The sequence below is a fragment of the Carettochelys insculpta genome, chromosome 13, assembly GCF_033958435.1.
Source record: "Carettochelys insculpta isolate YL-2023 chromosome 13, ASM3395843v1, whole genome shotgun sequence".
In the NCBI taxonomy this organism is placed as follows: Eukaryota; Metazoa; Chordata; order Testudines; family Carettochelyidae; genus Carettochelys; species Carettochelys insculpta.
The window spans coordinates 29,598,353-29,886,710 of record NC_134149.1 but is presented as its reverse complement, the minus strand read 5'-3'; the positions used below and the strand labels follow the sequence as shown (position 1 = coordinate 29,886,710).

General features: G+C 43.9%; 2 protein-coding genes across 4 annotated transcripts in view; one reads left to right on the top strand and one right to left on the bottom strand.

Annotated features, from left to right (window-relative positions):
- Window positions 1–36,933, bottom strand: part of LOC142020423 (connector enhancer of kinase suppressor of ras 2-like) — a 581,534-nt gene extending 544,601 nt beyond the window's left edge. The window contains exon 1 of the mRNA XM_075008216.1: window positions 36,870–36,933. Coding sequence (XP_074864317.1) covers window positions 36,870–36,933 — 64 coding nt within the window. The remainder of the gene's footprint in view (window positions 1–36,869) is intronic.
- Window positions 36,934–140,489: 103,556 nt separating this feature from the next.
- HDX (highly divergent homeobox) lies at window positions 140,490–264,697 on the top strand. Of its 3 annotated transcripts, XR_012647262.1 has the most exons (13): window positions 140,490–141,020; window positions 156,799–156,945; window positions 164,920–166,044; window positions 185,397–185,450; window positions 204,563–204,709; window positions 218,915–219,122; window positions 223,840–223,919; window positions 227,739–227,822; window positions 241,456–241,578; window positions 243,932–244,102; window positions 247,279–247,427; window positions 260,034–260,147; window positions 261,955–264,697. XR_012647262.1 is itself a non-coding variant. In XM_075007603.1 (11 exons), exons 2-10 carry the CDS (start codon window positions 156,799–156,801, stop codon window positions 244,055–244,057), a joined length of 2,094 nt encoding a protein of 697 aa, XP_074863704.1. In that variant the 5' UTR covers window positions 140,490–141,020; the 3' UTR covers window positions 244,058–244,102; window positions 247,279–254,547. The 3 variants fall into 3 exon arrangements, 1 of the variants encoding a protein (XP_074863704.1); XR_012647263.1 differs by lacking the exon at window positions 204,563–204,709; XM_075007603.1 differs by lacking the exons at window positions 260,034–260,147; window positions 261,955–264,697 and having other exon boundaries at window positions 247,279–254,547.
- The last annotated feature ends 23,661 nt before the right edge of the window (window positions 264,698–288,358 follow it).

Genomic DNA, 288,358 nt, shown 5'->3' with positions numbered 1-288,358 from the left:
TCTCCCAGGGCTGAGTTTAACCCTTTTTTTTTCTCCTGAAACAAGTTAACTACCCTGTTAAACCACTCACTGGTTTTGGTTACACAAAGAGCTATGGTTGTCCTCACCCATGCAGAGCTGAACACAATCATATATAAATTTAAAATAGTGCATCCCAGAGATAATGCCTCACTTCACAATGTCTGTCACAGACATGAAATGTCCTCCAAAATGAATAGCCTGTTTGAGCACAATGCTCTTCAACTGGTTGTTGGTTTGCTATTTGATGTCTCCCCAGAAGAACGTTAGGCCAATGTGATTTTTTAAAATAAGGCTAACGTTGAAGAAAGCTGCATGTATGTCAATCAAACAATGATATTTAGCACAGCTCAAGCATTATGTTATGTAAATGTGGAAGAATCGCTGTTCGAGACAAGCTGCTACAAAGCAGGTAGTGATTTAATGAAAAGCAAAAAGATTGAAAGGGGTTTGCCAGAGCCTTGTGTGATGTGAATGTTAACAAGCCCTCTTGCATCACCAGCCTCCCTCCTCTCCGTCCTGCTCTCTCTCCCCTTCTCCAGCCACATTGAAATCTTACATTCTAAGGAAAACCTTTTAACTAAACTTATAATTATTCAAAACAGAATCCATGCAGCACAGTTAATCAGATTATATTGTTTTATTTTTACCATGTCTGCATCTCCTGTGGTGTGGAGTCTGGAGAAATGTAGCATGTGCTAAAAATGTTTTGTATTTGGAAAATGTTTGCCCTTTATAGACTTAACAGAAAAGCAGAAATTTATGGTTTCAATATACAAATATTTATTTAGAATGTTTTTTAAATAGCTAACCACCAAAAAGTCTTATAAAAGGGACTGAAAACTGCAAGTTTGAATGCAAGGGGCTTGATCCGTCTTGTATGAGACTAAATCAGGAGAAACTGCCTGGAAATAAATTGTTTATACTTATGAAAAACAATATCAAGTGAAAGGAAATCAGGCTCAAGTAGTCTCTACCTGATTATTCCCTGTGGAGCAGGCAGTCACTGGATTACAGCCACAGAAATCTATAGATAACCTGAGACACACATGAAGAAAGGCAGACCCTTCAGAAGTCTATACCTTAGCACAGCTTCCCAGCTCCCCATGGCAGCACATCTTCTGCATCACTTGGTCTGGAGAATCCACTTAACCCTTTCCTAGCAAGCTGAATGTTTTTTAACAGAATGCAAGAATTCAGACGCACACCACCAGCCTGATACAGGCTTATTCACTGAGGACCAGATACTGTCAACCTTACTTATCCCGAGTATTACCTTATTGTGCAAGTAGTTCCCATGACTCTGAATGGACTACTCAGCTTATGAAACGAGGTCTGGGTCTGAATGATGTACTTATGACACCGTCTGGGACTGAACGACATTGTTTAAGTTGGAAGCACAAGGAATTAAATGTGCAATTTCCTTTATATCAAATGAGCATGTGAGAGAGAGAGAGAGAGAGAGAGAGATTCTTCTGTTTCAGAAGGAGGTTATGGGCTAATTCTTCTCTTGACTACACAAGTGTACTCCAGCATAAATCTGTTGACATAAATGGAGTTTCTTTTGATATACAGTAGTGAAAGTAAGAGAAGACTCACGAGGCTATACTATTAAAACTGGTTTTCTATATGATATATTGTTATATGGCTATATATGTTTAAAGAGAGAGAGAGAGAAGGAGAGAGCAATTTTGTAGTATATATTTGCTTGAATATGTAGGAATATTAATGAAATGCTGATTTAACTTCATTATGTGATGACATTTTTTAGAAGATGGATTAGCGTATTCTTTGTTGTCCTCTTTTTGCCAGGAGCAATACTGAATAGTGGCTACTGTCCTGAGCCCTTAAAATACAAAACTGCATCTATGCTACAGTGCTAGTGTGAGGCTGAATTCATTAACATTTATAAAGGACTTTGAGATCTCCAGGTGGAAATTGCTACATAATACGACAGCAATCATTTTTTACTTTGAAGACATCAGTAGGCAATAACTGGGTTCCTAAAAGCTGTGACATATTACATACATTTATTGTGAAAGGTTCACACAGTTGATTAAGGGTCCTGTGGAACCTTATAGACTAACAGAAAAGTTTAGAGCATGAGCTTTCTTGAGTTAACTCACTTCTTCAGATGCTTCTGAAGAAGTGAGTTAACTCACGAAAGCTCATGTTCTAAACTTTTCTGTTAGTCTATAAGGTGCCACAGGACCCTTCGTTGCTGCTACAGATCCAGACTAACACGGCTACCCCTCTGATACTTGACAGTTGATTAATTATCCACATTCAATCATATACCCCTAGTTAAATGAAGATTTCAGAAGCAAAAATCTATATTTTTACCATCATATTTACTGTAACTCCCAGAAATGTAACTTTGTTTTTCTGTTTTAGAAGGTAAGATCCATTTTAGACTGTTGGATTATTATAAGGAGTATCTATAAGGCTCCTATTTCCTAGTAGTACATGGAAAAGTGCTGGAAGCAATTATTCTCTCTAAAGCTAATCTGCAATATGATTTGGAGACTATTATCAGACTCCCAAGAATAATTTTCACACAACTATATTTAGAATAAGTAAATAAAAATGACACACAAATATGGTCAGGCCATTTCAGTGTTCATATTTAGGTTACATTAAAAATAAACTTTGGCAAAACCTAATGTGAACACAGATGCTTCCTTGTTTCCTTAAGCTAATGAAAAGAGTTTGCATGTAAGCATTCCCCTTCAGTACTTTCAGGCCAAACACTGCAACAAAATGAATCCTCTTAAAAAGTTTTCATTCTCGAAGATAAGAGAAATGCAAAAACTAGCATTGTGAGAAGTAAACTAAATTTGTACAGGTCTGTACTTGTAATCCAAAGTAATATTAGTGAAACAGAAAATTAGTGCTTTAATACAACTATTTTATGTCTTAACCTGACAGTGTTTCTTTAACATATATAAATTGACTCACACAGTAATAGCTGTTTGAATTCCTACTGAGCATATGTTATAACTATAAATTACCAAGTCCAGAATGTAAACTAAGCCCCTTTAAATAAATATAGTTCATAAAAATACAGATGTCATGGTATAATTAGCTGGGCTGAGTTTCAGGTTTGCTCATAGGAAGTAGCACGTAAATCCCTGAACATGGGGGATTCCATAATGGTTCAGGGAGGCCATCACTTGTCTATCATCAGCTCTAGTCCTTGGTTGGTTTCCACTTGAACAAGTAAATGCAATAGCTAGACTCATGTACTTGTAATAATTTTAATGTAAACTATTTACATACATACATTAGAAGAAGCTTATTCCCTTTATCAGGGTACTATTAAGAAAATTTTAGGGCAGGACCAGATTAAGAAAGATGCCACATCCAACCCTGAGCCCACTCTGGTGCCTTAACTGTCTCCTCTACCCTCTACTTCTGCCCCAAGCTCCTGTTCTAAGCTCCCTTCTACTAGGTAAACCCTTTGCACCCAGCCTGGAGCCCCTCCTCCACTGCAAAGGCCTCATCCCCAGCCCTGCCCCAGAGCCTAAGACCACTTACCCCCTCTCACATGCCTCCTCCTGCTTCAACCCACAACTCCCTCCTGTACTTTGAACCCCTCATTTTGGCTGCACCCCAGATCTTAGGAGACCCCAGAGGAATTAATATGACCCTGCCTTTTATTTCTTGAGCTTAATATGTAAATACAGGTTGAACCTCTCTTGTCCAGCACACTCAGGATCTGACTGGCGCCAAATGAGAGAATTTGCTGGACCACGAAATGTCAGTATTTTCTAGCAGCATTACCAACACTTCTACTGCTTCATGGGCTCTTTGAAGACATTTTGGGGTAAATTACAGCTAAATCACAGCAGAGAACACTGAGAGCCAGGACTGGTAGCTGCAAACAAATTTAATGGAACCATGAGAAACCTGGACACACTCAGCAAAAATTGTTGTTCAGCTACCTAAAATCATGTCAGATTACAGATGTTGCTGGATGAGATAGTGCCAGATTAGAGAGGCTCACCCTGTAATTTACTTAATGTATACACTCCAAATACATAAGTATACTAGTGATGTTGGCAAATATGTGCAATTCAACAATGACAGTTTCCATGTAAGAATGTTTTACCTTAGTTAAGTACAGGCTTTCTTTACTCAAATATTTTGTAACTAAAATGAACTAGGAGTAACCTAAAATGAAAAAGTGGAATAAACTGAAAGGGTCAGATTCTAATAACTTTCTCATGCCATTTCATACCTTACAGTGAGAGCAGCCCTATAGATGAATTTACTGGGAAGTTGAGAAAGGAAGTTTTGCCATGAAAACATTTTGCTGAGGGTTGAATTATAACATTATGGTGTAGCCCTTAGTAAGGAGCAGCATGATGTGATATCCTTGGACCAGGCCAGCTGGGAGATTAAGTCCACATCATAGTTTCCCTCCTGCTGAGAGGGAACAATATACGTTTCCAGACCCAGTGGCCACCAAGTGTGTTATGGGGATAAAGTGAGGTACCCAGTGATTTCTTGTGCTGCAGTGTAAGGAAAGATGTAACAGCTCAGTGGAGCAGTATATACAAGCAGCATTTTAAGTTCCCCACAATATCAAGAATGTTAACAATAGGTAGAATACATAACAATTTTGAAATTAGAACTCTAAGTGACAGCTATGCTATTAGGTCAGATTGTAGGCTAGGGGTCTGCAACCTGCAGTTCCAGAGCCACGTGTGGCCCTTTAAGTACTTATTTGTGACTACCTAAACTATAATTGCAAAGTTAAAAAAGAAAAACAAAAAAAAACCTCCTGACTATTTTTGATAAATGGTGAATGCAATCAGTGTAAGAGCAGTGATTTCAAAAACAAAAAAGAAATTGTACAGAAAATTAGAGATCTTTCATTGTCTGCAAAGACAGGGAGAGATAGAACTCTAAAAATAGCCAAAGATATCACCAGCCAGCAGATTAAGGACATTAATATAGCCCCGAGCTTCTCTCTTCCTTGTGATGAGTCAGGTGACGTTGGTGAGGTTACCCAAGTTCCCATTCTCGGCAGGTATGTGATTCTGAAAGACCCCAAGAGGAGCTTATTAAGTTGCTACTGCTCAAAGGCCAAACAAGGGGAGAAGATATTTTTTTCAGCTAGAAATGAAAGAAATCAACACCAGCTGCATCATCTCAGTTGCGAGTGATGGAACACCACGTGTGAAAGGGACACACCAAGACTTTGTTTCTCTGCTACAAAAAACACTGGGTCATAATGTGATATCATTTCACTGCATAATACATCAAGAAGCACTCTGTGCACAAACGTTTTCACCTGAGATGACAGAAGTGATGACCCTGGTAACACAAATCATCAACAAACTAATGGCAAAAGGCTTGAACCATCAGCAGTTTTGTGCACTTCATGAACAGATCAACTGCCAATATTCCAACCTTCTCCAGCACAACAATGTACGGTGGCTTTCCAGGGGAAATGTGCTTGCACATATTGCTGGCTGTCTGGAAGAAATGAAGGCGTTCATGCAAGAAAAGGACTGTGAATATACAGAGCTGACAGATCCTATGTGACTACACAAATGTCACTTTATGGCGAACATCACCTCACATTGAAATGGCCAGAACTGAAAGTTACAAGGAAAGAGAAACGCAGCTCTCTTTCTTTTAGAAGAGGTCCTATCATTTGAATAAAAACTAACATTGTTTGCAAGAGACATTGACAGGTTTCCTGGTTCATTACTGGTCACTGAAGCAATTCAAAGAGGCAAAAAAGTATGAGCTTAACATTGCTAATCTAAAAAATGTGATACCGGAAATGCAAGAAGGCTTTGTGGAGCAATTTCAGGAATTTAGAAGGGAAAAGACAACTTTGTTATTTGTGTTGAAACCCCTTGAGGCTGCTACTTCTGCATTCAACTTTTCAACATTTACAAGAGTGGACTTAGCAGAACTGGAATGGCAATTGGCTGATTTGCAGGACAAGGACATGTGGACTTCTAAATTCAGATGCTTAGTGACTGAACTCAAAAATTTAGAAAGAGAAATCTACCCTGGCACTTCAATACAAATGGACTGAAATGCTTGATCTTAAAAAAATAAGACCAAATTGTGTTTCAAGATTGGAATTCTTTGCCAGATGCCTATAGTAGCATGAAGAGATATGCATTTGGTATGCTGTCCATCTTTAGATCTACTTACCTGTGCAAGGATTTTCAAATATGAATTTCATAAAAGCAAACTGAGAAGTCAACTTCCTGAACAATGGAAGTCTACAGTGCTGCTTGAAAATGAAAATGACAGCCTACTCTCCAAACACTGAGGCTGCATCTACACGCCCCTCCCTTTTGCAAGGGGCATGTAAATGCAGTAGATTGAAAATGCTAATGAGGTGCTGATATGAATATGCAGTGTCTCATTTGCATAATGATGGCCACTCGCCATGTCGAAAGTGCTGCTTTTGAAAAGCAAACTAGCCATATAGACGGGGCTCCTTTGAAAGCAGGCTCTGCTTTCGAAAGCACCCTTCTTCCTAATTTTTTTCAGGAAGAAGGGTGCTTTCAAAAGTGGGGCATCCTTTCGAAGGAACCCCGTCTACATGTCTAGTTTGCCTTTCAAAAGCAGCACTTTCGACATGGGGAGTAGCCACCATTATGCAAATGAGGCACTGAATATTCTTATCAGCACCTCATTAGCATTTTCAAACTGCTGCATTCACATGCCCCTTCCAAAAGGGAGGGGCTGTGTAGATGCAGCCTGAATGACTCTCCAGACAAACTGAGCAGCAGAAATTGCACTAAAATATTGATAATCTGAAAACTTTATCAGTATATTTAGGATGATGAAAATAATTAAATGTCCCATTTCACTGACATGAAGTCACATTAATAGTGTGTATTTCTGAAAATACTGATAAGTTCAAAAATTTTATGAGTATAGTTAAGATGCTAAAAATAATTAAATGTCCCAATTCATTTATAGGAATTCACATTAACAGTGTGTTTGTTTGAAATGACATAATTCTTGTCTCTGTGGCTACGTCTACACGTGCACCCAACTTCGAAATAGCTTATTTCGATGTTGCGACATCGAAATAGGCTATTTCGATGAATAACGTCTACACGTCCTCCAGGGCTGGCAACGTCGATGTTCAACTTCGACGTTGCTCAGCCCAACATCGAAATAGGCACAACGAGGGAACGTCTACACGGCAAAGTAGCACACATCGAAATAAGGGAGCCAGGCACAGCTGCAGACAGGGTCACGGGGCGGACTCAACAGCAAGCCGCTCCCTTAAAGGGCCCCTCCCAGACACACTTTCATTAAACAGTGCAAGATACACAGAGCCAACAACTAGTTGCAGACCCTGTATATGCAGCACGGACCCCCAGCTGCAGCAGCAGCAGCCAGAAGCCCTGGGCTAAGGGCTGCTGCCCACGGTGACCACAGAGCCCCGCACGGGCTGGAGAGAGAGTATCTCTCAACCCCCCAGCTGATGGCCGCCATGGAGGACCCCGCTATTTCGATGTTGCGGGACGCGGATCGTCTACACGTCCCTACTTCGATGTTGAACGTCGAAGTAGGGCGCTATTCCCATCCGCTCATGGGGATAGCGACTTCGACGTCTCGCCGCCTAACGTCGATTTCAACTTCGAAATAGCGCCCAACACGTGTAGACGTGACGGGCGCTATTTCGAAGTTACTGCCGCTACTTCGAAGTAGCGTGCACGTGTAGACGCAGCCTGTATGTTTATTGCATTTGACAAGTGGAAGCAGATGACATCTGGTGTCTTCTATAGAGAAAGAAGTTTCGGGAGTGAAAGTCAGGAAGATAGTGGTACAAACACAAACATGTAAAATGTGAGGAATTAGAATATGTAAAATATTTATGAACGTCCTGCAGTGAACATATATCACATTACAAATCATTGTGTGCATGCTGTTCTTAAAATAGGGATCACACAAAGTATGATTTGATGTTATTTATTCAGGACCATCTCGTAGTCACGTGTATTGTGGCTCCTGAATTCTTGAGTTCTTTTGCCACTTTGTTAAAAAAATGGCTCTTCTTACTGTTTTGGTTGCCAACCCCTGAACATGAGTACGGATTTGGGAATTTGGCATGCATGTATGTATCTTTATTGCCATTAGGTATATAAATGTTAACTACTCTCTATTCTATGCAAAAAGTGAATCTAAATATGATGCTGATTCTGCCTCAAAGGAACAATGCCTTTTAATAAATAAAAGATGTAATTCTTGTAGGCTATGTCTACACTAGCCCCCGCCTTTCGAAAAGGGGATGCTAATGAGACACTTCGGCAGATGCTAATGAGGTGCTGCCATGAATATGCAGCGCCTCATTAGCATAGTGCCATCTGTGGCGATTCAAAAGCGCCACTTTCAAATCACATGCTGCCCTTGTAGATGGGGGCCTTTCAAAAGGACCTCCCCAGTCTTTGAAAGCCTCTTATTCCTATTTGGTTTTAGGAATAAAGAGCTTTCAAAGACTGGGGGATCCTTTCAAAAGGTCCCCATCTACGAGGGCAGTGCGCAATTTGAAAGCGGCGCTTGTGAATTGCTGGGGCCAGCATTATGCTAATGAGGTGCTTCATGTTCATGGCAGCATTTCATTAGCATCTGCTGGAGTGTCTCATTAGCATCCCCCTTTCAAAAGGTGGGGGCTAGTGTAGACATAGCCTACAAGAATTACATCTTTTACTTATTAAAAGACATTGTTCCTCTGAGGCAGAAACAGCATCATATTTAGATTCACTTTTTGTGTAGAATAGAGTACTTAACATTTTTATACCTAATGGCAATAAAGACACATAAAGACATGCCAAATTCCCAAATCCGTACTCATGTCCAGGGGTCGGCAACTAAGATAGTAAGAAGAGCCATTTTTTTCAAAGTGATAAAAAACTCAATAATTTAAGAGCCCCTGTCTACACTTTCGAATTGCTGCAGCCAGTATTATGCTAATGAGGCACTGCATATTCATGGAAGCACCTCATGAGCATCTGTCAAAGTGTCTTATTAGCATCCCCCTTTTGAAAGGTGGGGGCTACTGTAGACATAGCTGTAGAGTAGTAATGGCTAACACTGCAGATTATATGTACATTATAAAACACCCCAAAACTCTGAGATATGGTACAGAATAAGTGGTTTCAAGAAATTGTGATCATTAAAAGGAAAAGGGTTCTGTGGGGTAGTTCGAATGAGGAGGAGAAGGAACGCTAGAAGAAAAAACTTCATAATTCCTACAATGAAGTGAAAAATGTCACAGCAAATGTTTCCATTCACATTCCCATTTAAAAGAATTCAGCAATAATACTGGCAATTACTAGATAGCATTTAAACTGAGTGACCATAGATAGATTTTTTTAAATTTATTCTATGTACCAACCAGTAAGTGTTTTAGTTAACTGCCAACAGTGTCTGAACTTTGGGTATTAGTTATTCATAGTACCAGTCTGGACATTTGGAGCAGGGGTTCCTGCAAGAATTTCCTTTCTTTTCATTTACTTTACTCTGGACAGGTGAAATTCATGTTTAAGCCTTCAAAATAGGGCTTAAGTGAGACCTTAGTGACTCATTGGCCCCACATGGGCTCTCCAAATATGGATAAAACTTAAGCCCATATGAGAAAAATGGACACCACTGCACTTCATTCACTTACATATTGTATGTAATTGTAATGCATGATATGTGAACCCCATTTTAAAAATCACACATGAATAGGTGTTTTGCTGAGTCCCCTTTCAGTCAGGTGTACTAGCAAAGGGTAGGCACAGTATGTATTAAAGAAGGAATCTGCATGACCCATATTTTGAACATGATTTTTCTGTCTCTGCATGTTCAGCAGATCGTGCCTCCCATCAATTTTGTGCTGCTGTGGTGAAATTAGAAGGTCAGTAAATCCAGAAATATATTGTCCCCTTCAAGGCATTTAGTGTGGGTGAGGAGCACTGTGTCCCTGGTAACTAGATTCTGCATTGTGGAACCTTCAGGTGATTGGGTTACCAGTCACTGTTCAGTGTGGACAAATGTAAAACAATTAGTTTTGGCAAACTCAATCCAGTTTGAGAATATTTGCTCAATTTATCATTTATACCTTATGAAAAACAAATGAGTGTAAGTCATGCTCAGAATTTACAGGTGTTACATTGTTAATTATTTGCAAGGGATGCTTTGCTTGGTGTTGCAAATGACAGTCTTTGTCTGAATGAGTTTAGTTTCATCACTTTACATATATTAATTACAACTCCCCAAGTAAGGTTTGGGGGAAAAAAGGGGGAAATAACTTTTAGATACTTGAAATAATCACTGCAGCATACAGTCAGATATTTTAAAAGAATAAACATATAAATAAATAAATAAATTTACCGGAATAAAGAGTGATCATTACTATGTAAGGTACATATTAGTCCACCATCTGGATGGAATCTACATTATATGAAGAAGGGTTTAGTTTGATTTATCTATCTCTAAAAATGAATATTCTGCAGTTTTAAAAACAACAGTGCTGTATGCAACAATGGGTTAAGTCATTCTTACTGGCATTTCAAGGGAAAAATCCTTTTTGCAATTGCGGAAACGTTGTTCACTGACTTAGCTTACCAATAAAAAGAGAATCAAATAATTTAACAAGTTAAAGGGGTATAAAATTGCAAACAGGCCAAAATAATTACTATTATGGAAAAGGCTTATAGAATGAAAATAGCAATGCTAACCTTTCTATAGGTTTGTTTTTGAATATTCCATGTTTAAAAGAGAGTCATATGATAACACTATGTACAGTTTTAAAACAAGCTATAGAAATGTTTTAACATGCTCCCAAATTTTATAGTTTTAGAATAATTTCCTAGAATATTACTGGTTAAATATTTATTTCATTTTGTAAGTCTTTTCCATATAGTTGATATCAAAAAGTGTGTGTGTATTAATTATCTATTTTACTTAGTACAGAGATCTAACAGTTTTAGGACAAGAAATAAAATTTATTCACAGAATCACAGAATCAGAGAATCATAGGGCTGGAAGCGACCTCAGGAGGTCATCTAGTCCAGCCCCCTGCTTCAAGCAGGATCAACCCCCTACTAAGTCATCCCAGCCAGGACCTTGTCCAGCCGGGACTTAAAAACCTCGAGGGATGGAGAATCCACCACTTCTGTAGGCAGCGCATTCCACTGCTTCACCACCCGCCTGGTGAAGTAGTTTTTCCTAATATCTAACCTATACCCTTCCCTCTTCAACTTCTGACCATTACTCCTTGTTCTGCCATCTGACACCACTGAGAACAGTTTCTCACCATCCTTTTTAGTGCTCCCATTCAGGAAGTTGAAGGCTGCTATTAAATCACCTCTAAGTCTCCTCTTTTGTAAACTTACAAGCCCACATCCCTCAGCCTCTCCTCATAGGTCTTGTGCTCCAGACCCGTAATCATTTTTGTTGCCCTTCACTGAACCTGCTCCGGCAAATCCACAACCTTTTTATACTGGGGGCCCTAAACTGGACACAATATTCCAGATGTGGCCTCACCAGTGCTGAATAAAGAGGAATAACTACTTCTCTAGATCTGCTCGAAATGCTCCTCCTAATGCACCCCAGTATGCCGTTAGCTTTCTTGGCTACAAGGGCACACTGTTTACTCATATCCAGCCTTTCATCCACCATAACCCCTAGGTCCCTTTCCATCGTACTGCTGCTGAACCAGTCGGTCCCCAGCCTGTAACAATGTTTGGGATTCTTCCGCCCCAGGTGCAGGACTCTACACTTCTCCTTATTGAACCGCATCAGATTTCTTTTGGCCCAGTCCTCCAACTTATCCAGGTCCCTCTGGATTCTCTCTCTACCCTCCAACATTTTCCATATTCCAACATATTCCATATTCCAACATTTCCTTTTTTTGTTTTTCTGTTTTCTCTTAATCCCACATTCTTGTTGTATATCATACTCTTCAAACTCCTCTAGGTACAAATCTAAGTGTCTGTTGAACCCATTTACACCTGATACTATAATTTCAACTGTGACACAATAGCAATACTAAATATTGACAATAAGGATTTATCCTCACACATTCTTTCCCATCCATGTGCCTCTTCCGTGTGATATTTCAGTTTAAATCAATGAACAATGGTGTCTTACTCATATCTAGCAATTTCAGACTTCTAACTCGCTGAGTGACCTGCTTAGGATAATTAGTATTTTTCCCATGCTAAACTGACAGCTACCTGAGAAACAGCAGGCATTCCTAATGTCAATAATGCTATCCAGCCCAAGGCTTTTTTCTGTAAATTAAGAGAATTAAAAAGGTCTGCAGCAAGTCAGATTTGTTGAATAAATTGTGAAAATGTTTTAGTTTTACAAAATCAAAGACCACATCAGAATAACAGAAAAGAATGGAATATTAATCTGCTTTACCAAGTATTGCTGTGTTAAGCAAAAGCCATCATTTGTATTATTTATTTATTTATTAGTACACAATAATTCCTAACGGCCTCATTGTGTGTGCAGAGTAATGAGCACATCAAGAATTATGAGCACAATGAGATACTCCAAGGCTGCCTCTAAATTGCTGAGAACTGCCAGCAAAAGATATGAAAATTGTGCAATGCATTTACATATATTTTGCCAACAGTTCTGTCGGAAAAGGCTTTCCCAACATTTGGCCCATCCACGTGGGGCCAAATGTTGGGAAAAAACCCTCTGTTGAGACATCTCTTCTTCCTTGTGGAACAAGGTGAACGGGGATGTTGAGAGAATGCTCCCAACCAGCAGATCTCTTCCAAGGGATCAGCAGTCTGGACATGAGCTCTATTGAGTTTTGTTGACATAAGCCTGAAGACTAGACATAACCCAAGGCTTGGCTCCATTGAGGTTCTTAGATGTTGGAATGCTCAGCATTGCAATGCCTAACTTTTAGGCAGCTAACAACCTACCAGAATCTACAAAACTTGTGTTGGGTTTCCTGTTCAAAACACAGAGACAGACAAACAGAGGCTGACTGACCAACCTGGGAATGGGATCCTCAAAAGCCAGCACATTAGACAGGGAGTCACCAAAGTAGTCTATAGTAGATTCCAGGAGAGAGGTGTGTCCTAAGCCCAGTCATTCTCTTCTGGGATCCACATCAGGGAAGCTTCTCATGGAGTCAGGCACCTTAAGCACCAAAGTTGTTACTTGCAAGAAAGAAAGGTGTGCATGCCTAACAACACACAAAACAGCAGGGAAGGGATGGAAAGGTGGTGACAGTAGTCTCCCATATAATCTTTAGCCCAGTGGGTAGGGGACTCACTGTAGAAGTGGGAGACAGTGGCTTAATTCTCCCTTCTGCCTGATGAGGAGGGCTTTTGAGGCATTTGAGGTATTTGCCACATCTCTGGTAAGTGTCCTAACTGCTGGTCTATAAAGCCATTCTCATTTCTTTCTGGCTAATGTGTGCAATTATTCACTCCAAAACTCTCTTCAGAGTGGCCTATAGTTCAGTGGCTAAGCACTCACTGGAGCAGTGTGAAACCCCATGCAAATACCTTCTCAACAGGCAACAAAAGGATTTGAAGATGAGTCTCTCACACCCAGGGTGTGCATTCTATCCAGCTGACTAAATTTTATATGGGAAGTCTCCTTCAAGCCATTTTATATGGAGTTAAGCATAAGTGATATGGCCCACATGTGAGACAGGTGGACCATCAGCTATGTTCACCAGAGCTGAGGATTTCATTGAGGCTTGGGTGTCAGATAGTCATCCAAGGGGCAAGTGCCTATCTGAGCAGTGTGTATGCTCCGAAGCCAAGAATAGATGTATACAAAGTTAGGTGGGAGCTGAGTAGGATTTTGTGGATCACAGTACTGCATAAATCCAGGATTACCCACCTAAATCCCTTAATGGACCTGTGGGTGGGTCTCTTGTAAGATCTTTTAAAAAAATCTAAGCAGACAAGATAGACATAGGATGAAAAGGGTAACAGGGAAGTGCACTGGCCAAGCCCACACAAGAGATCACTGACAAGGTTAGGAATAGAGCTCAGGCATCTGCATTTCCACTCCAGTATCCTATCAAATAGACTATCCTGCCACTCCCTTACAACATATTTTTCAATCACTGGCCAACTGATAACAAGTGTACCCCTCTCCATCCATCAAACACACACCTGAACAGATCTGCTATGGCTTATGTGCCAAAGGAAGACGAGACCAGAGGTATTAATTCTATGATTGCTAAATAGCATATAGTTCTTTCAAAGTAGGGTTTGAAACATATATGCCTCTCAACAACTATGCCCCCTAGAAATGAATATTCTGTAAATAACTTCTGCCAATGAATATATAGACTTTTTGCTAACTGAATGTTTGAAAATATGCGCAACTCTAAATATGACAAGCAGCATAACGTCACTGGCCACACTCTTACAGGGAAATGTGAGATATAACAGTGAAGCCTGGGAACCTTCAGTTGTGCAGGTAGCTAATGTAACTTCATTTCCCGAAGGACATTAGTGCTGTCATAAAATAATGGGTTTGTTATATTTTTGTAACAATTAACTAATGATTCCCAACCCATATGGTTATACCAGATGTCTCAACCTTTGTTAGCCAATTAAACTTCTCTCTTCATATGGACCATTTTAAAGTACTCAATATTAATCAAGACCATTATTTTAATTTTCATCCTTCAAAATCCTGACATAGCAGAATCTGATGAATAAATATACTCCAGATTTCCCTTTTTGTTTAGTGAGCTGTAAGCGTGTATAGAAATATTTCCTTTTATCCTGAAGACATTATTTCCCCAATGAAGCCATTGTTGGAGAGACAGCCCTTCTCATTTCCTGAAGCAGTCTCTGTATGCTGTGGGATGGTGATGGTGATTCAGTTATTGTGCAAGTGCCAAAACTGAAATGTTGATAATTTTCATGTAGTCCAACTGTAGTGGTGTTTCTATAACCAGTAGCCATTTCTTCTGCATTCTACTCTGACTCCCTGTCTCCCTTTTCTATTATTGTCACTATCTAATCAGATCCCAGGTAGCTTTCTGTTTTATCCATCTGTGGGAAGAATAAATTCTGTTATGTGCACCAAGTCATGTGCAAATGTGCACCGCCAATCAAAACCCATGCTGCCCGCTGTGGGTGGCTGTGGGTACTCTGGGATGGCACCTAAATCTCTCCTGGGTGGCCGACTTAGTGCTCAGCTCACAGGAACGCTGATCCCAGGCATGTCACACTGAAGCCTAAAATGTCTGCTGCGTACAGCTGGAAGGAGAACTGAGGGCTGTTTCTGCTCACCCAGTATAGTCTTTCCTGGGCCTTGTGAGAACTAAATGGAATGCTGGAATGCATGAGGTTCTGTGGCAGTTGGTACATGATAGTTGATCAGAGAAAGTGGGACAAACAGCTCCATAGACAACAAAGAGATGGTGGTGCCTGTAACCAAGGGCAGCCATGTGCACCAACTTAGGAAGATGTATGAACACAAATGTTGCTCGCTACAACAAAGTGCATGGAAACAGAAGCCCCATAATACTACCTTTCTTTCTGGCTTGACTACCACTCTGTCCCAAGTATCTGAGTATGTGTATTTATGAAAGAAAATAACTAACAGCCAGCAGGATGATCATAACAGTTATACCTTTACATAGACCTGTTCATTTTCAAGGATCTCAACATGTTTTAAAACCTTTTATAAAAATTCTTCACAAGAATAACTTTATCCTCAACTGAAAGGCAGCCAACTGTGGGCTTAAATGTGACAGCTGATTAACAGGAGACAGCAACACAATGCAGACACTAAGAACAGGAGTGCAAATTAATTTTTCCAGCTCGAAAGGAAGTGAAAATTTAGGGCAGCACAAAGAATATAAATCTGATGAAAGCACAGATGCTAACATGATATATCTATTAAGAATTTTCTGGGCTGTTTATAGCACCATGATTTTAGGTCATTTAAATGAGACTGCACTTTCAGCAACCCAAAGCCTGAGCTGAGGAATTGGTATGTACTCAGAAGGAAAACTGCCACCTACTGCATCATCAATACCAAGCTCTAAAGCACTTACAGCAATCACCATTATATTTACCCAATGCTACCAATACTTCAGGATTAATCTATTTCCAATTTACTATATAAGACTTGAGCAAAATAGTGCATACTCCTAAATACTTCCATCAGTATATAAACTAGTAGCATCTGTTTCACTTTTTTAAAAAAGCAAGGTCTTTTGCAATGACATACCTTCCTGTTTAAATTTTATCAGCAATTACAGCTGCATTTACCCCTAAGTATATTTGATTACTACTTCCTCCTAAAATGGGATTCCTAGATTATTTTGTACTGCTCATGTTAGCATCCTGCCAGTGTGAAACAGTTTATTGATTTTTAGAACTGAATCGACTAGTTAAAATACAAAAGCTGAAAGCATAAATTGCACAGAGCCAAAACAGAAGAAAAACTCTCCAAACAAAAATACTTTTCATCCAGTATCACACTTGTTTGTTCATTCACTTACTAGTGGATTCCATAACAACAGCCATCATTAGATCACTTTATCATTCACATCAAAAGCAGAAAATCTATCACAGCATGACTGTGCTGTATTGTAAATTCTCTCATCTCAAAGGCAAGATGAAGCTTTGTCCCTCCAGGTTTCTCCTAATTACATTGCTTGATCAGTTCTAACAGTTCATCTAGGGCACACAGTTTGTAACATACACTGAATCTTCTGAGTTAAGATTGATATACTCCATCTGCACTATTTTTACACGTGCATAACTATCTATTCGCTAGATTATCAGACTAAATCCAACTAGTTGTATGTAAGATTCAGTGTTGTGAGCTTGATCCCAATTGACTCTAGAGTTTTTTATCACCATGGAAAATTTGATAACATTGTATTGGTTTCCTGCTAATTTAGTATACAACTGATATTGACTGTCCTTTAGATTGCAGGCAAGATAGATGGCAGTGCACCCATAATCTTTACAACAGAAGTCAGAATATCAGATAATGCACATCTCTCAAGAATGACATGGACAAAGATTATCAAGGCCTACTGTATACCAAATGCATCTCAAAGAACGACAAGTTCTATTCTCAAATGCTGACGCACAACATTCATTGACTTCAATAGAAATTAGATGAATTCATCTAAAGGCAGAATTTGGCCTTATAAATTAGTGAATTAAGTTTACTAGTAAACTTGGCACTTTGATTGGACAAAACAGTGGTAAAAGAAACCATCCTTCACTGACATGGAAATGGACTGGATGCTCTCGTTTGCCTTTTCCATCTCTTGATTTTCTGCTTTATAGAAAATTATTTTGGGGCATTCATTAACATCAATATTTTTCTTAGTATAATGGAAATGGTGGCATTAGCTGGTCTTTGTTAATCCACAGACAGCATGGCTTTGAGAAACCTCCCAGTTGCATGGGGGAGAGGGTGTAGGGCTGAGCTCCCACCTTGCATGCCAATGAAAAGCAGCTCACATGTCCTTCTTGGCACCTGTACTGAGGGGTTGCTGAGCCCTGCTCTAGTATGTTTTCAGGAAACCTAAAAGATAGCAAAAGCCATTTATTAATCCATTGATTCTCAAATAGTTGTGGCTCTCTCATCTCAATGTGTGTCAAGTAATGCAAGAAAGACAATAAATAACACCACCACCACCACCACCACCAAAGCCCTAGAGAGTGAGGCTGGGCATATCTTCTTTCATGGAAAGAGACAATAGAATTTGATTTCATCCTGTAAACTTCTAACTTTAATTTTATTTCAAATAGATAATAAGCGGAGTTTACATTCTCACTTCACACCAATAGCTTTAGTAGAATAACTCCTGATTTACACAGGTGTAAAGAAAGTCATAATTGGACATTACATGTGGGATTTAAAACAATGCTGAGCAAGAACACTGACACCAAGAACACTGACACACATTCCTTGCAGTCATTTAATGACTAACACCCAGCAAAATGTCATGTATCAAACTTGTCTTTCCATGGGGACTGTACCTTGATGCAATGGTAATGTTCATGTGCTCCAAAGACTCTCAGAACTATGCCTAACACCAGTTTTTTAAATGTATAGAAATATAATAAGCTAGCCCTTCTGAAAAACACCATGCCAAAGTAATGACATCTGTCTCTGCAGCAATGATGAATCTTTGGGTAAGCAGTCAGTTCAAGGCTGAGAAGTTCCTTCCTAAAGGTAACACAAACTATAAGAGCAGGTTTCTAGAAAATTAGAACTATGGCTGAAATGACAAAAGCTTTGCAGGTGATGTATGACATGTATTAATACATTAATACCTCATCTGCAAAGCTTTTGTCATGTTAGCCATAGTTCTAATTTTCTAGAAGCCTGCTTTGTTTTACCTTTAGGAAGGAACTTCTCAGCCTTGAACTGATTACTGAACCAAAGATTCATCACTGGAGTCAGCAGAAGTCAGCTTGGACAGTAGTTGATAAAAAGATATTCATAATTGAAAATATAGTTATAACCAGGAGGGAGTAGCATTAATTATGATTTCCAAAGCTGGAAAAACACTCCAACCGAGTGTCAATTAGCAGCCAATTGCTCCAACCTACATTCCACACATAATACATGAAAATGACAATTATATACCGATGTGCATCAACAGACAACTCTAGTGAGGAGATCAAAGATCAGCTCCACAAGTGCCTATCAACTCTGGTTGACAATTTTCCCAAGTAAGACATTTTCTAAATAATAGGGGGACAATGGGCCAAGATAGGGGATGACAATAGCAAAGTGGAAAAAGCAATGGGTGAGTATGGCACTGGTTCCGAAAATCAGAATTGTGAAAGACAGTAGATTCATCATGAGTCACTGGAACATCTAGAAGTGTTACAGTATTCCAGTAAAAATACTTAACATTACCAAAGCTTTCACTGTGCCATCTGCATCTCAATATAAAGTAAACACAGACAACAACATATAGTTTAATATAAAATTGCTATCAAAGAAGGATGCATTTTTTCACCTTTCTTGTTGGCCATTGACATTTATTTCATTATGAGAACAAGAGTAGATGAACACAACACAAGCATCACATAGCTGAACATACTATAAGATTTCAATTTTGCTGGTGGTGTAGCTCATGTAAATGACAAATCAAACAATACGCAAGCAAAGACTGAAAGACTGCTTAGTACTGCACAAAAGATAGGCTTCAGAGTTATGAAAAAAAGCAAGCTAATGAGAACACCAGTATGTCAATTCACATATTAGCTACGTCTACACATGAATGCTACATCGAAATAGCTTATTTCGATGTAGCGACATCGAAATAAGCTATTTCTATGAATAACGTCTACACGTCCTCCAGGGCTGGTGCTGTCGACGTTCAACGTCGACGTTGGGCAGCACTACATCGAAGTAGGCGCTGCAGGGGAGCGTCTACACACCAAAGCGACCCACATCGAAATACGGGTGCCAGGAACAGCTGCAGACAGGGTCACAGGGCGGACTCAACAGCAAGCTGCTCCCTTAAAGGGCCCCTCCCAGACACACTTGCACTAAACAGCACAAGATCCACAGAGCCGACAACTGGTTGCAGACCCTGTGCATGCAGCATGGATCCCCAGCTGCAGCAGCAGCAGCCAGAAGCCCTGGACTAAGGGCTGCTGCACACGGTGACCATAGAGCCCCGCAGGGGCTGGAGAGAGCGTCTCTCAACCCCTCAGCTGATGGCCGCCATGGCGGACCCCACTATTTCGATGTTGCGGGACACGGATTAGCTACATGTGCCCTACTTCAACGTTCAACGTCGAAGTAGGGTGCTATTCCCATCTCCTCATGAGGATAGCAACTTCGATGTCTCGCCGCCTTATGTGAATCTCAACTTCGAAATAGCACTCACCACATGTAGACGTGGCGGGAGCTATTTTGAAGTTGGCGCGGCTACTTCGAAGTAGCCGGCACGTGTAGACGCGGCTACTGTGGCATAAAATGCCTAATGGCCAGGCTATCCATAATAAAACAGTGTCACAAATAATGTAGCTACATCCACAAGCTTAAGCAATTTGAACATGAAAATTCCACAATTAAAAAACACTAAGAAACGTCTGCTCAAATGTTATGTCACCTTAATATATGTATGTGAGTGCTGAATGTCCACTAGAGTTGTAGCTATATGCATAAAGGCTTTAAAATTATTATTTGAGCAATTTAGTAACTAGTTAAAAGCATTCTGTGATTTCTGAAACCTGATACTGGTGAGTCGGACCTTTTCATTATACTAAGAAAAAATATTGACGTTAATGAATGCCCCAAAATAATTTTCTATAAAACAGAAAAGCAAGAGATGGAAAAGGCAAATGAGAACATCCAGTCCATTCCATGTCAGTGAAGGACGGTTTCTTTTACCACTGTTTTGTCCAGCCAAAGTGCCATGTGCCAGGATTTCTACCATTTGCCTTGGAAACTAGTTCCACAGTTTGCTATATCTCATTGACATTCAGTCAAAATTTTCCCTTTCTAGTACTCATAATCCCAACCCTCTGTATCTTTACCATCAGTATTTACTTTATTTAGACCTTTGTAGACTAGTATCTTTTAGATATCTTTACCTTAGTTAAGGCTCTATGTTTGTCATGGAGATCATGGAAGAAACAAATTGTCACTTTCCATGACTCCTACAGCGGCCAGTGCAGCTGGCCAGGGAGCAGCCTGAGAAGCTCAGGAAGCCCCCAGACCAACCATATCAGCAACTGCTGGGACAGTCTTGCCCCCACCATCCCAGCTGCAATGGTTTTTTTTGGGGGGGACTCAAGGCTGAAGGTTTGAGTGCAAGGGAGTGCATACCTGAGGGCTGCCCCCCACCCCACAACTGCCCCTCCAACCACTTGGCCCCCATGCAAGTTTTATTCATGCATATATCGTCTGAGTCATGGACAGATCGTGGGCCATGAATTTTTTACTGTCCATGACTTCTATGAAAATACCCATGACTAAAATGTAGTCTTACTTATAGAGTCAATGCATTGGCTCATTAATACCAAAATTTGCTTTGACATTTTTGCAGACATATTCAGACTCATTGTTGCTCATTGTCATTCTTTGGTCAGAAGAATTTTAACTTCCCACTGAGTAAACATTTTTCAGATTGAAAAGTAATAGAAATATAGGGCCAGAAGAGACCTCAAAAAGTATCTAGTCCATCCAGCATGGCAAAGGGCAGGGTTTAGGGCAGTCAGACCACAGCGCTGCCCCCTACCTGCCATTTCCAAGCCACAAAACTTCAAACGGGCTTGGAGCTTTGGCCACTGCTGCAACCAAAGTAGAGTCAGGGCTCCAGTGCAGCTGCCCCCTGTGCCCACCCTCTCCCCTGTCAACAGCTCTGAGTCCATGCCCTCATGCTGAGGTAGGATTAAATATAATCAGACCATTCTTACATGTTTGTCTAACCTGTTCTTACACACCTCCAGTGATGAGGATTCCACGAGTTCTTTATGTGACCTGTTCCACCTTAATTTTCCTTACAGTTAGAAAGTTTATTCCTACTGTCTAACCTAAACTTCCCTTAGTGCAAACTAAATCAATTAATTCTGATCCTGCCACTACTAGAAATGGAGAACAATTGATCACTGTTCTCTTCATGACAGCCTGTGACATATCTGAAGACTGTTATTATGAGCCCTTCAGTTTCTTTTAAGCATGGCTAGTTCATTATAGGTCATGTTTTCTTAAGCTCTTATCATTAATGTTGCTCTCCTCTGGAAGCTCTCCAAGTTGTTCACATCTTTCTTAATGAGCAGTGCTCAAAACTGGACACAGAAATCCAGCCCTTCTTAATAGTTAGAATTTAAAGTCAGTATTTTCTGTTAATGTTACTAATTTCTCCTGGTCATTTGTTATTATTGTGATTGGAGAATTTTTAGCACCTTCCTGTTGCATTGACTTGATTTCTTTGTTTCCTAACAACTGCTTTCTTGAAATATAATATCAAAGAATTCCTGGAATCACTGAATCCAGTCCTTACTATGCAGAATTCAAGTATACCATGGTTTCAAGTTTCCCAATATTTTCACTTTTTCTGTTAGTTCTTCTAACCAGTGAATAAAAAATCCAAGATGGCTTCTCCTCTACTTGGATTGTATATGGTCTTTTTCATGAAGTTGTCTTGTGAATAACTAAGGAGTTTTTCATTGTAGCCTGACTGACAGGGCTAAGTCCAGTGCATTCTGTACCCTAGTACTACACCCCAGCCAAATCCTGCAGCCAGACTTCAGCCAAGATCCTGAATCTCAGACGCCCTCCCACATCCAAAGTCCTTCCCAGAGTCTGCAGCCTGGTCCTGCACTCTAATCCCTTGTTCCAGCCCAGAGCCTACACCCAGCACTTAAACCATCCTAGAATCTGCATCCCTCCCTTACCCAAACTACCTCCTCAGAACCTTAGGCAGGTGAGGGGCAGGAATTGGGGTGGGAGAGGGCTACAGGCTCTGGGCATTCTGGGCATCACCAATATTTCTACAAATCTGCTGCACCTGCACACTCCTGTACACTCCAAGGAGCGCACGGTGGGTGAAACCTAGCTCGATGAAGTCAGTGGGAAATTTCCCATTGTTTTCACTGGTACCGGATGTAGACTCCATAGAGCAGATGTCAGACACATTTTTAATATTCACAGCAATTGATAGCACAGTCAGTGGGGCTGTGCTACAAACACATCACAAAGTTGGCAAAGCCTCACAAAGGGGCTCTTGGAATTAAGAAGCAGGTGGTGGTTTCGGCTCACTCTAATGAATTTTGATGCTGTAGAAATAACAGTCCAGATGCAAATTTATTTGTATAAAAATAATTTTCATTTAATCAGTCATTTGTGAGATACAGAACCATCAATGGTTTGCCAAGCACTAGAGCAAAGCTTGCTGATAATGCCATTTAAAACGAATGAGTTTTGTAGGCTGCTAATTCTTAATGTGAATGTCTTTCACCCCTCTCCCCAACAAAATGTTTTGTGACAGCTAAGATATTTGCATCTGAAAGACAGATAGCAAGGCACAGCAGATGAGCTTTGTGTTATTTAGATCATATCAAATGAATTTCAAACTCAAGTGAATATGAAGATTATGTGATGGTAATAATTGTTATGCAAGGCAAAAAACTGGTTGGAGAACACTAGAAAGAAAGAAAAGGATCTTGTTACTCCAGCTTACATCTTTTCTCTTTTCTGCCTTGATCTCAATGACTTTGATTGCTAATTTCTCCCCATTCCTTACCTCTCTCTAGTTCTTTTGGCAGTAGGAGAGTGCTGCACATCTGCAAACCATTAGATCACTCCACTCACCTAGAAACACAAAGCTAGAGCAATGACTGGTCTGTGAATTCATGCTCAAATCCCACCTGATCATGAAATAAGGGAGAGAAACAGACTGGCTGAGAAAAGTCTGAATAAGCAACCAATGTTTAGGAGAAGCTGGAAGGAGGTATGGACAGGGCAATGAAGTAGGAGATGTGTGGCATACTCCTGCTTCAAATGATAATTGAGGCAGGTCTATGTAATATCGCAGGCTACAGGCTGATGACTGATATTGCCCATTGGAATTCACTTTCATTTAACCCAAATAGAAAATGATTTTCTACATAAACTAAAAAGAGAAAGGACCAAAATCATCATTAGGGTAATCGAAGTGATTTCAGTTGAGCTATGGGCTAAATAGATTCTGCACATTATTTCCAAATAGGAAAAGATTAAATCTTTTTTTAATTGTATGAATGTAGAGAACTCCAAAATGGGTGCAACCCTCTTACATCTTTATTATTAGGATTGATAGCTTCCCAGGGAGTTTGTAGGTAAGGACCCATCAGAAAAACAATTGAAGACAGTCAACAGTTTTTCAAAGAGACATTATTAAGGCCACAAAAGCAAACTATTCCACTGCATAAAAAAGATAGGCAGAATGGCAAGAGACTACCATGGCTTAACCAAGAGATCTTGAATTATCTAAAAATCAAAAAGGCATCCTACAAAAAGTAGAAACCATAGAAAGGCAGAGGCACAGAATGAGTTCAGACTAGCTAGAGACATAAAGGTCACAAGAAAACATTCTACAAATGTATGAGACGCAAGAGGAAGACTAGAGACTGGGTAGGACTATTACTAAACAGAGAGGTAGAAAACTATATCAGGAAATGTGGAAATGGTGGGGGTGCTTACTGACTTCTTTGTTCCAGTTTTCACAAGAAATGTGGTAGTGGTCAGATGCACAGCATATGCAAAGCTGGAAAATATGGGGTAGTTTCAGAAGTTAAAATAGTTTTCATGTCACCAGGGTCTCATGAAATGCATTCTGGAACATTCAAGGAGCTGACTGAGGAGATATCTGAGCCATTAGCTATCATCTTTGAAAAGTTATGGAATGAAGGAGATTCTAGAAGACTGGAACTGGGCAAATATAGTGTCCATCTGTAAAAAGAGAAATAAGTACAACCAATTAAACTATAGACCAGTAAGCTTAACTTCTGTGCCAGGAAAGATAATGGAGCAAATAATTAAGGAAGCTATTTGCAAACATCTGGAAAATAATAAGGTGATAATTAACATTCAACACAGATTTCACAAGAACAAATAATGTTAACACAACCTGATAGCTTTCTTTGATAACAAGCCTAGTGTATAAGGGGGAAGTGGTAGACATGGTATACCTAGACTTAATAAAGCATTTGATCCATCTCACATGACCTTCTAATCAATAAACTAGCAAAATACAACATACATGGGGCTACTATAAGCAGGGTGTATAACTGGTTAGCTAACTATTCATTGAGAGTAGTTATGATGCTGGAAGGGTATAATGAGTAGGGGTCTGTCAGGATCAGTTTGGGGACTGTTTCTGTTCAATATTTTCATACATGATTTAGATAATAGCATGGAGAGTACACTTATCAAGTTTGTACATGATACCATGCTGGGAGGAGTTGCAAGAGCTTTGGAGGCTGGGATTATAATTCAAAATTATCTGGACAAACTGGAGAAATGGTCTAAGGTAAATAGGATGAAGTTCAAGAAGGACAAATGCAAAGTACTCCACTTAGGAAGAAACAGTCAGTTTCACACTTGCAAAATGGAAAATGATTGTCTAGCAAGCAGTATTGCAGAAAGACAGTCTAGTGGAACACAAGCAAAATATGAGTCAACACAGTCACACTATTGCAAAAAAACCACAAACATCATTTGGAGATGTATTAACAAGAGCATTGTAAGCAAGACATCAGAAGCAATTCTTACATTCTATTCTGAACTGATTAGGCCTCAGATGGAGTATTGTGTCCAGTTTTGGGTGCCACATTTCAGGAAAGATGTGCACAAACTGGAGAAGGCCCAGAGAAGAGGAACAAAAATTATTAAGTCTAGAAAACATGACCCATGAGGGAAGGTTGAAAGAACTGGGTTTATTTAGTCTGGAAAAAGAAAACCGAGCAGGGCCACGATAACAGTCATCAGGTTTCTAAAAGGTTGTTACAAAGAGGAGGGGGAAAATATTCTTCTTAGTCAATGATAATAGAACAAGAAGCAGTGGTCTTAAATTGCAGCAAGGGATGTTTAAGTTGTACATTAGGAAGAAATTTCTGTCTGGGTGGTTAAGACTGGAATAAATTTCCTGGGGAGGCTGTGGAATCTCCACCATTAGAGATTTTAAGGGCAGGTTAGTCAATCACCCATCAGGATGATCTGAACCAGGAGTCCTCATAGTGTGGGGTGGGCCCTCTTGGGGGAACATGAAATTTCATAAGTGGGGGCACAGAACAATTGGCTGCTGTGTCTCAGGCTCATCCATATCATTAAAAATGTTGAAATACCTTACTGTTTTTATGTATGTGTATTCACATTTATATACCAATTAATAGTTTTTATAGTCTACATACTTATTTTCCTACACATGCCAAAATGTTCCCCCCCGACCCTGCCTAGAAACATAACTGAAATTTCCATCAGTTTTCATTACATTAGACAGGTTGTGGGGGAGGAAGAGGGGAGGGGCTGCTAATTGTAAGAACAAACAGTGGGGCCTCATGTAAACAGTTTGCTCACCCCAATCTAGACAATGCTTGGTCTTGCCATGAGTGCAGGGAACTGGACTTGATGACCTTTCAAGTCCCTTCCAGTTCTAATATTCTGTGATTCTGTAATGGACACATACTGCTCATTTTTTATCTGAGGATGTATCTACACTATTGGCAATAGGCAGTGATTGATCCAGAAGGGGTTGATTTATCAAATCTAGTATAGACTAGATAATTAGAACATTGCTCACACTCAGTATCAACTCTGGCACTCCAGGTTGTGAGAAGTGCAATGGTATTTGAATGAAGAGTAGATCTAAGTATGCTAACTTCAGATACCTTATTCATGTAGCTGAAACTGTGTTACTTAGGTCAATCTCCCCCAATAGTGTAGACCAGCACTGGGCAAAATTTGATTTATGGTAGAACATCTTTCTATTTTTTTAACTTATGGCCACTCAATGAGCCATGATGGTTCCATAACCTTTCTGATAGTATTTTGTGTAAGTTAGCTGCTTTGGCAGTTGCTCAGGGTGGCTGCTTTTCTATTTTCAGACTCAGAAAATTAGATATCATATCTCTGCCCAAAGTTGCTCACCCATTTTACTTATTACAGTGAAATGCAGAATATAAAGACAATAGTTGTAATTGATTTCAATAGAGTTGAAAATCTTGAATGTCATACTTTCATATACAGTAAATCTTAATAATGAAAATCTTTATGGAAACAGAGGCAGAGATTGAGGAAATAATGGTCTAGAATCAATTTGGCCCTTCACCTCCCCCCATAATCTACACAGCCTCTAATCATAGCCTTTATATTCAGCTTCTAATCAGCAACTGGAAGTCTAGGCAGTGGAAATTACTGATCTGACTAAAGAACAGAAAATATATCTTGTTCCTACAGAGTATTATGTTGCCAATCATCAGCTTCTTTCAAGATACATAGTGGTAGCCAGTGGCTCTATTTTGTCAGAAAGATGTCTGTTATGTGAGTTGTTTCGTAATCTTTCAGGCTAACGGACTAGCTTTATGGTGGATGCTGTGGAGTGGTGCACATGGAAGAAATTGCTTGAATTTACATTTGAGGGATTGTACTACACCATGAAAAAGATGGTGAACTTGAGAGAGAAAGGAATATGGAGGAACCCTCATGCCTGAGAGAGAAAGGAATATGAAGGAACTACAAATGTGATCATAGGTTGAGAATCCATGGAAGCACAGCTAGGTGGTCCTTTCTATAATGATGCATAGCTGAAATGGTCACAGATCTGTTAAAATAGTCAGCTTCTAGATAGCAGCAATAGACCTTAGTTTTGAATCTTACTATTATGAGGCCAAATGGAATGTGTCACACTCAACCACATGGTACCTTTCAGTAAAGAGAAAGTTTTGTGCAAACAATTAAACTAGCGCAGAAGTCTTCAACAGGAAGTTAATTTGTGCATAATTTTCATGTACTGCAGTGAGGAGGGCCATCTAAAAGCCTAGATGGACATCTTAACAAAAGGCAACTCCTGTCACTACAAAGGAGTCTTCAATATTTCTAATGGTTGGATGAAAATGGCTGTTATTTTATACTGAAACTACAGAGGATGACACGTGTCACAACAATGAGCAGATATAAAATGTTACAAGAATGATAAGATTTTGATGAACTTGTAGAAGCACCTATTACATCTTCATTAGAATACAACTAAAAATTTAAGAGTTTAAAAGCCAGAATTTGTGGATGAGTCAAAATGCAAACACAGCCAGTACGCTGATGACATGTGAATTTCGTAAGCACAAGACATTGAGCTTTTTATGGTTTATACTTCTTAAAGCAAAAAATAACAAGTCAAGAGAAAGGCAAAGCCAAGCACAAAGCTAGCTTCACCTCCGAGTGGCCAGAATCTAACTTCATCCCTGTGACTCCCCAAATCCATAAGTAATTAGCCAATCCACAGATGACATTTGGAGTAAAAGAGGCAGACCTCTCCAGAGTACACAGAGGATTAGAGTACAAGCTATTCTGTCTATGAATCTGAATCTATTCTGTAAGTCACCGTACAATAAGTTTTCATTTTAATAAACCATTCATAGATTTGCTGGAAAGTGCTCTCTCTCCTCTCTCTCTCTCTCTTTTATAACTCATACTTATTTGAAAGCAGTTGATTGAGAATTTGAATAGAAAAGATTATCAAATATTTTATTAGCAGTAAACGCTTCTCGATGCACCAGTGTGGAGTGGCTTAGTCAGGAATAATTTTACTTTGGTACATCATTGTAGTGTTTCACAAACACAGACTTACAATTTGTCAGACTCTCTGGATCCTACGCTACAGCTCATGGAAGCCCCATCTTTGCACGCCTGGAACAAAGAAGAATCTCATACTTCAATAAAAAGCTGAAATTAAATAAGAGATATTTAGTAGCTGTGAGCAGACCTGCAAGTCCTACTCCTGTAAGCTTTGTTAAGTCAAGTATTATCAAGACTGGAGTCAGAAGGGAACATTGCTCGTACCATTTCTTAACTTTAGGTGGAGGTGGGCAGTTCTGTTAGGTCCCATGTGCTTGGTTATTTCCCAGCAGGATACCTCAAGCCAAATTCTAAGTTTATTCACTCTTACTCACAAAGTGGCAAAGTGGTACAGAAAAGTAGTGTTCATTGTGCACAGCCATGCCTTATGCACAAGCACCCAGCATCCACTATCACTGCACATGCAGATGGATTATTTCTGTCAGGAGCAGGTACATGGAGCTTTCACTTGGTTAAAACATTTTACATGCCAAGCCACACAGACCATACATCCAGAACCACAATCTATGTACCTCACCATACTATGAATGTCCACTCCTGAGAATGAATGGAGGCGAGCTCTCCAGATCTAAGACAGTCATAATTGCCTCATACTCTCTTATTTGGCCATGACTTTTCTGTCACAAACATTAGTACAAATGCCATTCACAACGGAGTTCTCCTGTAGAGCAATTGGTTTCTAATACTGACTTCCAAACCAAGAAACTAGCAATACTGTACTATTCAAATATAAAAGCATCCAACTTCTCTTACACCTCCTCCTCTAAGAATCAGACTGTTATAAACCTATTCTAAAAATAAGTGTCAGGTGTTAGATGTAGTTTCTGTACCTGTGCCAATCTCATTTCTGCCAAAATATTCTCCCACCCAGTTGTAAAGAAAGAAACAGAATCTGTTAGTGACTCAGAATCATGGGTTAGAGGGGGAAGATAGTGTCTCCAATATTATGCTTATGAAATGCCAGATAGTAGTGTATGCTTTTGTAGATTCCTTTGTTCTTCCTTGTGTATGAGCTGCCTTCTTTGTTGTGGTTTGCTAGGTCCAAGTTTGAATTCTGAACCCAATTACATCAAATAAAGTAATAGTGCAACAAACAAGAGAGGTGCAGGACGGCCTTCTAGGATTTGGCTGTAATATTCAAAGTAACCAATGTGTTATGTGTAACATGAGTCATATGTGGGGTAAGATTATAGAGTGAAAAACAAGTTCTTGAGATGTATGCTAATCATGGATCTAGCTGCTTATTCAGAGGTCTGTCCAGATTCCAGATAGAAAGACAATAACCTAGAAGTAAGTAGCATTTGGCTACTCTTAATAGAGGCATATTTCATCAACTCATACTCCTCTCTGCAAACAGGTGCATTTTACTGTAAATAATCTGAATTTATGTTTTACAAAATGAGGAAATTTGAGAACTTGGCAGTAAATCTGCTGGTACTTTTAAGGAAGATTTAATCTGCTAGTACTACATTTCTTTATGCAATTAGTGCAAATTTACAGTCTGCTTTGGGAAGGTACACAAACCAATTTCTACTTGCTAGGTCCTAGAAAAAACAGTGGTGTGATATTGACACAGAAACTTCATAGCAACATGGAAAATTGCTCTAAATTTAAACATGGATATAGTAGTGAGAATGCTCCCATCAGTCTTGAAAGATCTGCTTGTCACGACTCAGAGGGAAGGATAGCGTAGAATGTGGCTGCATGATATTAGGAAGGTGATGAGGGGATTCAGCCAGCCAGCTGTTTTGCTGTCTCACTGGCTGCCTGCTGATATATAGACTTGAGTTTAAACTGATGTTTTTAATATTTAAAGCCTTAAATGTACTGGGGTTTAATTATCTTGTCAGTCTTCTGACCATCTCTGTACCACCTTGCCCTCCTAAATTAAAAAGATCATGGCTTTTGGCCACAGGGTTAGTAAGAGTAGAATGGGTATATTTTTGTTTCTGTTGCTCTGCGTCTGCAGAGAATGCCCTGCCTTCTGATCTCAAAAAACTGTCATTTTAGCTTATTTTAATAAGAATTAAGACTTTATTTCTTAAGGCATTTAGCACAGTGCGTTGATTTTGCTTTTGAATATTTCCTCTGTCATTTTACTAGGTTTTAACGGAGTTTTAGGTGTTCTCAATGCTATATGTAATGTCTACCCATGTATGGTACAAATTATGGATAACCACCATGCATACATATTTTATTAGTGCTTTAATGTATATTTAATATAGAATACCTATGTTTTGAATGTCCTTGGAATAACATATTACAAAACTACTGCATATCTCTTTGATGTTTTGGTCAACCTTTGAAGAATTAAATTACACTGTTGTTCCTCAGACCACTCTAAACATTTTTATTCATCCTAAAATGATAACTCACCTCTGCTCTTCTGATTTGCCAACCTTGTTAATAATTTTTCTGATTTGTCAACCTAGATAACAATTTTTGGACCTCTGTTCTTTATATATTGAGTCTGTTCTGGTAAGAAGTGGGTCTGTCCCATGAAAGCTCATCACCTAATAAATTATTTTGTTAGTCCTTTCAAGTGATACATGACTGCTGTTTTGTTATAATAGATATTGCTTTTCTTTCACTATCTTACCTGATTCTAATTTTGACAGCTGTCAAAAACTACTATAGATGTGTTGTAGGAAATAATCCTGGACTGGTAAAAGTCAATTTAGGTGGCCTATTGGGTATTTTCTGTCTTTAGTTCAATGATTAAAATTTTGTGAAAGTATTCTCTAACCCAGGCAGGTAGTGTCAATTCATGCCTATACCAACTATATAGTTAGGACAATGATCTGTACTCTTCTGATTGTCCCACTCATGAAACTGATTTTTTGTAAAGAAGAGAAAGCATTTGTGCTTTGATTCTATTCACTGAGAAACAGAAAATCTAGTTTAATTCTTCTATGAGGACCAAGGATTTAGAAATGAGATCAGATTACTCATCAAGTTCTTGTATTTATACCGACCAACTTATTTCACTGTAATAATCTTTTTAAAAACTGATCGGCAAGAAAACATAGGTATCCCTAGCAACATTTAATGGATTCATTGTTGCAAAACGCTTATTGACAAAAAAGAGAAGTTGGAGAGGAATTTTGGTTAGTTCTGACTCCCATAGTGGGACTCAGTTGTCCCAAAGGTTCTTGGGAAGCCATAACACTAATTGGTGAGCCTGCAAGAACAATGATAAGACACTTATTTTAGTTTCTGCTTGAAAATCCAGCACTAATTCTAAGGAAGCCTGTGCTTATGGGTGCGTGCTCTTCTTTTCAACATCTGTTTGTCTATAGAATGAATGGAAAGAATGGGGTGAACCGCATGGTTTTATAAATAATATGTGCACTAATGAGCACGTTTCAGGCTGTATTTCTTGAAGCAGAGTTCTTGAAATACAGAATTTAGGTGGGGAAAGCTAAGCACTGTTCAGCTCAGTGCATACAAGGTTGCTTTTCTGGCAGACCCAAATATTTAGCTGATCTCCTGCCATTCGTGTTAAGATTTTACATGTTGTATTTGGTAAATGTGGGAGGCTCACCGTTTCTGACATGTTGTTACAATCAGGTAGTGATTTAATGAAGAGCAAAAAGACTGAAAAGGGGTTTGCCAGATCCCTGTGTGATGTGAATGTTAACAAGCTCGGTCACGTCATCAGCCTCCCTGCTCCTCACCCCTCCCTCCCAGCCTTCCTCTCTCTTTTATGAGCCAGCTTGAAATCAGGGAATTACATGCTAAGGAAAACCCTTCAGCTAAACATATAATTATTCTGAACAGGATCAATGCAGCTCAGTTAATCAGTTTACCAACTGAATTAATTTTTATTTTTTTTCATGTCTGCATCTCCTGTGGAGAAGGGAGAAATTCAAGATTTAAGGGAAAAAATGGTTGCATTTGTGAAATGGTATTTATAGCTGAGCATTCATTATGAAAGAAACCTCTACTTCAGGCTGTTTTTGCAGACAAACATTACTTTCAGTCAGCAGGACTTTGAATAACTGACTCCATGTGAAGTTATTACTTAAGGTACACTTAAGAAATAGCTTATTTCCTATTTTAATTTCCAGCTGTTTAATAACACTGCATTCTCCACATACCCCCAACTATTTGTATATTTGTTTTATGAAAACAGTGAATTGCTGTGTAAAAGATTCAATTTATTTGCACAATATGCCAATTAGATACAAAAACGTTTTAAAGAAACTAATGCAAACTTTTCAATTCTGAAAGCACAGAAAATCTCAGAGCTTTTATTTTAAATCTAGGTAATAAACCTTTTACATTTTATTTAAAATTTTCAAATTAAGCAGCCTGAACTTTATAGTTCAATAGTGATTCAGAAACACAAATTACAGACACCAAAATCATTTTCTGTACAGTGTTAGTGTCTCTCTCTTTCACTGTGCTATTTATATACATATGAAAATGGGTGGGTTTTCAGTTTAGAAGCACACTTTTAATAAAATGTGGACTTACTACAAAGCTCCATTGGCTTGTACAGTATATAGAGGTGATGATTATTAATATGTTAAAATGCATTAGAAGCCTCCAGGTAGTTGTCTTCCAGGTATAAACATTCAGGTATACTTTTCCACCAAGTACTCATTTTAATATGCTCAGTCTTCACATAACTACTGCTAAACAGAAAAAAAATCACGAGAACAAAAAACAAGTTGTTGTTTTATATATATTTTACCTTACACAATGTTTGTGGAAAATATTTTCCCTGGCATTACCAAAATGGGATTTAAATAAAATGAGGCAAAGGGCACCCTCTTATATTTTTATGTTTTCAGTTCAGCGACATATTAGTCAAATGAAAATATTTACCTGTATTAAGAAAAGGGTACACATTATGATAAATAACCAATGATTTGTGCAAGAAAAAAGAAAGTGAAAGGAATTTGAAATAAGGAAATAAGTTGAATCAAGAGTAACGGGAAGCAACTCACTAAAAATACCAGAAAATATTTTTTTCAAACTCCGACATATCAATCCTTCTTTGAAAATGACTATTTTTAAAGCCAACTACTTCTACAAACAAGTTAGTAATCCTCAAAGGATATTATTATGTATCTTTGAGACAAATTCAATACTACAAAGCTGTCCAGTATCCTCATTGCCAGATCCAGAATCTTCAAAAATCAATTTGTCAGGTCTTTCCCAGCCTTCCCTGGGTGTCCACAGTGTGAAATCCAGAGTCTGTTATTGAATTTGTTCCTAAGGAAGCATCTATGTATAAATGCAAGATGCCACCTTACTGTAATGCTTTTCCTGAGAGGTCACTAATTCATACATTGTGGCAAGTAATGCTTTTTAAGGGGGAAGAAAAGAAGGATTGTCCTTCTTGAGTAGGAATTCAGGACAATACGACCAATGCACAGTGAGACGCACTGTGAGTATTCAAATGTCTTAAACCAATAAACTCAATTATATGGCTTCCTCCCAGGACCTCTTACATTATGCTCATGTTGCTGATAGCACAGATTAGTTTCCAAGATAAATTATTAGCTGAATTTTTAAGTTTCACTAGCAGCAAGAAAAGTTATAAACGACTCAGTTTAAAAAAAGGCCTCTTTATTGTGGTCACCTTACTATGCAATATATTGTGACTAACAATCTTTAATATTTAATGCTGTATAAAGTGTGGTAGTCATGTTTGTCTCAGTATATTAGTGACATAAGGTAGGTGGGGTAACATCTTTTATTGAACCAACTTCTGCTGGTGAGAAAGACTAGCTTTTGAGGTTACACAGATCGCAGACCTGAAAAAGAGCTCTGTGTAAACTTGAAAGCTTTTATCACCAATAGAAATTGGACCAATAAAAATATTGCCTCATACACCTTGTTACTTTAATATTAAAGTTAATTGAGAATGTATTTTGAAGGACAAATGGGGTACCTTTTTACAGTGTCTGACTGCTGAACACTATGTTGAAATGCTGCAGTTGTAATGTGTTGCTTTCAGTAGTTGAGGTTAAGGATACAGTAATTTTACTGCAAATGTCACAGAGAGAGGCGGTGTTAAAACAGGCATAGTTATGATGTGGTTTCATGGAACTGGGAGCCAGGATGCATTTTCCTTCTCTCCAGGAGATGTATAACATGGGGTACTGGTAATAATTAAATTTCACATCTATTCTGACTTCTGATACCTTTCAAACAAATATATTTAAGCAAGAGGAGCAGAATATATCACAATATAAATAGCTAGGTTGTCTTATCAGGCTCTGTCACATGAGTATTTTCAGAGGTAAACTGTTCAAGTGTGGGTGATTCATATAGAAAAATCACCTATTACTGGACCAGCACTCGTAGTCTACAGCTTCATCCTAACTTATGTATTAAAATCCATTTAATCAGAACAACTACAGCTACACAGCATACAAAGCAATCTACAATGCAAGAGTCACAATGATGAACTCTAAAGTTAGGGATTTCAACTGATTTTGATGTTACCTGTTCCCATAATCAATTGTTAGCTATGATACTCATTTGTTAGCACATTATTTCCTTGAGTAGAAGGGGGCATACACTAACAGCTGAAGCACATATTTGCCCAAGGCAAATATTAAGATAAAATACAATAGTGTTATATATGTTTGGCAATAATATATACATGGCTTGCTTTGTATTCATGGATGCAGCACTCCTATTACTACAGAAAACCCTTCAGCTGCACACATATTTCAGACACTGATACACTATTTTTATTTGTATTTGAACTTACAAAACCCGTCAAATGTTACATGAGGATATCCTAGTGCTTCTTATATGATATGTGATGTTCAGTCTATATATAAAAATACTGGCAGAAATAGCAGGTTTTTTAAATCTCCTGCTTGTATGGACTAAAACTTCTCTGCTATTAATGCTATTAATAAAACTGTTAGTAGCAGGATTCACAAAATCTCCAATTTGTATGCCTTAAAACTATCTGCTTATTGTGGAAAAGTTGCAGATGTTACTATTGTAAGTGTGTTAACCAAGACGTAGTCAGATTATAATAAAAGGGTTGAAGAGCTGTGGGAACATTCTGCAATGTAGTAACAATCTTATTTAAATATTACAAGTTGCTTTACTCTATAGTCTAACTAATAATTTTAGATATCATAACAGTCTCTGCCACTTTTTAACCCTTTAAACACTTACAACGATCTACCTAATCAGATTCTTCCTCTTACCAGTAGCGGCATATGATGTCAATTAATGTAATTGGACACAGCTATCAACCATCTATCTGGTGATTTAAAGACCCAACCTTAATCATAATCTTAGGCTAATTAGTCTCTCAACTAGCCTGAGCTGAAGACCCTGAGAAAAAAAAACCACATGCATTCCCACAGATGCCATCTCCCTGATGAAACTGTATGGTTGAAGAGAAAGTAGGATGTTTACAATTGTAAGATAAGTGACAAGAGCTCTTAGTCCCATTACAGTTAATTGTAAAGATATATTTCAGTATCATTAAATCAAAGCCAGTCACAAATTCATATGAATAGGAAGGCTTTAAAGAAAACTAAAGCCATCCAGTTTAATCCTACAGTATATTTAAAATCCCATTACAGAAAATATATATTCACAGATACCTTATTCATTAAAAAAACTGCACCTATTTCTCTTGCATAAAGGGACAGCCTTGTACAGCAGATACTAGTTAGTCTTTGTGAGCAATACCTCATTAGAAACTGTATAACTATGGTAATGTGTGTACTATGCAAATACACTTTTTCCTGTTCAGGAGAAATTTAAAATACTTATCACAAATAATTGTTCACTTTTCCATCCAAATCAATCTGTTCACAACACAGCATAGCGCCACAAAGGAAACATTTCACAGCTTATTTCTGTGTCTATGAAACTACAAATGTGCAGGGAAATCATAATCCCTGTCAAGTTATCTTGCTGGGGAAAGTCTTCTAAGCAGTGCAGGCAAGCAGCCCTTCTCATTTCCTCTTGCACTCTCCATATATGGCTAAGACTGCACTGTCCACGGTACTAGTGATTATCAGAGAAGCATATGCATTACACAGGACATAGAGATACTAACAACAGCAGCTGAGAAGCCTGCACAAATCAGGACATAATAAAAGAATCAGAATTCCACAGTCTGCAACCTTGCCTTCTGTTTCACCATAAAACTACACACAAGTGCTGCATACATGCATAACCACTGCATGGAATCACCTGATATGAGCAAAACAAAGCTAATCAGGGCAAATTTAAAGACAGCCAGACATAATAGCATTACACTGCAATGCATAATGGAGGCTTAAGGCACAAATACTTTATAGTTATGACTGCATTTATCCACAAATGCATTAGATCACTCCTCTGTTCTGAACAGAGATTCCGGCAGCACATTTTGCAGCTCATACCAGGTCTGTGTTCAGTCATAGCTCAGGAAACTATTGTATCAAACAGCAGATGGATATTTGGAACTAAACTAACTCCAGGCAAATTAAACAATACAGAAGCAAAAATGTAAATTTCACAGAGACAAAGCATAGATAATATATGGTAATAAATGATCCTACCTTTCATCCAATCCACTACTTGCTTGGGCGTCCACTTGCTAATAGGTTCCATAACGAGAGCCATCATCAGATCACTTTATCATTCACACCAAAATCAGAAAAAGACTGGGGAAAATCTATCAGCGCATGGCTGGGATGAGAGAGCTGTGGGATTTTACAATGCAGTCCAAAGATGAGATGATGCTTTGTCCCTCCAGGTTTCTCCTGCACTGATTCAGTAATGTATAAAATTACACTGCTTGATCAGCTCTAGCACCTCCCCCACTGCACACAGCCTGCAACACAGTGGAGCACGCTGTATCAAGAAATGGTGCAGTACGTATATACTTACTTACAACAGCCTATATCCAATGATCTACTTATTAGACTGATACAAAATTATAGTGGTCTGAGAGCAAGTGAAGCTCATGTTACTCAAGCTTCACAGCTTTATGGGGCTTCATTCCAATCAGCTCTGGGATCTTCATCAGGGAAAATATCACTACTGTAACTTGATAACTGATTTTCTTGGCAAATATGCTGACCGTTGTTCAAACTGAAGAGAAGATAGAAATATCATAGTATTTCATGGCATCTGGCAAAATGCTGAGCATATCCATCTTTACCACACAGAATGTTGCTGGAATCTCATAGTGTATAATCATGCAATTCAGAATGTCAAACACAGTCGAGGGAGTAAAGGTAAAACTCACTATCCTCAGAAACTTCTTTTTTTCTGGCCGCATTCAAAGCTCGTGCCCTGCCCTCTGTGTCTCCCTCCTTTCCACAGTGAAGGAATGCCCGCCGACCATGTTGGGGTCCATACTTCTTAACCATAATCCATGAATTCTAATAAAAACAGCCAAGATATAGCATTGGCACTATCAGTACATTCTCCTTTAGTTGGAGAAGGTATAGCAGTAAATTGGTATTGTTTAAAATAGTAAACAATAGGTAGAAGGTCTCAATCATGGATTCACCTTGCTTAGGTGTACCAAAGGGTGCTTGTCAGGCCCTTTGTATCTCATATCCTAAATCCAAGTGGTTGAATGGGTGCATCGTCTCTATGATAGTCTGTCATTCATGTCTAAGAGGTACAGCTACATTGTCTAGGAAGGAACTAGTTTAGGCTCCAGGAAGAGTCAAAGAGAAGGACACCTCATCTCCTATTTCTTTTTCCAGCCTTCTCCTTAAGAGTATTTCCAACTCCCACAGCCACATTCAATCCTCAAATCCCTACACTGTCTTCTTCATACAGCCTATGGGAGCACAGTCATTCATTCCACACAGCTGGTCTAGCACTGCAAGCCAGGCAATCCCAGTAGATCAGGCAGCTGCTGTCCTGTCATTAGCTAAAAAGACAGAGGTAAGACCTTCCCTGCTGCATCCTGGGGAGGCTGTGGGTCTTTCCTCATGATCTGCCATTGGACTCAAACAGGCCCATTGGGCAAAAGATTCCATCTCATCAGCATTTTTTATTATTTCTCTTTATAAAGAAATAATCAAAATAGGAACAAACACATGTGCTAGGACACCTTTAGTTCCTCTACATTAATGTCTTCTCACATGGAACAAGGAACTTCATTAGCATAAGGAAAATGGTATCTCTTCCAAGATACTTCATCCCATTAATTTAAGGACATAAAAACAGATGTTCTAGGTCATTCCATGTAGCTCAGCATCCTGTCTCTGATAGTGGCCAGCGCAACATGCCTCTGGCAGGTGGAGAACTGGGGACAACCAAAGCATGGAGTTGTAGCCCTCACCATGTTGGCTAATAGCAATTTATGAACCTACCATTCATGAATCTGGCTAATTCTTTTTTTAACCCAGTTATAGGTTTGGCCTTTAGAACATTCTAGAGACTGACTCCCACAGGTTGACAGTGAGAACTTTTTTGTCTGTACTAAACCCGCTGCTTATTGATTTGGCCAGGTGATCCCAATTCTTATGCTGTATAAAAGACTAACTGAGAATTTCTTATTAATTTTCTCTAGATTGTGCATGATAATATAAATCTCTATCACCCTTTTTAGTCATCTCTTTTCTAAGACAAACTATCCCAGGCTTTTTAATCTCTCCTTAAATGGAAAGCTGTTCTATCCTCCGAATCATTTTGTTGCCCTTCTCTGCATCTTGTCCAGTTCTACTACACCTTTTTTGAGATTGTATGACCAGAACTGCAAACAATATTCAAGGCATGGGCATACTACGGATTTATATAGCTGCACTACAATAGTTTCTATGTTATTATCTATCACTTTCCTAATGGTTTCTCACATTGCTAGCTTTATTGACTACCACTATCGGTTGAGTAGATATGTTCAGAGAACTAACCATGATGAATCCAAGATCTCTTCCTTGAGTAATAACAGCTAATTTAGACCCTCCCCTCATTATTCTGTATCTATAATTTGAATTATGTTTTCAAGTCTGCACTATTTTGCATTCATTGCCATTGAATTTTATCTGTCATTTTGCAAACAGTTTAATGAGACCATTTTGTAACACTTTGCAATTGGCTTTGGACTTAACAATTTAAGTAATTTTATATAGTCTGCAAATTTTGCCACCCTTTTCCAATCATTTTTGAAATGATGAACAACACAGATCCCAGGACATATCTTTTGGGTGCCCTGCTGTTTACCTCTCTCCATTATGAAAATTGACAGTTAGGTCTTACCCTTTGTTTCCTATCTTTTAACCACATACTGATCCATGAGAGGACTTCCCTGCTTATCCCATAATGGCTTGCTTTGTTTAAGAGTCTTTGGTCAGAAACCTTGAGAAAGGCTTTCTGAACATCCAAGTGCCATGTGTTGATCGGATGACCCTTAGCCATATGTTTGATGACTCCCTCTGAAAAAATCTAGTAGGCTGATGAAGCATGATTTATGGCTCTTCCTCAGATTATCACATTTAATTACATGTATGATAATTTGTTCTTTACTATAGTTTCACCCAATTTTCCTAGTACTGAAGTCGGGCTTACCAGCCTATAAATCACTTCTGGTGTCTTTTGAAAAAATCAGTCATGTGATACTGAGGCTGATTTTCTTGATAGGTTACATACCAGAATTAATTGCTCTGCAATTCCATATTTAATTTCCTTCAGAACTCTTGAGTGAATACCATCTGGTCATGACTTAGTACTGTTTAATCAGTTTATTGCAAAACCTCCTGTACTGACACCTGAATCTTTAACAGTTCCTCAGGTTTCTCTCCTTAACAGAATAGCTCAGGCATGTGGATTCCTCCCCCTTTCTCCCCCCACCCCCATCCTCTGAAGTGAAGACGAATGCAAAGAATTCGTTTAGCTTCTCTGCACTAACATTGTCATGCTTGAGTGCTCCTTTAACTCCTCAGTTATGTAGTGGCCCCACAGAGGCTACGTCTAGACTAGAGTGATCTGTCAACAGAACTGACTGTCAGAAGATATCCTCCGACAAAACATCTGTTCGTAGAGTGCAGCCAAACAGCAAAACAGATTGCTCTGTCAATCTACTCTGTTGACAGAGAGCACCTAGACTGCCCAGCCACTCTCTCGACAGAATGGCCCACATGACACCATCACACAGGGTCACCCGGCCAGCAATCTCTTCCAGAAACTCCTGAGAGATGCACTCTTAAAACTCCCCCACTCGCCCTCCCCCGCCCCCCGCCAATGGTGATTCCCTGACCATGCTGATGCTTGCCTAGTTCCACGAGGGACAGCACGGCTGCTACAGCAGGGCTTTGACGCTTGCCAAAAGACACACTGCTTCCTAGCTAGTCATAGTGCCAGAGTAGCCCCTGGGCTTCCACTGGCCCCATCCACCCAGACGTGCTTCAGCACCTGCTGCACCTCATCACAGCCATCCTCCTCTTCCTCCAGGAAGGTGAGCCTGACACCAGTTTTGATGAGCACACCGTGGCTGCTGCAAAGGCCACCTTCCCCTGCCCCCCCCACCAGGTGTACAGGTGGATCTGGAGGTACCACACCAGTGTTGACTGATAGGACTGGCTGGTCATGGGGCAGTGAGGTGACCACCAGTGGCTCCAGAACTTCTGCATGCAGAAGGACAACTTCCTGGAGCTCCGTGCTTGGCAAGCCCCCACCCTCCAGAGAGAGGACACCCAGATGCAGCCCACCATCCCTATGGAGAAGCAGGTCGCACTCGCCCTGTGGAAGCTCACCAACCCTGACAGCTATCGCTCCATGGGAAACCAGTTCAGTGTGGTGAAATCCACCATTAGGGCCCTCTTCATGGAGGTAAGGCACTCTCAGGCTGCAGGCCTGAACAGGGTAGGGAAGGGTCCCACCCAAGGGGTACCCTAAGGAGGGGTTAGGGTGAGAGGAGTGGGGAGGTGGGGGAAGGAGCCCTGTCCCCAGGGGACCCTGCCGTCCCATTCTCATACAGCCGCTAGGCAGGAACTCACACAGGAGGATCCCGAAGAGCTTGGCGGGGGGGAAGGCACAAGAGGAGGCAGGGGACCTCCTCACGGCCCAGGGGCTCCCTCCCTCAGTCCCTGATGTGTGTGTTTGGTCCCCTCTCTGCCGGGCGTGACAGCCACAATACCATCCTGCTGTGGAGGGTCATCCATCTGGCAAACGTGGATGCAGTCATGGCCAGATCCACTACCCTGGGGTTCCCCAATGGCTTTGGGGTTATAAACAGCACGTCTATCCTGATCCGTGCCCCAGACCACATCATGGCAAACTATGTAAACTGAAAGGGGTACTTCTCAGTGGTGCTGCAGGCCCTGCTCAACCAGCACAGACACTTCACAGACATTTATTTTGGGTGGTTGGGCTGGGCACATGATGCCTGCATGTTCTGCACCTCTGTTCTGTGCTGGAGGATGGTGGTGGGCACCTTCATCCCCCACCCAGAGGTGGTGGTCAGGGATGTGCACATGCCACTGCGTATAGTGGGGGACACGGCCTACCTCCTCATGCCCTGGCTTATGAAGGTGTACACTGGCCAGCTGGACGCAAGCCAGGAGCTCTTTAATGCCTGACTCAGCCTGGCCCAGATGCAGGCCGAGTGCATCGTTGGCTGCCTCAAGGCACACTTTTGGTGCCTCCTTACCTGCCTGGGTGTCAAGGAGTACAACGTCCCCCAAGCTGTGGGCACACATTGTGCCCTGCACAACATAGTGGAGTGGGAGGTGAAGGTCTGCCTCCTTGTGGGGGGAGGGACACTGGCAACAGCTACAAGCAGCTAGGCACAGCTCCGATATGTCAGGCACACCAGGCTGAGCTGCGGATCCATGAGGCCTTGAGGGAGAGCTTTTCCTGTGGCCCCCAATGACCCTCTTCAGGGCACCCCAGCAGGGGCCATGAGCCCACAGCCCTACCCATCCCCAACACAACCCCTCCCTTTGCCCCCTCACCAGTCCCCAACCCCTGCCCAGTAACCATGGATGCAGGGATGGTGATCAAACCACTTGTTTACTGAACAAACATACACATTTGGGAAATAAACATTGAAATAAAAAACTATTTTCAATGTGCAAAACCAGCTAATTATGTATAGTGGCAGGTGCTTGAAACAGAGGGTCAGGGGCATCTGAACTTGGATGGGGGGGCTTGTGATGGGAGTGGAGGGCCCTCTGTCCATGGAGTGGGTGAGGGGCTGCTACTCCACAAGGGAGTGGGAGCCTGAGCATCACTGACCTAAGGATCTTCTCCTGTAGGAGGTTCAGGGTCCCTGTTGGAGCTGGGTTGGGGCAAGGAAGATGAGGAATTATGGAGATGGTGGGCCTATGGTGGGGTCTGGGTCAGCAGAGGGAGCAGGTGGGTCCTGGGGAGCAGTGGGGCAGCCATGGCAGGGGGATTGGGCATGGTCCTCGGCCACTGCCAGAACTTGACGTAGCCCTGCGGGATGGCTGGTGGGGGCAGGGCACTGGGGATATGGGGCTGGGGGGCAGGGGGAATGGTGGCAGCAAGGGTGGCAGGTGCAGATGGCTGGCCCAACAGGTCCTGCCAGACACTGGCAGTGGCATTGGAGCGGGACATCAGTTGGTCCCAGAACCATGACAGCCACTCCTGGTCATCCTGTGGCCGCTACTCCAAGAGGTCTGTGAGCATCCAGAGGATGGCAGTGTGTGCCCTCTGGGGTCCTCATTTGCCCAGCAATGGCTTCTCCAGCTGTGGGCCCACCCTTTTGGTGGTGCCAAACGAGTCACCAGTAATGCTAGAGATAGGTGGTAGAAGGCAGTCTGTTAAAAGAAAGTATGACAAACACTATCTCTTTTTCGGCTTTACAGGGACAGGGTCTGAGGATTGTCCTGATGCCCTTTGTGTTACGGTGAGAGGCAGCTGTGATAGTCTGTAGTCTATCAAAACAAAAAAGCAGTCATGGAGCACTTTAAGGACTAACCAAATAATTTATTTGGTGATGAGCTTCATGGGACAGACCTACTCCTTCAGATCATAGTCTTACCAGAAAAGATTAAATATATAAAGCACAGAGGTCCAAAAATTGTCATCAGGGTTGACAATCAGAAAAACTTGTTATCAAGGTAGGCAAATCAGTAGAGCAGAGGGGCAGGGGTGGAGTGAGATAGTAAACAGTTAGGTCAAACATCAAAGTATTTAAAAGAGTCCTTATAATGGGCCAGGTAATTGCTGTCCCTGTTCAAACCATATGTTAATGTATCAAATTTGAATATCAGTGTTAGTTTTGGACATTCTCTCTGTAGGCGGTTAAAGTCTCTTTTCTGCAGACACACTCAGAGGTCATTAACAGAATGGCCCACTCCATTAAAGCACTGGCTGACAGGTTTGTGTATTTGGAGATTTTTGATGTCTGCTCTATGTCCATTCATTCTTTGTTGAAGAGTGTTTGCAGTTTGTCCTATATTTATGGTGCGTGGACATTGGTGACACATGCTGGCATATATGATGTTAGTTGAGTAACAGAAGAATTTGCCCGTGATTCTGTAATTAATATGGCTAGGTCCCTTTGTGTTATATGAAGGAAAATCTTGCAAAACAGCTCACTTGTACCAGCCAAAGTAAAAAAGCCCCTTGGGAGTAAACATGCAGATTTGGGTGGCGAAGATGTGTCCTTCTTTGCTGCTGAACTTGATGAGCTGAAAAAAAATGCAAGGATTTACACACACGAAAGCGACATTAAATGATAAGTTACTGGAAACATTACATCTAGTGAGCCGGAGAATTGTGATGGCAGGCCAAGCTTACATCATTGCAGAAAGTCTTATAATGCCCTGTATTTTGGATGTTGTGGAGGTAGTGTGGAGTGAAGCAGCTGCAAACAAAATCAGAAGCGTTCCTCTGTCAAACAACATGGTAGAGCGTCATATTAATGATATTGCAAATGATATAACATCAGTGTTATGTTCTCGATTAAGAAGTTGTGATTTTGTCTTCAGCTTGATGAATCAACAGATGTAGCAGGGCTTGAAGTTTTCTTCACGTTTGTTTGCTATTTACACAATGGCAAAGTTAACGAGGATTTGCTTTTATGTAAGCCACTCTCCACCATAACAACTGGTGAAGAAATGCTTAATGTTTTGGATAAATATTTGAACTAAAATGAGCTCGCTTGGCAGAAATGCATGGATGTGTGCATGGATGGAACCAAAAGCATGACTGGTTCGATTAAGGGTGTCATGGCACAGATAAAACACAAAAAATCCACAGTGTACTAGCTCCCACTGTGTTATTCGCCGCCAGCAACTTGCGATGAAACAAAAGCCTCAGTGACTGGCTAATGTGTTGGATGAAACTGTTAAGCTTGTAAATTCCATAAAAGGTAGGCCTTTAGATGCCAGAGTTTTTTCTAAAAGTTGTGAATATATGGGAAGCCTAGACACTTGATTGTTATTGCACACTGCTGTATGTTGGTTGAACTGAGGAAAAGTTTTGTCAGGTTGTACAAGTTAAGAAATGAATTAACGGTGTTTTTTGAGACCCACACACTTCATTTGTCGTATCGACTGCATAACGCTATCTGGCTTCAACAGCTTGCATATTTGGCAGATATGTTTACTAAAATGAATGAACTAAACCTGAGTCTTCAAGGCAGAGACGCTGCTGTTTTCTCTGCTTACAACAAAATCCCCACAACAAAAAGAAAGATTGAATTCTGGTGTTCAAGTGTAGAAAAGGGTCAACTTAGTTGCTTTCCCACCCTGCAAAACTTCCTCTCAGAGTGTAATCTCAAGATTGATGGTGCACTGAAGGAAGATATAATGCTCAGCATCTGATGACTCCAAATCACTTTTAATGAGTATTTTTCTCCTGAAACTGATGAGTGGGACTGGATTCACAATCCATTTAACAGCATAACACCTCACTTCAGTGACATGAAACAGTATATTGATCTCACACGTAATGGGGATTTAAAGTTGGAATTTTTCCAGGGAGAGTCTTATCAAATTCTGGGTAAAAGTGAAGCCTAAGTTCCCAGATATCGCTAAGCAAGCACTCCTCACAAGGCTGCCTTTCACAACCACGTATCTTTGTGAAACCAGATTTTCCAGGTACATGGACACAAAAACAAAGTACATAAATAAACTGGATGCAGGGAATGAACTGTAGATTCAGATGTCAGATATTACACCTAATAAGAGGCATCTATGTTCATTCTGTCAGGCTCATCCATCACATTAAATTTATTAAGTAAGTATGCTGAGTTTATTTATGTTTTATCTGTCATCCCTGTTATATTTGTTTTGTTAATGTCTGGTTTCATTCCTATTTGTTGAGTTGTGTTTACCGTACAATAATTTAATTAATATGATTATGAAATATTTTCCATTAGTAATGCTCCTCCTAGTTTGTATGATGATGTAAATAAGATACAGTGTTCCACAGAGAGTGCCATGACATCCAAGTGTTCTATGACTGGAAAAAGTTTGGGAACCGCTAGTGGCTCTGAAGGTGTGGGACAAGCAGCATGCTGCTCCAGTGCCCCAATGCTCTCAGCTTCCTGCCACTTTAAGAATGGTAGGAGGCAGGGACCTGAGAGCTCTTCTTGCTGTGGACAAGGCGTCTCCCCGGGCACCTGCACAGGGCCCTCGAGGCCTTTTCTGTCAAACAAACTTAAACTTCAGCCAGGCTTAACCCTCCCCAATTCCCATCCCCTCCCAGTCCCAGGACTCACCTGTCAAAATGTGCTCCAGGTACTTCTGCTGCTTACCCGGCTGCAAAATGTGTGTTCCACTGGGGAAAAAAGCCGCCCCCAACTTGGATGAAATTCACGTTACATGAAGGTATGTGGGAGTGTACCCCTTGTGTAGATCAAGGCACTACTTACTATACTTTAAAAAACTGCTGTTAGTTTTTGTGTTCTTAGTTAATTCTTCAAATTTTTTCTTCGTCTACTTTACTATATGTTTACACTTGACTTGCCAGAATTTATACTCACTTCTATTTTCCTCACTTAGGATTTGACCTCCATTTTTTAAAAAATGCCATTTTCCTCTAACTGCCTCTTTACTCTCCTGATTAGCCATATTGCAGATGACACCAAGTTGTTCAGGACAGTCAAAAGCAAAAGGGATTGTGAAGAACTACAAAAAGATCTCAGCAAACTGAGTGATTGGGCAGCAAAATGGCAAATGAAATTTAATGTGGGTAAGTGTAAGGTAATGCATGTTGGAAAAAATAACCCAAATTACACGTACTACATGATGGGGTCAAATTTAGCTACGACAGATCAGGAAAGGGATCTTGGAGTTATAGTGGATAGTTCTCTGAAGACATCCACGCAGTGTGCAGCGGCAGTTAGTAAGGCAAATAGGATGTTAGGAATTATTAAAAAAGGGATCGATAATAAGACAAAAGATATCATACTTCCCCTATATAAAACTATGGTACGCCCACATCTTGAGTACTGCGTGCAGATGTGGTCTCCTCACCTCAAAAAAGATATATTGGCATTAGAAAAGGTTCAGAAAAGGGCGACTAAGATGATTAGGGGCTTGGAAAGGGTCCCATATGGGGAGAGGCTAGAGAGACTGGGACTTTTCAGTTTGGAAAAGAGGCGATTGAGGGGCGATATGATAGAGGTATATAAAATCATGAATGGTGTGGAGAAAGTGAATATAGAAAAATTATTTACCTTTTCCCATAATACAAGAACTAGGGGACACCAAATGAAATTGATGGGTAGTAGGTTCAAAACTAATAAAAGGAAATTTTTCTTCACACAGCGCACAGTCAACCTGTGGAACTCCTTGCCCGAGGAGGCTGTGAAGGCCAGGACTCTATTAGGGTTTAAAAAAGAGCTTGATAAATTTTTGCAGGTTAGGTCCATAAATGGCTATTAGCCAGGGATAAAGTATGGTGCCCTAGCCTTCATAACAAGGGCAGGAGATGGATGGCAGGAGATAAATCACTTAATCATTGTCTTCTGTTCTCCTTCTCTGGGGCACCTGGCATTGGCCACCGTCGGCAGATGGGATGCTGGGCTCGATGGACCTTTGGTCTGACCCAGTATGGCCATTCTTATGTTCTTATGTTCTTATTGGCATTTTGGGGTCTTTTTACTCATTTTTTAAATTTGGGGTATCCATTTTGTTTGAGCCTCTATAGCCGTGTCTACACGTGCACGCTACTTCAAAGTAGCGGCACTAACTTCGAAATAGCGCCCGTCATGGCTACACGTGTTGGGCGCTATTTCGATGTTAACATCGACGTTAAGCGGCGAGACGTCGAAGCCGCTAACCCCATGAGGGGATAGGAATAGCGCCCTACTTCGACTTTCAACGTCGAAGTAGGGACCGTGTAGTCGTTGCGCATCCCGCAACTTTGAAATTGCAGGGTCCTCCATGGCGGCCATCAGCTGAGGGGTTGAGAGACGCTCTCTCTCCAGCCCCGGCGGGGCTCTATGGTCACCGTGTGCAGCAGCCCTTAGCCCAGGGCTTCTGGCTGCTGCTGCGGCAGCTGGGGATCCATGCTGCATGCACAGGGTCTGCAACCAGTTGTTGGCTCTGTGGATCTTGTATTGTTTAGTGCAACTGTGTCTGGGAGGGGCCCTTTAAGGGAGCGGCTTGCTGTTGAGTCTGCCCTGTGACCCTGTCTGCAGCTGTGCCTGGCACCCTTATTTCGATGTGTGCTACTGTGGCGTGTAGACGTTCCCTCGGAGCGCCTATTTCGATGTGGTGCTGCGCAACGTCGATGTTGAACGTCGACGTTGCCAGCCCTGGAGGTGTAGACGTTATTCATCGAAATAAGCTATTTCGATGTAGCGTTCACGTGTAGACGTAGCCTATTATGGTGTTTTTAACACTCCAAGCAATTTGCAGCCATTTCACTCTTGAAACTGTTTCTTTTAATTTCAATTTAACTAGCTTCATCATTTTTAAGTTGCTCTCCTTTTTAAGTTAAATGCTTCTGGGGTGGGTTTCTTTGGCACTTTTCCCCTTACAAAATACGTTAAATTTAATTGCACTGCAGTCTCTATAACTGTGTATTTCAGCTGTATTCACCCTCCAGCCCCAGATCCTGTGCTCCACTTAAGGACTAAATCAATAAATGCTTCTTCCCTTGTGAGTTTCAGGACAAGTTGCTCTAAGAAGCAGTCGTTAATGGTGTCTAGAAATTTTAGCTCTGAATCTTTTCCAGAAGTGACATGCTCTCAATCTACATGAGGGTAGCTGAAGTCCCCTGTTATTACTGCATTTTCTGCCTTTGTAGCCTCTCTAATTTCTGTGACCATTTCACAGTCTGGGAGGCAACAGTATATTCCTACTACTATACCCTTCTTATTCAAGCATGGAATTATTTTACATAGAAATTCTATGTTCATTTTGTTCATTTAAGACTTTCACTTTATTTACCTTGATTTCTTCCATATATAGTGATACATATACCAATGCCATCTTCTCTTTCATTCCCATATATTTTGTACCCTGGTCTTACCAGCTGCGCCTACACTACCCCTCCCTTTCAGAAGGGGCATGTAAATGCAGAGAATCAAAAATGCAAATGAGGTGCGGATTTAAATATCTTGTCCCTCCTTTACATACTCCTGTAGGATCTCACTTCCAAAAGGGGCTGCTTCTCAAACACAAACAGCCATGTCGTGTACATGGGGTTCCTTCAAAAAGAAACCCCAGTTTTGAAAGCACTCTTCTTCCCAAAAAAAATTGTGAAGAAGGGTGCTTTCGAAAGCAGGGTTTCCCTTCAAAGGAAACTCACCTACACGACTGTTTGTGTTTCAAAAGCAGCCCCTTTCAGAAGCGAGATGCTGCAGGAGTATGCAAAGGAGGCACAAGATATTTAAATCCATGCCTCATTTGCATTTTGATCAGCTGTATTTACATGCCCCTTCCAAAAGGGAGGGGTAGTATAGACGCAGCCCCATCTCCCACGTATTATATACTTCTCACCAAGTTTCATCTATGCCTCATTTAATGGCAGGCATTCTAATTCACCTATATTAGTATTTAGGCACATCTACATTTTGTCAGTGTACAGTTGCTTGGCTTCATGTGTTATACATTTGTATGTGTCTTTTACATTTGATTATTCCTCACAGGCTCTTATCTCTACTTTAGCTTCTTTCCTATTCTTTTTATTAAGGTATGGGGCACCCCCTTAATAAATTCTTCCCAAACAGATATTTCCATGTAAACTTAGTGCTTCTCTGCACCTCTTGGTTTTCCCCGTCCTTAGTTTAAAAATCCTCAACAATCTTTTTTCATTTTACATGCCAATAATCTCTGTATGTGTTTATATGGAGCCCATCCTTCCTGTATACGATCATTTTTTCTCAAAGGTTCCCTAAGTCCTAAAATACCTAAACTCCTCTTCCTCACACCATCAGGTCATCCATGAATATATATTCTGAAGTTCTGTCTAACTGGCCCTATGCATGGCAATGGAAGCATTTCAAAGAATGCTGTTCTGTAGATCCTGTTCTTTGTTCTCTTGACTATCAGCCTAAATTTGGACTGCGCTCTTTCCTTATGTCACTGGTGCCTACACGTGCCATGACCACCTGTTCCTCCCTGCAGTGCACTTTGTCCAGGTATCAAGTGAGATCTGTAGGCTTTGCATGCAACAAGCAATTGATAGTGTGGTCCCCCTGGTCATCACTACCCCAGATGTCTCTATTTCTACTAATTACTACAGGTCCTGAGTGGTCCTGACAAGGGGGTTTGCCGGACAAGGGGAGGTCAGCCCCTAGGCTGCCTGAAGGGGGAGCCCCACTCATGAAGAGCTGGCAACCATGGGGCTGCAGGGCTCTCCCAGCTGCTGGGTCTTCATGGCTTCAGGGCTATCTGCCCCAGCTGGCTCCCCACGCTGTGGGGCTTCCACCCTGGCAGGGGTCCCTGTGGCTGCAGGGCTGCTGGTGGGGCTCCTGACTAGGGTTGGGCTTCCCACAGTGGAGCTTTGAAAACCTAGCTGGGCTCCCAGTAATGGGGCTCCCAGACCTGGCTCCCTGTCCTGGGGCTGCCCCTGGGGTGCTCCAGAGCAGGCTGCCAGTGAGGCTCTGACACCAGCAGGGCTCTGGTCCAGCAACATCCATTGCCCTGCCAGATGAGAGAGCTTCAGCCTGTATTACCTGGCTCTTCTAAGTAACCTCACTTCCAAAGTGCACCCGCCAGTCCAGAAGTTTCAGATCCTCTCAGGTCTCTGGGGACTGTCCCTTTAAAAACAGGACATCTGGACACCCTAATCTAGCTCACTATCCTGTCTTCTGACCATGGTTAATGCCACATGCCCCAGAGGAAATGAACAGAACACCCACCCAAGGTTTTTAAAGAAAGTAAATGTTTATTGGTCTGTCTTTGACTTTTTTAACTCTTCTCTGTTTATCTGCTAATGTGCTTGTGATTATTTCAATTGAAAACTAAACCTTCAATTTAACCTTTAGCACACACAAAAATGCATCTCTCTCCCTGGCTAGTCAGATGGAAACTCTGCTTACTCGTTTCCCTAATCTAGAGAAGGGAAGGTGCCAACTATTTCTTATTACTCTCTTTACCCCAGAGCAAAACTTCTCAGCTTCCTGCTGGCCCAAGACTTCTCAAGATACAGAATGTCTACAGCTTGCTCCTATCCACTAAGCCAGTAAACCTGTTAAAAAATTAAAATGTTTGGTGGGATTTATTATTGAGAAATCCTTGCTGTCTATTCTTATAAACTTATTTTCCTCTAGGTACTTATAAATTGATTGTTTAGTAATTTTTCCAGTATCTGTCTAAGTAACAAAGTTAGCTTGGCCAGTCTCTAATTTCCCAGGTCCTCCTTGTTCCCCATTTAAAGAATATTTGCCCTTCTCTTGTTCTCTGGTACTTCACCTTTCCTCCATGAGTTCTGAAAGAAAATTATTAACCATTCCAATATTGTTTCAGTTAGTTCCTGAAGTATCTTAGGATGATAAAAAGAGTAAAATAGAGATGATAAAAGGAGTAAAAAACAAGGATGAGGTCCTACTAGGAGTCTACTACAGGCCCCCTAGCCAGGTGGAAGAGGTGGATGAGGCTTTCTTTAAACAGCCAACAAAATCATCCAGGGCCCAGAATTTGGTCGTGATGGGGGACTTCAACTATCCAGGTATATGTTGGGAAACTAATACAGCAGGGGACAGACTGTCCAATAAATTCTTGGATTGCATTGCAGACAACTTTTTATTCCAAAAGGTTGAAAAAGCTACCAGGGGCTGTTCTAGATTTAATTTTAACAAATAGGGAGGAAATTATTGAGAATTTGAAAGTGGAAGGATGCTTGGGTGAAAGTGATCATGAAATCATAGAGTTCACAATTCTAAGGAAGGGTAGAAGGGAAAACAGTACAACAGAGATAATGGATTTCAGGAGGGCAGATTTTGGTAAACTCAGACAGCTGGTAGGTAAGGTCCCTTGGGAAGCTAAACTGAGGGGTAAAACAGCTGAGGAGAGTTGGCAGTTTTTCAAAGGGACATTATTAAGGGCCCAAAAGCAAGCTATCCCGCTGCGTAGGAAAGATAGAAAACATGGCAAAAGACTGCCTTGGCTTAACCAGGAAATCTTGCATGATCTCAAAATAAAAAAGGAATCGTATAAGAAATGGAAACTAGGACAAATTACAAAGGATGAATATAGGCAAACAACAGGAGCGTGCAGAAGCAAGATTAGAAAGGCTAAGGCACAAAATGAGCTCAAACTAGCTACAAGCATAAAGGGAAACAAGAAGGCTTTTTACAAATACATTGGTAACAAGAGGAAGACTAAGGAGAGGGTAGGGCCATTGGTCAGTGAGGAGGGAGGAACAGTAACAGGGAATTTGGAAATGGCAGAGATGTTTAATGATTTCTTTGTTTCGGTCTTCACTGAGAAATCTGAAGGAATGCCTGACATAGAGAATGCTAGTGAAAAAGGGGTAGGTTTAGAAGTTGAAATAAGAAAAGAACAAATTAAAATTTACTTAGAGAAATTAGATGTCTGCAAATCACCAGGGCCTGATGAAATGCATCCTAGAATCCTCAAGGAGCTGATAGTAGAGGTATCTGAGCCTTTAGCAATCATTTTTGGTAAATCGTGGGAGATGGGAGAGATTCCAGAAGACTGGAAAAGGGCAAATATAGTACCCCTGTATAAAAAGGGGAACAAGAATAACCCCGGAAACTACAGGCCAGTCAGCTTAACTTCTGTGCCAGGAAAGATAATGGAGCAGGTAATTAAAGAAATCATCTGCAAGCAATTGGAAGGTGGTAAGGTGCTAGGGAACAGCCAGCATGGTTTTGTTAAAAACAGATCATGTCAAACCAATCTAATAGCTTACTTTGATAGAATAACGAGTCTTGTGGATAAAGGAGAAGCGATGGATGTGGTATACCTAGACTTCAGTAAAGCATTTGACACGGTCTCACATAATATACTTATCAATAAACTAGGCAAATACAACTTAGATGGGGCTACTATAAGGTGGGTGAACAACTGGCTGGATAACCATACCCAGAGAGTAGTTATTAATGGTTTTCAATCCTGCTGGAAAAGTATAACTAGTGGGGTTCTGCAGGGGTCTGTTTTAGGACCGTTTCTGTTCAATATCTTCATTAACGATTTAGATATTGACGTAGAAAGTACACTTATTAAGTTTGCAGATGATACCAAGCTGGGAGGGGTTGCAACTTCTTTGGAGGATAGGGTCATAATTCAAAAGGATCTGGATAAACTGGAGAAATGGGCTGAGGTAAACAGGATGAAGTTTAATAAGGACAAATGCAAAGTGCTCCACTTAGGAAGGAACAATCAGTGTCACACATACAGAATGGGAAAGGACTGCCTAGGAACGAGTACAGCAGAAAGGGATCTAGGGGTTATAGCGGACCACAAGCTAAATATGAGTCAACAGTGTGATGCTGTTGCGAAAAAGGCAAACATGATTCTAGGATGCATTAACAGGTGTGTTGTGAACAAGACACGAGAAGTCATTCTCCCGCTCTACTCTGCGCTGGTTAGGCCTCAGCTGGAGTATTGTGTCCAGTTCTGCGCACTGCAGTTCAGGAAGGATGTGGAGAAATTGGAGAGGGTCCAGAGAAGAGCAATGAGAATGATCAAAGGTCTAGAGAACATGACCTATGAAGAAAGGCTGAAAGAATTGGGCTTGTTTAGTTTGGAAAAGAGAAGATTGAGCGGGGACATGATAGCAGTTTTCAGGTATCTAAAAGGGTGTCATAAGGCAGAGGGAGGGAACTTGTTCTTCCTTGCTTCTGAGGATAGAACAAGAGGCAATGGACTGAAATTGCAGCAGGGGAGGTTCAGGTTGGACATTAGGAAAAAGTTCCTAACTGTCAGGGTGATCAAACACTGGAACGAATTGCCAAGGGAGGTGGTAGAATCTCCATCACTGGAGATATTTAAGAAGAGGTTAGATAGATGGCTTTCAGGGATGGTCTAGAAAGTGCTTGGTCTTGCCATGAGGGCAGGGGGCTGGACTCGATGGCTTCTCAGGGTCCCTTCCAGTCCTACTCTTCTATGATTCTATGAATTTCATCTGCATATGGTCACTTGAGAACACAAAATTTATCTAAATACTTAAAAACCTGTTTTTTCCCTATTTCGACTTGCATTCCTTTTTGCTTGTGGTTAATATTAATTATACTAAAACAACAAAAAGTCCCACAGCACCTTATAGACAAGCAGATATTTTGGAGCATAAGCTTTCATGGGCAAAGATCCACTTCGTCTACGAAAAGTTTAGAGCATGAGCTTTCGTGAGCTAACTCACTTCTTCGGATGCTGGTCAAGTTAGTGGTACCACTGCTGTGGCTCTGTGTGGCAGGCAGGAGTTTAGAAAGTTTGCAGTCCTTTTTCTTCTGTATAGTAGTGAAGTGTCTAGTGTAAATCTCTTGTCTTATTTTCGTAAAGTTCAGTGGCGTGGAAGTTTGTGTTGAAGGTTGGTTATTGATGAAAGACTCCAGATTGGAGAGCTCTTTTTTGATGTTCTCCTGTTTGTTGTACAGGACACTGATCAGGTGGTTCCTCAGTTTCTTTGAGAGTGTGTGGCATAATCCCTCACTGTAGTCTGTGCAGTATGTAGATTGCAAAGGATTTTTCACCTTCAGTCCATTCGGTATGATGTCCATTCATTTGCATTTGGAGAGAAAGATGATGTTAACTCACAAAAGCTCATGCTCTAAACTTTTCTGTTAGTCTATAAGGTGCCACAGGACCCTTCGTTGCTGCTACAGATCCAGACTAAAACGGCTACCCCTCTGATATTCGTCTATGAAGCAGGTCTTTGCCCACGAAAGCTTATGCTCCAAAATATCTGTTAGTTTGTATCTTAAAAAAAAATAAGAAGTCCTGTGGCACCTTATAGACTAACTCTGATATTAATTGTACTGAGTATCTGATCATCATTAACCTTTTTTGGGGAAGAGTGAAGCAAAATAATCATTAAACACCATAGCCTTCTAATTTCCTTCTCTAAAGTAGAAAAGCAATAGAGGACCAATAGGTAAAGGACCAATATTTTCCTTCACCTTTTTCTAGCTTCAGAGGTATTTGAAGAACTTCTTCATGTTGCCTTTTATGACCCTTACTAGGCATAACTTATTTTATACTTCAGCCTTTCTGATATTTTTCCCACACTTGTGCTTTTGTACTCATTCTTAGCAAGCCACCTACATTACGACTTTTTGTAGGGTTCCTTTTTGATTTTCAGATAACCAAAACCTCTAGATCAGTGGTTCCCAGACTGGGAGAGCACGGCCCCAGGGAGGGGATGATGCATGAGGGAGTTCTGAAGTGGTAGGGTGAGGCCATGAGAAAAAAAATCAATTTTTAATGTCAAATTCAATTGAAATACTCAATTTTAGTTCCATTTAATCATCTCCTCTGTAAGCACCCATCAGAACTGTTAATCTATTCTAAATATTAAAAAAGGTAGGGCAGTTAGTTTTCAACATTTGTCGGCATTATTCATCACCAAATAAAGAGTACAATGCAGCATCCCTGCATGTCCTTAAAAGAAGAAAGAGAATTATTTTTAAACAAAGGGTCATGAAGCATGTAATGCTAACTTCTTTGTATCGCAGATATTTCTACAAACAACAATGTTCTTTGCCTTTCAATTGCTTTATTGGAAAATTAGTCACATCCTGTTCAAGCCACGTGTTCTGCTCTGTTTGTTGATATTCGTTGTTAGGACAGTGTCTGTGTTATTTGTAATTTTTTCCAGCAGAAATGTGACAGGCTGTACCAACCCTGCACTGAGCAATGGGGTGGGGGCTAGGCTTACTGAGTAGAAAAGGCCCTGCTCCCAAGGCCATGCTGGGCATGCTCAAGCTGCAGGCCAGATATAAAGGCCAGGGAGGCCAGTCAGTTGGCGTTGGTCACCTGGGGAGCAGAAGCTCTTGCCACAGCATGGGGACAAAACTCGCCAGAGGCGGAGCTGTGACTGTGAGAGCAGCAGCAGCAACTGCAACCATCCAAGGATCAGCAGTAACAGCAGCAATGACCCATGGAGCGGCAGTTGCAGCAGCAGCAACCTGGAGAGACACAGACAGACCCAGGACAGCCAGCGCATCCCAGGCAGGGTAGAAAGCAGCCCAGTTGTGAGCTCAGCATGTTGCTGATACCTGCTGAGCTGGTGGCTGGGGTCACACACCCACTACTGGCAGGCCCTGGGCTGGCGCCTGAGCACCCCTACGCCCACCCCGGAACTCCCTAGAAGGGGGAACTGTGATTAGGCCACTGGGCCTGTGCAGATTGACTAGGCTGCCAGGCCAGTCTATAGTGACTCAGCCGCTAAGGCCTGAAAACTGGGACCAGGCCATGGGGCCTATGCAAATTGATTGGGCTGCTGAGCCGACATATATTGACTGGGCTACTGGGGCCCACAAACAGGGACTAGTGGCTGCTGGGCCTGCATAGACTGAATAAACCTCCAGTCTGAAATGTATTGGCCAGGCTGGTGAGGCCTGCAAACGGTGGCAGGGCCACTGGAGCCTCCAGATTTTGACTAGGCCACTGAGGTCAGATGACCTCACTGCCCAACTGCAGGGGTAGTTTACACTGACTTTAGTTGTTAGGCTGTGCTGCCCCGATGGCAGGGGTGATTCATATTGACTGTAGCTATTAGGCCTCACCGCCCAATGGTAGGGATGATTTATATTGACTTTAGCTGCTAGGCCGTGCTACCGTGCCAGCAGGGGTGATTCATATTGACTGTGGTTATTAGGCATCACTGCCCAATGGTAGGGGCAACTGGTATTGACTTGAACTGTTAGGCTGCACTACCCCAGCAGCAGAGGCGATTTGCCTTGACCAGGCCCCCAAGGCTTGACTAGGTTGTGGAGCCTGGGGGACAATGCAAGAGCTCTCAGGAGCATTGCGGGGCAGGAGACCCTGGCACAAGAAGGTAAATTCTATTATTTGCTTTTTAAATTTTAAATGGTTTGCTGTGTTTGTCTTCATGTGTGTAATACTTTTCAATTGTTTGTAACTGTTTTGAACAAACATGGATATTCATTAAGTTTGACACCTAAGTTTATGTCACCAGAAAAAGACAGTTACCTGTTCTGTAACTGGTGTTCGTCGAGAAGTGTTGCTCATCATGTTGAGCAGTAACATACAGACCCTTGATTTCAAAAGAGCAGACTTCGACTCCCTGAGAGAACTGATGAGCAGGATCCCTTGGGAAACAAAGATGAAGGGGGAAAGAGTTCAAGAGAACTGGCGATATTTTAAAGAAGTCTTACTGAAGGCAGAGGAACAAACCATCCCGCTGCATAGTAAGAAATGCAAACATGGTAGGCAACAAGCTTGGCTTAACAGGGAAATCCTTAGTCAGCTTAAACTCAAAAAGGATGCGTACAAGAAATGGAAACATGGACAGCTGACTAAGGAGGAATATAAACTTACGGCTGGAGAATGCCAGGGAGTAATCAGGAAAGCGAAAGCACAATTGGAACTGCAGCTGGCAAGGGATGTGAAGAGTAACAAGAAGGGTTTCTACAGGCATATTAACAACAAACAGGTTATCAGAGAAGGTGTGGGGCTGTTACTGAATGTGAGAGGTAACCCAGTGACAGATGATATAGGAAAAGCTGAAATAGTCAATGCTTTTTTTTGCCTCATTCTTCATGGACAAAGTCAACTCCTACACGATGGTCCAGACAATGCAATATGGGAAGGTGGAGGGCAGCCATCTGTGCAGAAGGAACAAGTTTTGAGCTATCTAGAAAAACTAGATGTACACAAATCCATGGGTCTGGATTAATGCACCCAAGGGTACTGAGGGAACTGGCAGATGTCATTGCTGAAACTTTGGCCATTATCTTTGAAGACTCTTGGAGATCAGGGGAGATACCGAATGACTGGAAAAAGGCAAATATAGTGGCCATCTTTAAAAAAGTAAAGAAGGACAATCCAGGGAACTATAGACTGGTCAGTCTTACCTCAATCCCTGTGAAAATAATGGTGGGGATCCTCAAGTAATCCATTTTGGAGCACTTGGAAGAGGGGAAAGTGAGCAAAAGTAGCCAACATGGATTCACCAGGGGCAAGTCCTGCCTGATCAATCTGATTAGCTTCTATGACAAGGTAACAGGCTCTGTGGACATGGGGAAGTCAGTGGATGTGATACACCTTGACTTCAGCAAAACTTTTGATACAGTCTCCCACAACATTCTTGTCCATAAGTTAAGGAAATATGGATTGGATCCTTGGCCTATAAGATGGAGAGAAAGCCGGCTTGACGGTCGGGCCCAACGGGTAGTGGTCAATGGCTCAATATGTGGATGGCAGTCAGTTTCAAGCGGAGTGCGACAAGGCTCAGTTCTGGGGCCAATGTTGTTCAACATCTTTATTAATGACCTGGATGAGAGACTGGATTGCACCCTCAGCAAATCTGCAGATGACACAAAAGTAGGGGGAGAGGTAGATACGTTGGAGGGTAGAGAGTGAATCTAGAGTGACCTGGCTAAATTGGAGGACTGGGCCAAAAGAAATCTGATGCGGTTCAACAAAGAGAAGTGTAGAGTCCTGCACGTGGGGTGGAAGAATCCCAAGCATTGTTATACGCTGGGGACCAACTGGCTCAGCAGCAGTACAACGGAAAGGGACCTAGGGGTTATGGTGGATGAAAGGCTGGATATGAGTAAACAGTGTGCCCTTGTAGCCAAGAAGGCTAACAGCATACTAGGATGCATTAGGAGGAACATTTTGAGCAGACCTAGAGAAGTGGTTGTTCTCCTCTGTTCGGCACTGGTGAGGCCACATCGTCAATATTGTGTGCAGTTTTTGGCTCCCCAGTATAAAAAAAGATGTGGATGTACTGGAGCAGGTTCAGAGAAGGGCAACAAAAAGGATTAAGTGTCAGAGAGGTAGCCGTTTTATTATGTATCTTCAAGAATAACAAGAAGTCCTGTGGCACCTTATAGACTAACATATTTTGGAGCATAAGCTTTCGTGGGCAAAGACCCACTTCATCAGATGCATGAGTCGGGGGGTGGGGAGTTCAGAGGGGTATTTACAGATTGTGGGGGGCCAGAGCTCACAATGTCTATTCAGTCAGGGTGGAAAAGGTCCATTATCAGTGGTATGTATCAAAAGAGGAAAAAGCAAGTCAGATAAGGCGGGGGGGCATGGCCCATTGTCAGAGTCTAATGAGGACATGTTAACACCTAGGGCAGAGAAGCTCCTTTTGTAACTCCTTTTGTAAGGGGCAAGCCACACCCGTCTCTGTTTAATCCTTGGTTAATGGAGTCAAATTTGCAAATAAATTTCAGTTCAGAGATCTCGCTCTCCATTTCATTTTTGAAATTTCTGTTTTAGAACTGCTACTTTTAAAGCTGTTACTGAGTGTCCAAGGAGATTTAAGTGCTCTCCCACAGGCACACCCCTTGAACCCAAACCAGGTTTATTCTACCTGCTACCCAAGATACATAAACCTGGGAATCCAAAAATGATTAAGGGGCTGGAGCACAAGACCTATGAGGATAGGCTGAGGGATTTGGGCTTGTTCAGTTTACAGAAGAGAAGACTTAGGGGTGATTTAATAGCAGCCTTCACCTTCATGAAGGGGAGCTCTAAGGAGGAAGGTGAGAAACTGTTTTCAGTGGTGTCCCATGGCAGAACAAGAACTAATGTCTGAAGTGGAAGAGGGAGAGGTGTAGGTTAGACATTAGGAAAAACTACTTCACCAAGAGGGTGGTAAAGCATTGGAATGCGTTGCCTAAAGAGGTGGTGGATTCTCCATCCCTTGAGGTTTTTAAGTCCCAGCTGGACAAGGTCCTGGCTTGGATGACTTAGTGGGGTTGATCCTGCTTGAAGCAGGGGGCTGGACTAGATAACCTCCTGAGGTCCCTTCCAGCCTTATGATTCTATGTCCATTCCAAGTTGTGTGTTCACTGGCACATGCCCAGTTGCTGAAAGCTTTTTGCCCTAGCCAGTAGCCCTAGGGTCGGTGTGATGCCCCCTGGAGCGGCGCCCGTATAGTGGCCCATGTATGCACCACCCAACTCGTCCTCTGCTCAGTCCCTTCTTGCCAGCTACTCCGATAGTGGGGAAGGCAGGAAGGTTTTGGAATGGACACGAGCAACATATCTTGAAAAACACCAGTTAGGCTATGTCTACACTAGCAAGTACATTCGAAATCCAGATCGGAAGACCAAGCTCTTTCGAAAGAACCCACGGAGCGTCTACACACACACACACCGCTCTTTCGAAAGTAACTTTGAAAGAACTCTCAAATTCTTTCGAAGTCAGTCCTCCATTCCCGGGATAGGAAGAGCGCCTTCCTTCGAAAGCTAATTTCAAAAGAGGAGCAAGTGTAGAAGCTCCGTGGCCCGCTCTTTCAAAAGAAGGAGTCCTCCATGGCGGCGATCAGCTGGCAGACAGCAGCAGCATTCACAGCACAGCGGCACCACTCACAGCACAGACAGAGCTCTATGGCTCTAGCGTTCAGCTGTGCTTAAGGACGCAAGCTCCCAGAAAACTTCAGGCAGGAAACTGAGAGTGTGCAGGCAGCAGTGAGGCCATGCTGCTCTCCAGCTCACTAGCCACCGTGATGGCAAGGCAGTCCCTCACACCACCCAGACCCATGGCCAGCCACCCGGACCCCTGCCCACCCCAGAGCCCTTCAAGGACAGCGGGGAGTTGTCCCAGGAGGTGGGCCAGGCCCCGAAGCGCTGAGCCCCCTCCTGGAGAGAGGCTGAGATCCAGGACATCCTCTCCCTATGGGAGGATGAGAAGGTCCTCCAACAAATGGAGTCCATTGCCATCGACGAGCACCTGCAGGACCACAGAATGGTAGCCTTTATGGTTTATGGGAATAAACTCCCTGACCCTGGAATTTTCATGGGACTGCTTCTATAGCCTCCCCTCTATAGGAGGGACTTTACCTCCTGCTTCAGCGATGTCTCGTGAGAGGGGTCCCTGAAGAGGTACTGGGAAGGAGGGTGGGAAGGGGGGTAAGAAGAAAATTGGATAGCATATTCCTTTTCTACCATGCAGAGGACCTACTGGTCCGACATTATGTTGCACCATGCACGGTAGAAGGGGAATAGGCGGGATGAGAATAGAAGCTGAGATGAAACTGAGGTGGTGGCCGATGTGTCACTCCCGACCGCCAAATCAAACCTGTTGTTTAAACCCCAGTGAGGGGTTTTGGTGATTCTGGCCCAGGGTCTGGTAGCCCTGACATCTCCTATTGGAGCGGCCATTTCTGCTACCGTCCCAGTGTTGTTGCAGGAATTGCCTGAACTGGTGTCTCAGGCTAAAGCACCTTCTCTGAGTCACTGTTGTGTGTGTAGCCCCAGTGAACATAGGGTGGCCCTTGAGTCCTTCATACTGTGAAGTCTCTTATCCGTTTTTTCAGAAAACAGGGAGGACCCCTTGAAGGGAAGGTTCTGTATTGATTGTTGCACCTCACAGGGGATCCCCGAGACCTGTAGCCTTGCTCCCCTTTGCATGGCTATAGCAGAGGTCATGACCCTGGTGGCCACATCTGCTGCATCTAGCTCAGCGTGCAGTATCGCTCTAGATATGAGTCTCTACTCCTCACTCCTCCACCACAGCATTAAACTCAGTCTTGCTCTCTAGTGGGACCAGTTCCACAAAGCGAACAGGGGAGCTGGCCATATTATATGCGTATTTGCTAACAAGAGCCTGCTGGTTAGCTATCCTTAACTGAAGGCCACCTGTAGAATAAACTTTTCTACCATACAGGTCTAGGCATGGAAGGACCTTGAAATCCCTGTGTCTCCCTGTTGTTGGCTGCATCTACCACCAGGGAGTTGAGAGGAGGGTGGTTGAACAAGTGTTCATGATTCAGGCCTGGAACAAAGTACTGGCGCTCATTCTTCCTGGTCGTGAGTGGGGCTGAGGCTGGGGTCTGCCACACATCTTTGACGTGTTGGCAATTGTCTTAATAATGGGCAGTGCTACCCTAATGGGTCCAGACGCTGACAAAATGTCTGTGGCCGAGTCTGTTTCGTCCCTGACCTCCTCCACCCATACTACCAGGCCCTGTGCCACCCTTCTTGGTACCTGCTGCTACGCCTTTCCATCGTCAATTACTGGGGGTGCTGAGGACCCAGCCAATGCCTCATCTGGGGAGGACGAGGATGACAGCCCCACGCCCTCTGGGACCGCCAGCCCCGGGGGTTCAATTTCTTCTGTTTGAGTCCCCAGCACCATGGTCTGCGGTGCTGTGCTTCATGCCTGGGGTGGGGCGCTCCATAGCACTATATGCTGCGGTGCTGTCAAGGTGGGATAGCTCAGCACCTGGGATGGCACCAGGCCTGCCGGTGCCAACACCAATGGCACCATAGGTCCTGGCACCTGCAGGCAGCTGGCACCACATCTGGGTCAGTGCCGACTGCACCAGTGCTGGTGCTGATGTTGGTGCCGGTGTTGACATCGGTGCTGAAGACTCTACAGACATCTCCTGCACCATCGGCTCCAGAGCCTGCTCTCGTGGGTGGTCCCCCAGCGATGCAGACGGCACCAATCTTGGCACCTGGGGAGTGCCAGGCACCCTAGAAGCAAGTCCTATGGCTTGCCCCCATACCTCGTGGATCACCCACAGAGTCCAAAAAGGCCACTGGGGTGGCACCCTGGGGGGCATCTGCCAATCCCCCACTGTGGGGCACCAGGACCAGTGCCGATGTCCACTGCGCTGGGACGACCTCATACTCCCGCTCCGAGCCGAGCTGGAGTAAAAAGAGTCCAGTTCCGACACCGACTCTGATGCTGATGACCACGGTGGTGCTGAGGGGGCCATGGTGCTTGCCAGCTCCTGCATGCCTTGCACCGCGTGATACAGGGCACTGAAGGAGGTAACCATCTGCAGGGGTTGAATCAGTGTCAGGAACCGTGCTGGTGACCCAACAGACTCCTCTGGCGCCTTTGTCTGAGGTGGCAACGAGGACTCCCTGTGCAGTGTCGGCACCGGCATTGTTATTTGTAAGAGGCCCTGCGCAGTGCTGAAAGCCTCCGGAGTGAAGGGCAAGCTTGGAGATTGTGGGCTCCTGCCTCATGCTGGAGTCAACACCCGTACTTCATGACCCCGGTCACGGTGCGATCTGGTGGACTCCTCAGAGGGTTGTTGTCTTTCTCCTCTTTCATGGGATTGACCCCAGTCTCGCCTCTTCTTCTTGTGAGGCACTGGGGATTGGCTCTTATGGCGCCGAGGGGCACTAGGTGTCAAGTCCTGCTCTCGGGGTCGGGAGCTGTCTGATGGCACCAATGGTGCTGGAGCACTCTGCACTGACAATGCACCACTCTGAGCTCCTGCCGGGGAGATGTCCGGATGTAAGGCTGCCTCCATCAGCAACACCTTCAGCCGTTGAGCCCTGTCTTTCAACATTCTAGGCCTGAAGGCCTTGCACATAGAACAGCATTCCTGGAGGTGAGCCTCACTGAGGCAGCTCAGACAAGTCTTATGTGGGTCACACTTGGGCATTCGTTTGCCACATTTTGAGCAGGTTTTAAAACCTGGACAGCCGGGCATCTCCTGGTGCTGAAGCGCCGAGAGCGGTTAGAGTCCTGCCTCAGCTCACTAACTGTTCAGTAGAACTATTTACAAGTAAAAGACAACTATCTAAACTATTTACAACTGTTTACACTATCAACTAATTTACAAGTAAAGGCTACCAGCGATACACAAGTTCCAGCAACTGACAGAGCAGGAAGAAGGAAGTGAGTGGGGGGGTGAGTCAGGTGGTGCATATATGGTCTACTGTACGGGCACCACTCCAGGGGGAGCCGCACTGACCCTAGGGCTACTTGGCTAGGGCAAAAAGCTTCCAGCAACTGGGCATGCGCCAGCACAAACTCAACTTGGAATGCACATGAGCAATCACTTGAAGAAGAAATTACTGTTAGTTACACAATTTTAAAAGCAATTTTAATGGTATTTTATTCAATTTTTGTGAGTCAAGAAGCTGAAATTTTTCTGATATATTGAAGGGCCAAAGATTTTTTTTAGTTTTCTTTTTGTAGAAATGTCTGTGACAATGAAAATGGAGTATGATGAAGAGTATATCCAGTTTGGCTTCAACATCACTGAAAAAAATGGGATTGGCCTCCCTCAGGCTACGTCTACACGTGCACCCAACTTCGAAATAGCTTATTTCGATGTTGCGACATCGAAATAGGCTATTTCGATGAATAACGTGTACACGTCCTCCAGGGCTGGCAATGTCGATGTTCAACTTCGACGTTGCTCAGCCCAACATCGAAATAGGCACAGCGAGGGAACGTCTACACGCCAAAGTAGCACACATCGAAATAAGGGAGCCAGGCACAGCTGCAGACAGGGTCACGGGGCGGACTCAACAGCAAGTCGCTCCCTTAAAGGGCCCCTCCCAGACACACTTTCATTAAACAGTGCAAGATACACAGAGCCAACAACTAGTTGCAGACCCTGTATATGCAGCACGGACCCCCAGCTGCAGCAGCAGCAGCCAGAAGCCCTGGGCTAAGGGCTGCTGCCCACGGTGACCACAGAGCCCCGCAAGGGCTGGAGAGAGAGTATCTCTCAACCCCCCAGCTGATGGCCGCCATGGAGGACCCCGCTATTTCGATGTTGCGGGACGCGGATCGTCTACACGTCCCTACTTCGATGTTGAACGTTGAAGTAGGGCGCTATTCCCATCCCCTCATGGGGTTAGCGACTTCGACGTCTCGCCGCCTAACGTCGATTTCAACTTCGAAATAGCGCCCAACACGTGTAGACGTGATGGGCGCTATTTCGAAGTTACTGCCGCTACTTCGAAGTAGCGTGCACGTGTAGACGCAGCTTCAGTGTGTCATATGCCATGCAATTCTCAATAATGATGCCATGAGATCTGTCTGTCTGGAGCAACATTTGAAGACAAACCACAAAGCACTGAAAGAGAATCCAAAAGAGATTTTGGTTCCCAACGTCAATGCCTGAAACACATAAAGCTGGACACTTCCAAAACTTTTCATCAAGAGACAGACGAACTGGTGGAGGCATCTTATGAGCTGTCACTATTCACTGACAGAGCAAAGAAAGCTCATGCAATTGGAGAGACACTCAGTTGTGAAACCAGACTTGTTGAGTGCTATGAATACTGTGCTTGATGAAAGCTAAAAAAAGTTATCGAAAATTTCACTCTCCATAACAGATTGAAATGTTGTACTGATGAACTTGCAGAGGACATAAAAAGACAAGTTTTGGAAAAAATAAAAGCATTTCTTTTTTTGCAGTTCAGTGTGATGAAACTCAGTGCTATCTGTTGCTCATGTATTCTTGATATGTGGATGATGGGGCTGTGAAAGAAGAAATGCTTTTCTCAAAACCACGAAAAAACATATCAAAATGTTCCAATGTTCTGGCAACAGTTTCTGACATTTTTTGAAGAAAATTGTCTTTCATAGGAAAAGCTAGTCAGCATTTGTACTGATGGGGCCCCAGCAATGCTTGGCTCTCAGTCTGGATTCATGACATTGGTTAAAGAAAAGAATCCAGCCATAATTGGCATCATCCACAGACAAGCCTTGACTAATAAGGCTCTTCCGGATGACCTGTGTAATTTGCTGAATTTGACTATCCAAGTTGTCAATTTTGTGAAGAGGAGCACTTTAAATACAAGGCTTTTTGCAGCAATTTGTGCAAATTTGAGAGCTGATCATAAAGTTCTACTGTTTCACACAGAAGTCTGCGGGCTTCCCAAAGGAAATATGCTGAGATGACTCTATGAACTCAAGCATGAAGTGGAATTTTTTTTCCAAGGTCAGAAAAAAGAAGTGTATGGTGCTTTCACAGGCAAAATGTTTCACCCTTCACTGGCATACCTTGTGGATGTTTTTGAGACTATCAACAACCTCAATTTCGACCTGCAAGGAAGAAACAGAAACATCACTGCCCACTACAATGCAATTGGAGCTTTCATGGAGAAAATTCAGCTTTGGAAGTGCTGACTTCAAGCTGGAAAATTTTTGTTGTTCCCTCATCTCAATGAACTCCTAGCTGAACAGGAAAATCATGATCACCATTACCTAGGTCAAAAGAACAAAATTATGTCTCATCTGGATTGCTTTGCTAACTTAGATAATCTTGTTTGGAAATTAGTGCTACATGGGGGAGGCACAGTGGGCCTGAGCTCCTGCCTTGTGTGCTGGTGAAAATTGGCTCTGTTCCACGCATGCCGGGGGTTGCTGAACCCCTGATCTAGAACTTCAAGTCATGCATACAAAAAGATCTGTGCCCTCATTACCTCCCTTTTCTTTCTGTGGAGAGGGTGCAAGCCAATTCTTGGTGAGCAGAAGGAAGTAAGGCTATACAGGAGCTTCGTTAGCATAAGATTTCTATCCAGAATTCTTTTAGTGACACTGTGGGACTCACCATATCAGTACACAAGCTCAGAATTAGTTGAGTAGTAGAACTGAAGTAATAAGTGTCCTAAGGTTGGAGCAAGACTGCTCAGATTTTTCATATGCTGTTGGATGTCGTCTCCTGAAGATACTGTGTCTTTAGGACACTGTGGTGAGTCTGCAGAGGATGAATATAAGCAATCAGCGAACTTGGGTGATGCGTCTCCTGCTACAACACAACTGAAATCACATCAGTTGAGGTAGGTGATGGAATTTCAGAATAGGCTCAGACAGCACTTCTGAAGGGCTGGGAGTGGGGGTCTGCAACCTGTGGCTCCAGAGCCACATGCAGCTCTTTAAGGACTTTAAGGACTCCTGGCCTGGAGAGTATCTTGCCAATGTACTAAGATACCTGCTGACAGCAAACGTAAGTGGGGTTTACTGGGAGATGTGGGGGAAATGATGTGCTGGATAGACACTGAACTGGTGGATTCGGAACTGAGTGAACTGACTGTCCTTCACATGTAGAATTGCTGTGTTCCCTTGTTCCCTCACTTTATGTGCACCTTCTGTGTTTGCCATTGGGGAAACTTTGCCTAATAAGGATGTCAAGGAAGGTATTTCGTAATCCCAGAAATTCTGTGTGGTTGTCTGTTAGATTTAAGACTCATCTCTGGCTATTTAAACCCAGCCTTCATTATTACCACTAATACCTGGCAGAAGGGTTACATAGCAGAGTAAACAAGGAACAAATATCCTCTTATCCACTCAAATGTTGCTGCTGATCCAAAAACTAACAGGATGAAAGTATCTAGATTGGCAACAATTCCTTCCTCTACTTCCACCTGGGAGTCCTTTTCCCCATGAGTTCTCATTAAATGAGGAAATTGGAGCATGAGCCAGAGAAAGTGAGAGGAGAGAACACTCCCTCTGCTTTAAGCAGAAGGGATAGCTTTGTTCCCAGATGCTCCCCCACTTACTTTAAATTGCAACCTTGCCAAGTACAATGTCGGTATTAACCTACTAGGAAGTAACCTGGAACTGAATTTCATACAGTTATATAAGTATCAATCTTAGAGAAGTTACAGGCCAGTTACATGGAGATTTATGAAGCCAGAATCATTGCTAGCCCCCAAGGCAGCTAAGCACTTATTTTGAATAGCAGATGTTTGCCAAACTAGGTTAATATAATAAATCAGCAGTAAGGATTCACTTGTACACTCTATTGGTCTACACATGGAGGTAGTGCTACTGCTTACAGTTGCCCAAGTGTTGCAAGTGGGAGAAGACAGTGTTATTAAAGTGCAGATTAGAGCTCTTTCTGAAAGATACAAGAGAACGGAGCAGAAGTTACTGGTTGACAATGGGGTTACTGCAGGAGGGTCTGTTGCCTGTGTTAAGCAGGAGGTCAGTCCATATAATCGTATGGCTCTTATCATCTTTAAAATCTGTGAATCTATGAATTTTAAAATACTGAGTGGCCATTAACTGTTTCTCTCTAGGAAATGGTTCACAACATTTTTATTAACTGTAGTTCCTGTTTATCATCAATTGTAATACTCATTTTTGAACAACAGAACTGCCATTTACCTTTGCTATAAACAGATGGAAAGTATTAATCCTTTTACTTTAGCACAAGATCAGTAAAATTACTATGAAAGAATCATTTAACCTAGCCCCTGAATGTTGAGCATTTGCAATCAGTAAATTGTCTGATTGTCACTGGATTTGATTAACCAATCAGATTACTTCAGAAAAGGCAATTGCAATTATTAAGTAGTGACAACATTAATAATGCTTCCAAACTATTAACAGGAGACTCCCTTATTACTCCCCAGTAATCAAACTCTCTGTCATTTTCTTTCTTAAATAATGAGCACAGAGTTTGTTAGCCTGAAAATAGTATTATTCTGGAAGGTATTAATGGCTGCCAGAAAACATTACTTTGATCTATAGGCAATCATAGGCCTTGTTAAAAATGATGGGGGCGCTAGTCACACTTCATTTAGGCTAAATGGAAAAAGCAACCATTCTCTTATGGAATTAGATAATTAAAACAATAGAAGCCACTGCCCAGGGCATTGGGCCACATGTGAGGGCCTGAACAAGAACTAATTCAGAGAGAATAAGAAGGGTTTCTTTGGGACTCAGTTAAAAAATATGGGGGCAGGGCATTGGTTGGTTGCAGCTTTATCTGCATGGGTATTGGGGCAGAAATTAAGCACAATACCAGCAGAGCGTGAGAGATGTAGTTGTAAGCATGGCCTGACAAGGAGCATGGACAGGGATCCCTGGGGAAAGGAATGACTGGAAAAGCACCTTTGGGACCAATAAAAAAAGAAACTGCCTGCCATTGTCTGTTCCTACTGTGTTCAGGTAAACAGTACTTTGAGTACATTCTTTGTAAACAGATAGGCCTTTACCAGAGATACTTGACTCATCCATTTTTCCTCCTCATGGAAACAACCCAACAAGGCCCCCAATATTGGCTGCCACATTTGGGCCATGTTCATGATGAGAAATTCTTTTTGGCTATGTCTACATTAGCCCCTTCCTTTAGGAAGGGGTATGGTAATGAGCGAGTTGGGAAGTTGCTAATAAGGTGCTGCCATGAACTAAAATCAAATAGGGAGAAGGGGCTTTCAAAGTCTGGGGGGTTCCTTTTGAAAGGCAGCTGCCTTCATCAGTGGTGCACAATTCGAAAGTGGTGCTTTCAGATTGTATGCTGCTGCCATTATGCTAATGAGGTGCTGCATATTCATGGATGCACCTCATTAGCATCTTCCCAACTGACTCATTACCATGTCCCTTCTGAAAGGCTTTGACTTTAAGGGTAAACCCACTTTCAGGAAAGGAAACAAGTGGGATGTGGTCCCAGCACTCAGAGAAGCACAAGGGCTAAATCTGGCCCTAGATGTAAATAAGGCTTCTTTTGCAGAAGTATTAAGAGAAAATTATATTCAGTTCTTTCACCCTGTTTTGTAACAGTCAGCTGCAAGGTTTGATAAAATAACCTTAAAACCATACTACCGACAATGTTAGCTTCAAAATTAAAGTTATTTTGCCTTCCAAAGATTTCAGATGATGTTAATCAGGTGGCATTAAATGTCAGTTGGCAAATGGAGTCTGAGATCTGTGTGTCAAGCAGACAAAAAGCATCTTAACTGTCGCCCTTCTGCCAGGTGGAGGCAGCAGTAGCCATGTCCAGGTTTATGTATCTAGGGGTTCCTTTACATCCTTCCAACACAAAACCAGCACAAGCCCCAACCCAGTAACCTGTGAAATCCACATACCACTCCTGCGTGCTTCAGCAAGGCAATACTTCCTCACTCACAAGCAAAGAGTCTGAGTGTAAAAAAGAAACTTTAAACAAAAGAGAAGGAAGCAACTTAGTATTAATTAGGGAAACCACCATGAGCAGTGTTGATAAACGTAAAACATGAGTGCAAGTCCCACCCCAAGTAGATTGCGTGGTGTTCTTTCCCTCTCAGGTTCGTAAGTCCAGCAAACTAAATGTCCCCTTCAGATGCCCAACTCTTCTCTGCACCCCACTCACAGTTGATGCCCTTGGTCAGTGCAGACTCAGAGTTCAGAGATGCATCCAGAGAAGCCACCTCCCATCCTAGGTAGGTGGTGAGTAAAGAGGCATATTTCTCATGCCACAGGCTACTTGCCAAATGCTTACTCACTGCTCTGTTGAAGCAGTTTATCGGGGTGTGGCCGCTGCATGCTACAGCTTCTTGGACCCACAGGTGAGAGCTGGGTGCCAGGTGGGGAACAAAGGTGCACAAACTGCCCCAAAGAGACACGACAAGTCCCCACACAAGAGATGCTACCCCTCCCTGGATACCCCAAACAGCGGCTGGACCCCAAACACGCCAGACACCCCAAAGACTGGCTAAACCAGGGGAGTGTAGCCGGCAGGTCTGAAACCTGTGGTGAGATAGGGAATTGCCTATCCCAGCATGCCAAGTCAGCCCCGGCAGACTGGGTGGATGAGATCAACAGCAAGATCCAATGACCAGGAAGGCGGTTCTGCAACACTCTGTGGAGAGCAAAGGGGACGACAAGGCACGAAAGACAGCATGGTCATCCACTGCAGCCTAGGAAGTCCCAGCCGTGACGGCTTTTCATACCACTGGAACCAGGCTTCTGAGGTCGAGAGAGTGGAACTGCCCCTGTGCAACGGCTTTTCCACTTTAAACATTCTCCCACACAGGTTCTTTGCACATTCTCATCATTTCTGTCTACCTCAAAGTCCTACGGCAATGGCAGAGGGGCAAAGAACAGGTGGAGGTGACCACTGGGAGTCGTAGCCTCAAACCTGCATGTAGGCGGCCTGTGAATTTTGATCGCTCGACTCTGACCCTGAGATGACAGAGGAGTTCGGCAGCACCCCAGGTGACTGGGCAGGCCTTTTTAGGAACAGCACTGCTCACCCTCAAAATGAGGGAGGGGACTAGAAACAGTGTCCCAAAAATTGCTCGTCCCAACCAAAATGGCCAGCATGCTGCAGCTGGCAGTTTTACCCTCACAGCGGTCGAAAAACAGTGAAAAGAAAGATGATATTTGCAGCATGGAATGTTTGCACCCTTTTGGACAAGGAGAATGCTATGAGGCTTGAGAGAAGAACGGCCCTCATAGCAAGAGCACTGGCACATTATAACATTGACATGGCCACCCTGAGTGACACCAGACTGGCAGAGGAAGGATCCATATGCAAACATAAAGGAGGTTACACCTTCTCCTGAAAAGGCAGGCCAGAAAATGAAGACAGAATCCACGGAGTGGGACTTGCCATCAAGACATCAGATTTGCACCAGCCTCCTGACCTACAAACTTGCATCAGTGAGTGTCTGATCAAGCTCTGCTTCCCCCTCAACACCTCTCGCCACGTTACAGTCATCAGCGCTTACGCCCCCACACTGACTAGCAGCAACGAAGCCAAAGAAAGTTTCTATGAGGACCTTGACCATCTTGTGAAAGAAACTCCTCCTAGTGACAAGCTTCTCCTGTTGGGTAACTTCAACGCCAGGGTCAGCAAGGACTGTAGGACCTGGAAAGGGGTGCTGGGGCATCATGGTGTTGGTAACATGAACACCAATGGCCACCTTCTGCTGAGCTTGTGTGCAGAAAACGACCTGACAACTACCAACACTCTATTCAGGCAAGCTGATAAATACAAGACCACATGGATGCACCCAAGATCAAAACAGTGGTACCTGACTGATTATGTCATCAGTCGCAGGCAGGACATTCGAGATGTTAAGATCACCAGGGCCATGCGGGGAGCTGAGTGCTGGACTGATCATCGACTCATCAGATCAGTCCTTATGCTGCACATCACACCACTGCACCACAAGAAGCTCAAGGTTGTCAGACCCTCCTTCAACATTGGGAAGCTGCAACATACTGGTCATCATAAGAAATTCACAGCCTACCTTGACAAAGTGCTGACGTCCCATGGACCTCTGACTGGAGACCCAACACAAAAGTGGGACCAGTTCAAAACCCCAGTGATGGAGTCATCCAAGTCAACACTAGGACTGAAAAAGAGAGTTCACCAAGACTGGTTTGATGAAAATAACGAAGCCATCATGAAGATCTTAGAGGAAAAACAGAATGCATTTCTGCTATGGCAAAATGATCAGTCCTCAATCTCTAAACATGATCATTTCAAACACCTTCAGAACCAGGCGCAAACGGCACTTCGCAAAGTGCAAGATGAGTGGTGGGAGATGATGTCTAATACTATGCTGACACCAAGAACTCCAAGGTGTTCTTCAGTGCTATCAAAGCACTGAAGGTATATGGACCTTCAAAGCCAAGTACTACACCTCTCCTGTCTGCAGATGGCATGACCCTTCTGAGGGAGAAGAACAGCATCAACAATAGGTGGAGAGAGCACTTCAGCAACCTTCTCAACAGACCTTCCATTGTCAACCCTGTGGCCTTAGACCAGATCCCTCAGAAACCCACAATAAACAGTCTTGACCTGCCCCCTACAATGGATGAGGTCAAAAAGGCAACCAGCCAGACCAGCTCTGGCAAAGCCCCTGGGATGGATGGTATCCCTGCTGAAATTTTCAAAGCGGCAGGACCAGTGTCACTTGAAGCCTTTCACAACATCTTGATCAGCATCTGGGAAGAAGACGACATGCCCAAAGACTTTAAGGATGCCACAATCATCTCTCTCTTCAAGAACAAGGGCAACAAAGCTGACTGTGGAAATTACTGGGGCATCTCCCTTCTCTGTACTGCTGGGAAGATCTTGGCTCGAGGCATCCTCAACCATCTGATCACCAGCATCTCAGAGGAGAACCTACCAGAGGCACAGTGTGGTTTTTGCCCAGGTTGCAGAACCATTGACATGATCTTTGGTATTCATCAGGACCAAGAAAAGTGCATAGAGCAGAACTTGGATCTGTACACTGTCTTTATAGACCTGACCAAGGCGTTTGACACCGTCAACAGAGAAGCCCTGTGGATTATCCTGTCAAAACTTGGCTACCCGAGAAGATTTGTTAACCTCATATGCCTGTTCCACAACGACATGACTGGCTTTGTTCTTTCAAATGGCGAGTCCTCAGATCCACTTGAGATATCCAGTGGTGTGAAGCAAAGTTGTGTGCTGGCCCCAGTGTTATTCAACCTCTTTTTCGCGTGCATCCTCAGCCACGCAGTTAGGGACCTGAACCATGGAGTCTACATCAAATACAGACTTGATGGGTCACTTTTTGACCTTCGTCGTCTGAATGCTAAAACCAAGATGCTTGAGAGGCTCATCCTTGAAGCCCTTTTTGCTGACTACTGTGCACTTATGGCACACAAGGAATCTGATCTCCAGCTCAGCATCAACAAGTTTGCTGATGCCACTCGCCTCTTTGGTCTGACCATCAGCCTTGGAAAGACTGAGGTATTGTTTCAACCTGCTCCAGAATCTGCTGTTCTCCCCGCTTCAATCTTTATTGAAGAAACAGTTAAAAACAGTAGAGGAGTTCAAGTACCTTGGCAGTGTGATAGCCAGTGATGGCTCCCTTGACAAAGAAATCAATGCCAGAATCTGCCAGGCCAGCTGGGCACTAGGACGTCTGAGAGCGCAAGTGTTGAATCAGCACAATATCCAACACTCCACTAAACTGGAAGTGTACAAGGCTGTAGTCCTGACCAGTCTCCTGTATGGCTGTGAAACCTGGACCTTGTACAGAAAACATGTGTAACTGTTGGAGCACTTCCACACATGCAGCTTGAGGTCAATACTGCACATTCAATGACAGGACAGAGTTACAAACCTGGAAGTCCTGGACAGAGCAGAACCACGAGCATCGAAGCCATGATTCTGAAAGCCCAGCTTCTCTGGACAGGGCACATCATATGAATGGAGGAGTCAAGAATCCCTAAGCAACTCCTCTATGGTGAACTCTTCCAGGGCAAAAGGAATCAAGGTAAGCCTCGCAAGAGGCTCATGCTAGTTTAAAACCAGATCAGCTAGAGCAGCATGCAAAAGACCAAACAGGCTGGTGTGCTCTTGTACGACACGCGTATGACAACTTTGAAGAGCAGCGATGTGTACACCTCATTGATGCTCATGAGAAGAAGAAAGCAACAGCAGCAGCTGCACCAACAGAGCCAGGACAATTCCCTTGCCCCCACTGTGAACGCCCATGCCGTTCAAAGCTTGGACTCTTCAGCCACATATATACTCACTGCTCTCCACCACCACCTTCTGTCCACTTGTCATGCCACTCCATCACCACCCTGCTAGCTGCTCATCACACCTCTCCACTGCCTCCCTGGTGGCTTTCAGTCACTATCCACTTCTTACCTGCCTCAAGTCATTTCTGCTCCCAGCGATTTCAACTCTTAGCAGGCAGGGTAGAAAAAACACAGCTCCAACACAATTAATATAAGAGGCTTCTAATTATGCCTAGTTAGCTCTGTTGTTTGAACAGAGAAGCAACAGGTCTAACTAGTTGAGGAAGGAGAAAGTATATCACTTCCTGACCAGAATAACCTTCCCTCATCTCCTTAGACTATGTCTACACTACCACATAATTCAATTTTATTAATTTTGATTTTACAATACTGGGTTTTACAAATTTGATTTTAAGTACCCTAATTTCCCCATAAACTGCACACAAAGTCAAATTAGTGATGACACACAGAATTGCCAAACATTGACTGCTGCAGCAGTGCATTGTGGGAACTTATCCCACAGTTCCCTCAGCCCTGCATTCTGCGCCCTCCTCCTCCCACCTGGTTCCCAGGTCCACGCAGCCTGGGGGAGCTGGGAAACTGACCAGTGCTGCTGTCCCTGGCTTGCTAGAGCCAGGTGCAGCAGTGCTGGTCAGTTTCCTGGCCCCCATAAGTGGCGGGGAGCTGGGAGCCAGGTGCAGCAGTGCCACTCAGTCTGTGGAGACTAATGAATTTGTTTCAAAGACATGGTGCTTCTGCGCCAGCCTTCATTTGAACTTTTAAATTCAAACCTGATGCTACACTCAGCCAGTTCTAATGATGTTATGATATCAATATTAGTTTTCTCTAAATCGAGATAATGGTATTTACAGTGAAGACAGTCACTTGGCACGATCAAGATAACTGCCTTAAATTCAAATTTATGTGGTAGAGTAGACTTAGCCTTAGTCTCATAGCTTAGTTAGCCCCTGTTTAGCAAGGTTCTTTCTGCTAATTGTGAGCTCTTTCCTTTGGAACAGATTTAGCATGTCCTGTTTCTCTATATTTCCACAAAATTAAGAACACCGGTAACCATATTTCAACTATCTCTGCATGTAATACACACATAGTTTGTGTTGAGTCACAAATTAAGTTGATTACAATGAACAAAATGCCTCTCCATCTGTGGAATATCCAACAAATGTACGCAAACCAGGAACAAACTGCAGTTACGTGGGACACACCAAGGTCTCTCCTCACTTCCAGCTAGTTGTCAGGGAAGCATGCCTTCAGATCCTAGTTATATAACTGCCATTTGCACTGCTTCCCTGCTCCCTCAGACCAAACCTCTGTGTCTCATATCTCCAAGTTACTTCTGATAGTTTATAATTTATAGTCCCACTAAGAGCATTTCTGAGGTGACTGCCCGCTTTGTCCTGGCTACTCATCCATTCATTGCAACTGTTGGCTACGTCTACACGTGAAGCCTACATCGAAATAGCTTATTTCGATGTAGCAACATCGAAATAGGCTATTTCGATGAATAACGTCTACACGTCCTCCAGGGCTGGCAATGTCGATGTTCAACTTCGACGTTGCGCGGCACCACATCGAAATAGGCGCTGCGAGGGAACGTCTACACGCCAAAGTAGAACACATCGAAATAAGGGTGCCAGGCACAGCTGCAGACAGGGTCACAGGGCGGACTCAACAGCAAGCCGCTCCCTTAAAGGGCCCCTCCCAGACACAGTTGCACTATACAACACAAGATACACAGAGCCTACAACTGGTTGCAGACCTGTGCCTGCAGCATGGATCCCCAGCTGCCGCAGCAGCAGCCAGAAGCCCTGGGCTAAGGGCTGCTGCCCACGGTGACCATAGAGCCCCGCAGGGGCTGGAGAGAGAGCATCTCTCAACCCCTCAGCTGATGGCCGCCATGGAGGACCCGGCAATTTCGACGTTGCAGGACGCGGATCGTCTACACGGTCCCTACTTCGACGTTGAATGTCGAAATAGGGCGCTATTCTGATCCCCTCATGAGGTTAGCGACTTCGACGTCTCGCCGCCTAACGTCGAAGTTAACTTCGAAATAGCGCCCGACGCATGTAGCCGCGATGGGCGCTATTTCGAAGTTAGTGCCGCTACTTCGAAGTAGCGTGCACGTGTAGACACAGCTGTTGGGTCTTTGTGGTGCCTCAGTTGAGACTCCAAAGATTTTTGCCTCCAGTTTATACTTAAACTTAGTCATTTTTACTCAGGCCAAAAGTGGGCTGTTAGATTTGGGTTTGCTTAAGAGGGACTGGCAGCTTCCTAGGTTACCAGCCTGGCTTGTTCCCTACTTTGCATGAGCACCGATCTACAAAGTTCTCCCAGCAGTTTACTAAAGTAGAGATTTTTGTTGTTTCTGTGATGCTTTCAGAAACGTAGGCTCACAAACTCAGCGGTCACCTCACAAGATGTGGTGGTAAATAGTCTTTAGGCTGGTAAAAAATTTTCACAAAGGCTCCCTGTACCTAATAATCTGGCCTTGCCTCTAGTCATGCATCTCAACTTAGTATCATGCTTATTCCTGGAACTCTTCACGATATTAACATAAGCAGCTACCAGTTGAATCTGTTGGTTTAGATGGAGAATTAAAACTTTTCTTAACAGCTGAAGGCAACCTGGGAACCAATGCAACGCTGCTGAGAAAGACAGTGGTGGTTTTAGGCCACTGGAATCTGCAATCATTCTAGACAGTTCTTGGCATACTCACCAGAGTGTTTGGAGTTTGTCTTTCTGCCAGGCTTTACGAGCTCTAAATTCAAACAGACTATGAAGATGACTACATTCTTTCCTGTCCTCCTTCCCTGCAGCACTTTGTTTAATCTCATATCCAAGCACCTCTGACTTGCTTCACTGATGAGAAGCTATTCTCCTCCTTCAAATGCTACATCTGCAGTTGCTTAGTTTTGCATCATTCTACTCACTCCTCTCAGAGGTAGGGGTACGTTTGTTATTTTTCTAAAATAGGTCATGTTAATTCTCTCTTCTCTTTTCAAAGTTCACCCAGATAACCACAAACTTTGCATGGAAATATTTAGCTACATCAACTGAAAATAGATATGAAAAGTGGCCCAGAGTTGAGTCTGTTTCTTTTAGAGAGTCATCTTAATTTCTCTCCCCTCACTTCTTGTTTCTCTGGCATATTTTAGAGCCTCAAAATAAAATGTTCTCTTCAGAAATCTGGTTTTTAGATTCAGTTGCCTTCAAAAAGCCCTTCCATCCACAGTTGGTCCTTGGTTCTTTCCTTCAGACTAGGGTTTGCATATACACTAAACCCTTGAAATGAACTTAACTTGCATTAATGCGAGTTAAGCGCAACTCAAAATCCTGCTCCCCCCATCCCTGACTCAACCCATGTGGCACCGGCTCAGCCTCTCCCTGCCCCAGCCCCACTCACACCTGCGCCTGGCTGCGGCTCAGCCCCCACCCTCACGCCCAGCTCTGGCTCACCCCCCACCCTTGCAGGTGGGTCCAGCTCAACCCCCCAACACATGGCCCTGGTTCAACTCCCCATGCATGGCCCTGGTTCAACCACCCTGTGTGCAGCCCCGGTTCAACACCCTCCCCCGCCCGGCGTGCGGCTCCAGTTCCATCTTCCCACCCCAATTCAACCCAACAGCCTGGCTCACCACCACAGCACAGATCCAGCTCACCACCCCCATGCATGGCTCTGACTCAACCCCTCTCTGCCCCGATTCAACCACCCCCCTCTGCACAGCTCCAGCTCAACTCCACCCCCATGCTCCCCTGCAGCCCTAACCCACTGCAGGGTTAATCCCCCTGCCCCTCTCCCATGGCCCCAGGCCCACCACCAGGTTTAACCTTCCCCAACTGCCTCCCCAACCCGACTTACCTCTCAAAAGGAGCTCCAGGTGCTCCTGCTGCTTCCCTGGCTGCAGAACATGCGTTCCTCTGGCGAAAAGACACCCCCCAACTTACATGATATTTGGGTTACACAAGGGTTTGTGGGAATGGAACCCTTACATAAATTGAGGTCCTACCTACATCTTGCAGGCCTATGTCAGCAATCACCATATTTCTCCATAGCCCAGGAGCAGTTCTGTCATCCCTTGGGTCAGGATTCACAATAATCTTTTTAGGCCTCATCTGCCCAAGAGATGCTCCATAATCATCTCATTAAGGTTTAGTGAGGTCACTCTTCTTGTTTGGCTTCCCAAGTCTGGAATAGTTCTAGACAGTCCTTGGTACACATCAGTTTCCGACCACAGCCAGACTCAGTCTACTTTCCCAGGAACACCATTTCAACTTTTGGTAAGGGAAGGCAGTTTTAACAATGATTCCATGCCAGGGGCTGCTTAGGCATCTGAAAACTCCTGCGTTCTTGTTTGTTTGTTTGTTTGTTTGATTTTGTTTGTTAGTTTTGCAGATAATTACTTACAAATTAACAAAAACATTTTCCAGATTTCTATTGAACCAATACTCCACGGTTAAACAAAAAAGTAGCCCATTCTACTTTCATAAATAATTTTTATTACCAGTATCTAGAGTATGATTAAATGATGGCTGTTACCAGCATAGATGTACAACTAAATTTGTCAGCCAAATCTTGGCTTGGATTTATGTACACTGAATGGTTTATTCTAATAGTTCTGAATAAATACAAATGATTTGAACGAGGTTCCTAATGTGTTGTTGTAAAGATTTGAAAGAGCAAATATCACCTTCATGAAATTCACTAAAGTTACTCACGCTTTTGAGGCTCTGCCAAGAAATACACTCATCCCTCGTTTAATGAGTACTTTACTTATGAGTACTCGCTAAAACGAGGAACATATATGCCTACCTTTATTCAATATATGAGTGAACTTCTCCCACTTATATGAATGGGGTCCCTGGCCGGGGGCGGGGAGACCTGCAGCCCTGGGGCTAGCTCAGCTCCAGCTGTGGGGTCCCTGGCTGGGGGCAGGGACACCCACAGCTGGAGTCTTCTCCCTCCCCTCCCTCAGACATGCAGCTGTCTGACAGCCCTTCGGCTGGGGGAAGAGAGGGAGAAGGCTCTTAGCCTGGTTCCCTCTCCTGCAATGGTAGGAATGTGAACCTGACCAGCCATGAGCTGATCGGTTTCTTGGCCCCACAAGCCATGGGGAGACTGGAACCAGCCTGCCCCTGGTTCCAAGCTCCTGCCACTCTGGGAGCCAGGAAACTGACCAGCCCTGGTGGTTCCTGGCTCCCCTCCCCTTGCAGAAAAATTCGAGTTATGCAGGGGTTGCAGGAACAACCCCTGGGTAACTTCAGGGTTTCCTGTATTAGACCCCCGCCCACACCTCGGACAGGTTTTAACTGCCCCCACTCCACGGTCCCAGACTTCTTCCAGCCTTAAACCCACCCAGCAGCCACAAACCTCCTCCAGCCTTAGACTCCCCGCCAGCAGCCACAAACCACCCCCAGCCTTAGAGCCCCCAGCAGCTCCAAACTGCCTGCAGCTTTACACCCCTCCAGCAGCCCTAAACCGCCCCCAGCATTAGACTTTCCCTTCAGCCCCAAACTTCCCCCAGTCTTAGACCCCACTGCATCCCTCAACAGCCCTGGATTTAGACATTCCTCCTGTTCCCACAGCCTCTTCACCAGCCCTCCTGCTCCCAGTAATTAACTCAAGTGTTAAGGTTTCAGCACCTAGGCATAATGTAATTGCTATCTCTAGTGATAGAGATAGCTGCCACCTCCAGCGATTATTGCTATTGATAGATATCTGCCTGAGGCAGCAGTATTAAGAAACTGCAAATGGCTTCTCTACCAGCCACACGCCGCTGGAAACTGCCCAGATGGCTACCTTTAACAAATCTAATGGGATCCATGTTTGGGTCCCAACCCATAGGCTGGAAATCCCTGCTCTCCATACATACACTACATCCTATTTCTGGTGCCAAACTATTCAAATACATCAGAAAAGTACCTAAACTCAACTGGTTTATGCCAGGTTACGAGCCCTTGGAACGAACTGGAGACTTTTACATGTATTTTCATGGGAATTTAGTGTCGCTCTTATGAGGTTTTGCCTATGAGCAGAAATTTGGGAACCAATTGAGCTCGTATAGTGAGGGATGAATGTATTAAAAAGTAAACAGGAGCTAAGATTACTTGCCAGTTGGAAGAGAAGAACATGCAGCAAAGCAGACACACAGCTATAAAGTGACAGAATTTTTCCAGATCTGAAGTGGGTCTGTCCCACAAAAGCTCATCACCTAATAAATTATATTGTTAGCCTTTAAAGTGTTACAAGACTGCTTTTCTATGCTGTGAAGATACAGAGTAACATTGCTACCTCTCTGCCACTATCCAGTGACTACTCTTCACCATTCCCAACATGCTCTCAAATATAGCTCAGAAACCATGAAGAGTCCAAGCTCACTACTACATAGACTGTGGTTTGATTACCACAGAAATTAACAATAAGGTAACAGAAAACTTACTTAATCTTTCTGTGATGGGGTGTGGTCACAGAAGACCTCTTGGGATGATCCCTGGCATGCTCATCCTGCCACTGACACTCGCCTTCTAGCTTTCTTGGGCTCCTCACCTCCCTATCCTGCTGAGCCACATCCTTTGGTCTCCTTCAGCAAAAGGACAGAGCTGGGGTTACCACCCCCTGCAGAGCAATGCAGACACTGTTTAACCACTGCTCTGGGTGGATGCAGTTCTAGGGTATCACACCCAGGAAATCAACCCCCAGAAAAGATCAAAATCCCAACAAAATCCAAATCTCTGAGCAAAAGATTTGCTCAGGAAGGGTTCATTAGAGAAGCCCCCTTTTTCAACGAAAGGGGAGTATGCAGTTGTAGCCACCCACAGATAATACAATTTATACTGGGTTTAACTATAAACAAAAACATTTTATTAAGGAAAAATAGAAGAGTTTAAGTGGTTATAAATAAAAACAGACAGATCAAAGTGAGTTACCAAATTAGACACAAGAGGAAATGCATAGCTAATTCTATTCCCCTAAAAAATCTAGTTACCTGTGAGTTCTTACCCTAAACAGCTGCCTTTATATCAGGTGAAATCTTCAGATCAGAAATGTTCTGACTCTGGCCTGGGTCTCCAGTAAAGTTCTCTATCTTTCTTAGGGAGTGTCAGGCAACTTTCACGGCAGGCTGAAGACAAAAGATGGAGGAACCCCAGGGTTCTCACTATACTTTCCCTTATGGAGGGAATTCTACTGTTCTCTTTGTGTAAAATATACTCCTAGTTGGAGACTGTCACATGAGTGAAATCACCTACCCCATCCCTGCCTATTCACTGGTCTGAACATAGACAGCAAAGTTTTTAAGATGTGGATTGACACCCAGTAAAGGCCCTTTGTTGGCTTAGTAGTGATATCTCCTCACAAATCATTCTCTCACAATAGGACCTTCAACCTTCGGTTGGAGTCTTCACAGAGACAAACATCTGGAACACAAATATGTTGACCATACTTATAATTGCAACTACAGAAATGATTCATATACAAAAATAGGTTTTATAGATCCTGCAGATTATACCATTGAAAATGATAGGTCACAGAACACATTTTGTCCGAAGCATTTCTGAGTTACACATTTATATTCACAACCCATTTTCCATAAAGCATGGTGGCGGGGGGCGGAAATCCATCACACTTTCTCCTTGGGTTGGCTTGGCTGACACTAAGGTTCTTCCCATACAGCTGGTCAGTTATTGTTCTAGATGCCTTCTCACTAAAGAGCTACAGCCACCTTCCTTATTGTATCTTGATAGAGTAATGAGCTATCTAGCTTGGTGAGTTAGCAAGACCAACAGCTCCCAAGCAAGACCAACAGCTGCTACTTACAAGCACTTTCCCTTTCTCCTGTGTTATATGGATCAATTTTAAGTAAAAAACTCAGTAACATATTCTAAATATACCTTTTTACCTTAATGCCTCATTCAAGTCCCCCAAAGTTTAGCCTGAGAACCACTAGTATTTTTTGCATGTAAGATACTTGCTTAAGAATTTCTTACATTTTTGATGAAAGAAAACAACCACATTTTTTCAATTTTTCATTCTTTTAAGTCAGTTGAAAATGTTAGGAAAAAAAAGGATTGAAATTGCTCTAATTTAATCTATCCATAAAAAGTGTTAACATTCATCCGTGCCAGCTATTATCTCAAATTCATTATCCATTGTATTTCTAGACTCAGGCACACACAGTTACAATTTTTATGATATTGCTTTGTATAAGTTCTGGCTTCAGTCCTCTCTGATGAGATGCCAAGTTTTCATAATTTATGTATCATATTATGTGTCTTCTAATTAAAGTTACAGTAGCATTTGTAATGCACCACAATTTCAGCATTTATATTATCTATGCCCAATAGCATCATTGTGAAATTTATATTTTTCATCTCAAATACAGGTTCCCATTTTTTATAAAAAATTCTTATAATTTGCTTAAAAACATAATTTATTTCCAGTTTTGCCATATTTTGCCAGTGTCCACATAAATATGGGAGTTGGAGGAGGTATACAAAACTAAATTAGGGAGATGGTCTTTGTAATTTTCTGTTAATTTAATATATTGAAGTCAGATAAATTCAGACATGATTCATGCCTAGTAACATGTCTCCAACGTCCTATGGAAACATACTTTCAAGCTGGAATCACACACCCGAAAGCTGAAATTGACACAAAATCCTACAGCGTCAATTTTTCTTGAACCATACTTAATATTTACTGATAATGCTCTGCACCTATCTTGTGCATTTATCCAAGTCTGGCAAAGCATTTCAAGTGGGCGATGCAGAAACCAAAAGCACAGGGTTACAACTACATTTTAAAAACCTGTGTGGGTGCAAACAGCCATTTGCTTGGCTGTCTGTAAATAAAAGAGGAAACTGGCAAGAGATGCAATTTTCAAATCTTATGTCTAAACACAAGGAGCATATTACTCAGACACAAAACAGTGGTCATGGAATAGCATGGATGCATTGGAGGTAGATTCTAAAAATTCCAGTGGCTGGGCACCCAGCCAAGGCATAGGAGTCCAGACACCCCCTGTATCTTAACACGTGACCAGATTTCCAGACAACTCAGATGATCAAAATGTGGTAACAAAATTTACGATTTAAAAAATTACTGGTGGAGAAGAGACTAGAACACAGATCTCCTAGTGTCTTACTTTGATTGCTATAATAGAATGGAAGAAACAAAAATACATCCTGTTGACATAAGAAAGATTATAATAGATTGGAAGATTATAGATTATACTGTAAGGTTGATCACAAATTGGAAGAAACAGAAGTAAGTCCTATAGAGTGTTATTAAAATATGTCACCTGCATTACTGCTTAAGAGCTCTTCTAAAATAACAGGCAAGAGACATTCTTTGCAGGGCTTGTCAGAAAAAAAATGGTTTCAAAAATAGAGTACTGTGTCATGGTTAAATGGCACTCTCTAAAAATAACAAAACAGCAGACTTACTTCTCTGAGTCTTAATCATCGGCAGCCCTATTCTGCCAGCACGTGTATACTAGATTGCTCAAATTCTCACATTGTCTAAGAGAGCAAGCCACTGTATGTAGTTCTTTGATTTAAATCATTTGAAACTGGTCAACACATTTATTGTCAACACGAGTGTATGTTGTACAAATGAGTGATGTGTTAGTTTGCAAACAGCTACATATGCAAATATTATGGATGTGATTAAGAAGGGCCTTTGTGTATGTGGCCAATGCTAATATTTATATTTATACACCTTTCCTTCAGGTTAAGGGATATTGGGCTGGATCCCCTTGAAATAAATATGCACTTTTGCCAAGTCTACACTAGCAAGTACTTTTGGAAAATCCAGCCCACTTTTGAAAGATCCCATGGAGTGTCTACACAGAAAACATGCTCTTTCAAAAGTAAATTGAAATAACATGGTGCTGCTTTTGGATCAGGTGCTGCTTTTCCGGATCAGGAAGAGTGCCCTCTTCCAAAAGATTCTTTGGAAAGAAAATATGTGTAGATGCTCTGCAGGCCACTCTTTTGAAAGAGCCACAGGATCCCCCCTCAGAGCCCTCGCAGGGCTCGCAGAAGCCCAGCCAGCGCCCAAAGAAACAGGTACCTGTGGCGGAACAAGGAGGTCCTGCAATCCATGGCCACATTCAGGAGTCCTGGTGTCCGAAGGCGGGGGTGAGCCAGTTGAAGAGCTCCAGGAAGGTCTGCTTGCTCATGTAGGAGTTCTGGAGCCATCTGGCATTATCCCATTCCCCCACCTCGAGCTGCTCCCACCTGTCCGAGGTGCTGGGGTGGCTCCAGAGGCACCAGGACACATGGGGGGTGCCAACAGGATCCTGGGGAGAGGGCTCCATGGCCTGGGCAGGGGGGCTCATCCATCGGAGGAGGTGGAGGATGGCCATGGCATCCAGGATAGCCAGCTCTAGTTGCTGTTGGGGATCCATCTGCCAGTATGCTGGCCTTCTGGTCCCTGCACAGCCTCTGCTTGGCTTTGGTGAGCTCGACAGGCCTCAGTGTGTGCAGGGTGGGGGTGTTTGGGAGAGGCTCTTTAAGGGAGCAGCTGGCTGCAGTCCCTGGGAGGGCTTGGCAACCATGCGACCCTGTCCATGGTGTTTCCTGCTCCATTCTTTCGAAAGAGTGGCCGGGGCTGTGTGGCTACTCTTTTTTGTAAGAGTGGAGTGATGTTTCCAAAGGGCGGATTAAAAGATCAATCCAGTTTTTGTGTGTAGATGCACTCTTTCAAAAGACATTCTTTTCGGGTATATCTTCTAGAAGCTTTTCTTTCAGCAAAGTACTGTAGTGTAGACATAGGTTCAATGTTTAAGCCAGAGAGTCTCGACTGAGGTGATCTGGGTTCACTTCTACCTCTGCTATTCATTTCCTGTGTGAACTCAATGAAGTTACTTATTCTCTGTATCTAAATTCCCTGTCTTCAAGATGGAGATAAAAGCTCTATTGTCTTGATTTTCTTAACTCTTCAACATAGGGAATTTTTTACTGTGTGGATAGTCAGCAAAAAGACTGTAGGGACCCTGAAGTCATATGGCTGTAACATAAATAATTGTAACTATCATTTTAAAAGTACCAAAACTTGTAGGGTTGATGTGAAATAACCTGAAATACTCCCTTTGTTCAGGGGGTGAATGAGAATACAACTTCTGCAGGGCACCTAGTCCATGCTATTCTAAAAAAAGAAAGATCAGGAATCACATTGAAATCTAGGTTCTGTAAGCAGCAGTATAGAACTCAGCCATTAGATACTGAGTTGTGCCTTATAAAAATAATGTAAACAAAATAAAGGCTAATTAGTTTGTTTTTAATCTTTCTTTTCTGATACACCCAATGTAGAGTGCTGGGTGCATAAGAAATGTGGTCAGTTGTGACATATTATAATGACCTGCAACTCTTTATTTTACTTTAAAATATTGTAGTGGTGGGAGAAGTGTTCCAGGCAGCAAATATAGCTGAGAGTTTTGTTTTAAAGGCCATAATGTTTAACAAGAAACCAATGGTTACTTTAACTTAAGCAACTCATTTAAAAATGTTGTTCCAGAATATTATGGTTCATAAGAAAGTTTCAGCATAAAAATTGTGTGAAATATGCATTTCACATTTATTATATATCATGAAACCTTATTTGAAGCAGATAAAAGGTTCTGAAACATTCTCCACTGCAGCCTGCTAAGTCAGGCTGACCTCCATGAAGCCCTTCTGTGTGAAATCACTATCTCAACTGAAAGTAACACAGAATCATTCTGCCTTTAGAAATCCTGTATTGTTTCCTGGGGTTCAGCATTCATTCAAAGCTATAAACTCTTTGGCCGATGGGATCATTTGAGTGAATGTCAAGGGCATTCCGTATACACACTTTCGGAAGGTCCCCCAGGAAAAATATTCCTACATTGTGTATTTATATTAGATAATATTGAGAAAAAGAGTCCCCTTGGCAACTGAAGATAGTACAATCAAAATTATTAATTTACAGACGAGCCTTGTCTTTGATGTCAAATCAGGATTTTTAATCTTGTTTAGCGCCAGGGAGACTATGCAGGCAAAGGCAGTTTGTTCAGGGCCAAAAATGATGTGATTCAAACTATTTCTGTAACTTACTACACATATGACATATTTCACTTTGCATAATTTTACCAGTTTTAATGTATTGTTCTACAAATATGCTCAACCTGTTGGTTCATATAAAGTCTTGCTTTAGCCTATTGTTGAGAAAATGAGTCAGATTCAGGCCTGGTTTTAATAGTCACACCTGCTTACACCAGGCCCGAATCTGTTCCATTGTGTCTGTAGCACCACAGTCTAGGAAATCACAACTCTGAACTCTATTTCTGCAGTGAGCAGACGAAAGGTTTGATAGGGCGGGCTGCCTTGGAGGGTTACAGACCCACCCTGCCACCTGGAATGACTTTTCTAGTAAACCCTTCCAAATGGTCAAAGATACTGGGAACAAACAGTGCTTTCAGAAGGAATCCTGACACTACACATTTTAAAAGACTGAAGTTTTGCTGAGGACAGGGCACAGCAAGAATTGTATCTCACCCAAACAACTGGGAAGGAGCTGGGAAAATGGGATCAGCCTAAAGTTCTCTCTTCCTTCACACCAGGCAGACATTGATGGAAGATGACTGGTCTGCTGAACCCTCCAGACTGGATGGTGTGATGGGATGTGCATACCCCTCGTTGGAATAGAAGGGGTTAAAAACCCCGGGGGGCAGAAGAAGTCCCGCCCCTCCAGCCAGACTAGGAATGCTCCAAATGCTGGTGCAGTATAAAGTGAACAGTTCAGCTCAGCCTTGCCTGGATGCTGTTTAGAAAGGATCTGCTACTGAAGCTCCAGAAGTAACACACCTGTAAACCTACACAGCTGCAGCAAGAGACCTGTGCAACCTCAACAAGCCTCCAGAGATGGTAAAGCCACTGGGGTAGACTGGTGTGGTGGAACCTGAGGACCCTGAGGATCTTGCAGCTACATGGATCACTCCAACTCCAGAACTGGTCAGAAGTGACCCTGGGAGGGTGCTCAAGTGGTTTCTCCCACCTGGGTAAGCTGAGCATATCATGGTGGGATCCCCTGCTGAGTGAGTGGAAAACTCAATGTATTGCAGTAGGATTCCCCACTGAGTAGCAGATCATTTCCTCACTGACAAGGCCTGGTGGAATAGGATGGGCCCAGACCCTCCTTTAAGGGTTGCCATCCCAACCTCTTGAACTCTGGCCATTAAGAAGCACTGCCTTGAACTCTAGGGTTCTGCTACTAATTCTGGCCGCAAGGCCACATGGGCCTGAACCCTATGACTATGCTACTGATCCTGGCCATGAGGTCATGCAACCTAGAACCCTGGGGCTATCCTACTGACCCTGGCCATGAGGCCACGTGGCCCATAACCCTATGCTACTGACCCTGGCCATCAGGCCACACTGTCACAGAGTGATGGACTCATTCAAGCTGCTGACAAAACAGCAGCAATGCAAGTAGTGTCCTCTACAACCCTGTGCCCTTGCTCTCATGGGACAGCATGCGCATATGCTGCAACAGATGACTAATTGATGCTCATTTGAAGAGAAATTACGAAAGCTTTGTTAGAGTACGTCTACATGGCAATAAAACAGTCATTGTCAGCTGACTTGGGCTTGTGGGGCTATAAAATTGCAGTGTAGCTGTTCAGGCTTCAGTTGGAGCCCAGGGTCTGGGACTCCCCTCTCTCCTGGGGTCTCAGAAGCTGACATGTAGCCCAATCACAAAGTCTATACTGCAGTTTTATAGCCCCCCAGACCAAGTCCCATGTGTGAATCAACTGATGGGCCAGCCATAGATGTTTTACTGAAATGTAAATATACCCAAACTGGCTATTCCAAGACAAGAGGTCTGAGACACAGACCCCAGATCCTGGAATGAGGCTCGGGGGAACCTCCTACTTGGAGGAAAGAGATATTGCTGGAGATTGTATCGAATGCCACTCTCAACAACAGAGAGAAGGCTATGAAGAAACTCTTGTCCAGCGTAGGGAGATAGCATCTGCTCTAAAGGCCAGAGATCGAAAGTTTGCTTACAATACAGGCCAAATGCTAGCTGTGGTCATTGAAAAAGCACCTTCATAGCTGGTTAAGAAGAAACTGTGTAGAACTCACATCCAGGTAGAGATGGCAGAGTCCAGACACCTCGTGAAGACTGGGACAGAGCAAAGGTCAAAAACAGCTCAGAAAAATGGTGGAGGAATCAAAAGTCTGCCCTCCCCCAGATTAAGAGGAAAGATGTGAGCATGAGAAGTAGAAGCCGTGTCTACACGTGCACGCTACTTCGAAGTAGCGGCACTAACTTCGAAATAGCGCCCGTCACAGCTACACGTGTTGGGCGCTATTTCAAAGTTGAAATTGATGTTAGGCAGCGAGACGTTGAAGCCGCTAACCCCATGAGGGGATGGGAATAGCACCCTACTTCAAAGTTGAACGTCAAAGTAGGGCACGTGTAGACGATCCACGTCCCACAACATCGAAATAGCGGGGTCCGCCATGGTGGCCATCAGCTGAGGGGTTGAGAGACGCTCTCTCTCCAGCCCCTGCGGGGCTCTATGGTCACCATGTGCAGCAGCCCTTAGCCCAGGGCTTCTGGCTGCTGCTGCGGCAGCTGGGGATCCATGCTGCATGCACAGGGTCTGCAACCAGTTGTCAGCTCTGTGGATCTTGTGTTGTTTAGTGCAACTGTGTCTGGGAGGGGCCCTTTAAGGGAGCGGCTTGCTGTTGAGTCCGCCCTGTGACCCTGTCTGCAGCTGTGCCTGGCACCCTTATTTCGATGTGTGCTACTGTGGCGTGTAGACGTTCCCTCGCAGCGCCTATTTCGATGTGGTGCTGCCCAACGTCGATGTTGAACGTCAACGTTGCCAGCCCTGGAGGACGTATAGACGTTATTCATCGAAATAGCCTATTTCTATGTCTCCACATCGCAATAGGCTACTTTGAAGTAGGCTTCATGTGTAGACATAGCTAGAGAGTCCCAGATGGGGGCTCAAGGCTAAGTTTAAAAGAATACTAGACATAATGCAGGAGGGCTTAGCCACAGTCAGTGACAGACTGTTGTGGTACCAGGAAGATGAAAGTGTCTACCAGACAGAAAATCCCTGAAAAACCACACCTGGCCATTAGAAGACATGACTACACCAGGGCCCAGAAATTGAGCACGTAACTGGTGGTCAACTTTTTGCAATGTAGTTGAGTTTTGGGACCAGTAAGGACTGATGTCATTGCAGAAAAACATGGAACAAAATTTTGTTCCTGGTATGTTTTCTAGATCAAGGTTTTCAGTGGCCTTAATCCTATTTTAAAATGTAATGTAATGCCAGCTATAGATTTTAAAATTTCTGTGCTAAATGGAAAGGACCTTCAGTTACCTTACACCGCTCTCCTTGGCCAAAGAACATTGCATTGCAAGCAAACTCTATTTTACATAAAATGTCTACAATAGTAGTATGTTCAGCCCCACACCCACTGATACTATCATCATTAATGTCCTGCAGCACTTGTTCTTCAATGGGGAATGCCACAAACATTACCACAGATCAATGACCCTGATTTGGGACACAGATTTACTGCTTTTTGGACATTTGGACAATTTAGTGTGTCAAACCTGCTGTGTACTGCATGCTCCCATACTGTTCAACAATTTGTAAAGAGGTTAAAAATGTGAATAATTAATCAGAGAAATGTTCTGGTTCCTTTAGTATTCTCTACTCATTACAGTTCAGCAATAGGTTTATTATAAATGTTGTTTATGGCAAGACAGTAGTCAAATATTGTTGCTTCTGCTAAAATCTTAAAGGGCAAAGGTGTGAAAGTAAAATGAATCTGACAACTGCAGTGCAAGACTGAAGAAACAGTCAAATGTGGCCAAATGAGCGAGGTTGCAAGAACCAAGGCTAAGGGCTTGTCTACACAATGAGGTAATGTGATCTACAAGGGTGTGGTTTCTAAAGCATACTAACATGTTCTACATTAATTGGTCCATGTAGACCCTGCTGGTGTGCAGTAAAGGTTACGTTGACTACGTCTACACGTGCACCCAACTTCGAAATAGCTTATTTCGATGTTGCGACATCGAAATAGGCTATTTCGATGAATAACGTCTACACGTCCTCCAGGGCTGGCAACGTCGATGTTCAACTTCGACGTTGCTCAGCCCAACATCGAAATAGGCACAGCGAGGGAACGTCTACACGCCAAAGTAGCACACATCGAAATAAGGGAGCCAGGCACAGCTGCAGACAGGGTCACGGGGCGGACTCAACAGCAAGTCGCTCCCTTAAAGGGCCCCTCCCAGACACACTTTCATTAAACAGTGCAAGATACACAGAGCCAACAACTAGTTGCAGACCCTGTATATGCAGCACGGACCCCCAGCTGCAGCAGCAGCAGCCAGAAGCCCTGGGCTAAGGGCTGCTGCCCACGGTGACCACAGAGCCCCGCAAGGGCTGGAGAGAGAGTATCTCTCAACCCCCCAGCTGATGGCCGCCATGGAGGACCCCGCTATTTCGATGTTGCGGGACGCGGATCGTCTACACGTCCCTACTTCGATGTTGAACGTCGAAGTAGGGCGCTATTCCCATCCGCTCATGGGGTTAGCGACTTCGACGTCTCGCCGCCTAACGTCGATTTCAACTTCGAAATAGCGCCCAACACGTGTAGACGTGACGGGCGCTATTTCGAAGTTACTGCCGCTACTTCGAAGTAGCGTGCACGTGTAGACGCAGCCTTAGTGTGCTTTAACATAGTGCTGCTTCAAACAGTAGCACATTATACCCAACTGATATGCTTTGAAGCAGTTCTGTATTACAGCAGAGATATTTTTTGAATCTTTTTGATTAACATGAAACTTAAAACAAAGTGAAAGTTGCATGTATTTGGGTCTCACTGCAATATTTTACACAGTATAGCTTTGAGGCAGTTCTCTAAAAAGGGCTGGTAATTATTGGACCAAGCCTGTTGCCATATAAGTAAAGGAAAATTTTGCTATTACTGTTCAAGGGGCAGGATGAGGGTTTTTATGTGTGCAATCTGCTTTGAAATCAGAGGTATGTTAGGATATACTTATACAGCATGGCTGACAGCCACTGTGGACCCTGGGGCAATGTGGGAGGGGGAGGGTCAGCTCCACACTTTGGAAGGGGTGGGGCCCAGGGTGGAAGGGGTGAGGCCGAGGATAGCCAGCTCTTAGCATCACTCAGGCTGTGGCACTATCTGCCCCTACAAAGGATGCAGAGCGCTTCAAAGGGCCCAGAGCTCTGGGAGGATGAAACAGACATACATGCAATTAGTAGATGCTGGTTGCAGTTGATGCTTTTACACACTGTAACACCAATTCTAGTGTTGTGAAACAAGCTGGGAGGACTCCATTAATAATGGCTACAAAAACTTTCACACATGCAAGGCCATTTTCATGGAACTTTTCAGATTGTTTTTCCCCACGCTGAAGCTCAGCAATACCAGAATGAAACCTGCTCTGACAGCTCAGAAACAAGCGACAATAGCTCTGTGGAAGCTTGCAACATCAGACTGCTGCCAGTTAGTGGGCAATCAATTTGGAGTGGGTAAATCTACAGTGGGGGGCAGCTGTGATGAAGCGGCCAAGGCTATCAATACTCTTCTGCTATGAAAGACAGTGACTTGGGAAATGTGCAGGACATAGCGGATGGTTTTACCACAATGGGGTTCCCTAACTGCAGCAGGGTGATAGATGGAAGGCATATCCCTATCTTTGCATCAGACCATCTTACCACAGGGTACACAAACCACAAGGGATACTTCTCCACAGTGTTGCAGGGAATTGTGGATCACAAGGACTGTTTCATCAACATCACTGTGGGATGGCTGGGAAAGGTGCATGACACGCACATTTTTAGGGACTCTGATCTGTTCAGAAAGCTGCAGAATAAAACTTTCTTCCCAGACAAGAAAGTTACCATTGGAGATATGGAGATGTCGACAGTGATCATGGGAGACCCAGCTTACTCCTTACTCTCCTGGCTCATGAAGCCATACACAAGCAGCCTGGACTGCAGTAAAGAGCAGTTGAACCACAGGTTGAACAAGTGTAGGATGGTGGTAGAATGTGCTTTTGGATGTGTAAAAGCCAGGTGTAGGAGCTTACTGATTGGTTAGACTCCAGTGAAAGCAACATGCCCCTCATGGTGTCAGACTGCTGCATGCTTCATAATTTGAGAGTAAGGGACAAAATTTCGTGCCTGAGGCCGAGGCAGATCACCTGGCCACTAATTATGATCAGACAGGCACCAGCTCAATAAGGAGAGTACTGTGAGGGGCACTGATAATTGGAGCTGCTTTGTAAAAACAGCTTTATGAATGACCAGACAGTGAAATGACAGTCATGTCTGTTGCTGTGATTGAGATGTCCCCTGTATGATATTGCTTGCCTGCAAATGCTGTAAATCTCCCACCACCACTTGAGCAACACAGGCAATAAAGACACTGTTGTTGAGAGCTTATGCATTTTTATTTTAGGGAACAAACTGAAGCAGAGAGTAAACGAATTTATGGCAGAAACTTCAGAGGGGAGTGAACAAGGCGAGAGGGGGTTTGCAATCAGAGGTGTGGGTATGTTCTGGGACACATCCCTGGGGGTTGGGTGAAAGGCTACCCTTGATTCTCCCCCACCACCTGCTTTCTAGGATGCCTGGGAGAGGAGGTTATGGAGCATGGTGAGAAAGGCATGTGGTTCAGCATGGACTGTGGGGTGGGAGGAACTCTGTCCTCCTCTAGCAGCAACTCAGGAGCTGTTTGCTGTTCCATGAGTTTCAACATATCCTTCTTGTTCTGGACTTCACATTTCCTGAGCATGCTCATCTCCTTATCATCTGTCCTCCTCTCCTGCAATGTTGTTCTCCTCCATGCATTTAACTGTGCCTTGTCCACCTTAGCGGTTTGCATGTGCTCAAGGACCATGTCTTCCTAAGTCTATTTTTGCCTTCAGATCTGTGCTAATCTAATAGGTGAAGGTGTGTGGAGAGTGGTAAAAGGGCTCATTTTTGCACCGTCTGCAATAAAAATATGAAAGACAAAGATTAGGGATATACATTCACTGTAGATGGGAAGTTTTAAAACACATAAGGTAATTTCATGAAAGAGCATCCATGGGAAAACAAAAGGGATGTGTTATGTACAATGACAAATTTTTGCTTTTGCAGGTGCAACACAACAAGTCTTAAGGGAGCTGCTTGATTCAGTTTGCTGTCAGGCATGGTAAGGAACAGATTGGGGTGTGCTTTCAAACCATGTGCAGGACAGCAGATGCAAAACGCAGGACCTGAAGGGAGGGTGGGCGGAAGATGGCTACTGGGGCCAAGGCTCTTGTGGTTGCCGTGTGCTTCCCCACCTTCTATGGGACAGTGAACGTTTCCCGTCATTTACATATAGCCTCCCCTGCTTCATCGAGGTTGCAATGTGTAATATCGATGTCCTTTGACACACACAAGCCGTGTCTACACGTGCACGCTACTTCGAAGTAGCGGCACTAATTTCGAAATAGCGCCCATCACGGCTACACGTGCCGGGCGCTATTTCGAAGTTAACTTCGACGTTAGGCGGTGAGACGTCGAAGTTGCTAACCCCATGAGGGGATAGGAATAGCGCCCTACTTCGACGTTCAACGTCGAAGTAGGGACCGTGTAGTCGTTGCGCGTCTCGCAACTTCGAAATAGCGGGGTCCGCCATGGCGACCATCAGCTGAGGGGTTGAGAGACGCTCTCTCTCGAGCCCCTGCGGGGCTCTATGGTCACCGTGGGCAGCAGCCCTTAGCCCAGGGCTTCTGGCTGCTTCTGCGGCAGCTGGGGATGCATGCTGCAGGCACAGGGTCTGCAACCAGTTGTCAGCTCTGTGTATTTTGTGTTGTTTAGTGCAACTGTGTCTGGGAGGGGCCCTTTAAGGGAGCGGCTTGCTGTTGAGTCCGCCCTGTGACCCTGTCTGCAGCTGTGCCTGGCACCCTTATTTCGATGTGTGCTACTTTGGCGTGTAGACGTTCCCTCGCAGCGCCTATTTCGATGTGGTGCCGTGCAACGTCGAAGTTGAACATCGACGTTGCCAGCCCTGGAGGACGTGTAGACGTTATTCATCGAAATAGCCTATTTCGATGTAGGCTTCACGTGTAGACGTAGCCACAATGATAAGAATGGATGCCAACTAAATGTAGACAGAATGTTGGTCCTTACGCTGCACTGCTTTGTGCTGCAATGATGCCAGATCACTTGCTGCTGGCTTGGGATGGGAAGGTGTCTTATCGTGAAGGTCAGAATAAGGCAAGCCTCCCAGAAACCTTGTGAGGAGGATTGAAGTGTACCTGGAGAGGTGCAAGGAGGATTCCCTTCTCGTCCCCCGACATGATAACAAGTTGTTCGGGGGGGCTTGTCTGTTTTGGTACAGTGCCTGCCACAGATCACACCCAATTGCCTTAACCCACTTGTAACAGGATTAAAAATGAGAACTCACCAGAGGCACGCTCCCCACCATCAGGGTCCAGCAGAAAAATGGCCTGGGAGGAGGGCATTGGCCCCAAACTTAGAAAAAGGGCCTGCCTGTTAGTGAGATCAGCTGCTCCATTCAGCTGCTCACCATTCTCTTCCTCTTCCTTATCAACCATGTCCTCCTCACTCTTGTCAGAGGCTGCCTGAGGAATCTCTAGGGAGATAGCCACAGACAATTTGAGGACAGTGGTTGAATTCCACACCCCACACCTCCCAGAATCCCACGCAGCCAATCATAAAAGAGGCATGTTTGCAGTGATGACCCAGAACATCCATTTGCTTCCTTTGTCTTTCGGTACACCTGCCTGAGCTCCTTTATTTTCAGGTGACACTGCTGGTGTTCTTGCTGTATCCTTTTCCCACCATGCCCTGTGAGATCTTGGCATAAATGTCTGTGTTTCTTTTGCTGTTTCATAGTTCTGCCAGCACAGTTTCATCCCCCCACATAGCACTAAGGTCTTTGATCTCCTGCATGCTTCAAATTGGAGCTCATCTGTGACCCTGGGCTTTCACAGCCAGATGTACTGCTGAGGTGTGCTGCCTGCTCCGCTTACTACACGGGCCAAACAGTAAATGAAAATCAAACTTTCCTGGGCCATTTCCTGTACACCTGGAGAACAGCAGAGCTGAAAGTGCTGGCCAGAGTGGTCACACTGGGCACTGGAGGATACTTCCAGGAGGCCAAGAATTTTGAATTTGACAATGTTCCATCTGCACTACCATGCAACGTCGAATTTAGCTTTACTCCTCATGAAAAGCAGGAATACCAAAATTGACTGTAAGAGCCCTTAAAGCTGGAAGAACAAACCTGTTGGTTCAGATGCATTCTTGCAAAAATTGACCAAATGCAGTTAATCTTGACCTAATTTCCTAGTATAGACCGGGACTTAGCTACAAATTTAGACAGTTTCTGAAAATGCTTTTTTCCTACGCAAAAAGGTGCAGAAACTCAAGCCCTAAATGCAAATTAACTCACGTTGGAAGGAATAATTTGAACTACTCTTAAAGCTAAGCTGCTCATACATAAAGCTAAGTTCTAAATCAACTGCTTGGGAAAAAGGACCTTGATGTTATAGTGGACAGCTTAAAGAAAGCCTCTACTTAGGGCTTGTCTACACTACCGCCCTCCTTCGAAGGAAGGATGGTAATTAGGGTGTTGGGAGTTTACTAATGAAGTATTGCTGTGCATAGGCAGCACTTCATTATGCAAATTCCCGTGTGCCCCGCCCCCCCGGCAAATTCAAAGTTTTAAAATTAAAATTTTGAGGAGTAAGAGGACTTTGAAGTTGCCCCAGCACTTCAGTGTACCAGCGGGTGAGCCGCAGCTGAACGCGTGCCAGTACTTCGAAGTTTAAAACTTTGAAGTTGCCGCGGGAGGGAATTTGCTTAATGCAGTGCTGTCTATGTACGGCAGCACCTCATTAGTAAACTCCCAACACCCTAATTACCATCCTTCCTTCAAAGGAAAGTGGTAGTGTAGACAAGCCCAAAGTATTCACCAATAATATAGAACAGGAATGAACAAAGTGGGGGGGCAGGGCCCCTCCGGGGAGGGTCATGAAATTTCAAAAGGAGGGTGCAGCATGACCTGCTGCTATATATCACACTCATCCATCCAATTAAAAATGTTCAAATATATTACTGTTTTTAAGTGTGTTCACATTTATATACTGATTCATAAAGTTTTTACATTCTACAGGTTTATTTTCTTACATATGAAAATAACTGAAACCTCTATGCGTTTGGATTGCATTAGACAGGTTGGGGGGCCATGCTAATTGGAGGCATGAAAACTAGGGTCCAACATAAAAAAAACTGCATACCCCAATCTAGAAAACAAACTAAATGTTAAGACTACAGAATGGGATAGAAAAGACTACTGAAAATATAAAAATGAATGGTAAAATGAATGGTATGTCTTCGGTTGGAGTACTGTGTAAAATGAGGTTTACCTATTTTGAAATAAGCCAACTACTAGTTTGAAATTATTTCAAATTAGCAGCTGCGTTGGGTAGATGCCAGGGTAATTATTTTGAAATAACAGATGTTATTTCAAAATAACTTTGCTGTGTAGACCTACTCCCAGCTAGATAAATTTACTGCAATGATTTGTTATGACAGTTCCTATATTCCTTTAAACTGACAAAATACAAAACAGCAAACAAGCATCATCATCATCATCATCAATAACCATGGGCTCAGTGCCCATTGGTGTCTGATGCCTCTCTCACTATTTCCTTCCGTCTTTCCCTGTCCAGTGCAGAGAGGCTTAGTTTCTGTAGACTAGCTCTGCACCAATCTACTACATCATCTATCCATTTGCTGTGTGGTCTGCCTCTCCTATTCGAACCATCCATTATGCCGAATACCAGGGTCTTGATTTTTCATTCGTCATTCATTCTGCAAATACACCCAAATAGTTGTAGCTTCTGTTTTATAACCTTCTGCAGTAGGTTCTCTTTCAGCTGTATCTTTCTGTTTAATTCCTCATTGGTGACTTTCTGCATCCATCCTATTCTCAAAATCTTTCTATAACAACTCCTTTTGAACGCCAATATTCTTCTTTTCGAATCTTTTGTTATCACCCATGTCTCACATCCATACAACATGCTGCTGAATACATGTTTTAAAGACACTCAGCGTCATTCTTAAGCTAATTGCTTTGCTTACCCATCTCCTTCAAACTTGCTCTTGCTTTTGCTATTCTAGTTGCTATTTCCTTCTTACAGTCTAGATCATGCGTTATGTTGCTCCCCAGGTAGTGAACTTCTCTACATTTTCTAGTTCAATACTATCAACACTGATCTTCCTTCCTATTTCCTTATCTCCAAGTACCATTGCTTTTGTTTTATCGATGTTCATAATCAGTCCGTACCACTTCCCTTCTTCATTTAACACCTGCACTGTTTTTGCTAGCTTCTCCTCATCTTCCTCAATGATAACTATATCATCCGTGAACCTCAAGTTGTTAATTCTTTTCCCATGCACAGATATCCCTTCTACCTCTTCCTTGACCTTGTCCATTGCTCTCTCCAGATGTGTGATGAAGATACTTGGCGATATTGGATCTCCTTGTCTCATACCTCTACTTGTTTTAAACCAACTTTCCAACTCCCTGCATGTTCTCACCGCCGTTGCTGCATTGTCATTGATATCCTTCAACAACTGTATCAGTCTGCTATCCACTCCATATGACTCCAACACTGCCCAAGTCACTTTCTGATCTATACTGTCAAATGCCTTTTGAAAATCGATGAAGCAAGTGTATACATTCTTGTTCTTTGGTCGAACTTTTTCTACTATCAGTCTTAGTGCCAATATCTGCTGTATGGTACTTCTATCTTTTCTGAACCCCGCTTGCTCATCTGCTGTATGTTCTTCTATCTGTGATCTTAGTCTTTCAGCCAGTGTCATCATCAGCACCTTGCCTAGATGACTCATTAGGGCAATCATTCTGTAGTTCTTGCACTCCAATGTACTTCCTTTCTTGGGTATTGTCACTAGCACAGATCTTGCCCATTCATTAGGCGCCTTCCCTTCTTTCCATGCTATATTACATTGTTGGTGTGTTTCCTGAATCATGCTTTCTCTGCCATATTTAATCATCTCTCCTGTGATCTTATAATTTCCAGGGCTCTTGTTGTTCTTTAGTCGTTTCACCACTTTTTCTACTTCCTCCTTCGAAATATCGGTCTCAATCTCGATGCTTGGTGGAGATATCTCTTTCAGTTCTTCAGTCAGTCTCTCTGAGACACTTGGGTCCAACTGTACTTCGTATAAACTGGTGCAATATCTCGTCCATTGCTGCACAATCTTCTCCCTGTTCATGAGCGCTTCTTCGTTCTCATCTTTGATCATCGTCTGCTTTGGTTGGCATTTTCTATTAATAATCCTAATTGTCTTGTACACCTCCCTGGTCTTACATTCACCATAATACCTCTCTATATGTTCACATTGCTCCTCTAACCATTTCTCCATATCCTTTATGGCTGCTTTCCTTAACTCATTGCATTTCACCCTATATTGCTTTTCTGCCATCTCAGAGACACCTCTTCTGATCTTCAGTGCTCTCTTCTCTTGAACCAACTTCAGTGTCTCCTGGGAATTTCACTTCTTATTGATCTTTTTTTTCTTCCAGAACAGTCTGCTCAATTGCCTCTTCTATAGCGATGGCTATCCCTGTGACTCTCTTATGTAGGTCTTTCTCTGTGACGATATTCTAAATCTTCTAAGCGCCATTCTGTATGCGTTCCCTGTTTCTTCCTCACATAGCCTTGCCATGTCTCTTCTTTTCTTATACTGTGTCTTACATTTTCTTTTGAGTTTTATCTTGATGTTTGCGATCACTAGATTGTGGTCTGTGTCTATATCCGCTCCTTGAAAAGTTTGGCATTGCTGTACTGATGTTATCCGTCTTCTTCCTATCAAAATCATTATCTATCACGTTCTTGGATTTCCCGTCATTCGATTGCCATGTCCACTCCCTACAGTCCTTTTGTTGGAATCTCATGTTGCAGGTCACCATCCCATGCTCTGTAGCAAACTTTAGTAGTTTCTCACCTCATTCGTTTCTTTCTCTATATTCAAACCTTCCCATGACTCTCTCCCAACCTTCATTATCTGTTCCAACCTTCGCATTCCAATCTCCTCCAATGATCAACACATCTTCCCTTGGTATCTCCTCCACCATCTTTCTCAAGTCTTTACAGAATATTCCAATCTCTTCCTCCGTACTGTCCGACGTGGGTGCATACACCTGAATGACTGAGATGTTGAATGGTTTTGCTTCGAATCTTGCTACCATCATTCTTGCACTCACAGGTTTGTATCCTAATAATGCTCTTCTAGCTGTTTTGCTAAGAAGTAAGCCGACTCCTACTTTAGGCTTCATTTAGTTTCCTGACCACATGACTTTGCAACTGCATCTCTCTCCTGATCCCATCCAACGCATCTCTGCCAGTTCCAAGTATATCGCATCTGTATCTCGTTGTCTCCTTTGGAAGCAGCTCTAATTTTTCAGTTGCCCACAGTGTTCAGACATTCCATGTTCCAATGGATAGCATACGTGTTAGTTGTAATTTTCTTTAGGCAGCCAACTTATCGACCCAACCCCGATCACTTGATTGGTGTCATGGACCTTGTTTATCCAGGTGATGTCCGAGCCGGCATCTTTTATCATTTAGTTGTACTGGTATCAGATCTCATTCATATTGTTTGACGGTCAGTGCATCAACACACATCTGACCAACTCCCCTCCTTCATCCAGGCTTGGGACTGGCATACAGCTCATAGAGGCTTCATGGTGGAGTTAAACAAACAACAAAATAAAATCTAAAATCTCATTTAAATTTCATAAAGTCGTGGTCAACTGGGTACTTCGGTTTATTTCTGTTTGAGATCTGTGAGTGCCTATCATCTCTGAAAATCAGGCAGATGAACAGGTTCTTAAGTATGGATACATATGTTTTAACTTTAGACATACAAACTGGAAATTTTGGCCCAAGCTTTTTGGTACTAAACAAAAAGTGAATGATGATTATGTTCAAGGTAAAGCCCAAGGTCAGAATATTTAGCTGGTATTCTACAAATGCATTTTAGACAAGGAGAAAACCTAATCTTTAATAAAAACATATAATTTAGTTGTATGTATAGTAATAAGAGGGCCCAACAATGCAGGCCTCGTGTGAGACTTTAAGTCTAAGGCCAGGACAGCATAGGGTTAACTATATTGGATTTTGTGCACCCATTACCAGCACAATTTGAACTGGCTACCATGCCTTTCAGCCAACAAATAGTATTAATACCGCTACTGAAATGCTCACTCCTCCTGGACACCTGCAGGATCTGTTGGTTGATTGCTCCCTCCTGTGAAACATTTACAGATGGACATAGATAATTTGCTAGCCAGAACAAAAGAGCACCTAATACCCATAGTGCAGCTGATACAACAGCAGACAGAGCAAATAGAAAGTGTGCAGAGAGGTGGAAACACCCTGGTGGGCCATCCCAGAGGGTGTCACTTTACATCCAGTGTTGTGGTCCCTAAGCATTATTTTAATGGGCGTTCAAGCCATCAGAGTAGTGACCCTGTTGGGAATGTTCTGTTACAGGCACAGGCAATCTAAAAGGGCTAGATTTCCATACAGAGTTAGGAAATGAATGGAATTGGATGTCAACAATGCCATTATGGAAAATCATCATGTTAGGGATTAGGCACATGTAAAATCTGGGATGTGAAGAGAAAACCGAGGCTAGACACAGATGGTTAATAGGTAGTCATAAGTATTCATGTTGTTTATATTCATAATTCCAACTTTTGCTCACATTCATAGGTTATATAGACATGTCTCATATCCCTATTCACATAGCAATACACTTTTTACTCACTTTCATGTTATATAGAGATAGCTCATATCTCCATTCACAGAGCAATATCCCATGCATATCACCTATTCACCAGTTCTGATGATTTATATCAGTTCCATGTAAGCAGTTATAATCATTTATCTTCAGGACTAAAGCCCTTGTTCTCAAATAAATGTACAATGGCTAAGGCCGTCTCTTACCATCAAACACATCCAGCTGCACATAGCTGTTATGGTCCTGGGCCTAACATTCCCAGACCCACTCCAAGGGACTAATCAAAATTGGCAAATAAAATCTGTCCATCAGTCATACAAGGGAATTTGCAGACTTTGAGACAGATGGGGCATGAATGTGTGGACTGGGAAATTAAGGTGGCAAAATAACAGTGTTTAGCCCACTGGGTCACCTTCAGTCTATGCATTATGCTTTCCTGGAACAATGGGTAAACATCCTCCCCATAAGAAGACAAATAGTGGGGGAATGTAGTAATAAGAGGGCCTGACAATGTAGGCCTGGTGGCAAACTTGAGGCCTAAGACCTGAACAGCATAGGGTTAACTATGCTAACATAAAGCAAAAAGCTAAACTGACAGCTAAGCAGGTCTGATTCACAAGAATGTGGCCAGAGACAGAGCTGCTGATAAACATGTGCTTAGCACCATGAACTGGCCATACACATAAACATTCCAAGAAGATGGAACAGAACATCTAACTTGGTACCAGTACACTCCCCACAGATAAAGGGGACATACTGACCCATGTTCAGCACAGGGTAGGGATGACAGCATGATGGATAGTGTTGTTTTGATCGAACAACCATGTACAAGATAATGGGTGGTATCTAGTTACGACAGCAGGTGTTAACCTAGTACATTTGGGGGTTGCACGTAGTGATGTAACTTGTTTGTATCAGGGTATAAAAGTATCTCAGAGGGGCTGTCTTGTTCAGCCAGGGGAAAGCGGAAGATCCCTTCTGCTAAACTGTGCCGAAGCCATTGTCATGGCATACACATATACTAGTGCAAACTGCTGACATATGGGTTAGACAGCCATGGTGCTGGAGACCTCACATTTTTGATAATAAATCTGGTTCCAGTCCCTTCATACCTTAACTGATTTCTGGTTTTGGGGGGACTCTCAGAAGTCTGCAATGTGGGCCAACTGCAGAGCCTGCACAGCATTCGGAGAGCACATGCATACAGCTAAATGTTATCAAAATCAAAGGCAGCAGAATAGATGCCAGAGCACAACACCGGTGACTACATCTGACTACAATATGTATATCATTTTTTGCATCTGCGAATGTGAGTGCAGTACAGAACATTTGGTATCACTTAAAAAATCACATTTCCAAATACATTATGGAGTCTCTCAACCTGCTGAAAGCTGTTCAGAAGAGTAGGTAAACTATGCTACTCTTGGTAGAAATATTTTCTTCCTTATTTCATTGGAATCCACTGACAACAGATTGGGGTCAAAACACTGGCACAGTCTGAAAAGAATTTTCAGCTAACAAAAGTCATGCCTCAGATTAACCTCATTGGCTATGATACTACAAATCAGTTATATTTTGGAAATGGAAAAATATTGCTATCTATAGCTGATACTCATAAAAGTTAAATGTGTTTATGTGGGGCCATTTAACATAGTACATTATCAGCTTGTGGCCCGGCATCATCAGAAAAAAAGTCTGGTTAAGACACCCTCTTCCAAACTAGAGTCATATGCTGAAAGGCAATTTTTAATGGGCTCCAAGTGATTTTGGTCCTTGTCCATTAACCTTTTCCTGCTGACACATAGCCTTAAACTGAAACCTTCGGACATCCCAGCCCATCCTTCTTCCTAATCATTCTGGAGTCCACAGGAACAATACACTCTGTCACAATCGAAGACAGTCAACTTTTCCCCTCTTGCACTAACACTGGGGCTTAGGGTGTGTTAAATGTTCTTTATTAAATTAAAAAGACTGAAAGCACCACAGTAAGACATGTCTAAAAACCAAAGCATGGTAAGAGCTGTTAAATGTAGGAAGCTTTTTTTAATCAACACTTTTAGCAAAAAAGTATCTGAAGTAGAAAAGAGAAACATTTTTCTTTTTCCACTAAGGAGAGTCCTGTGCATATGAAACCCACAAAAAATATCCTAATCCAGAGGTGATTTGTGGAGGGGCACACAGGGGGTCATGTGCACCCCTGGCATCAGTCCCTCCCTCACACTCACCATCAGAACTTCCCCCCGCCCCAAAGCAGTGCAGCATTTCTGCAGGAATAGGTGGGCATGGGATGAGTAGGGGGAGGGGAGCATAGGCAGGGAAAGGACAGAGCCTGGGCAGAATGCAGGTGGGAATGGGAGGCGCATGGCCAATGATGGGGTGGAGCATGGGCAGAACGGGTGAACAAGGCCAGTGCTCCCACTGGCATCCCTGCACCAATTGCCTCTGTCCTAATCTGTTAGAGATTGAAAGGAAACCTAAAAACCAAAACAAAATGGTTCAAACGGGGAAAATAATTCCAAAGGAGTTAAAAAAGAGGGGAAAAGAGCATGTACAAAATATAACCATCAATTTGGCTTTCTCGTTCCTAGTTTCTGGCTGTCTAATTATCCAGGATAACAAGTTTGAAAATAGGTGCTGCTTCAGTGTCTACATGTGGTTAATTTAACTAAATGACACTAGATTTTTGTTCTTTCCATTCATATTCTGTATGTTGGGGTTCTTAACCTGTGTTCCAGAGACTCTTGTTGGTCTGTAGACAATGTTTAAGATTTGTAAAGGAGTCTGCACCTCCATTTGAAATCTGCTAGGGGTCTTCAGATGAAAAATGTTGAAAAACATTGCTTTTATGCAATATGTTTTACAGCATGCTAACAGCAAATTGTATTGAAAATCTGGTATTTCCAAAAATGGGAATGGTAGAACTATCATTCAGGGCTGAACTAAGCAGCCATCTATCAGGGATGTCATTATGCTTTAGCCACATTTGTACTATTGCCAAAATGCAAGGACTATGAGCTACATGACTCATTAAACAACCCCTCAAATTATGTTTCTGACACCAACAGACCTGAAAAATATTAGCAATCACTACAGCTGTGTACTGGGGCAGGACACTGGCCAGAAAAGGGGGTGGGGCAGGGGCAGAACAAGAGATGGCGATGGGAAGGGGAGCTGAAGTGAGAGTATGGACAACGGCGGCATCAGGAGGGGGGCCCTTTTCAGGGGGTGAAGATTAAAGGTGCAGTGCAGCCGCTCCCAGCTGCGGGCCCTGATGGGGCAGAGGGGTGCTGTGGGAGTCAGGGTATAGGTGGAGTTCGAGCTCACCCAGGACGTCCAAAGGCTCAATAGCCACGGCTGAGAGACCAGTCCCAGCCGGGCAAGCGGTTGCACCCTGTGATGTCCTGGGATCAAGAGGGGAGTTTGGCCATTGCAGAGTGCAAGGCAGGTGTGGGCTCAGAGTCGGCCATTGTCACCTCGCTGGGCTGGGGCTCCAGGGCAGGAGGAGTAGCATTCTCTTCTGCCACCGTGGCGGCCTCAGCCACACTTGGCTGATGGTCAATGGCCGGGGGTCTGGTGGGGGGATCGGGGCTGGCAGCCCTCTTGAGTGCTTTGCACGGCATATCCACCCCGTCTTCAGACAGGGTGGAGTGCCGGGCACGAATGCTCCGCTTCTTCCTTTTGCCCCACGCCAATACCCAGCCCTCCGAAGAGGCAGGCTGGGCGGCAGAGGAGGAAGGGCCAGGGGATGAGGGCAGCAGCGAGAGGAGGAAGGAAAAGGAGCGGGGGACAGTGACGGAAGGGAGCAACCCACCCTGAGGTGGGCCCTGCCTGAGTCCCATCACTGGCCCTGCTGCCCTCTCCTCCACAGGCCCAACTTGAGTGCCCACTTGGGCATCGGCGCCTGCGCATTCGCTCTGAGCCGCTGCCCATGTGTCCTCCAGCGCCTGAGTGGCGATGGTGTTCCCCGTGGTGGGTGGAGGAGGGGCAGTCCCAGGACTCACAGTGATAGGGGTGCTGGCGGTTCCATGGCCAGCGCCCTTCCGGGTGTCAGGGGTCCTGGGCTCCTCCCCGTGCCAGGCCAGGCAGCAGTCCCTCAGGACATGCCCTGCCGCCTGGCACATGAAGCACCGGGCCTCCCCCAGGGTATAGTACACCTGGTACTGGGCACCTTGATGAGGCACCAGGAAAGTCCCCGCTGTGGCGGCCCTGCCTTGCGCTGCCGCAGGGCGGCAGTTGGCTCTGCGCCTGCTGGCGGAAGGAGAGCACGTGGTTGAGGGTGTGGTCTTTGCAGCCCAGAGGGAGGGGACTCAAGACTGATAATGGCTGTCTCAGGGTGGTGAGGAACGGCAATAGGGTGGAACTGGGGAAGAAGGGAGGGACAGAGGAAAACACAAGCTGCATGCCCAGGTCTTCAAGGTGCATGTGCACTCCTCCGACCACCAAGCCCCTCTCCACTGCTTCCTGGGCAGCGGCCTCCTATTCCAGAAAGGAGAAAATCTTCCCAAACATATGGGAGACCACCACCACGGCCCCGGGCCCCACCACTCATGCCATCGCCTGCACGTAGGTCTCCACATGGGGCGAGGCCGACACCAGGAGGCAATGGACCCTGTGACTCCTGGTGAGGGTGGGAAGGGGCTGCAGCTGTTGGGGATGGTATTCCCTGCAGAGGTGGAAGGGGTAGGATGCAAGGTGGCTACTGCCTGGGCATACGACCTGGGGGCTGGGGAGTCAGGGCCCCCAGGATCAGTGGAGGGAGCAAGGGGGTGGGAAGAAGAGGAAGCTGCAGTGGGTATATCTGCAGCAGGGGTGGCAGTCCCTGCCACAGAAGGTTTGGCCTTCTGAGCAGGGCTGTTGCCCTTTCTGGTCCCTTGGCCCTTCCTGCCCTACTGGGGAGCTGGATTCGGGGCAGGGTCGGCAGTGGATGCTGCGGCACGGGTAGGAGGTGCCCCAGAGCCTGCGCCCTCGGTCGCCATAGAGGTAGACAGTCCGGCAGCCTTGGATGGGTCCGCTGCCATGGAGGTGGGGGGAGTAATAGTGGAGGGGGGATGGAGGGCGGCATTGCCAGACAACCCCCCAGTGGAGACTGAGGCCGTGGCAGACAGGGACAAATGATACATTGGGTGGGGGAATTAATAAAAGCAGGGGGAGGGAGGGAAAGAGGAAGGAGGCGGATACCCTTCCTCCACCTGCCAGGCTGAAGGCCTGGCCAGGTGGGGGTGCGGCAGGGGGAGGAAGAGGGAAAGGCAGCGGGAAAAGGAACACAGGAGAAACCACTACTCCCAGCACAAGATGGAGGACTGTCTCCTACTACTGCAGTGGGATGTGCAGGAGTCCCCCCCACTGCCTACCCAGCAGATCCAGGAGCTAGCTGGAAGGGGTGGTGGTGGGGGGAGAAAGCAGCCTACAAAATGGCAGGGAGTGGGGGAAGAATGCTGGCTTAAGAGAATCTCAAAAAAGCAGCCTCAGGGGAGGCCAGAAGCAGCAGCAGCCAAAGCTGCCTGTCACCCCAAAACCCACCTCCCAACACAGGAGCCCCACAAGCAGGCTCCCTGGGGCAGACCCTCAGCCTGTAGGCTGCAGGAGCCTGCCAACGGCACCCTGCGGGAGGGGAGATATATAGGCAGCTGGGTGCGTGCTTTTGTTTCCCAGGCACTAAGGCCCAGGAAGTATCAGCCTGCAGCACCAAGGTAAGACAATACTTGGGGCTAATTAAGCAGCTGCAGCCAATCAAGGCCTGTGGATCGCTTGAAAAAGGCTTTTCCCAGGAAGGCGAGAGGACAGATGGGGATTGTGGAGAGAAGGACTCAAGGGAGAAGAACTGTAGTTGTCAGAAGAAGGTACTCAGCGGTGTGGAGAAGGTGGACTGTGGCACTAGGAGGGCCTAGGGAGGAAAGCCCCTCCTGCCACAGCTGCCTAGGGTCCTTAGGCCAGAACCCAGGACATGTGGGTTCCCCCCAGACCACCCCATGCACCAGGCCAGCTCTAGAGTGGGGGTGGATTAGGAGTGAGCCTCCTCCCCAAAAGACTGCATTTTTGGACTAGCCAATGATGAGAATGACCCTGTGATCCAAGGCTGCTTTTAAACTACCACTTAGTGCAGGGACCCACAAGGACAAGCCTGGAGCTGTGTCTACACGTTCATTCTTCTGTCAAGAGGTATGCAAATAAGGGAAATAAAATAAATATGCAGATGAGGTTTATATTTATATATCTGACACTTAATTTGCATATTTCTTTTGAAAGAAGAAAAGCAGTGTAGATGCAGCTCTTTTGAAAGTAAATCCCATCTTTGAAAGAATCCATCTTCCCTTTTTTTATGGGAAGAAGGGTTCTTTCAAAGATGGGGGGGTTACTTTCAAAAGGGCTGCATCTACACTGCTTTTCTTTCAAAATAAGCTCTTTTGAAAGAAATAGGCAAATGAAGTGCCAGATATGTAAATATGTACCTCTTTTGCATTTTTGATGTCCCTCATTTGCATGTCTCTTTCGACAGAGGAATGTAAGCGTAGATGCAGCCTGGGGTTTTGTTACAATGGGAAACACAAAGCTCTTGTGCAGTGCAATAGATGCTGGTTTTGTATTTCCCCACCTCTATAAACACAATGGACTAAACAAAGGATTTCAGTGCATGCTCCTTGTTGAAACTACTACATTACTTGGACTGTGCATTGTTAATTCTTCAGAATTTTAGGTAAGATATTTAAACTGAGTTCCTTTCTTTCCATCTCTGAGAGCTGTCTAGAGAAAGTTAAAGACAGCTGTACTTTTTCAGATGTATAATGGAGGAGCCTTGAAGTAAGCCCCTGGATCTATACTCCCCTACATTTTTGAGATGTTTGAAAACCAAACTGAAAGCTAGATCAAAATTTTGAAGATGTCTCTACTCTTTATATGGGGAGAAACCAAAACTCAGTATCCAGAACAGGTCCCAAATTTAAGGAAGCTAGACATCTGGATCTAAATATTGGATTGAATACTTAATTAAGAAAACTGGGAATAAACCTAGGTCCTAGCTCACACTTCCTGTCTCAGTAAAACCTATTCTAATATCTTAAAGTGATTTCAGAGACACTGCTGAATGTTGACATTTCTCATGGATACCCAGGTTGTGAGGCACCTCCTTATCCTCTGCCCTTGGCATAAGAAAGGCCATCTGTGCCTGCTGTGGGTCAGCTCCCCAACTCCACCAGCTTCCTGCAACACAAAAATGGCCTTCTATGCCTTAGACCTGCTGTTGCTCTGCAGGTTAGCAACAGGTATGTTCCAATTCTTGAGCCCACTGAGGATATTCTTTAAATGTTCAACCACACACTCCCAGTATTCATTAATCCATTGCTTCCAAAAAAGCAGTATACCTCCAATTACTGCTCTGCTTTACTTATAGCACTTAGTGAAAAAAGTGTTTAACAAAGCATAGAGGTTCAAATAATAGCAAGAAGTAGTGATGGAAACAGTTACACAGAAAACCAAATTATAGCATTCATTCTACAGTCTTGATTTTCATAGCAGGATACTCATGTCTAACAAAATATTGCTTATCCAAACCCCTTGCAATCCATTACAGACATATGGGTTATGAGCCTAATTTTGAGACATGAAAGCTGTCAATTTGCCTACCAGATGAAGGATTTAATGTCTCATTGCTCTGCAAGCTATATCAGATTGATTCTTTGCCTTTCCTTATGAACAGGACACCTCTATTTGTTCCTTCCTACAGATTTTTCCCCTCTTGCAGATTTTTCTTGGCTCAATATTCAAATAGGCATACCATATACAAATTCAAGCCAGGGATTAGATATTGGTTACCTCCCACCTAAAGGAAAATCTCCAAGGTATGTAATATCCTGGTGATCTTTCTTAATTGCAATGCATTAAGAACATAATATTCATTATATTTACATAACGCAATATTTGTATACACATTTTTGCAAATGATTATGAGATAATCAGTGGGCAACTGACTCCTAAAAAAGCTTTAACATACCACCCTCTGGAGACCTGTTATGCAATATCCAACATGGATACCGGTTAGGTAATGCCCTGTAAAGCTCTATTCACTCATGTGCCCTTTGCCAGTTGTCACAATGGAGTCCCTGAGTCATAACTACCTGTTCTATTTACCTGAAGCCACTCCCCAATACATTTGCAAAATTACATTCAGCAGTCAAAATAACACATGCTTCTGAGATTACTGAAAAATAAACCCTTACATAAGAAACTAGGTTTTAAAATGGTCTACTAATATTTTGACCTTTGCATGTATGTATCATACATTTTAGACGGCAAGGATAAGTCAGAAGTAAGAGTATAAATCAAATGGGATGAGAAGATTGAAGAGTTGCATTGCACCAGTGAGAAAAGTAGTGAGAGAAGTTGTTCTTGCATAAAAGTAAATATGAAGAATTATTACAAGTATTTGTAAAACTTAAGATTTTTTTTTTAATTATAATACTTGAAAAACATTGTAGTTCTCTGGATTACCCACACCACAACTCTCCATTTAAGATCATGTGTATAATCAAATATTATGCTTCAGGTATTCATTAGGTTACCCTTAAAGGTCAGGATGGAATTTTTTTTTTCCTCTGAAGCGCAATTGACTACAGTAATCCCTTGAAATGCACAACTTTGAGTTGCATTAATGTGAGTTGAGTGAATTAAACAGAACTCAAAATCCCGCTCTCCCAGCTCTGGCTCACCACCCCTCACGTATGGCTGTGGCTCGACTCCCAGCCCCAGTTCAAACACCCTGCCAACTCACCACCCAAGCACAGCTCTGGCTCAACTGTCCCCTGCTCCCCACCCCCAGCTCACCACCCAAGCACAGTCTGGCTCAATCCCCCCGTGGCCCAGCACCTGAGCAGGGCTGCAGCTCACTACTTCTGCCCTGGTTCAAACACCCTGCCCCAGGGCAGTTCCAGTTCAAACTCCCCATGCATGACCCTGGTTCAAACTCAGTGTGGTCTGGCTCACCAACTGAGCACAGCTCCTGCTCACCAACTCCATGTGTGGTTCTAGCTCAACCCCCACACCCCCTGCTGCGCACAGCTCTGGTTTAACTCCACCCTCCTGCAACCCTAACACACCTCAGGCTTTGCCCCGCTCCCACTGCCAGGCTTAACCCTCCCCAGCTGCCCCCTCCCCGCCCCAACACAGGGGCACACAACCCTTTGGTAAAGCAAGGCACTACTGTACTTATGTTCTGGGATTTTATTTAACTTTCCTCTCATGCATCAGTGGTTCGCCGCAGCTAGAAGTGGGAGAACTGACCAAGGCTATGTATACACTACAGTGATCTTTTGAAAAGTACTTCTGGAAGATTTCCTTTTGACAGAGTGCTTCCACACATAAAGCAGATTGATCTTCTTTCAATCAGGTCTTTCAAGAGTGCATCTACACAGTACCGGCTGCTCTTTTGAAAGAACAAAGCAGCAAACACCACGGACAGGGTTGTGTTGCTTCCAAGCCCTTCTGGAAGCCTCGGCCAGCTGCTCCCTTGAAAGAGCCCTCCCGGCCAGCCGCTCCCTGCATGCACTGAGGCCTGCCTTGCTGCACACAGCACAACAGATCCTGTGCAGAGACCAGATGCCCAATGGAGAGCCTCATGGATCCCCAGCAGCTCGGTGATGAGGACGTACTTGACACCATGGTCCATCTGCTGGCCACCATGGTCATTGCTGTCCTCCACCTCCTCCAGCAGGTGACCTCCCTCCAGCCAGTCCTGCAGGCCTCCCCCATGGGGCCCTGTCTACACCCTGACCCCCAGGTGCTCAGAGCCTATGGAGCCATCCCACCAGCTCAGAGTGGTGGGGACCAGCTTGTGATGGGCAAGTTGGATTACACCTGCTGACTCCAGAACTTCTGCATGACCAACAAAAATGGGGTTCCCAGGCAAGGAGGATCCTTGGGGACAGGAGGGCTTGGAGCATGCTGCCACATGCTCACGATTGCGTGTGCTCTCCATCCCATGCAGGTCAGTAGTAGGATCAAGGCTGTGCTTCTATGGAGGGTTGCCCACTGTAGGGAACTTGACACAAGTGTCACTGGATTCACTCTGCTGGGGTTCCCCAACTATTGCGGTGCACTGGATGGGACCCATATCACCATCCATGCTCCTGTCCATGGCATATGCTGTTTTTTATCCACAGGAAGGACTACCCCCTCTGGGGCTTCAGGCCCTGATGGACACGATGGCACGTTATTTGGACATCTGCATGGGCTGGTTGGGCCAAGCCCACGATGCAGCGGTGTTCAGGAACTGGGGGCTTGGCTAGAAGGTGGAGGAGGGGACCTACATCCTACTGTGGAAGTTCCCGTTTGGAGATATAACCATGCCCTTGTGCATGGTGGCTGATGCCATGCACCTCCTGCACCCATGGCTTGTGCTACACTAGTCACCCAGACCAACAGGACCTTTTCAACACCCAGCTGAACCAGGCCCACTGTCTGGTAGAGTGCACATTTAGGTGCCTCCTTGGTAGTTGGGCTCTAGAATGTGCCCATCATTGTGGGGGCATGCTGCGCTCTCCACAACAGGGCGGCTAGTAAGGATGAGCTCTTTTTCCAGTAATGGGCTGACAAGACTGGCCCTGGCTATGAGCAGCCAGTTGCTGTCCCATGTCATCAGGCTCAAAGGCATGGGGTGCTGGTCCGGAAGGCCCTCTGCAAGACTTTCGCACAGGGGCTCTAATAGCCCTCCCCCAGGCACACCCCATCGTGACCCCTACCACACATTCACTGCTCCCCATACAGGCCCCTTTCCCTACATCTGCCACTCACAGCTCTCCTAGCATTCATAAGGGACATGGGACTGGTGAAAAAAATAAACATTTTACTGTTACATTTAAACTTTGTGGGAAATGAAAACTTGGCATCTAACTATGTACACAGGTGAGGGCATAGGTCAGGGGCTGGCAGCATCTAAATTTAGACAGGGGCATTGGGATGGGATGGGGAAGCTCAGTCCCCAGAGGGGGTACAGGAACCATGAGCCACAGCAGCCCCTGGAGCCCTACAGGTCCAAGGCAGCAGGTGGGGTGGGGCCAGGACCACGGGGCACAGGGAGAGGAATGGGAGTGGTGCAGCAGCCTTGGGCTCTCTAGGGACAGAAGGAGGGCGGTTCTGACGGAGTGACCCCTGCCAGGGCCATGAGCCAGTGGCTAGGTTCCCGCAAGGCAGCAGAGGGGGAGGTCAGCTGGGAAAAGGACAGCGAGGGCTGGGGAACAAGAGGCGCAACGGTGACAGCCCAGGTGAGAGTGTGCAGTGCCACCTCAGCCCAGGCCTCCTGCTGCCAGGCCACAATGGCTGGTGCCAGCCAGTCCCACAGGATGATATTTTGATGGCAGAGGGCAGCCACATAGGTGGCATCCCCACTTCCCACCCGAAGTAATGTGGCTTCCAGCTGTGGGCCTGCCCAGGTAGTGGGGGTGCCCCAGCCCCCACTGCAGCTGCTCTTGGACTCCATGACTCCTGGATAGGGCTTGCCCAGCCCTCAGACAGTGCAGCTGTAAGGATGGAAGGGGAGAGGGAGATGGCACATCAGTCCCACAGCCCAGCCCCAAGGCCTATATACCCCCGCTGGCAGCCCTGAGGGATCCTGGGCACTGAGGGGTCCCTGCATGGGGGAGGCATGTGCTGGGTGCAGTCCAGCTCTCCCCCAACCTCTTCCTGAATATGTGGCTCACAGAGCTGTCCATAGGAGCAGGTGTTGAGTGTTGCCAGCGGCTGTCTCCAGGGGCTGGGAGGCAGGGTTGTTCAGGGTGTGTCCAGACTGGGGAGAGCAGACATGTGGCAGGCCCACTTCCAGCTGTAGTAGAGACGGTCACCACCTCCCCAGGCCCCAATGTGTGCAACATGCCACGTACTTAGAGGAGGGTCCCTCAGGGAGGTCCAAGGAGGCCCTGCTCAAGGTCACCTGGGTTGACAGACCTGAGGAGGAGATAGTGATCATGGGCACCCCATCACTGAAGCCCTCCGCCTTCTCCAAGGTCCACTCCTGCTGTAGGTTGGGGAGGGTGGTCCAGGTTCCACCTCTGCCTCCAGTGCCACAGTATCCAACACAGTGGGGGGGGGGGCAGTTTTCTCAGGCCCAAGGAGGCTGCTCAGCTCCTGGAAGAAGGGGCAGTTGGCTGGCTGCGTCCTGGGCCTGGGTGTACCCCTGCCTCAGTTCTTTCAACTTGGACCACACTTGGTCCTGGGTGCAGGCAGGGTATCCCCTAACAGGCAAGCCAGTGGCCAGCTGGTCAAAGGCGGTGGTGTTCCTCCACTTCTTGGCCATCACCTGCAGGACCTTCTCATCCCACCACAGGCCAAGGTGTTCCCAAAGCTCTGCCTCCACACAGGATGAAGCACAGTTTTTGGTGGCCCAGGAAGGCTCCTGCAATGCCTCCAGGGGCTCAGTGGGGGGCCCCTGGAGCTTGCACAGGACATGACTCTTGGCCAGGGCTCTGCTCATGGTTGCAGGGAGTGGATGTGAGGGTGTGCAGCAGGAAACTCATGCCTTTTCTGCCAGTATGCTCTCAGCTTTCTGCCACAGGGTTCCTAGGTCCCTGTGTCATTAAATGCAGCTGGTTGCAGGGAGCATAGAGCTCTGCTGGCACTGGCCAGGGCATTTCTGCACACCAGGTGGCAGGCGCCATGGAGAACTGCTCTTTTGAAAGAGCGGCCCAGGGCACATTTACATGTTCTCTTTTGAAAGCTTCTTTCAAAAGAATGTGCTCTTCCTGATCCACGAGTGGAAGAGCGCTTCTAAAAGAAGCACCGTGTTCTTTCAATTTACTTTCAAAAGAACATGTTTTATATGTAGATGCTCTGCAGGATCTTTTGAAAGAGCCCTGGCTTTCAAAAAAATTTTTTGAAGAACTTGCCAGTGTAGATGTGGCCCAGGTGACCCATTTGCGAAGGTGCTACAGAGAATCTTCTTTCCAGATGTGTGTTTCATATGTCTTGCTTAAATACTCATACTGCTCACCAGATTTGGGATGAAGAAAGAATATTCTCTAGAACAAACTGGGAGGGACCTTTTGGGGTTTTGTTTTATTTTTGCCTCTTGTTGTGGCTTGCGGCATGGTTCATCTGCTGGGATCCTCTGAGCATACTTCATCCAATCAACTTCCTGCCTTTGCATGGCTTTGTGGCAGCTTGGTCTCCTGTTTTCCACTTGTGGTACATTATGTAAATGCCCTGAGCAATTTAGTTTGAAGTATTTGGGTTTAGCGTAGGGGTATGTTAGGGGAAATTTTATGACTACTGATATATAGGAGATCATATAAGTATGCCCAGACTTCTCTCACATGTCCCTAAGGGTATGCATACCACTGGTTGAGAAACACGGTACTAAGGTAATCTGAAGACTTGAAACAAGCGTCATTCAACCTTTCCAGATTACTGTACCCTTTGCAGGTGTCAGATTTGTTTTGCACACCACCAAATTACACCTCACTTAAAAAGTGCTTACTTAAATATGGAGATATACCTTTCTCGTAGAATGGAGGTGACCTTTGCTGGTCATTGAGTCCAGCCCCCTCCACTCACAGCAGGACCAAACACCATCCCTGACAGTTTTTTTTTCCCCCCCTGCCTTCTCCTAATCTATTTAACCCAAATCCTCAAATGGCCCCCTGAAGGTTGAACTCACAACACTGGGTTTAGCAGGCCAATTCTCAAACCACTGAGCTATCCCTCCTGCCCAATATACAAAAACATGCAAAAATATCACAGACTACAACTGAAAACTTGCTGACTTTCTATCATCTTATTAGCATACATTAATTGGAATAAAAATACCGTATGAAACACTAGAAACAAGTCACTGTTTGAATGAACTTTTAGACTGTACTGAATTTACTAGTGTTTTTATTCAGCCTGTTGTAAAACTAGGCAAATACCTAAATGAATTAATGTAGCCCCTGGAAGACCTCGGTGTACCCCAAATGGTACTCGTACCCATGGTTCAGAAACACTGGTCTAACAATGCCTTCAAGCCTTAAATTCTACAAAAAAGATCAAATATCAGAGGGGTAGCTGAGTTGGTTTGTATCTGCAAAAAAAGGAGTCCTAGTGCACCTTAAAGACTAACATTTATCTGGGCATAAGCTTTCTTGGACAAAAACCCATTCATCACATGCATCTTAGAGCTTATGCCCAAATAAATCTGTTAGTCTTTATAATGCCACAGGACTCCTTGTAAAAATATCAAAGTTAGGCATTACAGTAATAACTGATACTAATATTAATGTTTGATTTCTAGGATGCCCAGTATCCTGGAATGGATGCATTTTACAATGCTAATGTGATTCCATAAACATCTTCAAGATAATTTCCTAAATTTTCATATTAGCTGGTCTAACTAATTACCAAACACTACTGATGGAAAATGGCAACCTGAACTATCAGTGCCTGGAGATTCCAAGGCCCCTTTGAGGTACAAAACTCTGAACAAGTGGAAGTGTTAAGCATTTTAATGTACATCGTGGTTCAGCATCACTTTGAGGTGAAGTTGCGGAAGCAAATGTATCCAGGGTTGCCTGCTATGTGTTTTAATCATGGAATGGACAGCTGAAACTCTGAGTTACCTTTGTCATGCGGGTATTCTGGAAAAAGGCTGCGACGTGAAGCAACTGGGACTCTACACCTTTTATGGCTTATAGGCAGTAGAAAGTTACTTAAACTTCATCCAGAAGTGAATTGGCAGGCAGTGTGGAATACAGAGCAAAGATAAGAGAGATCAAAAGGATCATGTTGTAGCTAAAAGGCAGACACAGTTACATTCTGCACTAGATGAAGCTTTGAAGTGCATCAAAGTTAGATAGAGTAAGATGGAATGGGCATCGCTTTAAGATAACAAAGGCACTGATGATGGTGGCTAGGCCTGCATTCAGAAAAAAAAAAATGGCCAAACAGAAATAATAAGGAAATTTTCTTGATAGTGCAACTATCTGAAAATTAAGGCCAGATCTACACTAAACCTGAAAGTCAATTTCAGATATGCAATTCTAGCTACACAGCAACAATGTAGCTAGAATCAAGGTATCAGAAATTGACTTACCTAATTGTCCTCTCTAAGGAAGGTCAACAGAGCTCTACTCCTTGCGATAGCAAGGAGCACAGGAGTCCATTGCTAACCTCAAACACATCTGGAAGTATAGACATGCTCTTAGAGAAACTAGGCATACAGAAGAAGCCCAGCACCGCTAATTATTTTCAGAATTGGGGGTAAGCGTCAACATTTGGAAAAAGAAATTTAGGCTGTGTCTACACTACAAGATAAATTTGAATTTCAAGGTGTTAGCTCGATATTAAAATATTAATGTCTTCATATGTAATACTGTTAACTTAATTTATTGAGCCATAAAACCGATTAAATAGATTACAAAATACAGATATTATGGGATAGGTATAGTGTCAAATTGGAATTTAAAATCTCATATCAAGGCAAGTGTGGAAGCACCATGTCCTTAATTCAAATTTGTTAGTCTTAAGAAGTGTCCCATATGTATCCCACAAAGCTATACAGTGACCCTCCAAGTACAGCAACTTTGTTGTGCACTGCTGTAAGGTGTACAGGAAGAAAGCCAAAGTAAGCCCACAACGTCTGAATTGAATTTGAATTAAAATTTGAATTGGAATTTAGCAGCCCTGCCCTGCAAATATAAAGGGTGTCCATTATGAAAAAATCCCATTGTGTCGCACTGCATTGGTAGCCATCGCACCGCATTGGTAGCAATTATCAGTAGCCCTGTACTGCAATCATGAGCACTCAGAGTAGTGATCTGAATAGCACTTCTCACGCTTGCAAGAGAGCTCCAGCTTGAAACCACCAGGAGATTCTTGATCTCATTGCTATTTGGGGAGACCAATCAGTGGTAAAGAGACTTTGGGTGGCCAAGAGACACATGGCCATCTGTGATCAGATGGCTCACAACATGGTGGCCTGAGGTTATTCCTGGGACTCTATGCAAGGCCATGTGAAGGTTAAAGAACTCCATCAGGCCTATCAAAAAGTCCAGGAAGCCAATGAGTGGGTCAGGGGTGGCTCCACGGACCTGCCGCTCTTGTCAACAGCTCCACATGCTCATGGGGAATGACCCCACTACAGAGCCCAGACTGAATTACGACACGTGAAGGCCCTGATTTGGAGTTTTGGGTGATCCTGGAGGAGCAGGGTGGCCCAGAAGAAGGGGACAACAGAGAGGAGGAAAGGAGCAACGAGCAGGGGACAGGCAAATTTGTTCCAGAGAGCCCAGAGTGCTTCACCATTGACCTGGAACAGGACCCCTCCACGGCGGTCCCCTCCACGGCGGTCCCCCCCCAGGGTGGTCCCATGGAGCCTCATGGAGCAGGCGGTTCAGGTGAGTATTTATTCTGCATGCTAGAAGTGGGTTGGGGTGGAAATAGCTACAGGGTTGTGCATAGGTACAGTTTTGCTAGCTGTGCTTCTGTGCCCCTCAGAACAGTGTATTAATGTTTCTTGGGATGGAGTGCTGCTCCTTTTTGGAGATCTCCTTGAAGGCCTCATCCAGACACACTCATATTTTTTTCACAAGATTCTTGGGCAGGCCTGACTTGTTGCGACTTCCATGGTAGCACACCTTGACACATCAGGCAACCAGATAGCAATCAGATGTCATGGCATCACACAGCATTTTAGCAAATTTTCCAGATGTTTGGTCACACAGCAGGAGTAGCTGGTCTTTCTTCATATCTGTTAGTTTTAGGAGGGTGATGTCTTCTTTGGCAACCTGCAGAAGCATGGGAATTCACATCTTTTTTTTTACATTCTTCATACCCTTTTACATTTGCCTGCAGCAGCCAGTGGGCACTCCGTTCCCCACACCACAATGCTGCTAGCAGGTTCTGCGGTGGTTACCCCCCATGTTCTTTTCCAACCAGCACTTCTTTTCTTTTTTCATGACTCCCTTGTGCCATGCTGCTGCCAGGCTCTGCTGTGCTTTTCCCGTCCCATGTCCCTTTCCCCCAGCATTTCTTTTCCACCATTTCTTTGCATTTTCCAGGACTCCCCAGCACCACACAGCTGCCGGGCTCTGCTGGACATTTCCCCTCCAATGACCCTTTCCTGCACCATTTCTTTACATTTCCAGGACTCCTCGGTGCCACGCGGCTGCTGTGCTCTGCTGGACATTTCCATTCCATGTCCCTTTCCAAGCACCATTTCTTTTCAGTTTTCAGGAATGCCCTCCCCTTCACGGGGGATTTCTCCGCTGTGCTTTTCCCCTCCCATGTCCCTTTATATCCAGCCTTTCTTTGGATTATTTTTTTCTTTACATTACTTTTATTGTACATCGAACCCACACATGCAGCCGATCATTTTTCACTGCCACAGGACACCCAGCCTGGACATCTGGTAGCTGCTCCTGCTTTACAGCCCTTTCCATTCTCACCAGAAGAAGACAACTGCCTATAACTTACCATGTCCACAAAGTAGTGTGCTAGATAAGTGATGGCAAGTGAGGTACTGTGAAATGTATGCTTACTGTCCCATCCTTAATAATCTGTGTGTCCTTCAAAAGTATACTTTAAATGACAGTACACACAGAGACCCATTCATTACACTTCAAAGCACATTATGTGAACTGTATCTTAATTTTGACATTCATTTTCCAGACCCAGTGCCCAGGGTTGAAGAGAAAACCGGAAGACACAAGAAATGCAAACAAGATCTAATCCTGAAGCACATGGAAGACAATGAGTAAGAGCACAAGAACCTGACAAAGGACACTGCTCACTGGTGTCACAGTACAGCTGTGTGGCATCAGACAAGTAAACTTTAATGAGAGAATGCTTGACCACCAGAGAAATACATAGGTAGCATGTGCATTACAGATCAGTCATAAAGCTGTTTTTCTAAGTGCCCCATATTGCTGCAGCCTGAACTTGGTTACTGGTGGTTGGCAGTGTAGACAGCTGTGAGTAAGCTCTGTTTATTGCCTCCACTTCAGAATTCCCAATAGACGGGAAAGTCTCCCACCTTGATTCACGTATGTTGTGCAAAATAGCACATGCTGTAATAACGGTGGGGACATTAGCTTCACAAACGTCCAAATGGGTCAATACACATCTGAACCTTGTTTTTAAATGTTGAAAGGTGCATGCCATGATCATTCTGCACCTGCGCAATCTGTGATTAAAGTTTTCCTTGCTGGGATCCAGGGCTCCTGTGTATGGTTGCATCAGGCAGGGAAGCAGAGGCAAAGCAGGGTCACCCAATATAACAATAGGCATCCCCACATCACCAATCTTGATCTTCTGATCAGGGAGAAAAGTCCCATCCAGAAGCTTTTCGTACAGTCCTGAATTTCAGAATATGCGAGCGTCGTGAACCCTCCCTGACCATACAACGTTGATGTCAGTAAAACAACCTTCGTGATCTACCAATTCCTACATGACCATGGAGAAGTACCCCTTTCAATTAATGTACTCTGAAGCCAGGTGGGCCATGGCCATGATGGAGATGTGAGTGCCATCTATTGCCCCACTGCAGTTAGGAAAGCCCTGGGCAGCAAAGCCATCCGCAATGGCCTGTACATCTCCCAGCGTCACAGTCTTCCTGAGGAGATGCTGACAGATTGCATGGGCCACCTCCATCTCCATGGACCCCACTGTAGATCTTCCCACCCTGAACTGATTTGCCACTGACCAATAACTGTCGTAGGTTGCAAAGTTCCACAGTGCAATTGCCACTCGCTTCTGAACCATTAAGGCCTGCCTCATTTTGGTGTTGCTGTGCTTCAGGAAGGGCGCCAGCATACCACAAAGTCTCATAAATGTGGACTTGCACATGCGAAAGTTCTGCACCCACTGCTGGACGTTCACTGCACCCACTGCTGGTCATCCCAGAACCCCAAAATGATGTAGTCCCACCAGTGTGTGCTGGTCTCTCGAGTCCAAAACTGCTGCTCCACTGTCAGCAATGCAATCATGGCAGCCAGCAGCTGTGAGTTCTTGGACTGCAGTTGGGAGATTTGCTCTTCCAAACCATTCTCCTCATCATCATCATCAATCAGCAGCAGCACCACCACCACCAGTAGGATAGCCAAGCAGCACTGAGCTTTGGAATTGAAGGACAAATTGTGTGACAGATGCTGTGGTTGCTGAAATGACCTGTGCTATGAGTTGGAGCATTCGTGGATCCATGCTTGTGCTGGAAAGTTGCAGTAGGAAATGGGGTGACCTGCATTTCTTTTTTTTTTTTTTGCAATTAGTGACACAGCGAATTCTGGGACAGTGCTTGGAATTCTGGGATTCCAACATGAACCACCCACAAGCAACTGGGATGAAGGCACTGTGGGATAGGTACCCACAATGCAGTGCTTACGCTGTCAAAATTGTACAGGGCAATAGGAACGTGGAGATTCGACACAGAAAAATGGTGGGTTGAATTTCAAGAAGCTTTGTGGACACTTTATGTGAATTAATAATGAGGTTACATATTCAAATTTATTAACTATCGAATTTGTCTCGTAGTGTAGATGCAGCCATAGTCTTTTCCATTTAAAATTCTCTCTTTCAGACTCTAACCATTACAGGGCTTAATACATATATTCTGTATCACCACTTTATCTGTTTATCTGTGAAACAAGTAGGTAGAAACAGTACCTAACCACCTTAATCTTTTATGTATTTATCCTCATAACATTCCTGTGAAGAAGGGAAGAACTATTATTCCCATTTCACACATGACAAATCAAGGCATCGAGGCTAAATGACCTGCCCAAAGTTACACAAAAAGTCTGTGGCAGAACAGCTAACTGAATCCAAGTCCTAAACTGGTGCCATTAACTACTGTACAACCCATCCTCTTTCTAACATCTCCTTGCCTAATTGTATTATAATAAATCAGAATGTGTGTAGTTTGGATGGGGGTAGAAGAACAGATGTTTCAGCTCATCTCATGTAGTAAGTGAAACACATTATGGGGTCACCTGAGGTGCGTGGGGCAATAACTACCATCTGCTTACAGCAGGAGAAAGTCCCTGTGACAGATGTCGAGTAATATCATCAACTTGGGCATTATCGTCCCCGTTGGTCAGGGTGTTAGCATGATCTCGTCTAGAGTGGGCTGGCTGATCGGGAAATTTACAAACTCATGAAACTTTAAATGGTTATTAGTTGCCCATTGGCAATACTGCAACAGCTCAATTTTGACCGGTAGCTCCCCCGAGAATTTGAATTGAGTTCAAAGGAATCATGAATATGCATGAGCCGATCTCACTGCTGATTAGAATATAAGAAAAATGAACGTTGTGATTGGTCGAGGGGCCAATACCCCTCAGAATTCCATATGTAAAGGATTTATGCAAATTATCTTATACATATGCATAAGACACTTCTATATAAATGGAGCTCGGACCCCATGGGGGAGGGTCCTTGACAGGAAGGTGTGGCTCTATGGGGCATCCACCAAGTCTCTAAGCCAGCCCTTTGGGGCGAAGATAGAAGAAAGAAGACTGAAGACAGAGGCGCAAGACTGTCGCCGTTCCTGACTTGGGCTGAGGCGCAAGACTGTCACCTGTCCTGACTTACCTGTCAGCGCAGCAGCAGCCAGCTGGCTTAGACTGCAAGGTGGCGCTCTGCAGGTGCACTGTGGGTAGCGACCTGGCCTGCTTGCAGGTACTGTGTACCCACAGCTGCAGACCTCAGAGCCCACTACCAGAGCAACGTTGCTGAGAGGCTTTGGGATCGTCGTCCGAAGGGCGCCAACATTTCCATCAGTCTGTGTCTGTGGGGAGCTGACCCACACCTCGGTGGCACCGATACCCTGAACTGGCTGGTGCCATCTATAAGACAGTATCCTTAAGCCATAAAGGCAGTTATATTTATGTACCTACCTGTTATGCTAGTCGTTATTAATTGTTAGTTTTTTAATTAGTTGTAGATTAATAAGTTTGTCATTATAGGAAATTGTTAGCTAAATTTACTAGTAGCTTCTTAAATCTGTTAGTAGAAATCGTAAGGTACTTATATTAGACAATATATGGTAAGGCGAAGTGGAACTCGGCCTAGCAACCTGAGTCCGTTAGAAAGGTCAAAAGGTAACTCGTTCAGGAGCTTAGCAACCTCCCATTGGTTACCCTTCCTCCTGGTGGCCTGGCAGCCCACCAGGGGAAGGCACAGAGAGGACCACGGGTGCAGCTACTACAGGCCCTGAAGAAAAGAGGGCGTGAGCTGTACGGAGTCTTCTAAGGAAACCTTGGGCCAAAAAAACATGTTTATTGTAATAATAGTAAGTACTTTATAATTAAAATAGTATATTAGGAATATTAGCTAATTGTGTTTAGGGTTTATTGTTCAGTGTTTAATAAAAGTTTTATATTTGTTTTTTAAACATATATACACTCTTCTCTGTTCATTTCCTTCCCCTGGGTTTCCCTGGCACCTGGTGGTTCACATTCGGCAACAAGCTCGGGTTTCACTGGAGCTTGAATTAGGGCTGCACAAACACAAAGGGGTGTACGTGTTAGAGCACCAATTAGGCCACACATCCAAGATGGCGGCAGTTGTTGTGCCCCAGATTGGAAGCCACAGCCACATGGCAACGAGGATGGGATCCTTGCCCTCTGCTCCCAATATTCTGGCAGAGGAGGTATCCCGATCTCTGGGTTGCCTGAGCGGTGTTGCCAAAATGAAGCCTACTCCCTGTTTAGGGAATAGTTTTGTGTGCCCATGGGAAACGGGTTAAGAAAGGAGAAGAAATATTACACGTTATTTTCCATGCAGAGGATAAGATGGGAGACAGATCCGAGTACTGATTTGCCATAGTGGAATCTGGGGGTGAAAAGCAGACAGTCCAGAGCGTAAACTTACAGGGACTGGCCTGCCTGTTAAATCACCATGGTAACTTATTATTTTATCCGGCAAAAGGGTTCCATAAGGTGGAGGTAAAGAAAAAGCCTCAAAAGGTGACCTTAGAGGCGGAACTGATTGAAATAGATTGACTGTTGGGGTATGCTGGAATTCGACCCGATTGGATGGCTTTAGATAAGCCTGGGCCTCGGGGGCATACTGAATAGAAAATTGGAAAGAAACCCTGGTTAAAACTGGAACCAAGGACATGTTCGGACATACACATTATGAGTCAAAAAAGATTAAGGAGGCATTATGCCAAATTATCATAGAGCTGCTTACTCAGGTGAATCAACTACACGTTACCTTTACAGACACATTGGCTAAACCAAATGTCTTGGTAGCCTCGGTTTTGGCTGTCGAGGGCGTTAACCCTGATCTTGGTAATGCCCAGGCTTTTCCTGTCATTTTTTACCAAAACTGTAACAGACAATGATGGAAATGCCAGACATTCTGTGGTCCAGAGACAGCGCGCTCCCACAGAACTCAGGGCCTTGGCAGACGACACCAAGCGAAAATCAGGAGAGCCGACTATGGTCTGGCTTGGGAGACTTATATTAGAGTTTGGCCAGGAATGGGTTGACAGTAACGAGGCCTTATACCTTGCAAGGAACCCAAGCTGGTGCTCAGGAGATGGATCCACAACCAGTACTGGCCAGTGACAATTCCTAGCCTGGCCATGTCGATTGTTAAAACCTCCTGGTCGGCCTTGGGAATACCCCAGAATTCGATTAATAATACAAGAGACCTTATGAGGGCCATTGCGAGAGTAAGTGTCCTCAACTGGCTCCCAGTCACCGGAGAACCCATAGGCCTAACTGAAGACCAGGCAGGCCGACCCTTATTTTTTATCCATATAGCGGACTTTACACAGATTCCCGTGAGCGGAGTGGCCATTTCTGCTGCCATTAACGCTCTTCCCTATAAGGATCCAGCTATAAAGCTATGGCTCCGATCTGTGGAGAACCAGAGTATAGGTTCCCTTTTCGATATTGAAGCAGATTTTCCAACAGATTTTAAATTAAACAATAATTATGGCAATAGTAATTGGCAGAGGCCTAGGCCTGAGAGACTCCCACGTATTCAACAGAACCAGGTTTACATGATGGACCCTAGTTTTATAGGTAGGAGAATCGAGAATAGGCAGCAGGACAATACTAGACCTCCTATGCAGCCCCAAAACTCACAAACTCGTTCTTTTGGGTGGAATAAGTACAGGAATTCTTTAATTAGGTACCTAATGAATAGAAGGGGAAATAGGAGAGATTTAGTCAACTGAAGGGATGATGATTTGGAGGCTGAAGCTCTTAGGATGGGCTGGATTCCCAACCGTGTTAGCAACCGAGGTAACCCAAGGAAGTCATAAAATGAGTAGCGTGTGGGCCTATGGGCCCACAGGAAGGAGTTAATTATTCATTTGAAATTACATCTAATAATCAAGGGTCAAATAATGATGGTGATACCAGACCGTATATCACGCTAATAGATGAAAAACATAAGCGCTAGCGGTTCCTCATGGACACAGGTGCCCAGGTCAATCTCATACGGCCTGAGGTAGCTCACAGGGCAACAGGGATCGAGTTAATGGTTATGGGGCTGAATGAAGCCAAAAAGTTAAAATTAGTAAAGCTAAACCTTAAGTTGCCAGGGGATTCGTTTAAACGGTTTAGGGCCGTGATAGGTGATAGGAATCTTATTAGTGTGGATACAATCAGAGAATTGAATTTGCAAAATGTACTATCTGCTTTACCAGTCACTCATGGGTGTACTATTGGAATTGTAAATCATGAAATTGTTGATCAGGATGTACATGTACCAATTGTACTTAAGAATCAATCATGGAAATGTAATGTAATCCCAACTCGGGGTGAAGAGGCCATTCAAGCTATCAATGGTTTGTTGGATCAATTGGTTGCCCATGGTAAAATTGAACATATTTGGCAAACCAGGTATGTTTCTAGCACTTGGAGGATCCCGAAGCCTGGATCCACGCCCGAAAATAGGAAGTTTCGTATGGTAATTGATTATCGAAAAGCAAACAAGCACATCGCTCCCCTTGCATATGCAGTAGAATGGGATCGACCTCGAATTGAAGAGGTACTTAGTAATAAAGACTCCAACTGGAGATGCACATTTGACCTAAAGGATATGTTTTATCATATACCTTTCAACGATCCCGAAGGTATCCTTAACTTCCGTTTTCAGAGGCGTTTATTCAGGTAGAAGATTTTACCCCAAGGCTATAAAAATTCCCCTGCAGTTGCCACTCAAAGGCTTGCAAAGACACTGGAAGCATTGGCGGTACTGGATGGCTGTCAACTACTTTACTATGTAGATGACATTGCCATCATTGGCAAGGATAAAAAAGTTGTCCAGAAATTCACTGATGAGGTTAGGGGGCAATTAATTGGAAACAATTGGTGAATTAACGAGCTAAAGTCCCAAATTGTGCCCCTAACTGAGTTCGAGTTTCTAGGGATAGAAGTCTCTGCAAACCATTGGCCCACAGAAATAGACGAGGAAAAAGTTGATTATTGGCTTCTCAGTCCGCCAAAGACTAAGAAAGATATGCAGGAGGTGTCAGGACTCATAAATTACCACAGATCTTTGGTACTGCTTGAATTAGCCTCGAACCTTAGTTTATTACAGAGGAAATTGAAAAAGAGCATGAATCATGTAGTTTGGACTAAAAGTCAGTTAGCAGTATACACAATGCTGCTTGAATCTTTGAGGACCCCGAAAAAGTTGATAAGGATTAATCCTTCTGAACCAATCATCATTCGTATTGATTATACCTTTGATCAGATACTTGTGGAGGTGACCCAGAACAATTTAGCTGCCGGATGGGTCATACGTAAATTACATGCCAGTCAACTAAACTATGGACCATATGGGAAGATGCTTCTCGCATTACAGGAAGGAATGCCCTGGCGAAAGTACCATGGGTCAATAAAGGGACTGGTACTTCCAGCCCTCTATTGGCTCATGACTGAGTACCCTCTCGAATTTGGCGGCGAAGCTGCAACTTGGAAACGACTGCTTTATGAAGCCCAGGCTCATTGGTCATCCTGGACACTGCTGGATGCGCCACTACTGCATGATTCAAAACCACTGGCCCAAATAATTAGATCTGATACTCAGGTGCCGTGGTTATTCCGTGATGGGAGTACGAACAAATTCCCCAAAAGTGGGTTCTACTGTGCTAAATGTAATTATTTAAAGATCATTACGGAGGCACCTGAAACATCTGCCCAGGAAGCGAAGGTGCATGGTGTCTTGCAGGTAGTCCAGCATGACAATGATAAACATGTGGCCGAAGCCCCTGTCATTGGAGCCAACTTGGAGTTCATGCTCAAGATTCTTACTAATCAGGCTTCGCCAAAAGCATCTGTAGGAATTTGGTCCCAAATTTCTAAACTGATACATCAAAAACCACGAATTTGGACATTTGTGCATTGTCCTTCCCATAGGTTGGACAGTAACCCTTTGCATAGTTTCTTTGACTACCACTTGCAGTTGCAATATAAATTGTACACCAAAGTTGCAATAAATGAGGTGGTGGATCATGAATGTGACCCAACTGCAATAGTTGATTGGTATCATAAATTGTGGGGTCACTGGGGTCCGATAATATGTAAAAGGTTGTGGGAGCATGATGAGGGACAGCCTCACATCACTAAGAAGACCTGGGAAGCAGTCTCTAGGGGTTGCTTGGCATGTAATTCAAATAAAACTTTAAATTGGAAACGTTTTGAGAGAAACTTGTAAGACCTGAGCATCTTTGCCCTGGGAGCCACCTGGCAGGTTGACCTGATGGCCCCTTTGCCAGGTGCTAAATTATTCCCGAAGGCGTTGATTGTCGTTGATTTGGGGACACGACAGACCTGGGCAGCACCGACGAAAAGGACGACTGCCAAAGACATTGTCAGACTGTTGATGAAGTGTGCGTTGGTGTGGGGCCTCCCCAAGGAAATCATGTTGGACAATGGACCTCCTTTTAATTTTCGAGAATTGTCAGAACTATGTAGATCATGGAACTGTAAATGGCACTTCCACCTTCCCTACCACCCAGAGGCGAATGGCGTGGTAGAGAGGAAAATAGCAGTACTCAAGACTCAGCTCAAAATTCTGAATTCTAATCATGACTTTAAGGGATGGCACTTATATCTTGATCAATGTTTATTGAATATTAATCAAGCAACATCTAGATGGTCGGACATTGTTCCCACAGAGAGAGAAAGAAATGGACGCCTGTGTACAATCATGGTCAAAAAGTGTGGGTAGTGATTCCTGGACCTTGAAAGAATCAACCTTTTGAGGCTGTCATTGATTATCCTGGGTCCTACCCTAATACTTATCACCTGGTATCCCCGAAAATCATAGTTCACCACAATTGGGTAACCAAACGAAGCTGATTTAATTATGGTGACATGTTGATCATGGAGTTGTTGCATTTAATTATTATACAGGTGTCGCCTTCTCTGATAATGGGACAGGAATATCATGACCATGACATTAATACGTATATTAGAGCCTCCGAAGAAGTAGCCGAAGCCCTCAATTGTACCAACTGCTGGGCTGCTCTTCTCTCCCAAAGACAGTGCATTCTGGCATTCCACTGAAGCCCATACCTTTAAGTGCTAAAGAGATGACCACCATAGATGTGAGCAGAGACAACCTCACCACCTGGAGCACTTTACAGATTAATAATTCCAACTACCTGATTGTACAAGAAGTTCCCGGTAAATGGTGTTGGAAATGTAATGGTACGGACATTGTCTCAACAACACATACATCGGTTTCCTCCCAACATGCTGGTGTGGTCCGCCAGCAGACAAATCAGGTTAAAAAAGGGACAAAGAGAGTGTATGTTGGGGAAAGTGAATGTGAAAATTATGTTGTTAATGGCGGTTACATAATTGATGGTACTTGGAGAGAAGTAACTGGTGGTCATTGGACCGTAGACACCAATGCTACCCATACAACCTATATATATAATCTCAGGAGTGCCTGGTGGGCTGGTTCTTCCAAGAGTAAACCCTGCTGTAGAACCTCCACGAGGGGACGCAGCAGTGCAGAACTGTGTGCAACAGATCATTCCCCATTTTCGGGATATTATGCCCAATTTGTAGATATTTATATGACCCAACAGTGTAGGCAAACCCTTACTGCCTTGGCAGGGCACTACTGGATTTGCGGGAACAAGGCATACAAACAATTACCAGCCAGTTGGGCAGGTTCTTGTTACTTGGCTGTTTTAGCGCCATTGGGTTTCACCAGAGCTCGAATTAGGGCTGCACAAACACAAAAGGGCGTGCATGTTAGAGCACCCATTAGGCCACGCATCCAAGATGGCGGCAGTTGTTGTGCCCCAGATTGGAAGCCGCAACCACAACAGAGTGCAATCACAGAAGACCCCCTAGGTTTGTTTCCCGTTGTGCTGTTCATGCCACTGATACCAAAAAATGATAGCTTCTCATTGCACAAATAGACTGTCTCACAGTGCTGGAAACTTATGTTCTATAACCCCTTCCCCATGGAAAAATGGCTTTCCACACCAGATGGTATGGTCACATATCTTTCTAGCACCAATCACCTTCTAGACTTCCAGACGTGTGCCACGAAGCCTCTTACTACAGGACAAGCCCAAGAGAGAAACCAACAGAACACCACTAGCCATCACCTACAGTCCTCAGCTAAAACCTCTACAGCGCATCATCAGGGATTTACAACCCATCCTGCACAATGATCCCCCACTTTCACAGGCCTTGGGAGGCAGACCAGTCCTTGCCCACAGACAACCTGCCAACCTGAAGCAAATCCTAACCAGCAACTATGCACTGCACCACAGTCACTCTAACTCAGGGACCCATCCATGCAACAAACCTCGTTGCCAGCTCTGCCCACATATCTACACCAGCAACACCATTACAGGACCTAACCAGATCAGCCACACCATCGTGGGTTCATTCAGCTGCATATCTACCAATATAATTTATGCCATCGTGTGCCAGCAATGCCCCTCTGCTATATACATCGGACAAACTGGACAGTCTCTACATAAAAGAATAAATGCACACAAATCAGATATCAGAAATGGCAATATACAAAAACCCGTAGGAGAGCACTTCAATTTCCCGGGCCACACAGTAGCAGACTTAAAAGTAGCTATGCTACAGCAAAGAAATTTCAGGACCAGACTCCAAAGAGAAATTTCTGAGCTACAATTCATCTGCAAATTCGACGCCCTCAGCTCAGGCTTAAACAAAGACTGCGAATGGCTGGCTAAATACAAAAGCAGCTTCCCCTCCCTTGGTGTTCACACCTCCAGATCAACTGCTGGTAGTAAGCCTCACCCTTGCTGACTGAGCTAACCTTGTTATCCTCACCCTTGCTCTGGCTTATTTATACCTCGCCCTGCAGATTTCCAAGACCAGCATCTGATGAAGTGAGTCTGTGCTCACGAAAGCTCAGGCTCAAAACTTTTCTGTTAGTCTATAAGGTGCCACAGGACCCTTCGTTGCTGTTATACATCCAGACTAACACGGCTACCCCTCCTATACTCTTCTAGACTTAAGGGACGAACAAGGCTGTTTACAAGTCATTAAATTGATCACTCTGTCATTAGGGGGTCAAGGCCGGGAGTAATGGCTCTCATCAGCACGCTTTAAAAAAGAAGTTACTCACCTTCGTGCAGTAACAAAGATTCTCCAAGATGTATCCCTGTGGATGCTCCACCTTTGGTGTTAGGTTTGCCCTGGCACCACAGCTTGGAGATGTTGATAGCTGTTTTCAGCCGCACCAAGCATGCGTGGGCTCCAATATGCCCTTTTGCACCCTTTCAATCACGTACACAGTCCAGACTCAGCCAGTTCCTTGAAACCGCTTTGAATCCAAAACAGAAAAACACAGAGAAGAATTTGAAGTGGGGAGGAAGGGTGGGTGGCAGAGCACCCACAGGCACATATCTCAAAGAATCATTGTTACTGCACGAAGGTGATTAACTTCTTTTTCTTCTTCGAGTGTCCCCATGGGTGCTCCATCTTAGGTGACTGAGTAGCAGTACTCACCTCCAAATAAACAAGGAGGTGGGTATTGGATTCAAGTGTTGTCCAGGACAGATAGCACCACTGTGGATAAGGAGGTATCCTCAGTTATCTGTCAATAGACAGAGTAGTGCCTGACGAACCTGTTGTAGGATGCCCAGGTCACCACCCTGCAGATGTTGCGAAGGGGGACTCTGAAGAACACCATCAACACTGCTATCACTCCGGTCGAGTGTGCCCTCAGTTGGCATGGTAAGGACATGCCCTGGAGGGAGTGGCAAGTTGTGATACAGGACGTGATAAGGTTAGATAGTCTCTGAGAAGATATCACTTTGCCTTTAGAGCAACAGGCTATAGACACCATCAGCCTCTAGGGCTTCCCAAAGAGTTTGGTTCTGTTGATGTAGAAGGCTAGAACCCTTCTAACATCCAATGAGTACAACTGCACCTCACGTCCTGAGATATGTGGTTTAGCAAAAAGTGCAGGCAGCACTATTGGCTCATTAATGTGGAATTCTGGGGAGACCTTCAGGATGAATTGGGGATGTAATCTGAGTATCACCCCCTCCTTGTTAAAAATTGGATAGGGTGGGGTCGCCATGAGGGCAGACAGTTCACTCACCCTTTGGACGGATGGAATCGCTAAGAGGAACATGGTCTTTAAAGTTAACAATCTGAGCGGAGCCACTGTCACAGGCTCGAACAGGCCTCTCATCAGTGTCTCTAGGACCAAGTCCAAACTCCATGGGAGCACAACAGGCTGCCTCGGTGGGTACAGGTTAGCCAGCCCTTTAAGGAAACGTGCTGTAATTGGGTGAGCAAAGACTGATATGCCATCAATTGCGTGCCTGAACAATGATATGGCAGCTAGGTGCATCTTGTTTTAGGTCCAGCAAGTAGTCCAAAATAGAGTGGATCTGTGCTTCACTTGGAGACAGCTGCCTGGAGGACCACCAGATCGTGAACTGCTTCCACCTTAAGTCTTACGTGCATTTTGCTGTCTGCTCTGCATGAGGACGTCTTTTACCAGATCCAAGCAGAGGTCCTTGGCACTGTTGAACCAGCAATGAGCCAGGCCATGAGGTGAAGAGTACGAGGTTGTGGGTGCATGATCACCCCTTGATTCTGAGTCAACAAATCTATGGGAAAAGGCAGGAGCTGCGGCATGTGCAATAACATCCTGTGCAGAACAGGGAACCAGTGATGGCGTGCCCATGAAGGCGCTATCAGTATGAGCTTGGCTCCATCCCTGTTGACTTTTTCTAGCACTCTGGGTATTAGCATTGTCGGGGAAACACACAGAGTAGCGGACCCCACCAAACGATTAAGAAAGTGTTGCCCAGGGAGTTCAACCCCAGACCCGCTCTGGAGCAGTACTGTTTGTGTTGGCAATTCAGATGGGTAGCAAATAGGTCTATGACCAGGAATCCCCATTGGTGGAACACAGGGAGAAGAATGACACAGCGGATCTCCCATTTGTGATCTGGTGCAAAGCGTCTTGCTTTGTATTGTTGACGCGTGGTAAGCACGAAGCTACCAGCATTATGTCATTGCAAATGCACCAGTTCCATAAGCGGATCGCCTCTGCACAAAGAGACTGGGAGCGTGCTCTTTCTTGGCGATTGATGTAGTACATTGTAGCCATGTTGTCTTTAAATATTTTGACAGGCATGCCGTGAATGCATGGCAGAAAGTGTATGCAAGAGTTGCACACCGCTCTGAGATTCAACAGGTTTATGAGGAGACACTTCCTCTGTGGTGGACCACTGCCCCTTTACAGACTGGCCATTAAGGTGAGCTTCCCATCCCCATAGGGAAGCATCCATCGTTATCAGTATGGTCGGCTGTGGCTGATGAAATGGGACACCCATTAGTAAGCTGTCTGGTATCATCCACCACCACAAGGATAGGAGGATGTTGTTTGGCACAGTGACTCATTGTAAAGATAGTGATTTGTGGGTCTGTATACGGTCGCTATCCAGTCCTGGATGGATTGAAACCTCAGGCGTGCATTTTGGACAACATAAGTAGTGGCAGCCATGTGCCCCATGGGTTACAAACAAGCTATGATCTGCATCTTCAGGCTTGTGGAGACCGTGTGGATGATGTCTTGAATAGTACGATCACGCTGAAGTGGAAGGTATGCTTGAGCTGTGACAGAGTCTAGTCTCGCAACGATAAACTCTCTGTTTTGTGTGGGCTCCAGGGTCAATTTCTGGTTGTTTATGATGAGGCCCAATGAGAGAAAGATGGTCTTCTTAACCTGCATCATAGTGTCGACTTCTGCCTGAGATGTCTCTTTGATAAGACAATCATCTAGGTACAGGAAGATGATGACGTTTCGCTGTTGAAGGTGTGCCACAACCACTGTGAGGGTCTTGGAGAAAATCCTGGGAGCTGTGGCAAGGCCAAAGTGTAGGACCCAATACTGGAAATGTTCCTCACCCACCACGAACTGTACAAATCGTCTGTGAGCAGAATGAATGGTGATATGAAAGTAGGCATCTTGTAGGTTGAGAGCTGCAAACCAATCCTCGTGATCTAGCACAGGAGTTATGGAGGTCAACATCATCATCTTGAAATGCTGTTTTCGCAGGTGATGGTTCAAATTTCGAAGGTCCAGTATGGGCCTCCACCCCTCCAACTAGTTTTGGGTGAGGAAGTATTGGGGATAGAAGCCTTTCCCTCTGAACTAATCCGGTACTGGTTTCATCACCCCTATGGCAAGGAGGTGATCCATCTCTTTTCAAAGCATAGTCTTGTGAGAGGGGTCCCTATCCATACCCAGGCATGCCGTGGTGCCTCTGTGATTCAACCTCATATAAAGAAGGAGATTGTGGCTTTAAAAATGGTGAAGGTGACCTCGATCTGTGGTAAGGCGACAAGGAATGTAGGAATGGTGATGGAATCAAATACCATCCTGGAGATAGCTGTGAGGTAACAGAGATAGGCTGTGACAACGAGCGGTGTGGTGAAGGCTTGGGAGTGTGCCTGTGCTTCGATTTAGACTTCACTTTGGTGTGCTTAGAGTCTTTTTCTGTTGCTTTAGCCAAGCCTATAGAAGACTGCAAAATAGTTGGTGCTGGTACAGTTGGTGCTGAGGATTCACAGCCAGGTACCGGTACAGTTGGTGCTGATGGAGTCGGTGCCAGCATCGGTGCTGCATGAACTAGTGCCTTTGTCAGCGCCGGAGTTGGTGCTGGGGCTGCCGGTGCCGCTGGACTTGGGGCCATCAGTGCTGAACATTGTGGTATGGGGACCTCCGGTACCGCCTTTGGATGGTCCAGAATCAATCTACCATCCGATTCTGTTTCATGAGCTGGTGCCATTGGTGTAACCGCTTTTTTGGTCTTGGCCTCTCTAGATGAGTCAGAGACCATTTCAGCAGCGCTCTCAGCCTCACTCATCGTTTCTGTGGGTAAACTAGGCAATGATCAAGTCGGGGAGGCTCTTGGTTGCTTGTGTGCGGCAGCTTCAGATGAAAGCACTCTGCACTTGTGATGGCTATTTTGGGAAGGCCCTGCACTTTCAAGGGAGGAAGGCTGGAGAGCCTTGTCAAACAGGATCATGCACAGCCGCATTTCCCTGTCCCTTCGGGCCCATGCGATAAGCTTTGAACAATGTGGGCACTTTTGTGGAATGTGCCCTTCTCCCAAGCAGCGAATACATTTGAAGTGGCCATCAGAGGCGGGCATTGTCTCGCAGCAGGTATTCTATTTCTTAAATCCACTGTGCTGGGCATGGTTATCACCGTTTATTTTAAATTGCAAATTAAGGTCTTTTAAATAAGAATAAGGAGTCCGTTTGCTCCACAGGAGCTGTCAACGAGGCTTAACTGGTATTACCCGTTAACTTAGATAACAAACAACTTGATGCCTGAGAACTTCAACTTTAAAAATTTAAACTTTAACTATCAATGATAAGAGACTCTATTTCAGGTAAATGAACCAGTAGAAAAGGAGCAGAAAGAAAAAGATGAACAACAGTCAAGGTTGAGGACAAGGTAGAAGCTCCATCTGCAGCCGCTGGTGGTTGAGAGGAATTGGATGAGTCCAGACTGTACATGTGATAGAAAGGGTGTGAAACGGCATGTCAGAGCCCGTGCACATGCAGTCCAGATGAAACCATCTATCAAGACCTCTGAGCTGTGGCGCCCAAAGCCTGATACCTAAGGTGGAGCACCCACGGGGACAGTCGAAGAACTATAAAGCGACTTGCATCTCATATTTCTAACTCCACATGGAAGAATGATATGATCACCTACACAGATCCAGCAAAATTTAACATTAAAATTGACAGGTTACATGATGTATTTTGTCCAAAACACATCAGAGTGATGCACGTTTATATTCATAAGCTGATTTTCATAAAGCACGCAAGGAGGACTGTCACAGTCCCTTACATATTCCAGCCTTTGACTACTAGAAATTCAAGCAAGCAGCTCTGAGAGCCATAATGTCCATCATTTTCCCATGCAGGTCAGCAAAGCACACATTGTGCTTCATCACACTCAAATGCCCAATGCCTTATTTTCTGGACTCCTGCAATTCACTGATCTGTACTCTCTGGGGAAGCAGTATATACCTGTCTCCTGGTTTCATCTCTGTTCAGCCATCTCCTTACGATAAGGCATTTGGATGTTTCTATTCGATTATATGAATGATTATTTAATGGCACGTGAACTAGAGATTCAAATTAAGGCAAATGTAAAGGTTTGGAAACATAAGGTTGCAAGTAAATCAAAAATGTAACACATGGTCTGTACTCTATATTAACAAACATTATTTTGTAGTCAAATAAGGTATTTTTCCACACAGTTTAGGTTAATCTTTGCAGTATGTGTCCAGCCCAAACAGGTAGAATTCCACTTTCTTGGGACACCACTGCTTGCAAGGAATCTGCACCTGTAAAGGGTCACAACTTGGCCCATCACTTATGCCCTTACATACTAGCATTGTCTTTTAGTTTGGGTGGAGAAGGGGTTCAGCTCCCCTTCAGAGAGCTCTCGTAGGATTTTTTTTTTTGGCAAATGCTTACATGTCCACCTGGTTCAAACAGAAAGCTAAATGCTGTCCCCATTGACATCCCTTCTCTCAAGTGCTAAGTTTACTCTGGGACTTCTCTGCCTAGTGTCGTAAATTTCACTTCCAGTTTTGAAAAATAATATCCCACATATTATGTAACTCTAAAATTGTTTCACATACAAATATCTCTCAATAAGTGTGAGGACAAGCTAGTTCTCAGCTCTCAGCAGAAAACACTTGGTCAGAAACAGATGTAATCTGTAATACCAACCAGGGTATGTGTGTGTCTCAAAAAGGAATAAAATAAGGACAGGTCTACACTAAAGTGGACAGTCAATTAAGATATGCAACTTCAGCTACATTAATTACATAGCTGGAGTTGAACTACCTTCATTACAACTTTCACACAGTCTCCACTGCAGGAGGTCTATGGTAGCAAACGATCCCATCAACTTCCCTTACGCCTCAAAAGGAGCAGGAGTGCTGGCACCGATGGAGGCACCCTTTAAGTTAGATTTGGCACATTCCTACCAAACGTGCTAAATTGAACTCTGGAAGATTGACCGTGTCAGCGTCAATCTTACGCTTAGGCTTGGCCTACACTGGACAGTGAGGTCAACTGCAGATATGTAATTCTAGCTACGGCAATTGCATAGCAAGCATTGACTTATCTGCAATCAACATACCTAGATGTCTGTACAAAGGAAGGCTGACGGGCGAGTTTTTCTCATCGACCTCCTTTACTTCTTGTGATAGCAATGCATACAGAGTTTGACTGATGACTTCTAGTGGGTCAATTTCTAGCAGGTGCACAAAATCTAGCCCTAGATGATCAACCCTGAGCAGGTTGATCTTCCAGGTAATGTAAGCATGGCCTTAGTCACAAAGGGTTTATGATTCCATGACAGGTACTACTCCAGTGGTCTCCAAATGGGATATAAGGCAACACCTCCCCCCCGCCGATTACTCATGCAAGCTGCTCATGAATGCGGCTGCAGCCACTGCTGCGCAAGCCACCTAAGAATGCAGCTGGAATCCACCGAGGCCAGAGAAGGCACCTCCACTGCTGCCGCCATGTCCTTGTCTCATCATGTGGTGGGGCACATGTGCACAGCAGTCAGAAAGGCACCCCACATGCGTGGCTCTCCTGAGTTGCACTTTGCCACACTGCGCTGCCCTGTTCACCACAGGGAGCACAGATCTGAAGTCCAGCCCTCCAAGCTTGGAATAAATTTTCATGGTCCTAAATCATTATTTTTACTCGGGTATACTTGAAAGCTGTAAATGCTATTTTAATAGAACTGTAGTATCTGAAGATCATGGGCACATCATCTTGTTGTCCTCTTCTTAGCTAATCTCTGCTTTCTTCCAATCAGTTAGTTCCTTTGGTTAGCATAGGGTGAAGAGCCAGGTGTACCATTTTACTCTTAAAAGATGACAAAATTAAATATTTACAGTTGGACATCTTATAAAGATTTTTAAATAATAAAAGATGTCCTCCAGTTAAACACAAAGGAAGTAACTGCAGAATGAAAAGACTTCAGATTTAGATTGCTATGCCAAACGTTCAGTGAATTTCTAAAGCTGAGATTTAAACCTCTAGAAAGAATGAGGAATTTTATTATGATTTGATCATTATACTGCAGTAGTAGCAAGAACTCCAATCAAACTGGAGCCCCTTTGTGTTACACTCTGTATTATCACATATAAAACATGGTCCCTGCCTTACAGCACTTGTAATCTAGACCCTCCACCTGCAAACATGACTGTATTTAATTTTAAGCATAAAAGGAGTCCTTTTTCCCTAAGGGAGACTATACATGTAAAATTAAGTACATGAATAATTGTTGGCCAGGTCAGAATCTTTGCTCCCACTCTATACAGAGCAGCTTTACAGGATCAGGGCCTAACAAAAGATGTAATATACAAAATGTGGAGAAAGATATAAATCATGGTTTCCCAAACAGGGGGCATACCCCCTGGTGGGGGGCATGAAGAAATTCCAGGGTAGCATAAGGTAACCCAGCTGCCCCTCTTCATCCCTCCCACCCAAAGAAAAAGCCAGCCTTTGCTTCCAGCTCTCAGCCTCTGCAATTATATGTGGGCAACCCGGGGCAGCCACTATAAAAAGCAGTCAGTCAGCAAAGACCCACATGGAGCTATCTGCCTCCTGCAAAGGGGAGTGAATGTGGGTTGGGGAGGGCAGAGGAAGGAGGAGAAGGATGGGGCTAGTTGGGATCTGGGGGTGCCTGGCTTGGGGGAGGGGGATGGAGTGAGTGGAGGACTGGGGGTACATGGTTTTGGGGGAGAAGAGGGGCTTGGGCAGGGGGAATGTGGGGCTCAGATGGCTGGCTTGCCAGGCTTGTGGGGCTGGCTCCAGCATTGCAGGGCTTGGGCCACTCGGGCTGGCAGCTGGCCCCAGCAGTGCAGGGCTATGTCAGCTTGGATGGGTGGCTCTGGCAGCACAGGGTTTGAGGGGGGCAGGTAGCTGGTGCAGGCAGCTCTGGTGGCTGGCATGGGACTCAGACAGTGGCCAGCTGGAGCTGTACCAGGCACCTGCAAGGGGCCAAGAAAAACTATTTGTGCTTATTTTTAATTTCAAATAACATTTTTATATCAAGGTTTTGTGTTTATTTTAAATTAAGGATTGACTTTTTCTTAAAAGTGGAGTTGGATGATGGTAAAAGTGGGGTGAGGCTTCTGCAAAAGTCAAAAGGGGGGCACAATGCCAAAAAGTTTGGGAACCACTGATATAAACAGATAGGCATAATTATATATATTTGGTCTTGATTCTCTGCCTGGTCTTAGTGGAGAATGAGGGCTTTCAGGCAGTCATTCCCAGCGCTCTGATTCTGGCTGCAGAGGTCATGAATTTTTTTCAGGTACTTTGCTCCAGAGGAGCAATAGCCATATTGGAGCTTTTCTTTATTATGCCCCCTATAATCTCCTCTCCAACAGTGGTTGCCTAGTTCCCTTAAACAGGGGTATACCTCTTGTGTAGGAGGTAGCAGACCATCATGAGTTTCATGCCAGAAACAAAGCACAGTGAACACAGGCAATTTCCCACTGGAAATCTCCAGGCACTTTAGATTCTATTTATGCTGACATCAGTATAATTTTATGTAGCACAGAATATAGGGGGACTGGAGAATCAGGCTCCTGAACTAATAAATAAATACAATAAAGTGAATTCAACTAGTCCCATCTGATCCTCAACTCAGTTTTATTAATTAACTAATTCAGTAGGGGTGTTACAGAAGAGGTATGTCTGGAGAAGAGATTTAAGGGAAAACACGAAGAAGCTTTTTACAGAAACTTACAACACTAGTGGGAATGCTTATTTTTCCGAAAAACTGAAATAGTATTTTAATGGCCCTATGGGGATACATTATTTGTGCAAAAACAAATGTACTGAACACTTTGTTACACATATGCAAAAACTTGTGATTAGAAACTGTAAAATTACACTTGGAAAAACTTCAGATAGCAAGAAAATAAAGTTGAAAAATCTCAAAATCAGCTCAAATTTATACAGCTGAGATTCTGAATGGTTTGCCAGTAGATGGCATGTTATCTTATTATATCACAGTAAGAAATATCTTCTCACAATAGAAAAACGAATAGAAAATAATTTAAATTTCTGACACACATAAATACTTCACACATAGCATACTTCACACATAGCCTGCTGTGTGATTATTTTTTATTTTTGTATGTTTTATAATCTCATTAAAACTAAATTTGTTCTCTCTCAACTGTCTTGGATAGAATTATGTTTATAAAATTATATGTAGGTATACTGTCAGTATTTATTACATCTGTGTTTAAATGATTGTGTGTACAGGTATTTTAAATGTTAAAACACAGAATATTCTAACAAATGGAAAAATCCACGAGCAATTCATAATAAAGCAAAATTTACAAATCTCTCTCACCTGTGACACAAAAGCTATTTACTAGATAACAGTAACAGTAAACACTTTACACAAGCAGAAAACTCTACCTAATTCTAAGGAAAGAGTATACATACAGATTACATACAGAAAAGAATATATATATACGTTATCGTTCTAGTTCACAATTTGGGCCCATCTGAAATTCTAGAAATGTACATTAAAACAGCAGAATCTTTTACTAGTTTCAGTGACTTCATCATACAATTAAAAAAAAACACACAAACTCTACATGCCATATAAAATAATTCTGTATCGGTTTTCCCCTTTTTAAAATTTGCTAGATGTTTAGCAGCTAAATAATAGCTGTTCATTTCAGACCCCACAGAAAAATCAATATCATCTCAGTCTTGCAGCCCTGACAGAAAAATTTTCATTAAATAAATTTTGCTTCCATAATACAGAATTGATCCCATTCTCAGATGTAGCATTGTCCCTTTACAAGAGGCTTCCTTATTCTGAATATTTTTAAAAATGTCTTAAATTATATTTGAATATTGCTTCTAGTACTTTCCAATAAGATATGTGATATCTCTACAGACTATTACAGATTACACAAATATGGAAATAATTTATTTTTATATGAATATTTTTATACACATCTAAACGCTTAAAAACTTCCTTTTACAAAGTTTCACTAAAAATAAATTTTGACTGTATATAACCTGTCTTTGAATTGTCTCTTTAAAATGTGGTAATTACAGGTTGAACCTCTCTAGTCTGGCACCCTTGGGACCTGACTGATGCCAGACAAACGTACCAGACCTTGGAAGATCTAGCACTTTACCAACACTTGCGCTGCTTACTGAGCTCTAGTAAGATTTTTAGGGGTAAATTACATCTAAGTAATACCATAGAATCCTGACAGCTAGGATCAGTGGCTGCCAAACTTTATGGGACAACAGGAAACTTGGCCACTTATAAGTGGTCATTCAGCCAACTGACATCATGCCGGATTATGAACGTTGCCAGCCAAGTGCTGCACTGGAAAGACATGGAAATCTGCCATCTACAATACTGACACATTTTATTCTATCCCTATTCCACTGATCCTTTGTAAGAGATATGCTTTCTTTGGCCCTGTTATTGCAAAATTTTATGCACAAGCACTCCAATTAAAGTTAATGGTACGATTCACGGGCAGAAAATGAAGCTCTTGCATAAATAATTTTACGATCAGTTTTGGAATGTGAGGTCTTGTGGCAGGGGGACTGTACCTGTCTGAATTTACACAACAGGACCCTAATTCTGATTGGTAGTGCTATGACATAAACAGCAAATAATAACTGTGCATGATGTTCAATGATTCCAAACATTTTTCTGTAGCCCCAAGCCTGCCAACAAATGGGCTGGTATGGTGCGCCACATGCTTGGGTATGGCCTTGAGCATCTCGTGTGAGCCTCTCATTTCAAGGGGTCTTAGGAGAAGATGATCATCGGCATCAATGTTTATTTGAGGTTGGAGGGCTTGTATGAACACAACACTGGAATACGGTGACCTCAGGGATAGCGAAACACCTTCGCCACAGTGGAAACCAAGAGCAGTGAGCTCCCGAAACAGTAAGACAAACGCCTGCATTGTGTGTGAGGCTCCACAAGGCCTCTGCTGCCCACATAAAGCAGACAAGGCCTTGGATGTTGACTCTCACCTGAAAGGCACAAACAAGACATTGCACCAAGTGGAGAAAGGGGTCAGTGGCGCCGGCTGGAAGGTGAAGGCCTCGATAGTTGAAAGCCCGGGTATTTCAGAATCCCCGCCCAACGGCTGAGGAGAACACACGCCGCGGTTATCTTCAAGGCTGAGCGGGACTAACAAGAGAGGCGTACCCCCCGGTCCCGGCGAGGCTCCTTCCGCCAACCCAGTAGGTCTGAGAAGGCGCCCACTCTTGTCCAATCCCCGGGGGCCCGGTCGTAGCCGTCCGCCGTCCGCCGCCCTGGGCAGCCGCTCCCGGCCTAAGAAAGAGCAGAGACGCCCATGATCAACGCAGGCGATCGATGAGCGCCCCCCACGCCATTTGGGCCGCTGGGAGTGCTGTGGGGCAGGGACGCTCCCGCTAAGTGGCGAGGGGCACAGCCCAGCCTCCGCAGGCTGGGGAGGAGACGGACCGCTCCCTGCCTCTTCTGTGCCCCGCCTCTGCCTCGCGCTCCGATCCTGAGCCGGGTGGAGCTCTTCCCTGAGGGTGACACCCCCCTCCGAGCACCAGCTATTCCCTGTACAGCTTTCCCTCCTTCCTCTGGCCGGCTGTTCCAAGTACCAAGCGCTCCCCCTGGGCGGGAGGGGCGGGGGCAAAGACTGTCCCGGCCGGCGCTGATCTTAGGCTCCCATTGGCTGCTGTCTGTGTTGACGTCACGATCATGATGAGAATTAATGATCGGAGGCGCTGATTTCATTGTGTGACGCCGGGACCGACCCAGCCGAAACCGGCTGAATCCGGAGCCCCCCGAACCAACTCCGCCCGCCCCACAGAGCACGGTAAGTCCCGCACTGTTCGCGGGAGGCGGGGTATGCGTACGGGGCCGTAAGAAGGTAGCGAGGGGCAACGCCGAAGCGCTCAGCCTGGGCTGGCCAGGAAGCCCGCCCCGGCTGGGGCCGATGCCCCTTGGCTGGGGGCCTGAATGTGGGGGAGGGCAGCCACTTGAGCTGCTGCTCACAGAGCAAAGTCAGGCACGCATGCGCCTTACAGTTCGGCTGCTCTTTTTGCTGCGGCAGTTGGCCCCCATCCGCCGTTACGATAAAAGTACGCATGTGTACGACTGTTGTGTTCGCGTGTGGTCTGGCGGATGCGCATGCTCTGAGCATGTGGAGGAGATTGCGCGCCGCCGGATTGACCGCGCATGCGTAGTCTGAAGAGTTTGAGTGATTTCTGACTTTACCGGGCAGGAACGTGGGGCGTTGATTGCAGCTTCGGGCACGCGCGGGCAGTCGGGCCTGTGGAAAGCAGTGCGCGTGCGCAGTAACAGCCATGCTCAGTTGTGTGGCATATAATAAGGTGTTCCGTAGCTGCAGTTGCGTAGTGCCAGGGCAGCGTACGTGGGCTGGGGGTGGCTATCCTGGAATTCCTTTCTTGGCTCGGCTGTGCAAATAGTCACTCCCGGTAACGCATGGGAGCTCAGGTAGTGGGCTGAAGCTGTGTACAAGCTGGTGCAGTGGGCTTAATAGGATTTGTTTCCAGGGCATCTTGGGAAGAGATCTGGGGGTTTCGGGAGGTAGGAGCACCTGCAGGAGGCAGGGTGGTGGAGAGGTTGAACAGGGGTGGCATGCAGGTCTGTGATTTATAGTGATGCTCAGTGCTGGTGATTGTGACTCTTGATTTAGGAGCATCTATATGCTGTGGATACATAAACCAATTGTTATTGCTGTTGCCTTCCATAAGGCTAAAATCTTCCTATCTCATTACAGGATCAAGAGCTTCATTAGTCTCTAAATTGCTTATGTACATTGTGCATATTCTTAACTACTGTATAACTATGATGGTGGTAAAATTCCCTGTGTAGGTAAGCTAGGATAAAAGTTGGCATCCAAAATAGTAAGACAAGCCATTTTTTTCCAATTAGGTAAAAAAACCACAGTAATGCAAGAGCCACAACGCATGCGAATATGACATGGTCCTTAATACATGAGGTCAAACTGTACTTTTGTAACCCCTAATTTAAGAACAGCCCCCATGCAATGATTTGTCATGTGATACCCAAACATTCACAAACTTTTTATAGTTTCTGTTTCCTCACACTTTTACAAGTGTGTTTATACCACGGTCATCCTGACTTTCACTCTCAAACCTTCTCTGCCTCTCTCTGGGGGATGCCAACGGGAGTAGTCCAGTGTTTTGACAAAACATATTCTTTGCTATTTAGATACAAGTATCAGAGAGGTAGCCATGTTAGTCTGTATCTTCGAGAACAACAAGAAGTTCTGTGGCACCTTATAGACTAGCATATTTTGGAGCATAAGCTTTTGTGCTTTCGTGGGCAAAGACCTGCTTTCTCAGAAGCATGAGTAGGTGTAAGTTGTTCATTTGGGGGCTTTTTAGACGGTTATAGATTATTGAAAATCAGGAGTTTTTCTTTAAATTTGCAATTACAGCATTGGGAGCCACAAGAAGTCCTTAAAGAGCCACAGGTTTCAGACCCCTGTGCCTAAGAGATTCTCAGTGCTCTATTGCTTTGTTTGGTGTACTCATGCAAAGTATTGGATGGGTTGAAAGAACCAGGCCAAATGAAATACATGTTTTGTCAGGCAAGATTTACTTGAAATATTTTGACTAGACAGCTATTTTTAGCAACACTTATTTCAGAAGCTGACTCAGTCTTTATATTTGTTAGTGTTTCTAAATGAAGATCCTGTTTTATGACTCTTAGCAGTTAATTGCCCATGGAGTACCCTCAGACTCTTAAAATGTTTACAGCACTAGTTTCTCATATCCTCCTTTAAATTTATAGACTGACAGATATGTGGAACATAAGCTTTTGTGGGTAAAAGTCCACTTTGTTAGACATGTTCCAATAATCTGTTAGTCTATAAGGTGCCGCAAGACTTCTCTTTGTTTTTGCAGATACAGACTAACACAGCTACCTGCAGTACTCCTTTAAATTATTTTGCAAGTATTGCTAATTCTGCTGATACTAAAAACCGATTACTTTTTGATTTGCACACAAGTACAACCAATAACTTCTGTAGTGAGTAAAGTACGAACAACCGTATTGGATCACACTTGTGGTCCATGTATCTCAGTGTCCTTTCTTCCAGCAGTTAGAGAGTATGAATAGAACAGACCATCATTGAGTGATTCCCCTGTCATAAACTCCCAGCTTCTAGCAAACAGATTAGGGAAGGAGTGGGCAAGATACAGCTTGGGGGCTGGATCCAGCCCATCAAGTCTTTTAATTTGTCCTGTAGTTCCTAGGGCTGCAGTTGGGGGAGAGCTTTTGGTGCAGCCACTGCCCCAAGCAAAATTTCTTAGCTCTCACTGCCCAATTTCATGTGCTGCCTCCTCCCCTTCAGAAATCACTCAGCTGCTATTGGGTAGAACTTGGCCAGTGGGAGCTGAGAGATTTTGTGGAGGGTGGTGGTACTGCAGCACAGTTTCTCAGCTCTCATTGACTGGGTTCCAGCCGGTAGGAGTTAAGAGATTTTGAAGGGGTTGGGGCAGCCCACAAAGCGCCCTCCTCCTCAATGCAGCGAGCCACATGGAACACCCAATGGACTGAAGCTGCTGGAAGGCAGGGAAGCCTGCTTGGGAGTGCTGCTGTCCCAGAACTACTTAGATAAGCAGTCAGCCTTTCGCACCACATAAGTGCTGGGTCTTCTCCTCAGCCACACAGAGCAGTGCTTCTGTGGTGTTTCAAAGTGGCCCAGGCTTCTGCCACCGCTGCTGCAGTAGTAATATCAACGTCCAGGAGCTCTGGATCCTTTGAAACTCTGAGCCCTGGTGCAGCTGCCCTCTTGTCTTCTTGTTGGCTTGGTTGCCTGCACACCAGCTCCCTACCCCAAGCTGTCTTCTGCACCCAACCTCCATTCCAAGCCCTGCAACTGCTCTGTGTAAAAGTACAGCCCTTTACCATTTACGAAAATCTTGGAGTGGCCCTGATCAATAATTATTGCCCATCCCTGGACTAGAGACACTCAGAACATGGGGTTGCATCTCTGACCATCTTTGTTAAAAGTCATTGCTGGATCTACTCTCAATTAATTTATCTAATCCTTTTTAATGCAGTTATAATCTTAGCCTTTAAACATCCCCTGGCAATGAGTGCCACAGATTGACTCTGGATTGTGAGAAGAAATGCTTCATTTTGTTTGCTTTAAACCTGCCGCCTATAAATTTCACTAGGTGACCCTGATTCTTGTGTGAAGGCATAAATCACTCTTACTCATTTTCTGTGCACCATTCATGATTGATTTACATGATATATGCAGGCTGTAATCCTGCTCAAACTTTACCATGTGCATACTGTGGTACTGCTTTTGAACACAATAGAACTACGGATGCTTAAGCTGAAACATTTGCCTATGTGTCCACAGGATACTCCTTAGTGTATTTTTCCACATTTCTCTCAGCTTGGAAAGGGGGAAAAATGCTCCTATACCGTGAGACTTTACAGACTATCATGTATAGACCAATACAATCACTTTGTGTAGTATTATTTGAAATTTTTCATAAACATTTCTGTATGTATCTATTAAACTTTTTTAGAACTTTTTATGAAAACATCCTGAACTTTAGAGTGACTTTGAAAACAGCTTGTGCTTTTGGAACAATTGTAATTGGTTGTTCCTTGCTTGCTTGGAGTATCCTGCTTTTATGAAGTCAGCAATGATGGAGCAAAGTTACATACGTACTTAACTTTAAGCAGGTGACTAGTCCAGTTGATATCATTAGAAGTTTCATGGCTAAAATCAAGCATGTTCATAAGTGTTAGTAGGATTGAGCCAACTCTGTAGTTGCATATGTAAACATTGGTCAGCTCCAAGAAAAGACTGAGTTCTGTAAGTTAAAATGTTGATAGTTCAATGACGGTAGCCTGTTACATTGAGTACTCTTGGAAATGAAACAGGATGCCCCTGTACTCCTAGTCATATATTAAAAACCAAGACCATCAAGTAAATTGGAATACCACATTAGTTTCTAGTTATTTGGAATTCTGATTATTATAGATAATTGCTGCCTTTTATGTAACTCTTGAATTATATAATCAGTTTCTATTGAACATTAGGGTAGGCTTGGTTTTACTGTGTGTCCTACGTTATTAACTGTTCATGGCAAACGGAGAAGAAAACTTTGAACTGTTGATTGGTAGAGTTCTGCAAATCTGCAGCTACCTGCTTTATATCCACGGGTATCTGCATCCGTGGATGTCAGTACGGATATCTGTGGCTCACTTTTCTGGATACAGATGAGAGTACAAATTTTGTATCCACGCAGGCTTTTTCATTGGGAGTTGGAAAGGGGAGCAAATTAATGTAATTTTAAAATCCAGGGGTCTAATGCTGTGCTGGTATTTTTTTGTCTTTGTGTGTGTCTTAATTTTTTTTATCACTTACAATTTGTTTTATTTTTAAACTTTCTTGTATCAGACTCTTTGGAGGTTAGTTTTACTTCTGGAAATCTGCATTGTCAGAAGTAGAGCATGAAGGATAACACGTTTGTTGTACCTGCTTTGGGTAGGTTAGTTGTAATAACTGCCAGGTTGACCTTGGAACTTACCACATGCATTGAATTCGTAGGAGCACAGCTCGACTCCACAACTGCTTGAGCTTATCTCCCTACATAGCACCATGAGGCTATAAAAGGCTTAATATCAGAGTTTACCATCAGCCCCATGGTTCTCATGCTGATATATGGCTGCCACCACATATGTTACCCCAAATGCTCAGCTACATTTTCGCTACCTGCCACATTGGTTGATGTCAGCATATACCGCTGGCAGACGCCAAATTCAGAGAGTGTTAGCACCTCAGAAGGTAACCAACTCATTATGCTAGTGGACCCAGGAACAGAACACTCTAGTAGTGGGCTCCTGTTTCACTGCATCCCACCAGCCTATGAAATTACAACGGATGCTTCGCTACTTGGTGGGAAGCATGCTGCCAACAAAATCACGTCAAAGGCCATTGGACCAGAGTTTATACATCAGACTCCTTGGCCGTGTCTACACTAGCCACAAACTTCGAAATGGCCGTGTAAATGGCCATTTCGAAGTTTACTAATGAAGCGCTCAAATACATATTCAGCGCCTCATTAGCATGCGGGCGGCCGCGGCACTTCGAAATTGACGCAGCTCGTCCCGACGGGGCTCCTTTTCGAAAGGACCCTGCCTACTTCGAAGTCCCCTTATTCCTGTGAGCAGATGGGAATAAGGGGACTTCGAAGTAGCCAGGGTGCTTTTGAAAAGGAGCCCTGTCGGGACAAGCTGCGCGGCAGCGAGCTGCGTCAATTTGAAAGTGCTGTGGCTGCCCGCATGCTAATGAGGCGCTGAATATGTATTTGAGTGCTTCATTAGTAAACTTCGAAATGGCCATTTCGAAGTTTGGGGCTAGTGTAGACATAGCCCTTGAGTTATGTGCTGTTTTCAATGCTAACAGGCACTTTCTGCCGCTCATCCAAAACAAAGCCTTTGGTATACTTGCAGACAACACCATGACAATGTTCTCTATCAAGCATACACAAGAACAAAGTGATACTATGACCACATCCTGCATTTCTACTGAAAGCATGCTCTCAATTCCATATTAACGAACCTATAATTTTACCTGTCTTCCACCCTAAACCGCATGCTTCCAATGTGGATGCCAAACTGCACACTCTAGGACTATGTCTATGGTAGAAGCATCTGTCGACAAAAGTTAGTATCCACAGAGAAATTGTGACAACCTATGTCAACAGAGCAGGTTGTCTAGTAGCAGAGAACTGCCAGACTGCACTGCCCTCTGGTGACAGAAAGCGGAATGGCAGCTCTGCATACAGGGGTTTCTGGCAGCCAGAAGCCCTGTCTGTTGACAGAAGTGTCTACACTGCACTTCTGTTGACAGTCTTATGCCTCCAGTTTTTGAGGGATAACTCTGTCAAGGCAAAAGCAGAGTTCAGTCAACAGAAAGCCCCTTCTGTTGGCATCATTCTCCAGTGTAGACACAGCCTAGACATCAGAAGGGCCATATCTTCCTAAATAGACAGGACACAATCATTCAGAAAATCACAGAAGTTATTTTTATCCACCACAGAAAGATCAAAGGGACTGCCCCATCAGCCCAACAAATATTGAAGTTTGTCTGCATGGATAGTACACTGTTGCTCTATCTGAAACAAACCACTGCTAATGTTTTTGAGGGCACACCCCCCAAAACTAGTAGCAACATATGTGGCCTTTTGAAAGGGACTGCCCTTACAGGACTTTTGTTGAGCAGCCCTGTGGTCCTCTAACTACACATTCATGGCCCACTGTTCATTGCAGTCTCATGCAGAGACATGGCAATAGGTCACGCAGTACTGTCCACAATAGATCAGAACCCACCCTCCAACTAGGGAGGTACTACTTTATAGTCATCCACTGTGGAGCACCCCGGGCTGTGTCTACATTTGCATTCCTTTTTTGAAAGAGGACTGCAAATGTGGGAAATTGAAAATGCAAATGAGACTGACTTACATACATCATGCTCTATTTGCATAAATCAGTGACTCATTTGCATTTTCATTTTCCCTCACTTGCATTCCTCTTTCAAAAGGGAATGCAAGTGTACATACAGCCATCGGGACAGCACTCAAAAAAGAAAAAAAATTATGCACTTGGCTGTGTCTACACTGGAACAAAACTTTGAAATGGCCATGCAAATGTCCATTTTAAAGATTATTAATGAGGCGCTGAAATGCATATTCAGCTCCTCATTAGCATGCCACAGGCCGTGGCTCTTCGAAATTCCTGCATTTCGTTCCCGTGCAGCTTATCCAGATGGGGATCCTTTTCGAAAGGACCCTGCCAACTTTGAAATCCCCTTATTCCTATGATATTCCTTATCCTGCCCAGCTGGAGGTGCAGGAGGGGAGGTCTATCACCAGCTTCCTCTCCTCATTGGGCCACTCAGCTGCCTCGGTGCCCGTCCTCATCTCTGGCCCTGGTGGTGCAGGGCTGGCCAACAGTCCCAGCTCCTGCTTTTTGATGGCTGGGGCTGCTCAGCTGCAGTGTTGAGGACAGCCGGCGGGTAGGAGATGCCCAGGATGGCCCTGAGGTCACGGTAATAGAGGCAAGTGACGGGGATGGTCCCCCCAACCACCTGTCAAAGTCCTGAGCCTGGGTGTAACCCTGCCGCAACTCCTTCGCCTTACTCCTGACAGGAGTGCAGGTAGGGTGACCCCGGGCGGTCAGGCCCTCAGTTAGCCGTGCAAAGGTCACGTTCCAGCACTTGCTCCCCATGAGCCGGAGCACCTCCTCCTCATTCCAGAGCCTCGGCAGGTCCTGGAACTTGGCCTCGCCCCAGGAGGGGCCACAAGTCTTTCTCCCCAGCCAGACCCTTGAGAGCCCTGGGATTGGTCGGGGGGGCCCGGGACTGTTCCTGTGCCTGGCTGCTCTCTGTCTCCAGCGGAGAGCTGCTGGGGGTCACTCTGAGGCATGTAGCAGCACCACATGTGATGGCTGCTGCCTGCATGCTCTCAGCTTGCTGCCATGGGGTTTTCCTGGTCTGCGTGGATTTGACAGCCACAGTGCGCACAGACCATAGAGCCCCAAAGGGGCTGGGCAGAATACCACCATGGTGGATCCCACTCTTTCAAAGGAGCAGGATGTGGAGCATCTACACACGTCCTTTCTCGAAGCTAGACATCGAAGTGGCGCCCTCTCCCTATTTTCTGGTTGGAATAGCGGTTTCGATGTCTGTGGCGCCTAATGTCAATTTCAACTTTGAAGTAGCGTGTGGCATGTGTAGACGCAATGTGTGCTACTTTGACATGGTGCCTGCTCTTTTGACATAACAGACTAGTGTAAGTGCGGCTACTGTGGCTCATCAGCTGCTAGATACTGCTACACAAAAGCTTTTAGCTTTGGGCTCAATGTTCATACTGATCATGGCTACAGAGAAGTTGCAAGAGGATGAACTTTGATTTTTCAGGTTCCTGCTACTTACCATCGTCTTTTGCCTAGAACAGTTCTTTGGTCCTGGTGCCTGGATCCCTCAGTCGTTAGCTTCGCTTATGTCTCCTCACATAATCTCTCTCCGAAAACCCAAAAATACAATCTACATTTTGTGTTCCTAGCATTTAGGAAAAACGACTGTCTAGCTGGAGAAAGAGGAGCAGTGATGCTGATTTTCTGGGCTCACGATAAGTGTACAGCAAGGACAGGGAACAAACAAGAAGTCTTATTTCCTAGGTTACGTTGACTGTTTAGCTCAATCAATTTTTGTCAAACAGGGAAAAGCAAACACATACAAACGAGTTTGTTAGTTTGACGGGTAAGCCCTAAAACTGAGCTCTAAATTCCAAGTTGTAATACAACATTAATACAGTAGAAAGGGTGTAAAATACAATTACCATATTTTTCAGTTGTGCTTTGACACTGTAACATTTAGCAAACATCACATTTGGTCAAAACTTTATCTTTCTAGCAAGACAGGCAAATGGTGCAACTGTTCTAATTATTTCTTCAGTATTTTTTTTCCTTAAACATTGACTATCCAGTGCAACCTCAACTTGCATGCCTTGTTACCCAAACATGATGCCCAAATTCATAGACTTTTTTGCTCGACAGGTAACTCCCGTCCATTTCCAACATGCAGCTACCCACAATACAGATATTTAATTCTTCTGATGCACACTTATCAATATTGCCTTCAGCAAAATTAAAATAACAAAGTCCATGTTTCTAACTTAAAAATCTGAGATCCAAGTTAAGATAAACTTGTGAGGAATTGGATTTGTGCTTTGAGGGTGTCTGTAATTGGAAATGGAGTGAGTTTCAACTGAGGAGTTTGCATTCGAGGCTGATCTGGGTGTTAATGTCTTAGCTATTGACTTTTTGTAATTATTGAAGTGTTAGGAAATGCACTAAAGCAAACTTAACTGTCAGTTAAAGAAGTGTTGTACATGGATTTGCACACATTTCCTCCTGCTTATTGGTGGACTTCCAAAATGAGAAGGTTAGAGGCTAAATAATAATATCTCAGACTTTCATGTACCTGAGGCTATTGTCTAGATCAGTGTGTCTTAAATGTTTTGAGACCACATAACGCCAAACGATAATATTTTTAATGTGGAACACCTATGAAAATGTTCTTTAAAAAATTGTCAGACCCCCCAAAAAAACCCATGAACAGCAACATATATAGAGCAAAAACAAAGTGAAGTAACTTAATCAGATGTCATAGCCATGAAGAAGTAACATTGTATGTAGTTTGAATAACAAAATATATATGATCAGTGTATGACAACAAAAAAGTGTCAGATGCTTGCAGAACACCTACAAGTAGTTCACAGAACATAGTTGAAGAACCATGTTGAAGAAAAGTCTAGATCACTGTTTCTAACCATTTTTTAGAAAGTACCCACTTCAAAAATTGTAAGTACCCCCAGGCTTCTCTCGCGTAGCCCTAAGAGTATGCATACTGCTGGTTGAGAACAATGATCCTAAGGTAATCTATAGTCTTGAAACAAGTGCCGTTCTGTTTTTTCCAGATTACTGTACCCTTTGCAGGTGTCAGATTTGTTTCGCATACCACCAAGTTACACCTCAATTAAAAACTACTTACTTACAAAAGCATGCAAAAATATCAGACTACTTCTGAAAACTTGCTGACTTTCTACCATCTGATTATCGAATAAATTAATTGGAATAGAAATATTGTACTGATATTTTAGCATAAGTCATATGAAGTATTAGAAACAAGTCATTGTCTGAATAAACTTTTAGACTGTACTGACTTTACTAGTGTTTTTTATGTAGTCTGTTGTAAAACTGGGCAAATATCTAGACGAGTTGATGTAGCCCCAAGGGTACTCATGCCCCTGATTGGGAAACACTGATCTACGTAATGCAAGCTGATTATACCCCTCCAAAGGCCGTGTCTACAGTAGCCCCAAACTTCGAAATGGCCACACAAATGGCCATTTCGAAGTTTACTAATGAAGCGCTCAAATACATATTCAGAGCTTCATTAGCATGTGGGCGGCCGCAGCACTTCGAAATTGACGCGGCTCGGCGCCACGCGGCTCGTCCTGACGGGGCTCCTTTTCAAAAGGACCCCGCCTACTTTGAAGTCCCCTTATTCCCATGAGCAGATGGGAATGAGAGGACTTTGAAGTAGGCGGGGTCCTTTCAAAAAGGAGCCCCATCGGGACGAGCCGCGCGGCGCCGAGCCGCGTCAATTTCGAAGCTCTGCGGCAGCCAGCATGTTAACGAAGCTCTGAATATGTATTTGAGCGCTTCATTAGTAAACTTCGAAATGGCCATTTGCGTGGCCATTTCGAAGTTTGGGGCTAGTGTAGACGTATCCAAAGGGTGTGTCTACACTAGCTCCCTACTTCAAAGGGAGCATGGTATATAGGGTGTCAGGAGATTATTAATGAAGTGCTGTGATGCATATGCAGCACTTCATTAAGCTAATTCTTCCCTGCAGCGACTTCGAAGTGCCAGCTCACGTGTAGCCATGGCTAACCTGCTGGTACTTCAAAGTGCCTGGGCAACTTCGAAGTCCCTTTGCTCAAACTCAAAAGATGCTAAAGTTAAGATGAAGAAATCAATACAGACCCATTTCTTGGTTCTCATTCTTGGCAGGTTTATTCAATAAACCTCAGATGCAAGTTGCCCTAGTGAACTAATGCTCATTTGTTCTGACGGTTGGATCCTCATCACTTGGGCAGTTAATTATTCAGAACATAACTCTGCTGCTGTATGGTTTGATTCCAAAAGAGCTGTAGTGTTTTCCTGGCTGGAAGGAAGGCCTGATGAATCTCTTTATATCAGTGTTGGGCATCCTGTGGCCCATCAGAGTTATCCACTGATGGGTGGTGAGACAGGTTACGTTGAGCATCTGCAGGCATGGCCCCCTGGAGCTCTTATGGGCTGTGATCTGACATTCCTGACCAATGGGAGCTGCAGGAAACAGCACAGGCTGTGGGGATGTACTCGTTCTTCTTTGATTGCTTATGTGCATTCCAATGTAGGCGTGAGCACATGTGCATGCCCAGTTGCTGGAAGTCTTTTTCCCCTAGCCGGTAGCCATCGGGTCGGTGCAGCACCTCCTGGAGTGGCACCAATATGGCAACCAATATACACACTGTTCGAATCGCTCCCCATTCCGTTCTTTCTCACTGTGGTGACGGTTGTTGGAACTCCCTGTTATTTGTGCAAGCAGCCTTTTCTTTGCTAGTGGCATACACATCTGTGGATAGTTAATGTGTTAATAGTTCATTGTGTAGATAGTTGTTGGGCCCAAATTGGGAGGCTAGTTCCCCCATCTCATGATCCTGGCACTGGGGCATGCTGAAGTCTCCAGGCTTCAAGGCCTATAGAAATGTAGCAAGTGCATACTGGAGAATGGTCCCCACTAAGCCTGTTTTAAGGTACTTGTGTGAGAGCCATCAGAGGGATTGCTGCTCCATTAGTAGAACTTGTAAACTGAGGACTCTCAGATGGTGTGCCCTGTCTTTGAAAGTCCCGAATGGAAGCTGTGCTTCAGCAACAGTGGTAGTGGTCAGTGGGACCAAGTACAGCATCCTCAATGCGGAGCGTGCTGACACGGAGTGCAACATCGGCACCGGTTAAGGACTGACGGGTCTGACACTGGGGTGATGGGACAGCACCTCACCCCTCCAGGAGATGCAGACCATAGTCCCCAGTACTGCATAAGGGGAAGAAGCATGGTAGGAGCTGACCCCTACAGTGCCAAGAAGGAGAGATGAGCCCAAGATGTCAACAGCTGAGCTGCAGCAGGGGCATACTTCAGAAGGCTGAGCATTGACGCCAGCTTAAAGAGCTAGCCCTCGCTTGCTAGAGATGTCCTTGATGCTGGAGGCATTCCGAGTGGTGCAGAGTCGCCTGAGGGTTATGGCGCCTTCCTCACCATCAAGGACTTTGATAATGCCAGTGCATGTGCAGAAATGGCCTTTGTCAAGGGGCAAGCTGGCTATGCTGGCACCATCTTCAACACCTGCTGCCCAAAATATGACTGTGGCGCCAGTGCAGGCGCTGGCCTAGTTAGTGCCAAGGCAGGTGGCTGCAGCTCAGATGCCTTGCTGGCCTTTGGCGTTAAAGGCTTCAGGATCGGAGTCAGACTCTTACTTTTTGGGATCAGACAGGAGCAGGAGTGGCAGTTCTTCATCCCATCAGAGCCAACACCCTGTGCCTGGACAGGGCCAGCAGAATTGGCAAGCACCTCCGCAGTGGTCCTTTTGGATTCTGTGGGTGTTCCACAAGTCCCAAGGTCAATTTCTTAGACTGTACTCTGGGGCCCTGTTGCTGCTGGTGATGTTGGGGACTCTCCAGGTACTGTGCACAGCACCTTCAGCTGCTCTGGGAACACCACCCTGAGAAGCGCCAATGGACCAGCAGCCTCCAAGAGACAAACCCAGTCTTGACAGCTTCATCCATGACAATACCTCCAGCCTCAGTGCCATAAAAAGAGTCCCCAGCCATCCACTTGACAGGAATAAACTTCCAATTCCAAGAAGCTGGTCTGGGTTCAAACAGGTGGCTGGCAGTTGAAATGAGCTTTAGCAATGTTCTGAGGCATCTACTTCCCTGGCAAGTGTTACTGTTACATTTTGAGAATGAGGTAGGCATCTTGAAAGGTGGTTTGTTTGTTTGTGGTTTGTTTGTTTTTTTTGGTTTTGTTTTTTTTAAATACTAAATTTTTACCCTTTAGGCAAAATCTCCCACATTGTTTGAAGAACAGCATGAGCAAACTCTATGTTAATATACAAGTACTAAAAGCAACCCCAAATATTAGCATAGCATCTTAATTCACTTCTAAAAGCAATATTCTGCAATATAAAATTACTTCAGAAACTATTTCGGGTCTTCACATACTTAAATTTGTCCCTTCCTATATAGGCGGTCACCGGGACTTGGCCCCACAGTATTCAGATCCATAGAGGGAGCTGTTTCAGATGCTTTGTAAGAGCAATTGCTTGGACCAGCATGCTCTTGTGTGAACACGTGCCTCGAAAGAGATTTGACATGCTTTGTGAGTTACACAGTTGTTTGTGACGAGGAGACCCAGAGTTACAATTACTTCTTCAGAAAGGTGATATGAATCTGTGGATGAAGGTTTGGTCTGTCATATTGGAGAACTGCATTCTATATCTGGCTCTCCTTGGGGCCTTATGAAAGTTCTTATTACTTTATCTGTAAAATGGATGAATGGTAGCTGCCTCTCTTATGAAAGGTGTGAAGTCTTGGTACTTGTTAGAGGAAGAGATGGCTCTACAAGGCAAGAGGTAATGAGTTTGTACTTTCCTGTATGCCAAGCACAGTAAGCAGGAATCCCGAAGCCCATGTGCCAAGTCTGTACTATCACATATTCTGAAATCTTCTTTTTTTAATTTATTTATTTATTTTTCTCTGGTGTTTGGACATTAACTATATGTTGATCAAGAAATTTGGCTTTTAGCCAAAAAAAAAAAAATTACCATCATCTCTGCTTAGTCTACAGAGGATAGGGATGGTAATTTCTTCCTCCCTCCTCCGCAGTGTGTGACATTTTACCAGTTCTGCCTGGTTTGTGACCTTAGTGCAATGTGCCTGACACTTCACAGGTCTGCTGTAAACATTGTAAATTCTGTTAGAGTGACAGTGAAATATGGGACAGATGGATCATCTTCAGTGTTCAATGCTGTAAGGAAGGGAATTATTCACCTAATTTCTGAAAGCCACATTAAAGTACTTGTGAAAATGCCTCTTTCTTCCCATCATCTTTTTCCCCATTATTATCGTTTGGAGAAAAATAAATCATGCCAGTAATACTCTGGCCTAGGAACTAGAATTTAACATGACTTCTAAACATTAATGACTAATATTAGTGTTGGGAAACTATCTTGCTGAAGTTTGACAGATTTCTGATCAAACCAATCATGTTTTGCTGTGCATATTTAAAAAAAATAGATATATAGTTTTTCAGCCAGCTTGTTTATAAAGGTACAGTTTTTACACTTAATTGTAAAGTGAGTATTTTAATTTTTAAAGAGTTATTTCATGGAGAATCAAGCTTGTCCTGTTGTGTGGGATTGTCAAATTCTAATGGTCTGTTTTTGTAGAAACAATAGATTTTAAATTGTTCTATGCAGGAAGGGTTTTTTCTTTTTTTTAACTTATTTTTATTTTGTAATTTATGTTGCTAAAATTATTGTAACAACTTTCTCCCTTACAATATCCCACCAAACTGAAATTGATTTTTTTTTCTCTTTATTTTCACAAGATGGACTTTGTGTTTTTATTTTGTTGCTGAAGGTGTAAAAAGAATTCGTATGGTCAAGTGCTCTTTACTTCCTGATTGCACAAAATGAGCTGCTTCACAAATTATCACATGCTTGCTTGTCTCTGTAACCACTAATTTCAATGGGAGTTTTGTGTGCATAAGTATAGTAGGCTCAGGCACTAAAATGTTAAAAGATAGAATGAAAACATCCTTTGAGGTAATAACTTCGTCTTACCAGGAGTGAGGCCTTTTGGATGATGATGTAAAATAGTGTTAGTTTTATGTGGATTAGCTATACTTAATATTGTGGAAAAGGTTGGCATGAAAACTTTATGCCTGTGCTAGTATGTTTTCATGGAGATTTAGCAAAGTTGAGTTAGGACATGCCTGTGCTACTGGAACACACCTATGAAGTGTAGACACTTCTTACATTGACTAAAGCATACCTCATGTATTTCTCTAAGGGTGAATCTATACTTACTGGAAGATCAATAAGGGAAGATTGATCTTCCAGACTTTGATTTTTTTGTGCATCTGGTGTGGATGCAGCAGAATCAACCTCTGTGGGCTTGGCCGTCAACCCCTATACTCCATGGTATCATGAGGAGTAAGGAATGTCGGTGACAGCCTAAAGATGCCCAGCATACATTAGGTAAGAAAGTCAATTCTGATATGACGATTCTAGCTAAGCTAATGGTGTAGCTAAAATTGTGTATCTGAAATTGACTTTCTACCCTAGTGTAGATCTAGGCTGAGAGGCAGTAGATAGGTTGATCTAACCATTGGTGTAGATGCTGTTAAATCACTGGATGAATTCTTCTGTCAACTTAACTGTGGCACTCAGGATGTGAAATTTTTTGCAGCTCTGAGTGACATAAATATTTAAGTGTAAACCAGGCCATTACAGCCTTGGTTAAATGTTTGATTCTTCATTGCCCGGTGATTAGTCTCCCCTTATCTCATATTTTTGTGCTGCTCTGTGGATAATATACTGGTTGTTGTTACCTGCAACATTGGCATTTTCAGTGTGCCTGGTATTAAAGAAAAGCCTTTTTAACTGAAATTAGTTAAGGTTTTAGTTAAGGTTAGTATTGTTATAAAAAGCTGACAGCCTTTTTTAATTAATATGGTTGAATAGCTCAGTTAAATCCATCTCATAGAGGAAAACCACTAACAGTTTGTATCAGATGTTTAGAAAATTAATAAATAAAAATACCAGTATGGATAATTTTTTAAAGGAAAAAGTGGCCTGTACACTGTAGTTTTATGATTGTTTGGATAAATGGGAGCCTGTAATTTCTACAAGTATTAAAATATTTATTCCAACTTTCAGAGTATCTTCTTTTATTTTTAGATGAATCTGCGTTCTGTATTTACTCTAGAACAACAAAGGATATTACAGCGTTATTATGAAAATGGAATGACAAATCAAAGTAAAAATTGCTTTCAGCTCATATTACAGTGTGCACAAGAAACTAAGCTGGACTTCAGTGTAGTCAGGGTAAGTACTAAGGCCTTCCACACTTGAATTTACATAATTATGTAAAGATTACATTTATTTACATACATTATCTGTAGGGGATGGAGTCATTAACTCTATTTTTTTTAAAAATGGCTTCAACCCCCAGCTGTAATATATCCTTTTTTCTTTTCTTTTTTTTTTTTCTTCCTGAGAGAGGGCTGTTTATAGTGTATGTTCCTATGAACGCCTTTAGATTATTCAGGTATTAATAGGGAGTTGCATACTGTGCAAGCAGCTGGGGTGCCTTCGAGAAAGTTAAACTCCAAATAGGGTTTTGCTGCTGAAAACCTAGATTATATATCACATATAAAAAGTGAATATTGTTTATATTAGGAAACTGTTTTGAAATAGAATAGAAATTTTGTATCTTTAAAAAATGACACTAAAAAGATATATAAAACTGCTGTCTTCCCACATTTGTGTTTCTTGTCATAAATAGATGACATTATTTTTTGCTGCTTATTGGTGTATACAGGTGTATCTAAACTGCAATATAATCTGAGTAGTTTAGTGCTTCTGCGGTCTCTTCTGAAGATACTAGAGTCCATGAGAGGGGGATAATATGAAAGAAGAGCAATATTTGTTGTATATTGTTTAACAAGTAAAAAGAAATCGTAAAGTGTAATAACTGAGAGTTGATAACGGCTATCAAGTTGACAGGAGCAGGTACAAGCAGCTGTAGTTGGTAGATCTACAAGGCTGTGTGGGAGGGAGGAAAGAGATAAGAACCATTTAGCTGTTTCCCTACTCAGTGGACCCAGAACTAGATAGGCCTCTCCTCTTCCTTCCCATCCCTGCACTCCAAGGGCACAAAGTTCCCAAGAGTACAAAGTTCTAAGTAGCTATGCCTCTCAGCAGAAACCTGAGCTCAGGATAAGAAGAAACTTTTTAGGAGGGAGGCCACCAGAAGCTCAGACTGGCAGAAGCAGACAAATAGCTTTCTACAGTTTTTGTTCTGGTCAGTTGCTCACCTGCAGGGATGGGCTGTTTTGCTACAGATCGTTCATAGTGTCTTTACCTCTTCTTACTTGCAGTACTTGATTCCTGTCTTCCTCCTCCTCCTTTCTTCTCCAGTCCACTTTTACCTTGTTTTCTGTAGGTACACTCTTCCTTCAATTTTCTGTCTGTTTAGCCAGTACCTTCTTGACCAAAGCTCTTCCACAAACATTATGGTAGTGGCATGCCATTTGCACACCAATGTACCACACTCCCCTGCTTGTCTAACTTGTCTGTTTAGATAGGGAATTTTTTTGAAACAGGAGCCGTTGACTCACAGAAGAATGAGTTGGGGGCCATACACAAATAAGAAGCATAAAAACTTTCGCTGATCTGGCTCCCAAATGATAGGGAGAAAAAAAGACACTTGCCTTACTCATGCAACTCAGGGTTCCCCTTACACTCCCACCCACCCTGCATTGGCCATAGGGGCGGGGGGCACCAAGGTTCAGGGCTTTCCCCCAGGCTGGATTAACAGCTCTGGGGGCCTGAGGACAGTAGATTTTAGTGGGGCCCCTGAGGCTCTGGGATGGGGCTACAAATGAGGGCTTCAGTATACTGCTGGAGAAGAGGGGTGTCGGACGGGGCAGGTGGGATCTGACCAGGAGGTAGGGAGGGTGATGATGAGATGGGGCCTGGGTGGGAGTTGAGGGTTCAGGAGATGTGGAGTGCTTACCTGGAGGAGATCCTGCACAGCTGGCTCTGCACTCCCCCATAGTTTCAGGCACCACCCCTGCCTCTCCCGTTGGCTACAATTTCCTGGCAATGGGAGCAGCAGGGTAAAAGGCTGCAGGCTCCTGTGCTAACTTCCCAGTGCTGCTATTCTTGCACCTGTGGGGGAGTGGGAATGGCAGTGCACAAAGGGGCTTCAGCCCATGCGAGGAACAGCTAGCCATGCAGGCGCTTGGGCTCTGGCTCCCCACTGCTTTTCCCCACCCTCTCAAGGGAAGCAGGGGGGCACATCCAGCCTGCAGGCTCTGATTTTCCACACCTGGTTTAGATTGTAAGCTCTTTGGAGCAAAGACTTCCCTTTGCTGTATGCAGTGGTTAACACAGTACCAAGACCTCAATTGGGACATATAGATGCCACCTTAGTACTGGTAGAAATTATCTCTATAATAGTCATACATTTGACAGAAAAGACAATAGTGTCTCTGATGTTAATCCCTGCGTCAAGTCTTGATTCATTTTATGGTTATATATAGCTAGCTTGACAAATTCTTGAATTGGCGAAATGGATTTGGATGTTTCCAGCATAGAAAGTTCAGAAATCAGCAATTTTTCTGTAACAGTTAACATAACAGTAAAGTATATTACCAAAGCAGTTTTACTTCAGGTTCTTGTGTGTGTTTTAAAATAACTGATTTGACAATCAAGTATTTTAATTTTGATGAATGTTGAAGTCACTTTCCTGTTATTTCCAAGCTCTGTTTTTTGTTTTACAATATTGCTTTTGGTAGCTCTTTCTTTGTTATAATTTCCATTTGAAAAGGGTATTATCTGAATAGAAATAAAAAGTGGTAGCATCGCAGGATGCAATAACTTTTCAGATTTCCATTTCATATTAATGTCTGTCTGTGATTCTGAGCTAGTTGTGGGGTAGAGTAATTTGCGTTTGTCTAAAACTTGTGGGAAGTCATACTTGGATTGTAGGCTTGCTTGCTTCTGGTTCCCCCCTGCACCCTTTTAAGAAGAGAGCAGAACTTAAAATGTTATGTGAGACATATAAGTCCTTGCTCAAGCAAAGCACTTCATGCATAATTATTGAAATCAATGGGATGATTTCCATGCTTCATCACATGCTTAACTTCAAGTGCTTTGCCTGGATCAGGGGCTACATATAATTGATGAAATTTTTTTTTTCCTAATCATTAGAACTTGGAAATAAAACATCATTGGTATAAATCTGTATTTTGCATGATGCATGACAGCAGATGGGTAATAGCACAGAAATCTGTTCTCTTCTGTTGTTACGAGCATCAGACAACTTTTGTATTGGGGAAGGATTTCCAGTAAATTTCTGTAAGTACGAGGATCAAATATTAAACAATGAAAAATACCTATGTGGATGTATTATAATATAAGGTGGAGTCCACTGCCTTTTTTTCCCTTTAACCATTTTGCTGAATACCAAAGATCAGTGGAGTGGCACAGCAAAAAACGTTGCCTTTTATGCTCTATGCAAATCTAATCCTCCTTTAGGTGACCATCCATCCCATTTTGGCCAGGACAGCTCCCTATTTCAGGCTTCAGGAAGGCATCCCGATTTATTTTTAAAAATGGGCGAATTGCTCTGCATTTGGCTCCCTCCCTGGTCCCAATGGCTCAGGGGAACCAGGAGAAGCATCAGTGAACCTGCCACTGGTTCCAGGCTCCCCGTGGAAGGGGAGCCACACCAGCCTGGCTGTCACTGGCTCACGTTCCCTGTGGCTCGAGAGAAGTGGGAGCTGGACCAGCACAGCTGCTGCCCGGCTTCCCACAGCTAGGGGGGAGCCAGGAGCCAGAGTGCTGTGGCTGCTGTCTGGCTTCCTGCAGCCTGGGGGAGCCAGGAGGTTTGCAGACAGGGCTGCAGTCCAGTTCCCAGTACCCCAAGGGAGCACCCCCAGCAGGGTTGCAGCCCCCACAGGGTGGTCACTGCCTGAGAAGGGTGACCATCTGTCCCATTTTGGCCGGAACAGTTGTATTTCAGGTGCCAGGAAGGGGTCATCCTCCCTCCACATGCCCCTCCTCACCCCCCGAGTGTCCTGTATTTGGCCTAGGGAGATATGGTCACCCTATCCTCCACTCATACATATCTAAGGAGTTTTGTCACTAACTTGAGTGTGAGCACAAGGAAGTCTTTTTTTTTTTTTTTTTCATGGTGGTTCCTTATAGATATAACTCTCCTCTTTATACTGAAGCGTACAAATTAACAGAAATTGACAATTACAAATCTGAAAGTGCAACTTTAGAGCTTGAGCACACTTAAAATATGAGTGACACAGCTGCATCTCTGGAGCTATGCCACTCTAGCACTTTAAGTCTAGATGTTACCTACATGAGGGATTCTCCCACTGGCTTGTTGGTCTAGCACTGTCTATGTGTGGACATATGTCAGTTTAATGCTGCTGCTCAAGGGTGTAGTTTAATTATGCCAATCCAGTCAGATATAAACCAGTGTGATTTTTTTTTTTTCTTCCCTAGTGTAGACCAGGCATTAATAGGAAAGAGAGGAGATGCATCAGGTAGTATCTTTTTACTAACTTCTGTTGGTGACCGAGATAAGCTTTTGAACTATGGAGGTTACAGGGTCTAGGAAAGGAACAAGTTGCACCTCTCTAGTCCGGTACTCTCTCGGCTGGCAATATCCATAGTTCAGTATGATTTTGTTAGCCAGATGTCTGTTTATCATGGGTTTGGCCAAGTTTCCCATGGTCCCATAAAGTTTGTTTACAGCCACCAGTCCCGGCTCTCAGTGGTATTCTGTGGTGTTATTTAGCTCTAATTTACTCCCTAAATGTAATCTAAGAGCCCAGTAAGCATTGGAAGTGTTGGTGATGCTACTACATAATACTGACCTCCTGTGGTTTTGTGAGTTCTCTGGTTCAGCACCAGTCATATCCCAAGGGTGCCAAACTAGAGAGCTTCAATCTGAACTCGAAAAATTACTGCTAAAGAGGAGTGGAACAGGTTATGTTACATAACTAGTTGGTGCATGGTAAGAGACTGTTTGTAATAAGGCATAATCCAGCGTCCTCCTTAAAAACTGTTGTTTTTAGGTTCTAACAAAGTTATAAATTTATTCTCCCAAGTTCACCTTTTAAATGTTGTTGTGTGCAAATTTCCTTTGCAGATGAGGCCTGAGAGGTCAGGTATTGAAATTACACTATAGTAAAACCGTTATTTTCTGGCATCCCACGGGAACTGGGGATGTCCAGATAATAAAATGTGTTGCATATTCATTCTGGGGCTGGCCCTACTCTGCCCTGCCTGGTTGGGCAGCTGGCCTGCTCTGCCATTCCTGGAGGGGCAGCTGGCCCGCAGCGTGCTGGTTATCCAGGTGCCAGATAACCTAGCTTTTACTGTACTGTGGTTTTGTCTTTCAGAAGTCTTGTGTGAATTCATTCAAAAGCATAGTGATTGTATGGTTTCACCCACATAGTTGTTATTTGGACACATGTTATAGTGATGTTCAGGACCTATGCCTGCCTACATTTAATTTTAACTTGGGAGTTTGAGTTCATAACTTTGCTAAACAGTAAAAGTCGTACTTGTAATAAAAATACTGAATTTAGGGTTTATTGCTAAAACTGGTAACCTACTGACCATGCTTTTGGCCTGTGACCTCAGGGATGGTACTGGCCACTTTATCTTGAATAGTTTCTTAAAATAGACCTTCTGTATACCTCTGGAAAGCGTACCTTTCCCAGACATGATGAAGAGCTCAGTGGAGCTCAAAAGCTTCTGTATTTTTCACCAACAGAAGTTGATCCAATAAAAGTTATTATCTTACCCACCTTGTCTCTCTAATACCCTGAGATGGACATGGCTTCAACAACACTACAAACCACTTAACACAGATCTCTTATGGATGTGTAAATTTATCCCACCTCTTTTATGGTAAAGGTTGTTTGTGTAGTACTGATATAACACCACATATGTTGCAATAGGTGCTGACTTCCTAATGTCTTGGGGGTGCTCCTCTACTCCTACGTTGTTTCTTCCTCACGCTACCCTTGCACCTCCTCGTCTTCCCCCTTGTCTCCTGTATGCCATGGAACAGTTCCTCCACAGCAGGTGGGAGGTGCTGGGAGAGAAGGAGGTGCTGATTGGCAGGACATGTTTGCAGCAAAAGGGATGTTCTGATAGGGGAACTTCTGATGGGTGCTGAGCACCCACCACACTTTTTGTGTGGAAGCTCCAGTCCTTGAGCACTCACAGCATTGGTGCCTATGCATGCTGCTTCTAATAAGTGACAAGCCACACACACAGTTGAAATGTTGATGTTAGTATTCCTCACTATCTTTCTTAAATACATATTTTATTTATTTGCTTTGGAGCAGGTTTTCCTATTTAATGTGTTGTTTGGAACCAGCAATGGGTTTATGAACTTTTGTACAGAATCGCTAAAGCTCTCTCTAGATTGCACTCATCAAAGGAGAGATACTTAAAAGAGCTCCACTATTGCAGAGGGAGGAGGGAAGTTCACTGTTCTAGAAATATCCATGATGGGAAATGACTGTGTCTGTTGAATCTGATCCCCTTACTCTGTGTTATATTTGTGTAACAAAATCAGTTTCTCACTAAAAATATAGCTCTTGAGGTATATGATGCCAAAATGTTAGTCTTTCAACTTTTCCAAGTACCTTTATCACCAATTTTCAATCAGTCCATTTCTGTTGGGGAAAATTCTTCTCCTGTATTGGGATTCATCAGTACTTTATTACACTTAAACATTACACTTGTATTGTTTTTCTGTTGATATTAAAGAAATAAGAGAGAGCTGTCTATAGTATGGTAGTTCTGGAAACGTCTCATCTATTTGATAGTAAAGGTATTGGTTGATGATGAATCCCAGTACAGTTAGTGATTTTAGGAACACCTTATTTTCAATAGATGTAAAAGCTGAAACTGAGAAGGGGAAGGAATTAAAACAGCTAGTATGTCATAATTTTTTTCACAGTAAAAATGGAAAGTAAAATGAAGCCCAAGTACATGTAGGAGAAAACCATGAACTACTGCCATATTTATGCAAAGATAATTTTGGGGCGAGAAGAGTGGAGATGCAACAAATTGTACAGTACACTCATCCCTTGTTAAATGAGTACTTTACTTACGAGTACTCGCTAAAACGACGGACACACATACCTGCCTTTGTTTACTAGACGAGTGAACTCCCCCCCACTAACACGAGCCTTACCACCTTTCCACGGCTCCAACCTGCCACAGTCTGAAACCCCGCTGGCCACGCACACCCAACCCACCACAGTCTGAACGACCCACTGGCCCCCCACACCCAACCCACCACAGCCTGATCCTCCCGCCAGCCCTGCACACCCAACCTGCTGCAATCTGACATCCCACCCCCGCCACCAGTCCTGCACACCCAACCCACTGCAGCCTGCCCCGGCCCCGCTGGCTCTGCAGACCCTGCCTGCCGCAGCCTGACCCCCACCCATACCAGCCCCGCACACCCAAACTACTGCAGCCTGACAACCCCCTCCGCTGGCCCTGCACACCCAAACCCTCCCACACCAGACCTCAGCCCCAACTTGCTGCAGCCTGAACCCCCCCGCCACCAGCCTGCCCCATGGACTCAAACTGCAGCAGCCTTAACCCCCATCGTCTGCCCCCTGGATCCAACCCACTTCAGCCTTAATGCCCCCCCCCCCCCCCCGGTCTGCCTCATGGACCCAGCCCGCCACCAGATTTTTAACCCTCCCTTCCACTCATGGTCCCACACTGCCCCCCAGCCTTTAACTCTTCCCCTCTCCCCCACAAGGTTCACTTACTTTTCAAAAGCAGCACCATAGGCTGCCACTCCTTCACCAAATTAGGAGCACTTGGAACCAATCAGAGACTTTTATATGTATTTTAATGGGAATTTAGTGTCCCTCTTACGAGTTTCTACCTACGCGCAGAAAGTTGGAAACCAGTTGCGCTCATATAGCGAGGGGTGAGTGTATATTCTCTTTTGTGGTGGGCCAGAACTGGAAAACTGCCTTCCACTGAACTTCAGACATTTGTATGAAATGGGATATATGGATCCCCATCATCTATGACTTTGTTTTTGTGTGATCAGTAGAGGTCTCTTTTTCCCCTCCTGCCATGACTATTTTTGTTATTGTTTGTTATCCATTTTTAATACAGTTTAAATCTTAATTGTAAAGACTTGCCAAATTTTAGCAATATTGAGGATTTGAATAGTTAAACAGACTTTTGTCTAACATTTTATATATCAATATTTTATATTTACAGACTTGGGTTGGCAATAAAAGAAGAAAGATGAGCAGCAAGAATGTTGCAGAATCTGGAGGCACACCACCAGGGACTGTTCCTACCACCCCTCCTGTGCCTCCAGAAGTAGCAGTCAGAAATGTGGTAAACATTGCTCGATCCCAAAGCCAGCAGTCTTCTTGGACATCCTCTAACAACGATGTAATAGTAACCGGTATATATAGCCCAGCTAGTTCATCCAACAGGCAGGGAGCCACAAAACAGACTAATGCTTCGATGACAGAGATTCATAAAAATTCTACTCAGAGACCACCTGGAAAAAATGGTACAGAATTTCAGCAGCAACATATCCCCATAGTACGACAAGCACCACATTGTAAAAGTGCTTCACTGCTCCTTGGGGAAAAAACTATTATTTTGTCCAGACAAACAAGTGTCTTGAATTCTGCAAACTCCATATACAATCACACTAAGAAAAGTTATGGTGGTTCATCAGTCCAGACTGCGGAGTTGGTGTTACCTCAGAAGCCAATAATATGCCACAGGCCATGTAAAGCTGAACCAGTGGGGTATCAGAGGTTACACAAACCAGAACATGCAGCCCTTGTATCACACATCCCATCTGGACAAAGAGCTAATGTTCGAGACCCTTCTTGTAGCACACAAAACTTGGAAATTCGTGAAGTTTTTTCCTTGGCAGTTACCGATCAACCTCAAAGAATTATGGGAGGAAATACAGTGCAGAAGCCTTGTTCAGTTGAAGGCAGTTGCCTGTCCATTGCAATGGAAACAGGAGATGCTGATGATGAATATGCTAGGGAAGAAGAGTTGGCATCTATGGGAGCACAAATACAAAGTTATTCAAGATTTTGTGAAAATAGCAGTTCCCTTCGAGTAGAGAACCAAAGCGCAGCTTTGTCTGGACCAGGAAGAAATGTGAGCTGCAGTTCACAGATTGTGAATGCCAGGGACTTGCCTGACAATGTATTATATCATAACAGAGACTACCGCTTGCCTCCACGGACCTCATTACATACACCATCCAGTACACTGTATAGTAGTGCTAATACATCAAGAAGTAATTTTTCTCCTCATTTTACATCTTCAAATCAACTAAGGCTGTCACAAAACCAAAACAACTACCAGGTAATTTAAAAAAAAAAAAAAGTTGCCTGTTGCATTTTCAAGGCAGGGTCTTTTGTGAAAGCTGAGAATATACCCTAGTACATCCTGATGCACTGTTTCAGGTTTTCTTCTACATACTGTGAGCGGAGTCTGACATCTATGGCAAATCATATCATTTGCTCCCTCCTTTTTGAGTGCACCATGCCTTGTCCTTGGGCTTGTCTACACTACCACCCTCCTTCGAAGGAAGGACGGTAAGTAGGATATTGGGAGTTTACTAATGAAGTGCTGCGCTGCATATGCAGCGCTTCATTAAGCAAATTCCCCTCCCCCGCAGCAACTTTGAAGTTTTAAACTTCCAAGTACTAGCTCATGTCTAGCCATGGCTCACATGCCAGTACTTCGAAGTGCCAGAGCAACTTTGAAGTCCCGTTACTCCTCAAGTACTCCTCCAAGTACTCCTTGAAGAGTAAAGGGACTTCGAAGTTGCCCCAGCACTTTGAAGTACCGCCGGGTGAGCCACAGCTAGACGCGAGCCGGTACTTCGAAGTTGCCTTGGGGGCGGGGGGGGGCGGGAATTTGCTTAATGAAGTGCAGCGCAGCACTTCATCAGTAAACTCCCAACACCCTACTTACCATCCTTCCTTCGAAGGAGGGTGGTAGTGTAGACAAGTCCCTTGAAAGTTTTTAGATTCATTGTTAGAAATGGTAAGCATCAGATCATCCTTCGTCCAAGCCTCATCAGCCTCACACCCATTCTTTTGTGTTCTGGTTTTTTGATGGGTATTGTGATCTCCTTCCAGCTACTCAGGGTGTGGACAGACACTAGATGCAACAACATGAATCTTTCATTCTGAGAGGGCATGTTAATGAGGCAGTTCAGAATGTGCTAATGACACTGATATGAATATGTAGTGCCTCATTAGCATAATAGTGGCCGCATGAGATTCAAAAATGCTGCTTTCAGAACACACATTGCCCATGTAGACAGGGCCTTTCGAAAGGACCCCCCTGACTTTGAAAGCCCCTTCTTCCTAAAACCAAGTAGTGCCTCATTAGCATCTTCCAAAGTGCCTCATTAACATGCCCCCTTTTTTTGAAGAGGGCATGTGTAGACACAGCTCTATAGTTTAGTAGCCACCACTTGTATTCTGGGAGATAACAAGAGCATTTCCAGGATCAGGATTGCATCTCATGCCCATAAAATATACTTATGGAGTAAAAGAAGAAGGAAGGATGTGAGTGCAGGTTTGGGGGGTGGGGGGCGCTGTAGAGTCATTGCTCAGGTTTGTGGGAGGGAGACAGTGTGCCTGCAGAGCTACAGGGGACCGTAGCTCTGAGGGGCCATCAGAAGAAAGATCTGTGTCCAGTACTGGCTGGAGCATTGCAGACCATTCTGGATTCGTTTGTTGAAGGAAGAGAAACTGCAGGAAGCATCACATTTGGTTTTGAACTGGCAGAACTTTCCAGCACAATGCACGGCCTGAGTTAAGGTGCTCTTGATAATCACAACAAGGATAGTTTTGAGCATTATCTCCTGACATGTTATCGATTGCTCTCCTTCTTGAAAGGAGTTCAATCGATATCTCCTAATGGTAACTTTTGGGAAGTGCTAGCTTTCAATGTCTCCTAAATATTTCTCACTACTGTAGTTGAACTCTTCAAAATAAGTGTCACTTTTCATTATAATGTACTAACATGAGCATTACACTTCAGGTGTCGTCACAAGTTTTGAAGGTCCTTTACTACTACTTCCATTATTTCAACACCAGCAGAAACCCTGTTGATAGTCTTTGTGATCCACTGATAAAAGTTTTCATTTCCTAGTCAATCTCCTTATCATTTTGGTTGTGCATACCGTGCTTACCTGGCCTTTCTCTCCCTTAGTAGATACAGCTTTTCTTCTCTCTAGAGCTGGCCAGTCAGCACTTGTTAACATTTGGATCCAAATTTGCTCTTTATGTAAAGAATATGCCTTTACTTAAGAATAAACCAATTTTTGAAAATGAAGGAAAGCTTGTAAATATATTTTTGGCTGTGGCCACACTTGGCCAAAACTTCAAAATGGCCACGCAAATGGCCATTTCAAAGATTACTAATGAGGCGCTGAATTGAATATTTGCTTCAAAAGGGGAGAGGAATAAGAGGATTTCGAAATCTGGAAATTCAGAGGGGAATAAAGGGATTTCGAAATGTGCAGGGTTCTTTCGGAAAGGATCCCCATGTAGCTGCACCGAGCTGTGAGTGTTTGAAAGCAGCACTTTTGAAGCACCATGGCCGGAAGCATCCTAATACTAATGAGGTGCTGAATATTCAATTCAGTGCCTCATTAGTAATCTTCAAAATGGCTATTTGCATGGCCATTTTGAAGTTTTGGCCAAGTGTGGCCACAGCCTTTGTTTAGTCATCAGCTGTTAAAAGCTGCAAGAGTGCAGGTTGTACAGCTTGAGGTGCTAACTTGAAACTCACACACAGAAATGCATTTTTTTTGTTTTTCTTTTATTGTTTTCTTTGATTCCTGGTTTAGTTCATAACATGGAGGCAGATTCTTTTTAGCATCTACTAGTCATTAACCTTGGGAAATGAGGTGTCAAAATTTTTCATTAACTTGTTAAGCTTAGGCCAGCTGTTGTTCACTTTAGAAATTCCAGTAAAAGCCCTATTAATGGGCATGCTCAGGGAAGGAAGGGTTCCAGTAAATTGAAAATGCTGGTTAACAAGAGGAAAGGGTTTGGATTGTGGAGGGGTGGTGGGAGATGTGGGGTAGGGGCAAGGGCATGGGAGTGGCACTTCAGAACACAGGCTCTGGGAAGGGGCTTAGGTCTGACAGAGAGTTGGGGCACAGGAGGGACTTGAGGTGCCAGGTACGTGGGCGGGGGGTGTTCATCTTTGGCAGCATCTGCAAGCAGCTCCCTGTCCCTGATGCGCCTGGTGGAGGTGCCGCCAGGTCAGTCTAATGTAAGCAGACATGCTGCCTTCATCTGTGGGTGCCACCCCTCCTCCGCAGCATCTGTTGGCTGTGGGTCAAGGTCAGTGGGCTGGGAGCTATGGAGTTAGTGCTCAGGGATAGAGGGTGGAGACAGTGTGCCTGTAGAACTACTTGGGGCTGTCAGAAGTGGTTTTCCCCAACGTGCATCCAGCACCCTACGCTCAAGTCTCTCTTGACAGAGAGCACACCCCAGAAGCCTTCCAAAGCTCCTGCCAGCCCTGCACCGACCACACAATAAACTGGACTTTTCTAGTGGTTCAGAAATCCTGGTTTATTGAGCTTGCCATTGGTGATGTGCTAGATGTGAGAGCTTTTACTGTAGCAAACCTGTAACCTGCCTTCCTATCAATGCACCTCTGTTATAATCTGGAATCTTGATTGAATCTATTGTGTGAATAAGTTAGTTCTTCCTAATATTACTTGAAGACTTCTGACAGCGTCAGCCTATTTCAAAAGATTTTCTAGCTCCTGAAAAGGAAGTTTTTTCTATTTTAGTTTGAATAATACTGCTTTGTACTAGTTTCCAGTGGTTCGGTATAATTTTTACTAAAGTATATCACCAGGAATCTATCTTTTCCTAGGGAAGAAGACTTTGACATGAAAACTGACTTTTTCCTATTGTGTGCAATGTACTTATATCCTAGCACCAGCATGGCTATCAGAGAGACAAGGTGTGTGAGGTAATATCTTCTGTTGAGACCAAAAATCTGTTGGGTGAGCAAAACAAGGTTTTGAACCACAGATGAATTTTTTCAGGTCTGGGGAAAATACTCGCAGTTTCACATCAATATGCACCTCTTCCAGATCTGAAAAAAATTCACTGTGGCTCAAAACCTTACCTTGCCCATCTACAGAAGTTGGTCCTAATATAAAACGTTACCTCTCCCACCTTGTGTGTTTTTGTTTCACATTTGGAAGATAAAGAAAATTTCATATAGTTGTGTCAGCTGGTGGTGCCTGCAGTAGGGTAAGATAAAGTATAATACAGATCAGAATCTCCAGATATTTATAACTTGAACAGATTTACTACATTTGTTAGATTTCCTTTTTTAAACATACAGTTAAACTATTAAAACTCAAGCCTACTTCCTTGTTAGGGTTTCCTTTTCATTCTCTTTTGATTCTAAGGTTAGAGGGATGAGAACAAGATGCATCTTGTTCAGTGGGCCTAAGAAATGGGCCACTTTTGCCTCTGTATTTACGCCAACTTTTGGAAGAGGCAGGGCAGTGCCTGATGTGGAGTGGGGGAGTTGTCCCAGGCCCTGACCCCCATACCTCCCATACCAAAGGCCCCATATTTGTAGTTCTCCATGTGTCTTATCTCAAGATTAACGAAAATCGCTTTGATGGCTATAGCTATCCTGAGGAGATATGGGACTTGGAATGACAGCCCTCCCCCTCCTCATGCTCCTGTCCTTTCCCTGCCTACTTCTCTCTTGAGTTATGCTGAGAACTAACAAGGTGGAGTTGGGCCAGTAATACAGTAGCTGGGCACAGTGTCCTCCTGAAGTAAATATGGAGAGAAGAGTGGAGTGGGCGTAAGATAACTGCCTGCAAACCAGCCTATGAATGGGGTGCTTTTTTTTTTTTTAGTGACCTCTGTTCAATCGTTTTGGGTTCCCCTGTCAGAATCCGTCAGTCCAGAGATATTGGATTCTCATAACTGCTTTCCCCCGGAAGGCAGTTTGGCAATCTCCCATTGCAACATGAATCTTTCCTTTGATTAAATACAGTTTGTAGATTTTTCCCTTATTGAACATAATGACCTATGCTTTGATGTTAACTTGTTGACTAACCATTTTAATGGAGTGGGCCATTCTGTTAATGACTTTGTGTGTTACTGAAGACAAGAGTTTGTGTGTTACTGAAGACAAATTTTTGCACCACTATTGAAAGGAAGGCAGCTGAGCTGTCTTTTATAGTCAAATTTTGGCACATTAACATGCAGTTTGAACCAGGATGGGAATTTTCTGAGTCACTATAGGGGCTCGTTTGCATACTTGGCTTAATGTAATTCTTGACGCCATCCCCCCCAGCCCCGCTTCTACCCCTCCACTCTCTGATTTGCTCAACTTGATAATTTTTTTCTGATTTTGTCCTCCTTGATTACTGTTTTTGGTTCTCTGTGCCTTTAAATATTGAGTCTGTTCTGGTATGGCTGTGGTCTGTGTTTTGATAGTATATAGACTCTCTGTTACTGCTCGTTCATTAGTTTTCACACAGTAAATAAATTCTCATCTATACACCAATACATTTTTTTTGTCTCTGCAGTTTGAATCAACCCTAGATAAAAAGATGTAACTCAACGTTACAGATAAGTGAAGACAACTAACTAACATTTCATGGAACTCTCATAACAGACAAGTGAATTGATACAGTACCTTTCAATCCTCCTTTGATTTCTGTTAGCATTGGAGCTAATTAGCCAGCTGCCTTGATTTGAGCTGGTAACCTACAGGGCAACATCAGTGAGAATAGCTGTTTGAAAATACGTGCAAGTCAGGAAAAGGCATGGGGGGAAAAAGTCTTGCAAAAATTTTGCGATTAAGTTAATACAGACCCTGTCAATAGCAATTTACTTGGAGGTTGCCTGTTTGCTGTGAAATCATCCTAAAGATGGTAGATCTGGGTGGGGCAGGAGCTCATGACATCCTGGTTCTGCAGAAAATGTGTCCATGGTGGGGATATTGGTACGGTTGCTGTGTGGATCCCATGAGATCTTCGAGGATCTGCTGGTTTTTGGGAGCTGATCACTATGGCCATTCCTGGGGGAACACAGGGTCATAAGATACTTCAATAGCCCCACCCTTTATATGAGGAAGACTCGTTGATGCCTGCAGCGGGTCAGTTCTCCAACACCACCAGCCTCTGCAAGCCCAAGCACTTCCTACCAGGCTTCATAGGCTCTGCTCTGTCTTTGCAGGTTAATGATACACACTTCAATCTCTGAGGCTGTGTCTACACTAGCAAGTTCTTTTGAAATATTTTTTGAAAGAAGGGGCTTTTTTGAATATCCAGCAGAGCGTTTACACACACAAAGCATTCTTTTGAAATTAAATCAAAAGAACATGGGCTCACCCTTCGAATGCACTCTTCCACTCCCATTTCAGGAAGGATGCCTTATTTCGAAAGTATCAGAGAGGTAGCCGTGTTAGTCTGTAGCTCTGAACAACAAGAAGTCTTGTGGCACCTTATAGACTAACAGATATTTGGGAGCATAAGCTTTCGTGGGCAAAAACCCGCTTCATCAGAAAGCTTCATCAAAAGCTTCTTTTGAAAGAAAACGTGTGTAGATGCTCTGCAGGCACTTTTTTTTCAAAAGAGCAGTCCTCACAGAGCCTGATTTTATTTTATTTTATTTTATTTTTGATCCCTGGCCTGCTCTTTCGAAAGAGCAGGAGCTGTGTGGATGCTCTTTTTCAAAAGAACAGATTACTTTTTTGCTCTGCTTTTTAGTGTGTGGAGTCACTCTTTTGAAAGAAGCTCTTTTGGAAGAGATCTTACAGAAGAACTTCTTTTGAAATATCGCTATAGTGTAGACATAGCCTGAGTGTCTTCCTGGAGTGCCTAGTCCCTCAGTCAGGATGCTTTCAGAATTCTGAGCTTCTTTGTTCATAAGGAACAGTATGCCACATTTTACCAGTTACTCAGTAGACGCAGGGGGGTATAAAAATTGTTTGTTTTTTTTCCTGAAGTAAAGAAAGAAAAAACAGATTTTTTTTTAAAAAAATAAATAAAACACCAAATTTCTCATTTAAAACTGTTACAGTTAAATTTCATTACAAACATACTACGTGTATACTTAGTCTCATAAAAATGAATTAATGTCTTTATTCTGTCCAGCCTAACTACTAGCTTTTGCTTCTTGAAAGTTCTTGGCCTTCAGTGTCTTTTTCTCAGCAAACTAAGAAGTAACATGTCAAAAGAAAGACACGAGTTGGCTAAGATTGCTTTTGTCCTGTGCTCATGTGGTGGTGGACGTTGGCTAAGAATGGGAGAGTTGTTAGTTAAGACCTTGTCTTAAAGACACGCAATGTGTAGGAAAGGATGGAGGTAACACAAAAAGGAACAATGTGGTGTAAAGAAAAAGGGAAGACGTTATTCAGTGCATGCACATCGTCTTATTGTCTCACACACTTTTTTGACACACACAAACTGTCATGGCTTTTGGGTGTAAGAGAGACCCTCTCTGGGAATATTTTGAAGAAATTCATTCCCTGGGTAAAAAAGAACAATGCGTCAATGTAAGCAGTGCAAGAAGGAGTTCAGGGCCCAGTTGCAAGAATGAAATATCCTAGGGGAAGTTGCTTATTGGGAAGAATGATGTGGCTGAAAGTGTGGATGTGGCTGAATGGATCAGTTGGTTAGTAATTAAATAATTCTTTTTGCAATGCATCATTCTTCAAGATTCCCTCAGCATCTTTCATTGTAAGTATGATTTGACAGGTAACTTCCCAAGCTGTTTGCTGTGTTGGATATTTCTAGGAAAAGTTTAGTTTAGCTAATCCTTATGGAATGTTGAATTAGGGTACGTCTACGCTTAGGGGAAGATCGACCCACGGGTGGTCAATATTCCTGGGTTTGATTTAGCGCACTTAGTGGAGTTGCGCTAAATTAAACTGTCATGGTGTCACCATTGACCCTGGTACTCTCCCATTGACTTCCCGCTGTGTGGATACATCAGCTCTAGCTACGCAATTCTAGTCACTGAATTTATGTATCTAAAATTGAATTTTTACCTCTTAGTGGAGCTCTGGCCTTAGTTAAGTAGGTTTAAAATTTATCACTCAAGCATACAATACAGAAAGCTGCAGTAAGAAAAATCTAGAGTTGCTAGTTGCCACTGAGTGTCATTTTCTTACTTTTATATTACCTAATACATATCTCTTATTTTGGAACATCATGGCCACAGGCCATAATGGTGATACCATAAGTCTGTTTTCTATTTTACTTCAGCATAACTCAGCTTGTTCTGGGGAACTTCATTCTATACTTTTTTTCCTCATAAAACAGAAGTGACCATGAGTTCAATGCACTTAGTTCAGAATAAAGTGCACTCTAAATTCAGTGAGTCTTAGCTTTTTTGGTAACAATTTAAATCAAAGACATTGTTTGGGTGATTCAAATTGCCTTTATTTAAATCAGTCCACCCTATTAAGTTAGGACATGGTACTGCTTATACATAATGCTTGGATTTGTTTACAGAGAAAGCAAGTAAGTGGGATTGTTCTAATAAAACCAAACAGAAAAGAGAATTTATCAAATCAAGTGCGGTCCACAAAATTGACATAACTGAGTGAATTATGAAATAGACTGAACCAAGATAAGGCAGAAAAATTGGATGAACCCGAAACAGGATTGCTTCTCAATAAACGTCACAAAAAAGAGATAAAATGGAGATATTTGGAGTAGCGCTCAGTTTTGGCACTGCTCAATTGATACTTAAGGTTTGAAAATATCATTCTATCGCTGTCCAGTAATTGACAATAGCCCTTTTTTTAAAAAAAAAACAAACACCATAGTGAATGGTAAGTGTTTTTAGGGATGAAGAGAAAAATACACTTAATGGAATTCACATTTGGAAAAAAAAAAGACTAAAAAAATTGTGAACAATCCCTTTTTTAAAGAAATCCAAAATAAAAACTTTATAAAATAGCACAGTGGCTTTTGAAAAAAAATAGATTTTTCGTTTTTTTAAATTGAACTTAATTCAGGACTCAAGCAATGCTGGGTAAATCTGGTAGGTGTGTCATAGAAGCAAATACCCAAAATCCTTCCAGTATATTACAGCCAGGCTTGTGATATTTTGGTCATGAAGCAAGCCCACTGTGGGTGTACTCCCTTGGTGAATATTATTGTCTCTTACGTTCTTCTGATGTACCAAACTAATTTTTGACTAATTCTTAGTCATATACATAGCAGGAAGTTTCCAGTTTTTCTTCTTATAAATTATATGGTGTGAAGAGTGGGGATGATATGTACTATACTTTTCTAAACATCTGAGCCATTCAGTTAAGTTGGCTGTAAGGGTTAACCCCAAAGGCAGTAGGTCCTTTAGAAACTCCAGGAAATGTTGGAGGGGAGCCAGGCTAGCCAATGAAAAGAGAGTGGGATTTTTGAATTGAAGCAGTGATCTGCCTGCTGCAGTCTTGTGTGAGCAGAGATGAGGTGAGAGAGAGATTAACCCCTGAACCAGGCATGGAATTTCCATTTGTAACAGCAGTAGACCTGGGTTGCTGGCCCCAAGGACAGAACCTGCAAGTAGAGGGTCTAAAACCCTGCACTCTACCACATGAGCTAAAGGCCAGCTGGCTCTGAACCCAGGCTGTAGAGCAGAGAGTTTACTCACCCCAGATGAGGTCTCAGTGCCTCTGGGTACTACACATTGATAAGCTTGAGACAACAGATAGGAGTAGAAAGGGAATATTTAATCAAATGTCATCAGGTTATTTTCTTTAATTTGGGTGTTTGCTTTGTGAGATGTCGTTTTTTTTATGCGCCTCCCTATCCCATACACTGTAACTTTTAAACTGAATCCCAGGCAAGCAGTTTTCTGTGCTTTAATCTACCTTTTTCAGTTACTCTGTAACACCTAGCAACCAAGTATTTATACCAAATATGTCTCCTTTGTTTTATTAATGAAAATCACCTTTTTAAGGCTACGATCTGATTCCTGTGTCCAGGAAGGCAGGGAGTTCTGTGTGCATGTGCCTGAAATTGAAATGTTAGCTATTAAGAAACTGCAGTTTGTTTTCAAGCTCTCTTCTGAGGGGAGGGTTAAGAGTTTGGCATTACCTCATAGAGATACGTCCCAAATATCTGTTCCTGTGTTCTCAGAAGTGGTTTTTGCACTTGGGTGGTGACAGCATGTCACACAGGTTAGGGAATCTGTGACCTTGGGGAATGGTGTGGGGTTTTTTTAGCAGAAGCCTTCAGTGGCAAGGTACTTAAGTTTTGCAAGCTCCCACCTTCTGCACTCAACATACCAGATTGGGGAACAGTCTTGACACGTGCTCTCTCATATATTTAGCAATCTTGATTAGCTGGCGATACAGTAAAAGTGTGTTTTGAACACAGTAAGACACACACAGTTCTCTTAGAAAGATGAGACACTTACTTTTGTCTGAACAGAATGAGTTTATCACCTTCTGGTGAGCTGTCATGTATCTCTCAAGGACACAGTTTTCAGCATATGTGCGTAACTCCATACATATTACTGTACATACACTTTTCAATGATTATCAGAGTGAGAGGCTTTCAATAGAGACCTGACATGACACTCTTTGAAAGAAGTATATAGCTACCCAATCCAGGGGATCCCAAGCAAATGCAATCCTATGCCTTCTACTGTTTGGCAGCAAGAAGTTCCTGAGTCACAAGCAGCCTGATGCGTTTTCAGCTGGGGCTTCTAGAATGTTTACCACTTGAATTTCCTTTTGCAGTACCAGTTCAGCTTCCTGGGTCCAGCACTCAGTATGTGAGTGGTCTCAGACCAGGGATTTTGCCAGACCAGGGGTGGTCAATTCTGCCTCCCCCCTGTCCCCTCTGCTGGCATTCCACCTGCTGGCTCCTGGCCTCAGCCACCCCTACCCAGTTGCAGCTTCTTTGGGCCGCAGCTTCCTGCCCAGTCCTAGCTGTGGCTTCCTGGGGCAGTGGCATTGCATGCAGCCCTAGCCGTGGCTTCCTGCCCAGGCTGGGGATGAGCCACTGCAAGCCTGGGCTACCAGTTTACCAGTGTGGGTTACTGCTCCCTGCTGCTGCTACCCCGCTACCCACACCCTGCCAACAGACTAGCTTTGGTTGCTGTGCCTTGTGCTCCTATTGCTGACCTAGCTGGCCCCTCCTCTTCCCAGCCTCAGGACTCTCTGGTCCTGCAAGATCCATGGTCCTGCTGGGCGACTGGTGTTGCCGGATGAGAGAGAGCTGGATTTGGGTGTTTTAACCTGTACAGTAAATTTGATTATTATGCCTTGATTATTTTCTTATATACATTTTTTGTCTGTGTCTCGGATCTAGATTTAAACTGATTTATTTTTAATACTGAAACCAAAAAAGCATATGTTTACAGCTCTGACCATTCAGTCAGCCTTCAGAATCACATACATCATTTTTATAGTATAACATCTCAACAAGCCAGTAACCATTTACATCTCTGACCCTTTCCCCACATAGTTTCTTGATGTCAATAATTTCATAATGAGAAAACTATCAAGAGAAGCTGGCTTCTTGCCCAAGAGCAAGGGTGGTATCCCATTAAGAGAATCTTCTGTGAATATTTATGACATAGTTTGCTTTTATGTGCGCACAAGCTTTTAATATGTAAAGCATGTTTTGGTAATGGTTTTTCAATGTCTTGGCTTTATTTTTCTTTTGGAGGGTCATTTGAAGGGATCTGGATGTAGGAAGAAAAAAAGCTTTTTTTTGACATGTGATCTGACACTCTAGCATATGCAGCCATTTCCTGTTAATATTATTGCTTGAGTATAATATAATTATTGCCCTGGGAGTGAATATACTTACTGTTAAATTCCCAGGAAATCCTTCAGATTCAGAAACACATGGACTGTGTCTACACTAGAGAGTGTTGTCAACAGAAGAGGCCTTCTGTCAACATAACTCAGGAGGGAGCTTCTACATACGTAAAGCATTCTGTCAAAAGAGTCTCAACCGAACTCTGCATTTGCATCAACAGTGTTATCCCTCAAAAATTTGAGGCATAACAATCTGTTGACAGACGTTCTGTTGAGATTTCCCTGTCAACAGTAATTTCGGTCCACAGATGCTTCTAGTGTAGACGTAGCCATGAAGCTTGAGTTACTGAATTGTTTTCTCCATTATTGTAACAGATAGTGATTGAGAGCAAGAAGTATATGGTTTGTGTCTTGATGAATCCGTTACTGTTAAACATTGGTGGGATATCTAATTAACAATTAGTTTATAACCTCCCCATTTGAAATTTAATTACAGTAATCCCTCAATAGCTGTGTTTACACGTGCACGCTACTTCGAAGTAGCGGCACTAACTTCGAAATAGCGCCCGTCACGGCTACACTTGTTGGGCGCTATTTCGATGTTAACATCGACGTTAGGCGGCGAGACATCGAAGCCGCTAACCCCATGAGGGGATGGGAATAGCGCCCTACTTCGACGTTCAACGTCGAAGTAGGGACCGTGTAGTTGTTGCGTGTCCCGCAACTTCGAAATAGCGGGGTCCACCATGGCAGCCATCAGCTGAGGGGTTGAGAGACGCTCTCTCTCCAGCCCCTGTGGGGCTCTATGGTCACCGTGTGCAGCAGTCCTTAGCCCAGGGCTTCTGGCTGCTGCTGCTGCAGCTGGGGATCCATGCTGTATGCACAGGGTCTGCAACCAGTTGTCGGCTCTGTGTATCTTGTGCTGCTTAGTGCAACTGTGTCTGGGAGGGGCCCTTTAAGGGAGCAGCTTGCTGTTGAGTCTGCCCTGTGACCCTGTCTGCAGCTGTTCCTGGCACCCTTATTTCGATGTGTGCTACTTTGGCGTGTAGACGTTCCCTTGCAGCGCCTATTTCGATGTGGTGCTGCGCAACGTCGATGTTGAACATCGACGTTGCCAGCCCTGGAGGACGTGTAGATGTTATTCATCGAAATAGCCTATTTCGATGTCGCCACATCGAAATAGGCTACTTCGATGTAGGCTTCACATGTAGACGTAGCCAATATGTGCTATTTTGAGTTGAGCTTAACTTGCATAAACGTGAGTTAAGTGGAGCTCAAAATCCTGCTTCCCCGCCCCCCGGTGGCCCTGGTTCAAACCCTCCCCAGCCCCCGTGGCTCCGGCCCAGCACCCCCCTCCTTTCAAAAGGAGCTGCTCCTGCCCGTTCCCCAGCTGCAGAATTTGTGTTCTGCTGGGGAAAAATTCCCCCCTCCCCCCCGCCAACTGAAGTGAAATTTGAATTATGTGAGGGTGGGTGGAAACACAACCCTCGCGTAACTTGAGGGACGACTTTAATGTCATTTTACCAAGTTGCATGACTTGCAGGGCCGAATTAAAGCCTTTTAATGAGGGCAGGGGAAAAAGTGAAATCATATATTTAAGCTTCTTTGGAGAAAATGTTAGAATTTCATTTTGTTAAATTTAAATGAGCATGGTTTGCTTGCTTGTTGGGAAACATTATTATTAATCTTGTGCTGTGCTGTGAGTAATTTAACCCTGTTTGTACATGGAAAAGGCAAGATATTGCAGTCAGGTATAAAAGCTGGGATACCTTTCTAAAATGTTAGTTGTAAAGCTATCAATTTATTTAGTGACATGGCAAGTATGGATTATGTTTTTTACATTCTTCTTGGGGGGAAAAAAAAGTGGTCTGACTTTGTTTTTCTTATGTGGAGTTGTGGAACACATGAAAATGTCAAGACAGAAAGAAATTCTAGATTAATTTGAAATTAACCATAGCCTAAAATTGCCAACAACACCTGTTTATAGAGAGTGGTGCTTTGTGTTCTGATTTAAAAAAAAAATATGTGGGGTCTTTTGTTGTCTAACTTGATGTATGTGAATTAAGACAGTTTTTAGTAACTATAAATTTTTATTTTATTGATGTATTCAAATTTCTTTGTTTAATGTAGGGTGGGGTTCCGGTACTCTTACTTACATTGGGCTTGTCTACACAACTTCCCTACTTAGAAGGGATGATGGTAAGTAGGGTGTCGGGAGATTATTAATGAAGTGCTGCACTATATATGCAGCACTTCATTAAGCTAATTCTCTCTGTGGCAACTCCGAAATTTTAAACTTCTAAGTGCCAGCTCGCGTGTAGTCATGGCTAACCCTCCGGGCAGCTAAGTGCCTGGGCAACTTCAAAGTCCCTTTGCTCCTCAACAAGTTTGTTGTTTCACATGTCATCATGGGTGTCATTTCCTTTCTGGATCCAGGGGGATTGGTACACTGCTCTCGACCTAAAGGATGCTTACTTCCACATTTCTGTCCACCCCTGATGCTGGCAGTACCTCAGGTTCTGTGTTGGGCCATCTGCACCTCCCTTTTGGGATTCCTGCACCTCCCAGGGTGTTTACCAAATGTGTGGCAGTTTTGGCCACCTTCCTCTGCCATCGTGGTGTCCAAATCCACCCATATGTGGATGACTGGCTCCTCTGGGGCTGACCTTCTAGTTAGGTGCAGGCTCAGGTGGTGGTCATCAGATGGGCTCTGGGCAGGCGTGGCCTACTGCTCAAACCATCAAAGTTCTTGGAAATCCCTACTCAGTGCATAGAGTTCATCGGGGCAGTTCTTAATGCCACTTTCCCAGGGGTTGGAAAAATGCAAATGTAGTGCCCATGTTTAAAGAAGGAAAGAAGGATGATCCAGGGAACTATAGACCAGTCAGCCATACCTCAATCCCTAGAAAAACCATGGAGGGGATCCTCAAGGAATCCATTTTGGAGCACATGGAAGAAGGGAAAGTGATCAAGAGTAGTCAAAGTGGATTCACCAAGGGCAAGTCATGCCTGACTAATCCGATTAGCTTCTATGATGAGGTAACTAGCTCTGTGGGCATGGGAAAGTCAGTGGATGTGGTATACCTTAACTTTAGCAAAGCTTTTGCTATGGTCTCCCAAAACATTCTTGCCCATAAGTTAAGCAAGTATGAATTGCATACGTAGACTGTAAGATGGATAGAGAACTGGCTTGATGGATGGCCCAACAGGAAGTGGTCGAAGGCTCAGTGTCTGGTTGGTGGTCCATTTCAAGTGGAGTGCTCCAAGGATCAGTTCTAAGGCTGTTACCGTTCAACATCTTTATTAATGACCTGAGTGAGTGGATAGATTGCACCATGAGCAAATTTGCAGATTGCTCTAAGCTAAGGGGTCAAGTAAATACACCTGAAGGTAGGGATAGGGTCCAGAGTGACCTACACAAGTTGGAAGAGTGGGCCAGAAGAAATTTGATGGGGTTCATCAAGAAGAAGTGCAGAGTCCTGCACTTGGGGTGGAAGAATCCCAAGCACTTTTACAAGCTGGGACCTAATTGGCGAAATAGCAGTTCAGCAGAAAAGGATCTGGGGATTATGGTTGATGTGAGGCTGGATATGAGTCAAAAGTGTGCCCTAGTAGCCACGAAGGCTAATGACATATTAGGGTGTATTAAGAGAAGCATTTCCAGCCAATCTAGGGAAGTTTATTGTTCCCCTCTACTCAGCACAGGTGAGGCCACATTTGGAGTATTGCATCCAGTTCTCCGCCCCCCCCGCCCCCCCCACTCCGTATAGAAAGGATGTGGACACATTGGAGAGGGTTTAGTGGAGGGCAACAAAAATGATTAGGGGGCTGGAGTACATGACCTATGAGGAGAGGCTGAGAGATTTGGGCTTATTTAGTTTGCAGAAGAGAAGACTGAGGGGTGATTTTATAGCAGCCTTTGCCTTACTGAAAGGGGGCTCTAAAGAGGATGGAGAGAGACTGTTCTCAATGGTGACAGACGGTAGAACAAGGAGCAGTGGTCTGAAGTTAAAGAGGGAGAGGTGTAGGTTGGATATTAGGAAAAACTATTTCACCAGGAGGGTGGTGAAGCACTGGAATGCATTACTGAGAGAGGTGGAGGCATCTCTGTCCATAGAGGTTTTTAAGTCCTGTATTGACATAGTCATGCCTGGAGTGATTTTATTAGGGTTGGCCCTGCTTTGGGCAGGTGGCTGGACTAGGTGACCTCCTGGGGCCTCTTCCAGCTCTGGAATTCTATGCTTCTATGATAAGTGGTGCAGTCCAGCCTCCAAAAATTAATGTAAATCACATAAGCAGTAACAACAAGGAGTCCTTTGGCACCTTAAAGACTATCAGATTTATTTGGGCATAAGCTTTTGTGAGTTAAAACCTATTCATCACATGCATAAGCACAGATGTCATGTGCTTGCTTGGTGTAGTGTCTTAAAGCTATGTTATAATGAATTTGTGTGCAAATATTAAATATATGTGTGTGTGCATATATATAGTTCTTCAATGCTAGATTTTTTTCACCCTATTTTGTAAATGGAAAACCCTGCCTAACAAACTGCAAACAGTGTGTAAATGTAAACATTGCTGCTATCTTAATGGTGAGAGTAATTAATCATTTATACAATTTGCAACAGATTGTGGTAGATTCTCCATTACTGCCAATTTTGAAATAAAGAAAAAGAGATACTTTCTTATAATTATTTTGGGGAAATTCTTTCACTTGTTCTATACAGAAGGTTAGACTAAATACACACAATGATCCCTTTTGGCCTTAGAATCTGTGAAAACTATGAAAAGTCCAGTACATGCATGCAGCAACCACAGAATGGTACTGATTCTGCCTGTTTCCTTCCACTTATACGATGGTCAGGTGTCAGGGTTTTGACCAGAAAGTTTGTGTGAGAAGCGGACCTGACAGTAGCCAGTCAGATCTATTGACCGTATCCCCTAAGTCCAGTTACTGCAAGTGGGGAGGTACCAAGATGATCATCACCCGTACCTGCCTTTACTCAGCAGGGGCTGTTTGCTCCCTGGGTTGGACAATTGCATCTTCCAGTCTTGGCTCTGCGAGCGGGTCCCTCCAAACCCAGGCCAAGGGGAGAGGAGAGGGGAAAAACAGTGAGGGAAGGCAGGGGGAAGAAGAGCAAATGGGGTGAGGCCTCAGGGAAAGAGAAGAGGCAGAACCTCTTGAGGAAGAGGTATGTGGGGGAGTTCCAGGACACCTGCTGGGGTTTTTTAAATATTACAAATATAATCCTGTCCCTTTTGTGGTCCAAAGTGAGAGAATGTCCTGATCAAGCTAGGTGATGACTGGCTAAACAGTATTCTTGAAGAATCTTGAAGGGTGTTTTTCTGTACAGAAGTGTTTTAGGTAGAAAGTACAAAGGTAAACATTTAGGGGTGAAAGATATATTTTTGATATGTAAATTATTTTAATGATGAATATAATACAAAGAAGGGGAAGTATTTTATATTTACCATATTTTGAAATAGGTGAGTTAAATCTGATGGTTTTCTTTTCTTGTTTTTATTAAACGAATTGTTTGTCTCATCATAAAGATGCTTGTACCAGAAGCCAAAACCAGCGTAGAATTTTGTTTCACACCCTGCATGTTTGAGTCAAAGAGACGAAGAAGTAACTTCAGTTTTGATGTAAACAAATGCATGTTTGGATGGGTAGGATACTTGCATGGCCACTAGAGAGATTCATATGCCTTCCAGTTGATTCACAGAGTGCTCACCGCTAGGTTTTTTGTTTCTGCTGGTGGTGCACATTCACACATTCCTCAGTGCACATAAATATTTATTCCTCACATGGATGGAAAAAAGTAAAGGGAACATTGATGGAAATCTGCAGTGGTCAAGAGGAGAGCTCCCCTGCAAATGATGACTTATGACTCTAAAGTGTAAATTCCTGCTATCTAGTAAAGTTTGATGCTGAAAACTGACTGTTTTGGATCTGGTTTACTTATTAATGTCCATGAACATTATATGAAGAGCAGCACACGTAACCGATAAAATTGGAGGGTTTGGTTTTGTGAGTGATTTTTGTGCCCTTGGCTGATGAGCCAGATTCAGTCTACTTCTATCTATTGATCTAGCGTCCAAGATAACATCAAATGGTGCAGAATTCAAGTTGTCATTTCAAAACTCTAGGTTTCATAGTTGCCCAGATACAACCATCTGAATGCATTAGTGTAACTCGGTGTTAGCCTAAAGCAAATATTTTCCAAATTTTGACTCACTTCCATCTTGTCAAGGTGTTACTTCTGAAAACTGACAATGATGCTTTAGAAAGAACTGTTAAAATAATTTGGGTGTATAACTTTGCCTAACTTGCAGTTACAGTAATTGTGCATTCAAAGTGGGTAACGGTACATCTCCTCATTGCATATGCAAAGACAGAAGTGGCACTTATTCTAGAAGTGATTTATTAAAGGTCATATTCTGCACTGAGTAACACTTGGGTGTCTTCCACTGCAGTAAATGAAAGTTGTCCTCATGTAACTGAGTTGGAAAATCGTCCCTAAACTAGTACTTATGATGAAGGACCATATTCTACTCATAGTCCTTGTGCAGATCTCCCTTTGGGCCTAATCTGAAGAGGTGCTAACCCCTTGTACCTCCATGATAATAGTAAGAGCTCAGCAGCAGTCTGGATCATGGTCATTTTTATTAATAAGAGATTGGCTGGTTGTTGATTTAGGATATTGTTCTATTTCTGTAGATCTGGTCTACTGATCATAATAAATATGTATTTTAGTGAGTTTTACAAAATAAATTTTGTATGCTTTCAGTAAGGCAAGGGTGGGGAATCCTTTTTTAGAGTCAGGGCCATACATTTACAGAAAAGTCAGTTGGTCACATGCAAGTGAGAAGCAGAAAAGCCTCCATCCTCATAGATGAATTCCCCAACTGAGGCTAGTTGATTTTGTGGGGGCCCCCCCAGGCTCTGGAGGGTGTCCAGAAATGAGGGGTTCAGTGCTTGGTGGGGGGGGGCAATGTGGCATCTGAGGAAGAGGTAGAGCACAGGAGCAGGGTGGTACAGGGGTATGGGGGGGAGGAAAGGGTTTGGAAGGGGTATGTAGGATTGGTGTGGGATGAGGGAGGGAGAGTGCAGGAAGGGTTTTGGCATGCAGAGAAGGCAGCTCCTGTATCTTGCTTGAATCGTGCACATGAGGCTTGGGATTCCTCCCCCCCACATCTCCCCCACAGTGGCACAAGCCTGCTGGTGCTCCAGCTATGGTGTCCGCCTTGAGTCTTGTGGGCGCCATGTTATCCACCCCTTCAGGTTTTGATTTCCACATCATTTTTTAAAAATGCTGCTATAATACAATACAGAATTAATCCTGAAACTTCAGCTCAGTAAGAGCAGCTGTGCTCACCTACCATGTCAAAACAGTCCCACATTAGTCAGGCTACTCAGATGAGTAACACAAACTAAATTTGTCCCAAGGTGAAGAATTAGATTAGTTCATGGGTGTTAGGTCCATCAATACTTATTACTAGAATGGGTCGGAATGGTGTCTGTAGCATCTGTTTGTCAGAGGCTGGAAATGGATGACAGGAGAGGGATCACTTAGTGGTTACTTGTTCTGTTCACTTCCTCTGGGGCATCTGGTATTGGGCCCTGTTAGAAGACTGGATACTGGGCGTCGATGGACCTTTTGGCCTGACCCAGTCTAGCCATTCTTATGTTCCCTCTTGAAAATGTTGCAAGCATTTTCCTTAATAAGGAAGGAAAGGCATTTAGATCTGCACTCATGTTTGTAGATACTTACCACAATGAGCACACATGCTTAAAGCTTGCTTACTTTATCCAACTCATGCAAAAACTCTCTAGATAGTAGTATTTGCCATACCGGCAATCTGAGCATGTGCCTTATAGATAATCTTTCCTCTTTTTTTTGTTTCCCCAGATTTCAGGAAACCTTACCGTGCCTTGGATTACAGGATGTTCCAGAAAAAGAGCAGTAAGTACATTTCACTTGAAGGTCCAAATGGGGGTGAAGTAAAGGCATGGAAATACATGAGAAGTTTTTTTTTTTAAATGACTTCTAGAAAAATGCCATTTCCAATATTTGATAAAACAGAAACTTTCTGTTCTTTGAGAGATACTCTGGGTGTTCCCCAAAAGGTCTCAGAGTTTGCTGCCCTGTTGATTTGGAGGCTTTTTGAGCAATATCCTCATGGGCTCTGTAGGCATGGTGCCCAGCTTGCACATCCTTGGTGCCCTGGCATGGTGCATGCACTACCCCTCTCCCACTCCAGTCAGTTCCTTCTCTACCCCCACAGCAACAGATGGAGCTCTGCAGTGTTCCTTATTGGGGTGGGGGACCTTTAACTTCTTTGTTAACTTTTAGATAGATGGTGTAGGTGTTTCTGTTTCCTTGGACAAGGTTTTTGTTACTCCAGTTGATCTTACCTTAAAAAAAAATCTTTCCCTGTTTTTCCCTATTGATAGATAGGATGCCTGACTCATGCATTATATGTACTGTAATAACATTATCCCTATATTGAACAGGCACTCACAATGTGTCTGCTGCCTGTGGGATGCTCATGTTCCTCAGAAGTGCACCCACTGCAGTAAGTTAAAGGCAATGGCATGAAAAGACAGGCATGTAAGTTTAAAAGTCATCCTTAGAGAAAAGTCCCTTCATCCAGCCTCAGACCCTGGCACCGAATCTTCCATGGCCCATTCTATGACTCACACAGCTAAGGAGAAGAAAACTTCAAAACTTGCACATTTTCTTAGCCTCAGAAGCCTTTCCCAGCCATTAGGCAACCACTGAATAATTTAGTGCAAATAGTGAAAGCCTTATCAAGACTAAGGACATACAATGTGCCTGAGACATCCAGCACTGCTAATACTGCTAGTCCAGACCACTCCAGTGCTGAGGTAAAATGCTCAAAGTTGCCTACCTCATTTTCAGCAGCACCATCTGGCGTCAAGAGTGCAATATGAGCCACACTGCTGTCATATACAAGACCTATGTCGCTGCCCAGTGGTGCTTGTGGCCCCTTCACTCCTATTAGCACCTGATCACACCCACTGACCGGAGTACAGCATGCTACAGCACTGTACACACAAGCACCACAATTCATCCACCAGTGGAACCTCCTTGTATCCCCAAACCTTAACTCTCTCATCCTGGAAGAAGGTTGGTGCCAAGTACACAAGCACTTGTACCATCACTTATCTCCTGACCATTTTTACAGTGAGGAATAGGACAACACTGAAGCAGTTTTTCCCCTCCTCCCCTCCCACTGACCCGCTAATTCCATTGGCACTGTCATGGCCTAGATAGTGCTGTGCAAACTAGGGGGTGTGAAATTTCAAAAGGGGGATGCTGCACAATCTGCTCCTCCTCCTCCCCACAGGGGCCCTTCGCTGCCTCCCCGTAGCTTCTGTGCACAACTGTTCTGTGCTCATGTGCTGAGCTACCTACCTCCCTGCCGGCAGAGGGCCAGCTTCATTTCCAGTACCTCCGCAACCTGCAGGAGCCCTTCATTGCCTCCCTGCAGCTTCTCTTGGTTCAGCTGCCCACCTCCCTGCTCCCTGCAGTCTCTGTTGTCATTTCTGGTCCCCCCCACCCCCCTCTCATATTTTGCAGAGGCAGCTGAGTTGGGGGTAAGCTTTTACCAGCACAGCCACTCCTTGTTTCAGCTTCCCAAGAGAGTCCAGTTTTTTTTTTTTTTTTTAAAAAGGGCAATTACATTGATCTCTTGTTCAGTTCTTTTGTTTATTTTAAAAGGCTGCCTGGGAGGGGCTGGAAAAGGGACCGGGGTGGGGGCGCTCTTTAAACAGCAGGGAGCTGTGATTATGATTTTTTTTTTCTTCCCACCCTCCTAATCTGGATCGGGCTCTTGAAAAAGCAACATGAACTACTTGGGACTTCTGGAGTTGGGAGAGCTCTTCAAACAGAGTAAATTTTTTGCTTTAATAGGTTCCTGGGAGGGCTGGAGAAGGTGACTCCTCAAATGTTTTTTGCTTCCAACTGTATAATGAGTATCCTCTCTCCTATCATGTGCATTGTGCGTGCACCATTGCTGTTTATGTTGCTGCTTCACATAGACTGGTACATGCCAAAAGGATAGATGGGGTTTTGTTTGTTTTTAATATGAACACAACAGAAATTTCTGTTGGTTTGGATTTTATTAGACAGGTTGGGGGGGAAAGGGGTGGCTAATTGCAGGGACAAAAAGCAGGGCCCAGTGTAAAAAGTTTGCTCACCACTGATCTTAGATCATCGCATGCCAGAGATTTTCCTCCATTTTACCATCAGCCACAGGTGAGACCTCCTATTCCATACCCTGAACTTTGTCAATACTTGAGCCCATGGAGACATCCCTCCAGTAAACAGCATCATAACGTGCCACGTAGCTAATCTCTTCAACCCCACCAATCGTCTACACAGGGTCAAGATGAAACAACTCCCTCTCAGGTGCAACCAGCAGCAGAGTCCTCTCCAGACACTAATGAATTTTCTCCTGCAAATGCCACCAGCTCCTATGGCAGCAGACAACTTCACACATTTTCAGGATCCCTTCAGAAGGGTGGCTGCAGAGCTCAATGTGACCCTTGAAGTTCTAGAAAACCAGCATGAGTTAACAGAAATCCTTCAATTGGTGACATCCTCTAAAATTGCATTGCCAATTAGTCCAGCCATTATGGACCCAGACAAAACTATTTGGGGAATACTAACCACTACTACACCTGCCTGCAAAAGAGCAGATAGCAAACATTATGTTCTTCAAGTGCTTGCTCATATCTATTCTAGTTGTGTGTACAAGCCTGAATGCTCAACTGTTGGAAGGGTCTTCCCTAGCAAATACTGCCCAGGTTTCAGCTGGGGAGCCCCTTGGAGTAGCGCCTTTGAGAAGCCTATATATGACCGCACTGACCCAGTGCCCCTCAGTTCTCTTCTTACCCCCGTGGTAGCTGTTCTGTTGTATAGTGTAGTACCTGTTGCTACACCACAGGTCCCTAGCTCTTTCTGTGCAAATAGTTATAAATAGCTGTGTTTAGCATAACCTTTGGTTTTGGTCTTCACTGTTTGTTGGATAAGGAAGGTCTCTTGCCTTCTGATGTTTTCCCCTGTGGGGATTAAGGGAATAAAAAAATCCCAGGAGTTTAAGCAGTGTGCTAATTGCTGAAAGTCTATGCCAGTGAGTGACCCTCATGATTCCTACCTACATCATTTGGGTGGAGCTCATCAAACAGGTAAGTGCTGTATCTGTACGTGTTTTGAGCCTTAAGGGAATCTGTAAAGGTTTTGAGCCCCAGACTTGCCGGGAGTGTGACTTTAGACTCCAGCAACTCCTCATGGAGTCGACCCTCCAACCACCGCACCAGAAGCTCCACACCTCTGTCCTTGGTGCACAAAACACTATCCTAGGCTCTGGGTTTGGTGCCCAGAAGAGGGTTCCACTCACTTGAAACGGTCACCGCAGCACCATTCTCACTCTCTCGTGCATGCTTCCAAGATGCCTAAACTGGCAGCACCTACTGCGTCAATAGCCCCATCCTCAGCACGGAAAGTACTGGATGCTCCTGGGGCCCAAGATCCTGATATCTCTGCATCCGTGCAACACACCCTATCCTCTTAAACTTGCCCAGAGATACTCCAGTGCCACTTGATCCTTCATCGACCCCTGATATCTGCTGGACAGCTCAAGGTCTCAGAGATGAGTTCCCCAGTGCATACTGATGCACCTGCCCCTCAGTGAGTATTCAGGGGTAAGCCTGCACTTTTGACTGTGCCTGTCCAGGTGCCATTGCCCAGTGGCCCAACTATTCGGGTCCATGCCGAGTCTCAGCATGGCCATCCGAGGCATTGCCATTCCAACTCACAGTGCTGGACGCTTTCACATCCTTGTCCAGCCCACTTAACGTGGGCCTGTTCTCTGTCCAGGGCCTCTGCTGTGGGTGCATCTGATTCCAGACCTTTGGCATGTTATGCTTCCTGCTCTGCCTTGCCAGTCCTGATGTCATCTCCTCGATGCTCATCTTCAGGTTCTAAAATGCATCCAGCACAGGTTGCACCACGTCCTGTTTGGGTACTCAGTCCTATTCCCTGGACTGGTCTGTCTCCTCTTGTCAGGACCCTCATGGGCCAGACTGTCGAGGTCCATCTTCTGCAGCCCCAAAGTCCAAAGATGCTAAACACTAAGACCTCTTTGGTCACAAGGTCTATTCAATTGTGGACCTTATGCTTTGGGTGGCTCATCAGGTGGTCATCCTCAGCCGCTATAAGTATGACTTCTGGGCTGTGGTCCTTAAGTTCAAAAAAGCTCTACCTGAGGACTTTGAGGGAGGGGTTCTTGGCCACTATGCAGGAGGGCAGGTGGTGTCCCACACCTGTTTATTTGGCTCTCAATATGGGTGACTGCAGTTTTCCCTATTGCCTCGAGCATAGCCATGTGCAGGGTGGCTTATCTTTTACTTTTCGGGCTCCCTCCAGAGGTCCAGCAGAAAATCCAGGGGCTTCCTTTTGACTGCCTGGGGGTTGTTCACTCAACAGACTGACACCCACCTCCACAGCCTCGAGGACTCTCACAGTGCCCTAAAGTCCTTAGGCATGCACATGCCAGCTATGCAGCAGAAGCCCTTTCAAGCTACAGCCTCAGCAGCACCAGCAGCAGTCCAGACCCTTTCAACCTCATGGGCACTTGGACTTCCACCAGTGCAAGGGCCATTACTCCCATCGCCAGTCTCCCTGTCATCATTATCAGGCTGGTTGTGGGCAATCAGAATCCTCCTTTTTAATGGTGCATTTGAGACTGGAGTACCTGCACCAGTAGATCCTGCCCTGCCATTTCTGAACAGACTGTTCCTCCAGGACTTGTTGGCCCTTACATCAGACCGGTAGGTCCTCAGAACTATATCATTGGGATATGCCATTCCGTTTCACTCCATTCCACCCTCCTGTCCCCTGCCCGATCCATCCCTCTTCAGGCACCCTTCTCACAAGCAACTCCTCTTCAGAGAGGTTGTCTTTTGCGGACTTAGGGGCAGTAGAGGAGCTGCCCCCTATGTAAAGGGGCAGTGGATTCTGCTCCCACTACTTTCTGTTTCTAAAGGGGAGTGGTGAGTTGCAACCCATCCAGGACCTCAGAGAGCTTAACAAAGTTTATGGTGTCCATGAGTGCCAGGTGATGTCTCTGGGCACCATTATCCTCTCTCTGGATCCAGAACTGCTCTCAATCTAAAGGAAGCTTATTTCCACATTTCCATCTATCCCTTGTACTGGTGGTATCTCTGCTTCACAGTGGGCCCCCTTCACCTTCAATTTACAGCCCTCCACTTCAGGCTGCCTACAGCCCCCAGTGTGTGTACCAAATTCACAACAGTGGTGGCCACCTCCCTCCGCTGTCATGGTATCCAGGTGTATGGCTGGCTCCTCCAAGGTTGGTCTGAAAACTGAGTGCAGTCACACATGGTATTCATCAGACGAACTACACAAACAGAGCTTGCTGTCATGGGCAAACAGGGCAAAGTCATAGCTGACACCTACTCAGCTCACAGAATTCATCGGGGCAGTTCTGGATGCCATGCACCCCAGGGCATTTCTCCCCAGTCAGCGCTACCAAGCTCTTGTTCAGCTCCTGTGTCCCCTCTCTGGGTTTCCCATTGCTGCAGTCCGCACGTGCTTCTGGCTGCTGGGGTACATGGCAGCCTACACTTTGCCAGGCTCCATCTCTGTCCTCTCCAGGTGTGCTTCACCTTGGTGTATCGTCCTGGCTGGGACAGCCTAGACATGGTCATGACTCTGCCCTGCCATGTCTCCAACACTGTCCACTAGTGGCTGTGCTCACTGAACATCCTCATAGGGGTTCTCTTTCATGCTCTTCAGCCCACTGTGTCACTGTTCACAGAAGTGTCAGCTTGAGGCTGGGATGCTCACCTGGAGCATCTCACTGCTCAGGCATTGTGGACAGTGGAGGAGCTATCTCTGCACATCAACATGCATGAGCTCTGGGCCATTTGTTTTGGTTGTCTGGTGTTTCTACCTCATCTATGGGGCTGTGACTAACCTTTCTCCTCCCACCCACCCCCCACTCAGTGGTTCAGAATTTCTATTCGCCCTGCCTGCCCCAAATTCCTTAGCTATGGAAGCTGCTGAACAAAAGCAAGCAGAAATACTACCGCTCTATCCTTTCAGATTGGAATAGTAAAAGACTTGTCTAATTTGGCTGGGAAGTTTACATTTCCTCCACTGTGCAATTTAGGGTGGCCAGTTATACAGCCCTATTCAGTAAATAAGACCACAAAAATTATTCGAAATTCAACTGCTCTGTTAACGACATCCCAGACACACAACAATCCAAGTGTTTAAAGCTGTAATAGTGGAGTGCCATACAATTTCACACACCACTCTCCAGGCTGCTCTCAGTAGCACTGACACAGATGCAAGATCCATAGTGACAGTAGTAGTCAAAAGATGAGCATTGTGGTTTATTTCTTCCACCTTCCCACGAGAGGTACAATCCAAAGAGGATGTCTTTCCCTTTTGATGGAAAGAAGCTCTTTGCATTAAACATCCAGTGAGGTCCTCCACACCTATGAAAGACTCCAGGGTCACACTTCACTCCCTTGATATTCACATGCGAGCACCAAGATGATGACAAATGTAGGTACCAACCATATTCTAGACCACATTATTCTGCATAGGCACAACAACTACAAAGAGCATATGATCACTACAAACCACAGCAGAACACATCATCCCAACTTCCTCAATCTAATAACACATATGAGGAATTAATCAAGGTTTGAAAAATTGCTCTCTCTCTCCTGTTCCAGCTAAATCTCTCAAATAATTCAGTCACCATCTCTTTCCCTTCTACAACAGTTGGCATGCCATCACCTCTGATAAATGGAAGTTACAAACAATCTGAGTATTTTATATGATTCCGTTAACTTCAGAACCTCCAACCTTCAGTACCTTCTTCCTGTAGTCCCACCCCTTTTAGGCTGGGGAGCCAGGCCCCCTTCCCACCTTGACTCCGGGCCCAATCCTTCACTTTGTACAAAAGAGATGTAAGCATTTGACTATTTGCTGATACTGAGCCATCCAATTTGACTGCAGCAAATGTTCCCACATAGAGTAAGTATTTAACTCAGAATTGAGCCGGCTCATTTCCATAGTGGCCACTAGCCACTATAGTAGGAAATTTCCTCAGACCATTTATCTCAGACATGGCTTAATAAACACATTTCATTTCTTAATTACTCTCGTCACAAGAATGTTTTTGCTTCAGGGTTTGTCTCTACTGCAATGTTAGTTCGAGTTATCTATTCTTCAGTTAACTACTCGCAAGTTTCCTTAGCTCAAATGAGCATGGCACGACTTCAAAACAACATCTGAGCAGCACAAAGTGGTAATATGAGCAGCACAGAGTAGCTGCATCATTAACAGGACTCAAGCTCTCCCTGTATTTTGTACAGTGCCTACAACAAGATGGCCCCATTCTTGGTCAGTCAGCAGTACTATGATGGAATGAGTATGCATGAGTGGGAATCTGGTTAGGGGCAGTAGTCAAGTTATACTTCTAACTAACATTGCAGAGGTGAAGAGTCCTCAGGCTCCTGAGCTCATGCTGGCCGTGTGCGTGCATGCATGTGAATGCACATACTTAAAAATCATAATTCTCTGAATTAAACAAAAACTCTTTTCTCCTGATTTCCAACTACTGGAAGTGCACATATTTTGTCTGGCGTCACTTTCCGCAGAAATAGTCAAGTTCTATATTATGTATGCAATATCAAGATGGATTAGTTTTGTGTAGTGGTCTCAGAAACCTGGTTGTTTCCTGGAGGTAGCACTGTGACAAATGGAGTTACAGTCCCTGGTGGAGCCAAGTGTCACAAGGTTGATGGTGAGGTATACTGAACAGAACTGCGGGGTTGGCATTCACTTTTCATCTAAAATGTATTTATTTATTTATTTTTAAAGTGGGATTTGTGGCCCACAGAAAGTTGAAGAGGTTCTATTATGTTGTGGGTTTGGCTTGTCAGTATATCCTGGCTTTGGCTTTCATTACTGCTAAGTACAGAAAGAAGCGAATGTGTTTTACAGATGTTGGGATACTTTACAACAGTTTCAGAAACAGTGTGGTACTTTAAAGTCACTATTAGGTGTACTCCCTCCGTTGTAAGCATGCAGCATATTTCAGCTGTAAAATAATTTTAGTTAGACTGATGTCAGTACAAACAACTGAGCCAGTACAGCGCTTTAGAAATGCGGAATAGGGCTTTGTTTTGTTTGTTTGTTTGTTTCTTTGTTTGTTTATTTATTTATTTATTTATTTTATTGAACAAAGCCCTGCTAATGGAAAGAGCAGTGAAGGCCAGTCCTAGTGAGCTCCCTCAGAACTTTTAATCTACAGTTTACATTTCTTTCAAACTAATTTCAGGAAATTCTTGTTCTCCTAAATCTTAATTCTTTAAATGAGCTTTAAAATATAATTGTATTGGTTTGGTTTTGTTTTGTTTGGTTTTGTTTAATTTATATAAAATGAAATCTTGGGTTTTAGATTAATTTGGCATATACGGGAAATAAATGTGTTTGATTTAGATCCATAATTTTTTAATTTATTTCATAACTATAAATCTGCTTTGGAAATACAATAGTGTGCCAAGACTGCTGTTTAAGAGCTTTGATTGTTTGCCTATTAATTTATGTTAAATAGCTTGTATCAGTGCAGTTGAAGATTCTTTGTGAACTGTTTTAGACTGCTGAAGGATTGCTAGATTAATGGATGACAGCAATTTCTTATTTTTCACATAATCTCTCAATTTCACAATGTCAACTGTAATCTAGTGAGATTCAAGAAAAGGACAAAATATTGAAGTCCTTTGTAACCTTTAGATCCCTTTCCACACTATTCCTTTCTTGGCTGACATTTCCAATTTTTGTATGTATGGAACTGGATTGTTCCTCCTAAATGGTGTACTTTGCATTTGTCATTATGGAACTTCATCCTGTTTATTTTAGACCATTTCTCCAGTCTGTCCCAGATAATTTTTGATGTTTCTTATGTTATCATTCAAAGCACTTGCTCCTTTTCTCAAGTTGGTATCGGCATATTTTATAGGTGAACTCTCTATATGTATCATTATCTAAATCAGTGAAGAAGATACTGAACTCAGAATTGATCACTGTGGGACGCCACTCATTATGCACTTCCAGCAAGATTGTGAATCATTGATAACTACTGTCTGGGAATGATTTTCCAACTAGTTTTGCACCCATCTTATAAGAGCTCCAAGCAGGTTGCATTTCCCTAGTTCGGTGTTTCCCAATTTTATTTGGCCACAGAACCTGTTTAAACTCCAAGGAATTTTGTAGAACCCCTAATATGGAGCCAAAAAGGTAGACCCTAAATAAGTAAGGATTAACAATTTTAACAAGAGCAATAATTAAGTAATAATAAACAAATGCTAAACAAGGTCATGGGATCAACATTTTAGTTTAATTGCACATATTTAAAAACAAAAAACACATTTAATGTGTACAAAAAATAAAGCTCAGAAAACTAATATGCATTATATTGGCAATCAGTGGTTTTTCTTCTTTCCTTGGCAAATTCTTTTTATATTTGGTTTAATACTGGAAAGTTGGATTCAAATATCTGGCGCAGCATTCAGTCAATTTCTCTATTTTTTGTTTTTGTTGCTGCATAATTTGAGAGTAGGTGCTGGCAAAGATTAACAACTAACAAATTGCACATCTTGATAAAACTGAATATTTTTGACATAAGCTTCCCCAAAATAAATCATGCTCCCTCAAAGCAGGTATGGGGATTTATGAGGATATATAACAGGTGATCACACCACTGACTGCATGGGCAGCACTTCATAGTGACATCATTGTCTCCATTCTCTGGCTAAGTTGGCATTACACAGGGACACTTATGGCAAATGCAAACGAAAATTGTTTTTAATAAAATTAATGAATGCTTTAATATTATTTTTAATTATAAAATGGTATTATAATGGAATTTTCTCGTAGAACCCTTATGTTCTCTTTTGGGAACCCCTGGGTTCCTCTGAACACCATTTCAGAAACACTCCCCTAGTTTGTTTATGAGGAGGTCATGTAAGACAGTATCAGTTTCTCTGTTCACGTTAAGATATACCACGCCTTCTGCGTCCCTCCTATCCACAAGGCTTGTTACTCTGTAAGGGTAGGTCTATACAGCAAAATAATTATCCTAGTGTCTGCACAGTTTCAAATAATTTCGAAATAGCAGTTTGCTTATTTTGAAATTGGTAAACCTCAGTCTCTGAGGAATAGTGCCTATTTTGAAATAGCTGTTTCAAAATAGGTGCTGTTTAGACAGGGAATAGACCCTGTCTTGAAATGAGTCATAGTGCCTCCAATGGCTCTATTTTGAAATAGGCTCTATGTGCGTAGATGCTGTTTTTCAAAATAGCTAAGTGTTATTTTGAAATGGATTTTGTGTGTAGCTGTATTATTTTGAAATAAACTATTCCAGATTAGCTCTTCTGGAATGGCTTATTTTGAAATAAAGCTGCTGTGTAGATGTACCCTAAAAGAAGGCTACCAGCTTCATTTGACACAATATGTTCTTGACAAATCACATTATTTTCTTCCAGATGTTTGCAAATTGATTTAATTATTTGCTTCATTATCTTTGTGGGTTTCTGGCTGGTCTTTAATTCCCTGGGTCATTATTTCCCATTTTATAATTGGGTAATACATTTGTCCTTCTCCAGTCTTCTGGAATCCTTCCTGTCTTCCATGATTTTTCAGAGATAATCTCTGTTGGTTCAGATATTGCCTCGGTCAGCCCTTTCGTTATTCTGGGATTTCAGAAGTGGAAATGGAAATGATAAATATACTATCAGATCTTCAAGTTCAGGACCCTATCCTTGTGTCTACACGAGCCCCTTCCTTTCGAAAGGGGCGTGTTAATGAGCGGGTTTGAAAGATGCGAATGAGGCTCTGCAGTGAATATGCAGCACCTCATTAGCATAATGGGTAGCCGCAGCGATTCGAAAGTGTGGCTTTTCGAATTGCATGCTGCCCATGGAGACGAGACCTTCCGAAAGGACACCCCCCCGAGTTTTCAAAAGCCCTTCTTCCTAACACCAGATAGGAAGAAGGGCTTTCAAAACCTGGGGGGGGCTGTCCTTTCGGAAGGTCCCATCTCCGCGGGTGGCGTGCGGTTCGAAAAGACGCACTTTCGAATCGCCGCGGCTGCCATTATGCTAATGAGGTGCTGCATAGTCATTGCAGTGCCTCATTAACATCTTTCAAACCCGCTCATTAACACAACCCTTTCGAAAGGAAGGGGCTCGTGTAGACCCAGCCTATGTGGGAAACCAAATGTGGATTAAAGCCAATCCACATCAATAAGAAGCATCAGAGCTGCTGTTACCCACTTTATCCAAAGTGGCCTGATGAGGGTTGCTCTGAGGGCTGGAGATTACCTTCTCTCTCATTCTGAACATATTTCTGGCAAGTCTCCTGTAAAGTGAGGGGGCCTGGGCATGGATGACTCAGATATAGGTTTGATCTCTACATCAGAATGAAGTAGGGTTTATTTTTAAAAAATAGCAAGGTATCTAAATTACCACGTATATATTTTGGGTGAAATAATGAAATGCATATTTTAGTTGCCGGGGGGGGCATGGGGTTTAATATGATGTATTACAGTGAATTTCAGAGGCAATAAATGTGAATGTAGTCTAGTTTAAATAAAGCACGTTGGGTAAATGGTAGTTTTTAGGTGAAAACATCTGCTTTTTTACGAAAGTTACTATATACAATATCCAGAAATTATCACACGGATATTTAAAATTCTAATGATTTAATATCATCCATCATCCAACAACCATGGGCTCAGTGCCCATTGGTGTCCGATGCCTCCCTCACTATTTCCTGCAATCTTTCCCTGTCCAGTGTGGAGTGGCTTAGTTTCTGTAGAGTAGCTTTCTGTACCAGTCTAGTACATCATCTGTCCATTCTCTGTGGGGTCTTCCTCTCCTATTTGAATGATCCGTTGTGCTGAGTAGCAGGGTCTTGACTTTTTGTTCATTTTGCAGATATGCCCGAATAGCTGTAGCTTTCGTTGAATTACCTTCTGCAGTAGGTTCTCTTCCTATATAACTCCTCGTTTTGTGACCTTCTGCATCCATCCTATTCTCAGATTCTTTCTACAACAACTCTTTTCTCGAATGCCAATATCCTTCTCTTTGAATCTTTCGTTATCACCCATGTCTCACATCTGTACAACATGCTGATGAATACACACATTTTCAAGATGCTCAGCTTCATTCCTAAGCTAATTGCTTTGCTTTTCCAGGTCTTATCCATCCCCTTCAAACTTGCTCTTGCTTTCACTATTCTAGTTGCTATTTACTTGTTGCAGTCTAGATAATGCTCTCTAGATACGTGACCTTCTGTATGTTCAATCCCATCTATGCTGATATTACTTTCTACTTCTTTATCTCCATATACCATTGTTTTCATTTTACTGATGTTCATAATCAGTCCGTACCACTTCCCTTTCTTATTTTGCACCTGCACTGTTCTTGCTAGTTCCTCTTCATCTTACTTTATGATAACTATATAATCCACGAACCTCAAATCGTTGATTCTCTTCATTGATCTGTCTCTTCATTGATCTTGTCCATCAATCTTTCTAGGTGTGTGATGAAGATACTCAGCATTATCGGATCTCCTTGTCTCATACTGCTACTTGTTCTAAATCAACTTCCCAACTCTGCACATTCTCACCACTGCCTCTGCATTGTCATTGATATCCTTCAACAACCGTATCAGTCTGCTGTCCACTCTGTACGACTCCAACACCACCCAAGTCACTTACACTTACACTTACACTTACACAAGAAGATTACAAGTAACACATATACTATCAATTGGAACATGGAACATCTGAACACTGTATGTGTCTGGAAAGTTAGAGCTGGTTCAAAAGGAGATGGAGAGATACCAATGCAGTATACTATGACTGGTGGAGATGCATTAGATGGCATCAGGAGAGATGTGTGTTTGCAAAGTCATTTGGTCAGCAAATGAAACAAAGCATGAGGCGGGAGTTGGATTCCTTCTTAGCAAAAGAGTTGAAGGACCATTGTTAGGATACAAACCGGTGAGTGCGAGAACGATGGTAGCAAGATTCGAAGTGAAACCATTCAATATCTCGGTCATTCAGGTGTATGCACCCACACTGGACAGTACGGACGAAGAGTTCGAGTTATTCTATAAAGACTTGAGAAAGATGCTGGAGGAGATACCAAAGAGAGACATGTTGGTCATTGGAGGAGATTGGAACACGAAGGTTGGAACAGATAACGAAGGTTGGGAGAGAGATATGGGAAAGTTTGGATATGGAGAAAGAAATGAACGAGGCAAGAAACTACTAGAGTTTGCTACGGAGCACAAGATGGTGATCTGCAACATGAGAGTCCAACAAAAGAACTGAAGGAAGTGGGCATGGCGATCAAATTACGGGAAGTCCAAGAACATGGTAGACATGATCTTGATAAGAAAAGGTGGGTAACATCAGTACAGTAGTGCCAAACTTTCCAAGGGGCAGGTATAGGCTCTGACCACAGTCTAGTGATCGCAAACATCAAGATGAAACTCAAGAGGAAGTGTAAGACACGGTTTAAGAAACACATGTGGATAGGAAGAATTAAGGAATGCGTACAGCGCAGTGCTTGAAGAGAAGATCAGGAATGCAGACACAGCAAAAGACCTAGAAAAGAAAGTTGAAGGGAGCCACGACAGTAAAAGAGGCAATTGAGCAGATGGTTCCTGAAGAAGAGATGGTCAATAAGAAGTGGATTAAGCAGGAGACACTGAAGTTGGTCCAAGTGAAGAGAGCATTATTGATCAGAAGGGATGTTTCCAACAGTGTGGAACAGCAATATAGAATGAAATGCAATGGGGTAAGGAAACTAGCCAAAATGGATAAGGCAAAATTGTTAGAGGAGCAGTATGAAGATATATAGAGGTATTACGGCGAATGTAAGACCAGAGAGGTGTATAAGATAATTATGAATATTTATAGGAAATGGCAGCCAAAGAAGAAGGCAGTCAGAGATGAGAACGACGAGGTGCTCATGAACAAGGAGAGGGTTGTGCAGCAATGGACAATGTATTGCACCAATCTGTACAAAGCGCAGTTGGACCCAAGTGTCTCAGAGAGACTGATCGAAGAACTGAAAGAGAGATTTCTGCCAAGCATCAAGAGTGAGACCGATACTTCAAAGGAGAAAGTAGAAAAGCAGTGAAATGACTAAAGAACAACAAAAGTTCTGGAAATAAGATCACAGGAGAGATGATCAAATACGGTGGAGAAAGGATGATTCAGGAAATACATCAACTATGTAATATAGTGTGGAAAGAAGGGAAGGCACCTAGGGACTGGATGAGATCTATGCTAGAGACGACACACAAGAAAGGAAGTGTGTTGGAATGCAAGAACTACAGAACAATTGCCCTAACGAGTCATCTAGACGAGATGCTGATGATGATACTGAATGAGAGTATCAGCGTGTTTTTCCTTGTACTTGCTCTTGAATGAGAGGTACAGTAGTAATTTAAAACGTAATTTAAAATTTGACATGTAAATATAGCAAAATGTTGTTTGGGTCATGGCACCTTAAAGACTAGTGTTTATTTCTGACAAGGAAGTAAAACCAAAATAGTCTTAAATTAATTCTGCATGGTAGCAGTAAGTGATAAAATAAGGTTTCTGTAGGAATGCTGACAAAGAGCATTTTCCCAGTTTTACTTTGACATATTTGCATTGACTTAGTCCTTTTCACACTTACCCTCTGCTCCCCTTCCAGGCAGCAACCTCCTAGGTACTTTGTTTCTGCTGTTAAGCACCACAGACAATGACAAGGTGCGAACTACAGTAATTTCATTTCTCTAACAAAAATTCTGTAAGAACAATTATAGGCATTTATATATATATGAGTCACCATACATATAGGTAGGGCAAAAGGAGATAACATTAGCTGTACAAGTTTAAGCACAGGAGCATGGATCATAGACAAGTGTGAGGTTGTAATGGCCCCTAAGAGGTAATTCCAAAATGTTGTGTCTCACTTGTCCGTCCATCTTTACTCTTCTCCTTTCATTGACACGCAACCAGACACTCTGCTTAAGGCAGACTGGAGTCTTATTGACTTGCGCATCTCTGCTATTGTGGTTGCAAAAGAGGTTTATAAAAAATGCCTTGTGAGAAATATCAATGCCACTGAGACATTCATCACTTTAAAATATTCTCTGTTAATGTAAAAAATTAAGACGTGTACTTGGTCTGAATGATGATCTTTAATTTGTCAGAAGAAGAGCACAATGTTAATGTCTGCCACTACTTCTGCTGGGAAAGTGCATTAACACTCCCTGATGAATCTACTATATATTTGAGAGAGCTTGTGAATCTGTGTGTCCATCCGTGTGTCCATTTTGTTCAAAAACTCCTCCTAAATGGTATGACCTAGGAACTCCAAATTGAATATTCAGCTTCCTGTTATCGTAACTTAAAGCAAGGTGAGGGTTTGGTTGTCCCAGGACAATGCAATGGGTGGAATGTGATTTGGTTCTCATCAAACAGAAAGGAAGAAGTCTGGTAAGAGGGATGGTTGTACTCCAAAACGATCATGGGTGCAAGCAAGCAGGCCGCCAACATCCCCAGAGTACGGAGCAGCTGATGGCCAGGCATCGTGGAACACTACCAGTTGAACAGTGTGGATCCCACTGCCCAGGGTTGCCCCCAATTTTTGTCCCCCTCCCCCCAAAGTCCCTCTCCCATGCCCTACCTCCTCACCTTCCCTGAACCCTCCCATACCTCCCAGCCCCCTGCCCTGACTCCTCCACCCCTCCCCATCCCCCTGTCCTGGAGGACCTGAGCAACACCTGGTAAATCTTCCAGTTGTTCATATTTTAAAACACATTATTGCAAGTAGTTAGGTTGCATGTGTAGCAAACCTACCTGACTCAAACCCATAAAAATCAGGAATTTAGAAGTTAGCTGACTTAACAGAACTTAACTTCTGTGCTTTTTATCTTGTCCCTCCCTCTGGAATTATCCTGCTGTTCTCACACTATATTGTGCACTGCAACTTTAGCTCTGCTCCCCACTTCTTCACACCACACACATCACAGCAAAATTAACCCCTGCTAACACCATTGTGGATATTTGCCATAGCTATGTACTGTGTGGATGGGTGATAGAATGCTGACATAACATTAGGAGTAGATAATATTAGGTGGCTTAATTTTAGCAGCAGAACCTGTCCTATCTAGCAGTGGCTGTGTAATGTGCATTTTCACCTTGAAAAAGATGCCGTATTGCTCTGTTCCCTTGTGTCAAGAGATCTGTTTTCCTAGAATATCATGAAACATTGAGAACTAGATATCTAAACTGGATTTTTAATGTTAGTACAACTTGGAGTTGGCTTGCTCTGATTTATCTCCTAGAGGCTTCCCTTTGTCCACCACCCTCCTCTCTCAGATACAGTAGTGGCTTCCCTCTTCTCTGCCCTCAATGAGCACTAGGAGTTAGGAGTGAGAAAGTGAAACAATGGTCATTAACTGAATCCTTCTGTTGAACGATAGATGTGTGGTTTGTTCCCAGGGATTTTTCTCCACCAGCCAAAAGATCCAGGCACTTAGGCAATCCACAAATCCTGGTTCCCTCTCCTCTGCTGTTGGCAAACTCACTGGGAAAGACCACGTAGAGTTACCTGAGTGATAGATAGCTGCAGCAGGTTCTTGTGGTATCCCCAGAAGTAGATGCAGCTATAGTACTACTTTATCATTTACCAGGGAGCTGTTTTTTTTTTTTGTTTTTTTTTTTAAAGTCAGCCTAGAAGTTGAACTTGTTATGAGCTATCTACTTACATCAATGTTTTTCATGAATCATTCATATACCTCTGGTCCCCCTTCCATCATGCACTTTTATTTTCAGTATTTCTCCCACTTCAGTCACTGGGTTGTCCCTTATCCTTCTAGCTGTTCCAACCTTGCAGATTGAGGAGGCGCAACACCTATAGCCGTTTGTAGAAACCAAAATACCCTACTCTAGCAACTATTAAAAGGGGCAGTAAGCCCATAGGAGGGAAAATGGAACAGTTCAGATGTTTGCAGAGCCCTTAAGGCATGTCTCAAAACCTTTAGGGTGAGGCATTCCTCCTCCCTTTCATTTCTGAATGACAGAATGTAAAGAATGCTTCTGAACTGATTATACCTAGGTGGATGTAACTGTACATAGCAAGGAAATACGGTGTATGTTATTATATTGGTAATATGTTAATACTACACAATACAGTAAAATCTTTCATATCCAGCATTCTGTTATCCAGAACGCTCAAATAACCAGCATTTTAACCAAAAGTAAATTTTTTTTACATTTTCCATAAGTACAGTATAGTAAAAGTAAATATAAATACAACAAATACAGTAAGTTTACAGTGTATAATACTACTGTTGGTAAATAAAGTACACTGCATACAGTTGTTTGTTTCTTAATATCTAATTTGTTTTTCTTTAGTGTTACACATTGGGCTTGTCTACACTACCACCTTCCTTCGAAGGAAGGATGGTTATTAAGGTGTTGGGAGTTTACTAATGAAGTGCTGCGGTGAGGAGTAAAGGGACTTCGAATTTTGAGGAGTAAAGGAACGTCAAAGTTGCCCTGGCACTTCGAAGTACCGGTGGGTGAGCCGTGGCTAGACGCAAGCCGGTACTTCGAAGTTTAAAACTTCGAAGTTGCCGTGAGGGGGAATTTGCTTAACGAAGTGCTGCATATGCACTGCAGCACTTTATTAGTAAACTGCCGACACCCTAATTACCATCCTTCCTTCGAAGGAAGGTGGTAGTGTAGACAAGCCCATTGCTAGGTATACCTCTCTATTATCCAGAGCATTTGAATATCTGGCAACCACCTGGTCCTGGGCTGCAGTATATGAAACAGTTGAATTACATAATCAGTCTAAACAGGACATTTTTCTAGAAAACTGTTTTGGCACACCTATTTCATATTAATTTAGCATGAAAGAGGCCAAAGTTCTTTGAATGATGTAAGCATTTATTTAAAAAAGGGCGAAACAGTAGAGACTTTTCTTAACTAAAGTGGTAGATAATGGATGAAAATATCTTAGCAATAATTTTAGTTCCATTCATTTTGATGATTCCTTTTAAAATTAACGTTTCAATAACTTCTTATTTGAAAACTTCAGAGACATAGAACTCTATTTCAAATATATAAGTCCAGTAACTGATGTAAATAATAAGTAGCTAAGCACGTGCAGATGTGTTGCTGCTGTCTCTTTATACAGGTTTTAAAAATAGCTGCTTCTATGGTTTCTTGGCAGCAAGAGATGGTAAATCTGTTTGTTAGTATGAGGAAATGGAAACCATGGTTAAAATGTTGGATGAGCAGGTGTTACCAGAGCTAATTGTTTTACTTGCAGGACAGTATAACACACACAACATTTTCAAGTGTCCTTGCTTATGGCTGTCTAATATCATAGGTTGTTTTATCAAAACACAGTATTTGATAAATCATAAATAAACGGTGAAAACAATTTAAACTCCAGAGCCTACCATATAAATATGATCCGATTCCCTTTAAGGGATTTTGGAACCCTTTGAATGATGCCCTTATTTTTGCATTCAGTAAGGTAAAAAGATAGCTAACTTCCCCTCCCCGAAGGAATAATATACAGAATAGAGTGAAGAGAAGGCAAAAAGCAAAAAATATACCCTGTGATTACTCAAGAGTAAAATAAAATCAAATAAGGTGAAATTAAATAATGCTAGCACACTTAAAATTTCCACTGGCTCTAATATCACTGGCAGAAGTGAATACCAGAGAACTCAGTTCCAATATAGATTGAAAAACTGTCAGGAAAACCAGTTGGAGAGAATTTAAAAATGGAAAAACAAAGGAAATGGAAGGCCATGACATGATTTGGTTTTCTAATTCCAAAGTACCTTGTGAACAAGACAGCATCACTTGAAAGACTTTTGTTTTGTTTGTTTCTAATCATGACTTCTTGTCTTGACAGCTACAAGATCGCACACAGTTTAGTGACCGAGATTTAGCCACTCTCAAGAAATACTGGGACAATGGCATGACCAGTCTGGGCTCAGTCTGCAGAGAAAAAATTGAAGCTGTTGCTGCAGAATTAAATGTTGACTGTGAAATAGTGCGGGTAAGAACTGTACAGTCTCCCTTATCTTGTTTCAGAAGCAAAAATAGCGTAGATAAAACAAATCTTTTTAAAACTGCATGAGCTAGCCAGAAATAGATTTCACATTAAATAATACATGGACCATTAGGATGTACTCGTGCTCTTTCACCAGTCTATATATAAAAGCCCTCTGGTGATTTTTTGATCAGTCACAAGAACTGCTCTAGAAAACATTTGACGTTCCATTTACAGTGGAATTGATATAAGATTTTAAAGGAGTGGGCGTATCGTAGAAGATTGAAAAGAACTAGCAATTATGATCGTATTGAAATACAAAGTCCAGCTAGGGATAAGACTGTGCTTTTGGTGTAAAATCATCAAAAACGTGCAAGAAATTTGATCAAAAGCAGGTGGGAAGGGTTAAAGAGGGGAATGCTTGGATGAGATGTGACAGAGGGCAAAGGTTATTCTGAGGGATGCTGGGGAATTTCCATGTAGTAACCCACATAGTGATCAATGATTTCCTTAGGGAAGAAAAATGAATGTAGGGTTGCTGTGGTTGGTCATTTTAGAGAGACGTGCAGTACAGCTGAAGAAAATAGTAGACTGACACTGGACACCAGTGGGGAGATACTCCAGGGGTGTAGAAATTGGAATCTCTGAACGGTAGTAGAAGGCAGAATTGAAGAACTGTCATCAAAATGGTGGTTACATATGGGTAGAATCTATATGGATGTCTAATATTCATGGGTTGAGAAAGTGATAGTCTCTTAAGTCAATAATAATGAAACTCTGCCTAAAGTGAGGCCTAGAATTCTGAATCCTGACTAATAGCAAGGTATGAGGAATTTAGACCAGTTTGGGGATGGAGGAAGTAAATTTAAAACAACTTAGTCCGTGTAGTTTGGCTGTGTGATGACTAAGGAGGAGCGCAGTTAGAACTGTTTTTACAAATATTGAACCAGTCTGACAAAACAGGTGATGGAAGTTCTTTGCCTGACTTGTTTTAAAGTAACTTGGAAAAAATACAGGACAATAGAAAGTAGAGAATAGTTTTTTTTATTAGCAGTAAGGGGGATGTGACGAGTTACTTTGACCTTCACTTTTCATGATTCTGACAAGTAACTGTTAGTCACAGGATTTATTGTTTCATCTTGAATCCAAGCTAACTTTCATTTTAGTTAACTTAATGTTTCATCTTTCTTTAAGAATTCTCCTAAGCATTACAATAATGAAAATAATTATCTAATTATGTAGCATTTATAGTTACTTATAAACCACAAGGGGGAGCTGTGTGTGATATTTTCATCATATCCACATTAAATTAAAATAAACATTTTGAAGTAATTGTCATTTACAATTCTTGAATTTTTGGATTAGGTATTTACTATTATGTGACCAAAACATGTATTTTTTTTACTTTAATCCATTTGTGCCATAGAAGTAGGATGACCATATTTCCCTAATCTGAATATGGGACACCTGGCATAATTCTCATATTCAAGTGAGTTAAACAGCAATCAGTTGTACAAACATACAAATTAACATCAATTTGACTGAGCCCCTGTTCAAAAAGAAATACTGAATAAATGGGTTCTTTTTATTTACCTTCTTCAAAGCCATAGGAGTCAAAGGAGGAGGGGTGACACACACACACTCCCATGCCTCTCTCTCGTTGGGGAGAGACTGACCTGACCTGACCGTTTTTTGCCCTCTATATCTGGTGGGGATCATAAATGGATCCACATCTTCTGGTGTCTGGCACAGCATCTTCCTGGGGCAGCATGTGTGTGGAGAATAAGGAGGGGGTCACATGTTACTGCCTCAGATTTCTGCCAGTGTTCTCACCAGAATGCAGCCAGGAGCAGACTTCTGTCACTGTGTAGGAAGGAAGGGATGGGAGCTGCTTCCAGCTGCAGGGTGGCTGACTGCTACCTGCCCAGCTCATCTCTTCCTCCTTGACACTGCTCCAGCGTAGCTGCAAACAGCTTGACCCTTCCTGTCCACAAGGTATCAGTCTGCTGCTGGCCACCAAGATAACCTAGCTGTCTCCTATTTCCTGGCTACAGCCTCCATAGGAAGAGGTTAAATCCTGGGGAAGTATTGTGCACCAGGCCTAGAGAACCTGACTGCAAGGCCTTCAGAGAATTTTGCCAGAGAAGTGGCTTAGCAGTGAAGGACATCCTACGGGACAGAGAAGGGAACCCTTGGGGATGGAGCAGGACTCAGGGCAGGAGGTGGGAATGAGTGAAGAGAGTGCTAACCTTGTCTTGCTGGCTGCTGTGGACCTGGCAGATTTAGAGTGTTATTGAGCTAGAAATTGCTTCCCAACACCCTCCTGCTACTCCAGAGCTTAGCAAGGGACAGAGAGGCTTCTCTCTGCCAGTGCTGTGCAGGACTTGAGCACATGCAGAATGTAGCTCTTCCTGGCCAGTGCCCTGGGATAGAGGGTCTTGGACTTTGCCAGAGCACTGGCCCAGCCAGAGCCCATGGGAAAGGAAGGAGCCTGCTGCCCAGGTTATTGATAAGCTCAATGATCCAATCAAGGGCTGGATCTCTCTGTAGTGCAGGGACCAGAGGTGTCCTGCTGGCGGGGGGACCTATGAAGGAGCAGCAGAACAGGGGGTTAGAAGGCTGAAGGGGCACAGCAGAGAAGACAGTGAGAGGGGAAGCATAGGGCTGATGAATGGGTAGCATAGATGATATATGACTGGCTGCTGGCTGCCACCTGCCTGTACACATGAACCATTGCTGTCTACCACGTAGAAACAGGACCCTGGGACAGGGTCCTCCTGGTTGAGAGCTGGTTTGCAGCACGAGCTGCAATGACAGACCAATAGGGGGAGCAGCTGCCTCATGTGTTGTATTCTCACCCTGCCACCTGCTTTGCATACCTATACTCCTGGACCTCCCCCATTGACTAGAGGTGGGCAGGTGACTGGTGTTCAAGGATCTAGCCAGCAACCTAATCCACCAGTACTGATCAGGGGAGTCAGAAAATATGGGACAATTTGCCTGTTTTTTAAAAAAAGCTAGGACACTTGCAGGAGGCCTTAAATATGGAAATGTTCCTTTAAAAATGGGACATAAAGGCTACGTCTACACGTGCACGAATAACGTCTACACGTCCTCCAGGGCTGGCAACGTCGACGTTCAACTTCGACGTTGGGCAGCACCACATCGAAATAGGCGCTGCGAGGGAACGTCTACACGCCAAAGTAGCACACATCGAAATAAGGGTGCCAGGAACAGCTGCAGACAGGGTCACAGGGCAGACTCAACAGCAAGCCACTCCCTTAAAGGGCCCCTCCCAGACACAGTTGCACTAAACAATACAAGATCCACAGAGCCGACAACTCGTTGCAGACCCTGTGCATGCAGCATGGATCCCCAGCTGCAGCAGCAGCAGTCAGAAGCCCTGGGCTAAGGGCTGCTGCACACGGTGACCATAGAGCCCCGCAGGGGCTGGAGGGGGAGCGTCTCTCAACCCCTCAGCTGATGGCCGCCATGGCGGACCCCGCTATTTCGATGGTGCGGGATACAGATCATCTACACGTGCCCTACGTCGACGTTCAACTTCGAAGTAGGGCGCTATTCCCATCCCCTCATGGGGTTAGCGACTTTGACGTCTCTCCACCTAACGTCGATTTCAACTTCGAAATAGTGCCCAACACATGTAGCCGTGACGGGCGCTATTTCGAAGTTGGCGCCGCTACTTCGAAGTAGCGTGCATGTGTAGACACGGCCAAAATCACCACTTCTGGGAGGTAGTCTGTCACATTGGCCATGTCTACACTAGCCCCAAACTTCAAAATGGCCACGCAAATGGCCATTTTGAAGTTTACTAATGAAGCGCTGAAATGCATATTGAGCACTTCATTAGCATGCGGGCGGCCGCGGCACTTTGAAATTGATGCGCCTTGCCGCCGCGCGGCTTGTCCCGACGGGGCTCCTTTTTGAAAGGACCCCGCCTACTTCGAAGTCCCCTTATTCCCATGAGCTGATGGGAATAAGGGGACTTCGAAGTAGGTGGGGTCCTTTCAAAAAGGAGTCCCATTGGGAGGAGCCACGCGGTGGCGAGGCGCGTCAGTTTCAAAGTGGCGCGGCCCCCGCATGCTAATGAAGCGCTGAATATGCATTTCAGTGCTTCATTAGTAAACTTCAAAATGGCCATTTGCGTGGCCATTTCGAAGTTTGGGGCTAGTGTAGACGTAGCCATTAAGTATAGATCAGTACTTCGTGAAAATAGGAAAGTTTAGAGCTGGAAAAAATATAGTCGTGTACATTAATTCATTTTTGAAGGTTAATTACTAAGAAAATACTACATTCACACTTAATGCTACAAATGTTTTGAGGCTGGGGGTGCTAGAAGAGAGACAGACAGGTTATATGTAACAGACTGGGATTTAGGCTGCTGCGAAGGTATTATGTTTTCTCAACTATTTAGGTGGTTAACACCAGTACATGGAAACTATCTAATACTGAGCATGGTGTTGCACTCTCTGGGGATTAGTAAATCTATATGTTATAGGCATTAGAGGAAAAATCATTTATTTAATAGCACATCTTGGATGGAGTTTGATCCTTTTAATTTTACAAGTCACAATATGCCTCAGGATGCCAGTGAAATCAGTTGTGTACTTTTATCTGGCTGTTAGGTTTTTGCTTTCAGCATCAGGCTTTTTGCTTATCAGAAAAGCCATGTTCAGCGATAGAAATTGCATAATGTTTTTGACTCCCGTCTGTGGCACTTGTGATTGGACAACAGTACGCTGACTGTAAAAGAGGAGTCTGGATGGAAGACCATCACTTCTTGCCTCCCTCTTGTTCCTGTATAATCATGATGAACTCCTTAATCCCATCAGTAATAATTATACTGATACCAGAGAAATTCACAGACTCTTTTGTATTCCTGACTTCCTTTTGCACACACACAAGTCGCTCCAGTACTTGGAAACGGTAGGCTTCATGACACTTCATGGCTACGTCTACACATGCATGCTACATCGAAATAGCTTATTTCAATGTAGCGACATCGAAATAGGCTATTTTGATGAATAACGTCTACACGTCCTCCAGGGCTGGCAACGTCGACGTTGAACGTCGACGTTGGGCAGCACCACATCGAAATGAGCGCTGCGAGGGAACGTCTACACGCCAAAGTAGCACACATCGAAATAATGGTGCCAGGAACAGCTGCAGACAGGGTCACAGGGCGGACTAGCGCTTCCGGGGCAACAGCTAGCCGCTCCCTTAAAGGGCCCCTCCCAGACACACGCAGCCTGCACAGCACGCGGTCTGCAGAGCCATAGGCATGCACACCTCGAGCGACGCAGGCATGGACCCCCAGCAGCAGCAGCAGCCAGAGGTCCGCCCAGCCGCCCCTGTAGGAGCAGTGCTCGCCCTACTCCATGCCATGCAGGAGGCAGCTGAGCACCTCCTTGCCACAGAGGAGGAGCTGCCCGCAGGGGAGGAGGATGCAACCCCCAACCCTGCAGCACCCCGACCCCCCCCGCCTCATACGCCGCCGGCTGTGGAGCTACCCCACCAGCACCAACTGGTGGGAGCGGCTGGTGCTCAGAGAGTGGGACGACGACCGCTGGCTCCAGAACTTTCACATGAGCTGGCAGACATTTCCGGAGCTATGCCCGTGGCTCACCCCTGCACTGAGGCACCAGGACACCTTCATGCGGCGTGCCCTCACTGTGGAGAAACGGGTCGGCATCGCTGTCTGGAAGCTGGCCACTCCAGACAGCTACCGATCCATGGGCCAGCAGTTTGGCGTCGTCAAGGCCACCGTCGGGTCTGTCCTCATGGAGGTAAGAGGACCCACGGGGGGAGGGGGAGGGGAGCCCTGGCAGGGGAGGGGGGCCCTGGCAGGGGAGAGCCACACACACTGCACACCCCTCATTGGTGCTCTCCCATGTGCTTCCCCTGCAGGTCGTCCGCGCCATCAATGCCCTGCTCCTCCACAGGCTCATGAGGCTTGGGGACCCAGATGCCGCCATCACAGGGTTTGCCACCCTGGGCTTCCCCAATTGCTTCGGGGCTCTGGATGGGACCCACATCCCCATCCGCACCCCGGAGCACAGTGGAGGACGCTACTTAAACAGGAAGGGCTACCATTCTGTGGTCCTCCAGGCCTTGGTGGACAGCCGGGGCCGTTTCGTGGACATTTATGTGGGCTGGCCTGGCAGCACCCATGATGCCTGGGTATTCCGGAACTCGGGCCTGTGCCGCTGGCTGGAGGCAGGGACCTACATCCCCCAGTGGGAGATCCCTGTGGGGGACACCACCATGCCTCTCTGCGTCTGCATACCCCCTCTGGCCCTGGCTCACGCACCCTTACAGGGGCCACCTGTCAGCCAGCCAGGAGCACTTCAACCTACACCTGAACCACGCGCGCCAGGTAGTGGAGCGCACATTTGGACGCCTCAAAGGGCGCTGGAGGTGTCTCCTCACCCGCCTTGATGCGGGCCCCACCAACATCCCCCAGATTGTGGGCGCGTGCAGTGCCCTCCACAACCTGGTGGAGAGCAAGGGGGAGGCCTACTTTCAGGGCTGGGCTGTGGAGGCTGGCAGGGCCAATGTGCAGCCACCCGCTGCCCCCAGTTGCCAGGTGGACCCTGAAGGGACCCAGGTCCGGGAGGCCCTGCGGGCCCAGTTCGACGAGGCCGCGGGGTGAACGCTGGCAGGCCCCCCATTGCACCCCCCCCCATCCTCCACAACACTCCCTGCCCCAACGCCCACACCACAGAGCACCCAAGAGCACACCCCCCCACCTTTCTTGTAAATAAAAGCAGACATTTGTTTGTCAAATCAAATATCTGTAGAACTCTTATTATTATTATAAAGACTAACTATTTACAGGCAAAATCAAAATTATATATATGTATTATAAATAAGGTAAGATGAAAGGGGAAGACAAGGAAGGGGAAAACTATGTAGATGGAGAGCAAGGATCAGCATAACAAGAGGGGTCTAATATAAAAACTATTTACAAAAGAACATTAAACTGGGGGGAATATATACAAAGGCGGGGGGGGGCCACGTCCTGGGCCCCACACCCTGGGCCCCACACCCCCTAATGTCCAGCGCTGGGGGTGGGCGGCCGTGACCCACGCCTTGGCCTCAGCCCTGGCCGGGGCTGGCTGGGGGCCCGGTGGACCAGTAGATATGGCCGGCGGGTGTCAGCTGGCCCCAGATCCCCCTCGGTGGAAGGGCCCTCAGTGGCGGGTGGTGGTGTGATGGTGGGTGGCGCAGCGGGTGGAGCAGGCAGGGCGGGCGCAGCGGCGGCCGGCGCGGCATAGGGGACAAGGTAGTCAGCGATACGGTCGAATGTCCGCATAGAGGCCCCCCATGCCTCCTGGCGCCAGGCCAGTGCCCGCTCCTGGAGTTGGAGGCGGCGGTCCTCCACCCGCAGCCGCTGCTCGGCAACCTCCAGCTGCTGACGATGGATGGCCAGCAGCTGGGGGTCCGTTGCCGTCGGGTGGTGGTGCTGGGTCTGCCATCATCCCCACTGTGGGGCTGGTCGGTCCTCCGCCGAGGGGCTGGCCTGGAGTGATGGCCCTGGTGGGCTCTCCGGGACCACTGACACCTCGCCGGCGCTCTCTGGTCCTTCCGATGGTGCAGCTGCGGAACACGGGGGGGAAGAAGAGTGGAGACAGCCGTTAGTGTGGGCCCCGAGCCGTGGCCCTTGTCCCCCCACCCCTCTGCTGCTGGTTGCCCATCCCCGTCCCCGGGAGATGCTGCTGCTGATGGGTGTCCCATCCACTCCCCCTGGGGGACCCTAGAGGTTCCGCTCCCCCCAGCCCTGGGGATGGGGCATGGCACTGTCGTGCTGGGGGGGCAGGGGCTGATGCACTCTTCTGAGGGACATGCCACTGCTGTCCTTGGGGCCATGGTCATCTGGGCATGTGAAGGGCCCTGGTCATATCTATTACCCCCGCCCCTCAACCCCGGGGGTGTGCACCGGGGGGGGGTACATACCTGATGGTCCACTCCCACGGTCAGGGGACACCCGGTAGGCGGACGCTCTACTGGAGCTCCGGGATGGGATGGCGATCCACAGGCTGGCGTCGCTGGAGGATGACTCCCCCTCCCCCTCCTCCTCTGGTGCCCCTGGGGGGTCCCCCGGGGTGCGGGGCTTGCCTCCGGGGCAGACTCCGCCTCCGGGGCCTGCTGGGCTCGTCGGCCGAGGTATCAAGAGTGGCCGGAGGGGAGGAGGTGTGCCGGGGGCCCAGGATGGCCCTGAGCTCCCTGTAAAAGGGGCAAGTGACGGGGGCAGCCCCAGATCAGCCGGTTGCATCCCGGGCCCAGGCGTAACCCTGCCGCAGCTCCTTCACTTTACTGCGTACGTGATCCAGAGCGCGGGCAGGGTGACCCCGGGCGGTCAGGCCCTCGGCCAGCCAAGCGAACGCATCCGCATTCCGCCTCTTGCTCCCCATTACCTGGAGCACCTCCTCCTCACTCCAGAGCCCCAGCAGGTCCCAAAGCTCAGCCTCCGTCCAGGAGGGGCCCCGCTGCCGCTTCCCCGCCTGGCTGCTGGGCTGGGAGCCCTGGCTCCCCTTGGGGGCAGTCCCCTGGGGGCGCTTGGGGGCTGGGGGGCGGCCATCGCGGCGGGTGGGTGTGTGTGGGCACGGAGGAGCGTGCAGGCCGGCCTCGTGGCTGTGCTGCCACCTGCATGCTCTCTCAGCTTCCTGCACAGGAAGGCAGGGGGCGGGGAGCTTTAAGGGGCCGCTGCACGCGGCGACCATCGAGCTCAGGGGCTGGGCAGAACGTCTCTCAACCCCTCAGCTGATGGCTGCCATGGCAAACCCCGCTATTTCGATGTTGCGGGACGCGCAACGACTACGCATTCCCTACTTCGACGTTGAACGTCGAAGTAGGGCGCTATTCCCATCCCCTCATGGGGTTAGCGACTTCGACGTCTCGCCGCCTAACATCGATATCAACTTCAAAATAGTGCCCAACACGTGTAGCCGTGACGGGCACTATTTCGAAGTTGGCGCTGCTACTTCGAAGTAGCCGGCACGTGTAGACGCGGCCCATGAGTAGGAGAATGTTTACCTCAGTTAAACAGCATAGAAGTGGTGGAAAAACCAAAGTAGGGAATAGGTCAGCAGATCAAAACCCTAAGGTAGACAACTGCAGGGTGGAAATAGGACTGGTGGGGAGTGTGCATGTGCTCACTGCCAACATCACATTCAGTAAGAATTTGACAGGAAGATATTATCAAAGTGACTTAAAAGCTCTGGTGTGATATTATAAAAGTCAGCATGTCAGTGAGCTGATAGGAGGAGAGAAAAGGTGCTGACAGACAAGAAGGACAGAGAAGAGCAAAGCTTGTCTGAGCAGTCCACTGACAGCAGCTGTAGCAGTGTCGTGCCCTGTCTAGAAACAGATGGAGAAGTAGAAACAACATAGCAGCAGAGGGAGGCAGAGAGTGAGTTCAGAAGAAACAGTTAACAAGCACAGAGTAAGTCTGTCAGACAATATTATAGCATAATGTAGTGAAGAGTGTCAGTGTGTATGTGTGGGCTTGTGTTAATAAAGTGTGTGTTTGTGTGGGGCTATTTATGTCACATTCAAAGAATGCTTAAACTGCTTTCAGCAGCTTGTGAATCACCATAAGCTGGGTGCATAACTTAAGATCATCTCAATTGCAAGGCAACATAGTTTGGGATGCTCTTTATCTTGCTATAAGAGATTTTTTTTTATTGTTGTTATACTAGGGATTGTTATTTGCACTGGTAAAAAGGTGCCTTGCTGAGGAAAGAAGACTGCTTTGCAATCAATTATCCAAAGACTATGTGTCCTTAGCCACCCTGGAGATCAATAGAACCAACAGATTTGCTGGGCCCTGGGCAAGGTAGTTTCGGAAGGGAGCGGCTCCTTACAGGAGCAAGGCCTTGAGTGGAATGGGCAGAGCTGGGCCAGGCTTCGCCTGGGCAGCCCTCACTTCTTCCTGGGGTTCTGGGACTGATTTTAAAAGGACCTGGGTTCCAGCCACTGCCACAGTGGCAGCTGGGTGTCTTAGGCTCTTTTGAATCACTGGGTCCCAGGGCACTTGCCCCCTTTACCTGCTCCTCCCCTGCCCATCATTGGCAGGCCTGCTGGAGACCCATACCTTGCGGAAACAGTTTGGTTAGTAGTTGAGCTATTTTGAGGGTAGCCTAAATCTGTGTTTGCAGTAACAACCTCTGCTGGAATGCACTGCTCTCGATCATACAAGAGCTGAGCAAAGTCTGATCTACTTTACAAACATATACCATTTATAAAAGAAAATACGTTTTGTGAATACCTAATTTTACAAGTACCAGTGAGATGTCTGTCACTCCCTCTTCAGTTTTTTTTAAAAAGTGCCTATGCATGTTCAAGTTTTGAAGGTGCTGTGATATGTAAATGCCAGTATAATTGAAGTGACAATTACAAGTATTTTTTAGCACAGAGTTAGCATTTCTCTGTGTATAAATCTGGTAGGCCTACACTCCAACCTCTCCAACTTTACATGGAGATAAGGCAATTGATGTGGTGTTGCTCCTGGGTCACAACATGGATATATTAAAATGAAAGTAGTCTTTTGCCACAACTAGCAAACTTCTGAAAGCTCTTCTTAAATGTCCACAATATTAGAATAACAGATGTTATCATTTAGAAGTTTTTCAGGAACGGGACCTAGCTATGAAAGGCACAAAGCATGAAAGATTAGAGGCTGGCAACACTGCAAGGACAGAGTTAAGATTATTGAGATTGTTCAGTGGACATACATTTGCAGTTTGCCTTCATTTTAAATCTGGTGTCAAAACTTTGTATTTAGCCTTACTTAGTTTGTGACAATTTTTTTAATAGTAACAGAGAGGAAGCCGTGCTAGTCTATACACTATCAAAACAAAAAGCAGTCAAGTAGCACTTTAAAGACTAGCAAAATAGTTTATTAGGTGAGCTTTCATGGGAGAGACCCACTTCTTCAGACCATAGCCAGACCAGTGGTCTGAAGAAGTGGGTCTGTCCCATGAAAGCTCACCTAATAAACTATTTTGCTAGTCTTTAAAGTGCTACTTGACTGCAATTTTTTTAATGTTTTCTTTGAGTATATTGTTTAGATAAGTACTTCTCAGCCTTAACTTTTAGGTAACAAAAGATTTTGTTTGGAAGTAGTTTCTGTAATTAATGAATTAATAATTCCTTGGTTACGTTGTTTCAAAGAAGAATGTTCTAAACTTGCATCATAGCAGTTAGGTGCAGTTACACGAAACTAAAATAAATATTCCCTGTTCTTTCAGTCTGTGAAGAAGTGTAACCAAAATAAATGGTATTTTATATATTTTTTATTTACTTTTGATTTAATTCAGTACGCTGTATCCCAGCCTTTACTCCCTTGAGTAGCTTTTTAAGGTGCATCATTTTTCTTTAAGATACATACCAAAAAGAAACATTTTAGCACTGGAAATGCACACGTACATAATCTATAAGCATGGCACCATATATAATTAGAATTCTCTAATGCAAAACATGAGGAAAAACTATTGCTCTTTCTTTCTCACATAAGAGTGACTTTCCGCCCCTGTGCACCATCAAAATCCATCATATTCAGTTCTTTCAGGTTCAGTGGTTCAGTTTGTCCCCTGGTTCCAGCGATTCCGAAGGAATTGTGATTGTACACTGTACATTAATCTTACATATGTTTAGACACCCTGCTTTCTTTCTTTTCTTCCACGTGTTTCCAAGGAACCACATAGAACTATGGTTATTTGGTGATAATCTCAAACACAAGATCTCTATACCAAAAACTTATTCACTTGTCCAGTACTTCTTTCATTTCCTTTTCGATTAATTTCCTAACTTTGTGTTTAAATAGAAATTTGTTTAGTCTTAAACCTTATTCTCTTAACTGATTTATTCATTCATACCAAAGTTCAGTGTTTGACATTATAAAAGCTTTTATAGTGATGACCTGAGTTCTCAGACATCTGAGTGTCTTGGGAGGACAAGACGAATGAAAAGAAAAACATTCTTTGCACAGTTTCATAATTTCAAAATAATTTTGAGGAATAGAGAACACTTGCATGACAATGGGAGTTTGTAGATAATTAAAGTTTGTGTTCTTTGTAGAGTGTTGAATTTTTCAAGGAGATAGAATATGTTGTTTAGATCAGTATTCCTCCTTGGAGTTAAGCAAGCTGGTTTAAGGAAAAGGGAAATGCATATATTTGTGTGCATTTCTCAATCCACTTCTCCAAACTAATCAGTGGAGTGTTTGCTATAGGAAAGCCTGTACATACCTGGCACATATCTTCTCCAGTTTTAACTTTGAATGATACAGAAGTGGTTACGTGTATTTCAAAGGCCATTTTTCAACATACAGTAGTGAATACATGTTTCTATTTTGGCAGAATTTTGAAAGCAGAAAAATAAACAGTCTGCTTTGTCCATATGTTCCGATAACGTGTCAGATTTTTTTCAATGTGGAATGGGGAGAGGAGAGAAGCAAGCACACTCACATAAGGAAACACTCAGCTGTGGTACTATTGTAGAAACCCTGCAGTAGTTATCAAAATGCATTGCTGCTATAAGGATGAGGAATTAGATAGGTAGCCTTGTTAGTCTTTATCCACAAAAACAACAAGAAGTCCTGGGGCACTTTATAGACTAAGAGATTTTTTTTGGAGCATAAGCTTTTGTCGGCAAAGATCCACTTTGTCAACTGTCTAATGAAGTGGGTCTTTGCTCACAAAAGCTTACAGTCCAAAAAATCTGTTAATCTATAAATTGCCACAGGAGTTCTTGTTGTTTTTAAGGATAAGGAAGTTAAAGTTATGGGTGAGTAGTTTCTGAGAAAATGCTTCAGATTATACTCACTGTTTTAAATTCTCAGTTTTGCCCCTTTACCTTTTCATCTCAGCACTAGCAAGTGTCTGCCAAGAGCACTTTAAATTAGCAAAATAAGTCAAAACATTAACTGGTACATTCTTTTTTATGAAAATGTCTAGGAGAAGGATTATATTGTCCAAGATAAATATGGCAAGAAACAATGTGAAGATTAATCAGTTTAAACTTTTTAAAGTGATTTTGTTTCCAAAGGAATTGATTTGAACAAAGCTACACACAGCATAGCGTTCTGATAGATAAAATGGGTATCCCTGTCTATTAATTACTGAGCCCTTTGCATTGGAAGATTCTATTTTCAGTTTCTTAAAGTTTCACCAAAATATAACACTTTGGCCTCAAATTTTACATACTGGGTTTCTTCAGGTGTTTTTCCTCTCCAGACAAAATGGTTCAGCTCTTGCTGGGAATGAAACAAGGAAAATTTACATTGTTTTGCCTCTGTTAAAAGATTCTGGCAATTTTTTCAACTTTTGGTACACCTATGCTTTGGAGCCAGGACTCAGAATTTATCAGAGGAATGTGCTTCTTGCGTCTCTGTGGAAATCTGCCCAATTTTGGCCAAATTATAAAACTTTGACAAAAATCACAATTTTCACATGTTCGTTAGAGACTTCTTGATTATAGATAGCTGCTAAAAATCTCTGAGGATTCCATCTTCATTGAGTGTGCTACAGTGTTTCTCAACTCCTAATTCTGACCAGATTCTGCAGGTACCATCTGCACAGGATAACTGAGCATATTCTTTTTCCCTCACAGCCCATGAATGTGATCAGATTGTCATGCTTGGACTGGGCATGGAAAATGATTCCCAAGACTCCCCTGATGACACCCAGGCAGAATAGATGAAGTTGCCTGATCTGAATGCAAAGGGAACAAAAAGGACTGGAAGAGACCTTGAGAGTTCATCTAGTCCAGTCCTCAGCACTAGTGGCGGAACTAAATATTATCTAGACCACCCCTGAGAGGTGTTTATCTAATCTCTTTAAAATCTTCATTGATGGAGATGCCACAACCTACTTGGGCAAATTAAATGATAAGTCCTATTTCATATTTTTATAACAGTGGAAAGCCAAAGCATAGCAATGCTCTGGGCAATCCATTTTTCTCTGGCTACATCCCTTTTATGGAGAGGACTATGCTGTGGGAAATCCCAAGCTGGACAGATCTATTGGGTTTTGGGCTTCTTTGTTCTACTGACATGTAGTAGAGCAGGGGAGACTAAACCAAATGCCTTGTCTTCTCCCTGTCACCTAGAAACGTTCATTACTCTTGGTTTTAGGTCTGTGAATTTTGTTACTCTTTCTGATATCATCCATTTGTGTTTCCCTCTGCAAGACTTGGATTGGTAATCGAAGACGAAAATATCGTTTAATGGGGATTGAAGTCCCACCCCCTAGAGGAGGCCCTGCTGATTTCTGTGACCATCTGGAATCTAGTGCTAAATCAGCAGTTACTTCAGGAGAGGAAACTGCTACTGAAGTGGGAGATGACAATGATAGGAATGATGAAGTTTCAATCTGCTTATCTGAAGGAAGTTCACAAGGTATTTGAAACTGCAGTTGTACTGTTCTGTTAATTTTATTCTGCCATTTGTGTGCTTTTCATTCCCGTCTGGTGAGCACATTCGGAAGTGTCTGAAATAGTTGCTTTTTCTTATCTATGAAATGAGCAGCCTTCTGAAACTCAAACCAGTATTTTTTAAAGCTAGGAATTTGGCATTGTCTTTGTTAAGCTGGAGAGGCACATTTTTGAGATTATGTAGATTTTTGCAAACTGTAATAAGAGCACTGAGCACTTTTTAACATTTTTTATAAAACACTAAAGTAAATAGAGTTTCTCTTGATCAGTGTTTCTCAACCTATTTACCCCTGTGGACTGCATATGCAGCCCTCTACGTTATGTGGGCTGCATCCACACGATATGTATAAAAATATATGTAGATCTTTAAACATAAAGAAGCTTTAAAATGTGTTACATGACATCTGTACAAGTTAAACAGATATAGTACCCTTCATTTCAACACTAGCAAATGTCTGTGAAGAGCATTTTAATTTAACAACATAAGTCAAAACATTAACTAGTAAAATGAATTAATTTATGTCAGGGTGGCATAGCATGGTGTATTGCCACCCTCACTTCCATGCTGTTGCTGCAGTGAGGATGCATGCTGGCAAAGATGGAAAGTCCTGCCCTGTCCCCCAAGACAAGGAATGCCCCAGTCGTCCAACTCATCTGGTTACTCTCAGCATCCAGAGGTGCCTGTCATACAGAGGCAAGGTGCCTTGTCCAGGGCAGACTGTTCCTGCCTAGATCTAGTCCCCTCAAGGGTTGACACCACAGCACTCAACCACCCTCATCCAGGGACTGTGCTCTAGTACCTAGATCTACCCACCCACCCTTCCAGGGACTGCCCCCAGGCACAAATCCTCCTCTCCAGAGTCTGTCCCCCACACAGACCACTCTAGTTCCTTACATCCCCCTGTTTTGTGCCAGCTGGTTTCCTATCTCTACAACCCACCTTGCCTGCCTGCCACTGTAGTCCTAGTGCCAGGGTCACTGGACCTGTGAACTTGTGTGGTTTAGAGGGGCATTGAGCTCCCTGGTCTTCTGCCAATGTTGCTGAGTCAAATCCCTGGTGGTGGGGAGGGGTTGAGATAGCTTCATTTTTGCACACCCCTTCTGTTGGCTCTGTGCTTGGGGCAAGTGCCCCTCCCACCTTACCCTAGCTACCACCCGAAGGATGTCACATGGGCCTCAGCTAAGTGCTGACTGAGCTGCAAGTGGCTTCTCTAGATGAACTCAAATACACAGTCATGACATTGAACTGAAGTTACAATGCAATAGAAACAGTCCAGTCCAAACAAATCTACAATACTGTTAAAGCCTCTTTAAACAGCCTCGTAACAATGTGGAGAATTGCACAAAAGAGAAAGTAATGCTGGGCTATTTGGAGGTCACCTAAACTCTGTGCGTGTGTGAGAGAGAGAGTTTTCATGAGTTTGTGTTAAATGGGAGCTAGAGCAAATGAGTTGACTGTATGTCTCACAGAACAAAATGACCAAGTAAGTCTTCTGAGCCCTCTTTTGAAATTAAAACACTGGGCCTTAAAGCAGATGAACTGCCACCTTTGCATGTTTCAGTGTCTTCAAAACTTTTTTTCAACTAATTGCTCTCGGTGCTTCTGATTAGAAGTGATCAATAAGCCCTGTGCTCAGTAAACTAAAAAGAAGTCTGTTTTAGTCCATGCTGCTGCAGCTTTATATGCCACATATGATTTTGTCAATTTGTGTGAATAGTAGAGAAAAAACATTTAGAGAAGTTGAGAACAGTTGGGAAGAAACCTGTGGTGTCTTTGTCAAATTCAGTTATAAAATAGACTAAGATGATACCACAGAATTGGGTAGAACTGATTGAAAGCCAGGTCATATGCTGAGGTATGAGAACCCTAGGCTTCCCTGTGGGAGAAGGAACTGGTTCAATAGAATGTTTGTTTGTTTATTTAAAAGGAAAAAAAAAAGACTGTTACACTATTGAAAGTAAAGGATGTGTCAGTATTCATTTGAGCCAGGCCTTTGACGCTCAGGACAGAGCTATAAAGGATCTGGGAAATGAGAAGATGATTATAATAAAAGCTTGTGGAACTACAGTAAAATCCCAATTTACGTGATTTCGTTACTTGGATTAACATGAAGAAGAATATTGGTGTTCGAAAAGAGTTGTTATAGAAAGATTCTGAGAATAGGATGGATGCAGAAGGTCACCAATGAGGAATTATATAGGAAGATACAGCTGAAAAAGAACCTGCTGCAGAAGCTTATAAAACAAAAGCTATAATTATTTGGACATATTTGCAGAACGAACGACGAATGAAAAATCAAGACCCTAGTATTCGCTATAATGGATGGTTCAAATAGGAGAGGCAGACCCCACAGAAAATGGATAGATGTAGTAGATTGGTGTGGAACTAGTCTACAGAAGCTAAGCCACTCTGCACTGGATAGGGAAAGATGGAAGGAAATAGTGAGAGAGGCCTCAGACACCAACGGGCACTGAGCCCACGGTTATTGATGATGATGATGAAAATCAGCAAGTGCAGTTGGCCAGGCAGTGCTGGGGGAAACTGAGGAGCAGCTGTGCCACCTTGCCACTCTGCCCTGCCGGTCCACTCCCCCACCACATGCAGGAGCTGGGAAACTGGTGAGCACTGCTGCGCTGGTCAGCTTCCTGGCTCCAGCAAGTTGCGAGAAGCTGGAAGCCTGGTACAGCACCTTCAGTCAGTTTCCGGCTCCCTGCCACTTGCAGGAACCAGGAAACTGACCAGCCCTGCTGTGTTGGTCAGTTTCCTGGCTCCCTGGAGTAGCAAGCACTGCTGCTCCTGGCTCTGGGCTCCCTGCCACTCATGGGAGCAGGGAGCCATGTGCAGCCACGATGGGGGACCCTCCCAACTTAGGAGAATTTTTGACTTACGCGTAGTTGCTCGGGCACTCAACCTACACATTAGTTGGGGATTTACTGTATATACAAACATAGGATTTCCTTGGAAACAAAGTTAAAGGTGTTTATATATTCAATGTAAAGATAATTTTCCTACCTACCATAACCCAAAAAGAAATTTGGAATAGTTAGGAGGCAGTAAAGTGATACTCCCTAGAAAACTAAAATGAGTGCATTAAGAATGTATAAACTATTTTATTGAATTCTCCCATATCTATGAAAAAGCAGATGGACTAAACTGCAACTAAAATCTAGATAGAATAGTGGATTTTGAGTCAGATAATCCATAGTATTGGAATCTTTTTGTATGTTGCAATGATGATCTCAGTTTTATTTTTGGATCACAGAAATTATATTTTTTTGTTGGCATTGACTGTCACTGAATTTATTTAATCTCCAGTCTGCTATTCCCATAATAAAGACTTCTTATGAGAGGAGAGAAAGTGGTCAATTATATCAGTGAGGCTTTGAAAAAGGAGTTTATTCTCCTAGAGCAGATAAGTAGCCCAGAGTAACATGCAGCAGCTTTTTTGTGTAATTACCCTTTAAACTTCTTTGGAGAATACAACTCTAGGTTCCAAAAGGACTTTCAGAGAGTTGGAAAAAACTACTCCTGGAGGAATTCTGCACCTAAAAATTAAAAGTTGTTCACACAATATTTCAAATTCTGCATCTTTTGTCAAGATCAAACAATATAATCACACCATTTTCAATTATTTTTGGTCATTCATTTGAAAATACCTGTTAGCAAGTATGTATGTAACAATATAGACAGTAAAAAAAAAATTAGGTAGTTTTAAACCAAATAGATTCCGTATGAGACATATTAATACAGAACCCTGAATAATAATTTATTTAAACTACAATACAGAACTGTATTTCCTGCACCCTCAAAATCAGTGCAGAGGCTTGATAGTCAGTGAAAACAGAGGAGGGGGAGGAGAGGGAAGCAGCTGCTGGAATGGAGCTTGGGTCTGAACTTGGAGGGTGGTTATATTTAGGTGGGAAAAATATGGTACAGTTTTTTTTGTGGCTTAGTATGAGGAGAGATCGCTAGGAAGCTTCCCCATGCTGGCCCTGGCTGACCACTAGCCTCTCCCATTCAGTCATGCACATCTGCCCTTCCCTGTTTATCCTTGCATCCCCTGTCAACATGCAGCCCTGACTCTGTGCCACTATTCAGCCTCCCCTATCCCATGTGGCCCTGCTTCTCCCTCCCACCTGTGGCCCTGCATCATGAAGAAGGCACAGGCTTTTTCTCTTCCTTTGCTGGTCAGGATTGGCAGCTCTGTTCTAACACCATAGTGCCCTCTGGTAGGCAAAAGCCAGAACTGCAGCAGCTTTCTAGCAGAAGCTATTTTCTGCAGTAAATATGACATATTAATTATGCATGCAGGCCCACAGAAGCCAACCCCCTATCCCCAGGCATAAGAGAACTAACTAGGTAAGTGAAATAAGTGGAAAGAGACTGATGCAGGCTGCTGTTCTTTTTAAAAGTGATGTAAATTTAAAATCAAAACATGATGCAAAATTAAGTTATATTTCTTCTCAAAATCAGACAGTGGGAAACGTTTGGGTTCATTAGTAATGTTAACTGGCCCTTTGACCATGGTACACAGTTTTTTAATTACCATAAACTTTGGCTTCAAAGTCATAGAGGATATCACCACATAAATATACCTTAAAGGAATTCTGTGAAAAGGGCATTAGTGTACTAAAGCTAAAACTCTGAGAACAAGATAATAGCCATCAATTTATTTCTGCAGAAGAAACCAGTGAAGTTATCCAAAATGAAGAAATTGGTCACAAAGAAGAGGACCAAAGTACATTATCTGCAGATAATGTGGTATGTATACTTACCCATTTGACCTTTGTAATTATTAATACATACACTGTCTTCCAAAAGCAGTGCTTCTAAGTTAGTGAAGATTTCAGTTTGATGTCCTGTTATAAAAAGGGATTCTTTCTAACTTGAACACTAAAAATAAAGTTATTAATAGAACTGTGCATATTCTGTTGAAAAATTAAAAATATTTCCATATAATTTAATGAGTAGAAATCTTTTGTGTTTAAGGAGGCTACTTAGTGTAACTGTGTTACTACAATCTAGTCTCTTATCTGTAAAGTCCTGAGTGAAAGTCTTCCATTCTGCTCAGCTCTGAAACATTGTCACATATGGAAATACAGAAAAAATGTTTTATCTTGCATAGTTCTGCTAACTAGTTCAGCCTGAAACAATTAAATTCAGGTAGGACTGGTTTGCTCCTGATCCTGCAAGGAACTTCTGTATGGTTTCAGAGGTGACATACAGAGCTCATCCCACTAATTGTTGCCTTATTTGGTTACAGCTAGCCTGAGATGTTTTGTGAACGTCAGACCAGATGCCTCAGAGATTTTGGTTCATATCTCACAGTAACATGTTTTAATAATTTTATGTCTTGGAAAACCCAATGTACCACATGACAGTATAAAAGCAAATTCACCATTGAATAATTAAGTAATAATTTTTTATTTGGGTGTTTATACTTAATTCTGTGAAACTTGGGGGTTACACTTTTTAAAAAATGATTTAATTAAGAATATAAAAGGCCAGTGTAAATCCATGTTTAAATATAAATTATTGGAATCACAATAGAAAATTACTTCTGGATTTCGTGTTGAAAAATATTTATTTATTTTGACAGTATTTAGCAATTGTGTGGTGTTTTCCAGTGTGCTACATTTTTGAGGGAAAAAACCAACTTGGTGAAGTGAGAAGAATGTTATTGAAAGTGTTTTATGACAGATCAAAGCACGTCATGCTTATAAATTTTTTAAAGTGCCCATCAGGCAGTTTTTATTTTTATTCATATTTAAATTAGACCTCCAGCAGATGGAATTATTACAAATCAGTTTGTGATAGAAGGCTGGCATTCTTGCCAATAAATCAAAGAGATAAAATGCAAACAGCAGATTTTTACACTTTTGGGAGGGTGGGGTCTAGTGAGGAAAATGATGGTGTTAGGGTAGGTTTTGTTCCACTATTTTAATCAGTATTTAATCTCTGTGGTTTAAACTATAAATTTAAGCAATTCTATTGCAGTTTAATATAACCGTTTAAATTATTTTCAAGGTTATAAAAATAAACACTCAGATAAAGGGGAGTATTTTATAAAATTTAGGGAAAACGTGTAAATGTTCATGGTTAAATATAAATATCTTAGAATCAGTGATGTATGAGATCTCCATAGTTGTCACAGTTGAGTTGGGGTCATAAACTGGATTTTAGCCTTACCGCTCTTCCCTCAATCTGAGTTCCACAAACAAAGGAATATGTCTTCAGGATCAATGTTTAGAGTGCAGATAGAGTTATCAGGATCTGTTTGGAGCAGGAGTGGGGAAATGATTCACCCAACCCCTGATGACCCAATAGAGGCTCCTCGGAAGGCTGAGGATCCTAGGCAGGCTCTCAGCTGGCAGGCAATGCAGGTTTAGCTTGTTGAAACTTATCCTGGTCCCAGGATATGTTGTGGGAAGCGTTGGTTATCCCCAAAGAACATTACAGTATCTGCACCTTAAAGACTAACATGGCTGAGACTATATACCTGTACCTGCAGTAGATATACTGAAAACCCCAGCAATCCTGCAAATGCTTATGAGAGGCAGAGCAGTAGAAGAGGCTGCTACTATCACAACTAGAATTCTCCTAATGCAGAGTTCTGCATGAAGTTATGTTGAATCCCCAGTTTTTTGTCTTAGAGTATTTACAAAAAGAAGGATGTTCTTCCTCTTGAATGATGAGACTTCTCTTAGTCTAAATTAAGTTTCATTGTGTGGAGACAAATGTGATTCTTTCTGCAGAATATAGTTGAACTTCAAATTTCCTACCACTAATGGGTCTGTTTCCACTGTACTGGAAGAGGGGAGATTCAAGTCCCATCCCTGTCAGATCGTTTTACTCAGTGAAGACTTCGTCAGTTCCTGGAGCTATCATATTACTGCCAAGGTCCTAAAACAGACTAGATGAGGAACCATTTTTAAAGAGCGATTTTACTGTAGAAGGACAATAATTAAGCCAGTGAAGACTTACCAGTAGGAAATTCCCTGGGTTGCATTGGTTCATCATAGTGACAGAGAGATAGCCGTGTTAGTCTGTATTCTATCAAAACAAAAAAGCAGTCATGTAGTACTTCAAGTAGTAACAAAATAATATAATTTGGAAGAAGTGGGTCTGTCCCACGAAAGCTCATCACCTAGTAAATTGTTGTGTTAGCCTTTAAGGTGCTACATGACTGCTTTTTTGTTCATCATAGTGTTCATCTTGCCATCTCATTTTTAATTTAAAGCATGGTTTCCCAAACTGGGGGTCATGCCCCGCTGGGGGGGCATGAAGAAATTCCAGGGAGGGTGCAAGGCAACCCAGCCTCCCCCATCATTCCCCCCACCTGAAGAAAAATCTGGCCTTTTCTTCTGGTTCTCAGCCCCTGCCATTTTACATGGGTCACCAGGCACAGCCGCTATAAAAAGCAGGCAGCCGTCAAAGACCCATGTGGAACTAGCTGCCACCTTCAAAGGTGAGTGAATGTGGGTTGGGGGGGGAGGAGAAGGAGGAGGATGGGGTTAGATGGGGGGCTGGTGGTGCCTGGGTCAGAGGAAGGGGGTGGGATGAGAGTGGGGAGCTGGTGGTGCCTGGCTTGGAGGATGGGAGGGCAGGGGAGCTTGCGGGGCTCGTGGGGCTTGGGTGGCTGGCCCCAGCATTGCGGTGCTTGGGCGAGTGGATGGACGGCTGGCCCCAGCAGCTCAGGGCTCAGGCAGCTGGTGGGCAGGCAGCTGGCCCGCAACTGGGGTGGCTGGTGGGCAGACAGGTAACCCCGGCAGCGCAGGACCCCATCGGCTAATGAGCGGACAGCTGGCTCCAGCAGCGTGGGGCTCGATTGGCTCAGTTGGATGGCTCTGGCAGCACAGGGCTCAGGCAGGCGGGCGGCTGGAGCAGGCAGCTCTGGTGGCTGGCATAGGGCTCATGCAGCTAGCCAGCTGGGATTGTACCAGGCACCTGCAAGAGGCCAAGAAAATCTATTTGTACTTATTTTTAGTTTTAGATAACATTTTTATACCAAGTTTTTGTGTTTATTTTAAATTACAAATTGACTGTTTTGTTAAAAGGGGGATTGGATGATGGTAAAAACGAGGTGGAAGGGTGGGAGGGTTTCTCAAAAATCAAAGAGGGGGCGTGATGCTGAAAGTTTGGGAACCACTGTTCTAGAGGAATAAACTTTCCACATGGCTGATATGAGATCACTCACAAAGAATCTGGAAAAGACATATATTTTCCCCCGAGGCCACTTGTGTAGTCTATAAGGAGATACAGTATGCTATTTATTCAACAAAAATATGGTATCAGCTAGCTCATCCACAGTATACAAAGTGAGTCACCATGGCAACAGTGTCCTAACTTTGAATGTACAGTGCCTCTGTTATCTTCGGCCCTGGAGCAGGGTGCTCGATCGCCATCTAATGGGTACTCAGAAATTCAAAATGTGTAAACAGCAGAGGAAATTTATGTAGACTTCTTCCTTCCATTATAATTTGAGATGTGCAATTTCTTCTTAGGTATAATAGTAGAGTAATGTTGAGACAAATTCAGAAGTTTAGATTTTTGACTGAATATTTTTTATATCTATTTCAGAAAATAGAAATTATAGATGATGAAGAAAGTGATATGATTAGTAATTCAGAAGTGGATCAGATGAGCTCTCTTTTGGATTATAAGGTAAGTGATGAGATCTTGTAATGCTAAGACAGTCATTCCATTTACACAGAAAGCTCAAACAGGTTTTTTGCAGAATAGTCAGAGGGACATAGTTGTGTTAGTCTGTATCACCACAAAACAAAAGAGCAGTCACGCAGCACTTTTAAGACGAACAAAATAATTTATTAGGTGATTAGCTTTCATGGGACAGATGCACTTTTTCAGGTTCTGGAAATTCTGATGAAAGTAAACTGACACGACGAACATATAACAGAGAGGGGGAAAAATGAAATGAAAACTGACGCATCAGCTACAGAAGTAGGCAGGGGCAAGGAGTGGGGAAGAAAATTACTTACTGCAAATGTCTATTAAGTAACTTGCCTGAGATCACTACAAATATCAAAGATGGGGAAGCTGTCTTTGTAATGCATATGGTAATTTCTATCTCTATTAAGACCAAGCCACAGAGTGTTGAATTTGAGAATAAACTCCAGTTCAGACGTCTCCCTTTGTAATCTGGTGTTAAAGTATCTTTGTTTTAGGATGCAGATTTTCAGGTCTTTAATTCTGTGGCCTGCTCCAGTGAAATGGTCACTGATAGGTTTATGACAGATTTTTTTGCAGTGAGAAGTATGGAAGCCTCTGTTCCAACATTCAGACTGTGATATTAACTCCCTTGTCTATATGTGGGTTCTTACTTGTTAGATCCTTGTTTCTGCAAAATGAAAGGCTCACAGAAAGAAGCAGCATCAGTACCCGTCCTGCAGACCAGCTAATTTACTATGATTCTAGCAGTTTGAAGCTTCACTGGTGTCTCACACCAAGGCAATTTATGTAGTGTTTAAAACACCATCTTTTTCATGTATTATTAAGTGAAGTCTGTGTTTTCATCAATACAAACATTTTTTTGTTTTAGGAGTCTGTTCTTTTGGGTTTTATTTTTCATTATATAGCCTGATACCACTGGCATTGGGAGCCAACCTAACAGCTGGCATCTTCTAATAAAGCAGGGAGACCCAAGAAAGAAATGGCTTTAACAATGTAGACCACTGTATAACAGCATTGCTGACCATTCCAATTATAAAGTGACTATACAGGAGGGCTTTGCCATTTGCAGGGGGTTCTGTTCTAGAGAGAGCCACAAAAACTTGGGGGAAGGGTGTGGTTGTGTTCGCAACAGAGAAACAAAGCATTGCCTGCAACGAATGTTTTTTGCCTGCTGTTTAACACTCAACAGCCAAGTTTAAGTTAAAAGCAGTGAATTAACAGCCAAACTGGAACACAACGATAATTCTTTGAACTCGCTGCCTGGGAATCTTATTGCCCCTCTGGGAGGGGAGGGTTAACAGAGTTGGGTTTGCAAAGGAACATTGTGGGAAACTTTCGTCTTGCTCTTTGAGTCCTTTAAAATTTTCTTGTATGGCAGCATGAAGCAACAATGTCTCATGTTTTGCTCCTTTTTTTTTTTTTTATTAAGACAACACACTGTGGACTTGTTAATACCATACAGTCTAGCCACTGAGGTCACAGTGTGACCACTTGCCAGTTTATCCAGTAATTTGACTTTTTATCGTAATGTCCCCACACTTTTTTCCCTTCTTAGCCAGTTGACTGCTGTCTGCATCACTCACTTTTCTTTTTGGTGCCATAATTAAGGCTGGGTGTTCCTTTAGCAGCCTTAATGTGGTTGTGAGGGAGCTCTCTGAGAAGGCGTGGGCATGCTGAATCACGCGCTTAGAATGGTGCGTTGCAGTGTGGCACAGTACAGCGGGGATCGACAAACCATGGCACAGTGAACCGCAAATAACTGAAACTGAGATCTGCAAATGAACAGATCTTCCTGTATAGAGATGTCTTTGAAACAGTAACATAAAAAAATTTGCTAAATACCCTGACATTCGGGATTTTATACCAAAATTGTAAAGTTTATAGGTTTGTTATTGCTCACGTTTGAGTTGCTATGGTTTCATTTGATACGTTGAGTGTTTTCTGTGTGAATGGAAAATTATATAGATTGAGTAGAACCTCTTCCTAAAAGAATAAATTATATTAAAAAGTAAAAGAGACAATAATCTTTGAGGAGCAAAAATGAATCCTCTGGACAGTGCGTTCAGAGTAAGGGTAATGCAGGATGAATATGGATGGTGGATGACCTTTTCTTAATGTCACTTGTCACTGAACTGAATGGCTTGTTGTGACAGCATGCCCTACAGAACATTGTTTTTATTGTGTTTTGACATAAACTATTAGTCTTCATGGTCACGTGTTTTCTGCATAAATATACATGCTAGCTTGAGGTGGACCGAAGCTTTGAATAAATAGCTGACTTGCAAGCTTTCATTAGAAATTAATCACAGTAAGCTGATTTTCCTACCAAAAAAGAATATTTAAAGCCACTGTATTGAAGGTATTGTTAGGACCAACTCTTCAGTGAGCCTCTACAGGTCAGCTCACAGTGTTTATTGGTGTCAAGTATCGGAGGGGTAGCCGTGTTAGTCTGGATCTGTAACAGCAACAAAGGGTCCTGTGGCACCTTATAGACTAACAGAAAAGTTTTGAGCATGAGCTTTCGTGAGCACAGACTCACTTCATCAGATGCTGCTTATTTATTTATTTATTTATTTATACTGGGGTTGCATAACTGCAAGTGCATGTTAACTGTCCATTTTGTTCATGGAAATGTGTTTTGTATACACAAAAAGCTACCCCAACTAAGACTGGGTCTTCTGAAATTCACCCTGACTGTTAAGCGTAGTATGGAAACTGATGATAATTTACGTTTATCTAAAATACAGGTTTAATAAATGTGAAATGATAACCAATCAAATTTGAACATGAAACTTTCATATTCAGAACATAGTTTTATTTGTCTGACCTTTTTTAAATAATACAATAAATTAAGCCTATTATGAAAAATGTTTGTTCATTCTTTTGGCAAAATTTTCAGATACCTTTTAAGCAGATTTCTGAATTCGCATATGCAATCATTTGTTACCACTAAAACCTGAAAGTTTCTGTAGGAATTGTTCATCGTTGCAGACCCAAATGGACACGTGAACAAGATGCATGGACTTAAATTTTTAAAGAAGTTTGAAATTTGACATTTTTACATTGAATATACAAAGGAAAAATTACATCAAGATATCATAATTTCTTGCAGTCGGGATATTTGTATTTTATAATTTGTTTATTTTAAATTATGCACAGGAGAAGTGAACAAAATAACTGCAAATTCTGGTCTTCACAACAAACTACAGTTTCACATTTCAAATCAGTAAACATGCATGTATATAAATTAGCAGAAGATTATTTATCAAGTGAATTCACAATTTGAAACAAATAACTAGGATATGCCCTCAGAAAGTATTTGTAAGTGGGTCCCACCTGGGCAGGGTGACCTAGTGGCTAGTTCCCCACAGTACCTAGGGGCCCAAGGTGACCACTTCTTGAAGGCTGTAGCTTCAGTTTGGGGCATGGACACGATAGTCTAGTTTTCCCCTCCTTGGGGGAGAGGGCATCCCCTGGAATTCTCCCCCTTTGCACCTGGAGGAGGATTCGGAGTCTGTGTCCTCGGGTGGCTGACCCAGGGGAAGCTTTAGCTCAGGCCCTGTGGGTTCCAGAGCCAGCACCTGCCTCTCTGCTGGTCAGCCCTGAACTGAGCTAGATTCTGTCTTTCATCCTGCCTCCAGGCTGCAGGTGAAACAGGGTGGAGCTAATTAGGCCAACAGGCTCTGTTTAGCCCCTGCACTGCCAGGCCCTCCTCTCACTCCCTTAACAGCATTATATCATAAAGATCCAACTGGAGTTCTGATTTGCATTTTATACAATACAAGCATGCCTGGTTGTTGAAATATTTACTGTATGCAGATTACCTGTATTCCTTTCATTTAGCAAGGCTTAACTATTTTTGCAAAGAGAATGTGTAGTGAATTTTTAATTGAAATAATGATTATGATTTGCTATATTATTTTAGTAGCATGTTAACGCCAATGTTTAAAAGAATTGCTTTGGAACACCACTTCTTCTTCGAGTGGTCCCCGTGGGTGCTCCACCGTAGGTGTCGGGCTCGCCCCGGCGCTGCAGCTCGGCATTTTTCAGCAGTCTCCGTTGGGTCGCGCATGCGCCGATGCGTGTCGGTCCTTCGCGTGCTTACGGTCACGTGCGCGATCCAGTCCCCACCAGTTCCTTCTCAACCGCCAACGGCTGCAGACGGAATCCTCTCCGGCTCCAACACCTGAGACAGATAAACTCTATTTACTTGTTGCTATAGTTATAATTATAGTTAATAGTTATCTAGTTATTATAGTTTTACAGTGTACATAGTTTTAAAGGAAGGGGAGTGGGAGAAAGGACTCAGCGGCCGCCTTCGGGCGGGCCTGCTATTTGAAACCCCTTCAACGTTGCTTATCTAACTGTTAACTGTTCTTGATTGCTGCCTTAATAGGCTGCTAAGTGCCCTGTTAGTACTAAGATCTTAAAGATTTAAAACCAAACAATGTCTTCACTGGGTTTTAAAAAGTGTGAAGCGTGCCGGGAGGCCATGCCCGCTTCGGACGGGCACAGTAAATGCATTCGGTGCCTCGGGGAAGCACATGTCCCCCAAAAGTGTCCTCATTGCTCTAAGTTAATAACTAGAGCTCAAAAGGACAGAGAGATGAGGCTCAAACTGTTTCCTTTTGATAAGCCCCTTCAGCCCACGACATCGGAAAAGCCCCATGAGGAGGGCTCCTCAGTTTCGCACAAGAGGAAGGTGGCTTCTCTAACCTCCTCTGTGCACAAGAAGAGGAAAGCTTCACCAGCTCGATCCCTGCCGGTTACCTCTCTGAGCGGGACGAGCGGAGCACGGGGCCCGGGCCCGGGCCCGCTGGCCTCTTCTGTTGGGAAGGCTTCAGCGCATGCGCCCGTACGGGGGCCTCCGGCTCCTAAGGAAGCAGCACTGAAGGCCCTGCAGGCACCGGAAAGATCGGCACCGGCTGTCGCAGCACCAAGCCTCACGACTCCGACGGCACTGGAGCAAGAACACCAGCACGGAGTCCAGCAGTGCCAGACGAGTCTCCCCGCTGAGGACAACGGCACTGACAGCGGCACTGGGGGCAATGGAATCAAGCACGGCACCGATCAGACTTCCTGCGGCACCCGAGAGGGGGAAAGCAAAAGCACAGACCCAGCACTGCAGCCCATCCCCTGAGGTTATTGCACTGCCATTATCACTGCGATCTCCCCCAGAGATTCAATGGGCAACAACCCCATCTGCCTGCCGCAGGCTCCCATCTCCTTTTCTTCAACAGCCATCTCTTGGATATGGGCATTTTTCCCCAACTTCAAGCAGGGATCCCTACGAATACTATCGCAGGGGATCCCCGCCCATGTCAGTATCATCTCGACGGTCACGTCATTCTGCTCATCGTCCCTACGTTTTCAGGTCCTGGTCCAGGTCCCCATCACCAGGACCTTGCCCTTGTTGTTATGGTCGTCATCACTATACGGGGCATCGACACAAGTTCTGCATCTTGACATAGATCCCCGTCAACGCCTCGCCAGTATCTCAGTGCACAGCTTCAACCTGGGGGAACACTACAAGTTTCCCAATCCGAGACTGGTTCAAAGGATTTGGAACCCCATCTGGAAACTTCAAAGTACAACCATATGTACTTAGTCAGGAGCCCGAGGACTTAGAGGAGAGGTATCACAGCGATGCCTCCTCGTCCTCCCCAGATGAAGCTGTTGTTCCTGGGGATATCTCTCCCCCAGATGACCTAAAGCAATTTCAAGAGCTGTTCAAAAGGGTGGCACAATCACAAGACATTCAAGTGGCAGAGGTACAGGAGAAACACCATAAACTCCTCAAAAACCTCAGACCTCTGGCTTCATCTAAGATAGCCATACCACTGGATGATGCAATTTTGGAGTCGGCCACTAACATATGGCAGACCCCAGCCTCCATCCCTCCTACTAACAAGAGGGCAGATAAAAGGTACTTTGTCCCTGCCAAGGGTATGGAATTCCTGTTCAGTCACCCACAGCCTAATTCACTAGTGGTTGAATCCTCTTAATGCAGAGCCAAAACGTCCCAGGATAAATCTGGAGAGTCAGACAAGGATGTAAAGAAATTAGACCTCCTCGGCAGAAAGGTTTATTCATCATCTACTTTACTGCTATCGATGGTGAACTATGCTGTTCATTTGTCGAACCACAATTTCGACAACTATTCTAAGCTTACCACCCTCATGGACTTCCTCCCGGAGGATATAAAAAAAAAAAAACAACCCAGTCCTCAAGGCAATTGTTCAAGAAGGATATGCAGCTTCTTGAGCAGGAGTCCAGATTGCCCTGAATGTAGTGGACACAGCGGCTCGTTCCACAGCCACCGCGCTGGTGATGCGCAGGGAATCATGGCTCCAGACGTCGGGCATTCCCAAGGATCTGCAAGTAAAAATTGCAGATCTTCCCTTTGACAGACAAAAATTATTTGCAGAATCAACTGACTCAGTTCTACACTCTAGTAAGGACTGGAGAGCTACACTTAGAACCCTGGGTAATTATACCCCACCATACAGAAGAAAGAAATTTTACACGCAGCAGCGGCGTTACAGCTATCAACCACAACGCACTCATTTCAATGGTGGGTACGATCGGGGCACCAACAACAGTCGCAACAGTACAAGGTCCATAGACATCGACCACAGCAGGGCCACGCCCCCTCCGGACAAAACATAAGACAGCAGGTTTGACGGGTATGTCGGGGACCGCAAAGCCAACACCATCTCTCAGTGCCAATCCCAACACATGTTTCACCATCGACTTAAGCCATTCTACTCCCAATGGCAAAGCATCACTACAGACAAATGGGTATTGGACATTATAGCCACGGGGTATACAATCCCCTTTCAATCGTTGCCGCTGCTGAATCCTCCCACCGGGCCCCTTCTCAGAGACCCTTCTCACCACATAAAATTAAAGCAAGAGGTGGACCACCTCTTATTCATAGGGGCAGTGGAGAGAGTACCGGAACAATTCCAGGGAAAAGGCTTCTATTCCTGGTACTACTTAACACAGAAAAAGACAGGAGGTTGGAGACCCATCCCGAATTTAAGGGCCCTCAATCGGTATGTGCGCAGGCAATGCCTCAAAATGACTACAATGGCTTCCATAATCACGGCACTAGTCGATGGAGACTGGTTTGCAGCCCTTGACTTACAGGATGCGTATTTCCATATCACAATTCATCTGGTGTACAGGCGTTTTCTCCGGTTCACAGTGGGAAAAGAGCATTTCCAGTATAGAGTCCTTCCATTCGGCCTCTCTTCGGCACCAAGAACTTTCACCAAAACCCTAGCGGTCGTATCAGCATACCTGCACAGACAGGGCATCTTCATTTTTCCATTTTTGGACGACTGCCTGTTAAAAGGAACTTCCAAAGCGGAGGTCTTGCGGATGATAAACATCACCACGAGCACATTTGCCTCACTGGGCCTCATTATCAACCTCTCAAATTAAAAAACCGAGCCCTCACAAAACATAGAATTTATAGGAGCCCGAATAGACTCGGTCAGATCAAGGGCATACTTGCCCGATGCCCGTTTTCGGGCCATCAAATCTCTGATACAAATAATAACGTACAGCCCCACTGTTCCAGTCTTAACATGTCTACAGTTGCTGGGGCACATGGCGACCACCACGTTTGTGGTACAAAACACCAGACTGCGCATGTGAGCCTTGCAGCATTGGGTAGCGACCGTGTACAAACCATCATCCCATTCCATTCACGGGATGGTATCACCTACAGTGAAGGTGCGGAGGTCATTGGCATGGTGGGCAAACCCCAAAAACCTGCTAGTAGGGATGCCTTTCCGCCAACCTCAAATTACCGTTTTTCTCACAACAGATGCATCCCATACGGGATGGGGAGCGCACATGAACAACAAGACCACTCAAGGTTTATGGTCCCCCGTAGAGAAAACACTGCATATAAACACACTAGAGCTCAGAGCAGTGTTTAACGCATGCAGACACTTTCGGCACTACCTCCGCGGGAGAGTAGTCGGGGTAAATACCGACAACACCTCCACTATGTTTTATATAAACCGACAAGGAGGGGCCAGATCTTGTGCACTCTGCGCAGAGGCTGTCCGCTTGTGGAACTGGTGCATTGCCAACAACATAACCTTACATGCTTCATAAAGGCAGACCAGCTTGGCAGGCACTTTGCGCCCACACACGAGTGGCAGATCCGTCCCGACCTGCTTCATCGAGTGTTTCGCAAATGGGGATTTCCCCAAATCGATTTATTCGCCACTTATGAAAACAAGAAATGTCCCCAGTACTGCTCCAGAGCATGCATGGGACAAGGATCTTGGGGGACGCCTTCATGATCCCATGGAAGGGCCCTCTACTCTATGCGTTTCCCCCCACAGCACTCATACACAAGGTTTTGGAGAAAGTCAGGAGGGAGGGAGCGCGCATGATTCTCATAGTTCCCACCTGGGACCGACAACAATGGTTCCCGATACTTCTACACATGGCACGTCGCCAAACGCTTCCCCTGCCGGCGGCACCCGACCTTCTCACACAGGCTCGAGGGTCGATATTGCGTCCGCACCCGCAGGGGCTTTGCCTACAGGCGTGGTTAATCCATGGCTCAGTGCTTTAGAGAGTACATGTTCAGAGGGAGCAAAGAGAGTCCTGGAATGTAGTCGGAGGACTTCCACCAGAAGGACTTATGAGCACAAGTGGACGCGTGTTACCTCCTGGTGCTCTTCCAAGCAATTGACACCTCTGGACGCCCCTATAACCGAAATTCTGGATTACCTACTAGAACTAAAACAAAAGGGACTCTCTCTGTCATCCATAAAGTTTCATCTTGTGGCTTTTCGACACGAAGAGGAAGGAGCAACCATTTTCGCCCATCCTGTTGTCACACAATTCTTAAAGGGGTTGGCAAATTTGTATCCCCCTCGGAAACCGATACCGCCACCGTGGAGTTTGGACTTGGTCCTCCACACGCTGTCAGGACTGCCCTTCAAGCCATTGGCTATGGTTTCCCTTCAGCTACTTACCATGAAAACAACCTTCCTGCTTGCAATCACGTCAGCTCGCCGGGCGAGCGAACTTGCGGCAATGATGGCCACACCGCCCTGCACAGTGTTCTCAAAGGAAGCGGTGGTCTTGAGATTACACCCAGCCTTTGTTCCAAAGGTCTCTTCAGACTTCCATATTAACCAACTGATAATACTTCCCTCGTTCTACCCAAAGCCTCACAACTCAAGCAAAGAGGCTCAGCTGCACTTATTAGATGTAAGAAGGGCGTTAACCTTCTACATAGATAAGAATAAGCTTTTCTGGAAAACGGACGGACTCCTGGTGTCCCTCGCACCCAGGTCAAAAGGGGAAGGCCTATCCTCGCAAAGAATTTCAAGCCACATCGTCGCACGTATAAGACTGTGCTATGAGCTTCGTAAGACTCCGCTACCAGTTCCGCTCAGGGCTCACTCCACTAGAGCGATGGCGGCATTGACGGCCTTCTTCAAAGGAATAGCACTGAGGGACATCTGCAGAGCGGCGACTTGGTCATCCTACGACACTTTCGCCAAGCACTACACCATGCACAGGATGCTTGATGAGGATACGCGCCTGTTGACAGGAGTCCTTTCAAGGGCAAGCTGCGCATAAATCGGGTACCCACCTCCTTTTTTGGGGGGGTTACTGCTGGGTAGTCACCTACAGTGGAGCACCCACGGGGACCACTCGAAGAAGAAGAAAGAGAAGTTACTCATCTGTGTAGTAACGATGGTTCTTCGAGATGTGTCCCCGTGGGTGCTCCACTACCCACCCGTTCCTCCCCACTTTGGAGCTCTGTTTTTAGTATTTTTTTCAGAGGCATCTGGAGCGGTTGATCAGGAACTGGCGGGGACTGGATCGCGCACGTGACCGTAAGAGCGCGAAGGACCGACACGCACCGGCGCATGCGTGACCCGATGGAGACTGCTGAAAAATTCTGAGCTGCGGCGCGGAGGCAAGCCCGACACCTATGGTGGAGCACCCACGGGGACACATCTCGAAGAACCATCTTTACTACACAGGTGAGTAACTTCTCTTTTTATGGCACCAGCACTCTCACTTCCTGGTGCTAATTAATAATTCTTTATTTCTAACTGCTGTATGTTGTGGAGTTTTATACATATTTATCTCAGAAGTTTAATGAACAACATAACAGTGAAAGCACATTGTGTGTATGCCTGGATTATTGTTAACTTTTTATTCAGAAATTCTTAGCTAGACCAAGAAGAAATGTAGGAAGAGAAAAGCATGGTTGCAAAATAATTTGATGATCTCAGTTCAGTTTCTAGCAGATGTGAAAATGTACCCCAAAACCACTAGCAAAACCAGCAGAAAAAGTGTTCAGTTGGCATGGAGACAAAAATTATGCACTCACCCCTAAAACTGAGTCTTTCGAAACATAATTGAGGCACATGTGCTAAGGAAGGCTAGGAACTACATATGAGACAAATACTGCATGTGGTATAGTTGGTTGTGTTTTGTTTTCCTCTGGAAAATTTGTGTTTAGTGCCATCACTTGAACAGCTTTTGCCAACAAACTGTTTTCTTCATCTTAAATATCTAAACAGAGCACAGGTAGTTAACTATATATAATCTTCACATAACCTGATTTTGGCAAGAAGTACCACCTCGGGAAAATTATATTTTTATGTGCAAGAAATTATCTTAGGTAGAGTGGAGTAAATCTAGTGAGGTGTATGTGGGAATTCACTTGAAATACTTTCTGACCCTGAACTTAAATATGAATTTTTGGTTTAATAGATTTGCAATCTAGGTATTAAACTTGCGCCTTGTAAATCTAGTAATATAGAATGTTCATTGCTTGTAGAATGGCTGTAAAATGTCAGGCTGAAGCCCTCTGTGTCCACCCTTGTGCTGGCTCTGTCAGTACTTCCCCACACTCTCTTAACCATATGTCAAAAATCTGACATGAAAGGACCGTCTTGAGAGAAACAGGCACTAGTGCAATGCTGTTTTGCTGGGTCTGTCAATGAGTATGACTGTTGTAGTAGGTTTTTTTTTTGTTTGTTTTGGTTTTCCTGTTTGGGTATTTATAGTGTGTACCTGTCACAGTGGTATTTGAGGTGATGTAGACAGTTGAAACTGGGAATGGGAAACTGCCAGCTCATTTCATATTGACTATTTTAAATAATCAGCTGCTGCAAATGTCTAGCCACTTCTTTCCTAGGTTGGATTTCAGTCATCCAAGGAATAGCTATTATCAGTACTACTGTATGGAGCAGAAACATGGGCTATGGCTACACTAGAGAGTTTTGTCGACAACGGTGATGGAACTTCCATACACAAGTGTGCTTTGTTAACAGTATGTTGACAAAAGTCAGCACTTTCGCCAACAACCTTCTGCCTCTCCCACATGAGGAAGAGCACCTTTGTCAACAGATTCTGTCAACAAAACAGCTGTGTGGATGCTCTTGGGAGGCCTTCTGTCAGCAGACAGGGCTTCCAGTTCACTGGGCAGCCCTGTTTGCTGAGCTTCCAGTTCACCATTCTGTCAAGTGAGAGCCAGCAGTTCAGGTGCTCTCTGTTGACATAGTGGATCACTCTTTCGATCCTCTTTAGTGTAAGACTGCACTCTGTCGACAGACATTTTATCGGAAGATCTCTTCCAACAGAAACGTCTGTCAACAGATGGTTCTAGTATAACTGTAACCTTGGAGAAGAACAAAGATGACGTTCAAAGGAATCCAGACATTAGCCTCCACAAAATCCTCTGGATCCATTGGCTATACACCATCAACAACCAAGACCCATGGCAACGCACTCATCAACTTCCTGCTAAAGAAGAAATCAGGAACAGAAGATGGCGATGGGTTGGACTACCCTCAGAAAACCAACCACCGACATCACAAGGCAAGCCTTAATTTGGAACCAACAAGGAAAAAGGAAAAGAGGGCACCCAAGAAACACCTGGCATAGATACCTGAAGGCAGACACTAAAAAGATGGGGTATGCCTCGTAAGAACTGGAAAGTATCACCCAGGACAGCAGACACTGACAAATAGTTGTTAATGGCCGATGTGCCAAGATGTAGGCATAGAAGAGGCTTACTACTACTACTAAAGAATAGCTATTGGAGGCATGGAAGGGAGAGTTAAATGTGCAAAGATTCATTCCTGTATCATGTCTTAGAACTGGTATTAGTAGATTGGCTGTGGAGTAGTGTGGCAGTTACTAACAGGCCCCTCCAATGATGGGCTAGGTTATGGGTTACGGATGAGTACTCTTTGGTTTTTGGGGTAAGTGGGTTGGTGTCTCCTAACTAGTGCAGGCATAGATAAAGAAGAGGGCTGGGTGGGAGTCAGGGTTTTAGAGGAAAACCGTTTATAGATGCCCCTTTAATACTGCCTCTGCACACAGCGAGTAACAAGGTAGATGAGATTATATCTGTGTTCAGACCAATAAATGGTATTATCTCACATCATCTCTTAATATCCTATGATCAACACCTCTACCACACTGTTTACAAACTATGGGCAAACAAACAGTGGTGGAAGAGAGGCAGGCTTAAAAGCCACAACTCCGTGTAGTACCAACTTGATCCCTGCTCTTCTCTTCGTTCTCTTTGTGCCATACTGGAACAGATGGTGGATTGGTGCTGGGAGAAAAAAAGTGGATCCGATATGTGGGCAACAGCTGCTGGAGTAAGCAGTGGCTGGCTCAGTCCCAACCTCAGAAGGTTAAGAAGCAGACATGCTTTAATATTTTGGGTAGGCCTTTGACACAGTTTCATTCCCATTCTCCAAATAAAACAATTATCTTGACTGCATCTCTGTTTACATGGCTTGTCTGAGGATTTTGAGGAATGTTATTGAGGTGATCCTTTGGGGTCCAAACTTCACTGACTCTTTCCATAAAAAGTGTGTTTCTGGATGTCATGGAATTGGGGAGTTTTAGGGATTTTTCCCTGACCTATTTTCATTTCTACCTTCTTGCTGCAGTAGTGGAGCCCAGCTGCTGTCTCACATAATTGATTGGAGATAGAACTTTTAAAGTGGTTGCTGAGATTCTCCTTTTTGGGATCAAAAGAAAGTGCTTATTCAAAGTCTCTAAAGGTGTACAATAGTTCCCTTGAAATGTTTTTTTCTGTAGTGAAATTGCTCTTAGGCATGGGATTTTATATACAAAATGACTCATCTTCCTGGAGGTCTTGGTGCTTTGAACACAGTTGAATGCATATGCCAAATAAATGGCATTTATATAGTATTAGAAGAAATGGTTTGACCTATGCATTTACTTAGCATTATAGGTCTACTATGACATCACTCAGTAAGTTAGAAATGAACAAATTTTGACATTCTATAGTCTCATAAAACATGCTTTATTCTGTCTTATTGTCTAATTATCAAACCAAAATAGTAAGGTCACACAATGCTAACCCTGAGGAATTTTTCCCTGACGATACTTTCACCAGGAATAATTCTCTAGATATTCTTTAGAATTACTTGGTTTTACTCTATTTTATTTTTTTCATAACAATAAGAAGCTCATTGTTGTTCCTTTTTATTTGAATATAGGTACATTTAATGTCATAATTTTATCTAATTATTTGCAGAATTGTATCTATTTTTCCCCTCAGAACGAAGAAGTTAGGTTCATTGAAAATGAATTGGAGAATCACAAACAGAAATATTTTGAACTACAGGCATTCACTAGGAGCTTGATACTTGCTATTAAATCAGATGATAAAGAACAGCAGCAGGTAAGTCTAAGAAGTAGGCAGCAATTATGCCAGGTATTCTGTCCTCTCATTTTCATTTGCGTACTTACTTATATTATGGTAGTCTTTCAAGTCACACTCGGAGTGAGACCCTGTAGTAACCAGCACTGTATGGACATGCAGGGTGTGTCTATACTGCAGTTAAACACTTCTAGGACTCCACAAGGGGGAGAGTCTTGGAGCCCACTCTCCAACCTGAGCCCAGATGCCTACATTGCATTTTTACAGTGTCCCATCCCAAGTCAGCTGACACAGGCCAGCAATGGATATTTAATTACAGTATAGATGTCCCTCCAGTAAGAACATGCCTGCCACATACATCTTGTGGTGTAAACAAATAATACAGGCAAAAGATAAGACAGCAAAAGTATTATCCTCACTTTCCAGAAGGAGAACTGAGACCCAGACCAATAAGTGACTTACCCAATGTTATGTAAGTCTGCTGTGTAGCCAAAAATCAAAACTAGTTCTCCTCAGTTTGGCCACTGCCTGAGCGTGCTCTGAGGAATCATTATTTTTGTACAGAGTCAAATAACCTTTGTACTTCAGAAATACTTGTTTTATTTTCATTTTTAATAAAAGGCAAGATCTTACGTTGGTGTAATTTCCAGGGATGTCAGTGCAGACTTGTACCCACTGAGGATCTGGCATTCTGTGGTAACCCATAATGGGACACCAATAAGATAGTGAGATTTCTTCTAGGCAGTCATAAAAAATAACCACTTTCCTTCTCAGTGCGTCCCCAGTCTAGCAAAAAAATGTAAGCTATTCACTTGAACTACCTCGTTTATTACGTGTTGTATCAGAGCTTGTGTGCACAGGTTGAATACTATTTCAGGGGTGTGTTTATGATTTTTCGGCTTTCCATTCACAAACTATAAGTTATAGGGGTCTTGCATTTACAGTAAATGAATACTGCTGTGCAAAAAATTAGCTCTCTAATATCCTTTTTTGTTACAGTAAATTACCAGTGATGTTGTACATATGGCTTAGTTCCATATCCCTTTACTTTCATGATATAGGATCAAAGCTGTAGAGATGGTCTTATGCATTCTCTTTTTATATATTCATTATAACATAGTAATTGATTGTCCTTTGTGAAAAATTTAAATCTCCAGGTAATTTTCTATTAAAATAATCACATTTTTCAAATGAATTTTTAATATACTGTGGTTGAGGGAATAAGACTGAACATCATTCTGTTTTTAAGTTCAGTGTAATTCAGCACAGTTCCTTTCAGAAGGATGCAAAAGTCTGGATGTATATTAGAAGACAATTACAGTATATAACCATTTTAAACCTGTTACCCTTATATTTATGTTTGTGTCAAACTTACAATCAGACAAAAAGAATCAACCCCCTTGCCCTCTGAAAATTAAAGATGTCAGATAAAAGCTCTGAAGTGATTTAAAAGCTTAAATCCAAGTGAATTTCAAGTGTCAGCACCTTTTGAAAATGGGACTTAGCCTAAGTTACTTCAAGACTATTGAAGATTTGAAAACCATGTGATCTTAAAAGTCAAACTCTGCATTAGTTAATTCAGATCTGCATCTATGATAACCTGGAAGCTAACAAGCAGTAAGTGATCTTAGGAGTGTTCTTATAAACAGAATATGCTTTGCAAAAATGATTGCTAGAGTAAAATTTGAATCCTGAATCTTTTTATTTTAATTTCCAACTTCATTTCACATTTGTTAAATGTGACAGATTGGACATGTCTACATGTGACCTTCACTTTCGGAAGGGGCGTGTTAATGAGGCACTTCAGAACATATCCTCAGTCAGTAAAAGTGTAGTGGCAAAGCTTTTTAGTTGTCATTAAAAGCACTCGCTGTAAGGTACAAAGGACATATAAAATAAACATATGCCATACAGACTAGATAAGTGTAACTGTTAATGGAAGAACTACGATAGTGATGAATAGACGTTGTAATAGTAGAAAGGAGTCATTGCCAGTATATTAAGGTGTCTTTCTTGTGCCTCAAGAAGAAAAGATTAAATTATTTTCCCTCTGCAACTTATGATGGTAGGTGACTTACTTTTGGATAGTCTCCTATATATACCTTTCAGGATACAGTAGTGTCTATTTTGACATATGGTAATTTGCTATCACTAATTATGTCTTCATTTTAGAGCTGAGGTACCACTGTTCTCCTCTACACTTGCAAGCATTAAGCTTTTGTCTGGCAAGAGTACTAGTTGCATCATTTTTACACAGCATTCTGATTTTCCTTTAATACCATGGGTATTCCACAAGTACATGGTGACCTAACATGAAACGTGTAAAATATGTCCACATACTATTTGTAAAAAAAGTATTTTTTTTTAAATACAGGCACTGCTGTCAGATTTGCCTCCTGAATTAGAAGAGATGGATTTCAATCATGCATCTCCAGAGCCTGATGATACCTCATTCAGCTTATCATCTTTATCAGAGAAAAATGCCTCAGACAGTTTATGATCTTTGGAGAAAAAATATATATACAATGCTCAGACTGCCTAACAGGTGTGCATTTCAAGATAACGGCATTTTTTTCCATGAGATAATTCAGTCAACAAAAACCTGGGTAAACTAAGCAGACCTTGCTGAAGAGTGATGTGATGTGATATGACAGCAACTTGCAGTGACAAGAAATATGGAACTTTGTTTTTGGCAAGTGAGAAAGCTATGTGGGAAAAGGTTTTGGTTTTACAGACTTGAATTAGGGTAATTTATAATTTTCCAAAATAACTCTTGCTTTGTAGCAAAATCTATTCTGAGCAGGAATTCAAGAATGGAAAATAAACGTACAGTTGTACAGCCAGGTAACATTTCAGTGTTGCTTGTCATGTAAGACTCAGCAGTCTTGTTTATTGTGACCATGGTCTTTTCCCCTGGCCCTTCTTACTCAGGTAGGTGGATGGAAAATTGGGAATCCAGATGGAAAAATGAGCTTGTAATGGGCCGTGTTATTCTTGGACCCTGAAAAAAAATCTAAATTGAGATGAAATTAATGTGCTTATTGATACATACAAATTTTTGAGTCTCCCATTATGTCATAAAAATGTCTGAAAAACACTTGAAAGGTTAAGTTAATAGTTTTAATTATCTCCAGTAAATTACTAATGTACAGAAGGAGACCTAAATGCTGTAAACCGTTAGGCTTTCACTGAAGACTCTTGATTGCCGAAGGAAGCAACTGTTTTGGGTATTCTTATGAAAGTGATGGGCTTAGATTAGATGATAACATTACACTAGTATTTAGATTTTACAATAGTATTTTGAATTTCAGTCATGGTGATGTTTTTATTTCGTTTCATTTTATAAAACCTGAACAGTAAAGACTCTGTTCATTAAGATTCAGGAATCAACTAAATGGATTTTCTACAAACTATTATGTTGCAGTAATGCTGTCAGCCAAGGACAGTTTTTATCCCATCCTCTCTTCACTCAGCTGTTTTTGTGCTGGAATCTGGGCTTCACGAATTTTCTCATTGTGATTCACTGACCAATTTAACATATTATGTCATTCTGTCAGCAGACAACAAGTGCTGACAAAGAACAAATTTATCTGAAATTTCTAAATCGATAGGTCTAGCCACTGTTTGCTAATATACCTCTCGCTGCTCATTCACTAAATCTCCCATCTCATTAGAAAAAATACATTGATGCTGACACAATCAGATAAGTTCTGTATGGTACATGATACTACAACATACATCTAGAACTTTGTAACTTTTAGTCTGAATATGTATACAGTCACTGAAGCCTTGGGTCACACCAAATTGAAAGCTAGATTCTTTCACCTCTGTGCTGAGTAGTACCATACTATGTGAGGAGTCCAACTGAACTTAATGAGATTAGTTACTGTGTAATTTGTTTAAGGGTTGAACAGTCTGGTCTTACTAAATAAAAGCTGTCTTAAATGTCCCAAAAGAGGAAAATCTGTACAGAGTTTGCATCCTCTCTCTAGTTTTTCTCTCAAAGGGTACGGTTACACTAACAAGTTTTGCCAACAAAATCCTGGTTTAGTAAACTAAGCTGGTGGAATGTCCACAAACAAAATGTGTTTTGTTGTCAGTTTGTGGACAAAACTCAGCATTTTCGCAGGCAGTGTTCTGCCTTAAAGCCATGGGGCATAAAACTGCTGTCAACAGATTCTGTCAACAAAAAAGCTGTATGAATGCTCTGGGAAGCCTTCTTTCGACAATGGACAGCCCTGTCTGCTGTGCTTCCGGGTGCCTGTTTTGTTGAGAGAGCAGCTGGGCAATCTGGTTGCTCTGTTGACAGAGCAGAGCATTCTCCCGATTTCCTTTTGGCTGTGTCTACACTTGCATTCCTCTTTCAAAAGTAGCATGCAAATGAGATGCATATTTGCATATATGGTACCTCATTTGCATATTCTTATTTCAAAATAGCTTCTTTCGAAAGAGGAGAACCGATGTAGACACTGCTGTTTCGAAAGTTAAACCCCATCTGTGAAAGAATCCTTCTTCCCTTTTTTTATGGTTTTTTTCTTTTGAAATAAGCTATTTCGAAATAAGAATATGCAAATGAAGTGCCAGAGATGCAAATTTGCACCTCATTTGCATTTTCAATTTCCCTTATTTGTATACCTCTTTCGAAAGAGGAATGCAAGTGTAGACACAGCCAAAAGGAAATCGGGAGAATGCTCTCCTCTGCGCAGTCAACAGAGCAGCTGGATTGCCTGGCTGCTCTCTCTCAAAAAAAAAAACAGGCACCCGGAAACACAGCAGACAGGGCTGCCCATTGCATTTTCAATTTCAATTCTCATTTGTATTTTTGGTTTCCTTGATTTGCATACCTTTTTCAAAAGAGGAGTGCAAGTGTAGACACAGCCTTGTTTGTGGCTGCACTCTGTCAATAGGAGTTTTGTCGGAAAAATCTATTCTGATAGTGACATATGTTGACAGAGTGCTGTAGTGTAACCGTATCCAAATAGAATTACTTTTTCTAGGTGTGAAACTGCTGTCAGGATTTTTTTGAAGAACAGATCTATCATAAATATGTTGTTAGTGTATTAACCTCCTTCCAGCCCTAAAGCTGACACTCATTTCAACGCATTACTGTGAAAAAGGAACTCTGTACTCTATTTAAATACTTCAGTTTACAATACTGTACACCCTGCAACAATAGGCATGATTTATTATAGGTTTTCTTCTCTCGGTTATTAAGGAAAATCCTGCAGCTGACAATAAAACTTCATGTTTTCAGTAAGCTTTATTTGAAGAAATTTTAAATTCAGTGTTTCTGGGCCTCATGCTCCACAGCTTAGACCTTAATCCCCTCGTACTTTTCCTTGACATGGTATGACAAAAGACAGCATCATTTCAATGCTAATTCTTAATTTCATCTCTATGAATTTTTGCAATTTCGCCTTTTAGCTAGTAGCCAAATAGAATTTTATCTCTGCAATTAGCAATGTTTTATTGCTCTGATTTGCTTTTTTCCTGATATAACATCTGAACTTGACTGAATTAATTTGATTGGATGAACAGTGCCAAACTCAAACCTTTACTCAGTGAACTAGAATCCTGGTTCGCACCTAAAGTCCTAGGCTTCACACTCTTAGGCTGAAGTCTGTACCCATTTTATCCCTGTGAGCAAAATATGCTTTGAATCTTTCTGCAGTATAAGATAATTAAGCATTTATAATAAAATAGTCATGCTTTCCCATCCAGAAATGATCAGCAGCAATGAAGGATGATCAAGAGGAATTATAGAATATGAAGACCAGCACCAGCAATAAAGTGCTATTCCTATAGAGAGCAACGCAAGTCTGTCCAATGCTCATCAATTTGCTATAGATGAGGAAAGTTGTACCCTTGAGGTAATGCTTGTCTTCATGTCCTGAAAACATTTCCTATATTGACTCCAGTGCTAACAGGAATGAGTAGCAATGAATATTTGTAGTCAGTAAATTAAACAGGTATGGTTTTAATAACAACATGGGCTGTGTCTACACTTGCATTCCTCTTTTGAAAGAGGAATGCAAATGAGATTTACATATCTGTTGCCTCATTTGCATATTCTTTTGAAAGAGCTTTATGGGAAGAAGGGTTCTTTCGAAGATGGGGTTTACTTTCAAAAGAGCCATGTCTACACTGCTTTTCTTCTTTCAAAAGAAGCTGTTTTGAAACAAGAATATGCAAATGAGGCACCAGATATGTAAATCTTCATCTCATTTGCATTTGCAGTTTCCCTCATTTCCATGCCTCCTTCGAAAGAGGAATGCAAGTGTAGACGCAGCCATGGACGACAGATCTCTTAAGGTGTCCCTTAAGTAATCACTTTTGAAAACAGCATTGGACTTTAATATTGAAGTACCTTTTGTGTGACTGAAGTCAGTAAACAAGAGCTTTGTAGCTCCTTGAAGACAAATTGGGGGCAATAAGAGAGAAACTAAAACCATAATATACCAACCTAAATTGAGAAGCAGTTCATCACTCTATCTTCCATATGAATAGACGGTATGGCTGTGAAACAGTGCAAGTACACAGTCAGAACTATGTGGTAGGAGTATGTGTGGAGAAAATCTTACTGTGGAATTTATTGCTGCAGTCACCTATCTAATAGCAGGACTGTACTATTACCATATTAATAAGGATAGTTCCAGAGAGGTAGCCATGTTAGTCTGTATTCTAACAAAACAAAACAGCAGTCATGTAGTCTGTTCCATGAGAGTTCATCACCGAATAAATTGTTTTGTTAGTCTTTAAAGTGCCACATGGGTGCTGTGTTGTTATATTGGCAAGGATTAAACCTTAAAAATTAGCTGGATGGCCCTGCCTTTTCCGTATGCACTTAGCTACAGCAGACTCTCACTCTCAGGATTCTGATGGCATAAAGAAAAGAATGCACATCAATGAAAAATTAAGCAGAGCATCTAAAAAATCAAGAATTAGTTAACTGATTACAGTAAACTGAGCTTTTGGTTGTAATGTTCTTTACTACATCCAGTTCCACTGCCCAGATTTGTCATCATCAACCAGTTGTATGGTAGGTTTACCTATACAAGTTCTGGCATCTTTGAAGCATTCTTTCAATTTTAAAATGAGGTTCTGCTTTTTATGTATAAAAATACAAGAGTTCATGAGTTTATCAGTTTTCAGATTTCTAATCAAAGTAGAAAATAACTGGAACAAAATCTCTGGCCAGATACTCATCACAAGGCAACAATTCCACCTGATCTGATTTGTCCAGCCAATTAATATTTTAACTCGCTGGCTGATCAGACTTTGCAGGCTCAAAAGAACTATGGGAAAACACTCAAATTGTGCCAAAAGACTGGAACAGTCTATGGCAGATGGCACTGTACCATATTTCACCAAAGTAGAATCCACAGTTTTATTCAAATCAAAGCTTGTTTCCCTGTGAGCAAAAATGGATAGCATTCTGCTCAGAGGATGTAAGTTTTTTTTTTTTTTAAATGTGATTTAACAAAACAGCAAATCTCTAATCAAGAAGAGAGCCTTTAAAGAATCTTTCTTTAAGGAAAATTCTTCTTGGTCATTTCTGTGGTAATATTAAGGATTTTCACTGAATAAATCCTATAAAATCCCATATTTTATTTTACACATACTACCTCTGAAACATAAACACCATCTTAAGACCACATCAAAAAGTAATGTGAACTTTTTCAACTTTCTAATGGGCAATAACTTCCAATATGTATATTTCCCTTCAGCCTTTACTCATTTTAGTTGTCTATTATATTTAAGGTTTGGGGATTTAATTTTGTATATTTAGTTTTCACTTTATTTTTTTTTTCCTTTTCCAAGCCACACTAACTTTTGACAAAGAAAAGCAATGATTTGGTGATTGATAGCAGCAAATATTTCCAATGGCTGGTGATGGGACACTAGGACTATGTCTACACTGTTGGAGCTATTTTGTGGTACTGCAGTATCTCAAAATAGCCGCCCCAGATCTAGGTAACACTCCTATCATTTCAAAATATTTTTCAAAGTAAGGGGCTCTCTTTCAGCATTCCTGTACTTCTCATTGCAAGAGCGATAAGGGATGCTTCAAATTAGCACTTTATTTTGACATGTGGCACCATTTAGACAGCGCCACATGCCGAAATAGCCTGTTTTGAAATTGATATTGCATAGCTTATTTTGCATTCAGGCTGTTATGCAGACATAGCCTAGATGAGGAGTTACTACAGAAAATTCTTGACCAAGTGTCTGTCTGGTGGGTCTTGCCCACATTCTCAGGGTCTAACAGATAGCCATATTTGGGGTCAGAATAGCAGAGACCCTGAGTGACTTTTCTTTTCCTTCTTCTGTAGCATGAGGCATGGGTCACTTTCAGGGTAACCAAATGGTGGATTCTCTATAACCTGAAGTCTTTAAATCATGTTTGGAGGACTTCAGTAACTCAGCCAGAAGTTAGAGGTCATTTGAAGTAGTGGGAGTGTGAGGGTCTGTGGCCTGCAATGTGCAGGGGATTAGACTAGATGATCCTGATGGTTCATGGCCTTAGTGTCTGGGTGTACAATATGGAGAAAAAAATGTGGCATGTATATGTTAAGATCAATGAACATGTTACCACCACCCTTTGGGTTCAACTACTAGGTTGATAAGATAGTAAATAGATAGCTGTGACATTTGGTGCAGCTATTGCAGGCAATAGATATTGCACTTAGAGAGCTCTAACAGTGCCATAGGACTAATGTGACATTTTCTATCATAAAACAAACTAATTTCCATGATGAAAAGCAGCCAGGTGATGAATCACAGCTATATACTGAAAAGAGATGTAAAATCTAGTGGGTAGATCACTATCTGAGATTAAACTAGTCTGTCTTTAGTTTTTGTTTCCATCTACACTTTTCTACACACAGAGTATTTTTGATCTGCATGCAATAAAAGGTCAAATCTGAGTCTTAGAATAAATAATCAGTGGAAAAGCTCTCATTAATTTTAAGTGAACTGGGATTTGGCCCAACTGCAGGCAAAATTGCCTATAAAAACTTCACATAAAAAGGAAATGTGCTCTCGTAATTTCCCACCAAACTGTGAAATCGTTTGCAGGCAGTTTAAGGTGCATTAGACATAGAGGAAAAGTCAGGTGCGAACAAACATGTTAGTTGAACCAACAAAATTAACAAACCATATATAATTTGTTTGCGTACACACAGAGATATAGAACACTAAGTTAAATATGATTCACTCACATGAACACCATCCAAGGCATTTTCACTTGAGGAAACTTCAAATGCAATACTTGTATATATCAGCTATTACAGGTAACTAACACATTTTTGCTGTTACTTATATTCAAGACATAGTTTTGGATTAAATGGAACACATTCTTACAAATATTTATTATAGTTTATTTTTAATGATTCTTTGTAACGCTGCTAGATGTAGATTTAAAACTACCTTGAAAAGTCCATTATAATACTACACTCAAGTAATCACAACATGCAAACTGTGCTAAACTCATGAAGAATTTAAACTATCTTCTGCCAAGACAGAGTCCACATTAGTTGTGCTAAAGTTTGAAAAAGGTGACTCTACTGAAAGTTTAAGTGTTACTAGATAAGACTGTATGCTACTCTAATTTGCCTACAAAGTATTAAGGTAACTCATTCTCTTTAACTTAATAAGACATACTTTTGAGCCAATTTGGCAAGTTTTGTAAATTTAGTATAATACTGAATTCCTCTGTGAAAATCAATATTTATATTGCATTTTTATTATATGTATTGGTATGTGTAGCAAGAAGATTTACAGATCTTGAACTTGAGTACCTCTGTTAAGATCCAGGATATATGATCTTGGTTTTATTTGAAAGATGGATGCCAAGTGAAATATTCCATCCACATTTATTGATCTTGTCTGTGTATATATAAGGGTATTTATAATCTTATGTTAACAAAGTTCATCACGGAAAATGGTTATTTCCTTCTTTAGAAACCTTCCCAGCTATTTTTATATAAAACGTTGGTCTCTGCCTTAACTTCTTTGTGAAAAATTGTGCCATAGAATATTCTAACTAACTAAAGATAGTTTACAGAACTTGCTTTGGCTCATCTTTGGTTCACATTTAAGTAAACTGTGACCAATTATATGTGGTTATTTGAAAGTTAAATTAATCTTTTTTGCTTAAAATTGTTTTAATTTATTTACCCTGTATATCTGCATCAAGGGTTTTTTCCTCTAAACTTTTCGTCCTTTAAAACTTTTGAATCTGTCTTCATATGCACACATTGTTAGTTCAAGAAGGTAATACTTTTTCATTAGGTTATATATAGTTTGGCAAAACCTTTAAGAAATTGAGTCAATGTTTCTAAAAAAGTGTATGAATATTGACCCAATTGGTCAGAGTAAAGGGCTTTTTACCTTTGGTAAATTTGTCTACTGAACTCAAGGTTATTTTTCTAAGTCAATCAGGTTTGGGAGTCTGGAGAAATGAAATAAAGATTAATTAATTCATTTTCCTGTAGAAAATTCTGTTTCTATATTTTTAATGATTATTAACCTGTAAAAATCAGTACCACCAGATGTTTAAAACCAGACATTGCATTCTTGTATCCCCAATGCCTCCCCTTGTAAGTCAATGGAAGATTTGTATGCGCAAGGCATGCAGGATCAGGGCCTTATTAAAACACTATGTTGGGAAGAGGGAGAAGACCTGATTAATTTTGCAAATTATGGTATAAAAAGAAGCTTCTTTTGAGCACAATAAGCAGTTGGCATCGAGCAGTATACAGGGGCCACAGTTAAATAAAATCTTGACATTTTGAAGCATCATGCTAAACAAATACTGATTTTTAACAGCTCACAGGCTCAGTCAATAACGCATTGCCTTACAATATCTCATAGACCTGCGTTTATCATTGTCCGCTGGATACTTACAGTTCAGGCTAGCAAAGTTTCGTAGAGGAGATGCTTTAACTTGTAGGGATTGCAAATTTACATCCCCAAGAGAAATAATTTCCTGATTTATCAACATCAAAGATAGCTGCTCTCTTCACAGCATCAGCAGGGTGACTACTGAAATAACACTACTGACAGAGCAGGGCATTCTAGAGGAAAAAAGAATGCTTACAGAGTACATCAACACGACAGTGATCTGTCAACAGAAGTTACTGTCAGAAGAGATCTTCCGGCAAAACATCTAGCGACAGATCATGTCCACGCACAAAAGTGGATCGAAAGAGCAATCCACCTTGCTGACAGAGCGGCGAGACTGCCCAGATACTATGTCGACAGAAGGGCCAGCCAAAAGCTCAGCAAACAGGGCCCCCAGAGTATCTACACAGCTTTTTGTCGACAGGAAACATTAAAAAAAAAAAAAAAAGGCATTATTCCTGACTGCAGAGAGACACGGTGCTGCCAGTGGATGTGCCAGGTTTTGTCAACTCTCTGTCGACAAAGTGCATTTTGTGTGTAGACACTCAGGGTTTTGTTTGTTTGTTTGACAAAAGCCCAGTTTTGTTGGAAAAGCCCTTTCATGTAGACGTAGCTAAAGGCTGTATGACAGGCCCAAGAGTCTGACAGTTTAGGTCAAATATGGCAAAGGAGGGTTTAATTGAGCCATGAGCTGAAACAAAGATCATATTCAAAAAAGTTCAGGGTATTCTGGATTTAAAAAAAAATTATGTTAGAAAATAAATCGAGTCTCCTTTTGATGGAATTGCCCACAATTAATCTCTCATTTTTCAGAATATGTACTCAGGTTAAAATAATGCAATGTGTAAGTCATATCAAAGCACAAAACTTAAACCGTCTCAGTTACTTTTCTCTTTGTAAATAAAGTTTATAAGCTGGGATTGGTTTACAAGCAAGGTGCCTACTGTGTTGCAGTTGGAGCTCTGGGAAACAGAATGGCAGGATCAGAGCCTACATATGGCTGTCTACTTGAGAGGTTTTATAGAAAAGGTCTTAGTTTTACTGTTTAAAATTTTTGAATATTATTTACAATTAATTCAAACCAGGTCCTCCATTTCAAATCCACAAAAATGTCAGTCTCACACAAATATAAAATAAGTTTAAATTATTAAATACCTTGATCAGAGATCTTGGGATAATTCAGACAATGAAGAGTATCATCTGAGTGAAAGGTCTCTTCCTATTGAATTTGCAGAAAAGTCTGTTAATATGGTTCAATAACTCAGATGAAGATTCCCCTGAGAGTTGGAGTTAAGTACAGATACTTGAATTCATGTGTGTCTTTATTGGATTTACCATACGGTCTAACTGGAAATATGTATGTCTGGTTTCTGCACTGAAGACAACCGAGTTGCTGTTCTTTTGAAATTAGCATGCTTCATTGCAAGAACCTGAATATTGATTTGCTAGCTTACAACCGTTTTGGCAACTGACTTTAATAATAAAGGTTAAATTCATGCATATGGACATGTGCTGTTTAATATTAAATAATCTACTGCAATCTCAGATTTCAAAAATAAACCATACTGATGATTACTTTAAAATGGATTTTTTTCTAAATAGTCAGTATACAGAGAAGAATCATTGTCCAAACAGTTGGGCGTAGTGAAATGTATTTGGTTGAACAATGGACATTTTGATACAAATGATTCATGTTAAGGAACATAAAATATTTTCATCTAATGAGAGGTTTACAGTAAATTAGATAAATACCCTTTTCTTTTACTTAGTCATAGTTTGGCTGTAAATATTTTGTAAACTGTATCTTCTGAGGGTTGTTTTAAAAAGCTGAGATAATAGGTGCAAGCTATTAAGAGACCTACAACTAGATTGATGTATATTTTTATAAAGTCTTGTTAATTTTTACCAATATGGCAGTTAATTTGGCATAACAATATCCACGAGAAGTAAGGATTTTGATTTTTATCCATAGTGTTCTAGAGAGAAACTAATATGTAGGTGGATAGATGTTGCTTAGACATCCAACTGTTGCTAAGCTAATGTGTATATATAAAAGACACTCTAGTTCAGTATTGTCTAAGGCAAATGAGTGTGCCTGTTAAGCACTCCCAGTAGGAAGTTCAGCTTGTAAAAAATATGAAAGGCAATTGGCCCAGTTCATTCCTAGCGTAACTCCACTTGGCCCCTTTGTCTTGTATCCTAATAGTTTACATTAAATCTACTATGATCAGTCTTTTGATTTTAAAACAGTTCCTCCAGGCCTTCCCTGAATGCCTTTGAATATTGACCTTTTATTATATTTTTAAATAAATATAAAAATGTGGAAGTGTCATTTGTATTATCAGTGCCTGCCAACCACATATTTTGATGGAAGGAACCAGTTCCTAGAGAATTTCTTGAAAAAATGAAATCGAGGCTGTGCCTACACTAGCCCAAAACTTCGAAATGGCCATGCAAATGGCCATTTTGAACTTTACTAATGAAGCACTGAAATACATATTCAGCGCCTCATTAGAATGCCGGCAGCCGCGACACTTCAAAATTGACATGGCTCGCTGCCGCACGGCTCATCCAGATGGGGCTCCTTTTCAAAAGGACCCCGGGAACTTCAAAATCCCCTTATTCCTAACAGCAGATTGGAATAAGGGGATTTCGAAGTTGCCAGGGCCTTTTTGAAAAGGAGCCCCATCTGGACGAGCTGCGCAGTGGCGAACTGCGTCAATTTCCAAGTGCCGCAGCTGCCAGCATTCTAATGAGGAGCTGAATATGTATTTCATTAGTAAACTTCGAAATGGCTATTTGCATGGCTATTTCAAAGTTTTGGACTAGTGTAGACGTAGCCCTAATGTGGTTCTGTTGAGACAGGAGTTCTGTGGTGCAGGTTTTCACTTTGTATAAGCAAAAAGGGAAAACATGCAGTCTGGAAAATAAAGGAAATGGACAAGTCTCTTTGCATCACCTATAATGGGTTGGCAACCAAAAGAGCAAGGAGTGCCTTCTTTTTCCCCCCACATTTGGTAAAAAACTCAGTAATACAAGAGCAACAATGCATGTGAACACAATACAGTCCTGAATAATGTCAAACCATGCTTTTTGTAACCCATATTTTAAGAACAGTGCAAACACATGTCCCACAGTGCATTGCACATATTAAAGGGAGAGTTAACCATTTTGAAATCACATATCGTTTGCTATTTATATCTGAGTTGCTCGTTGGGCTTTTTGAAGTTCCCCAAAATATCGAAAATAATCATGATGGGTTTTTTTTCATTTGCAATTATGGCACTGGGAACCACAAAGACATCTTTTAAAAGCCACATTTGGCTCCAGATCTGCAGGTTGCAGACCCCTGATCTAGACAGATGTGTAACGAGACAATAATGTAAAGGCTGAAATAAGAATATGAAACTGAGTTGCAAGACTTTCTTCTGAATTATTATGACACTTAAGATGGTACCCTGCCAAAGAGGCATAGGTCAGAAACAGTTAATGGGGCCTTCCCGATACTTGATTGGATTTAATTATTCATCATGCAACTTTTATTTCCTCCAAACAGGATCATTAGTGAGATGGAGTAAGTATAGCTAATTAAAAATAGTATTTGCTTATCACTGACCTAAATAGAGAAATATGTACAAATAACATGGGGAGCATAAAACAGATCAGGAAGACAATATAAGGTCTAGATTAGACTTTTGTGGTGTCTTTAAAATGAGGCAATGGGATTCTAGCAGAACTTTACCATTACTAGTTGGCCTCAATCAGAAGACAACATTGAAGCTAGGGCTACACTGCAGCCATAACTCAAAATCACTTATTTTGAACTTGGTGCTGGCTACACAGCATTGAAATTTGACATAATGCGTATTTCAAACTTCCTGCTATCCCTCTCATAATGGGGGCAGTGGGAATGAAATACCAAGATCAAAATAGCCCAGCTATTTCAAGCACAGTGTTTGGCCATGGGATTTTTGTTTCGGGACACATTTGTGTCCCGAAATAGAAACCTCAGGCTACGTCTACACTTAGTAAAAACGTTGAAATGGCCATGCTAATGGCCAAATCGAAAAATACTAATGAGGCACTGAAATGCATGTTCAGCGCCTCATTAGCATGCCACCAGCCATGGTACTTCGAAGGTGCCGCTTTCCACTCCCAGGTGGCTCATCTACACGGTGGTCCTTTTTGAAAGGACCCCACCGACTTTGAAATCCCCTTATTCGAAGTGCTGTGGCCACCAGCATGCTAATGAGCCGCTGAATATGCATTTCAGCACCTCCATTAGTATTCTTCGATTTGGCCATTAGCGTGGCCATTTCAGAGTTTTTACAAAATGTAGACATGGCCTTAGTGTAACCTTAGCCTGACTGTTCTTCTACTCATAAGATGTCTACCACATAAAACTCGTTTTCAAAGAAGACCAATTCTAAAGATCCAAAAGGAAAACTACACTTTTCAAAACCATGTCCAGGAGGTCAACAGATATTGTGCTCCTAAGTCCCTTGGGTGTTTTTAAAAATCTTCACTTTATACCTTCTTGCCACTGTGGTGAGAGGAATCAAACAAATGTGCACACCTCAGTCATAATTCCTTAGATTATATCAGGAGATCCTCAAGGGAAAGTTAAATGCCAGCTTTTTGAAGTATCAGAGCAGAATGTTCTTAAATTATTCATGACAGTACTGCTGATAGCACTACTTAGCACTTACATAGCAAATTGAAAACATTTATGAGCTAACTGCTGCTACAAGTTACCTTTTAACTACAGATAGAACTGCATATTGTTGATTAGCTATAAGATGGAATTCAGGCAAAAATGGTTGTTACTCATTTCCATTTACTTTTTTTCGGTTATCAGCAAGAGTACTCGCTACTGTAGCAGATATAGACCAGGTCCCTTCCACAAGGACTTTGCAGTATTAAAATATTCTAACTAAAAGCTTTATGAAGATTTCTCAAAGGCTGTGTCTACATTTGCACTCCTATTTTGAAAGAGGTATGCAAATGAGGTGCAGATTTGCATATATGGCACCTCCTTTGCATATTGTTGCAAAATAGCTTCTTTTGAAAGTAGAAAACCAGTGAAGACACTGCTCTTTCGAAAGTAAACCCATCTTCGAAAGAATCCTTCCCTTTTTAAAGATGGGCTTTACTTTCGAAAGAGCAGTGTCTACACTGGTTTTCTTCTTTCAAAAGATGCTATTTCAAAATAAGAATATGCAAATGAGATGCCAGATATGCAAATCTGTGCCTCGTTTGCATTTTTATTTTCCTCATTTGCATACCTCTTTCGAAAGAGGAATGGAAGTGTAGACACAGCCAAAGCAATTCCAAGGTTGCAGGTATAAACAAGCAAGATTATTAACTGTGAAAAGAAGCTTTTATGTAAGGAATCCTTAATAACTAGAATCTGAACTTCGACTCTAAATAGAAAAAGTTAATAATGTTTCTGATGCAAATTACCAAGTAGGGGCCACTGAAATTAATGGGATAGCCCCAGTTTATCAGAGGAAAATCTATCTGTTTTTATTTATCTGTCTCATGCACAGATGTTACCAGGTAGCAGTATAACTACACACACGGCCAGTTGTTCCCTCTTAAACCTATAAGGATATGTGCTGCGGTTACAAGGCTAGCTGCCCCTCTCTTACCCTGTCTCTGATTTCTCTGAATGCACCCTCAAACGTATCAAGCCTCAGGACTTCACTTTACTCACTGTGCAATCTCCCACTGTTAGACCAGGTCTTGGACTTCAGTACCCTGAGTATCAACCATTCTTACCTTGGAGGTCCAAAAAGGCTCAGGCAGCTGCAGTTCTTTTCTGCTGGAGCTTCCGACCAGGGGGCTAGTGATCCAAAAGAGATTTCTAAAAGAAAAGGATTGTTTGTTTAACCACAAGAACAAAACAAAATGTCAAAGGAAAACCATTGTAAAATGACAGTCTCAAAAAACAAGATAACCTTTCCTACTGAGGTAGCAGTAAAGGAGTTTACAAATAAATTGACAAATTGAACAGTAAAAAGGCACCAGGACCAGATGGTATTCCATCCAAGAGTTCTGAAGGAACTCATGAAACTGCAGAGCTACTACCTATCACTTAAATCCACTTCCATACCAGCTGACCAATTTTTAAAAGTCTCCAGAGGCAATCCTGCCAATTATGGCCCAGTAAACCTAATATTTGTACCAGGTTGAACCTCTAAAAAATGAACAGAACTACCAGACGCATAGACATAATTTGTTGTGCAAGAGGCAACCTGGCATTTGTAAAGGGAAATTAGTCTTCAACATTAGAATTCTTTGAGTTATCAACAAAGACATAGACAAATAATGATCCAGTGGACATAGTGTATTTGGGTTTTCAGAAAGCCTTTGAAAAGGTCTCTCACCAAATGCTGTTAAGCAAAATAAGCAGCCATGGAATAAGAAAGAAAGTGCTTTCATGGATCAGTAACTAATTAAAAGATAGAAAACAAAGAGAAGGAATAAATCATCAGTTGTCTGAGTGGAGAGAGAGAAAAGGCAGTATCCTCCAAGCATCTGTGCAGGGACCAGTGCTGTTCAACATATTCATTATGATCTGGAAAAAGGGGTAAATCATGCGATGACCAAATGTGCAGATGATATAAATGTACTCCAGATACTTAAGTCCAACACAGACTGAAAAGTTACAGAGGGATTGCATTAAACTGAGAGGGCAAGAGAACGGCATGTGAAATTCAATGTTGATAAATGCAAAATAAGACGTATTAGAATATATAATTCCAACTCTATGTACAAATCAATGATTTCTAAATTAGCTTTTGCCACTCAAAAAAGAGACCTGGGGGTCACTGTGGATATTCCTACTACTTCTACGTAATGCCTCATACTCTGTGTGGAGCCTAAGTAATCTACGGCTGTGGCCACACTTGGCCAAAACTTTGAAATGGCCATGCAAATCAATTGAATATTCAGCACCTCATTAGCATTAGGACGCTTCCAGCCATGGCGCTTCGAAAGCACTGCTTTTGAAAGCGCGCAGCTTGGCGCGGCTACACCGAGGTCTTTTTCAAAAGGACCCCGCTCCTTTCGAAATCCCTTATTCCTCTCAGCGCCAATTAGTAATCTTTGAAATGGCCATTTCAAAGTTTTGGCCAAGTGTGGCCACAGCCTGCAAGTCTCCACCACTTCACTCTGTCTTGGGACCTAACTAATAGCTGGCCCCAGGCGTACCCCAGTTCTTGTCCTTCAGTCTCATTAGACCTCCTCCACATTGTCTGATATCTTCCGCTGTTGTGCTTTCCTTGTGGGTTCCATGTGAGCGCTTGACAGACTATGCTGGACGATGGTTTTCTGAGAGCGTGACTTAGCCATCCCTACACTTTTCTCTTGATTTCAATGTCAGTTGGTTCTTGTCCTCTCTGTTCCAAAGCTCCTCATTTGTGACAAAGTCTTGTCATTTTATGTGAAGTCATCTGTTTATGAATGTTTGTAGCTTGTGATTTGAAGACTGTTTAGTGCGCAAGCTGTCACATCCATACCAGAACACACTTCTCATTTGTGTTGAAGATCCAGTTTTGTCTTCACAGATATTATTTGTGAACTCCATATGGGATGGAGATTCTTGAATGCAGCTGTTGCTTTCCCATCCTGGCATTGATATCCTTATCTGTTCCTCCATCTATGTCCATAATAATTCCCAGGTAGGTGAACTGCTGCACATCTTCCAGGCCATCCCCTCCCACTATGATGGTGGTGGTGTTGGACTGGTTGATCCTCGTTGTCTTGGTCTTCCCCTTGTTAATGCTCAGTCCAGTCATTCAGGCAGTTTTGTCTATTGTTGCAACCTCTCCATTCACACCATGAAAGGAAGGGGACATCATCAGCAAAACCAATGTCCTCTAGCTGTTTGGTCACTGTGGCTAGTTCTCTTAAACGTTCGCTCAGGCTATGTCTAGATGGTGGGTGGTATGTCGGGATAGATCCTGAAATAGCTGCCTGTGTCTATGCAACATGCCCATTGTCTTGAAACAGATTCTGGCATCCCTGTACATTTCATAGCAGGAGGAGTACTAGGATGCCTTGAAATAGGGCTTTATTTTGGCACGTGGCACCATTTAGATAGTGCCACATGCCGAAATATCCTATTTCCAAATCTACTCAAAGTAAGCTAAGCAATTTGCATAACACAAATTGCTTAGCTTATTTTGAGGTTAGGGGGCGGTGTAGACATGGCCTTAGTGCGCAGCAGCAATCAAAAGCTAACAATGTTCGAAACTGTTAAGAAAGGGATAGATAAAATAGAATAATACCACTCTATAGGTGTGTGGCATGCCTACAGCTTGAATATTGCATGCAGTTCTGGTCCGCCCATCTCTAAAAAGATATATTAGAATAGGAAAAGATACAAAGAAGAGCAACAAAATGTCTGAGAGTATAGAACAGTATTGAGTGTATGGGACTTTTCAGCTTGGGAAAGAGACCAAGGAAGGGATTGATAGAGGTCTATAAAATCATGCATTGTGTTAAAAAAAAAAAAAAAAAAAAAAAGTTTTATTCCTTCACACGAGAACCAGAGATCACCAATGAGATTAATAGGCAGCACATTGAAAACAAGCCAAAGGAAGTATTTCTTCACATACTGCACAGTCAAGCGGTGGAACTAGTTGCGGGAGGATGTTGTGAATGCCGAAAATGTAGCAGAGTGAAACAAAATGAGATAAGTTCATGGAGAATAGGTTCATCGTGGCTATGATGACTCCTGAGGGCGTCTCCTCAGGAAGTTAGTCTGGCATGTAGACCTTTTACCAATAATATAAAATTCTCTGTACTAGAGTCAGACCAGTGGTCTTCCAACGGTGGTTAATGCCAGGTCGTACAGAGAGAATGAACAGAAAAGGCCTACATACAAGTCTGTCTTGATCCCGAGGACCCCAGGAAGTCTAGCTCTCCCTGCCCTGATGACAAGGTCATCTTTACCCAGACACAGAATATGCGTAGGGCACCTGAAAAAATGTGGCACCACTGGGTCTTAATGTCCACCCATCTGCCTTTTGCTGTCCTTGGCTCTGCTTCCTCCAGAGAGGATTTCGTTAAAAGCCTGAAAAAGCTTTCCAGATCTATTAGTAGCTCATTGAATCTGTGAAGGAGCCATTCAAGTCATAATGAAGCCATTTCTAACGAATATGCTGTCTGTTTATAAATTTAGTGTGTTAGTTGACGGGACCTTAATTTAATATTTGCTTTGAAAATGTTCCATTAGTGTCTTGCATAAGATTATAAAATCACATCTCTTAAAAAATCGTCCTGTCTCCTCTCCCCCCTCCCCCGACCCTTCCACCTCACCCCCCAGCTGCTGTTGGGCAGATGGGCACCAGTTTAGTAGGGCCCCCATAAACCCTAAGGACATTTCTGCCTGACTGCATAATGGGCTCATAAATCTATCCAATTCTTGGAGACAGTGTGTCTCTCTAAAATGTTCTGGATCCTTTTTTTCTCCCTTTCTCTCAGGGATGGTGTCACCTTTGCAGAAACCTGTCTGGCAGGTCAAGCAGGAGGGAGAAGTCAGGCAACAGAGTGAATGGCACTTGCCTTCTCCTTCATTTGTGTGCCCAGAAGATTCTATTAGGATCCTCCCTCCCTTCCTGATGCATTTCTTAGCAATCCTGCTATTGAATTACTCAATATTTGCCTACAGTAAGCTTCACAGTAACCTGGTTGAGAGAGTGTTCATAAAATATTACAGGCATCTTCAAATCCTTCTCAGTATTTTAAACATGCCTCATTCCATACATATAAAGGGTAAAATTGTGACCAAACTGATGTGAAAGGGAGTTGTTGGGAAGAGGATTTTACCTGAAATGTAGGGTCAACAATTTAGGCTAAGGCTAGGCTAGAAAAAGTGGGTTGTCTTCTAAATATGTATTAAATACCATTCTGACTGTAGGCAAACGCAAAGGCTGCTTCTACACATGCAGGATTATCTGGAAGAAGGGTGCCTTCTTCCGGAAGATCCAAGGAGTGTCTACACATGGAAGGCGCTCTTCCAGAAGAAATCCAGAAGAAGGCGCCCCATCTTCCAGATTCCGTAGTTGGTTGCGGAATCAGGAAGAGGGCCTTCTTCCAGAAGACTCTTCCAGAAGAAGGCATGTGTAGATGCTCCTGGACCGCTTCTTCCGAAAGAAGTGGTCCAACATGGTGGTGGCCCACCAGACAGCAGGGACACTCTAGACAATCCCAGTGGGCCTCTGTGGTCTCTGGATCCTGCAACTTTTAAAGCTACAAAGACCTGGAGACCCCGTGGCGGGAAGCTGAGAGTGTGAGACAGGCAGCATGTGCAGGGCTGCCTGCCACACTCCCCCGAGGCCCTGCAGCGCTCACCAGCCCTGAGCCCAAGAGATGGCCAGCACCTGGCGCCAGCTAGGGGAGCCCCAGAAACCCAGACAGAAGCAGCCAAGACCTTGACTGGGCTCCAAAAAGAGGGACCCCTCCTGGACTAAGCCAGAACTCCAGGACCTCCTGGGGCTCTGGTGCGATGAGAAGGTACTCCAGGACACCAGCAGGCACCAGAGGAATGCCCCAGACTTCACCCGGCTCACCCAGAGCCTGGCTGCCCAGGGCCACCCCAGCCAGACACCCAGGCCAGTGAGGTGCAAAGTGAGGGAGCTGCAGCAGGGGTATATGTGGGCCCAAGACAGTCCCCACAAATCTTGCCATGCCCCAGCCAGTTGCCCCTTCTACCAGGAGCTTCAGGACCTCCCGGCAGTGGACGATGCCTTGCCACCCTGCGCCACAGTGGAGATGACCACACCTGAGCCCCCTGCCGCACTGGAGGAGGAGGAGGGCCTTGCCACCGTGGACGTCCCAGCCAATGGGCATTCCTCGGATGGGGCCCTTGTGATTGTGCTGCCCTCCACCGCCAGCAGCCAGGCCCCCTCCAATCGGGCATGACCCAACAAATACGAGGCCACCTCAGGTAAGTGCACACTGAGGCAAAGCCCTGTGGGGGAGGGGCACAGCCAGGCCCTGGGCCTTTGCCCCAAAGCCCTATAGCCCATCCCTGGTCAGGGCCCAGGGTGTGCCCATGCCTGCAAGCAGCACCCAGGTCGTTCCCCTATGGAGCGCCCTCTGAGCATGCCGAGGGCCCCTCAGGCAGCACGGCTGCACCCAGACCCCCCCACACACACAGTTGTGCCTCCCCAGCACGCAGGCCCAGCAACATGCCCCAAGGGCCAGCATGGTGAGTGTGCGCAGGCCTGCACGGTAGCATCCCCTGGTACATGGCCATCCCATAGGTCTGGGGAGGGGGCGACACCCCCCAGGGGACCAGGGCCATGCCACCTAGGTTCCGGATGTAGCACTGACTCCACCCTCTTCCCCCCACTCTCTCTCTCCTACAGTGGCCCTATCTGAGGGCCAGGGAAGCCGGACGAGGAGCCTGGGGCCTGCCAGCCCTGTCCAGGCTGGAGGACCCAGCACTCACCAGCTGGGCCAGGATCAGCCCCCTCAGCGCAGCGGCCACAGGTGTGCCAGATGAGGCGTAGGTGCCACAAGGACAAGGTCACAGCCTACACTGCAGCTCTCTGCCACCAAAACGTCCTTGCCGAGAGGTGGCTGGCCCTCAATGAGGCTAAGCTGCAGTGGAGGCGGGACACGTGGGGGGAGGTGGCAGGGATGCTTCACACTGTGTGCAAGGCCCTCACAAGTCAGCCCCCAGCCCTCCCACTGCTCCCCTGATGTCCCCCCGAGGTGCCCCTGCCATCCCTTCCAAGGTCCCCCCTGCCATCCTGCCTGAGGCTCTCCCTTCTGTCCCCGCTGCTGCCCACCACCACCTCCCCTCCTGGCCCTTTGGCTGCTACTATTCCCCCAGCCCATGACACTGAGGCCCGGGTTACCCTACTACCCTCAGGCCTGCCCACAGCTACTCTGAGGTACCGGGCAGCATGGCTTGTGGCCACAGCAGGCCCCGGGGAGGGCTCCCCGACCCACAGCCCGGTCCTGCCAGCCCATCTGCTGAGGCTCGGCCAGCTGCCGACCAGCTCTACTTGCTGGTTCTCTCAGCACCATCAGTGCCCCACAGGGCACTGTGTACTTGGGGTGGGAGGGGCACCCACAGGCACCGGGGCTCACAGCCTTCCACCCTGTCCCTTGACTAGGGCCCCCACCATTCCAGTCCCTGTTCCTGTCCAAGTTCAGATGCCCCTGCTCCCTTACCCACATGTATATAGTTTGCTGAATCTTAGGTTTGTAGAAGTTGTTTCTATTATTTACTATTTACATTGTGTTCTATTCTTCTATCTTGTGCTTTAATAAGATTTTTCATTTTTTCATCCCCCGTGTCCCTAATTGTTGTGGGGGAGTGTGGGGGGTGGGAGGGTGTGGGATGTGCATGTGGCGGGGGGGTGTAGTCAGGGCATGTGGGTAAAGGTGGGGGGATTAGCAGTTCCCTCAGAGGAATGTATCCCAGAGCACTTCACATATCCAGAGCCCATTACGGTTGAGCCGCCTGTCTGGAGCTGCGGCGGGCTGCTGGTAGCAGGGGACTGGCTCTGCCATCCAGCCCTGGGGCAGGGTCCCCTCACGTGGGTCGATGAGGTTGTAGAGCACACACCTGGCAGACATGACCTGCGGGACATTCTCCACCCCCTCATCGAGGCGTGTGAGGAGACACCTGAACCATGCCTTCAGATGGCCGAAGGAGCACTCAACGGAATAGCAGGCCCATGTGAGCTGGGCATTAAACAGCTCCTGGGAGGGTGTGAGTTGGCCCGTGTATGGCTGCATCAACCAGGGCTGGAGTGGGTAGGCAGGGTCACCCATGAGGCAGAGGGGCATCGCAACCTCCTTGATGATGTACTCCCACCAGGGCATGAATGTCCTGGCCTCCATCCTATGGAACAAGGCAGAATTCCGCAGGATCTGCACATCGTGTGCCCTGCCTGGCCAGCCAACGTAAATGTCCGTGAACTTCCCTCGGGCGTCCACCACCGCCTGGAGCACAGTGGAGTGGTACCCCTGGCAGCTGACATAGGCTACGTCTACACGTGCCCCAAACTTCGAAATGGCCATGCAAATGGCCATTTCGAAGTTTACTAATGAAGCTCTGAAATGCATATTCAGTGCTTCATTAGCATGCGGGCGGCAGCCGCGCTTCGAAATTGACGCTCCTTGCCGCTGCGCGGCGCGTCCAGACGGGGCTCCTTTTCGAAAGGATGCTGCCTACTTCGAAGTCCCCTTATTCCCATGAGCTCATGGGCCTGGTAGGGAGGGAGAGAGTGAAAGGGGAAGGGGGCAGGGATCCCCTGCATATTCCCACAAGTGTGCCCATTCCCATTCCCCTGCAAGTCATGAGGGCCACCAACCACATGCTGGTGAGGAGGCTGGTGCACATCGTGGACCTGGATGCAGTAGTCGAGGGGTTCACCGTGCTTGGGTTCTCCCAGTGTTTTGGGGCAATTGATGGGATGCACATCCCCCAACAGGGCCCTGCACCACAGTGGTGGCCAATATAGCTGTGTCTACACGTGCTCCAAACTTCGAAATGGCCATGCAAATGGCCATTTCGAAGTTTACTAATGAAGCGCTGAAATGCATATTCAGCATTAGCATGCGGGCGGCAGCCGCGCTTCGAAATTGACGCTCCTTGCCGCCGCGCGGCGCGTCCAGACGGGGCTCCTTTTCGAAAGGATGCTGCCTACTTCGAAGTCCCCTTATTTCCATGAGCTCATGGGCCTGGTAGGGAGGGAGAGAGTGAAAGGGGAAGGGGGCAGGGATCCCCTGCATATGCCCACAAGTGTGCCCATTCCCATTCCCCATTCCTATTCCCATGGGAATAAGGGGACTTCAAAGTAGGCAGCATCCTTTCGAAAAGGAGCCCCGTCTGGACGCGCCGCGCGGCGGCAAGGAGCGTCAATTTCAAAGCGCGGCTGCCACCCGCATGCTAATGAAGCGCTGAATATGCATTTCAGCGCTTCATTAGTAAACTTCGAAATGGCCATTTGCATGGCCATTTCGAAGTTTGGGGCACGTGTAGACACAGCCATATTGGCCACCACTGTGGTGCAGGGCCCTGTTGGGGGATGTGCATCCCATCAATTGCCCCAAAACACTGGGAGAACCCAAGCACGGTGAACCCCTCGACTACTGCATCCAGGTCCACGATGTGCACCAGCCTCCTCACCAGCATGTGGTTGGTGGCCCTCATGACCTGCAGGGGAATGGGAATGGGCACACTTGTGGGCATATGCAGGGGATCCCTGCCCCCTTCCCCTTTCACTCTCTCCCTCCCTACCAGGCCCCACTGCTGAAGGACCTCTCCAGCAGCGTCCATGTGGTATTCCCTCAGAGCTAGGTCTACCTGCCCCTGGCCTGGCCCACTCCCAATTGGCCCCTGGGGTCCCCCAAGCCTTCCGGTCCCCTCCCTCCCTCTGCTGGGGCAGGGCCTGGGGCAGGGCTTACCTGGAGGACAACGGCCCTGATGGTGGATGTGCCCACTCCGAACTGGTGCCCGATGTACCAGTAGCTGTCTGGGGTAGCCAATTTCCATGTGGCGATGGCCATGCACTTCTACAGGGAGAGGGCCAGCCTCATTCAGGTATCCTGGCATTGGAGCATGGAGGCGAGCTAGCTGCAGATCTCCAGGAAGGTCTCTTTCTTCGTCTGAAGGTTCTGCAGCCAGCAGTTGTTTTCCCATTCCCCCATGACGATCCTGACCCACCAGTCCGTGCTGGTGGTGTGGGTCCAGATGTGCTGGATGGTCCGGAGGGGGCCCAGCAGGGGCGGTGGGGGTTCAGGACCCACAGGCCTGGGTCTCTGTGTCCGCAGCAGGCCAAGGAGGGTGGCCAGGAGGATGGCTAGCCTGTGGGTGAGGGCAAACCTACTGTCCTGCGACTGCTGGGGGTCCATGCTTGCTGGCCAGCGCGCACTGGATGGGGACCTGCATCTGGCTTGCTGTGCACAGACGCGGCTGGCCTCAGCAGTGTGTGCAGGGAGGGGCTGTTTGGGTGGGGCCCTTTAAAGGGCTGTGTAGCCGGCAGCCCTGAAAGGGCTCCCTGGCCATGCGACCCTGTCCATGCCATTTCCTGCCCTGTTCTTCCAGAAGAGCTCAAGTACATATGTGGACGCACTCTTCCAGAAGAAGGGGCGGCTCTTTTGGAGCCCATTTGGTGTGTAGATGTGCTCTTCCGGAGGATGACCCTCTGGAAGATGTCTTCTGGAGGATCATCTTCCAGAACAAGTTGCATGTGTAAAAATGGCCCAAGTGATCATCTATATATGACCTCTTGGATCTCCCTCATCCTTAAAGAGAACCTGCAAAATACTTTCTAAAGCTGAGCCTGTGCACTTGCATTCCTAGCTTTGCTAAATGCCTCAAATTATGCGTTCAATAGACACATTGGATTTATGGCTTCTTATGACAGTCTGTACCCAACTAGCAAACCTCCTCCAGATTCCTTTCGTCCTTAAGACTGCAGCTTTGTTCATAGGCCATTTCACCTTGAATTGCTCCTTTTAAATATGCGTTAACCTGTGTATGCTGAGCGATGTGTTCCACCTTGTATTTAGCTTAGTCCTGTCACCAACAGAAGTTGGTCCTGTAAAAACGAAGTATCTCACTTACCTCATATTTTTAATATCCAATACAGCACCAACAACACTGCATATGACTTGAAACAGCTCTTTTCCCCTAATGTAGGTAGGGCAAGTCATATTAAGATGCATTAACTGGTTGTGATGACTAAGAGGGTTTAAACTTGGTTAATACTTTCAAACAAAATTTGCCTAGCCTGTAGCTAATCTTGGTGCTATGACTTGAGATGAAAAGTGAGTTAATGTAGGAGTAGCTATGACACTGTTGAATCAATTCTCTCCTCTGCTGCACCTTCCTTCCTCTAGCCTGGCTCCAGACTTGAATTACCTGAGTGTAAAATGAGTGATTTGGGACTAACTTTAATAGCTGTCACCTTTAAGGAAGCATATCAAGGTACAGGTACATGACACTCCATTAACTGATGTTTGCAAAAGCACTTTGAAGATCAAATGTGGATGACTATTATTATTTTAGTAATACCTCTTTCTTGCCTTCAGAATTCAGACTCTGGGTCTGATTCTCCTGTACACATTGAGAGCCATGTTAAAGGGCCTTCACATACCATGGAGACAGCCTCTGTATCTGTTTTTATACAGTGCCTTTCCTATTCAAAGTGCTCTGCAAAGTAATGAGCTAATCTTTAATAGTTAAGTGACTGCTGGATGTCGAGAAATGGAGCAGCTAGAACTCACTCAGGGGCAGCTTGCAAGTAGTCTATAATATTAGTTTGTTTTGTTATTAAAAGAAATTAATGTTGTCCCAAAAGGTGAGCTTATTCCCTGCTGCTGTAATAAGTGCTATTGGTTTGTACCTCCCACCTGGCCTATCCACCTAAACTGGACAGAAGAAGGGATCAGCACAAAGCGTGAAAAGACAGCTGGTCCACGGTGCGAGTAATCAGAAGAATTACTATATAATTTTGTGTAGAAGCTGCTGCTTCTATTATATTTAACTATTTCTCCCTGTGGATTTAAACTGATGACAATGTCAAAACGAGAGCAGTTTCAGTTAAATGTGGTTACTTTCCTCTGCAGTTTGTATGGTTAGGGTAGATGATTATGGGTTCTGGAGGAAGCTAGTAACTCAGAGGACAAAGGCTTGCTGGTGTCTGTGAGTGAGTTTCAGCTGTCCTGTCCGATTCAGTACAGTCCAACTCACTATGGTTACAATCTGTATTTAAAACCTGCATGAAATAGGACATTGGAAAAGTATTAAGTCAGTGATTATTAATATTCTTTTGTGATACGTGTATGTAGTACACATTAGGAGTTGTGGGTATATACTGGAATGATGACGAAATGGTGTTTAAGCCAGGCATATCAAGAGCAGTTGGTAAACAAGTCTGCTCTCTAGACAATGGAATGTGTATTTCCTTCTCTGACCCACCAGGTCCTCAGGCTGAGACAATGTAAATCCAGTTACATAATGAGGTAAACAACACTATGGAGCAGGGAGGAGGCAGCTTCCAACAGACAAGAGAAACTTTATGTGGGCTATAAAGATGAACCTCAAATGATTAGCCAGTAAATCAACTGACTGTGTGTGATGTTACCATATAATAGATGTTTATTGAGTATTGTGTTATATGAAAACTTATGCATACTGGTGATTGATATCCATGTAAAATGTACATATTCTACTGTATAAACGGTGTTTCCCAATTTTATTTGGCCACAGAACCCTTTTATACTAGAAAGAATTTTGCAGAACCTGATTCCCAGACTCTACCCCCATTGGCACCCAAGCCCACCCATCTCCAGACTTTACCCCACTCAGCCCTCAGCTCCCAAATCTGCCCCTGTAGCCCTACGCATTACCCCCCATCCAGCAAACTCACTGCCCCATTCCAAGGCTGAACTCCCCTCAGTCTCAAACCCAGCCCCCTGGACTAACCCAGCTGTGCCACTGGCTGGGGAGCCTATGCCTGGCAGCCACATGCACCCACCGGAAGAAAGGCTGGTGTGGAGGTGTTCTGCTGGTGGGGGTGAACTGAGCAATACCCACGAGAGGGGTGTGGCCACTCGGGCAGTGGAGAGAGTAAGGAGCTGTCTCTAGCTCCCTGCCCTGCCTCCACTGAAATTATGGAACTGAATTCAGTTGGCTTACCGGCCGGCTCCCTCCCAGCCACCCTGCCGGCTGTTAATCCAATTAAATTTAGTTCGACTGTTTCAGGTGCGGCAGGGCAGGGAGCCACAGAGGAGCCAGCTATTGTAATGGAATTTTCTTGCAGAACCCTTATTTTCACTTTGTGGAACCCCAGGGTTCCGTGGAACGCCATTTGGGAAACACTGATATAAAGAATTAAAGATCATCATTGATACTAGACTTTACAAATTGCGTCCTAACAAAGAAAGAAACCGATCTCTCCCAGACAGGAGGGAACGTTGCAGTTATATACCTGTCTCTTGTTAAATTAGCCATGGTGAAATCAAAATAATGGAAGCCCTATGTACATACAGAGGGATGGGATGCCCACAGGAAGGGGGGAACCAGCATGAGATCACGCTGCCTCATGAAACAAGGTCATTGAACTTCGGAAGACATAAGCAAAGAGAGGAGAGCTCTCTGTCATCCATCACTAGAGCGCCATCAGGGGGGCAGAATTCTTGCAATCTGAGAAAAATGGGTCCTCCTCTACTTTGCCCACAATCTTGTACTTCAAGGGAAGGTCCTGAATGGTGGAGAGTCAGCCATGGTTGGGGAAAAGAGTGACTGGTGAGAGAAACCATCTTGACCCAAGTCTGAACCTTGCTAGTTTAAATTTGAGATGTGTGGATGTGTGTTTTCACTTGTATTTGCTTTTGTTAACATTGCTAACTTTCTTCCCTTTATTTGGCATCACTTAATTTATGTCCCCTCGTTAATGAATGTGTTTCATTTATACTATCTGTAGGAGTGTGAGAGGGAGGCCAGGCAAGACAGGGGTTAAACAAGGCCTGTTAGCCCAATCAGCCCCACCCCGGTTTACCTATGGCCATTGTCGGGCCTGGAGGGGTATAAAGGGAGGGAAGCCAGCTCCGTTTGGGGCTGACCAGCCAAGAGGCAGGAGCTGGCTCTGAGGCAGGAGGCTCCAGGCCAGAGCTGCCACCCGGTTGGCTGCTGGAGGGCGCAGCCCAGGACCCTCCCCCCGGTACTGAGGGGAGTGGGGAGGCCCCCCGGGATCCCCACTCCCCCAAAGGAGGAACTAGATTCTCAGGGCCACACCCCAGACTCAACCCATAGACTCTCGGGTGGGGGCTGAGGACCCACCCAACAGGCCCTGGCCAGGGGACCTAGCCACTCGGCCATCTGGTCCCAGAGGCGAACCGCTCACCCTATCAATCATCTCAGTGCTGTGTTTGAAAGGAGTGGTAGATTTACCTGAGTTAGCTTAATAAGCTACATTGTGCTTTTGTCTCTTTAAAGAAGCAACAAACCTTATTATGCCTCTCAGCTTTTCAGGGACAGCTGGACATCAGGGCACTTCGTGCTGAGGAAATTCAGACCGGGGGTGTTCTGGGTCAGCTTACTGGTTGTTGCCGAGGCTGATGGAGACAGGTTGGGGCTGTACACAGGCTGCTGTGGTCAGAGGTGCTGAACCAGGACTATCTAACACAGAAACTCGGGGCTTGACATGCATGCTCAGGCTGGTTGGGAATGCCCCCAGCGAGGAGCTACACCACCAAAGCATTGTAGGACACCCAGGGTTACAGGGCAAATAGCACAGTCCCGTGCTGATCTCAGTTGCACCTCAAAGCCGGTCAGGGTTTAAATGGCCTTGTTTTGAAAGCTCCCTACCCAGCTGAATAAAGCAGTCTTTCACAACTCACGTATCATCCACTTCCAGGGCCCCCCTACAGCATTGCTTCCCAAACTGGGGGCTACTGAACATTTTCTGATGCTCTATGAAAACTGTCTGGTCCCATGGTGTTGGCTTTCCTCATTTCAACTGCCACATGTCACATTAACAGAAATTACAACACTTTCCCAGTAGTGGGTTTCCATGTCATTCCATTCCATCAGCGTAGCTGCCACTCCGATATGTTCAGGGGCACATGGGATGGGATTTGGTCCATGAGGTCATCTCAGTTATGATGCGGGTTGGACTGTGATAATGTCTGAGAAGCTGTGTGAGTCAGAAGCGGAGTTTTGGCAGGTCTCCCTACTTAGTAAACACAGTGTTGGAGTAAACTGATTTAGGATCCAACCCCATCCCTCAGAAAATTCAGGGGACATCTCCCACTGTGCTTTGGAAAGAGACTTTGGTATTTTGAAAACTGCACATGATTCTGAAAACTTAATTTTGGGGGGAAATAATATCTTTGTTTTATGGAGTGTGTGTTCCAACCAGTTTGTGCACTTGCTTGTGTGTAAATGTATCGAAAGGCAGCAGAGTGTGGGTAAGTGTGGTAGACAGCAAACCCACCTTGTCATTGCTTTCTTAGGCTATCTGTGTGGGCAGGTGCAAAGTGCTGGTAGTTACGGGGCTGCTCACAGAGCACAGCAATGAAACTACTGTTCTGTGTTTGCACTGCCAGCGTGGTAGTGTGACCACACTTGCAGCACTTACAGAAGCATTAGAGCAGTGCGCTCTGGGCAGCTATCCCCTGGAGCACCTCGTCCTATTCTGCTGCTGAGATTTGTGGAACGGCCAGGGCAGGGGGAGGGTCACAGGGCATCCTGAATCCTGCCCCTATGCCCCGTGGTGCATCATTTCACATCCCAGTGCCCCTGTGCCTCCCTCCGTGCTGTGCGGTCTGCCTGCTTGGGCTGCAGGGATGGGAGGTGAGTACATTGGGTGCCTGAAGGAGTCTGCAGGGATGGACGGTGGGGGGCAGGGGTGGGGTGGGCTGAGTGCCAGCTAGGGACAAGGTGGTGGCCAGATTGTGTTTGTTGTGACAGGGGAGGCATGGAAACTGTTGTCAGACATTGGCTGCATGGCGGGTGGGGCAGTTCGTATAGCTGTTCCATCTGCAGTGCTAGCAGCACCTGCAGGTTTACAAGTTGTTCTGCATTCTTCCATTCTTTCCTCTCACTGCCCTGCCACTCCCTCAGTTCTTTCTTTTCAGCAGCAGCCAGAATCATGATGTAACTCTTCTATTGCTGGCAGGGGACCGCCAGAAGGGCCAGGTTCAGTTCCTAGGGGATTCTGTCAATACTGCAACCAAACCGTCTCGAGCCCCCACCCAGTAACCTGGGACAATCTCCCTCTACCTGATGGGTGTCTGTAAAGGCAGTTCTTCCCCTCTCACAAGCACTGAGTCTGAGATAGAAACAGCTTGTTTAATAACAGTAGCCTACCATACGTTTACACAGCCACACATGCAGTATTCCTAAACAAAGGAAAGGAAAACCCTGTTAAGCAAAGCTCTGTCCTCAGAGCCTGTTGAGCCAAGTCCCTTGCTTAGAACTCTCTGTACACACACACACACCACAGAGTGTACTTCTGCCTCTGCTCTCCACTCACAGGGCAGTCTGGTCTGCACCAACCCAGAGTTCACAGGAACATCAGTATGGAGACTCTTGCCACACTACGGCAGGATCATTTACCGGCTGCTTCCCCTCTGTGCTCCACCAGCTGCCCCTTGCTGGCTGCTTGCTTGCTGTGCTCCACGGGCCGCCCCTGGCTGTCCGTTTGTCTGCTGCTTTGCGGGTTTGGCTCGAGGCAAAACCCTGTGATTTCAGCTCTCCATGGCTTCAGCTCTGGGCCCAGCCACAAAAATCTTAGTATCCGCCAAGGTGGATTCTCACAAAATAACCGTAAACCCCAGAATTGTCTGTGCTTTAGTTCTGTTGTTGAGCAGTGGTGGGAGGGGAGGACAACTCGAACCAGATTTATGGCTGTAGAGGTAACAGGCTCCCAGCTGGTTCAACCAGTGTCCACTCACACTCCTGCTCCACAATGGTCTGCTGAGGGGAGCCCTTCGTGATCCACATCTTACGCAGCAATGATGACTGCCCTGTAGCCCCACAATAATTTCAAGGATTGGTGATAGTCCACAGTTCTTCCACTGGGTGGCCACGTAAGTTGTGACTTCATGGCACCAGGGCCGCATCTACACTAGCCGGCTACTCCAAAGTAGCCAGCGCAACTTCGAAGTAGCGCGTGTTGCATCCACACACGCTGCGCGCTACTTCAACGCTGAAATCGGTGTTAGGCGGTGAGGCGATGAAATTGCTGTTCCTATCGGAAGATGGGAATAGCGCCCTACTTCAAAGTTAAACATTGAAGTTGGGCATGTGTAGACGATCCGCATCCCACTACTTCAAAATAGCGGAGTCCTTCATGGTGGCAGTCAGCTGAGAGGTAGAGACGTGCTATGTTCTTATGTTCTTATGTGCTGTCCAGCCCCTGCAGGGCTCTATGATCACCATGTGCAGCAGCCTTAAAGAACCACAGACCTGGGGGTCCTGTTGCAGGAAGCTGAGAGCGTACAGCCAGCAGCGCAGACATGTGCCAGCCCTGCACGCCCTCGAGAGGCCCCTAGCCACCCATCCCACTATCCATGGCAGCCAGCCAGCCCCAAGAGTGCCCCCAGGACACCCAGGCAGCCAGACGGGTGGGGGAGGGGTAAGAAGTGGCAGGGTCCCTCCTGGATGGATGCCAAGCGCAGACCTGCTGGGGCTCTGGGGTGAGGAGGAGGTGCTCCAAGGAATGGGGAGCAACCGGCGGAACGCAGAAATGTTTGCCGAGCTGGCTCAGGGTCTGGCCACCCAGGGTCAACCTGCTGCACTCTGGATCACGTCTGGAACAAGGTGAAGGAGTTATGGCAGGGTTATGCCCTGGCCCATTACTCGGCCAGCTGGTCTGGGGCTGCCTCCGCCACTTTCCCCTATTTCAGGGAGCTCAGGGCAATCCTGGGCCCCCCGGACACCATGTCCACCCTGGCCATCCTTGACACCATGGCTGAGGAGCCCCAGCAGGCCTCAGAGCCAGAGTCTGGCCCGGAGGCCAGCCCTGCACCCCAGGGGCCACTGGAGGAGCCAGCCCTCGAGACTGCTGAGGAGGGGTTGTCCAGGGAGGATGGGGAGCTCCTCATCGATGTCCCATCCCAGAGTTCCAGCTGGGCATCCAGCTGACAGGTATCCCCAGACCATGGCAGTGGACAGTCAGGTACATACCCCACAAGGCACATACCCATGGGGCAGGGGCATCAGACATGACCAAGGGCACCCCACACTCCCAGAAGACCCTGGCCCACCACGGCCCAGCCACAGCATGGCCCTGGGACAGCAGCACAGCCGTCAGTGCCCATAAGCACCGACTCCCACATACAGGGCCGTGCCCTAACCCCAGGGGGGGAAGAGGAGCTGACCATGCAATGGGGCCACCCACAGGGACACCACGATCACGGACAGGAGACAAGGGATGGGGACCCAGCATCCATGAGGGGATGGGAGGCATGGGCTACAGGCCAGGGCACAGTACTAAAAGCCTTCCTCTCCTTCCCTCCCCATTTCCGCAGCCACACCATCCAAGGCCCCAGACAGCCAGGCACCTTCTGTCATCCTAGAGAGCCGGCTGGAGTCCAGAGACCGCCAGCACCGAGATGGGCATGGCCCTGCCGGACCTAGGGGACAGTCCCCATGGATCCCCACCTCCAGGTGACTCTCTGGTGGCAGGTGAAGGTGCCTGAGGAGAGGCCCAAGTATGACCAAGAGGAGAATACCTGGCACCGGGCAGCATGGCAGGAATTTATGGGGATGTTCCAGGACATCACCAGGTCATTCTGGGAGGCTGTGGCCCAGCTTCCATCCCCTGCTTCCCCCCAGCTGCCCTCCCCACTGCCCTGCCTGCTGCTCTGTCTGCCAGCCCCCCAGAACTGGAGCCTGCAGGGGCTGAAGACTAGCCGGGTGAGGCAGCCTGGCCCTACCTGCCAGTCCTCCTGACTCCCAGCCTGCCATGCTGGGGATCATGGATGGGGGAGGCCTGCAACCCAAACCCACTGGGGGTTGCGCCCATCCACCCCTGGCTTGGAATGATGGGCCGATGGCTGACCTATCCACTGGCCCCCCATGTATATAGTTATCCCCCCGTGTATATAGTTACAATTTGTTGTGCACATACCGTACAAGGCAGTTTTAGCAGTTAATCAATAATCCACAGTTTTAGTTTTCAAACAACCCTGTGAGACGTGTGCTTGTTGGCAGGACGGTAGGTGGGTGGTGGGGGGGTGGGGTGTGGAAGGCCCACCACCTGGGATGGTCAGGGAGGTGTTCAGTGGGCCCCCTGATCAAAATGGGCCTGCAGCAGGGCCTCTGACCCATACCTCCTCCCGGTGGGCCTGGTGATTTGGTGCAGCAGCCGGCTTGGAGTAGCCTGAGCCAGAGTTGACTGCCCACCCCTGGACAAAGGCCTCTCCCTTGCTCTCGACAATGTTGTGGAGGGTGCAACATGCGCCCACAACCTGGGGGATGTTCTGCAGGCCGACATCCAGGTGGATGAGGAGGCACCACCACTGGCTCTTCAAGTGGCTGAAGGCCCTCTCCACCACCTGGCAGGCATGATTCAGGTGGCCGTTGAACCACTCGTGGCTGGCATTGAGGTGGTCAGTTTACAGGTGCATGAGCCAGGGCTGGTGGGGGTCGGCCACATCTGCCACAAGGCAGAGTGGCATGATGGTGTCCCCCAGAGGGATCTTCCTCTGGGGGATGTAGGTCCATGCCTCCAGCCAGCAGCCCAGGCCCATGTTCTGAAACACATGGGTATTCATAGAATCATAGAACACTAGGACTGGAAGGGACCTCGAGAGGCAATCGAGTCCAGCCCCCTGCCCCAATGGCAGGACCAAGTACTGTCTAAACCATCCCTGATAGACATCTATCTAACCTGTTCTTAAATATCTCTAGCGATGGAGTTTCCACAACCTCCCTTGGCAATTTATTCCAGTGGTTGACCAAACTGATAGTTAGGAACTTTTTCCTAATGTCTAACGTAAACGCCCCTTGCTGCAGTTTAAGTCCATTGCCTCTTGTTCTGTCCCCAGAAGCCAAGAAGAACAAGTTTTCTCCCTCCTCCTTATGACACCCTTTTAGATGCCTGAAAACCGCTATCGTGTCTCCCCTCAATCTTCTCTTTTCCAAACTAAACAAGCCCATTTCTTTCAGCCTTTCTTCATAGGGCACATTCTCTAGACCTTTAATCATTCTTGTCGCTCCTTTCTGGACCCTCTCTAATTTCTCGACATCTTTCTTGAACTGCGGTGCCCAGAACTGGACACAATACTCCAGCTGAGGCCTAATCAGTGCAGAGTAGAGTAGAAGAATGACTTCTCGTGTCTTGTTCAAAACACACCTGTTAATGCATCCCAGAATCATGTTTGCTTTTTCTGCAACAGCATCACACTGTTGACTCATATTTAGCTTGTGGTCCACTATAACCCCAAGATCCCTTTCTCTGTAGTCATTCCTAGACAGTCTCTCCCCATTCTGTATGTGTGAAACTGATTGTTCCTTCCCAAGTGGAATGCTGTGCATTTGTCCTTCTTAAACTTCATTATGTTTACCTCAGACCATTTCTCCAATTGATCCAGATCATTTTGAATTATGACCCTATCCTCCAAAGCAGTTGCAACCCCTCCTAGCTTGGTATCATCTGCAAACTTAATAAGCATACTTTCTATGCCAATATCTAAATCATTGATGAAGATATTGAACAGAACCGGTCCTAACACTGACCCCTGCAGAACCCCACTTGTTATACTTTTCCAGCAGGATTGAGAACCATTAATAACTACTCTCTGGGTACGGTTATCCAGCCAGTTATGCACCCACCTTATAGTAGCCTCATCTAAATTGCATTTGCCTAGTTTTTTTATAAGAATATCATGCGAGACCGTATCAAATGCTTTACTAAAGTCTAGGTATACCACATCTACCACTTCTGCCCTATCCACAAGGCTCGTTATCCTATCAAAGAAAGCTATCAGATTAGTTTGACATGATTTGTTCTTTACAAATCCATGCTGGCTGTTCCCTATCACCTTACCACCTTCCAAGTGCTTGCAGATGATTTCTTTTATTACCTGCTCCATTATCTTTCCTGCCACTGAAGTTAAGCTAATTGACCTGTAGTTTCCTGGGTTATTCTTATTCCCCTTTTTATAGACGGGCACTATATTTGCCCTTTTCCAGTCTTCTGGAATCTCTCCTGTCTCCCATGATTTTCCAAAGATGATAGATAAAGGCTCAGATACCTCCTCTATCAGCTCCTTGAGTATTCTAGGATGCATTTCATCAGGCCCTGGTGACTTGCAGACATCTAATTTTCCTAAGTGATTTTTAACTTGTTCTTTTTTTATTTCAACTTCTAACCCTACCCCTTTCCCACTAGCATTCACTATGTTGGGCATTCCTTCATCAGACTTCTCAGTGAATACCGAAACAAAGAAGTCATTAAGCATCCCTGCCATTTCCAAGTTTCCCTTTACTGTTTCTCCCTCCTCACTGAGCAATGGCCCTACCCTGTCCCTGGTCTTCCTCTTGTTTCTAATATATTTATAAAAAGCCTTCTTGTTTTCCTTTATGCCTGTAGCTAGTTTGAGCTCATTTTGTGCCTTAGCCTTAGCCTTTCTAATCTTGCTGCTGCATTCTTGTGTTATTTGCCGAAATTCATCCTTTGTAATTTGTCCTTTTTTCCATTTATTATACGATTCCTTTTTTATTTTGAGATCATGCAGGATCTCCTGGTTAAGCCAAGGTGGTCTTTTACAATATTTTCTATCTTTCCTACGCAGTGGGATAGCTTGCTTTTGGGCCCTTAATAATGTCCCTTTGAAAAGCTGCCACCTCTCCTCAGCTGTTTTTCCCCTGTTTTGCTTCTCATGGGACCTTACCTACCAGCTCTCTGAGTTTACCAAAATCTGCCCTCCTGAAATCCATTATCTCTATTTTGCTATTTTCCCTTCTACTCTTCCTTAGAATTGTGAACTCTATGATTTCATGATCACTTTCACACAAGCTGCGTTCCACTTTCAAGTTCTCTACCAATTCCTCCTTATTTGTTAAAATCAAATCTAAAACAGCTTCCCCCCGGTAGCTTTTTCAGCCTTTTGGAATACAAAATAGTCTCCAATACAATCCAAGAACTTACTGGATAGTCTGTGCCCTGCTGTATTAGTTTCCCAACATATATTTGGATAGTTGAAGTCCCCCATCACCACCAAATCCGGGGCCCTGTTAGTTGTTTAAAAAAAGTCTCATCCACCTCTTCCACCTGGCTAGGCGGCCTGTAGTAGACTTCTAGCAGGACATCACCCTTGTTTTTTACCCCTCTTAGTCTAACCCAGAGACTCTCAACACATCCATCTCCTACGTCCATCTCCACCTCAATCCAAATAGGTATTGTGGGTACAGCTATTGGTATTAAAATGGGTCATGGTAATGCACAATAGGTATTGTGGGTACAGCCAGGCCAGCCCCCACAGAAGTCCTAGAAGCAGCCCCAGCTGTCCACCATGGCCTGCAGGATCACGGAGTAGTAGCCCCTGCCGTTTACATGTCATCCCCTGCTGTGGTCTGGGGCGAGGATAGGGATATGGGTGCCATCCAGGGCCCTGAAGCAGTTTGGGAATCCCCTGGCAGTGAATCCAGCAATGGCTGTGTCCAAGTCCCTGACTCAGCTGACCCTCTGGAGCAGCAGGGCATTGAGCACATGGACCACCTGTGGGGAGAGGATATGAGCACCCAGGAAAGTGTGCAGGATGCCCCCAACCCCCCCAGGTATCCCCCTCCTAGGCCCCTCTCCCCAGGTCCCAACCCTGCCCTTCTCTCCCCCGCCATCCCACCCACCGTGGCCCCACACCTGGGCCCCCCTCTGTCCCCTCCCCCCCAGACCCCTTCCCCAGCCCCACCTCCAGCACCCCCCAGGCCTCCTTACCTCCATGACAATGGCCCTGACTGTGGCCTTTCCCACACCAAACTGGTGGCCCATGGTGTGGTAACTGTCTGGAGTGGCCAGCTTCCAGACAGCTATTGCGACCCTCTTCTTCATGGGGAGGGCACACCGCATCCAGGTGTCCTGGTGTCTCACCAGGCATGATCCACTGGCAGAGCCCCAGGAAGGTCTCCTGGCGCATGCAGAAGTTCCACAGCCACATGTCATTGTCCCACTCCCCCATTACCAGGTTCTCCTATCACTCAGAGCTGGTGGTGTAGATCCAGAGGCAGTGGAGCACCCAGCAGAGGGGGACATCCCTATCTGCCTCTGGGGAGGGCTCCCCTGCCAGGATCTGCTGGGTGTCCTCCTGTGCAGTGCCTACCAGGGTGCTGGCTCCCTGGGTGCCAGCCTGGAAGGCTTCCAGCTGCTGCTGCTACTGGAGGTCCATGGCTGATGGGACTCGGACTGCAAGAGTGCGAAGAGCACGGCTAGGGCTCTGCAGACCTCGTCCCGTGCAGGCTGAGTGTGTCTGGGAGGGACCCTTTAAAGGAGCAGCTTGCTGTTACCCCAGAAGGGCTAGTCTGCCCTGTGACCCCATCCGCAGGCTTTCTGGCCCCTTATTTCAAAAGAGGGCACTTGTGTGTGTAAATGCTCTGATTTTCCGTCAGGGCGGCCCCTTTCAACATTCCTCATCACTACTTTGACATTGAACATCGACAGCACCAGCCCCGGAGGATGTGTGGATGATGTGCATTGAAGTAGCCTATTTCCATGTTGTTACTTTGAAATAGGCTACTTGGATGTAGCATTCTAGTGTAGACATAGCCAAGTTGTTTACAATAGGTGAAGTATCCTGCTTCATGTGCTACCCAGAAGCTTAAACAACTACTTATTTGCATAGACACACCCTGAAGCTTTTCCCCTTCCATGTAAGTGATCTCTAAAGAATTCCTCAAATTCCTGCTTCCACATTCCATACAATGAGGTCACAAAAAGTCATCTCAACTTTTACAAGGCTGCTTCCTTGCCCTGTGTAACCTCTCAGCTGGTGACTGCAAGGCAGACTAGCTTCCCCAAGTCAATCATGTGAAGGCAAACTGCACTATGTTACAGAGGGATTATTGTTAGTACTAGACAGAGCATTACCATGACCCATTTTAAACACTAGTACTGTTCACACACCTCTCACTGACTGGCTGTCTAGGGCAAGCACTCATAAGACACAAGATTCCCCCAAATGGAGTTACCCATCAGGACAGGAGAATTCATTGGTGCACTGAGAGGGGTAGAGGTGGGCAGGGGAATTCATTGGTGAGTTAATCACCAGGACAGGGGTATTCACTTTTCTGTGCTCTGGGCTCACGTAGCTTGAGAGCACTGCAAGGAAGGTCTATAATTAGTAATGGCCATTCGTTTTCCACAGGCTGGGTTCAGTCTGGAAGATCTTCTGCTGCTTAAGGCAAGCAGGGAAGTATGGGAGGGTCTTTTAAATGGTGGTCGTTTCCATTCGGGCTCACGTGTGGATTGCCTTTGAGTGAGGGAAAGTTTCCCGGACTGGGACAGTGAATGCAGCAGCGCTGCCAAGGTGGATTGCCCAGCAGCCGCAGGACGCTTTCAATGAGTTCTATCAAGTGAGAGACTCCATCAACACCCTGTTCTGTATCTGAGTGGCCCTGCATTGGTAGCAGCTCTTTACAGACTTAGGCCTGCTTTCTGCAACCTTCCCATGCCCAGCAACTTGCTTCAGCAGTTCCAGAAATCAGTGCCACTTACCAGGAGCACTATCTGCTGTTTGTGCTTCCCCAGCCTCTGACTGCTGCAACTGTCCCTCCTCCTCCTGAGGTACAAAAGTGCTCCTGACTACACACATCAATGGATGCTGTGTCATCGTTTGAGTCCCCCCTCCCCCTCAGCACCCTCATGCATGATTTTCTCTTGGCTTGGGATGGCTCCTGAGGCCTTGAAGAACCCACAGAGGTCTTTGCAGAGGAGATGGAGTTACCCCCAAGTATCCAGCTCTTGTAGAACCAGCATGTCATGTGAACAGCACTGTAGCAGCCATTTGCTTCCTGTGCCTTGTGGTAGGCATTCGGAAGTTCCTTCACTTTGACCCGGCACTGCAGTGTGTCCCAGTCATGGCTGCTTTTGGTCATGCATCAATATCTGCTCATAGGTATCATCATTCCTACAGCTGGAGCACTGCTGTGACTGGACATGCTCCTCACCACAACACCGATGAGGTCCAGCATGGCTCCATGCAGGAGCTGGCCTGGTGTGCGAAGCAGGCATGGTCACCTGGAAACATGGGCTGAGAGCACACCATGCAAACAGGAAGAGGACTTTCAAAATTCCAAAGGAATGTAAAGGGCAGGTCTCAGGGTTGACTGCCTGAGAGTAGGGCAGTAGAGTTCAAACCACAGAGACCACAGACACAAGAAAAGACATTGTGGGATGGGTACGGGAGGCCTGGCACAGCACAGCGAACACCTGAAGTGTGCACACTAGCACCTCAGTGCTGCAGCCACTGCCAGAAAGCTTTAGGCCTCTCATCAAGGAGGTTTATTTAGAGTGCAGGAACTGTGGCGGTCATGCGCAGTAAGTGCCTTGCTGACGGGATACTGCACTGGGAGCTGATTTACTGCACTGTAACTTGCCAGTGCAGACTTTGCCTTAGAAATTCCATTCAGCTTTTTGTCATTTGACATCAGTGCTAGTTCCCCTGTATTCGAGGGACAATATTTCACCTTTGTTATAAATCTCTTCTGCTTTTTGTCTCATCAGCAGATTCCTTTTGGCTCATGTTATGCCTGGTTGCTTGCCAAATATGGAAGCTACATAAGACAAAGATTAAAGTCAGACACGTAGCTGCTGCCCTGGTAGAGTTGTCCAGTGCTCTCCATTCAGAGAAGCTGTTAACAATCATAAAGTGACTGTGAATGGGCTAGTTCGGGTGATCAGTGCTGTGTAGGTGATGATAGCAGCTCCTAAAAATTACATACATGAAGAAATATAATGAGCAGCTTTAATTAGAGGAAATTAACATCTTGTCAGTGGCATTAATAGACACAAATTCAAAGCTCATATCAGTGCTCTTAGTTCAGGCACTGGGATTATGCCAAATTCTGCCCTCATAGATATCTGCTTTCTTCCCATTGACTTTGATGTGTGGACATATCTAAAGAAAAAAAAAAGGCTTCTTATACTCTGATGGCTTCCTCATTTCCTGGAACAAATATTACAGAAGTTCTGCTAACTCCAAGCATCTTGTCATCTTGTGCTGTTAGGTTACGGCCATGCAGCCAAGTTATTTCAAGATAACAGTCATTATTCTGAAATAACTTTGCAAGCATCTACAGTATGCATATGCTATTTCAAAATAAATTCCAACAGTGCAGGCACCTTATTTTGAATCTCATTAACCTCATTGCAAGAGGAATAATGCCTGTTTCAAGGTAGCTGTTTTGAAATAGGCACTGTTAAGGCGTGGAGTAGCACTATTTTGAAATAAGACATAATGATGTCCAATGGTACTATTTTGAAATAGGCACTGTGTCCGGATGTGCTATTTGAAAATAGCTGGGTGCTATTTCAAAACGCCTTCCTGTGCATAGGCTGTGTTATTTTGAAATAAACTGTTTTGGAATAGGTATTCCAGAAGGGCTTATTTCGGAATAACACTGCTGGGTAGATGTAGCCTTAAATGACTAGTTTTGTGTATGGTCTGTGCACACAGCTAACGTATTTAGTTCTAGAGTGTTGGCAATCAGGAGCTATTGAAGCCAGTTTGATGCAGGGTCCTATCATTAGTATGCTTGTCAGCTTCAGCAAGAGAAGAGCACAGAAATAACCTCACAATATGTGGCAATAAATCAATGGGACCACTCATGCCTACGTTAAAGATGTGCAGAAGTTCTTTGTTGAATTATGGCCTATACTGTGAAGAGCTTATCTCACTGCTGTTGGTGTGTGCAGCTTTTCAGTGTGCTGCACAGATCTTTTGAAGGTTGTTTTGAAGTTCTATTTTCTTTCCTGGTGATGGGGTTTTTGCAGTGGCTGCATTTGATGGTACAGTAAGTGTTGCTGGAAAAGCACCCACACTGTAGTTAAAGCAATGTGCTCCCTGCAGTGCAACAGGGAAATCTTTGAAAAACACTGTTCTTGTCATTGCTACTGATCCTCCTTTAACAGAAGCAGCTAGAACCCCTCAGCTGTCTTTCTAGCTGTGGAAGCAGAGCAACACAGGTCATGGGCTGGTGTTGACTGCAGGTTTAGGGATGCACATAGCATGTGCGCTTTCATTTTTCAGCTTCCTGGGTTTGTTGGCATCTCCAAAAAATTAGAACCTAGGACTCAAATAATGACGCAGATGGAGGCAGCTCAGCACCTTCAGGCAGTCATATTATGTCAATGTATCCCAGCAACATTTGTTCTTGCTTTCTTCTACTTATTCCTCAAGCTGTTACAGTGTTGTTTTTGGATAAGGAATCCTTGGTCCTGCAGAATGTCCCTTTCCATATTCTCAGTCAGGTCTTCCAGTTTAGTAAAAAATTCCCGAGGATGGAAAGCAGCACAAACTGGAAACCTATTTAAGACACATTTTTTCTGATTTACTCTTCTTTGTAATGTATTGTTTAAAGGATCTTCTTGTCTATGCTGCTTTTTTCTGTACATGTCTATTTAACATCTTCCTTAAAACAAATGCAGTTTTGTGTTAACTATAGTAACTGACTGTAATTGAATTGGTAGAGTACAATAGGTTAAAAATACATATAGGCTTTTTTGTTTCAAGGAAGTGTTATATTTTTGCTTCAGAATTTTTTTCTTAAGTTTACTCCACATCTTTTAGAAAGGAACATTGCCAGATGTGAAACTCTGGCAGTGAGTTAGACTTGTCCAAATTCGATGTATTCACACTCAGTAAACGTCAGAGACTGAAAGATGATAGGCACATTTCAAGACTTCTCTGAATGGAGAAAAGACTTTCTCAAGCAAAACATTAGACTTTCTCAAGTATCCAAGATGGAGTAGAAAGTTAGATTACAATAGTCTAATTCATGTTAACTTTACTGTATTCTGGGTGGATTCTATTAATAAGTAAAGAGCAAATGTAACATTTGGTGTATTCAGAGGAACCAGACCTTGTTTGCATTGCATGAAAGCATATGCATAGTCACCTTGCATAGCAAGGGGAAGAAATAAGCATTGCAGCGCCAGCTGTAAATCTCTAAATATTAGGCAGAGGGAAGATGATGATGTATCTTAATGTTCATGGAATAGTATAAACACAACCTCCATTTTGTACGATAGATCCCATTCAACTCTGGCATATGTGGGCACAACTCCACTCTTTTCCATGGGGGTGTTGTGCAAGTCTTTGGCCCCAGATTTCTTTTTTGGGTCATTTGGTCTCCCCATGAAAAGAATCTAGGCATTAGCAATTTGATTATCAATTGATTTAGTTATTAACGGTAGCAGAGACTTGTGAAGTATTGTTAACTCCAAGACTCCAAATCTTTAATTTAATTTAATTGTTAACTCTAAGACTCCAATTTTGATCATGTTTACTCCAGTGTAAATAAAGCGTGGCACCAACATAAAATGATAAGCAATAGGAGAATTGAAGCTTAGATACCACAACAGTCTCATCTGGGAGAATAAATAAGTCTTCATATCTCCTCTACCTTCACCTCCTCCTCATCACAGAATACCTTTTACATATTCTCCCTAAAAGTATGTGTGCTTCTCTGTTTGCCATTAATTTTCTTACGTTGCCACCTCAAAATGTTTATTGGTGAGGAGATTTTATTTTTAACCTGGGCCTGATACCATTCACACTAAATGAAAGCCATTTCCTCGGTGCAAGTTTTGATAACTGACTAACTGCCTTTTCTCAGATATCAACCGTTTTCAGGAACTGATGAATTTAAAAGAAATTGCTTGTACAGAACACATTTGATGAAAGTCTCAAGGGATAAAAATGAATCCTGTAACATGAAAAAAATAGTACTTGAAGAAAAAACAAATTAAATGTAGCCCAAGGATTAATTTAAAATCTGCCATCAATTATTTCTTTGATACTGTATAAGTAGCCAAAAACATGGCATTCAAAAATCACTGCATGCAAGACATAATGTTTTGAAACTTGTACCAACCTCATTAACCATATAATAAACCCATAATCATAGAAATGTAGGGCTGGAAGGGACTTGAAATGTCATCAAGTCCCACCTCCTGTGCTGTGGCAGGGCCAAGTAAACCTACACCATCCATGGCAGCAATGTTCCTTGTAAGCTGAGTGCTTGGGCGGCCACCCAAGAGAGATTCAAATGCCACCCAGCTGATCAGCAGAGTGGACAAAGCACCCACTGCTGGTGTTTCTAGTTGTAGTGCACAACTGTCCATGCCTTGGTGCACATAACAAAATTTATTCTGCACATAGATGGAAAAAAAATGAGAGGGAGCACTGCATCGCAGGTGTTTTGTCCAACCTGTTCTTAAAAACCTCAAATGTTGGAGACCCTACAGCCTCTTTTGGAAGTCTACACCAGAATTTAACCACCCTTACACGTAGGACTTTTTTTCCTAATAGCTAAGCCAAACCTCCATTGCTGTAGATTAAGCCCATTGATCACTGTCCTCTTTGTAACAGCCTTTTCACACATTTGAAGATCATTGACAGATAACCCTCCAGCCTTCTTTTCTAGGACTCCACATACCAGCATTTTTAACCTTTCCTCATAGGCCAGGTTTTCTAAACTATTCATCACTTTTGTTGCTCTCCTCTGGACTCTCTCCAATTTGTCTACATCATTTTTGAAGTATGGCACCCAGTACTCCAGCAGAGACCTCCCCAGTGCTAAGTAGAGCAGGACAATTACCTTTCATGTCTTATGTATGACACTGCTGTTCATACAGTCCCAAATGATTCACAGAGTTTGAGGACAGTAGGAATTATTAAGATTCTTCACAACTGCTTCACACAGACTAATATTCATTTTCTGATCAATATAATCTCCAGATCCTCAGCAGTATCATGATCAATATGCGTTCTGTAGTTGTGCATTTTTCCTTCCTAAGTGACGTTTTGTGCACTTATCATTATTGAATTTCATCTTCTTGATTTCAACCCAATTCTATAATTTGTCAAAATCATTTTGAGTTCTCATCCTTCCTCCAAAGTGCTTGCAATCCCTCCCAGCTTTGTCTCATCTACAGATTTTGTACACATATTCTCTGTTCCATTTTCCCAGTCAATAATGAAAAGCATGAATAGTACTAGACCCAGGATTGAGTGCTGTGGAATCCAATGAGACATGTCCTCCTCGGCTGACAATAAGCCACTGATAATTACTTGCTAAATACTTACTTTCAACAGTTGTGCATGCATCTCAAAGATAATTGCAGTTCCAGAATACCTTAAGGAAGCTAGGATGAATTTCATCAGTTCCAGTTTACTTGCATACACCAAACATACCTCTTAAATATTCTTTAATCTGTTTTCCTTATTTAGTCTTGCATTGTCCGCACCCTCTTCCCCACCCCACCACTGCCCTGCTGTTTTCTTTCTAATAGTATGTTAACTATCTAGTCACCATTACCCTTTTTTATTGTTTGCAGTGCTGGTGTAGCCATGTTTGTCCCAGGATGTCAAGGAGACAAGATGGATGAGGTAATAGCTTTCATCAGATGAACTTCTAGTGGTGAACGTCACAAGCTTGAAGGCTCCACAGAGCTCTTCTCCAGGTCCAAATCTGAATTTAGCCTATGGAGGGCGAGGCTAATGCAGAGTGTGATTGGCGTGTAAAAGTGTAGGGGTTCCAAGTGACCCATCCAGGGGAATAAGGAGGGACATGTGGGGGCACACCATTTAGCAATTAAAATTTTACTGGGGGCATGGAGGGCAGTGCACCTCCTGAGTGTACCATGAGTCACCTATGGGCTAATGCTAGCACTGGTTGGCTGCTGAATGGGCATGGAGGCTGACCTAACCTCTGGCTTATAGAGATGGTCATCCCAAGTCAGATGTAAAGCATGTCAACAAGGCTCTGTCTGCGGTGTTTGTTGTATTGATAATCCTGTTTGTAGACCTGAAGATTTTAATTTAAAAATTGTTATATAACAGCAGCATATTCCACTCTCTCCTCCGTACTATGCAGTAGGAAGCCAGCATTATCTTATGTTTCTAACGAGAATGTCTTAGGCCTTCAGCAATTTGGGGAAAAAAATATCCCCATATGTTAAACTGAGGTTGTCTTCCCCCATTACCTTCTCTAATCTTCTCTTTTGTGTGTTGTTAATTACAGTGACAGATTCATCAGGAGCTATACTTTTCATAGGCTAATCGTTCATTTCTTTGACTATCTGCCTGAGGATGCTATTATTAGTCAATGTAATTCTCTAACAGGTTGAGTAACACACATAATGCAACATACGTAAAGCACGGATAGCCTCAATAAGCAGAGCCCACT

Bases quoted from the DNA above. Each gene is read 5' to 3' on its own strand.
- HDX (XM_075007603.1), top strand. From the start codon at position 156,799: ATGAATCTGCGTTCTGTATTTACTCTAGAACAACAAAGGATATTACAG. The intron at 156,946-164,919 runs GTAAGTACTAAG...TTATATTTACAG, and splicing joins TGGACTTCAGTGTAGTCAGG to ACTTGGGTTGGCAATAAAAG. The intron at 185,451-204,562 runs GTAAGTACATTT...TTGTCTTGACAG, and splicing joins GATGTTCCAGAAAAAGAGCA to CTACAAGATCGCACACAGTT.